We start from the raw sequence: 288,358 nt of genomic DNA, 5'->3' as shown, positions 1-288,358 counted from the left end.
TGTTCCCGGTGCATGGGCTGCCCTTTGTCACCGGTCCTGTTCATAACTTTTATGGACAGGATTTCTAGGCGCAGCCAAGGGCCGGAGGGGGTCTGGTTTGGGGACCAGAGGATTTCGTCTCTTCTTTTTGCAGATGACGTGGACTTGCTGGCCCCCTCAAGCCAAGACCTACAGCATGCGCTGGGGCGGTTCGCAGCCGAGTGTGAAGCGGCTGGGATGAAGATCAGCTCCTCCAACTCCGAGGCCATGGTTCTCGACCGGAAAAGGGTGGCTTGTCCTCTTCAGGTTGGAGGGGAGTTCCTGCCTCAAGTGGAGGAGTTTAAGTATCTCGGGGTCTTGTTCATGAGTGAGGGAAGAATGGAGCGGGATATCGACAGACGGATCGGTGCGGCTGCCGCAGTAATGGGGGCGCTGTGCCGGTCCGTTGTAGTGAAGAGAAAGCTGAGCCGAAAAGCGAAGCTCTCAATTTACCGATCGGTCTACGTTCCTACCCTCACCTATGGCCATGAACTTTGGGTCATGACCGAAAGAACGAGATCCCGGATACAAGCGGCTGAAATGAGCTTCCTCCGTAGGGTGGCCGGGCACTCCCTTAGAGATAGGGTGAGGAGCTCGGCCATCCGGGAGGAGCTCGGAGTAGAGCCACTGCTCCTCCACATCGAGAGGATTCAGTTGAGGTGGCTCGGGCATCTATACCGGATGCCTCCTGGACGCCTTCCTCGGGAGGTGTTCCAGGTACGTCCCACCGGGAGGAGGCCCAGGACACGCTGGAGGGACTATGTCTCTCGGCTGGCCTGGGAACGCCTTGGGCTCCCCCCGGAGGAGCTGGAGGAGGTGTCTGGAGAGAGGGACGTCTGGGTGTCTCTGCTGAGTCTGCTGCCCCCGCGACCCGGTCTCGGATAAAGCGGAAGAAGACGACAATGACGATGAATGTTTTGAATATTGAGTATTTCTACTCTGTGGTTCATATTCTCAGTCATTGATGTGGTTCTGTTCTCTGGTCCAGAGTTGTTTATATGTAAATGTTCCTTGTTTCAAAAATCAATTCTTTAAAACTGTCAGCTCCTTAGTGCCCCTGCTGGCCAGAGTCATAAACTGCGGGACCTCTTATTGGTGCTCTTAGATGAGCTTCAACCAAATGAACTGAAAGCTGAATCTTCTTGTTCATCTTCATTTCCAGATTATTAAGCTCCCCCTTTTAACGTATGCAGATATTTCTACAGTCATCTACTTGTTCATGTTCCATCACCTGAGAACCATCTGTCCATGCATCTTCATCTTCTATGAATAACATGTTCCTCTCAGAGGTTTCACCAAGTCATTTTGGGAAATATAAACGGTTTCCTGGACTCCTATTTACGTTTTTCCTTCTTATTCACATCTGGAAATACAACATTTCATACGTTTCTAAATATTAGAAGACTGAGTTTTGCCAAGTCCGTCCATATGAGAGGGAGTTATGAGACATCTTTAAGCAGAGCTGGTTCATCAGAAGAAACCTTTCACTCTGCTCTGCATGTGTTAGTTTTACTGGGTCTTCTCTCATAGTTCCTGTTTCTGCTGCAGGTCCGGTCGGCTTTGAGTGGTCTGGAGGAGCTCGATCTGTCGGACCTGCGCTACCTTTCTGACCTCACCTTCAACCGGCTCACCGGTTGCACCCCGTGCCTTCGCCGTCTCTCGTTAGCCGGCTGCCACATCGCCTTTGAGTTTGATCCGTACCGAGGATGCCCAGTGGGAGCTGTGGAGGACTCCTCGGCACTGCTGTCGCTCAGGAACCTGAGGAGGTTATTAACGGAGCAGAGATCCACCCTCAAAGCTCTGGACCTCAGCCGGACCTCCATCACCCCTGAATCTCTGCGCAGTATCGCGCAGGTCAGGAAATGCTGCAAAAGTCTTGAGTCATGTCTCATTTCTTCCCACTTTTCTTCACAGCACATTTTTTGGCAATTCAGGCTGTTCTTTAGCTGCTTTTTTCCCTTTCTTTGGATCAGCTGAAGGGAGATTCTTAAGACAGGACTTTCCAATACGGATTATTTGATGAGGCCTGACGGTTCTTCTTTCATCCACCGCTCACCCAATTGACTTTATTTAGTTGCATGCTGCGCCAGGTGCTACTGTGATGAGGAAAAGATTGTCGAAAAACAGCTGGTCCAAAGAAAATCGCTGAAAGACGTTCAGGAAGACTGGAGAACCTTGGATCTAGACTATTTCAAAGATTATTAAACTCCGCAGTAATCAGTCATCCAGAAATCCGAATCGGCCAGTTCTCCTTTGATTGGCTCCAGTCTGAGAACTTTTTCAGGAAAACTAAAGCATTTAGCTTCAGTTTATTAGTAGCCAGGTAAAGGTTGGGGAGAGATGCTTTGATGCATTGTTATGGAGAAAATTGTCACCTATTTTCTGTTGGAGTTAAAACTATTGTCTCTGTCAGAAGACATTTTTGTTGTTCTATGTGATCTAGCTCTTAGGAAGAAGTCAGACCTTGAAGAAAACCAAAGATTCTTTTCAACCAAGAATCTCCTGGTTGCTGCATCTCTACCTAAAACATTCATAAATCAGGGGTGCTTTAAAGGTTCTGCACAGTATTCTACATGTATATTTATTTTAAATATTTTGAAGTTCTCAAACAGTTATTTCTTGTAGGTTCAGGATTTGGTCCTAGAGGAGTTACATCTTCAGGGCTGCAAAGAGCTGACTGACTACTCGGTGGAGATTCTGGTGAAGCACCAGCCCAAGCTCCTGAAACTGGACATCAGCGGCTGCACGGAGCTGACCAGCAGGTCTGTGGCGGCTGTAGCTAAGAGCCTGAAGTCTCTGAACCACCTCTCCTTGTCTCGAGACTGGAGGATCACTGAAAAAGGTCCGATGAGTTTTTTTAAGTACTTCCTCATAGCGGTCAGAAGCCGTACGTTCATTAAGCCTCACAAGACAACACTGTCACAACACTGCAGAGTCTTTCCAATAGTGGGCTTAAAATCTGCCTGTTCTGGTCACAGAGCCAGTGAGAAGGCAGGAAGCACGGGGTGATAGGGTTATTTAGCTCAGTTCTTTTATACTGCTCATTATGTGATTGTAATGGACTCTAGTCTAGTGGTGCTTGGAGGTGTCCATGCTTTCTGTAGCCCTCTCAGCGAGCGTAAAAGGTGCTCTTTGTCTCCAGGCCTGGCTGAGCTGCTGTCCATCCCCTCCCTGATGTCTCTGGATCTGTCTGAGTGTCTGCACATCAGTGGGACAGAGTTGGTGAGAGGCTTGAAGGAGTCGAATGCTGCCACACCAAAGCTGGAGGCACTTAACCTGAGGAGCTGCACGTACCTCAGGGTCAGTCAGTCATCTACGGTTCTGCTTCATCCAGGAGGCGAACGGGAAAAATCAGCAGCCTGTGTTCTGTCTCTTCAGGATCTTGCAGTTTTCTCACTCGCGCAGCTTCTCAGGGATTCTCTGCGTGAGTTGGATCTAACGTCATGCGTCAACGTCACCGACCTGTCCGTATGCGCCATCGCCACCTACCTGCAGAAGCTGGAAGTTCTTCGGCTCAGTTGGTGTAAGGAAGTTACGGACTGGGGTCTGCTTGGGATGGTGCAGACAAGCCAGTGTGAGCCTGACGATGAGACGGTGAGAACCGCGGCTGCATGCTGACCTGCAGCTTAGGTCCTTAAATTCGACTCATTATTAGGATTTCTTTCCCAGGGAGACAGAGGTCCAAGGTTTACCCGGACCTTCGGGAACATGGGCTTCTTCAAGCCTCCTCAAATGCCCTTTGAAGACCGTCCCAAGCTGGTGACACAGAACGACTTGGAGCAGTTCAAACAAAGCGCCGGAGCCTCACTTTTAGCTCTAAAAAGGCTGCAGGAGCTGGACCTGTCAGCCTGCTCCAAACTCACGGACAGCAGCATCACTCAGGTGAGGTTAGAACAGAACCTGGTGGGTTAATGTTGTATGATCACAGATATCTATGCTGGAAGCGCTTCAAGCTGAAGTCAAATTCCTTGTCTGTGAACTCCCAACATATGGCGTCCCTGGGTGGGCCTTAAAAAGACAGACATCAAATCACTGTTGCACAGAATAAACAATTGTGATCTCCGTTAACGAGACGTTTATTGTGAGATTTTTGAGTTTCGCACAGAACGTTTGTGAATTAGGGGATAATTTGACTAGGGTTTGCTCAGTTCTGCTGCAGAGGATAAAATAATCTTTCAGAGGTGTCTGTTGTGGATGCAAGGTGAAAGTTGGTTTAACTTGTGGAAAATTTAAAGTTAATTTCAAAGCGGTCAGCCTGCAGGATCAGCTGCAGAAAATCACAGCTGATAAGCAGCAGACGTGCCCCAGTGTCCACTGGGCATAATTACAGTTGTGACCAACATTCTCCCAGTCAGGTAGAGAACAACACCTACATCTGGTGGCCATTTAATAAAATTGCAGTTGAAGCTGGATTTCCCAAACCGCAGACCTGCACTCAGTACCATCTGGTGGTCACTAGTGAGAATTGCATTTCCTACTTTGATTTTCTTTTTTTATATCACTCAATTCATTAACACAGGCAGATAATTCCATCACCTATGATCAAAAGGGCATAACTTAAAGTTGAAAGTTGAAGTTACAGATCATTCATTACCACTTTTGGATAAAATTTAAGCGTTTTGCTGGGTTTTATTGTGTGAAGTATGTTTTGATCTGACTCATAAAACTAATTTAGTTGTCTAACAGGAAGGTAGGTGATTCATATTAGAGAACACTAACATTTATGTGAAGCTAAGAACAGCATTGAATGTTTTAGTTTCGTTTTCCCATTTTAAAAATTTTATTTTGAATTTGGTTTTGGGTTATTTCGAAATTCTTTTTCTTCCTCTCTCTTCCTCTTTTCGGGTGTTTGCTTGATTACTCCCATTAAAGCATAGGCTTGGGTAAGCCACAGTTTGAACGGTCAAACCTGTGTGCCCATGTTAAGCAAACCCATACACCTGGAAGATACATGTATGAATAACTTACTCACTGAACAGCTTAGCCTGTTTTGTGCTGCTAATTAATTTAGCTATCATTTAATCACTGAACAGCTTAGCCTGTTTGTGTGTGGCTAATTCATTTAGCTATCATTTAATCACTGAACAGCTTAGCCTGTTTGTGTGCGGCTAATTAATTTAGCTATCATTTAATCACTGAACAGCTTAGCCTGTTGTGTGCTACTAATTAATTTAGCAATCATTTAATCACTGAACAGCTTAGCCTGTTTGTGTGCGGCTAATTAATTTAGCTATCATTTAATCACTGAACAGCTTAGCCTGTTGTGTGCTGCTAATTAATTTAGCTATCATTTGATCACTGAACAGCTTAGCCTGTTTGTGTGCTGCTAATTAATTTAGCTATCATTTAATCACTGAACAGCTTAGCCTGTTGTGTGCTGCTAATTAATTTAGCTATCATTTAATCACTGAACAGCTTAGCCTGTTTGTGTGCGGCTAATTAATTTAGCTATCATTTAATCACTGAACAGCTTAGTCTGTTGTGTGCTGCTAATTAATTTAGCTATCATTTAATCACTGAACAGCTTAGCCTGTTGTGTGCGGCTAATTAATTTAGCTATCATTTAATCACTGAACAGCTTAGCCTGTTGTGTGCTGCTAATTAATTTAGCAATCATTTAATCACTGAACAGCTTAGCCTTTTCGTGTGCGGCTAATTAATTTAGCTATTATTTAATCACTGAACAGCTTGGCCTGTTGTGTGCTGCTAATTAATTTAGCAATCATTTAATCACTGAACAGCTTAGCCTGTTGTGTGCGGCTAATTAATTTAGCTATCATTTAATCACTGAACAGCTTGGCCTGTTGTGTGCTGCTAATTAATTTAGCTATCATTTAATCACTGAACAGCTTAGCCTGTTGTGTGCTGCTAATTAATTTAGCTATCATTTAATCACTGAACAGCTTAGCCTGTTGTGTGCGGCTAATTAATTTAGCTATTATTTAATCACTGAACAGCTTGGCCTGTTGTGTGCTGCTAATTAATTTAGCAATCATTTAATCACTGAACAGCTTAGCCTGTTGTGTGCTGCTAATTAATTTAGCAATCATCTAATCACTGAACAGCTTAGCCTGTTTGTGTGCGGCTAATTAATTTAGCAATCATTTAATCACTGAACAGCTTAGCCTGTTGTGTGCGGCTAATTAATTTAGCTATCATTTAATCACTGAACAGCTTAGCCTGTTTGTGTGCTGCTAATTAATTTAGCTATCATTTAGTCACTGAACAGCTTAGCCTGTTTGTGTGCGGCTAATTAATTTAGCTATCATTTAATCACTGAACAGCTTAGCCTGTTTGTGTGCGGCTAATTAATTTAGCTATCATTTAATCACTGAACAGCTTAGCCTGTTTGTGTGCGGCTAATTAATTTGGCTATCATTTAATCACTGAACAGCTTAGCCTGTTTGTGTGCGGCCAATTAATTTAGCTATCATTTAATCACTGAACAGCTTAGCCTGTTTGTGTGCTGCTAATTAATTTAGCTATCATTTAATCACTGAACAGCTTAGCCTGTTTGTGTGCGGCTAATTAATTTAGCTATCATTTAATCACTGAACAGCTTAGCCTGTTGTGTGCTGCTAATAAATTTAGCTATCATTTAATCACTGAACAGCTTAGCCTGTTGTGTGCTGCTAATTAATTTAGCTATCATTTAATCACTGAACAGCTTAGCCTGTTGTGTGCTGCTAATTAATTTAGCTATCATTTAATCACTGAACAGCTTAGCCTGTTGTGTGCGGCTAATTAATTTAGCTATCATTTAATCACTGAACAGCTTAGCCTGTTTGTGTGCAGCTAATTAATTTAGCAATCATTTAATCACTGAACAGCTTAGCCTGTTTGTGTGCAGCTAATTAATTTAGCAATCATTTAATCACTGAACAGCTTAGCCTGTTTGTGTGCAGCTAATTAATTTAGCTATCATTTACTCACTGAACAGCTTAGCCTGTTTGTGTGCTGCTAATGAATTTAGCAATCATTTAATCACTGAACAGCTTAGCCTGTTTGTGTGCTGCTAATGAATTTAGCAATCATTTAATCACTGAACAGCTTAGCCTGTTTGTGTGCAGCTAATTAATTTAGCTATCATTTACTCACTGAACAGCTTAGCCTGTTTGTGTGCTGCTAATGAATTTAGCTATCATTTAATCACTGAACAGCTTAGCCTGTTGTGTGCTGCTAATTAATTTAGCAATCATTTAATCACTGAACAGCTTAGCCTGTTGTGTGCGGCTAATTAATCTAGCTGTCATTTACTCACTGAACAGCTTAGCCTGTTTGTGTGCTGCTAATTAATTTAGCTATCATTTAATCACTGAACAGCTTAGCCTGTTGTGTGCTGCTAATTAATTTAGCAATCATTTAATCACTGAACAGCTTAGCCTGTTGTGTGCTGCTAATTAATTTAGCTATCATTTAATCACTGAACAGCTTAGCCTGTTGTGTGCTGCTAATTAATTTAGCTATCATTTAATCACTGAACAGCTTAGCCTGTTGTGTGCAGCTAATTAATTTAGCTATCATTTACTCACTGAACAGCTTAGCCTGTTTGTGTGCTGCTAATTAATTTAGCTATCATTTAATCACTGAACAGCTTAGCCTGTTGTGTGCTGCTAATTAATTTAGCAATCATTTAATCACTGAACAGCTTAGCCTGTTGTGTGCGGCTAATTAATCTAGCTGTCATTTAATCACTGAACAGCTTAGCCTGTTGTGTGCTGCTAATTAATTTTGCTATCATTTAATCACTGAACAGCTTAGCCTGTTTGTGTGCGGCTAATTAATTTAGCTATTATTTAATCACTGAACAGCTTAGCCTGTTGTGTGCTGCTAATTAATTTAGCAATCATTTAATCACTGAACAGCTTAGCCTGTTTGTGTGCGGCTAATTAATTTAGCAATCATTTAATCACTGAACAGCTTAGCCTGTTGTGTGCGGCTAATTAATTTAGCTATCATTTAATCACTGAACAGCTTAGCCTGTTTGTGTGCGGCTAATTAATTTAGCTATCATTTAATCACTGAACAGCTTAGCCTGTTTGTGTACGGCTAATTAATTTAGCTATCATTTAATCACTGAACAGCTTAGCCTGTTTGTGTGCGGCTAATTAATTTGGCTATCATTTAATCACTGAACAGCTTAGCCTGTTTGTGTGCGGCTAATTAATTTAGCTATCATTTAATCACTGAACAGCTTAGCCTGTTTGTGTGCGGCTAATTAATTTAGCTATCATTTAATCACTGAACAGCTTAGCCTGTTTGTTTGCGGCTAATTAATTTAGCTATCATTTAATCACTGAACAGCTTAGCCTGTTTGTGTGCGGCTAATTAATTTAGCTATCATTTAATCACTGAACAGCTTAGCCTGTTTGTGTGCGGCTAATTAATTTAGCTATCATTTAATCACTGAACAGCTTAGCCTGTTTGTGTGCGGCTAATTAATTTAGCTATCATTTAATCACTGAACAGCTTAGCCTGTTTGTGTGCGGCTAATTAATTTAGCTATCATTTAATCACTGAACAGCTTAGCCTGTTTGTGTGCGGCTAATTAATTTGGCTATCATTTAATCACTGAACAGCTTAGCCTGTTTGTGTGCGGCTAATTAATTTAGCTATCATTTAATCACTGAACAGCTTAGCCTGTTTGTGTGCTGCTAATTAATTTAGCTATCATTTAATCACTGAACAGCTTAGCCTGTTGTGTGCTGCTAATTAATTTAGCTATCATTTAATCACTGAACAGCTTAGCCTGTTGTGTGCTGCTAATTAATTTAGCTATCATTTAATCACTGAACAGCTTAGCCTGTTGTGTGCGGCTAATTAATTTAGCTATCATTTAATCACTGAACAGCTTAGCCTGTTGTGTGCGGCTAATTAATTTAGCTATCATTTAATCACTGAACAGCTTAGCCTGTTTGTGTGCGGCTAATTAATTTAGCAATCATTTAATCACTGAACAGCTTAGCCTGTTTGTGTGCAGCTAATTAATTTAGCAATCATTTAATCACTGAACAGCTTAGCCTGTTTGTGTGCTGCTAATGAATATAGCAATCATTTAATCACTAAACAGCTTAGCCTGTTGTGTGCTGCTAATTAATTTAGCTATCATTTAATCACTGAACAGCTTAGCCTGTTGTGTGCTGCTAATTAATTTAGCTATCATTTAATCACTGAACAGCTTAGCCTGTTTGTGTGCAGCTAATTAATTTAGCTATCATTTACTCACTGAACAGCTTAGCCTGTTTGTGTGCTATTCGTTAATTTAGTAACCATTGGTCACTGAACAGCTCAGTCGGTTGCGTTGCTGCTAATTTCTTTAGTGGTGGTTCATAGATAAACAGTTTTGTGTGTTTGTATTGTGCATTTTGGGCCAAAGATGGAGGGAACATCCCAGACTGCAGCTGGAGATGTGTGTATGGTGGAGGACCCCATAGGAATGCAGGCACAAGAGGTTATTGGGTCATTGATTCTGTTGTCCCCAGAGGAGCATAAAGGTCTCAATGAGTATGGCATTGAGCAATGTGAAGCCAGGATTCCGGAGTTGCTCCAAGTCATTAAAAACCCACCGAAGGACAGACGGTCTCAGATGTGTTAGGACAGCTCACTCTGTTTTATCAGCGAAGGTTAATGTTGGAAGTTGACCAGTGCGTTAAACTGCAGTTTGAGCTGAATGATACTTTGCAGACGGTGGATGTCCTTAGAGGTGAAATAACAGAAGTTGGAAATAGATTGGAAGCAATAGAGGGTACATACATCCACAGAGGCAAGAACAGGTGTAAGTAGTCAGAATAGGTTCAGTGGTGCGGTGCCCCACCCCACTGCAATCAGCAGCCATGAACAGTACCTAGCTGGGGACCCAGCAGGTGTAAATAGTTCACGGCTCAGATGCGAGCAGCCTTCAAACTTGACTCGCAGTACGGTCCTCTACGATCCCTCACCTCCGCCAAGGCGACAGGAAAGCTGCCCCTGGGATTCAGGTGGTTCCTACCGCCCTCAACCGCTGCCCAGGACCCGAGTCCGGGAAGCACAAGGCCCACCGTTGTACCGGGAGCAGCCTCCACTGCCTCCTCCGAGGATGAGGCGTGATGCACTGATACACCCTGAGTGCAGCCGGAGTGAACTTTCCGATGATGACTCAGATGGGTCGGCACCAATCCCTGAGAGTGGATTGCGCACCCACCAGCTTGAGTCTCTGGCCAAAGACATAGAGCATTTCGACCCTAATAATGCAGAATCAAACATTGATGATTATCTTAGGGAAGTTGAACGCTGTCTTCTAGATTTGTACTGCCCATCAGCACGGGAAAAACTGAAGCTCATCTGGAAGACAACATCCAGGAGCGTCCATGTTTTCATGGAGAGCCTGACACCCGCAGTCCGAGACCGTTATTCAACCCTTTGTGAAGCTTTAAGGGAAGAATATTCTGTGTACACGGACTGGGCCTCCACCACACTTGGTGCTTTCACTATCCAGCAAAAGAAAAGCGAAGCACCCAGGGAATATTACCGGCGTTTGAGAGCCGTTTACTTCCAAGGACGCAATGCGCCCGGCATTGAGGAGGAACATGCTTTTAAATCCCTGTTCCTCCACAACCTTCATGAAAGTGTGCGATACGATGTTACTATGCATTGCAGAACCAAGACCATGAGCATGCAAGAGATGCGCAAATATGCTCAGATGGCGTGGGAAACACGTGCTCGCCCGACCAAGGGACCAAAGGGCGAGGCTAGGGTTTTACGGACACATGCAGAAAGGAACAGTCTTGCGTTGGAAGATCAGGAAATGCCTTCAACCAGAACCCATGTGAAGAACAGGTTCAGGAAACAACGTAGGTTTGGTCAGCTGGACTGGGGGGGTGGTACTGAATACCAACCACAGTCAAAGTTGCCGGACCACTTCCGGTCGAACAGACGACCTGACCATCATGTGAAGCCTAAAGGTAAACCTGATGGAGAAACACCACAAACCATTTTTCCAAGGTTCTCGGGTAAACTGAACCAAAATGGACATACACGTTGTCTATACTGTGTGATCATGATAGGAGGACGTTTCCAGCTGAGTTTCTATTCTAAAATAGGATCCGAGATCAACCTGATGTGCTCAATCACGTTTGAGGAGGTGAGTAGAGCCATGCTCTCCTTCATTGAACCATTTCAGGCCGACGCATCACTAGTTGGGTGGAGCTGGACATCACACTCGAAGGTATGGCTCTGGTGCACCCCATCTATATGTGCACATTAAACAAAGAGCTTTTTCTTGGTGGCCAGGACCTGCTGGACAGGCTGGCCCTACTCATTGACTACCACCAGGACCAACTCTGGGTCCAGGCGGAGGTGCAAAACCCACTGGGTTTAAGCAGCAAACCACTCTTTGTGACCAACCAGATCACCAGCTTAGAGGAACCTGAAAAACCTCTCAGGCCCTCATCAGAGCCGGTCATGGGCACCTCTGAGACACAGCTGCACCCAGCCATCCAGGAAACTCCTCCCAGATGCAGTCATGCATTGCTTGGCTCTTTAAAGAACCCAGGTCTGGACACTTAGAACCCCAAAGTGTTGGAAGGTGTACACCTGGAATCCATGTTCATAACAGGAATGCTTCTAGCATTCTGGCTGGAAAATTCATCAACCAGTAGAGAGCTGTATGACCGCTTGTGCCAAAAAGACCCCCTTTTAACTGAGGCACAACACAGCAACACCCTCCTTTTAGCAGACGGGCTACGCCCTCTCCTCAAGACAGCCAGAGTGTGCACCTCCAGTGTGCAGATTGGCATCAAACAGCTCTCCCATGCTTTCAGCATGGTTACAACAGACCAAAGGGGGGTCTCATTATCCTACGCCCATTACTCTCCTGTAGGGGGCCATAGGAGCTACAAAGCCACACTCCGCACCCTCCAACAGATGGCGCACTGGCCTCCAATGTCTAACGACACTCAGGTCTACATCAAAGGATGTTTAACCTGCTGCCAGTTTCAGCCAATCAGTCAACCTCCGCTTCAGCGAAGGGGGGCTACATTACCTTGGTTCCACCTTCTAATAGAAGTTGGACGAATAAGCTATGAACCATGATTTTGTTTTCTTGTTATATATATACATATATATACATGATATCTTTTATTGTTGCTTCATTTTGTCTCAGGGTTACCAAAAGCTGATGACCGAAAGAATGTAATGGTGATATGAATGTATTGTCCTGTATTTTCTCATTGAACAACATAGAAAGGAATGAGTTTAGTCAGAGTTTAGTCCTGCCCAGGCTAACCTCTATCCTGCCCAGGCTAACCTCTATCCTGCCCAGGCTAACCTCTATCCTGCCCAGGCTAACCTCTATCCTGCCCAGGCTAACCTCTATCCTGCCCAGGCTAACCTCTATCCTGCCCAGGCTAACCTCTATCCTGCCCAGGCTAACCTCTATCCTGCCCAGGCTAACCTCTATCCTGCCCAGTCATAGGTTTTGAGGAACACAGAGACAGTTTTGTTTGTTCTGCTTCACCACGGATCACTGATTGGTCAGCAAAGGACAGAATGGTCCCAGTAGCTTCAAAGACTGCGATTCATCTCACCCTTTGAACCTAGGGGGGAATGTTGGACCACATGTTTGCAATATAATTATTGATCAAGATTAATCAATCAATAATCATAACTCCCAACAATATGGAAAAGTGTCAGATTGGAATGTTGTTGGTGTATTTACTTTAAATATTAGTTTTTTGTTTCACTGAAATGTTTCAGATCATCAATCAAATATTATTAGACCAAGATAATTAGACTGAATACAACAAGCAGTTTTTACCCACTAACCAGTGGCAGCTGCTGCCCTCTTGATACTGGGAAAGAGGAATGTTGGGCCAGAAACAGTGATGAATGAAGAATTCCCAGTTATAACAAACAATGCTTTGCTGGATTTGGTTGGAAATGTTTTTCCCCCTAATTAATGAAATCAGAAGTTGAAAACCTCCTTTTGAATTTATTCAATTCATCTTTAATATAGAAATCTGGAAGATGGTGAAAACTCACAGTGACTAATTTCCCTTCTTCTGACATGGAAATGAATATTAATGTTTTCTACAATCAGGAACAAAATTAAATTGTATTATGTGTGAAAATCATGACATGCATCCTTTCAAGAGACCAATATTTTCTATCCAACAATCATTGGTGAATAACTGTGACCCTGCCTTTTCTGTCACTAGTTGTTTGAATGTTCTGTTTCCTGTCCTGAGGGGATGCACTTCCCAGACCTCCAGCGTCTGTCTCTCGCCATGCTGCCAGAAATCACCGATGCCAGCGTGGCGTCTGTAGGCTGGCACTGTCGCAGCCTCACCAGCCTGGAGCTCAGCCACTGTCCCGGCATCACTGACCGTGGACTGGCCCAGGCTGTGCCCCACCTCCACCGACTGCAGCACATCAACCTCTCTTGTTGTAATAACATCACTGACAGGTAGGTAGCGTCCAGCTTCGGTCTTCCAAAGCCATAGATGAACCCAGAGTTCCTAAACTCTTCACCTTTGATCCTACAGGACGTTGTACCTTCTGATGCAGCACTGCAGATGTCTGAAAACGGTCGACATCTCAAGGTGCAAAAACATCTCCATAACAACGGTGGACCTCCTCCAATCACAGCTGCCGTTTTTGGAAAATGTCCATCATAAGCTCATAGGTGTGGCTGATCTTACACTGACTGACTGAACGTTCTGGATGACTGAAGGACCAAACCTGCTGACCAAAGATCTCACAGATGGAAGGTCAAGCTTCATTCTTTAGGAAACTTTTACTGACCGACTCTGTTGTTAATTATGGCCAAGACTTTTTAATCACTTATTTAAGTTCATTTTATGTGACGCATCAGCATTAAAGGTCCATGTTTCACAGAACAACAGAGGAACAAGTAATGGTGTGAAGATTTCCTGGGAATGAATGTAGGACAGTATTAGCATAACTGGAGGTCTGGAGAAACTCAAAGCAGCAGGATCTGTCTATTAATTGAGACAAGGTTTATGAATAATTTTCATCTACTGATGTAAATGATCTTCCACAGACTGAACACCAACAGTTTTATCTGTTAATCTATTTCTAGCGGGGCTGTTGACCTGTAACAATCCAAGTAATCCATTCAAAGGTCCACAGATGTACTGATGTGGAATAAGGTTTTAACACAAACAGCTTTTTCTACTAATGACGGATTCTGTATGGTGAAACTAGTCACAAAGAGTCCAGTTCTGTTCTCATGGTTCTGTTACTTCATGGTTAGCTTGGTGTAGACTTTAGTACTCGGTACTTCTTGACCCTGCAGTAAATCTGTTGGCACAAATATCTGCTCAGATAGCCAGAAATAAAAGTGGAAAGTTTTGAGCTGCAAGAGGAAAACATCTAAACTTTCATTTGATTTGCCATTTCTAAGCTCATCTAACTGCATAAATAATGGCAATAAACTGCTGAGTCATCTGTCTGTGAGGGTCATTTTTTAAGTTTCAGGAACGTTTGGCAACAACAGCGAGAAACATGTTGATGAAGACAACTGGAGATTCAAAGATCTCCAGGAATCATCTGAACCCAAGTTTCTTTCCCCAACCATATGGCCTGGTTGATGCTTTCGTTAAGCAGCTGAAAGATGATTTCCATTTCCTTCATTAACACCAACAGATTTTGTTTTTACTGGACAATATGAACCTTCTGCAAAGTTTCCTCCTTGTCTGATGAAATAAATTCCTTCTATGCTTTATTGTTTATCGCACCATAACAGAAATAAATTCAGACTAAAAGATGAAAACTAAAGTAGGACGTATGAACTTCTGGTAGTGAGAAAAAAAACAGGCAGTTTTCTTATTCAAACTGTTTATTTGTGTAAATTAGTGAAAAGCAGAAGATTAACGTGGACGTCTCCACAGCTGAGCTTCCATTAGAAGTACCTGGTTTAAAAAAGCAACATTTTTGGAGATGAAACAGGATTTGATCCATGATCAGAATCATACAGATTTACAGCAATAATAGAAAACTGAATGTTTGGTGAAAAAAATCTCTTCAGATGAAAAAGCTTCAACACATAAAGTTGAAGCGCATAAACTAAGTACCAGCATTGTTGTTTCAAATGTTGCAACCGATGCACAGGTACCGTTCTCTAGTTAATGCCCGTGTGAAAAGAAGAATTTAAGCAGAACAAAGCTTTTTTAGTTTCAGCCTTGCATAAAGCGATATTCCGGAAGCTATGCAACATGTTTTACAATATAAAACCCATTTAAAACAAACTGAATGCACCATTAGAGAAGTGGTCGAATTATTCCAGGTTCCTGACAGCTGAATGCAGATCATCACCTGATTTTTACATAAAAAAAAACACTCATTTTGCAGGAATTTACAGGATGCAGTTTCTCACTGATGTTCAGTCTCAGGCCTCCACTGAAACCTCCCACAATAAAGTGTTCAAATCTGTGTTAGAACGGGTCAAAATGGGTCAGAACCTACAGTTACATCACGTCTACTGCTCAGTCTGGTTGAATTCGTAGCAGAAGTTGTAGTTGCTTGGAGGTTTTGGGATAGCCGGGGCACTGTCCGGGATGGGAACGTTCTCCAGATCCAGGAGGCGGAGCTTAATCTCCATAGACAGGAGGATCTCCAGCTCGCTGCGCATGGATTCACTGCTCATGTCCCTGCCCAGCAGGACGCTCAGTCCATCTGTCCACAAGCAGAACTGACAGATGGGACACGTTAGGATCAACACTGGGAAAGGAGAAGCATCAAGGGCAGAAATATATTTAAGACTCCAGACTCACATCGGTCCTGGAGGGGGCGATGAAGTTCAGACTGTACTCCTCTACATCATAGGTGATGCTAAATGCCAGATCCAGGACTTCCTGCAGCAAGAGAGCACAGTGAGACATGTCCTTAAATTCACCATCTGACAGGAGGTGAGCATGGACACCATGGAGACAAGAAGTTCACTGACCTTGGTCTGTTTGCCTTTGTTCTCCTTCATGTGAGGACAGTCCTTTCCTGTCAGCAAGCCTTTTATATCTGCAACTGGGACTGCAGGAAGACAGCAATGGGATCCGAAAACATAAGCACCAATATTACCATTTAAAATGTCTCTATAAACAGTAAACACTGCATCATGTTATATGAATGGAGAATAAATCATAAAATGGTTCATTCAGCACAAACAATATATAAACAGTCCAATTTAAAGGCCCAAGGTGCCTTAATACCATGAATACATCCTGAAATGATTAGTTATTCCTCTTTATTAAACACATAATTCATTAACTAAAAAGGAAATTCTAAGGTCTTTATTAAAATATATTATAAAAGATAAATTTGATGTAAATTTGAATTATTATGTCAGGTTCCATCTTCAATCTTTCTTCAGGTTTTCAGTATTCAAACTGATATTAAATTTTCATACATTTAAATATATTAATTATTTGTCAGTCAGTCAGTCATTTTCTACCACTTCTTCCATAGTGGGTCACAGGGAAGCTGGTGTCTATCTCCAGCAGTCTATGGGCAGGAGGCAGAGGACACCCTGGAGAAGTCACCAGTCCATCGCAGGGCAACACACAAACAACCATGCACACACTCATTCATACACCTAAGGGCAATTTAGATTGACCAATTAACCTAACAGGCATGTCTTTGGACTGTGGGAGGAAGCTGGAGTACCTGGTGAGAACCCACGCATGCACGGGGAGAACATGCAAACTCCATGCAGAAAGACCCCCGGCCAGGAATCAAACCCAGGACCTTCTTGCTGCAAGGCAACAGTGCTACCAACTGCACCATTAATTATTTGCTATTGTAATATTATTCAAGCAGCTATGAATAATTGTTCCTTTGGTTAAATAAATGTAGTTAGATCATCTTATAGACTGTTGTTTTGAAATAAATATCAAGAAGATGATATTCTTCTGAATCTCATATCTGAGTTTGCCATTTTTAATAACTACAGTATTTATTTTTCTTATGTTCTAAATGATTTCCTTTACTGGATGCAAATCTTGTTGATTTGCATCCAGTTTTTACATGAGTGAGTATCTGCATGTTTCCAATAGCCTCTGACATCACTGCTGACACATGTGGGACAATAAAAGAGCTTTTTATAGATCTATTCTATTCCATCATTTAATGACTTTCTGTTAAGAAGGATTTTTTCAGCTTTCTCAATCAGGGAACCTTCACATTTCTTCTGCTTTGACTCACTCTTCTCCTGCAGCGTTTCTATTGCTGGGTTTTCTGCCTCTTCGTCCACGTCGCCGTAATGAAGCATCTTGTGATTTGGTGACAAACGACAGTACCACAGTTTGTCTGAGCGCAGCAGAAAAAACAATTATCAATGAAAATGAACATGTTTGATCTCAGTATGAGGAGCTGGTCTTTGCTGGTGCCCACCCTGCCTACGGCGGCTGCTGATCTTCCTGAACATGGTTCCCTGACACAGCCTGTTGAGCCTCTGCTGGCGGATCAACTCCAGCAGCTCCGGCTTCAGCCGTTCTTTCAGCTCGCTGGAAAACAAAACGAACATTTCACGTTTCTGAATCACTTTCAAGCTCACAAACACACGCTTTAAACAACCACAGCATGGACTCCTCATGATAAATCCCATGGAGGTTCAACGTGAAATAAAGGTAATGAAGCTGCACCAGCACCTTGGTGCTGCAGTGAAACACAGACTGTTTAGTGGCCTACAGCAGACTGCTCTGCAGGCTGCTGCATTCATATGGGTGGAGACAGGTGGAGCCTTTAGAGAAGGTGTTGTGTAAGAGATCATGGAGGTTACAGAGCTGCATCTGCAATTAAACTCCATAGATCCACAAAGCAGAACCTGAGCAGTAGCTGCACCTGTGGAGATGTTTGCAAGGCTCAGAATGAGCTGTGGATGAATTAGGATACTGACAGGACCGGTGGAGCGAGTGTCTCCTCCTGGTGCAGCCGCTCCGTCTGCCTGAGCTTCAGGATCTCGCTGTAGTTCAGAGCGTTGACTTTGTTTTTGAAGAGCTCCAGGGAAGTGGGTTTACTGGACAGCGTCCTGGTGATCTGCTCCTTCACCACCTGCATCACCTGTGGATGGAGACGTGGGGGGTGGGAGTGGGGTGGACAGGGAATTAATTGAGCATCTAGGGGAGATTAGGGTGATGGCATAGAGGCCTTCCAACCTCAGAGAGATGGAGCTCATTACCAAAAATAAATCAGAAAAACAGGAGCAACATAAAGGTTTGTTTGCCAATAAATATTTTTACAATGATTATTAAATAGAGGATAAATAATGCTCAACATGCAATTTTTTAAATAAAATAAACCTAAAATATTTTTTACATTGTGTTATTATCTTTGCATAGATGTCCGTCTCATTTCAGAAACATACTTCTTGGTTAAACGATAATTATTTTAAATCCTAATCTGCCAGGGTATGAATAATTTTGGACTTAACTGAAGATATAAATTCATGTTTAGATCCAAAGAAATTCATAAAAATATCTTGTTCTCATCTAAAACACAAACTACAGTTGGTCCTCCACAGGGAACTCCAGACCAGCGGTGAAGAGGACTGGCCACCAGGAGGCGTAGGTGAGGGCAGTGAAGTGATGCACTGCAGGCAGTTTCCTGAGCATCCAGCAGTGAAAACTAATGCAGACCCAGAGGAACCTTCATAAACTATAGATCGTTTAGTTTCCTTATTGGAAAATTTACAGAAACATTTTATGACTTACTTAAAAAGCGCTGTTTCACAGCAGTAGTTCACTGCTGTAATTCAATTCAATTCAGTTTATTTATATAGCTCCAATTCACAACACATGTCGTCTCAAGGTTCTTCACAACAGTCAGGTTCATACATTCCAATTAATCGTAACCATTGAACAGTTCAGTCAGATTCAGTTATTTATTCAAATTGGATAAAAAGTTTTTCTATCTAAGGAAACCCAGCAGATTGCATCCAGTCAGTGACTTGCAGCATTCACTCCTCCTGGATGAGCATGTAGAGACAGTGGACAGTCACTGGTGTTGACTTTGCAGCAATCCCTCATACTGAGCATGCATGTAGCGACAGTGGAGAGGAAAAACTCCCTTTTAACAGGAAGAAACCTCCAGCAGAACCAGAACCAGGCTCAGTGTGAGCGGCCATCAGCCACGACCGACTGGAGGTTTGAGAGAACAGAGCAGAGACACAAAGAGAACAAAGAAGCACTGATCCAGGAGTACTTTCTATGGGAAGGAAAAGTAAATGTTAATGGATGTAGCTCCTTTAGTTGTTTCACTTAGAGTAGGTCACTGTTGTAGTTCACTGGAAAGTTGCTTTTAGAATCCATATTTCATGAAGAACAACTTGTTATATTCCAGAACTGCAGTCTACCTGCAGAGCCCAGAAGTACCAGGTGTTCTGTTCTCAGAGATGTGGCCAAGATAAGGGAGGCTGGAACCCAATCACCACCCAACAAGACACAGAAGCTGAAACATCAACTAGGCCAAGATATAGCTGAAGACGGGTTCTTCAAAGGTTTTATGGATGGATCAGAGAGAACCTTGATGGAGCAGATGGGCGGGCCTGTGACTAGATCAGTAATGGGCAAAGAGGTCCCCTTGGATTCAGAAGATGACCAGGTGAAGGTGCAGTACTGATACTATTAAAGATGAGCTAGCTGGACTTTTTTGGTTTGAAGATGGACTCCAAATCAGCTCCCAAAACTACACAAGTCTGCATCTTCCAGGAAGACCGTGATTTTGTACCTCATCTGTGGTACCTCCATGCATGACATGCATGGAGGTACTCAACTGAGCCAGGAAGGACTCAAAGATGAAAGAACAACCTGTTCCTCTTCCTCACCGGACCTAAACCCACACATAGATCTCCTACTCAAAAGCTCAGTTTTACTTCCTTGAAGATTCAGGCCTGAGGTTTATTTACATGATGGATGGACTCAGAATCTGTTCAGTAACAACAGAACCTTCTCCTGCCATCCTGGGTCCAGCATCAGTCTGAAGTTCCTCCATCAGCACCTGACTGGACCGGGCTGGTTGCTCACAGATGAGGCAAAATCTGTTTCAGATCAATAACCATCAGTCCAACACAGAAGATCAATAGAACTCCATCTCGTCTGCTGACCTAATTCATTCCACTTATGTCCTCCAGAGAAGATCCCAGCTCAGATATCTCATCATCAGAACAAGCTGAAGGCAGAACCTGGTGAGACCGAGCCCAGGACCGTCAGGTACTGTGGGAACGTGGATGGAGACAGAAATAAACCAGTGAAGCTTCAGATCCTTCACCACCTCAACATTTAACTGAACACTGCTGGTGTCTCTCGGTGCTCTTCATGGTTCCTGCTGTCTCAAAAGGTCCAGAACATCACAGGACACTTCTCACCCGGGTCAGATTCTATTAGAACCGGCGCCATCAGGCAGATGCTACAGAACCATTAAAGCAGCAGCTCAACCCTCAGAGCCAGAATGTAAAGGAGATGCAGTGATGAAGATGAGCCTCAGCATGAATGTGTTTTTATTTCATCTGTTTTACAAACAGATTCTATTTTACTGACATTATTTATCGCTCTATGAACGAACCAGACAGCTTCCTTCTCAATTCTGTTGTACTTGTGACAATAACAATAAAGAATATTCTATTTTATTCTCTTGCTGTTTCTATATTTCCATTCTGACATCCCAGCTGGTAGAAATAAATAACCTGATGTTTATCCAAGGATCCAAATGAATCTGAATCTTACCTCCATTTTCTCCTCTTTTAATAAAGTCCTGCATAAAGCTATCAGATCTTCTTCATGGAGGAGAGGAACACCTTTGGCTGTTTAGTAAACAGACCACCTGATGATGTCATGTTATTGAACTCAGCCGACCAATAGGAGCAGCTGCCTCTGTTTCCCGACGCCCTGCAGCACATGTATGACCGTTAACACAGATATGTTCACATCGTCACGGGGAGACAATCTGGATGTGTTTGTGGAGCAACATCATGGACACACCTTCATCTCCGTCTTCCATTTCTGCTCTCCTGCACCTCCACCTGCCCTCAACCAATATTCCCAGAGTTTTCTGTCCTTTTAAGTTTGTTGTGATGATATAAATTCTAATGTTTACTATAAACTGACAGCAGATATTTCTACAGTAAATGTGGAACCTGGAGAAAGACTGATAGACCTTTTAGAAAAGGGATCTTGAATCAAGTCTGCAAATAGTTATTTTTGCATACTCCCTATTCAGACCTGGAAAATATGTTATTCCAGTCTTTTCCAGACTTTGTGTGCTCTCTGTTCTTCCCGCTCTAACATACTGGAGTTATTTTCCCAGGTTGTTGCATCGTTCCTGCTGATTCCTGGATGCTTTGTGTTCCTCGTTTCTCCCTCTGTTTCTGCCACTCACCACGTTTCTCTTTGTCCACCCTAAAGCCCCTTTGTCCTCGTCCCAGAGCACCTTGGGTAGCCGGCTGTGGACAAAAACTGCTGGCTTGGCACTCAGGACACCGGACCGCTCCAGAAAAGGGCAGAAGGTCGCTTGGTTAAGAGGAGGGCGACCTCAGCATATCAGACAATATTCACACTGTGTTGAACATAAGGTTAAATGCCATGGTGGCTGGGTTGGGTGTGTCTTAGGTCAAAGGTGAGGAATCCAATAAATTCTAACCTGCTCAATCTCCATAAATAAATCATTGCTGATCTCTGAGCTTCATCTCTGCTTTCCAAGGAAAGATGTTTGAATTTTGACTGAAGTCATCCTAAAACCTCTGAATGATCACATCTAAAGAGGATCTGAAGCATTTGTTGGTCCTTCAGAAGTGACAGATACCTTTATAAAAAGGAGATCCTTGTGGGTCACATTGGATTCAGCTAAAGGATGAAGATGTCAGGAAGATCCAAGCAGGAACATTTCTGGCTCCTCAGATTCTGTGTAACTGAAGGATTAATTGGACTGAATGAACCCGACTTGAAATCTGTATGATTGGATTCAACTGACTTTATAAAGAGCCTTGAGACGACATGTGATGAGAATTGGCCCGATATAAATAAACTGAATTGAAATGAAAAACACAGAAGATAAAAACAGCATTAATATAACATCGTACAGAATTAAAATGGTTAAAAGCCAGTCTGATTAAAACTAGAGTAATGTTCTGTCTCTGGTCCATCTGGTTAAAAGCCTTGCAGCATCATTCTGAACGACTGAAGATGGTCAAGTTCTTCATTGTTCAAACACATTAAAAGATTTAACAATAATCAAGACGACATGAAATAAAAGCACGAATAATCATCCCCAATTCAGCTTCTGACACCAGAGTTCGATGCCTAATAATAAGTAAGTTCTTAGCTAAAAAACTGATTCTGATTAATCCACTAGAACGGCCCTCCAATGACCTGGGGCCTTTATTGACGATAACCACATCAGAAATGGGCAGAGAGAGGATGGAAGAGGTGCAGCAAAGGTCCCAAGGTCACCGAGGACGGCTGGGTCAAAGGCTACAGCGTCTGTATATGGGGGCGTCCACTACAGCTGCACCACACAGCGCCCCCTGCCACCACTCCCTTAAGAAGCTTGGTCATAAACAGGCCTTTAATTATTAAGCTGTGTAGGACCAAAACTGCACTAAGTTAATAATGGTGCATCAAAGGATGCTTGAAAATGAAGAGTTTCAGCTTTAAATGAGTGACATTTAGTTTCTCCTACATTAATGGGCAAAAAGGATTGATGATTTCGATGATTTATTACCTTGGAATTATTTCCATTGTGTTTGTGTTTGCAACTGAATTATTATTTTTAGATGTTAAGAAAATAAATACATTTCAGCTGCAGCAATGATCACAAGTTGTTGTGGGGTCAAAGTGTAAAGCAGCCTTCTTAAAACCAGGGTTAAACTGCAGAGATGCCATGCAGCTCCGTGAGGAAAACTTTTAATAATTTAGGTGTTATATTTAGAAAAGCAGGAGTGAATGATAACCAGCCCATCCTTCTGATTCATAAACACATTTCTATTTTCAAATCTGAGGTGTTTTTCACCAGATTGTTAAGTCTAGCTTTGTGTTCTCACCTTGTCAAAGTCCTCCTGCGTGGCTCTCATCTCCTTCCAGGTTTTGTTGAGAAGCTGGATGCAGACACAGAAAAGCTCCTCTAGTAGCTGGTCCTGACTGAAGAAGATGGGGTGGTAGTTCGATCCCGTCTCAGAGGCTGTAAAAACAAAAAAAGCAAGCTCTGAACGTTAGAAAAGTAAAAAGACACGATAAGGAAGGTCAGAGATGGGTCAGTGTGGAGGTCAAAGAGGCAGCGAGCTGCAGCAGGTTGTAGCCGAGCTTACGGGATTCTCCGATTCGAAGGATTTCACAAAGGATGAGTGTGAGCTGGATGCTGCTCCTGGCGAACGGACACTCGTGTTTGTCCTCTCTGCTGCTGTTCTCCAGGACGAACTGCAACACATCACCAAATATCCTTTTAGTCATGAATCAGACTCATTTTACAGCTTTCTTCTGGACACCTTACATGCTTTTATGCAGCAAAATGAGCAGCTGTAATGTCTTTTTTCATTAAACAGGAAAACCATCATCATGTTTAATAGCAGGGCTGCAACTCACAATTATTTTGCTAATCGATTAATCTGTTGACTATTTTTTCCATTCATTGATTACTAATTGGATGGCAAAAGGTGCTGAAATGGACATTTTTTACAGAATTTGAACAAGTTGAAGCTAAAACTACACCACTGGAGGGGTTCTGGATAGAGCATATTTACAGACAAAACGTTTTTCATCTTAAATGCTAAGTGTATATTATTGTGTAAAATTTCTGCCTAAATATTGCTCTGAGTGGGTTGGCATGATTTAGAGGCAGTATACTTCATTAAACGATTACTAAATTAGTCAACCATTATTTCAATAAACAATTAATCTGATTAACTGTTTCAGGCCTATATAATAGAAATAAAAGAAAAAGTTCTGCTCACCCTGCTATAGGCGTCAGGGTAGCCTGAAGCAAAGTAATACATGGTGTCCAAAGCTAGAAGACCAGGAGGTGTCCGTACCAGATCCTGACCAGGGTTACTGTTGTTCTGTAAAAAATAAAGAAGTTAGAGATCCAAGGTCCACATCAAAACTCCTGATTTAAAGCAGACACTTACAGAAAAACCCAGTTTCTTAAACTCTTTGGCACAAAGTGAGCGCCGTCGTTCATGATTGAGGTTGTTCTCACTTTCTGTCTCAAAAGCTGCCTGTCGTAACCTGTGAAGAATGTCTCTCTGGTCCTGAATCAAAATGAGAAATGACACAGAAACAACTATTTTACATGGCTTTAGCATGGATGGATGAATGATGGATGGATACACGGACAGATGGATGCACACATACACTATATAAACACAAGTACTGGGTCACAGCACCAACTCAATGAGTTCTGGTGGTCCAATTACTTTCATGGTTGCAGTTGTGGAGAAACTGGCCTCGCCTGCACAGAGTTCTGACCTCAACCGTCTAGAACCCCTTTGGGATGAACTGAAGCAGAGGGAGCAGTTCTGGTTCTGATCTAACTAGGAACACACTCCTAAACCTTATGGAAGATGTTTACAGAGGAGTGAAAATTGCTGTTGTTGGCAACAAATTAGACCTTATAGGTTAAGGATGCCATCAAAGATCATGTACATGTAGAAGTAGCCAGATGAATACTTTCAGCAGTGTTTGTTTACCATGCTGGGACAGGGAATAAAGTCTTCAAATGCAGATGTTTTTCATACTAAAAGGATTCAGTCAGAGAAATTAATAAATGGACCCAAATTAGAACAAAGAAACATGAAGGAAATTTAGTTCTGGTTTAAAAATGAAATGAAAACTTTATGGAGACAGTTTCAGAAGAGAAATGGAGTTTTAGCTCACTTGGTTGTAACAATCCAGCGGCGTCCGCATACGAGCCTCCAAATGATTCAAGGTGACAGACTGCAGGACGTAGAGGTAGTGAGCCATCTCATCCTGGACTGGACTAGAGCTGAGGATAATGTTCTGCTCAGAAACAAACACAGCAGTTCATTGGACCTGCAAGTGTCCCAGCTATCAAAGACTACAGAAAGCTGAAGATGGATGAACAATTCACCTTATAGATGTACTGACGGAGGTTCTTCTTATTCAGAAATGCAAACATTTCCTGGAAGAGAGAGGAAGAAGAAAAGATGTTTGACTGCAGCGCAGAGAGACATTCTGACAGGAGGTGGCGATAGAGCATCAGTGCCTGAATAATGCTTCTTTATTGTGGGAGACTTTGACCCCAACGTGGTGGTACGTGCATCTCTGGCTCAGCAGCTTTTGTTCACAGCTGATCTGCTGATAAGAAGGGTGGATTTGTTGACCTTCAGCAGAATGAAAAATGTCTGAGTGTGAAAACAAAGAGACAGAAAGGAGAGAGAGAAATGCATGGAGGAACTGTTGCTGCACAATGAGAGAGGAGCAGGAGGCCTCGACTGTTAGAGGGGGAGCAAAGACGGCTGGACAGACAGAAGACGGATGGATCACCACCAGAGTGTCTGACTTTACAAAATCTCATCCTTCACCCTCAAGCTCAGTTCCCACATCTCAGCATCCTTAACCAATCCCAGACCAGTGAGAATAAACTCAGCCTTATGGGAGATGTTTCTCCAGGAGAAGAGCCTGCACAACATCTGCTGGAATAGACTTTATGGTCAAGTGCATCGGTTTCCAAAATGTTCAGAAATGCTCTGAACTAATGCAGAGATGCTCCAGAGATGCAGATGAGAACAAGAGATGTTCCAACCATCTTTGTAATATTATCACCTACAGACAGCAGAAGACAACAACATGGGACAACATTGATAAAAATCAGATAAAGTGATGCAGGTGCATCGCACATTTGAATATTATCAAAAAGTTATTTTATTCCAGTAATTCAGTAAAAAAAGTGGAAATTCAAAAAATGTAGAGACTTTTGGTGACTGCGGCTTCCAGTGAAGGAAATCTGATCCATCTGTTTCAACCTTGCATCAGACCAACAAAAATGATTTTAATAGAAAACTGTTGTTATGACCCAGTTACTGAGGGCACTACATAGAGGGCGGGTCACAAACAATTATTGCTAAAGACACCAGCTGTTCACAGACTGCTGTACACGAGGATGTTAATGGAAAGTTGAGTGGAAGGAAAAGGGTGGTAGAAAAAGGCGCACAAGAAACAAGTGTGTAAGGCGTAGACTTCCAACTTAACAGAAAGTCTTTAAAGTGTTTAAACATATTACAGTGTATGTATTAAACCTATATAATATACTAGCCTAACTTTTAAAATACAATATTTTAAGTACGCATAAATGAGCAAAAAGTTCTTGTCTGATTAGCGAATCCATATCGTGTTGATTTTTAAGGATAATATCTGCTAGTCAGCAACAAAAATGCTGAAAGATTATTTCAAGCACAGAGAACCCGTCCACCTGCATCCCTGGAAGTGAGAACTAAGATAAGTGGAACATGCTGGGAACAATTAGAAGAAACCGAATCAGTACCTGTCTGTCTGCGTCTTCAGCTGTTTGTAGTAAGGCCATAAGCAGAGCCATGGCTTTGGTCTGGATCTGCTGGTTTGCCCTGAAACACATCAGGTAAAGCCAGAGGGTTAGAGGAACCTGCAGCCTTCATTTCCCAGATGGTTCTGTATCGTTTACATCTCAGTCAGACTGAAGGCACACAGTTTATGTGTTACTTCTCATCAGCTTTCAGTCTCCTAACTAACAGATGCTAGAACACCTTCAGAGTTACTTTCTGTCAGATTCTGAGCGCAGCCTTCACACAGAAACCGAAGCATCCTCCTGAACCTAGCTTCCTGTTAAATTGGACCGAGTCATGGTGGACTTGTAAAGCAGCTGCAGAAGAGTCTCATTTATTACAATAAAAACAAATCATGAGCGAAATTAAGAGGCTGTCCACAGAAAACATGTTCAACATTTCAGTGACTTACACCTGTAGGTGAGCAATCAGCCTCTCCATGGTGACCTCCTGCTTGACTTGAAGGAAAAGTTTGCGGCTGCTCAGAACCATGTTCTCCAGGATGTCCAGGGACACCTGCTGCATGGATTCATCTGTCGACTTGCTGTTGACGAAGCCGGCGATCTGACGGGAGGAAAAGCAAAGAAGGGAAGAGACGAGCAGAGAAAAATTGGCAAAAGAAAGAAAACCAATCTGATAGAAAAGAGATCCTGGCAGATAATGAACCTTCTTGATGAAGACAGCAGAGAGGTTCTCCCATGAAACTATCCCATGATCCATCAGCTCCATGAAGCCAGTCAGAGTGTGTGTCATGATCTGGTTATTCCTGGACAGAAAGAAAGCGTCACAGAGGGCTTTTCCAGCAGGAACCACCTGTTTAAGTTCAAACTACAGCATCGGTTTTAAGTCTGCACTTTGACTAGGACATCCAAAACCTCCTTCTTTTTTGAGCCATTCAAAGGTGGACTTGATTGTGTGCTTTGGATCTCCAGAACATTTTCCCAAAAGTTCTAGAGATCATCAAGATTATTTTTAGGTGAATGTGAGATGGGCTTTGTGTTATTTTGGGTCAGCAGTGGTTCTGGGCTTGGAACTCTCCCATGGAGGCCATCTTTGCTCAGTCTCTCTTTCTTGCTGTTGAATCATGACCTCTGACCTTAACTGAGGCCTACAGAGATTTAGATGTTCTAGGTTCTTCTGTAACCTCCTACTCTGACGTTCTCAGAGTAATCTTGGTAGGCCCGCAACTCCTGGGAAGGTTCTCCACTGTTCCATGTTTTCTCCATCTGTGGAAGATGGTTCTCATTGAGGTTCTCTGGGGAACTCAAGCCTTAGAAATGGATCGGAGCCCCTTCTAGACTGATACATGTCAGAGACTTTATCTGCAGTTGGTTTTATTTTTTAGATGATGTGATCTTAAAGCCTACTTCATGCAGTCAGACAGGTTCTACTGAAATATGATTTAGATCCTACAGTTGTGGCAGCAATCAGGCCTGGGGGGAGAAAGTGAAACTGAACCAAACTTTAATCAGAGGTAATTCATGAAGGGTGTGAGTCCAGTTAGCTTGGACAGATGTTTTCCCTTAATTAATGAAATCATTTAAAAATGCTTTCAGGATTGACTCAGGTTATCTCTGCCTGATCTAAAACATTTAAATAGGACAAAAAAGAAGAAATCTTAGGGAGTTTACTACAACACTGTAAGAAAACATTTTTAACCATCGTGTCACTATTAACTCACTGCAAATAACGATTATTTAGCTGATCTATTAATCTGTCGACTTAATTTTCAAATAATCAATTAATAATCAGATAACAAAAAGTGCTTAATAGGAGACTTTTTACAGAATTTGAACCAGGTGAAGGTTCTGGATTCAACTTATTTACAGACAAAGGAGGTTTTCCATCTTAAATTCAACATTTACATATTTTTGTACAGTTTTGGCCAAATTACTGCTCTGAGTGGGTTGTTCTTTCAGCAGAGAGTCGGTAAACTCACTCCAGTTATGGATTATTAGATTACTGAATTAGTTGACGATTATTTTAATAATCAGATTAGTCATGATAAATCCCATCAACTGTTTCAGTGCTAGCTATAGCTGCTCAACTAATGAATTAAAACTGCTCAGAGTAATAAAGAAAGACTTGCAGGTATTGTTCTTTTTATTCTCCATGCAGCTTCTCCACAGCAGGACATTAAAACAAGAAGATGACCAACCTCAGTCAGTCCTCACATACAGAAGATACCTACTCGTTAGAGTCCTCGACTATTTTGACCAATAAGACGTGGCCGTCTCGGCTGATGAACTCCTGAGCGAAGGTCACGTCCCGTGAAACGCTTGCTAGCTCTTTCAGCGAATCACATCGCACCCCTACATCTGAGCTCTGGATGCCCTTGTACAGGTCATCTGCTGAGCGACCCTGAGTTCAGAAGACACGGGTGACACACAGAAACAGGACATACATGATTACTGTGGCATCCAGATCAATCTAAAAGGCTTTCTAAACTTTCAAGCCGTTATTCCTCTGTTCATGTAGCCCCTACTCACTTTGGAGTTCCTCAGGTCTCCATATTTGGTCCCCTGCTGTAAACTTGTGTGATGGGGGTCCTTTCAATTGTTATGCAGCTAAAATTTGGTTAGATAAAACAGCAGAGATCTGCTGTCTTCAATACTGAACTGGCTGCATGACACGCCAACCTGAATGAAGTTAAACGTTCTGAAACTTAATGTAAATGAAACTGAGGTCATTTGGTTTAGAAAGTCTAACCCCCCTATCAGTTTCATGGGCATGTGGGCGTTTTTACGTCCTCACTTTTCCCACAGGCTTCCGGTCTGTTTCCTCCCTCTACTGTTGACACCTAACACTGGCTGCTGATTGGCTGTCCCTCCTGATTTCTCACCTGTCTTCTGTTCATCTTAGGTGGTGCAGAGGAAACACCGGTACGTATCGACACAGAAGGTGATGATTGCTTCTCTAGACCTGCTAGCAGGTGTTAGCCAGAAACAGCATGGATTCTGTCAGATTCATGACTCTGGCCAGATTTTAATTGTCTTTTTGTCATTTAGTTTAATCAAGATACAGAAGAGAAAAGGCAGAACAACTTTTTCAAGAGAAATCCATTAAGTGATATTACTGTAACAAGCTAAAAGCCTATTTAGATGAAAAAGTAAGAAATATAATTTTTGGATTAGGCTTTTTTGTGTAAAGTATTTCAATCATTGTAAGCCCAATCTTCACCACTGCACCCTTTATGACAGGCGGCTGCAGAAGGCATCAGTTTCCCCCCTACAACAAGCTTGCTGCTCCACAGTTCAGTTCAGCTGATGTTCCTGGGTCCCAGTCACTCCGGTGTGAAGAATCTGGGTCAATTCTGGACAGCCCACTTAACCTGGTTTATGTAATCCAGCCTAAGACTTATTGGAAAAATCAAGTTTTATTCACAGCTAAATTCTGGGGCTGACACAAAGAAAAACAGAACCAGCCCGGCAGAATCTGAACCATGGTTTCTGTCTATCTTAATGTTAATAATAATAATAATAAATCTAATCCCCAACTATTTTAATAGTTTGAGAAATATTTAGAATCTACTTGCCTCTCTGGGAGAAACAAAATTCATCTTTAAATTGATTTCAGGAAGATTTTAGTTGGATTCTTGGTCTGATTATGATGCTGATTAATTCAATAAAACAGAGTAAAGCAGCTTACAAATGATTGTTAGAATATCTCAAATATGAAATTAACCTTTAACACAAACAACTGGTTTTATTCAGTTATTGTACATAATTTGAGCATTTTATGAATAAATATCGTAGTCTTTACAGGTGAAATGATCGTGATAAGAATCGTGACAACTATGAACTCCACATGCATTACCACAATGTTTTAAATAATGTAGTTTAAACATTTTACAATAAATAACCACAAAATGTTGAGATAAAATGATGAGCCTTTATCAGTCGACCCAAATGAAACAAACCTTCAGGTCCAGTTTATGTTCCTGCAGAAGGAAACACCAGACCTGTGTCTAAAATGTTCTCTCATTCTTGTGTTCAATCATGACATCAAAATATAACTAACCCTCCAACTCCGGGAGAAAAGGTACTAAACCAAAACCCAGTGGACCAAGGAAGGTCCTGCTGCAAGGATGCAAACCAAAGCCTGATATAACATAGGAGAAGATAAATACAGCAGGAATGTGAGAAAGGAGGAGGTGAGAGGGGACAGTGGCGCGAGGCTGCAGACTCACCGGTGCCTTGGTCAGACGCAGAATACAGCCATTCTTTATGTCCAGACGGTTCTGAACACACAGAGGGGAAACACAACCTGAGCAACAGAGAAGCAGCTGAGATGGTTTGGACCGACATCACTAGCAACAACACCAAGGTCGGCCCAGCTGTTATTTCTTTTATTTCTCTAATCAGATTTAAACATGACACATGAAAACGATAAGTCTCGGCAGGAACGGCAGAGTAGCCTCAGGATTATTGTCTGAGTGTCAAGAAGTGTCCTAGAAGTCTGCAGAGAGACAAAAAGAAAAAGGGACAAACACCACATACAAATATAACAATGTTGTCCTTGAAAAGTACTAATTAAGACAGGATGTATTTAATAGCAACCACAGCTCAATATAGAGCATGTGTTTATATCTGCATGTCTGGATCCAGACACCTGTGGGTGTATGTGTGAGCACATGTGTAGAGAAAGTTTCTCCATAAAAATACTTAATAGCAAGAGTGAGGAGCCACAGACCTGCCCCCCTGGACCCGAGACAGACATGGAGGAGATCTGAGCCTCAGACATCCAAAGGCCCCCCAGAGCACAGGAACTCGGGACCACTGCGCACACCCCCACGGTGCAGAACCAACATTGTGCCCTACAGATGTCCTGTAGGCTTGTGAAGAAGCTGCTGCTAAACTGAAACATCTACACTCACCGGCCACTTTATTAGCTACACCTGTCCAACAGCTCGTTAACACAGATTTCTAATCAGCCAATCACATGGCAGCAACTCAATGCATTTAGGCATGTAGACATGGTCAAGACGATCTGCTGCAGTTCAAACCGAGTATCAGAATGAGGAAGAAAGGTGATTTAAGTGACTTTGAACGTAGCATGGTTGTTGGTGCCAGACGGGCTGGTCTGAGTATTTCAGAAACTGCTGATCTACTGGGATTTTCATGCACCACCATCTCTAGGGTTTACAGAGAATGGTCTGAAAAAGACAAATATCCAGTGAGCAGCAGTTCTGTGGACACAAATGCCTTGTTGATGTCAGAGGTCAGAGGAGAATGTCCAGACTGGTTCGAGCTGATAGAAATGTAACAGTAACTTAAATAACCACTCGCTACAACCAAGGCATGCAGAAGAGCTACAGCAGCAGATGACCACACCAGGTGCCACTTCTGTCAGCTAAGAAGACGAAACTGAGGCTATAATTCACACAGGCTCACCAAAACTGGACAATAGAAGATTGGAAAAACGTTGCCTGGTCTGATGAGTCTCGATTTCTGCTGCAACATTCGGATGGTCGGATCAGAATTTGGTGTCAACATCATGAAAGCATGGATCCATCCTGCCTTCTATCAACGGTTCAGGCTGGTGGTGGTGGTGTAATGGTGTGAGGGATATTTTCTTGGCACACTTTGGGCCCCCTAGTACCAACTGAGCATCATGTCAACGCCACAGCCTACCTGAGTATTGTTGCTGACCATGTCAATCCCTTTATGACCACAGTGGACCCATCTTCTGATGGTTACTTCCAGCAGGATAACGCGCCATGTCATAAAGTACAAATCATCTCAGACTGGTTTCTTGAACATGACAATGAGTTCACTGGACTCAAATGGCCTCCAGTCACCAGATCTCAATCCAATAGAGCACCTTTAGGATGTGGTGGAACAGGAGATTCACATCATGGATGCAGCCGACAAATCTGCAGCATCTGTGTGATGCTATCATGTCAATATGGACCAAACTCTCTGAGGAATGTTTCCAGTACCTTGTTGAATCTATGCCACCAAGGATTAAGGCAGTTCTGAAGGCAAAAGGGGGTCCAACCCGATACTAGCAAGGTGTACCTAATAAAGTAGCCGGTAAGGGTATTTCCAAAGCTTGGAAGAGCTTCCAGTAAAAGCCTAAGTTTTGGAAATATCTTGTTGAGATGAATTTTTGACACCAGCAGTTAAACTGGCTGACCTACTTTCATTTGCTTAAACACCCAAACAGCTGAAACAGCAGAGGTTCATGGCAGACACAGAACCATGAGAGGAACCACTTCAGACCTGCTGCTCAGTCTGTTCCAATGTCTGCAACATGGGATAATGTTACTGACCGATTCAGTGATGTACATCTGCACTCCCTCGGTGTACTGCAGAGCGTAGTTATCGGGACCTGGAAGGTTCCAGCTGAGCACAAACACAGAAACAGAACATCAGCCCATAATAAGTTGCTTTTTTATTCATTCTCACATTTTACATAAACTTCTTGTTTACTTCAACCAGTTAACTCTGATTGGATTCCTTCCAGGGTTCATTTTTACCTCTGACCCAAGCTAGAAAGGATTTGATTTTATTTCAGCAATCACACTTTACTCACTCTAAAACCTCTGACTGTAATCTTTAAAGGACGGAGGGCTGGACAGGGGGCAGGTCTTTGAGACAGGGAGACATGAAATAAAGCCTGGAAAAACTTTTCATCTTTTATTTTCTTTCGCCAAATGTTTCCCAATGTGCCTGGAAAATACTTTTAATCTGTACTTTTCCAGACTAGAAGCCCTGATTTGATCAAAGACGACGTTATGGGTCAGATTTTCAGGTACTTTGTTGCCTCCAGTTTTGTTCTAAATACAACATTTTTCCATGTTTGCTGAAATTATGAGCATTCCCAAAGTTAGCACAGCTTGACACACAGAAAATGTGTTTTAGCTGAAAACGTCTCATAAAGCAGAAAATGATTTCCCTCTTTTTTTATTCATCTGCTGCAGATTGTTTTTTACTTTGTGGTTAAATGTTGTCATGGTCAGGGACAAGGACTGGACATGAGTAACGAAACAGCCAAATCCAAAGATCCTGAACTGAGACCACTTTAAAAGATCACAGGGGTGGTTGGAAACTTTTGCAAAGCACTGAAACAAAGTAATAATTAGATATTAATGAACTTGAAGATGTCCAACTTACCCATCACACACTTCCTTGATGACAGCAGACAGAGGCTTTTTCTGCAAAAACACAACAGAGCAACAGTCAGAACCTCACGGTTCAGCATCAACATGAAGTTATGGGATGCCATCACCGCAGCTCCTCCAGCTGGCTGCAAACCAGAAGAAGTCCTCACGTTGTCCAACACTTTCTCCCTAGAACGTGGGCCTCAGCGCCAGCATCCCATCCTGTATGTACATAAACACAGACTACTTCCCTGTCCGACTCTCAGCTATGCTGCAATTAGTGGTCAGCCTGGTGGTTCCACAATCACAATGTGTTCAGGTTCTGTGGTAGACCCACTGGATGGTCTGTTATTAATGGCAGCCAATCAGATGCATGTGGTGGAAATGGTTGGGCCAATGGGAGAGTTTCTTTGCTGTGACGGAGTGGGCTGAGCTCCAAGATGAACCGTTTTGTCCTAAATGTTAAAATATGATGACTCTTTAATGTCAATGACATTCAAAGAGTTCAACATGTTGGTAAATCAACTAAATGGACAGAGCCCTTCTTGAGCTCCTTTGGTTTTCTCCTGTTTACCATCTTCAAAATAATGGACAGCATGAACGTGTGACACCAACACACCTCTGCTCCTGGTTCTGGCGTGCATGTTCTAACCCATCCGCAGGATCCTGCACAAAGAACCAAGAACATCCAAAACGTTTCTAGGAAACAATTGAAGAACTTCTCCACGAAAACTTTTGGTTAAAGCTGAAGAAGGAGAACTGATGGGAGAACAGGGAACAAGAGGAGACAAGTGATATTTCAGAAGTTAGGTCTATCCCTGTCAGCAAGATGTGAAGCACGTGACCCAAGTACGGACACTACAGTCCTAAACACAGCCGTCACGGGTTCGAGACCTGGCCCATTGGCCTTTGCTCCATGTCTTCCTCTCTCTCCTCTCCATTTCCTCTCAGTCAACTAACAAAATAAAGGTCACTAGTGGCACAAGATAAAAACACTGAGTTTTTTTCATCTTCAATCTTTATTTCTTTAGTGTTCAAAAACAAGAAATACTTCCCTGTCTTGTCAGCAGTGCCACAAAACAGGGAACCAGTTCTGGTTGATGTGACCGTAGGTTTTGGATCTGTTGGAAGACCCGCTAACAAACCATTATCAGTGTTTTGGTTAAGTCCGGCAGACTGTCCTGGTATTAAAGAGTTCATAATACCATGACTTATAACAATATTCCCAGGACCTCTGGAAGAGAAAGAGGCCTGCAGCACCACAGGTCCTCTACAGTTCTTAACATTGGACATGAGGTGCTTTTCAACATCTTCACCCTTCGTTTCACAGCAGACCCACCTGGAAGGTCTGAGTCTAATTAGACCAAAACTCACTGATCTAGTTAAAGCAGAGTAGATGTTTGCGATACGGGGACAGAAAACCTGGTTGGCAGGTAGACACTGGAAATAATGGTTGCTATGGAGACTAGTGAACCCAAGATGGATTTATTTTTAAGGCTTTTTTCCCCAAAGGGCTGCCGACTTTAACTTGAGTTTGGATCAGAGTACATTAGAATAAAACAAATGGACCCAATGTTCTGCTGAGAGTCGATCATCACTCACAATAATGTTTCTTTGAATCAGCATCTTAAAACTCCAGCTGCAGACTTTAGATGTTTTTACAGAAACAAGATGAAACATATTCTGTTTGATAATGAAGCATTTATTTGCAGCACCATAAGGCCTCCAACGCTAAAAAATGACAGAGAAACTTAATGCAAGAAGGTAATTTAATAATAAAGATTTTCATCTGAAAAACTAAACTAATTCAAAACTTTGTTACAAAATAAGATGTTTAAATAAGGATTTGTATACATGTGTCTGTAGCTACAGGTCCTTTATTTAATATTCCCTTTAGATTCTGAGGATAAAAATAAGGCTCAGATTTATTCATCTTCATCAGCAGACGTGGCAAGTTATGTTTTTGGTCTCATGCAGTTGCAGCTAAACCGGAGCATGCTGCTACACCTTTGTCTTTAACAGTAATTATCTCTGCAGCTGAACCTAAGCGGAGACACCATCATCTCCTGGTGGACACCAAACACAGGCGTCTGATCGTGACTGAAGCCTTTAGATGCTGGTGTTGTTAAAAACCTCACAGCTTGGACCAAACGGATTTCCAGGTTTCATCCAGTTCAACATCTCATTTTAGAGAACCAACTCCAGCACTCAACACATTATACAGATTAATTCTCCACATTCTGATGTTTTCAAGCCTTTATTTATGTCAATTATGATGATTTTTTGCATCCAGCCATTGAAAGATCGGAAAATTTCATCAAACCAATTAAAAACTTTTTAATGCAGAAATATCTTAAATATGATTAGTGAAATATACTGTCTGTTTATTACCTGTTGAAAGGTTGTTACTCTCTGAAGGTTTTAATCTGACAAATGAGCCTCACCAGAACCATATTATACTTATTCAATATGACTGTATGTGTATAAAACAGCAATCATTGTTTTATGCACATAATAATTGGAGAGTCTCATCCAAACTCACTGCTAATTAGGACTGCAAGATGTTCACAAATCCATGTTGGTAAATATTATTACTGGTAAATATTGTTTGTGATAAATCCATGTTCTCCTCACTCCTCTCTCTGTTTGCTTCCAGCACTCTGAGACCTTCAGCTCCTTGGACAATCTCTGTGGACATCTACTGCAGATGATCTCAGCGAACAGCAGCTATATTAGTTAACCAGTATTGCATTCCAAATTAAATTTGCACACACTGATGATTTATTAGTGAAATGAAGTGCAGGCCTACTGTTAATGCAACTGAATGAAGTGATTCACTGATTTCAACACTGTAACATGTCCACAGCAGTAAATAAGAAGCTCTGTTTTTTATTGTTGTTCAATAAAGATTGAACAACAATAAAAAGCTTTATGTATTGACCCTCAGTGACCTTTGAAAATCAGACACAACAAAGTATTGCAATAGCAGTGTGTTTATTATCACAAAGGACTGCTTGAATCAAACGTGAATCAACAGCTGGGTGGACTCCAACTGTCCTTCATGTCTGAAGCTCAGAGAGCTGTGAGGACATCATCTAATGGCCAAGAGAGGATGAAGTCAGTAAAATATTATCCTTACCAATAACGCTGAAGCAATTATTATTTCTTCTTATAAAATATGGAATTTATGACTTTCCAAAACCTCTGTTAGTTCAGCATAAACACATGATCCATGTCAGGAGAAAAGCTCAACGGATGTGATGAAACCTACGGGTGTGGGATCTGCACCAGGCAGCTCCTCTCACACACACCCTGAGCCGGGGTTAATGACTCTGGGAGGAGAAGTGTGGGAGTCCATCACATCAGGAAACACCAGACCCCTCTGGTTTCTGGCTCCTTGTCCTCCACATTATGTCTTTCTTTATTTAAACGAGTCCCACATGAAGCTGCCTGCTCAACCTCTTCACTCCAGACTAGCCAGTGGAGACCATAGTATGTCTGTATAAAGCAACTGTAGGAAGGTCTGTGTGGTCCTGTTGCACATGGACCTCAGGCTGCTGTTGTCTTTGAAGGACATTTTGTTATGAATGGCTATCTTCAGTCTTACCAGCTCCAGCTTCCATGTGAAGGATCCACAGAAGAAAATATGAACGCCACTGACCTTAAACGGCTCCTTTAATCTCTGTTGGCCTGATGTGAATCCAGATGTTTTCCAAGCCTACAAAGCTTACACACTGAAGCAGCCAGCTCTATGGGTCTATAGATCAGCCTTTAAAGTCTTGCCACAGATTAGTAGTTGGATTTAGGTCTGAACTTTGACTAGGCCTCCAACCCAGTCTCAAGTCTTCTGTTGCCTCTAACAAGATTTCTTCCAGAACTATTCTGGATTTAATTCCATCCATCTTCCCATCATCTCAGCTTCCCTGTCTCTGCTGAAGACAAGCTTCCCATAGCATGAAGCTGCCACCACCATGTTTCACAGTGGGGAAGGTTTTCTGTGTAAGAAATGGCAGGTTTGTTTCCCACCTCACATAATGTTCTGCTGGCCCAGTTTGCCAAAATAACCCCACCCCAAGACAATCACGATCTGCAATAAATTATTAACCATCTCTAGGTGTTACCAATTTACCGCAGCAGGAAAGGGACTATTTTGTTTCCAAGTTATGGCGGAGGAACACGTCTATTGAATTCTTGATGTGAGGAGGAGAACACCGAGGAACATCAGGGTTCTCCTTGTTGGAGGGGCGGGGTGGACCCCCTTCCTCCCACAGTCAAGTTATTTATTTTATTTTTTATTTTTAAACAACGCTGGAGAGCGCGGAGCGGAGAACAAAAGAGAAATCAACTGTGGTAGGTTATGTCCTTGTATGGAAGCTCATATGGGCCAAAACTAATTAACCTGCTGCTGTAGGCGTGCACTTCAAATAAAGTTCGTCTTTATTTGAATACAAACATGTGTAAAGGATCCAGTCTTTCAACTGTCCTGACAGGAACGGAGGCAGGATTTCAAAATAAAATGCAGCTCCTTCTCTCACTGACATTCACTTGTTAAACACACGTTCATCAGCAGGAAGTGATCACATGAACTCAGACTGAATATCAGAGTGTGGAAAATAATTCAATGTTCAGACTTGCTCCTTTATTCATTTGCTGTAGTTCCTTATTTAAATATCTGATTCACTATTAAAATATAATAAATGTGGATTTACTTCAGAATACTGCAGTTAATGAGCATCTTATCCATCTCAATTGTTTGCAGTTTTTTCCATTTTGTTCATGTAGAAGAACTTTTAAAGTCCACAAAACAACTTTTGAATTTATTCATGAATTTTTCACGTAAGACTTCAATTAATCCTGATTAATTTAAATAGATGTAGATGAAGGAAGATAAATAAATAGCTAGAAAGATGGAGATGAACACAAAAATGAATACAGATGGATAGAAACAGATAAATATAAATATATAAATATATACATGGACAGATACATAAAGGACTGTTTATTGTCGAATTATCTTGAGTTTATATTGCTTATGTTATATTGAATATTGGTGTCAGTACGCCCTGAGACCAAAACTCTGTACTGACAGAAAATATAAGCAGACATCAGATAATCTTCATATTTGACAATAATCCTGGTAATATGCCGCTTTCATTTCAAGCCACAAACAGACATTTAGACATGTTTGCCGCTAAGTGAACATACGCTACCTGGTCCAGTTGTATGAGCTGGGGGTACGCTCCAGGCATCTGGATGGCTATCCTCACTATGTCCTTCTGCTGTGGCATGTTGGCTCCTTTAGACCTCACTCCTCAGCAGCTGGAGATAACGAGAAAATGTCACATCTTAATGAGGGCCATGTTCCATCCGTCTGTTTTCTGCACTAACCATTAACGGTACACACCTAACACTGACCATTACCGGTACACACCAAACACTAACCATTACCGGTACACACCTAACACTAACCATTACCGGTACACACCTAACACTGACCAATACCGGTACACACCTAACACTGACCATTACCGGTACACACCTAACACTAACCATTACCGGTACACACCTAACACTAACCATTACCGGTACACACCTAACACTGACCATTACCGGTACACACCTAACACTAACCATTACCGGTACACACCTAACACTAACCATTACCGGTACACACCTAACACTGACCAATACCGGTACACACCTAACACTAACCATTACCGGTACACACCTAACACTAACCATTACCGGTACACACCTAACACTAACCATTACCGGTACACACCTAACACTGACCAATACCGGTACACACCTAACACTAACCATTACCGGTACACACCTAACACTAACCATTACCGGTACACACCTAACACTAACCATTACCGGTACACACCTAACACTAACCATTACCGGTACACACCTAACACTGACCAATACCGGTACACACCTAACACTGACCATTACCGGTACACACCTAACACTAACCATTAACGGTACACACCTAACACTGACCAATACCGGTACACACCTAACACTGACCATTACCGGTACACACCTAACACTAACCATTACCGGTACACACCTAACACTAACCATTACCGGTACACACCAAACACTAACCATTAACGGTACACACCTAACACTGACCAATACCGGTACACACCAAACACTGACCAATACCGGTACACACCTAACACTGACCATTACCGGTACACACCTAACACTAACCATTACCGGTACACACCTAACACTGACCATTACCGGTACACACCAAACACTAACCATTACCGGTACACACCTAACACTAACCATTACCGGTACACACCAAACACTAACCATTAACGGTACACACCTAACACTGACCAATACCGGTACACACCAAACACTGACCAATACCGGTACACACCTAACACTAACCATTACCGGTACACACCTAACACTGACCATTACCGGTACACACCAAACACTGACCATTAACGGTACACACCTAACACTGACCATTACCGGTACACACCTAACACTGACCATTACCGGTACACACCTAACACTGACCATTACCGGTACACACCTAACACTGACCATTAACGGTACACACCAAACACTGACCATTACCGGTACACACCTAACACTGACCATTACCGGTACACACCAAACACTGACCATTACCGGTACACACCTAACACTGACCATTACCGGTACACACCTAACACTGACCATTACCGGTACACACCTAACACTGACCATTACCGGTACACACCAAACACTAACCATTAACGGTACACAACAAACCCTGACCAATACCGGTACACACCTAACACTGACCATTACCGGTACACAACAAACCCTGACCATTACCGGTACACACCTAACACTGACCATTACCGGTACACAACAAACCCTGACCACAACCGGTACACACCTAACACTGACCATTACCGGTACACACCAAACACTGACCATTACCGGTACACACCAAACACTGACCATTACCGGTACACACCTAACACTGACCATTACCGGTACACACCAAACACTGACCATTACCGGTACACACCTAACACTGACCATTACCGGTACACACCTAACACTGACCATTACCGGTACACACCAAACACTGACCATTACCGGTACACACCTAACACTGACCATTACCGGTACACACCTAACACTGACCATTACCGGTACACACCTAACACTGACCATTACCGGTACACACCAAACACATTACCAGTAACCCAAGAACAGCATGAAAAAGGTGAGGACCAGGAAAAAGCTGGAGATCCAGCAGAGCAGCCACACTAACTACTTTAAGAAACCACAGGTTGGATTTGAACACAGGACCTTCTCACTGTGAAGCACCAGTGGAAACCACTAATCCACAGCGTTGTGCCTCATATGACAATAAAACAACATTTCATAATGCAATAACATTCCAACGGTAATATTACAGCTGAGCTATAAACCTGCAATGAACCCACAGAGACTGAGCTGTTAGTTCTGCTTGGTACAGATGTAACAAACCAACCCAAACAGCAACCGGGTCAGCTGAATGATGACTCATGGACACCATCTGTCGCTTTTTAAATGAATCCGTAGAAGATGTGTTGTTCCTGTTTTACTCTCCATTTCTGGCTCTGTGAGTAAAACTGAGAAGGCCTGCATACAGTTGTACACACACACACACACACACACACACACACACACACACACACACACACACACACACACACACACACACACACACACACACACACACACACTTCCCTGAAGAATACAGAAGGACCTGTTGTGCTCCCCCAAGTCTCATTCGCTCTTCCAGCACATGGAACTGTACAGATGGGTCCAAAAGGTTCCTTCTGGCTGCAGAATGGACAAGGTCCAGCTTGGTGTCTGCTGTTTAAAAATAAACAGTTGTTGCTGCTGATCCTTGTAGTCCCTTCAATGGGCCCAAACAGACTGGTCCAGATCTTCCTGCTGTGTTACTATCTGAGGATGAAGGATGCTCCATTCCTTCAGCCTGAAAAAGTTGTTCAATCACACATATTTAAAGCCTTCTTACCTCATCTCAGCCACACCCAGATTTTATTCCTTTAAATATAAAGTGTCCAAAGTGAAGATCCAAACGAACAAGATTCTGTTCTGTTATCATGGAAATTCTGTTTAAGTGCTTGGTGATGAAATGAGATTTTACAGGAGCATCTGAGTGAATTAGAATACCTCTGAAAAGGTCCATTATGTCACTAATTCAATTCAAAACAGACTGATAAATTTCACTCATTTATTTCTGTAAATTCTGATGGTTCTGGCTTATGGCCTATGAAAACTCAAAACTACATTTCTCAGATAATTACAACATATAATTGTACACAGAGCTGGCAGTTCACAGAGCTGTATCTAAGCGAATTAATAAAAAGTTGAGTGGAAGGAAAAAGTGTGGTAGGAAAAGGTGCACCAGCATCAGGGATGACTGCAGCTTTTAAAAGACGCTGAAGCAAAGCTCATTCAGGAATTTAAAGCAGATTTACAAGGTTTGGACTGCAGCTGGAGTCACAACTTCAAGAACCACCAAACACATAAGTATCCAGGACATGTGCTACAATGGTCACATTCATGGTGTCAAGCTACTCTTGAACTAGGCACAACATGAGAACCATCTTAATTGGGCTAAGGAGAAAAAGAACTGGACTGTTACTCAGTGGTCCTAAGTCCTCTTTTCATCGTGTCCTGTCTGGCAGAGCAGTCATCAGATTGTTGTCTGACTGCCAAGAAGAAGCCCAACAGATTTACTTACACAAGTGGAGCATTACGGCTAACGCTATAATGCTCTGCTTGATATTTATAAAATAAACTTTATCAGAAACTGCTTTGGGATTATTTAAAATGCAATGGACACGGAGACGGAAATGAAAGGGAAAAAGAGAAGGAAAGGAAGAGAGGTCAGAAAAGGGAAAAAGGGAGAGAAGGAGAAAAGAATAGATTAAAGAAGGAAGAAGAGAAAACAAAGTCATCTTTTAAGTAAGGTTTGGATTTCATCTGGAAATCAAGGTCCCAGAGTCTGGAGGACGGGTGGAGAGGCCCAGGATCAAGCTGCTGAGGTCCAGTGTGAAGACTCCACAGTCAGTGATGATATAAGGAGCTTTGTCATCTGCTGGTTCTGATGCACTGGGTTTTATCAGGCCAAAAGTCAGACCAGGCATCAACCAGGACATCTTAGAGATCTTCATGCTTCCTTCTGCTGACAAGCTTTATGGAGATGCCTATTTAATTTTACACCATGACTCAGTACCGGCCCACACTGTCAAAGGTACCAGTTTGCTGATGTTGCCATGTTTTCTACAGGAAGATGAGACACCAGAACCAACAACATAGAGCTGAAGTCCTGAACCTGTCAGCAGAACCACAGGCTGATCTCCTCCAAGCCATGCTGCATTGATGCAGTAATTCTGATAAAGCCAGCTGATGTAGTTCAGCAGCACTAGAAGGTTCCCCCCGTACCTCTCCTCTCATACAACAATGTTGTAGCATCCAGTTGTTGGCCGAGCTTCATATTTAAATGATATACCTCATATTCTGCCTTGTTTGTACTGTAAGTCCTGCAGGGGGTCTCACAGACCAGACATCATCTCCAACACCAGTCAGTAGGACACCTGGTAAACCTTGGCTGGAGCTTAACCTGGATGGAAATAAGCCTGAGGTGAAGATGATTTGCTAACAGAGCAGCAGTGAAACTGGACCTTTAAATTCTTCTTGCTGTACTGCTGTCAGGAATTCTCAGGTGTTTGTTAGAACGGTTCTAAACTTGATAAACAGGTCAGTACAGAGGCCAGGCCACCTTCTACCATCTGAGGTTGATTTCTAAAATCAAACCATGTGCACCTCATAGAGCCCCTGAAAGGATGATCTATGCTTTTATGACCTCTAGACTGGACTCCAGCAACTCTCTCTATACTGGGATGGACAACCATCTTCTTCATCGCCTGCAGCTGGTCCAAAACCCTGCTGCCCATCTGCTGACCACATTACTCCCATATTGTCCCCCCTGTATGTTTTAGGATTGTTTTTAAGATTTTTCGTTCCGTTTTTAAATGTTTAAACAGTCAGGCACCTCCCGACTTATCGGACCTCATGGGTTTGTTCCCAGCAGAACTCTGAGTTCAGGTAACCTGCTGCTTTTAGATGTTCCTCTGCTGCAGCTCCCAAACTTTTCAAAGATCTCCCACTCTCTGTAAGGATGACCAACACCTAGAATGATCTTAAATCTTTTTTAAATAAGTATTGGTCTTGCTTTATTAATGTTTTTATTTTCTTTTGTGAAAACTGTGATGGACTGGCGACCTGTCCAGGGTGACCCCGCCTCCCACCCATAGACTGCTGGAGATAGGCACCAGCATTCCTGCGACCCAGTATGGAAGAAGCTATAGAAAATGACTGACTGACTGTTTAGGTGCTTTTATTAGTGTGAATGCTGTAGGCATTCACACTATTGAGATTCTGTTTCTCTTTATTCTTTATTATTCCGTCTTCTTCTTCTTCTTCTTCTGGTTGCTTCCGTACACTTTTTGATTCGCTACTCCTCCTGCATACTTTGTGCTATTTTAACCGTTCAAATTTCACAATATTCAGCCCTTTCAGGACATTCCGGTTATGACTTTTGGTATTTATATATTTTAAACCTTTTAAAATATTCAGGTTTTTATGACTTTTTTGCCCCCATTGGAGTGAATGGAAAACGGCAAAAATTCTTCTAAAACTTCACTGTTTTTGCCATTTAACTACTTCTGCATACTTTCAGCTAGAAACACCATTCAACTTTTAAAATGCTTTTACAGCCTTCTGCTATTACTGTTTAATTCAACTTTTTGATATCTTTTACAGTTTTTCTATTATTTGGATTCAAACGTTATTACAATTTTGCCAGATTTTCAGTGTTATAATGTAATCCAATGACGGAATTCTTCTATTGCTAGAGTGTACACTGTAGGTTTTTTAATAACCTGAAAAAGAACGAACAAACTCTCTTCACTCGCTCAATTTTCACTCTACCTATACAAATTACCCATCAAAACGTAGGATGCTCTTTCGCGATTAAGAAAATGTCACCCTCATTGATGTGGGACAAACAGTTTTCCGGCAACACGCCCCAAAGCAACGCAAAGTCAACACACCCTGTATAGGAAATCTATAGGAATTTCAGAAAAACTCTTGAGCAAAAAATCACCAAACTCACGTATTTGAATCGCCGCCACTCGTAAACCGTTCGAGGTAGAGACATGAACCTTGTGCAGATTTATCTTCAGACCTTGCTGGCGCTCACATTGAAGGAATTGTTTTGATACCTTTTATCGTTTTGTCATAAAAAAGGTTTGTTTAGGAGTACCAAATCTGTCCTGCCCAAAATCGCTGGAAATTGAAAAATTTCAAAATTATCCACTTTTCTACACTGTCATATCTCCTACATGGATTTATGTAGACACATGAAAATTTCCAGGATTGTTCACCGATCCCTGCTGATACCTACGGTCCAATGTTTGTTTGGATACCTTTTATCGTTTCCTCATGAAGTAGGTTTGTTTGAGAGTGAAAAATTCACCTTCATTCGGGTTAAAAGTGGTCAAAATAATCCACTTTTTCATAGGGTCACACCTCCCAGACAGATTTTTGTAGAAACTTGAGAAGCTCCAAGATTGTTCAGCAAGGCCTGCTGATTCATACGGTGCATGAATCAAATCGATAGCCCTTATAGTTTCCGAGTTATTAGATGTTGTTTGAGAGCATGTTCAGGCATTTTTTGTGTTTTTCTCCATTTTTCCCTTTCTTTTCACCTAGTGTTGTGCCTTTAATATTATATTTTCAAGAAAAAAGTGTTAATATTCTCGTTACCCTGTCCGTTCTGATAAAAACAGTCCAAGAATGACGTCGATAGCCCTTACGGTTTCCGAGTTATGGGCAGTAGTTCGGGAGCATGCGCCTCCATGTTATAAAGCCAGGCCATGATGAGACACAAAGTGTGGTGCTGCATGAGTGAGAAACAGCAGCTGTTGGGCGCTCATTAGTTACCATAGCAACAGCAGCTGTTGGGCGCTCATTAATTACCATAGCAACAGAACACAGCTGCCAGTGAACTTAAGTAACCTCTGACAGAGACTGGCTCTGAGGCTGAGCTCAGGCCAGAAGCTTCCATAAGTGATCACAATAAGTCAGTCATAGCTGACAACCAAACTAGACTTTCAAAATAAGACCTACACATACGCTACAAAATAAAAGCCTCTTTTTACACTGAACATCAACCTTCCATATGTACAAGTGATTTTTTTAAAGCTAATAGCATAAACAATGATTTCAGCCGAGCAAGCAGGTTCTATATGACCAATGGAAATAACCCAGACTTGAAAGGACAACCCTGCTAGATTTTCAAAATAAGACAAAACGGGCTCTACAAAATAAAAGCCTTTACATTTTAAACTATAGATAATTGCAGCACTGGGCTTCACACTAATGTTGGAGCTCATCCATTGTAGGAAATAGGACCAGGTCAGCCCTTTAAAATAAGGCTTACTGAAATTTTCAAAATGAAAGCCTCAACCTTCCACAGTTATTAATGATTTTTTAAACTGATAATAGCATACACAATGATTTTAGAATAGCAAGCAGGTTCTATATAGCTAATGCAACCATGCTGGATTTTCAGAATAAGACAAAACATGCTCTACACAATAAAAGCCTTTACATTTTAAACTATAGAAAATTGCAACACTGGGCTTCACAATAATGTTGGAGCTCATCCAGTGTAAGAAATAGGACCTGGTCAGCCCTTTAAAATAAGGCTTACTGAAATTTTCAAAATAAAAGCCTCAACCTTTCATAGTTACTAATGATTTTTTTAAGCTAATAATAGCATAGACAATGATTTTAGAACAACTAATTGAACTAACCCAGACCTGAAAGGACAACCTTGCTGGACTTTCAAAATAAGACAAAACATGCTCTACAAAATAAAAGTCTTTACATTTTAAACTATATATCATTGCAGGACTGGGCATTACAGTACTGTTGGAGTTCACCCAGTGTTGTAAAAGGTGCTATGCTGGTCCTCTGAAATAAGGCTTACTGAAACTTTCAAAATAAAAGCCTCAGCGTTCCATAGTTTGTTTTTATTTTTTAAGCTGATAATAGCATACACAATGGTTTTAGAATAGCAAGCAGGTTCTTTATATCTAGTGGAAATACTCCAGACCTGAAAGGACAACTATACTGGATTTTCAAAACAACACCTAGATATACCCTACAAAATAAACGTCTTCATATTTCACACAGCGATAATTGCAGCATTGGTCTTAACACTACTTTATCCTTTCAAAATAAACTCAATGATATTTACAAAATAAAAGCCTCAACATTCCTCAGTTGGGGCCTTCCATGGCAATGAACGGAGAACAGTGAGTGGCCTGACTCCCATGCCATTGCCTGGTGGCACCTATTACTACACATCTCTAAACTGGACTCTTTATTTATTTGCGACTGCCAAAGCAATGCAAGGACGCATGATTACTGGTGTGGATAGACATCTTAACCTTCTACCCTCAATCATGATGAACACCGTTCTGTTGCTTTGGTTCTGTACCTCAGCCCCCAACCGTTGGCTCTGTTCTGAGAAGCACGCACCAAGAGGCAGGCCCCGTCTAAATGTCTTCAGAAATCTTCTAGTTTATTATTATTATTATTGTGTGAATGCTGAAGAGTGAATAATTTTAAACGGCAATTTCATAAACTTTTGAATACAACAGTAATGCTAATGCTTACTGTAGTAAGCATTAGCATTTTAGCTCATTTTAGCTTATACATTGCTTTTTGCATGGTAGATGGGTTAAATTAATATCAGCCTTCATGCTAGTGATAGCCAATATGCTAACGTTAGGATTGTAGCTTCTCTTTCTCCACATTTCTGTGTTTTTTAGGCAATTTCTTGTTTGTTTTTGTGTTTCTTCAGCGTATTTGTTGTTAGTTCATTTTTTCTGAAATTTCTCCTATTTTTTTATGTATTTTAGCTCTGACTTCAACTTCATAGGCTATATTTTTGCTTCAGTCTATGCTTTTTCAGCTCATCTATGGCAGCTCTTTCCAGTTTTTTTAAAGTTTTTGTCAGTTCTTGCATTTCAACAACTCTTTCAACAAGTAGTTTTGAGGTAACTTTAAATTGTTAAGCTGTTTTATAGCTAATAGTCTTCCTGCTCAAACAGACCAGATGACAGTTTTTCTTTGCTGTTTCTGCTATTTCTACTAATTTATCAGATTTCAGCAGATTTTCTGCAGTCAATTTCAGCTTGTTTCTGCCAGCTTTCAGCTAAAAAATTCAGCTTACAGCATTCATACTGCATTTTTGCAGAAAATGCTAATTTTTCTAGTTCTATTAGTTTTACTGTTGTTGGGTTTTATTGCTAATGTTGTTTATTTTCTGAATTTTATGGACCTGTGCACCACTTTGGGCGTATAAAGAGCTCTATAAATAAAGCTGACTGGTTGATTGCTGCATCCCTCTGTCAGCCCGAGAAACAGGCTCGCCCCCTAGAACTCAGCTGATACTGGGCTGAGACTACCTGGCTTAGTCAGGAGCGTTCTGAGACCCGTGATCATCAAACTTTACAGAAATAAGCTCCAAGATGGATCACACTGAGCGCAGAATAAATTTCAACCAACTTGATTGAAATACTGAAATAAGATTTTTTAATGATGCACCTGTTTTATGCTGTGTTGGTGTCCATCTCATGTTTTATGTACCTGAATGTACGGCGCAGGTAGGACCAATGAGCTGCTTTCTCTTGTACCTGGATATAATATCACAGAAGTACTGCAACCATGAGTTTATTCCAGAAAGGTGTTAGATACAAACAGGAATAAAGATTCATTTAGGTCGAAAGACCTTCCAGAGCTTGGAGCTCTTCTATGGTTCTTCACAACCTGTCTGAACATGAGTCAGAACCAATGGTAGACCCAGCCGTGCTCAGTTTGTGATGCCATTTTCCAGCAACAAGGATACACTTAAGCAAGCGTCACTCCCTGTACTTCCTGTTCAGAAAGTGTTCCTGACACTCTATGAAAATAAACGTCATATTTCCTGACTTTATCAGCAGAAATGTGGAAGTAAACCAAAGCCAGCAAACAAACATCTCTGCATTTTCAGCCAAGGATTGTCCCACACACAAGCAATGAAGCATGCAAAATAAAAGCTACAACAGCTAAAACTTGTCAATTTTCATTATTTCCTTAAGTTTCAACATAGAAGCGGCTGATCAGGCGTGTCATCCTGTCCTCCACTGAGAAGACAGTGGGTTTCCTGAGAGGAGCCTCCGGCACAGAGTGGAAATCAGAGGGTGTCTGAGCCTGTCTGAGCCTGTTCACCATGTTCCTAGAATTAAGCAGCAGAGGTGGAAGCTGAAACCACACTTTCTGCATGTGTGTCAGTGTCTAAACAGAAGTGATGAGAGTTCAACTTCCGCCACGTTCACTGAAGTCAGAGTAATAAAGCACAGGTAATCATTAAGTCCGTCCATTGCAGCAGCTGATGATAAACCGGGTTCATCCTGTCATCAGGTGTCAATCTCATCACCAAGTGCACCATATTTCAGTTTGTCAGAGTTTTGGTTTCAACTTGGTGGAGTAATGACCTGGATCATTAATAAAATTTCTCTTTTTCCAATCGGAACATGAATATAACTAGACTGTCTGAAGGTCTGCTGCTACAGGCAACTGGAGGTCCACTTTACTTTCCTTCATCATTCAACTGCAATGTCCCTTTTTCATCACGTAAAGCACTGAACTGTCTTGGTGCTCAAATGTGCTTTGTAGATATACTTGCTCACTCTACTTTATCTCCTGCTACTCTCCATTTATGCATTATCAGCAATTATTGCTGCCACTAACTTTGAGTTCTCTTCAGAGAAGGTACCCATGTCCCATTGTCTCCTTCCTGGAATAGGCCACAGATGAAACTACTGCTAGCATTAACTTTGAGTATTCCTTTTGTTTTTACTTTCCATAGAAAGTACACCTGGTTCATTGCTACAGCATTTTCTTTCTCCTGTCTGTCCTTTCCACACCCAGCTGGTTGAAGCAGATGTCTGCTGAAGGTTTCCTCCTGTTAAAATGGACTTCTTCCTTTCCACAGTCACCCAACGCTTGCTGAGGAGGGACTGCTGCAATGTGTTGATGCAGAATCTGACCCAGTGACCGGAATGAACTAGCTGGGGGGGTTGGACCTGTACAGTTCCTTGAGACTAAATGTGTTGCGGACTGGCAGCACATGGATAAAGTGAATTCCCATAATTAATAACTGGGAGCTGTTGGGTGTCTGCAACGTCCAGCAGCAGCTACTGTCTGCAGTTTGCTTCATGAAGCCTAAACCAACAGAACACTCTGAGCTTGTGTTGGACTGCAAAGCCATGGTTCTGTACGGCCCATGGACCGCCAGTACCCCACTCTACTGTGGACTGTCTATGAGTGTGTGTGAGTGGAGGAGGGTTGGAGCTGTCTGAAATTCCTGACACACACATTAATCTAATATTTGTTCAGAAAAACAAGTTTTAACAAGCATCAAAATCCAAAGCTTAGCGGGAAGTTAACAGATTCTGACTTTCCACCTTCTGATTGGTCATTAGAATAAACTAAACCATTTATCACATATAAAGTAACAGTGTGATTTTAAAAGCGTTTTTCTGCCGAGTTTGAAAATCTGACTTCAAATTGAAGTTAGATTTTCAAACATTAAAGTGACTGGGTTTCTCCTGTTCTTACCTGCTCGCGTCCTGCAGGAACCACCGCCGTCACAACGAAAACATTTCAAGCACTTCTTAGTTTCTTCTTCGGAACAAAACAGATGGACTTTCCTATAAAACCTTCGAAAAACCGACGGAAGACACCAAACTCTCCGTCTTCAGGGATTATTAACTGGTCAAAAAGTTCCGGGTTGGCTTCAGAGGTTCAGATCAGTTTGACTTGAACTGTGTCAATTTCGGGATCACCATGTTGTTTCCGGTTCAGGTTTTTCGCAATAAAATCAAATAGATTAGTCATCCATCCATCCATCCATCTGGTGAATACCTCCAGCGGTCACTGATTGGTCCATCACAGGTGAATCTTGGACCAATGATGAAATTATTGACCCAATTATGTTATTCCATTGGACGCAAACTGTTTTTATTTAAACTTCTTTTACATGCTAGTAAATGTCTGCAGGGTTGCGTTTAAAGTATTAATTCAGTTCAATTCAGTTTTATTTATATAGCACCAATTCACAACATATGTTGTCTCAAGGTTCTTCACAAAGTCAGGTTCATACATTCCTATTAATCATAATCATTGAACAGTTCAGTCAGATTCAGTTTTTTATTCAAATTGGATAAAAAGTTTTTCTATGTAAGGAAACCCAGCAGATTGCATCCAGTCAGTGACTTGCAGCATTCACTCCTCCTGGATGAGCATGTAGAGACAGTGGACAGTCACTGGCGTTGACTTTGCAGCAATCCCTCATACTGAGCATACATGTAGCGACAGTGGAGAGGAAAAACTCCCTTTTAACAGGAAGAAACCTCCAGCAGAACCAGAACCAGGCTCAGTGTGAGCGGCCATCTGCCACGACCGACTGGAGGTTTGAGAGAACAGAGCAGAGACACAAAGAGAACAAAGAAGCACTGATCCAGGAGTACTTTCTATGGGAAGGAAAAGTAAATGTTAATGAATGTAGCTCCTTTAGTCGTTTCATCTAGAAAGAAAGAACAGATAAACTCTGATCCAGTTTTCAAGGTTAGAGTCTGAAAGAGAGAACATAGAGTTAGTTACAGTAGAAGCTCAGTCAGTAACCATGTCTAGGAGAGAGAAAGGGTTAAACACTGAAAGACAGGGCTATGTGGATCATCTGTAGAAGGTGAGCATTAAGTTGTTGCCAGCAGAAGCTTGGACTATGCCCCTCTCCAGAAAAATGTCACAGGTAGACACAGAGCCAGGCCAGGTGTAGCTTCTAGGAAGAGAAAAGAGAGAACAAAGTTAAAAACTGAAATAACAGCAAATAATGCAAAATTGGAGAGTAGTGTGAGAATGTAGCGAAGAGGGTGAAAGTGGTCATTATGTCCTCCAGCAGCCTAAGCCTATAGCAGCATAACTACAGAGATAGTTTCAGTTCAGATTATTTAGTTGAACAGCGCTTATTTACAACAATGTCGTCTCAAGGAACCCCACAAAGGGTCCCACTGATGGTCATTGTTATACTAAAAACCACAAGGATTGGGATACCTCCCTCTGTCAGACTGATTATAACCATTGGAAAAGAGAAGGGGTCATACAGGTAGCAGAAATGGAGGGTGTGTTTGCACCTCAACCATAACTGAGCCGGTTTAGGCTAAACCTGACTGCCCCTTACTCCAACCAACAGGGAGAGATTATTATTATTATTTCTATACAAGAGTTCAATCCGTCTTGTTGTAGTGTAAACATAAAATGGCATCAAACCGTCAAAAGATTATTGTACACCTTTATGGTAACAATGCAGCAGAAAAGTGATATGCAGTTTACATATATAGATTGTTGTTATTAGAGAACGTATAAAGTAGATTTGTGGCTTTTGACAAATTTAATGTGAAGACAAATAACAATTCTAAAACATTATACGTTATTTTTCTCTTATTTTGATTTCCTAACACGTTGAACAAAACAGCACCTTTATTTTGAAAGAAAATGAGTGACTTCTGACAGCATATTTAACGCTTACTGGGTTTGCTCACGTCTGCCCCCTGCTGTCGCTTTCTTTCTGCTACCTGACACCATTCAGAGGGGCTCCTCCTGTCGAGGACCAGAAAACTACAGATTTAGACGCACACATTTTATTATTTGACTTTTTTATTGCTTTTAATTGTATAATTTTCCTGGACAGAGCCATTGGTCCAGTTAAATATCTACAATGTGCTGTTTCGTATTAATGACTTTATATGTATTCTATTATGTAAACAAAACTAATTTTCTTACAGAAAGTACTCCAGGATCAGTGTTCAGTTGTTTCATTTTCCTAGACAAAACCGTCACAACAGCTAGTGCTACTATGTACCAGGGAAGGCCATTTCTCATGTTTATTATTGTGAATATTTCTTATAAGAATTTTGAATTATTGTAACATCTATAAATTCCAATGAATATTTAAAAACTCCAAAAACTGGCTGTAATGTTTAGTTACTTTTAGTGTTTTCGCCACTGTTTGCACCATGTGTTGTTCAATGTTTAATCTATTGTAAAATTGAGAATATGATCAAATGTCGTCCCTGTGAGATGTTCGGTGATGAAAATCGCACTTTTTTAATGCAAGTTTTGTCCTGAAGAAGCTTTCTTCAAATAGGATGTTTTTCAGGGTCACTATTTGTTTGAAGGGATATTAGTGATGTAACAGCAGGCACAGCCAGTTCCCTATAAACACTGAAAAGAAATAAAATAGTTTATCACCACATTTATCATTACCACAAAATATCATGGTACATTGTTCATATCGCTCCTCCCTAATATGAACTGTACATTTCTCTTTAGAAAGGAGTCCTGCCCCAGTGTTGCCTGTTCCCAACAGTGCCATTAACGAGTAGTCCGAGTCTCTTTACCGTAGAAAGTTCCCCTGGGCAAACACCTGTTCATTTTTTTCCTAGATAGATCCACTAACCGAGCCATTTCTGCCAATTAACTAGTAGTGTACCCTGTTTGTTTCTCTGTCACATAGAAAGGACATTAAATGATCAACTAAAGACATCCGTCTGATATTAGAATTTGGATTGAACTGGATTTAAATGGATCTGACTTAATGATTGAATTGTAGTGGATGGAACTGGACTGATTTGAATTGAATGTAGATTTAACTGGACTCAAAATAAAAGTAAATGAACTGAACAAACTTGGCTCTTTATTAATAAATGCATCTTTAGAAACCAAACAAACAGGACCCACAACCGGCCCCGACTCTGAGCCAGTAAAAAAAAAAAAAAACAGCCTGCAGGGTCCATTTAACTCAGCATAGCTGAGCTCAGCCAACCGCTCACAACCCTGATCTGTCCAATCAGAAAGGCTGTACTGATGTATGTCTTTAGAGAAGGATCCATAGTTAGTTCTGGAGTAAAATATCAAAAATAAAAGCTATTCTCTACAGGCGGTGTTTTATACACAGGAAATAATTTATATACACCAGTCAGGACAAAATGGGACATTTCTTAATTATTCATCTTCTGCACAGAGAGAACAAGTGGAGCTAGGAGATCAAAATTTAAAACAAAAACCAAGTGTGGATGACTACCACATATAGATACAAAGATTAAAAGGAGGGCATCTATGATAAACAGAAAACATGAGTTTACATTTTATTTTACAGACAGTTAGGAGGATGGTCTCTAAACACTTTTCCTGGAAAGGAAGGGGTGAACGTTGCTCCTTTGACCTCAAACAACTAAAGGTTAAACCAGAGTCAATAAAAACCTGCAATGTGCACAACTAAAAAACTATTACTATTCATTTTTGTTTTCTGAAGTCAGTTTGTGACGGTTCGGCTCATTCCCTAATCAGGGGACTGACTGGTTAAAAACTATTCTTTTGAAAATCATAAAAGGTAAAGAGATTATTTTTAACTTGACAGAATTAGACCAGTTAAAATGGTAACACTGGAAGGACTGGTATCGATCCACTAAATGGACACCATGCTGAAGTCAGACAAAACTGCATAATTATTTGGGACAGGAAATAGTTTGCAAAATGTCACTTTGTTATACAATTGCATTAAGTAATGAAACAATAGTTTTGTGTGCTGGTATTACAAAATATATATTCTTTATGTACAATGAGGACCAGCTGTGTTTGGACTTAAGCAATCCGACTCCGGACCTGATCGAAAACATAGTTCTCCTTTCATTTCCTGGAAAGTTCTGAGATAATTCAGTACAAAAGTGCGTTCACACAAATCAGTCACACTCACACGTCCAGGCACACAGTGAAGCTACTAAACAAGCATACAGCAGGAGAACAAGTATTTGACACGCTGCTGATTCTGCAGGTTTTCTTACCTCCAAAACTCATAGAAGTCTTTAATTTTTATCAGAGCTTCTCTTCAACTGTGAGACACAGAATCTAAAACAAACATCCAGAAAATCACATTGTGTGATTTCTAAGTAATTAATCAGCATTTTATTTCATGACATCAGTATTTGATCCCCTACCAACCAGTAAGAATCCCGGTTCTCTTAGACCTGTTGGTTCTTCTTTAAGAAGCCCTCCTGTTCTCCACTCATTACCTGCATTAACTCCACCTGTTTGAACTCATTATCTGGATAAAAGACAGCTGTCCACACAATCAGTCAAACCATCTCCAACCTCTCCACCATGACCAAGACCAGAGAGCTGTGTGAGGACATCAGGGATAAAATAGTGGACCAGCACCAGGCTGGGATGGACTACAGGAAAACAACTGAGCAGCTTGGTGAGAAGACAACAACTGTTGGAGCAATGATAAGAAATGGAAGAAGTTCAAGACGACGTTGAATCTCCCTCAGTCTGGAGCTCCATGCAAGATCTCACCTCGTGGGGCATCAATGATCGCTCTACAGACTCCATCCAACATCGCAGGCAGCTTTGGAAAGCTTTGAACAGCCGCCCACGTTCTGCGAATCACTCGATAAGTCAGGTAACCACCAACTCTAAAAAGCAGGAATCCTGTTATCAAAAGTCCAAATATGTAGACATCTTCTACGTCCTCGACCGACATCGTAGTCAGGAACACAATCTTCAACTGCGGCCAAGAATCCGTTGTGTTTCCAGAGAAGAACGTCCCGTCTGGACAAGAGGGTCTCCTTTACCCTGTCTTCCCATTGAAAAGATTTGATCAATTACGTTGAGAGACCAGCTGATCAAATCCATAATTTACAAGTTTGGAGGATATTCAAAGCGAGGCTCTGAGAAAAATACAGACAAAAAGCAGAAGCAGGGATCAGCAGGGAGGAAGGGAGAGAAAACGCGTCTGTCTTCCACCGAGAGAAAGAGAAAAGGACCAGAGGAGGAATGGGAGAAGGTCATGTGGTCTGATGAAACCAAAATCAAACTTTTTGGTCTAAACTCCACTCGCCGTGTTTGGAGGAAGAAGGATGAGGACAACCCCAAGAACATCATCCCTACCGTGAAGCATGGAGGTGGAAACATCATTCTTTGGAGACAAAGGGGACAGGAGGACTGCACCGTCCTGAGGGGAGGATGGATGGGTCCATGTATCAGGAGATCTTAGCCAAGAACCTCCTTCCCTCAGTAAGGCCATTGAAGATGGGCCATGGCTGGGTCTTCCAGCATGACAACGACCTGAAGGACACAGCCAGGGCAGCTAAGGAGTGGCTCCATAAGAAGCATCTCAAGGTCCTGGAGTGGCCTAGCCGGTCTCAAGACCTGAACCCAAACGAAAACCTTTGGAGGAGCTGAAAGTCCGTATTGCTCAGCAACAGCCCTGAAACCTGAAGGATCTGGAGAAGATCTGTATGGAGGACTGGTCCAAAATCCCTGCTGCAGTGAGTGCAAACCTGGTCAAGAACTACAGGAAACATCTGATTTCTGGAATTGGAAACCAAGGTTTCTGTATCAAATATTAAGTTTTGTTTTTCTGATGTATCAAATACTGATGTCATGAAATAAAATGCTGATTAATTACTTAGAAATCACACAATGTGATTTTCTGGATGTTTGTTTTAGATTCTGTGTCTCACAGTTGAAGAGAAGCTCTGATAAAAATTAAAGACTTCTACGAGTTTTGGAGGTAAGAAAACCTGCAGAATCAGCAGCGTGTCAAATACTTGTTCTCCTGCTGTAAATCTTTCTACACAACAATGCAAAAAATATAATTTTGACTCTTACATCCTTGGAAAAGCTCAAAAGTAAAATCCGTCCATGGATGGTTTGCGTGTTTAGTTTAAGCTCAGCTGCAGCTCATTGAGGCAACGCAGCAGCGTCTTTCGTACCCTCAGTGACGGGTGCAGAAACTTGAAGAAAAGGTGAACATTTTTTGGACAGGCTGGGTCAGAGGTTGAGAACTGGCACATCAAAGAGGTCACAGAGGCCTTCTGTTTCATCCAGGTTATAGATGTAGTCATGGTCGCTGGGTGGAGGTGACAGGCGGAGGAGAGGCGAGAACACTGAGGGTGAAGAGCAATCATAAATATTACAGTGGAAGGTAAAAAATCCACAAGGTCCTGGGAAAACAGCAAGATTTTACAATGTAAAACAAAGGAGCCCAAGATGAAAAGTTTCAGCTCTTTTTCCACCTTTAACCTTTACAACTAAACAACAAACTGGTTAGGTGGTACCACCCTTTTAGATCTGGGATGTTCCTGTGTTCAGAATTATGCCCCACCTTAAAAGACCTGCCTTCATTTAAAGTGCCCCTGATCAACCAGTAATAAGGCCTCTAGTCCCACCACAGTTAGAAGCCCCGGTCTGCAGACAGCTTCCAACAATCCTCAAGGATTGAATACACCATTAAGGAAAGTGAGGAAACATCAAGTGGCGAAAACATGGAGCTACTGCGATGGTAGCAACAACAGGAAGTTCCTCCGATCATAGGAAAGAAGAAAAGATCAGAGAGGCTGACAGGAACATTTAAGGAGCTGCAGAGATTTCCAACACACTCTGGGTGTGTACTACGTGTGATAAAAATCTCCCCTATTCTTCACAAGTCTGGTTCTATGGTGTCGGGCGGCAAGATGGAGGTCTTCTCTTACAAAGAAAAACAAGCAAGCCTGGATAAATTTAGCAAAATGACGTCTGAAGTTTGTGGAAATCTTGTGGAGGAACATTTTATGGTCTGATGGAACCAAAAGTTAAATGTTTTAGTAATAATTCCAAAAATGCAAAACGTTTGGCACAAAAACAACTCTACATCACATAAGAACACCATAAGCACATTGAAGCACGGTGGTGGCAAAATCATGCTTTGGAAACAGGTCTAAAATCCGCTAAATCTTGGCACAGATCCCCTGGGCTCAAGATAAACTTCATCTTTCAGCATCAACATGACCCAAAGTGTAAATCCAAACCACCAAAAGAATAATTTCACCAAAAGAAGATTGAAGCTTTGGAATGGTCCAATCAAAGCCCAGACCTGAATCTGACTGAAAACCTGTAGGGTGATCTGAGAAGGTGCGCAGGGGATGTCCTCACAATCTGACAGACTTGGAGCTTTTGCAGAGAAGATTGGGCCAATGTTTAAATGATATGTAAAGGTCAAAGGTGACATTAAAGGAGGACAATGTTCCGGTGTGATTCATCAAGGACTCATTTGTCAAAAATGGGGCATATTTTGTGAGGTGTGCAGACCTATTGTATCTTTTATATAACTATGAATTAAATGTAACTTTCTCAGCTTAAATGAGCATTTTTTTACATTTCAGTGCTGTTACCAAGGTGACCGAACTTTAACACCTTCTTACTGCAAACAGCTTCATAACTGACACTATAACTAATAAATTTTCCCATGATGACGGAGCTGATAGTGGAAAACTACAAGACTTTGGATTTTAACTCAAATGAAATAGCTTCAAGGCTGCTACTGCTTTGCATCATGGGCCTTGTAGTTTTGTCCCATCATTACAACACCCAAAAACAAAAACACCCACGTTTGAAACTCTTCTGACTGTAGACCAAGGACCCTGAAGATGAATATCCTAATCTTCATCATGAGTGTGTCTGTAACTAAACGTACCTTCAGATGACATCAAGTCCTCCAACAGGTCCCCGGTCATGATCTCTGTAAGGACAAAATGCAGGGATGTCCAGTGATTGTTACAGATTCAGAGACGAAGGCTTTTCTATTCAACTGAGACCAAATCTGTTGCTGTTCATGGCTCAACATCACTCCACGCACCTTTAGTTGGATCAAACATTTCAGAAAGTTCTTTGGGAAAGTCCAAAACTATAGAGAAACAACAGAAGACTTAAACACGTCTACATTTAGCATTTCCAACAAATTATCAGCACATTCGCCATCGAGGCTCTTAATTATTGAAACTCAAATCATTTATGCCCAAAGACTCACGTTCAGACGGGTCTGACTTAATGGGTTCAAACACGGCTGAAGGTGCTGATCCGTCCAAAGAGGCAGAAGACTGCAGCTGCTGAGGAACCGCTGCAGGTGTTTCTGTTGTAGGGGGAAGCTGTGTGCTGCTGGTCACCTCTGAAATAAAACACATATGGGATAATATTAATGGAAGTTAACATGAGAACACTGATAAAAATGTTCTCAACATAAACACCTAAACTAGAGCATGGATGGAACCCAGTGGATCTGTAGCAAAGTAACAGCTGGTTCCACCTTTCCCAGCAACAGCTGATACCTGGTGATAAATCTCTGACATCACTGTGGATTTATTGGAGGGTCTCCCTATATGAACCACTTGTTTAAGGTCATGGCACAGAATCTCAATCAGATTTAACTTCCAACTTTAACTAGACCACTCCAAAACCTTGTAGGTTTGCATCCTTATAAGCTTATAGTTAGAGTGGCTTAGTTTATCCTGAGTTATCTCTGTAGTTATGCTGCTATAGGCTTAGGCTGCTGGAGGACATAATGACCACTTTCACCCTCTCTGCTACATTCTCCTACTACTCTCCAATTTAGCATTATTTGCTGTTATTTCAGCTTTTAACTTTGTTCTCTCTTTTCTCTTCCTAGAAGCTACACCTGGCCTGACTCTGTGTCTACCTGTGACACCTTTCTGGAGAGGGACATCGTCCAAGCTTCTGCTGGCAACAACTTAATGTTCACCTTCTACCGATGATCCACATGGCCCTGTCTTTTAGTGTTTAACCCTTTCTCTCTCCTAGACATGGCTACTGACTGAGCTTCTACTGTAACTAACTCTATGTTCTCTCTTTCAGACTCTAACCTTGAAAACTGGATCAGAGTTTATCTGTTCTTTCTTTCTAGATGAAACGACTAAAGGAGCTACATCCATTAACATTTACTTTTCCTTCCCATAGAAAGTACTCCTGGATCAGTGCTTCTTTGTTCTCTTTGTGTCTCTGCTCTGTTCTCTCAAACCCCCAGTGGGTCATGGCAGATGGCCGCTCACACTGAGCCTGGTTCTGGTTCTGCTGGAGGTTTCTTCCTGTTAAAAGGGAGTTTTTCCTCTCCACTGTCGCTACATGCATGCTCAGTATGAGGGATTGCTGCAAAGTCAACACCAGTGACTGTCCACTGTCTCTACATGATCATCCAGGAGGAGTGAATGCTGCAAGTCACTGACTGGATGCAATCTGCTGGGTTTCCTTAGATAGAAACACTTTTTATCCAATTAAAATTAATAACTGAATCTGACTGAACTGTTCAATGATTACGATTAATTAGAATGTATGAACCTGACTGTTGTGAAGAACCTTGAGACGACATGTGTTGTGAATTGGCGCTATATAAATAAATAAACCTTAATTTTGTTGTTTTTGAGACATTCAGAGGTGGACTTGCTGGTGTGTTTTGGATCACTGTCCACAGACCATCATACTACCACTGCTGTTTCAATGTAGGTATGATGTTTCCTGAAATGCTGTGAGTTTCACTCCAGATGTAACTGGACCCACTCCTTCCAAAAAGGCCCACTTTTATCTCATCAGTCCACAGAATATTTTCCCAAAGTGTCCGAGATCATCACAATGATTTTTGTAAATGTGAGACGTGCCTTTGTGTTCTTCTGGGTCAGCAGAGGTTCTGACCTTGGACGTCTCCCATGGAGGCCTTTCTTACTGTTGAATCATGACCTCTGACCTTAGCTGAGGCAGTGAGGCCTGTAGAGTTTTACATGCTGTCTCCTGGGACCTACTGGATGAGTTGTTGATGATCTCTCTGAGTTATTGTGGTAGGCCAGTCCCTCCTGGGTTTTCATATGTGGATAATGGGTCACTGTGGTTCTCTGGAGTCAGACACCGTAAAATGGATCTGTAACCGTTTCTAGACTGGTTGATGTCAGAGACTTTATTCCTCATCTGTTCTTGCAGTTCTATAAATTGGGGGATGACGTTCTGCTTTGTCAGATCTGTTAGCCTTCTTCATACAGGTTCTGTTTAAGTGATTTCTTGATTCTACAGCTCAGATCTGGGTGATTCTGATGAAACTCAACATTTTCAACACATTTAGTCAGAGATCATTTATGATTTAAGAAAGAGGACAATTACTTTCTCAAACTGGGTCAGGTTTATTTGCCTTAATAAACAGAATCATCACATGCAAACTGCTGTTTGTGTTCATCTTTGTTTCATATAAATATTTATCTGAAGAAATGAAACATTTCAGTGGTGAATGTTAACATTGTCCATTGCTAACATAGAACAGGGTTCTGCATAAGAAACATATTCAGAGTAAGTGACGTCACATCTCTGAGCTACCAGATCCTGACCCATCCTACCTGTTGCTGCAGACGCTGGTTTTGTAGCTGCAGATGAAGGGGTTTTTGGGACCTAGAGGGCAAAGGGGTGAGATGGAGAAAGGACAGAATCATGGTACTGCATACTCTATTTGACACAGCTAACATTACTGAGGATTCAATCACATTTTATTTAATATTGGTTCTGAAAAGTCTTTTTAGCTTCACTTTCTGAGATATACCAAACATGGTTTAGGCAGTAAACAGTAATGTCTGGCTCACAAGGCAGGATTTTTATCCTGGTTTTTTACCCAATCTTCCCATTCCAACATGCCCTGGTCATTGTGATGGCTCTGAAGATAATCTTAAGAGATATTCCTGCTGTGTGTGGCGTGTTAAGAGTGATCTCGTTTCCTTGGAAGAACGTCGGGACCGCTCCAACCTCAAATCTGGGATGTTAAGCATGTTGGATTGTCTTGGCCCGATATCCTACAGTGTGGGGTGCTCCCTCAGGACAAACGAGCAGGCAGCCTGTTGAAGGTGCCGTGTAGCCAATAAGAAAGCCAGGAGCGGAAACATGGAAGGGAATTACTCTGAACTCATGATTAATCTGGAGAGGGTTTGAGAGATTTCCCGTCTGACATCCGATATGATTTATTGGTGTGTTGTGCTTCCGTGTGGCTGGACCCCACACACCGTAGAACCAAGCCTGTTATATCTTTTATGATTTTTTAGCGCCACCCTTCTCGCAGGTTCTGAAAGTCAACAGGTGATTTTAAAATCTTGCCGTGTGAACCAGGCATCAGTCCAAACCGGTGATGCTGTGTGTTACATTATGTAGCAAAACTGAATGTAATAAATGAATGATTTAGTTTAGCAGGCAGCTAAGCTGTTAGTTTTTAGATTGTGTGTTTATGCATCAAGCTAAATGACAAACGGAGTCAGGGTCATACTCTAGTTCCATCCTTTCTCATACAGATTTTATTTCAGAGGGTAAACTTGACCAACAGATGTTCAACACACGCTCTAAACCAGGACAATGACGTTTCTGAACGTGGCGCCATACAACGAGGCTGTCTTTGTTTTGAGATATTCAGGCTTACAGAAGGAAAATGCATCACTCCATCAGCTCTGGATCTAAAAGGATCCAACTTCAGTTCATGATGCATTTACTAGACTTTTAAAGTAGGGAGTCTACTCTCCTTTTTACAGTTTTCTGCTTTTAACAAATGCAGCCCCCAATTTTAGGAAGAAATGAGCAAACACTGGCTTAGAGTTAGAGATCCTCATATCCACTTCAGAGGGTAACTGCTGACCTGCAGATGAGGGACATTCCAGTTAGTTTCAATAAACCTAAAAGCTGAGAAGCAGCCATTGAAGATTCAATTCCCAACCTTGAGACCTTTGCCGCATGTCTTCTCCCTTTCACTCTCTGCCCACTTTCACTGATTACAGTGAATAAAAACCAGGACCCAGTTTTCTCCACCAGTTTGTTCACATCTGGACCTGGTTTCCTGTGTTTGCTAGAGTAAAGCATCAGGCTGGTCTGCAGTCTGAGAAGAATCTCTAAAAACCTCAAAGTCTATCATTATGTTGCATAAAATCTGCTGCAAAAAGAAAAGCTCAACATCCTGTGTTTAGGAGAGAGCTGTGCTACTGTAATCCTGTTATATTGTAAGCAACGCCTGAAGAGCTCAGAAAAAGATGATGGTTAGCTCGGATTACTGGCTTTTCAACCATTTTTTCCCAAATGCATATAAAACCTAAGAGTGTGAACCTTTAAGGCAGCAGAGGGCAGCTGGGAGGTTGGTGTTGGTGCTGGCAGGATGTGAAGGACATCATCTGGAGGTGGGACAGGCAAAACCACAGGAGAGGCACTAGAGGGGTCCTTGTTGACCAATAAAACCTCAATGGGACCTGAAGTACTCTTGAGGCGGATCTGGTACTTCCTCTGTCCATTAAGAACCTACACACACACACACACACAGTTAGTCTGGAACATAAAATGACCCATACTCAGACCCTAAAATGTAACAATAATTCAATATGATTACTCACAATTTCTGGTACTGGTACCTCTAGTTGTGTACCTATCGGAGCACGGATAGCCAGGAGTGTGTCACCTGGAGGAATGGAGGTGATGAGAGACAAAAGTGCTCTTTGAGACCGAACAGAATAAATTAAATGTTATCATAACCAAGTATCTGAGAGAATTACCTTTAAAGGCCCCACAGAGGTCTTCATGCTTTACATACGCCATAGTATGAGAATGTCAAGGGTCCAATCAGAGCAACAATCATATCTGAGAAAATATCACATCTAAAAACTAAAGTTATTTAATATAAAAGGCCCTAAAGGCTTAATTTCACAGGATCATATCATGATAGCAACAGTATTTCCATTGCTCATAAGGGCCACACCTGCTGTGGATTTTAGCCTCTGAGATGCTGAAGCTAACAGGTGGTGGTGGGTCATTATGATCACAGTTTTCCTGATATAATGCAGCTGCATTAATTTCAGGTTGTTTGAATCTTCTGGCTCTAAAATATGGTGATATTTGCCACTTTAAAAAAAATAATGCGTCAGTTCGACCAGGTCTGCTGTGCAACAGTGAAGATCCACATGGGTCAGGGGCTGGAGAAGGACTAACGGAGACCCTAAAACTGGGACCTAAAGGAGCCACGCTTCTGCTTAATTCAACACAGACTAGTAATGAAAATACACTTGACTTTTTAATAATATAATGTAAATATCAGTTCAGAAGAATAATGAGACAGACTGATATGTGCAGACAACCTTCATTCCTACAGAAAGTCCTCTACAAAAGTCCAACTAGAAATATTTCCTAAAAAGAAATCATAATTCATTTAATTCTGATTCAACACATAGAAATAAAAACGTGCTGCAGGTTCTTTCATAGGAAGTAGTTTTTGATCCAGCCGTAAATGGAGGAATTACATGATTATCTCCATGTATTCATTGGGGTATCTGTCCCCAACCCGCCGGATTTTCCCTAAACTCAAAAAGTGCATCAACGTAGGCTGATGGACTCTCAGGCAGAAAACGGAGGGACTTCTTTTGACGCATTTAAAAAACAAAGGAAAATTACGGGTTTGACTAGCCAATCACAAATCAGAGCCTATCGAGGGAAAATCCATTCCCATCTCTGGCCGAATGAGTTTCCACTGCAGGAACCAGGACCAAATCTGACAAAAGCTAAATAAGTCTTCCCAGGACTTGAAGCACAGATGGGAAAGACAGGATAGAGAAAAATAAGCAGATAGCGCACCTGATGTCATCACTGCAATGTTTTCTGATTTATTGGCCATCACAAGAAGTTCTAAAATCATGCAGCCCTAAGTGGAACCATACCTAAAGACTGTTCTGAATGGCTATGATAAAAATGTCTAAATGATATTGAATATAGTAAAGAATCTCCTAAAATATAATCCTGTCTCTTTAAAGCAAGCTGACTGAAACGCAGAAAAGCGTTTCTTCAAACAGACTGAGTGCAGTGAAGGATATGGGCTGTTACCGGAGTCATCTGTGACATTCTTGATACTCTGTTGGACCCAGACTTTCTGCTGGTCCAGCTCGTGCTCCCGCAGAGCCAGGTCATCTAGCTCGGTCTTCAGATCGATTAGCTTGTCGGCTATCTCCCTGGTGTTGCAGCCTGGACCAACACCCCTGAAACACATCAGCAAACGTGATCACGCAGAGACGAGGAGAACATAACATCACAAACCTTTGCATCAGCACCCTGATTCATTATTAATACAGCAGCAATGAACGTGCATTCCATGTTGCTTGGCTATTCTTCGCACAAAACCGTGGACTTCTGACTGCGGTGAAGTTAGTTTTAGGTTGGATGTTGGATCTTCGTGCTCTATGGATTCAGCGGGTCTTCCTCCAGTTTGATCCGATGCAGGCAGTCTGATTACGGGCAGCTGCTCTCTGCCTGCTCCCTCCTCCTGCAGACGCTGGTTCTCTGAAGGACCGTCAATAAATGTCAGAACCATAGCAGTTCGAGCCCCGGCTATGTCTGTCTTAGTCGTTGTGTCCTTGGCAAACACTTCACCCTCCTTACCTGCTGATGGTGGTCAGAGGATTCGGTGGTTCCTATTGTTTGGCAGCCTCTCTTCTGTCAGTCTGCCCCAGGGCAGCTGTGGCTACAATGTAGCTCACCACCGTCAGTGTGTGAATGGCTGAATGACTGAATGTAGTGTGAACCGCTTTGGGGTCTCCGGGGACTTAATAAAGCGCTATACAAGTACAGGCCATTTACCATTGAAGATTGTCGTCACGCTTGAGTATTATTAACTTCTCCCTGTACTACCTCTTGAAAAACCTTCTCATTCCTCCTGGTCCCACAGCCAATCAGTGAACAGCAGTCATGTAGTCCTGACTCAGCCCGATCGGATCTGCTCAGGAGCAGGGACCAAAAAACAGTCGTGGAAACGCTTGCAAAGTGGGGCCAAATGGAGCCAGTGGAAAAGGGACATTATCAGTTAGATTTCTAACAAAATCTGCTGCTACAAAAAAGGAAACAATCTTTATAATCTTGTATAAAAAGGAAACCTACTTCCACTGGATACTGTTCTTAGACTTCTTCTCAATCAGACCGATTCCTTCCAGGACATTAGTGATATCATAAATGCGTCTTTTCTGCCGTACTGCCAAGGTGTCTGCTGCCTGAAAAGACAAACAATAAAAAACACAGAAGGGTACAGGACACTTCAGGATTCAAAGAGAAAGAATAAATGCAGCACCCTGCATCCAAAAATGATATTTTCATACAGTCACACTGAGGTACTTCCCTGTCAATGCTGTGAATGTTTGAAAAGATAAAGACACCAGGCTGAGCCCTGATAAGACTTTGCTTTGGCTGCTGCCAATGAGAATGAAAGAGAAATAAAGAAAAGCTACAGTGTGTTATTTTACTCCAGCTACCAGTGTTGGCAGCCAACAAGTCAATCTGTCTACAAGGTCATTGAGGTCAGAGAAGGTGTGGTAAACAATGTAATGCTCACCTGGTCAGGACACTTGTGATCCCAAGCGGAGCATATCTGATCTGCCTGGTACAATCTGACTACTTCACTATAGTCACTAGTCTGACACTGGTGTGACTTCATATATAAAAGGCAGTCTATCACTCACTAAAACACAATTATTTCTTCTTAACATCTGTCTTTTATGACAGCTGAACCAATCAGAAACATGAGACCGACAAATTGTTTGCTGAACAAGTAGCATAATACCTGTGATTACTAGAACATGTAAAGATCTACCAACAGGGCTCCTACACATGGTCCAGACTCCACTTTATACAGTTCTCACTGCTTTTAGGGCCCATGTTTAAATGTGGATAAAAATGCCAATATAAATTTGTTATTCAATATTCCTTCAGTGGTTGGCTTTAAATATGGATCCAGCAAAGACCACATGAAGTAGGGAAGAGGATGGACAGCGTTTTAGACGTTAGAACAGAGAAGGAAGGTTTTATTGTTCAGTACCTATTCAGAGCTAGAAAATACCTAAACCTAATTCTATAAATGGCTGATTATAGATATTAATGTATGCCAACAAGTTACAATTTTTAAAAAATCACGTTTTCCATCCTCCACCTGACGTTTCACAGAGACGTCACAAAGTGCTTCAGAAGGACAAAACACACAGGAATGTACAATGTTCCAATGGTTTAAATCCATTCAAACAGGAACCCAGAAAACATGTTGAACAGAGACTTTCCCCTGGCTGTATAAAGTAAGAGAACGCTGCTCTACCCCAATGTCCCTGTGCACTGCCAGTCAGCTAGCTGAAAGTAGACTTTTACACTTTTCCTTTGCTTACAAGAAAGACAGATTCCATTTTTTTTTTTTATATTTCTGGTGCCAAAATATGATAATTATGGTGTGGAAACTAAAGGAGCGCCACTCATCCTTATCAAGGCAATACTGCTAAAACTACAGCAGGTAGTACAGTAATCTACAGGAGGGCCTCCTAAGCAGTCAACTGCAGGATCTACCTGAGCAGGTGTACCTGACTCAATAACCAGCCAATTAAAAGCTTGTTGTTTCACTCTATAAAGAGCAAATTAGTGTCATATTTTACAAAATCATCATTTAAAAACTAGTAATACATTTAGTTGGTCATTAATCTAAATGTGCGCTCAGGTCTGTGTGTGAAAATCAAAGCAACAGTAAATAAAGGTAACTTTAGTCATCGATGGTTTATGAGCATATTATATTAAATAATTATTAACAGCAGAAGAAACAATAGTTGATTTTTGGTAAAAAAAAAAAAAAATCTATTTTAGATTTGTATTTAAATCCAGTAACCCAGTATATTTTTACTAAAGGTTATAGCTTCATATGAATCCTAGACTATTTCAAACTGCAATAAGAAGGTCTCAGACACAGAACCAGGTGTTTTAATGGATTAATGAGCTCTTAATTAATTAAAAGTACACACTGACAAATAACAGCCAAGTAATTCATCAGTGAGTGGGTTCATTCATATAACAGCACTCCCACAGAAAAACAGCCAACCACGTTAATACTGTTAGTTTCTACGCCTTTGATTAATTACTGATAACTAATTATTGAAATAATGTCCTGCTGGGACAAAGGCCTCATCAATGAGAAAAAGAAAAATTGCTCAAGTGTGAAGATGCAGCAGCTTTAACTGAGGAGAGAGCGACAAAAGCTGACCCAGTTTTCAAGCTTTGAATCTGCAGGGGGCAGAGTCTGAAAAGTTACCCGGTGTTTTTAAAGTTCACTTTGGGTTTATCCCGGGATCCCGGCTCAGAAAGCTCAGACAATCCCACGGAAACACCATGATTTGGGTGAAACCTAAATAAAAATGCACCAAAAGTCGAAAACTATCAGCTAAAGAGCATTATTCATTCAAATGAGCCTAGCAGCTAATGCTAATGCTAGGCTAGCAGGCTAACGAAAGTGAATGACATGTGCTAGCTAACAACAAAGACTCACAGCTTTCAGGTCCAGAACTCCGTCCTTCGCCTCCTGCAGTAAAGTCACAAACTTGGTGGTGAGCAGTCCCAGGCTCTTTTCGTGCCTGCTCGGTGTCTGCGGCTGAAGCGAGTCCCCGGCAGCTCCCGGGTCGCCTCTGTTACTGGCCGACTCCAGCTCCATCATCACTCGGGACCAGCTCCGCCGTACTTCCCCTCCTGCTTCCCCGACCAAATCCAGTCAGCGAGCCCAGGGGTAGCAAGCTCGTCGACCGCGCTGAAAGACACCGAAGCTCCCGGGTGTTGTTACGGTGATTTTGGTTTGGTTAGCGTGGCCTGGACCTATGCAGATTATTCCGTAAACCCGAGCTGAACAGGCTGAGAGCCGTAATTCAATGAGCGAGTCGGTGGAGAGCCGTTGGCCACGCGAGGTATGACGGGACGGTTGAACCCACGGAGGGAGCGTCTGAAAATACTCCCGCTGAGCAAGGAGGGGTCACCAAACAACGCGGAATGCCGAAAATAATACTTCACTAAACATTACTTTCATCACAGTAAAATACTTAGAAGAGTACACAATTATGAAGTTTCGTTTTACTGACTGAAAATAGATTTTTCGTTCTGATAGAGTATTATTTTTTATCCCGCACCCTTTTCTACTCAAACGTGCAAAGTGACGTCAAACTGGCAGATCTATTTAAAGCATATTAAACTCTCCATTTTATAATACTATTTTCACTCAGCATGACAAGAAAAACACGTTATGTTCCGTTCCAACCATAAACCTCAAAGTCATTTATTGGGACTTTATATGACACTCCACACAAAGTTGTGAAGCGGAAGGAAAATAATTCATGTTTTTTTACATTTTGTATAAATAAAATCTGTGCTGTTCATTTAGATTCAGGCCCATCTGGTAATGGTTTGTCCTCTCAGTCACAATTAGCTGCTAGTAAGAAAAAAATGTCCAACAACAGCCTCACGTTTTAAGGACTTTTTAATTTGTCATCTTTTTTACAATAGTTTTGTATCGTTGTCTGTCTCTGGCCAATGAAACCAGATTCAGTAACCTGGTTAAAGTGGCTGGTATGTTTCGAAGAGAACTCGTGTCCAAGCTGTGGACATTTATAACAAGGAGGTTCTGAGGAAGACCACCTCAGTCAGGTTATGTTCAGACCATCCTCTGTTGTTCAGCTTCTTTCTTCTGGTCATGGCTGCAGTGATGACCAAGAGACACAGGGTCCCTTTTTATACCTGCTGTTATTGTTATGCTTATTTACATAAAACCATAAGCTTTCTTGTCTGTATTTTTGCTCATTGTACTTTGTTGATGCCGACTGATAAACCTTGAGCTATTTTTTTTATTCTTTTTGCATTTTTAAGTACAGTTTATGTGATGTTTTATGAGCGGACATGTTGCATATCAATTTCACACTTAGGACAATAAAAATACCATTCACCATCAACCAATAATGTTAATCCCTAACCCTATATCACCTTTCACTTACTTTTGGGGGTGTGTCTCTACTGGCGTTACACTTCTAGAGCCTAAATCTGTTGTCCATTCTTCTTTGCTGAACAGGTAAATCTCTTCTAGTGGAAGGTGAACCTCCATCTCAGTTTTCAGTCTACTGTCGCTTCTAACAGGTTTTCTTCCAGGATTGTCCTGGATTTAGCTCCATTCACCTTTCCATCAACTCTGACCAGCTGCAGAAAAGCATCCCCTTATGCATGTTCAAAGCCTGAGATATTGTTTTACATCCTGACTTAAAGTTATCATTCCTGAAAGTTTCTTAAGTAAAAAAGTAATTGGTGAAAAGACCAGTTCTGATTAACATTGGATTTTAATGTCAGATTTGTTTTGTTTTTTGTTTTATAAATGATGTAATCTGATGGAAAATACATCAACTAAAACTCTGACACTTTAAAATAATAAAATAGAAAAAAACCTAAAAAATATATGTATTTAGTACATTTAAATGAAGGCAACAGAGAAAGAAATCTCCAAATCTCCCTTTTTTAACACTAATACCTACAGAAGTGATTTAATGTATGTTTGAACAGTGCAAACAATTTCTAATCTCAAGCTATACTGAAACCAAAGAATATGACAATAGAACAAGAAAGTACGTCTACATACAAGAAATCTCTCGTACTATAAGCTGTGTGGCTCTTTATCTGTGGATGTCTGGGTGTTCTTCACTCAGTAAGGTGGGCAGTGGGTGTAGAGACACCAAAAAAGCACTCACATAAGGGTAGCTATTTTAAACTTACTTTACTCAAGTAGAAGTAATAAATATGGCGAAGAAGTACATTTGGTTTCTGCTTTTTCAAAAAATACTTAAGTTGCATTTGCTCTGTAACAGAGTACCATGTCAAAAACTGGGTGAGTTAAGAAATATATGCCAAAACAGGATAAATAAAAACTGGAGCATTCTTTTATATTTTAGTCAATTAGATTTGTTTTCTGTTAAAACCCACTGAACCGCGCTGTGTTTGAAATAAACTGGTATTTCCTGATACTAAGGAAAGGCAGGGATAGTTCACGAACATCACCAGCAGGGGGCAGCAGTACACAAAGACTGCTATGGTAAATTTACTTTTCAATTTATGAAATAATTTGCATTTAGAAAAAAAACACACAGATTAAATATATATCAGCTTCAATACTGGTTTTCACAGACAATAGGAAATATAAACTAAATCGTATATATGGTGAAAGTACTTCTGCCTTCTTATAGCTGAATGGTTGGTGGTCAGCTGATCCAAACGGGGTTCCTGCCGCGGAAATAACGTCGCTGTATCCATTCAGTCTCAGGCAAGCGCACCTTTTGGAGAGTCGTGTCTTTATAATTAAATACAAACATTAAGAGCAGCCAACCAAGCGTCTCATTTTATCAACAGTTGTTTTAGCTTTACACCTAGCTTAAATGCTAGCATGCTGCTGCAGTGCTAGCTAAACAATCCCACATTAGCCGTAGCATCAAGGTTAGCTTCCTTATGTTAGAAAGGCTGCATTATAGAAGATGTTATTAGTGAGGATGTGTTCAGCTTTGTGGGCTCCACCGTGTAGAAATGTCTCTGTGCTGCTATAATGTTACCGTAGGATTTGGGAATGACGTATTGCTAAAAGTTTACTGTTGTTTTCTGTTTTCAGCCTGGAACACTATGAAGAAAAGCAAAGTCAAAGCAAATGGAACCGCTGAGAAGGAGTTTGTGTTTAAATTCAAAGCAGGGAAGAACAACTGTGTCCTCAAAGTGCCCCTTCAGTTTCCTGTCCAGCTGAACATCAGTGATCTTCACGGAAGGCTCATGCTTCTGCATAAAATACCCTGCTACATAAAAGATGGTGAGACTGCAGCTCTAAAGAGAAATTACTCGTGTCCTTTCTTATGGTTCATGACGGACATTTATTCTGTTCACCTTTGGAACTGACAGCCAATAGGAATGCCTTCTCTTCACTTTGTAAAGTTGCATCCACTCATAGACATGAATGTCATATTAATCTTCCTCTTCAGTCTGTCAATGTGGAGAAGGCTTGAGGCAACAACCAAAGTGCTTGATTTACTTGTCTGTCTGCGTTTTCTCCCTCACCTGTGATCACACAAGTGTCTGTGACAAGCTCCTTTCCTTGGTTGGCCTGGGTCTACCTTTAGAAAAAGAGGGAGGAGCTCGGAGTAGAGTTGCTGCTCCTCTACATCCAAGGAGTCATCTAAGGTGGTTTGGGTATCTGATTAGGATTCCTCCTGGGCACCTAACTTTTGAAGATTTCCAGGACTGACCCACTGATTATGATCCCTCCAGAACCCACTGGAGGGATCATAATAATCCTTCTGGCCTAGGAACGTGTTCTGTTACTCCTCTGACCCGATCTCTGATAAGCCAGGATGGTTCTATTGAGATACAGCATCTTTTCTGCCAGGAAGTCCAGACCAAGATGTCGGCATGAACTACAACAGTTTAAGAGAGAAATCTCATCATAAAAGTTAAAAGAAGGAACGAGAGAAACCAAGCTGTTATATTAACAGCCACACAGGCTAAATGCCGCACAATTCATGAGGAATTAAAGCAAAGCACATTTCTTCACAGCAGTTTTAGGAAAGTCTGAAAATTAGAGGAGTTTCTAAAGAGTGATGTGGAACAGAAAAGAGAAATTCTGTTTTTACCCTGGGAAAATGAAAGTGTTTGTTGATTTTTATCTGGCATCATAAACTCTGGTATGATTTGAGAAAAGGGTTAAAAGTAGATAAATTACCTAACGAAGCTTAAATAAACAGAAACATTTGCATTTTTCTTCTGCAAATTGCATCTGCTGTGACTTTTAAAATCAAGCGTTTGGTGCACTAGTTTGAATTGATCGTGGATTTTCTTCAAATTTACATGTGTAAGACTTCCCGATATAATCATAAAGAGATGTTTCACTGATGCTCGGTTAAATGTGTCCTAGCAGCTTGATCTTAAACGCCAGCATATTTCTGGCTGCATTGTTCACAACTCTGGTAGAGATCATTTAAATTGGTTTGTTTCCTGGAGTGTACAGATTTTGTGGCTGTGTTGGGATTGGGGCTCATTTATCCAACCGCAACCAGTTCTGATATCAGTATTGTAAATATTGAAGAATCTGGAAATGTTCTCATTGTTTTTTTAAATTCAGTTTTGTCAAGTTGAGACAAATTCAAACTATAGCGCCACTTTTAGAGCAGTTAAATGAGTTCATGTATTTATTTAAACCTGTAATTATAAGTAAAACTGTATGTGCGGGAAGAAATTTATTAATGTTGCTCATTAAAAATTATTAAAGTTTTATGAACTGCCACCTTAACGTGGTGGAGGGGTTTGAGTGCTCAAATGATCCTAGAGGCTATGTTGTCTGGGGCTTAAATGCCCCTGGTAGGGTCTCCCATGGCAAACAGGCTCTAGGTGACGGGTCAGACAAAGAGCGGTTCAAGAATCCCTCATGACGACTACTAAACCGAGGCACGTGACTTCGCCTGGTCCCGGTACAGCGGAGCCGGAGTCCCACCCATGGAGCTAGGCATGGGGTCGGGACTCGTCGGAGAGCGCCTGGTGGCCGGGTCGCTCCTCGCGGGACCCGGCCGGGCCAAGCCCTCGGCGGCCCGATCCCTGGATGCTTAGGCTGGCTCTAGGGACGTGGAATGTCACCTCGCTGGGGGGGAAGGAGATATTGACTAGAAATAGTCGGGCTCGCCTCCACGCACAGCGTGGGCTCTCAAATCCATCTCCTTGAGAGGGGCTAGACTCTCTTCTACTCTGGAGTGGCCCATGGGGAGAGGCAGCGGGCTGGGGTGGGTTTGCTTGTTGCCCCCCAGCTCAGCAGTCTTGTGTTGGGGTTTACCCCAGTGGATGAGAGGGTCGCATCCCTACGCCTTCAGGTTGGGGATAGGTCTCTGACTGCACTACCGTTTCGGCCTATGGGCCGGGCGGTAGTGCGGAGTACCCGGCCTTCTTAGCGTCCCTGTCAGGGGTGCTGGATTGTCCCCCTCCCGGGGACTCCCACCTCCGGGAGAGCTTTGACCAGATTCCGGGGGATGTTGGAGACATAGAGTCCGAGTGCATGTTCTCCGCATCTATTGTCGATGCTGCTGCCCGTAGCTGCGGCCGCAAGGTCTGCGGTGCCTGTCGCGACAGCAATCCCCGCACCCAGTGGTGGACACCGGCAGTAAGGGACATTGTCAAGCTGAAGAAGGAGTCCTATCGGCTGTGATTGGCTTGTGTAACTCCTGAGGCGGCTGACGGGTACCGTGAGGCCAAGCGTGCCACGGCCCGTGCTGTGGCAGAGGCAAAAACTCGGGCCTGGGAAGAGTTTGGTGAGGCCAAGGAGAAGGACTACCGGTTGGCCTCGAAGCGATTCTGGCAAACCGTCCGGCGCCTCAGGAGGGGGAAGCAGTGCTTCGCCAACACTGTTTACAGTGGGGGTGGGAGGCTGCTGACCTCGACTGAGGACATTATCGGGTGGTGGAAGGAGTACTTCGAGGATCTCCTCAATCCTGCCATCACGCATTCCCTGGTGGAAACAGAGGCTGGGGACTCGGGGCTGGACTCTTTCATCACCCAGGCTGAAGTCACCGAGGTGGTTAAAAAGCTCCGTGGTGGCAAGGCTTCGGGGTTGGATGAGATCCGCCCTGATTACCTCGAGTCTTTGGATGTTGTGGGCTGTCATGGTTGACACGCCTCTTCAACATTGCGTGGCAGTTAGGGACAGTGTCTCTGGACTGGCAGTCTGGGGTGGTGGTCCCCCTTTATAAGAAGGGTGACCGGAGGGTGTGTTCCAACTACAGGGGGATCACACTCCTCAGCCTACCTGGTAAGGCCTACGCCAGGGTATTGGAGAGGAGAGTCCGGCCGATAGTCGAACCCCGGCTTCAGGAGGAGCAGTGTGCTTTTTGTCCCAGCCGTGGAACACTGGACCAGCTCTATACCCTCTACAGGGTGCTCGAGGGTTCATGGGAGTTTGCCCAACTGGTCCACATGTGTTTTGTGGATCTGGAGAAGGCATTTGACTGTGTTCCTCGTGATGCCCTGTGGGGGGTGCTCCAGGAGTATGGAATCGGGGACTCTTTATTAATGGCCATCTGGTCTCTGTACAAGCGGAGCAGGAGTTTGGTCCGCATTGCCGGCACTAAGTCGGACCTGTTCCCGGTGCATGTTGGACTCCGGCAGGGCTGACCTTTGTCGCCGGTCCTGTTCATAACTTTTATGGACGGGATTTCTAGGCGCAGCCAAGGCCCGGAGGGGGTCTGGTTTGGGGACCAGAGGATTTTGTCTCTTCTTTTTGCGGATGACGTGGTTCTTCTGGCCCCCTCTAGCCAAGACCTACAGCATGCACTGGGGCGGTTCGCAGCCGAGTGTGAAGCAGCTGGGATGAAGATCAGCTCCTCCAAGTCCGAGGCCATGGTTCTCGACCGGAAAAGGGTGGCTTGTCCTCTTCAGGTTGGAGAAGAGTTCCTGCCTCAAGTGGAGGAGTTTAAGTATCTCGGGGTGTTGTTCACGAGTGAGGGAAGAATGGAGCAGGAGATCGACAGATGGATCGGTGCGGCTGCCACAGTAATGGGGGCGCTGTGCCGGTCCGTTGTGGTGAAGAGAGAACTGAGCCGGAAAGCAAAGCTCTCAATTTACTGGTCGGTCTACGTTCCTACCCTCACCTATGGCCATGAACTTTGGGTCATGACCGAAAGAACGAGATCCCGGATACAAGCGGCTGAAATGAGCTTCCTCCGTAGGGTGGCCGGGCTCTCCCTTAGAGATAGGGTGAGGAGCTCGGCCATCCGGGAGGAGCTCGGAGTAGAGCTGCTGCTCCTCCACATCGAGAGGAGCCAGTTGAGGTGGCTCGGACATCTATACCAGATGCCTCCTGGTCACCTTCCTCAGGAGGTGTTCCAGGCACGTCCCACCGGGAGGAGGCCCAGGACACGCTGGAGGGACTATGTCTCTCGGCTGGCCTGGGAACACCTTGGGCTCCCCCTGGAGGTGTCTGGAGAGAGGGACGTCTGGGCGTCTCTGCTGAGTCTCTGCTGCCCCCGCGACCCGGTCCTGGATAAAGCGGAAGACGACAACGATAGTTTTATGTTAAACTGACCACATATAACTAGTTCAAATATAAGTCCCTGTTAACCCAATCAGTTTTATAAAAGAGCTTTATTAGGTTTGAGCTCATAATACAGGAAGGTGGTGGACCACTTTGTGACATGGTGTGGAAACAATCATCTCATCTTGAAAGTGACTAAAACTAAGGAGATGATTGTAGATTTTAGGAGAATAATGAATAGGTCAGAGACTATTTCCATCATGGGAGAAGAAGTGGAGGTGGTGGACCTTCAGTGTTTGCAGCAAGATGCTGCATATCTTCTATAAGTCTGTTGTGGAGAGTGTGATCTCTTCTGCCATCATCTGCTGGGGAAGCAGCATCAGAACCAGGGACATAAAAAAACTCAACAAGCTGATAAAGAAGGCTGGTTCTGTTCTGGAGACTCCTCTGGAACCTCTGGAGATCATTGTGGAAAGAAGGATTCTTTATAAAATGAAGAACATTATGGAGAACCCTGAGCATCCTCTTCATGAGACTGTCCTACAACAACAGAGTGTCTTCAGTCAGAGGCTTCTTCAGATCTGCTGTAAGATGGAGCGCTACAGGAGATCCTTCCTGCCCACAGACATCAGCATCTACAACGACTCTTTGAAGAAACCTTCATAATATGAGCTACAACAACATTTAATTTCCCTTTGGGATTAATAAAGTATTTTTGAATTGAATTGAATTATATTGAATAAGCCATCATTTTTCTTTGATACTAAACATAAAGAGTCTGAAAATAATTCTCTGCGTTTGGTTTGGATTCTTTTAATCAACTGAGCGTTGATCCATCGTTCCTCTACATTCAATCCAATAGCTATTTCAGCCTTTGCAGAATACTGAAAAGAAACCTGTCATTTCTCTCCATGTGTTTCACTGGAATGGTGACCACAGGCATGTGGTTTGCCTGCATCTAAGTGGACCGGATCATGTCAGTTCTAAACTCTGTTGTACTAATTGCCTTTCTCAAAGTGAAGAGCTGTTAAAAAGCTGACGTTTGTCTCTCTTTGCAGAGCTGAAAGCCTCACTTTCTAACTTCATAGGGAAGGAGACCACCCTGGATTGTGACCAGGAAGCAGAGCTGGCCCTGCAGAGGCTCTCCACAGGAGAAGTGGATGTAAACCAGCTTACCAGTTTCTGGGCCAGATCTTATGCAGAGGTAGAAACACATTCAGTATTTCTGTGTGCCTAAAACGGATATTTATTTTATTTTGTGCGTTTTGATGTAGAATAAACCTTCATATACGAGCATCTGGAGGATCAGAGGTTGTATTATGTACATTGTTATATACAACCAGCTGTTAAAGTAAGAACACAATTATTGATTTGTCTGCCTTTGGCCTCATTTCTGTTGTATATTGTGACACTTTGTTAAGGACGATTTAGACTCCCTAGAGCATTGTTCCTGGACCTATGTGTTGAACTGGGTCCAGTGTTGGTGAGAACGACCCGCCGGAACCATGCCATCCCTGTTCAGCTGCAGGTGTTTACTACTCTGGGGTTCCTGGTAACTGGCCCTTACCAGTTACTTCATTAAGTGACAGGTCTGTATTTAACTTCATCAACAGTTAATGAAGTCTCTGCCTGAAGACACTTTTAGGAACCTCATGATTCTGTGAAATGATCCAGTGGTCTGGGATATCACAGCCAGCACTGAGCGCAGTACTTTCTGCCATTCTGGATGGCTTTGTTAACCTGACCAGTCGTCAGGTTTCTCAACACTGTGGCTACCAGACATGAGATGTTCTCCACTCTCCACCTCACTTACAAACACCTCCATTTCTGCCTTGGTGAAATTGTGCTTCTTTGCTCTTTTCTCCGTGGTTGCCATTGGTAACGATGTGATAACACCGATGTATGTTTCTTGGGCAGCATGTCCAAGAAACATACATCTAGGCTGGACAAAGTGATCAGGCGGCCGGGCTCTGTCGTAGGTCTGAAGGTGGACTCCCTGGTGACGGTGGCAGAGAGGAGGACGATGAACAAACTACTGGACATTATGGACGATGCTGACCACCCTCTGCATACCTTCATCAGCAAACAGAGTAGCTCATTCAGTGACAGACTGCTCCTTCCCAGGTGTAGAACTTGTTCCTTGGGATGATAACGGTAGCATTAAGCAACAGCAGCTGGAGCAGCAATTAAACCTTTACTGGAGCCTGATTTAGACTTTGTGCCATAATACATAATAATAATCATGGCTCCAAGGTGCTTGTTATTGCTACAGGAAGCTTTTAGGATTGTTTTACCTTCCTCCTCATCATAACCACAGGACGATCATAGGTCCTTGCCCAGCCTTGTTCTAAATGTTGCCGTTTTGGTAATAATGTGAAAGTTAGATGAGCAGCCCTTCTCTGATGTAAGATGATAAACACACATCTGCCTTGCTTGAACACCATTTTCTGCTTATTGCTCACATATTGAAGCCTGGCTGAGAGAAACTTCATATTTATACTCCAAGGAAACAGAAAGTCATGGATTACCAATAAACGTTTCTCGACACTCTAATCCAGTAAATGAACATTTTAAAGGAATCTTTCAGTGATCTTTATTTTATAGCAGTGCCTTTAAGGTCATCAGGTTCTAAAACAAACAGCAACATTTTCTTACACTGAGCTTTAAACAAATATACTCAGACTAAAGGATATTTTTGAATTTTCTGTTGGAGATTCTGCTGCTGCAATAATAGATGCATTTATTTTCCATTGGGGACAGGGACTATGTTGAAAGCTGACTCTCTTCAAGATATTTACCAGTTATGTGGATGACTTGTTTAGTGCCAAGTATGTGTTCCCACCAAGTTAATTTCAGACTCTGGCCGCTCTGATCATATATCCATTACTCCATGTTTTTGTAGTAACACAGTAAAGTGTCTGGCATGTGTCCCAATATACTCCATCTAACCATGATCATTTATAGATCATTAAAGTCATTCAGACAGACGTAGAACCGTGCATCTGAAAATTGATTATTCATGAGTTTTGAGGGAGAAATGTCTCGTTACACGGGCCCAAATGTTGCTTTTAATGTCTGTGCTGCTCACTTAACTCAGACACCTTGTTGCTCCAGAGATCCAGTACGTTGTGGCAGTTTCATGTCATCAGGGTTGTTTTCTCGATCAGCATGGGGCATGCTGTTTACGGTGAAGCTGCAGTTTCTTGGGAAGTCATTGCATATTTCTTTAAAGGTGGAGGAATCATTGGGTTATAAACCTGAGGGTTCCTGGCTCCAACCCTGCTTAAAGTAAACCTTCTTCTGTCCATTAGCCAATTGTCTACAGATGCACAGAATTAACACCAGGAAGGTTTTCAGTCTCTCTGTGATCCAAAGATTCCTGGATCTATGAGAAGAATGTTGAATCTGATTATTTCTCTGTTGCTCTTTTATTTAGTGTCTATTATGTAGTCCATAAGGCTAATCTTTCACAGCAAGATGATGTTGATTCTGCATTTTACCTTCCTCATTTGCTTTCAAGTTTAGGTTTACCTGAACTCAGTTTCTCACTTTGGGTTTGAATTATCCCCCTCAGCAGCTTTTTGAAAGTTCAGTCAGTGACGTTTGGCTGCAGCTTGAATGCTAGTTGTTAAATATCTTCACCCTGGTTTTAAGTTGAGGTCTGCATCACCTGATGAAGAGCAGGGTGGGTTACAGTGGGTCGACATAGTTTAATGTCTAATGAGACAAAAGCCTGTGGAACATGTAACTTTACATCAGCCACCTTTCATTCGACAAATCTACTGCAGTAGACAAATGAGACTCAACAGGGTTAATTAAAGTCCTCCAGAAATCAAAAGCATAATAAAGAACATTCATAGGTTTTACTCTCATACACAGCAGGGCTTTCTTTCCCTGGTGACTGGATTCTGCTGCAGCAGTCTGTCATCTGTTAGGCTTACAGTATGGAAAGGGTTATTATTATATGATATTATATTAGATTTTAAGGGTTATTATAATTATTATTATTATAACTCATAATCTGACAGGTCCTGTAAGAAAGCATCTGTGTGTACAGGTCATCAGAGGTGAAAGTTAATGTAAAAATGTAGCATTGCTAAGTTATGTTAAATTATTTTAATGTCCATAAATAAACAAGTTTGTAATCGGTCTCATTCTGGTGTAAATGTGTCTGAAGCATGATTTGTATTTCTTCTTCCAGTCTGAGGTCTTCTGTGTATTTGCACAGGTATGAAGTCGGTTGTGATTTCCCAATCCTCCACCAGGTGTCACTAAAGCTTTGGTGTTGCTTTTTTACCTACTTGTTTCAGACAACTCTGGAGCATGCTCGGCCTGAAGAGCCCAGCTGGGACGAGGACTTTGCTGATGTCTACCACGAGCTGATCCACTCCCCTGCCTCAGACACCCTCCTCAACCTGGAGCACAACTACTTCGTTAGCATCTCTGAGCTCATCAGTGAAAGAGACATGGAGATTAAGAAGCTACAAGAAAGGTAGCAGTTAATTAATAATGAGTATTTTATGTGCACATCCTAATGATAATAAGGAAATACCATTTACTTTTATTTTACTTTGCTTATTCCACGCCTTCACTTAAAAAAAAACCCACCTGTATTGTAAATTATGCAACTGGTATCAGTTTCTTTTAAATGTCAGTTTTTTCATGTTATTTTTCTTCTTTGTACTGAAGAGTTACACATTTTAGTCATGTTATTTCTCACTGAAAGTAATTTTGGTTCCTCCTGAGATCTGATGAGCTGATACTAGTTCTTCTCTCTGACCATGAATACGTCTTTTCTGTCTTGTAGGCAAGCAGCAGAAATGGACAAAGTGATGCATGAGCTGGGAAATACATTAAGTGACCATGATGTAAATGCAGTAGCATCTCAACACTTCGATGCACAGCAGGTAAAATAGATAGATTTGGTTTCCCCAATTTTTCTTTGCCTTTAAAGAGGGTCAGCCTGGAAACGTTCTAGTTTAAATTTTGGTTTGAGCCTAATGTGCCAGGAAAAAAGATGCTGTCTTTTCCTTTTCATTGTAATGTCAGACATGCTCTTCTTTGGCAGGTCTTGGAGAACAAATGGGCAAGTGAACTTAAGCAAGTGACGGGCATTCAAAAGCAGGAATATCAAGAGTGGGTCATCAGATTGCACCAGGATCTGCAGAAATCCCATAATAGCAGTAAAATTAAGTGAGTTCATTGATCCCCACCACCACACATCAATCACTAGGTTGGATGTGTGCATACAATGGCCAATAAAAAGTGGCCACCAGAAAAAAAGGTCACACTCTAATATTTGGTTGGACCGCCTTTATCTTTAATTATGGCTCCATTCGCTGTGGCTTTGTTACGATAAGCTTCTGCAACGTCACAAGATTTATTTCCACCCAGTGTTGCATTAATTTGTCACCAAGATCTTGCATTGATGACAGTAGAGTTAAAGTCTTCTCCAGGACATCTCAAAGATTCTCCATGGGGTTAAGGTCTAGACTCTGTTGGTGGCCAATGTGTGAGAATGATGTCTCATGCTCCCTGAACTTCTCTTTCACATTTAGAGCCCAATAAATCCTGGCATTGTCATCTTGGAATATGCCCGTCCCATCATGGAAGAAAAGATCCATTGATGGAATAATCTGATCATTCAGTTTATTCAGGTAGTCAGCTGACCTCATTCTTTGAACACAAACTGTTGCTGAACCCAGACCTGACCACCTGCAGCAACCCCAGATCATAGCACTGACCCTACAGGCTGGTACAGTAGGTACTAGACATGATGGGGGCATCACTTCACCTGCCTCTCTTCTTACCGTGATGCGTCAATCACTCTGGAACAGGGTCAATCTGGACTCATCAGACCATATGACTTTCTTCCATTGCTCCAGAGTCCAATCTTTATGCTCCCTAGCAAATTGAAGTCTTTTTTTCCAGTTAGCCTCACTGGTTTTCTTAAGGCTACACAGCTGTTCAGTCCCAATCTCTTCAGTTCCCTTCACATTGTGTGTTTGGAAATGCTCTTACTTTCACTATTAGCCCGGAGTTCTACTGTTGATTTTCTTCCATTTGATTTCACCAAACATTAAAGTGTTTACCGATCACGATCATTCAGGATTTACTTTCAGCCACATTTCTTCCTTGAAGACGATGGGTCCCCACTATGCTTCCACTTTTTAATAATGCGTTGGACAGTTCTTAACCCAGTTTTGGTAGTTTCTACAATCTCCTTAGATGTTTTCTCTGCTTGATGCACGCCAATGATTTGATCCTTCTGAAACAGACTGACATCTTTTCCACGACCACAGGACGTGTCTTTAGACATGGTTGTTTAAGAAATGAGAAGCAACTCATTGCACCAGTTGGGGTTAAATAACTTGTTGCCAGCTGAAACATAATTGCCCCTGCAGTAATTATCCAATGGGAGGCTCGTACCTGGCCAACAGGTGGTTAGCTGTGTGGCTTTGAGGAGATCTCTAATGAACTGATTTGTTTGCAGTGAGGAGATTAAGGTGCAGCCCAGCCAGCTGTCAGAAGCTGCAGATTCTGGCACAAGGATTTTTGAGGAGCAGCCTCTGCTGGAGGAGAGCTTCACCATACACCTAGGTGCCTACATTCTTATGTGTTTTGTTAACTAGTGGATGGGTTCATGACGGTGGCATCATGACAAAACATCTACTGTGCTTTGCATGGAGTGTAAAAAAGCATATTTGTGTAACTTCTCTTTTTTACCCCAGGAGCACAGCTGAAGACGATGCACAACCTGCGCTTGGTCCGGGCCGATGTTCTGGACTTTTGCAAACACAGACGACACAGCAGCAGCGGAGCAAAGCTGCGGCGACTCCAAACGGCCCTTTCGCTGTACTCTTCCTCGCTCTGCGGACTGGTGCTGCTGGTAGATAACAGGGTCAACTCCTACAGTGGCATCAAAAGGGGTCAGCAAATATACACCTAACATAACTCTCTACTCTCATTGACATGTAGTACTGTGCAAAAGTCTTCGCTCATATTTTCTGATCATTTTGCTTCCAGTAAGCGAGACTTTTTGTTATCTTTAAAAGGTGTTTTGAGGCATGTCTTCCCAGATTCTGAAGATGTTTTAAACTTTTGGATTTGACTTTAATTTTCAGTCTAGTTTCTGATCATTTTCAGAGGATTCTACTTTTGTTTGTTTGTTAATCCACTTTAGTCTGAATGAACCTAGAAATCTCTGAGGGATTTAAACAGGTTACTAGACTGAAGGGATGAACCAGGGTTGTTTCAACTAAGATACGAGCGCAAAGAATCCATTTTAAATGGGATGTTCAGACACTTTGTTACTCACAGTCTGCCGCAGCACATAATTTGTTACCATTTCTTTAGTTGAGTCTAAACACCAAAGACAAAACGGCTCAAAAGACTGAAAACGCCCAGAAGAGCTATTAGAGGAAAATATGGCATGAATTAAACGATTGACTGATGGACGATCAGGATTTTCAGATTTGTTTTGGCCTCATAGTTTCTTGTAATTTTGGCCTCATTTAGTTATTCGTGTACAGTGTGTCATGGTCAACAATCGCTGAGCAAATAATTGGTTTCTCTGTAGAAATTGGGTCTTTTTGCCTTGTAAACTTCCTGGTTTGTATATTGATGAACTAAAGTTGATGAACAAAAAACAGGCAAAGCCTGCAGAGAAACACAGAAAATCTGCAGAGCCTGTTTTCCTGCAGTTAAAGCTCCAGTTTATTCATCCATCTCCTCCACTGTGAACAAAACACCAAGATAATGAAGAGACTAAAGTCCAATCTGAAGGGAACCAGACTCTTCAGAATCAGAAGCTCTACTGATCAAGATCACTTTAACACATGACAAGAAAATCTAGTTGTACAGAAATGAAGGTTGGTATAAAACTGTTGCACACCTTTACACATTCAGGATCCAGTAAGGGTTTTATGTCAAATGATAAACATTTAGTTGTTGTGTGCGCATCTAAATTGACATTATTTTCTTTGGTGACTCATTTCGTTCACTTGAGAAGCAGAATTTCTAGCACTGTTTGTTGAGAGCCGAGGAATGTGTCTACCTGTGACACCTTTCTGGAGAGGGGCATCGTCCAAGCTTCTGCTGGCAACAACTTAATGCTCACCTTCTACAGATGATCCACATGGCCTTGTCTTTTAGTGTTTAACCCTTTCTCTCTCCTAGACATAGCTACTGACTGAGCTTCTACTGTAACTAACTCTATGTTCTCTCTTTTAGACTCTAACCTTGAAAACTGGATCAGAGTTTATCTGCTTAGCTGTCTTTCTCTCCTAGATGAAGCCTCTAAAGGAGCTACAACCTGTAAAATGTGAAATCTGTATGATTGGATTTAATTGACTTTGTAAAGTGCCTTGAGAGGGCATGTGTTGTGATTTGGTGCTAAATAAATAAAGCTGAACTGAAATGGGATGCAACACTTTTCTCTGAACCTGCTCATAGTTGAGTTTTAGAGCAGGAGAGATCTCATGGGCAACAAACCATTTCATTTCTTTCACATCTGACCTCTTCTGTGTTGACCTCCAGAGTTTGCAACTGTGGCAAAAGAGTGCACAGACTTCCACTTTCTGAGTCTGGAGGAGCAGCTGGAGGAGGTGCAGCAGGTGGTTCTGTACGCCAGGGCCCAGCGGAGCAGCAAGCAGAAAGACCAATCAGGTTAGTCTGAATGCAGAGAGATCAGACATGGCAGGCTATTCATTTTTCAGGTTTTATCTTGCTCAATATAAATGCTAATTAACAATTAAACATTCTACATGACCAACATGCTGGACTCTACTCTGTGTGGAGTCTACAAGATAAATTCAAGTCAACAAGATTTTTAATTCTGGCCTAGTTTAGTAGTCCCAGTGTGTCTTCAGTTATAGCAGGGGTCAAATGCTCAGAAATCGAACACAATTTATGTTCCTTCTGCTGGGCTGACAGAAAACTATATTCACATCCTCAACACATGCTAAGTTAAGTGGAAATCTCCGTGAATGTAAGTAGAAACATTCCTGTCATCTGAACCCTTCTCAAAGACACAGCTGCAGCATCGGCAGTCCAAGTAATAGTTCTGCAGTTTCCACGATTTGTTGTTAAGTTTTGTCTGTGTGTGCCTGCAGAAATTCAGAAGAATGGGGGAGATGATAAGAGCAAAACTGTTGAAAGAAATCCTTCAAATATTCTTCCAGGTATTGATTTTAAACCGTGCAGCAACACTGACTGGCATGTTTATCGTATGATCTCAGTCTTCATTGTCATACATTGTTTTTTTTTTCATTCAAGGTGAGTTTTACATCTCAAGACACTCCAACTTATCAGAGGTTCATGTTGTCTTCCACCTATGTGTGGATGATAATCTCCGCTCGGGAAACATCACAGCCCGGGATCCAGCCATCATGGGATTGAGAAACATCCTGAAGGTCTGCTGCACGCATGACATCACCACCGTCACCATCCCTCTGCTGCTGGTCCATGATATGTCCGAGGTATGAACAGATAGCATATTGTATCCTAATACATTTAAAATAAGGGATTCACACATTAACGTTTCTAATATCTATAAAGCTCTGACCTGAAGATTCACATTTTTCTACAGTACCTGTAATTAGAAAGCAAACAGAATACATCTTTAGATTTTAGTTGCTGATGAGAAATTTTGTAATTTAAAATAAATATGTCAAAAAATCACAAAAAAGATCAAATAAGTACATTAAACTTTGACATAATTGCCATGCTAATAGCATCAAGCAGACTCACCAAATCCATCTGATATTTAAGGTACCGGATCCTACAAGCAGCGGCAGTCGGCGCTGCAAGAATAGAATGGCATGATTAAGATAAACTGCGTTTAGGATAGAATATTAGCTAAAATAAGCATTTGTTTGAGACCTACTGGGTACAACTGATCCAGTGGCTTCCCCCTCATGCTACTGATTGGGGGAAAGTCACAGCGGCTTGTAAGACGAATTGATCGCATGACTCTCACACTACCACGTGACTAAAGGTGTGTTCAGATAACTGGAGGAGTTGGACAATACAACGTTTAACCTAGGTTGTAATTGGATAACAATAAAAAGTAGTAACAGACAACTCTGCAGCTGGAGTTTGTGTTTAAAAAGTGAAGGGAATTTGGTTGGTTGTGAAAATCTGTCATTAAGATTTCTAACAGTATTCAGACAGGCGTTGTATATTCTGCTCCCCTTCTGACCAGCATTGTTACTCTGATGTGAACAGCGGCGGATCAGCACGCTGCTCTTATGAACTGTGTACCCAGATTGGCCTATAATATGTCAGACACCCATGCAGTGGTTGTCCAATTTTTACTTTTCTCCACATCATTATTACTTGTTTTATGCATGGGACTTTAACTACACCAATGTAACTTTGAGAATAATTCTGCTAGGATACCATCTGTTGCACCTTCTGGTCTGTCTATGGTTAGTTTGTCCACAATATGTGGTTTGGCTCCAAATACTCAATTCAAGACAATGCTACACATGTGGACGGTAGCTAAAGTCATATACTGATGTCCAATTGGACCGCAGCTATAGTCACTCTTTCTTCCCTTTGGCTCAGACACAGAGGAAAGAAAATGTCACAGCTGAATCTTAATTATCATAGCTAAACACATCAGAGGAGCCTTTTTTAAACTGAGGCTTTTATCTAACGTGAAATCATTTTCGTCTTTTAAACACTATCAACAGGTGATCCAGTCTTTCATTACTTCCCAACTGATTTATTGTACCTCTTAACATGCTGGTGTTAGTCAGGACTTTGATGCAGCATTGCGGTTGTTCCAGGATGCTGCAGCTCATCTTCTGACAAGTGCTAAACTTCATGAACATATTTCTTCCCTTCATTGGCTCCCTGTTCACTTTAAAATTGATTTGAACGTAAAAGTCACTAAATGGACCTCCTGCAGCCTATTGGTCAGTCGCACTCAGACGTCTGTTATTTACCCATTTATACTCTAGCTCAGATGGTGTATGTGTTGGCATTCCAAACCTCAAATACATGCATTTACCACCGTATTTCTTTCTAAAATGAATTAATACAAATCATGTGTTAACGTCCCAGCCCTACTAAAAACACACAACATTTTTTTATTCTCTCTGTTTATATCAATTATTTAGAATTTCCTTTTGTTTTTCAGCTTTATCTTCCACACTTTGAGCAGCGTTGGAGTTGTTTTAAACTTGCTACATGAATAAACTTCAGCATGATATTAAGCACAAAGAATACACATTTTATTCTCACTATATAGTAGTTGATATTTTAGGCCAAATAACATCACTAAGTTTGTTTTTTTGTAGCTTTTTACATTTCGTATGTGTCCACTGATGTAATAGTTTACCGTGCTGCACATAAGAAACAATTAGGTGTGGCAGATCTTTGCTGAAAAATAATTGAGAGTCTGATTGAACGCTCACATTGTCAAGCCCATCAAACCTAATATTTCTAGATTCCACAAATGTGTTCATATGAAGTGACTCAACTCAGGAACATCAGGAACACCATGCCTGATGAAGAGGATTTGAACATTGTGGTATCTAATCTTAGAGAACAAGTAGAGCGGGATTGTTCAGCTGGAAATGTTAACACGTTCAACGTGTTGGGTTGTCTTCGGCGGCAGCAAGGCACATCTTCATGTTGTTGGAATCTCTGAGCTACAATCGGACTGCAGAGGCAGAACAATACAGAAAATACGTGTGTGTGTGTATATATATATATATATATATATATATATATATATATATATAAATACAGGGGTTGGACAATGAAACTGAAACACCTGGTTTTAGACCACAATAATTTATTAGTATGGTGTAGGGCCTCCTTTTGCAGCCAATACAGCATCAATTCATCTTGGGAATGACATATACAAGTCCTGCACAGTGGTCAGAGGGATTTTAAGACATTCTTCTTGCAGGATAGTGGCCAGGTCACTACGTGATACTGGTGGAGGAAAACGTTTCCTGACTCGCTCCTCCAAAACACCCCAAAGTGGCTCAATAATATTTAGATCTGGTGACTGTGCAGGCCATGGGAGATGTTCAACTTCACTTTCATGTTCATCAAACCAATCTTTCACCAGTCTTGCTGTGTGTATTGGTGCATTGTCATCCTGATACACGGCACCGCCTTCAGGATACAATGTTTGAACCATTGGATGCACATGGTCCTCAAGAATGGTTCGGTAGTCCTTGGCAGTGACGCGCCCATCTAGCACAAGTATTGGGCCAAGGGAATGTTTTTTGGATACAATCCGGGTTAGCACCAGAACATCCCTTTCAGACAGCTTCCTCTTGCGTCCACAGTTAATCCTGTTGGATGTGGTTCGTCCTTCTTGGTGGTATGCTGACATTACCCTGGATACCGTGGCTCTTGATACATCACAAAGACTTGCTGTCTTGGTCACAGATGCGCCAGCAAGACGTGCACCAACAATTTGTCTTATTTTGGCCTGAAGTTGGATAGATGTAAAGATTTTAATGTTTGGTTCTTTGAAATGATGATATCTTATCACCATATTAGTTTAAAATAAATGTATATGATATAATAAATGTAGAAGAATGGTAGAGAAGTTGAGCTTTGTCCTATGATGGCTTGTGTAAGCTCAGAGCTGTAATTTCTGAAGCGTTGGGAGCAGACGGATTTAAATGGAGAGCTTCTGTATTCACAGCAGAGTTTTGCCATCTGTTGGCTTCTTTTAAGGCGTTTCCTCATTTAGAATGGATTTAGTCTTGTTTGTAAAAGCCGATTCTTGTGTTTTGACATTGGCAGAGTTTGTTTAGAGGAAGTACATACCACAGCTGGAACATTACAAGAGCTGTTTCTGTTACTCTTATTTTTAGATGTTTGGGTCCTTGAATGTGAGGAAAACAGAACAGAGAAATGTTTTTGACATTCAATCCAAAACTATTTCTTGAGACGCTCCTTGGAAATGCTGATTCTTGTCCAAGAGCTCATGTTTCTGGATGGAAGAATTGCCCTTTGCTGTTTTCCTTGCTTCTTGGTAAACACTACAGGTGCTGTTCTGTGAGCAGAACCAGACAGCTCAGCTGGTACCTGCTCTAGACATCTTCAAAAAAAGAAATTGGACTTACTATCCTGTTTGTTAAAGAGGCATTTGCTCATTCATGTGCGTTTTATGTGGAGGTGAGTTCAGTTACTAGTTGATATGAGTCTTTAACACCTCCGCCCCAGTACCTTCTTAGTCCAGGTTTAGTGAAAACTTGGGGTAAGTATACTGTTGGGCCATCCGCCATTTTGGTCAGATAAACAACAGTTACTACGCAGCTGAAGAGGCATCGCAGCTCTGACGTCACCAGAGTTTATAAAAACCCACTGAATGAACGCTGAGCTGGTGTTTATGACCGTATGCTCATAAAGAACTAAGCCGCTCCCAAAGGCGCTGCCTATGTGGAAACCAGTTGCCTCCCACTGAGTGTGTTTCCCATATTCCAAGTTGATCCGAAGCTTTGATCCATTCCCACACATCCTTTTTTTTGGTTAATGTACACCTCTTGTAGAATAGTGCATGCTTACTTAGGAAAGTTGTTGAACATGATTAGTTGGTTGTAAGAGAGGCTATTGGTTAATACATTTTCGCATAGATAAAACAGACAGAATTTGTGTTTATTTTGTGTAAGAGTTATTAACTGTCAAAATAAGGTTAGTGTTCCACATCATTCGGGAAAGCGGTTAATAACACAATGACATTTGGTGTGGTTTTGGTTGCTCGTTGTCGTCTTCCGCTTTATCCGGGACCGGGTCGCGGGGGCAGCAGACTGAGCAAAAACACCCAGACGTCCCTCTCCCCAGACACCTCCTCCAGCTCCTCCGGGGGGGAGCCCATGGTGTTCCCAGGCCAGCCGAGACACATAGTCCCTCCAGCGTGTCCTGGGCCGTCCCCTGGGCCTCCTCCCGGTGGGACGTGCCTGGAACAACTCCCGAGGAAGGCGTCCAGGAGGCATCCGGTATAGATGCCCGAGCCACCTCAACTGGCTCCTCTCGATGTGGAGGAGCAGCGGCTCTACTCCAAGCCCCTCCCGGATGGCCGAGCTCCTCACCCTATCTCTAAGGGAGTGCCCGGCCACCCTACGGAGGAAGCTCATTTCAGCCGCTTGTATCCGGGATCTCGTTCTTTCAGTCATGACCCAAAGTTCATGGCCATAGGTGAGGGTAGGAACGTAGACCGACCGGTAAACGAGAGCTTCGCTTTTCGGCTCAGTTCTCTCTTCACCAAAACGGACCGGCACAGTGCCCCCATTACTGCGGGAGCCGCACCGATCCGTCTGTCGATCTCCCGCTCCATTCTTCCCTCACTCGTGAACAAGACCCCGAGATACTTAAACTTCTCCACTTGAGGCAGGAACTCCCCTCCAACCTGAAGAGGACAAGCCACCCTTTTACAGTCGAGAACCATGGCCTTTGACTTGGAGGAGCTGGTCTTCATCCCAGCCGCTTCATATTTGGCTGCGAACCGCCCCAGCGCATGCTGTAGGTCTTGGCTAGAGGGGGCCAGCAGGACCACGTCATCAGCAAAAAGAAGAGACGAAATCCACTGGTCCCCAAACCAGACCCCCTCCGGCCCTTGGCTGCGTCTAGAAATCCTCTCCATAAAAGTTATGAACAGGACCGGTGACAAAGGGCAGCCCTGCCGGAGTCCAACATGCACCGGGAACAGGTCCGACTTAGTGCCGGCAATGCGGACCAAACTCCTGCTCCGCTCGTACAGGGACCGGATGGCCCCTAATAAAGGGCCCCCAATTCCATACTCCTGGAGCACCCCCCACAGGGCATCATGAGGTACACAGTCGAATACTTTCTCCAGGTCCACAAAACACATGTGAACCGGTTGGACAAACTCCCATGAACCCTTGAGTACCCTGTAGAGGGTATAGAGCTGGTCCAGTGTTCCACGGCCGGGACGAAAAGCACACTGCTCCTCCTGAAGCCGAGGTTCGACTATCGGCCGGACTCTCCTCTCCAATACCCTGGCGTAGGCCTTACCAGGTAGGCTGAGGAGTGTGATCCCCCTGTAGTTGGAACACACCCTCCGGTCCCCCTTCTTATGAAATTGGACCACCACCCCAGACTGCCAGTCCAGAGGCACTGTCCCCGACCGCCATGCAATGTTGAAGAGGCGTGTCAACCATGACAGCCCTACAACATCCAGAGACTTGAGGTACTCAGGGCGGATCTCATCCACCCCCGAAGCCTTGCCTCCACGGAGCTTTTTAACCACCTCGGTGACTTCAGCCTGGGTGATGAAAGAGCCCAACCCCGAGTCCCCAGCCTCTGTTTCCACCAGAGAATGCGTGATGGCAGGATTGAGGAGATCCTCGAAGTACTCCTTCCACCGCCCGATAATGTCCTCAGTCGAGGTCAGTAGCCTCCCACCCCCACTATAAACAGTGTTGGCGAAGCACTGCTTCCCCCTCCTGAGGCGCCGGATGGTTTACCAGAATCACTTCGAGGCCAACTAGTAGTCCTCCATGGCCTCACCGAACTCTTCCCAGGCTTGAGTTTTTGCCTCTGTCACCGCCCGGGCCTCGGCACGCTTGTTCTCACGGTACCCATCAGCCGCCTCAGGAGTCCCGCAAACCAACCACAGCCTATAGAACTCCTTCTTCAGCCTGATAGCATCCCTTACTGCCGGTGTCCACCACCGTGTTCGGGGATTGCCACTGCAACAGGCACCGCAGACCTTACGGCCGCAGCTACGGGCGGCAGCATCGACAATACATGCGGAGAACATGGTCCACTCGGACTCTATGTCTCCAACATCCCCCGGAATCTGGTCAAAGCTCTCCCGGAGGTGGAAGTTGAATACATCCCTGGCCAAGGGCTCCGCCAGACGTTCCCAGCAGACCCTCACTATGCGCTTGGGCCTGCCGAGTCTGTCCAGCTTTCTCCTCCTCCAGCGGATCCAACTCACCACCAGGTGGTGATCAGTGGACAGCTCAGCCCCTCTCTTCACCCGAGTGTCCAAAACATGCGGGTCTGATGATACGACAACAAAGTTGATCATTGACCTCCTGCCTAGGGTATCCTGGTGCCAAGTGCACTGATGGACACCCTTATGTTTGAACATGGTGTTCATTATGGACAATCCGTGACTAGCACAGAAGTCCAATAACAAAACACCACTCGGATTCAGATCGGGGAGGCCATTCCTCCCGATCACACCTCTCCAGGTGTCACTGTCATTTCCCACGTGGGCGTTTAAGTCCCCCAGCAGAATAATGGAGTCCCCGGGAGGGGCACTATCCAGCACCCCGACAGGGTCGCCAAGAAGGCCGGCTACTCTGCACTACCACTTGGCCCGTAGGCCGAAACGACAGTCGGAGACCTCTCCCCAACCCGAAGGCGCAAGGATGCAACCCTCTCATCCACTGGGGTAAACCGCAACACGAGACGGCTGAGCTGGGGGGCAACAAGCAAACCCACCCCAGCCCGCCGCCTCTCCCCATGGGCCACTCCAGAGTAGAAGAGAGTCTAGTCCCTCTCGAGGAGATGGGTTCCAGAGCCCACGCTGTGCGTGGAGGCGAGCCCGACTATTTCTAGTCGATATCTCTCGACCTCCCGCACAAGCTCAGGCTCCTTCCCCCCCAGCGAGGTGACATTCCACGTCCCTAGAGCCAGCCTAAGCATCCGGGGAACGGTCTGCTGAGGTCTCTACCTTCGTCCGCCACCCAATCCTCTTTGTACCGGTCCCTCACGGTTCCCCCTGGGGGATGGTCTCGCGTCTCTCGTTTCGGGCTTGGCCCGGCCGGGTCCCGCGAGAAACAACCCAGCCACCAGGCGCTCTCCGACGAGTCCCGACCCCAGGTCTGGCTCCATGGGTGGGACCCCGGCTCCACCGTACCGGGCGACGTCACGTGCCTCGATTTAGTAGTCGTCATGAGGGGTTCTTGAACCGCTCTTTGTCTGACCCATCACCTAGAGCCTGTTTGCCATGGGAGACCCTACCAGGGGCATTTAAGCCCCAGACAACATAGCCTCTAGGATCATTTGGTTAATAATTATCAATAAATATCAATTATTATTTATAATTAACTAATTGTAATTATTAGTTGCTGTGAGCCCAATAATCACACCACCAGAGGGCATCTCTGATCTTTATATGTAAGAAATTATTTTCTTTGAATTTATTTCTTCTGAATTATGATTTTTACATATAATTTTTGATAAATATTTATAATCAATAATCATAATCCCTTTTTTTTTGTTTCAGAAAGGCAGGTAAACATTACCCCTCCAACCTAATCCGTGAACCCGTCCTGCTCAGTAGCAGGGTTCATTGAACTAACCCTGGGTCTGGTCTGTTTTCTACCTCAGGTCTGGGACAAGGAAAGTGTCAGAAATGTATGGGGGAAATTTACTTCCAAAAATCAAGAGCACATACAGGGGTTGGACAATGAAAGTAAAACAGCTGTCATTTTAGTGTGGGAGGTTTCATGGCTAAATTGGACCAGCCTGGTAGCCAGTCTTCATTGATTGCACATTGCACCAGTAAGAGCAGAGTGTGAAGGTTCAATTAGCAGGGTAAGAGCACAGTTTTACTCAAAATATTGAAATGCACACAACATTATGGGTGACATACCAGAGTTCAAAAGAGGACAAATTGTTGGTGCACGTCTTGCTGGCGCATCTGTGACCAAGACAGCAAGTCTTTGTGATGTATCAAGAGCCACGGTATCCAGGGTAATGTCAGCATACCACCAAGAAGGACGAACCACATCCAACAGGATTAACTGTGGACACAAGAGGAAGCTGTCTGAAAGGGATGTTTGGGTGGTAACCCGGATTGTATCCAAAAAGCATAAAACCACGGCTGCCCAAATCACGACAGAATTAAATGTGCTCCTCAACTCTCCTGTTTCCACCAGAACTGTCCGTCGGGAGCTCCACAGGGTCAATATACACGGCCGGGCTGCTATAACCAAACCTTTGGTCACTCATGCCAATGCCAAACGTTGGTTTCAATGGTGCAAGGAGCACAAATCTTGGGCTGTGAACAATGTGAAACATGTATTGTTCTCTGATGAGTCCACCTTTACTGTTTTCTCCACATCTGGGAGAGTTACGGTGTGGAGAAGCCCCAAAGAAGCGTACCACCCAGACTGTTGCATGCCCAGAGTGAAGCATGGGGGTGGATCAGTGATGGTTTGGGCTGCCATATCATGGCATTCCCTTGGTCCAATACTTGTGCTAGATGGGCGCGTCACTGCCAAAGACTACCGAACCATTCTTGAGGACCATGTTCATCCAATGGTTCAAACATTGTATCCTGAAGGCGGTGCCATGTATCAGGATGACAATGCACCAATACACACAGCAAGACTGGTGAAAGATTGATTTGATGAACATGAAAGTGAAGACAGAATGACAGTGTGCAACTGCTAGGTCCCAGGCTTAGTTGGGGTGTGCTTGTTTCCTTCTACTGAGCGTACCTGTGTTGCTACTTCTCTGACACAGGTCATATAGAGAAAAATCTGGAAGTAAGTGTTTCTATGCATCAGCTGCGTGTCGCATTTTTGTGAAATAGGTCAATCTACTTCAGTAGATAGCTCAAGTCAACAAAGTACATCGACAATGGAGAATTCAAACTATCCTGAAGTAAGTGATTTTAAACATTCAGTAGTTTATGTATGTCTGTTTCTATTAACATGAACAACATTAAAATAAAATATGACAATCAAACATCTTTTCATGGAAGACATATTTAAGAATTGCAATGTGAATTTGCTAATTCATCTAGTATGTCAAAGATAAAGTTAATGATTTACAATATCACTGTTATAACAATATTTTCAGTAAAATGGAGAAATTTGCAAGAAGCATCAGATTAGAGTGCAGAAACAAAGATTTGAGAGAGAACAGCGTACATTTGAAAGAAAGCAGAAGTTTTGAGTGCAAGCAGAATGAAATCCTGCTCTCAAATTGAAAATATGTGGTCTTGATTTTTGGCAGTAAATTTCCCCCAGAGGTATGGTGTAATCTTTTCTGGAGGTGCCAGAAATCTCCGTCAGGAGAGGGTGATCAGACTGATTAGATGTCCGAGCATCACCGTTTTTTGTCACAGTCAAGAACATTTAATGTACAACAGAGGTGTCCATAGTGTTCATCTCAAACATCTGGTAAAGTCAGATTGTCCTCCTCAGCAGAGTGGACTGTTTCCAAGCCTGTCAGGAGGGACACCGGACTTCGACCCCCAACAGAGGTTGTAGTTTAGTTCTGTTTTTATTTTTTTATCATCAGACACAAATCATTTAGATTTAGTTACATTTTATTTGAAACAGGAGCCTCAAGCACCCATGAATCCCCCCCAGCAGACTGTAAATCTTTGTGACTTGGATGCATTATAAGTAGCTTCCAATCTGATAAACTGTGGACACCCCTGCTGTGCAGTCTTGTGGTGTTTTCTAGTCACAGACCCACAAGACTAATAGAAGAATGTCAGAACTGCAGGAATCAGTGAAAGCAATAATTTAATCTATATCACATTTTGATAATCAAGCATTATCTATTCATACATTTCTGGGTTTCCAGGCATCATTGGCTGCATACATGACGTTACATTCGCTGCTGCTTCACTAAATAAAGGACATTATGTTTTATTTGTTTTTATATAATGTTGCACAGTTTTTCCATTGATGCTGAGACCAGTATCACCTGAATATGCTGCACCTCTAATCTAATTAATTAGAGTAACCTTGTTGATCCTGGGTTTTATTCTCTTTTATTCTACAGCCTGACTGGTTGTTCTAGTCTGTAGTCTGTTAACTTCTTCTATGGTTTTAGGGATGAATGAACCTGGATGCTTTCATTGCATTTTGCTTTGTTCCCCGCTGTTGGACAATAAAGGATTTCTATTCTGTTCTGTATTAAATACACTTCATACAAATGTAGTTGACATAGCAGCTAATTGTAGTTTTGCTGTGAAGATCGGATGTGATGCAGCCACATAATCAGCAATGATGAAGCCAAGTGGCCTGGGTCTGTGCAGGACTCACATATTTTACGAGTCTACACTGGCTCTGGGGGCCTTTGGGTCCGTCTTGGGTCCTGGTCTGTGGCTCTTCGCACCCACTATTGGATATTTTTATGGAGAAACCGCACATACACAAGCGCTGTCACACATACACCCACAGGTGTTTACAGACACACAGATAAACAGCCAGGCTCTATATTGAGATGCAGTTGCCATTACATACATCTTGTGTTAACCTGTTAAGTCCCAGTGTGTCAGGATAAGCAGAGCAATGCCCATTTTTAGCCATCTCTAAAATTAAATCAAACGCGCCAGGTTTTTTTTCTTGATCCCTCACAAGAGGAGGCTTTATTGTTCACAAAAACAGTTCCCCAAATTAGTTCTGCCCAAATAATTTTAGGTTAACAGCAACTTAAACACATGCATGACATTTAAAAGTCCCTCAGACATGGCTCGCTCTGTGAACAAAATGCTACAGAGAACATCTTTCCTTTTTACAGCAACCCTCTTAGTTCTAGTATCAATAGAAACTAGAAAACTCACCTTTAGCTGTTTTTTCACCGAAAGCCCCAGGATTGTTTTAACCAGGTAAAAGGAATCCTGGGATTTGGGTGCTTTCTGTTTCCATTGCTCAGGAAGGCCACAGACCATTCAGTTAAATCACCCTGAAGACGTCTGAGGAAGTTGTGAAGAAAACTGCAATATACATACTCTCCAACAGATGGCAGTATTCCTTTACTCTGTTTAAAAGACTCTTGGCTAATAAATAATTTTTTTGTTTCAACTGATAAATAATCAGAATCAGAATCAGAAAAGCTTTATTGCCAAGTACGTTTTTGGACATACAATGAATTTGTTTTGGCGTAGTCGGTGCAATACAATACAAATGAAACAGTATAAACATATCTACAATATAATATAAATATATGTGCACAGTTTTAAGTGAGTGAGAGTAAATATAGAGCAGTATAAGATGCAAGAGCAATACAACAGTGCAGGTGATCATTGTGCAAGTAAAGCAGGAGTCCAAGCTGAGCGTTAATGTAACACATAGAGTTACAGGTTACAGGTGAAAGGGAGAGTGTCAGGGTGGTTTCTGGGCTTTGTTAACCAGGCTGGTGGCAGATGGGGAAAAAACTGTTCTTGTGGCGTGAGGTTTTGGTCCGGATGGACCGCAGCCTCCTGCCAGAGGGGAGAGTCTCAAAGAGTCTGTGACCAGGGTGGGAGGGATCAGCCAGAATCTTCCCTGCCCGCTTCAGGGTCCTGGAGGTGTACAGTTCCTGGAGCGACAGTAGACTGCAGCCAATCACCTTCTCAGCAGACCGAATGACACGCTGCAGCCTGTCCTTATCCTTGGCTGTAGCAGCGGCGTACCAGATGGTGATGATGAGCAGCCTCTTCCGTTATTCCCTAAGTTGCTCTGGATCTATTAGCAAGAAAAGTTAAAATCCTTATTTTACATTTAGTTTTTTACCAGCCTTTATCTGGCCAGAGTTGTTGTCATTGAGGTCTCCGCCTTCGATCGCCCCCCAATCCTCTTAGCACCATTCCCTTATGGTTCCCCCTGCAGGTGGTGGGCCCACTGGGGGATGGCCTCCCGTATCTCATTTGAGCCTGGCCCGGCCGGGTCCTGCGCAGAGTGACCCGGCCACCAGGCGCTTGCCAAAGAGTCCCAACCCCAGGCCGGGCCACCATCTGGCTTCAATACATTTTATGTTGCATTGTACAGTTTAATAACAGTGAGGGCAAAAGCCACCAGCAGAACTTTTAATCCCAGAACAGTAAACATTTATTTAAGACTCAACAGTTACTTAGCTTCAGAGTCATTTAGAAAGCCACATTCATAAGTTAACATCAGTCTTGTTAATGAATCATCTAAAATATGTAATATTAAAGCATGATAACAAACGTGACGTGATCCAGGGCTCTGGTAGGTCTGATGGTATTTGAGTCTCCAGTTTTTCCATAAACAGACAACTAGACAGACGGGCTTGGTGTTCTCCTCGATGGTGACTGATGTGTTCCTAACACAGGGAACCGTCCTCTGAAAACATATTAGTTTCCTGCAGCTTCAGGCTTATGATAACTGTTACACCCTGTATGTTTGGACCGTGTAGTATGTGCTGTTCTGTAACATCTTGTGGTCCTCATATTTTCTGTATATGTGAGCTTTGTTGTGTGGATGTGCATTTCCTCTGCTCTGGATTATTGTTGTGTGAAAATAAATGAAAGATTCATGTAAACAGCAGACTAATAGTGCAGATTAATTAAAGTGGAAAGCAGAATTAGTGCTTTCATTCCTCTTTCTTCTCTCTGCAGGAGATGACCATACCCTGGTGTCTTAAGAGAGCAGAGCTGGTGTTCAAATGTGTCAAAGGTAAAGTCATGTTGAGGCATGGTTGGTATTTTACAGGTTTTATCAGTACCAGACACACTAATCAAACATGACATTTGACCCCCTGCCTCGACGTTTCTTGGCTGTTAGCAACTGGAAGGAGCCAAGGTTCCCCTCCCCCCTATCTGCTCGGTCTCAGCATCTCGTTCACATATCTAGCAGCACTAATAATGAAGCAACTGGTGTTTAGGTTTGGGCTGTATCACAAGTACCAGAGTGAGTGACTTCCTAACAGATCCATAAGAGTAGAAAAACTGCACAGAAATATCTCACTGTACCGGGATGAACGGGTTCAGGACCCGGTAGATGTGGAGCACAGACTAATGCAGGATGATTCATTCCTTTCACTGATTCACCAACAGATTGAAAACACAACATTTACTGATGTTAAGCAGCTCAATGAAAAAGTATTTACAGATTTCATCAGTTCTCCTTTTTCCCTCATATCTAAATGTAATCAGTTTGTTCCAGCTGCCATCAGATGTTTCTGATAACTGCTAATGAGTCTGTAACATCACTGTGGAAGAATGTTGACCCACTCTGCTTTGCAGAATTGATTTAATTCAGACACACTGGAGGGTTTTCCAGCATGAACGGCCTGATTAAGGTCTTTTAGCCTACTTCGTGCTCTCAGATAGGTTCTACTTAAGTAATTTCTTGAATCTGCTGATCTAATTGTAATTGTGTCTGGATGTGGCTTGTGAAACTGAGCTTTCTATTTATGCATTTCTCCTCTGAATAGATGGCACAGTTTAGGGTGCAACTCTCCATTTGTGAAGACTTTGTCAAATAGAAGGCTGTACAAACTCTGTTGTTTTAATTAGCTATTGGGCAACAGACCCTACATTTTTCAGATGTTGGATTAAAATTGTGAATAATTTTAACGTAAATGTAATCCTCTTTTATTGTGATTTATTCACAGGTTTTATGATGGAGATGGCCTCATGGGATGGAGGTATCTCGCGCACGGTTCAGTTTCTGGTGCCAAAGGTGAGATCTGAATGTGTTGGGATAGAAATAATGTGTTGGCTGTTACCATGATTATGTAACTGACTTATAAACATAAGACTAAACGCTGTCTATTAACAGTCAGAGAGTTTATCACATGACTCAGCCAGGCTGTTCTTAAGACTCTCAACTTCAGAACTGTGAGGCTGTGGAGATATGAGGAGCTGCTATTTATTTTTAAGTGACCTCTGAGCAGCTATGGGAAACGGGTCTGGCTACAGTGCATGCCATGGATGTGGTCAGAGTGGCTGCTGATTGACACAGTTGACCTGGCATTTAACGTTCAGAGCAGTAAAAGTAGAAATGGCTTTGCATGAACAAGCTGTATTTATGTTTTACAACTAAAAGCAAAAAATGCACGATTGTTCTTTGATTGACTGCCTTCCAGAGATGCTTCATGTGATCTAAAGCCAAGCTTAAACAGAACGAGACAAAAGGCACACCTGGAGGAGGAGAGAGAGCTGAGTGTTTGAACAACTCCACTTAAACCGTAGATTATGGAGCTCCTTCTGTGGTAACTGAAAGTACTTAGTGAAAGTGTGAGAAAAGCTGCATGCTCCAACATAATTGAGAATAGAAACCACAGAGACTACATTGTTGTCTGCAGCTCAGAGATGAAGTCTGTCTGAATATGTACAGCATGTTCTCTGTTTTTGCTTTAAGAGTTTAGTGAGTGTGACACGAATGCAACCTGTTAAAGTCACAGCTGCTGGAGCTCAAAGCTTTTAGCCAGTTGTGTCTGAAGGAAAAGCGACCCACATCCCAAATGTGACCGTACCCAGACAGTTGAAATGATTTTGTTACAGCAGGTTGAAATACATTCAAGCTTTTCTCCTTAAAACATCACCACTACCTAAATCTTTTGTTCCTTTCTGTTCACTAATCCTTCCTGTGTACTTCTGTCTCTTTGTGTCTCCAGACTATTTCAGAGGAGATGTTCTACCAGTTGAGCAACATGCTGCCCCAAATATTCCGCGTCTCCTCAACACTAACACTCACCTCGAAGCACTGATGTGGAGATGGGCTGTGCTTTGCATCCTTAAAGGAATAGATCCATAGTTCTTCTATGACGTTATCAGTAATAGTTTCCATGCCTGCAGCACAGAGACATCTTATTGTTGAGATTGTAGAAAACGAGAGAAATCCTCAAAGTAGTTGAAGGCTAACAGCTATTCAGACAGGCCTCCCTGATGACTAGTGTCAGCATGTTAAAACAGCTCAAACTGAACTTATTGAAAGCCATGGGATACACAGTTAAATTAGTGGATCTTAAATGTTTTCACTTTCATATGAAAGTTCTTTATATATCATAATATATTGGGCCAGAAAACCTAAAAATGTTGAAAGTATAAAACACAAATATATCCATAGTTGGTCATTTTAAATGTACTTTTCTCTCACAAAAATGCTTCTGAGTAATAACTACAAAAACTGGAAGCACCTCCATATATGGAGGTATCAGAGAATAGATTGTTTTTCTAACAGGACTATATTGATAGGATGTTTGACCACTTTCTCAATAAAGATGATCCACACAAGGGACGGAAATGAGCTCAGGCCACGTCAACCCATAAAAAGCACAGCCAGAATAACTGGCTTGAGCCACATTTTGTTTCTCTGTGTCTGAGCCACATGTTTGACTGCAGCTGCAGTCTGATTGGACATCAATATTCTACATTCCTTTCCATCAGCTTGAAATGACCTTTCAGGGCCAAACGTCATGTTGTGGGTAAGCTAACTGCAGATGGTCTCAGTATGAGAGGTGTGACAGACCATGTACCAGTAAATAAACCATCACAAATATAAAATGGACTGAGTAAACAAAGTCAACACCAGTGACTCTCCACTGTCTCTACATGCTCATCCAGGAGGAGTGAATGCTGCAAGTCACTGACTGGATGTAATCTGCTGGGTTTCCTTAGATAGAAAAACTTTTTATCCAATTTGAATAAATAACTGAATCTGACTGAACTGTTCGATGGTTACGATTAATTAGAATGAATGAACCTGACTGTTGTGAAGAACATTGAGACGACATGAGTTGTAAATTGGTGCTATAGAAATAAAACTGAATTGTTAGGTCTCCAAGATACAGGCCTTCCAGACAACATTTCTCACCATCATGTAAAACAATCCAATTCGAGCTGCAGACTTTGCCGTCATGTCTGTTCTGGACATTGTGTTGTGCATTGATGCCGAGTTCAAGGCTCCAAATGTAGCGTCATCTATTCAGCAACGTTCTTCCATCGTGGAAGCAAATCAAGCTTTGGCTGCACAGCTTCATTCTGGATTTGTGCAATGAGCATTGAAGATGGCATCTTGCTGTCCAGGTCTTGTAGTTTGAAATGATCCCAGATGATCTGGTGGACTGATGCAGTAGGCAGCCTCAGCCAGCTTAATTTAGCATATTGACTAAAAACAATTTTACAGCTGCTTTTTGTGAAAGTATTGATGTTTAATATCCAGTTATACAGTCTTGCATCCCACAGCTGGATTTTCTGTTTATTTCCTACCATCAGCTGAAATACGGGCCTGTGTCTGACAAGCTCTTCACCTTTCACCTCTGAGGTTTTCCTCACTTTTTTTCTGCAAACTAATCTGAGAATGTTTGCAGAAAATGCGTTCTTTATGGAGGTTACAAGCAAGATAACTTACTAATAATTTTACCCTACATCAGTTCAAAAATCCCAACTATCTCTTTATGTTGTGTAGATAAATGGAGACAGGTTCCAGTTACTACAGGATAGAGCTTTTGTGAATTTGCTGTTAAAAGCAGATGCACTGAGGCAGCTGCACAAGAGGTTAAAGATTCCTGTTCTACAGAAACCTGCTGAAAGAGGATCGGATCCCGGCTCTCCAAAGCAGCTGCTGCGGTTATCATTCCATGTCTCTGGTGCCGTTGTGATGACAGTTTTATTTCTCAGCTCCAAATATTCCTGTTTCCTTTTAAGCTGGAATCTGAGAGATGGATCATAATACAAATATAAACCACCAGGCAGACGACGAGAAATCTATCTTAAAGTGAGAAGCATCAGCTTCGGTGCACTCTCAACTCAGATAAACAGATAGAATTGTATGTTGACTTTAAAGATATCTCTTGATGGTTTTAAGGGACATTTTATTTTAATGTATTGACCTCCTGTAATCATATGTATCTGTTCATAAATCAGTCCTGGTCAAGGAACATTTTAATCTCATGTTGAGCTAAATTGAATGCACTTGGTTCTTGTAATAAAGACAAGTTGGGACGCTCCTGAAGCGAGTTTATTGTAGCTAATTTGTTTAAGACCTTCAGATGGTTTCTTCCCTCTAAGTAACAGTAGGTGGCACTGTTCCTAAATAGAGACGAACAAAAGGTGAGCCATACTTTACTAAAATAAACTTAAATGAGGTTCAATCGACTCACTGAACAGAGAGAACGGCCACCTCTGTTTTTCCACCTAGGAAGAGTTTTACTAATTTATGTTTAAATGTTTTAGTAATAAAAATACGACCTCAACTGTGTTCTGCTTAAATGTATTTATTGGCTCATGAGAGGGGGTGCACCTGGGGTTTCTTATTTTCATTTGGCCAGTTTAACACCAGTGACACTTCTACTGGTTAGTTTAGTATGTCTGAGAGATATGTAATCTGAAGGTATGATCCATGCCACTCATTGGGCATTAATTCCTGCAGCTTGTCAGGTTTGCCAGAAAGACATTCGAGTCTAATTAAAAAATGACAGGAAGGATTAAAGGAGGAGCAGTAAACAAGATGGCCACCTGCACTCAGAGGGATGCAGTCTTCATTAGCTACAGTTTGAAGAGTTTATCTACTCATGTTAGACCACCAGGCTCTGAGGAGGTGGTCCCATGGCAGCCTGCAGTGATCTCAGTAGGGCTGCTTTCTGTGAGCAGAGTTGGTGCCAACTCAGAATAAAGATCCATTTCACTCCCAACAATATGTTCCCAACTGGGATACATAAAGCTAGATCACATTTACAAATGCAAATATTTTCTTTTACAACACAAAACATTATTTAATACTTTTGCCTCAAGGAGAAACATTGTTCTAGCCCAGCTGGAAGGACCCACATCCTGATGTAACTCCAGTGGAAAATAGAAATAAACTAAAGGATTTCTTTGCAGAAACGGTCCAAATAGAACCACAGCGATTGGTTATACAAGATGAAACATGCAGCACTCAGCTGTAGTTTAAAAGATGAGTACATTCAGAAAGCTCATAAATCAGAGTCTCTGTGGTTTCTGATTTCTTGTGTGTGACTGACTGTTATAGTACTACTAACTACTAGCCGTGTTTCTCTCCCAGACCAAGCCACTAATCAAGTCCCTGCTGCTCATACTGAACCTGGTTCTGCTCTAGGTGAGTGGTTCCCTTCCAGTGTTGCCCCATGCTTTCTCAGGAGGAGGTCTTAGACAAATAATGTTTTACTAGCTGCCATTTTTAACTGAGCTTGCTGCTTTTTTCTATAACACTGATTCAAATCTGTGTTAGGATGACATTAGACTGACTTGATAATATATTTCTGGGTATGACTTGGATCAGCTTGTCTTGTAAAGTGCCTTTGAATGACATAGATTGTTCGTTATCACTTTATATAAATAGAACCATGTTCAAGCATAAGCCTCAATCCCACCAGGACGTCTTCCACTGAGTAAGCATAGCCTGGGGACCTTGGGGCGAGCTCTCCAATCTCTGGTGCTGAGGTCATCGAGGTGATTAAAAAGCTCCTTGGTGGTAAGGCCCCGGGGGTGGATGACATTCGCCCGGAGTTCCTTAAGGCTCTGGATGTTGTAGGGTTGTGTTGGTTAACGTGACTCTGCAGCATCGCGTGGACATCAGGGGCAGTTCCACTGGACTGGCAGACCGGGGTGGTGGTCCCCCTATTCAAAAAGGGGGACCGTAGAGAGTGTTCCAACTATAGGGGAGTCACACTCTTGAGGCTCCCTGGTAAGGTCTATTCAGGGGTTCTGGAGTGGAGGGTCTATCGAATGGTCGAAGCTCAGATTCAGGAAGAGCAGCATGGTTTTCGTTCTGGCCGTAGAACACTGGACCAGCTCTACACCCTCAGCAGGGTCCTGGAGGATGCATGGGAGTTCGCCCAACCAGTCTACATGTGCTTTGTGGACTTGGAGAAAGCGTTCGACCGTGTCGCTCGTGGAATTCTGTGGGGGGTACTCGAGGAGTATGGGGTACCGGGCCCTTTGATACGGCTGTTAGGTCCCTGTATGACCGGTGTCAAAGCTTGGTTTGCATTGCTAGCAGTAAGCCGGACTCGTTTCCGGTAAGGGTTGGACTCCGCCACAGTTGCCCTTCGTCACCGATTCTGTTCATAACTTTTATGGACAGAATTTCTAGGTGCAGCCAAGGTGTTGAGGGGATCCGTTTTGCTGGCCTTAGGATTGCATCTCTGCTTTTTGCGGATGATGTGGTCCTATTGGCTTCATCAGCTCATGATCTACAGCTCTCACTGGAGCAGTTCGCAGCCGAGTGTGAAGCGGCCGGGATGAGAATCAGTGCCTCCAAGTACGAGGCCATGGTCTTGAGCCGGAAAAGGGTAGAGTGCCTTCTCTGGGTCTGGGGGGAGGTCTTTCCTCAAGTGGAGGAGTTCAAGTATCTTGTTGTCTTGTTCACGAATGAGGGAAAAATGGAGCGGGAGATCAATAGACAAATTGGTGCTGCGTCAGCCGTGATGCAGGCACTGTACCGGTCTGTTGTTGTGAAGAGAGAGTTGAGTCCATAAGCGAAGCTCTCGATTTACCAGTCGATCTATGTTCCTGCTCTCATCTATGGTCATGAGCTTTGGGTCATGACCGAAAGAACGAGATCACGGATACAAGCGGCCCACTGGGAGGAGGCCCAGAGGGAGACCCAGGACACGTTGGAGGGACTGTGTTTCTCGGCTGGCCTGGGAACGCCTTGGGATTCCCCTGGACAAGCTGGCCCAAGTGGCTAGGAAGAGGGAAGTCTGGGTCTCTCTGCTTAGGCTGCTGCCCCCGCGACCACAACCCTTGATAGGTGGAAGAAAATGGATGGATGGATGGATAATAGAATGGAATCGATGTGGAAATCAGGAGCAGTGGCACTCCCTATATGCACAGTGTCCTCGGCGTGCACCTGCCTCACCCCTGACAGAATCATACATTGATTGTAATCAATTAACCCACAGGAAGTTAAAATAGAAAACTCTATTTAGAGTCTTGTGTTGTATTAAGCCATGCTGCCCTGGGCAGAAAGCCATGAAGCCCATATCAAAACCAGCACTGATCAGGATGCTTTGTTAGACTCACCATCTACAGACAAACACCTTTTTCTTTATGACACAACAGGTTAGACTTTAGTTTTTCATCCTTATCCTGTAAACTTGGGTTTTATCAGACACTTCAGCTATAACTTTCACAATAAATAAGAACCTCTTCTGAATTATTCTGTATATCTGGACTTTTCCATCCCTCCAACATTCTCTCTGTGCAAAATTAAAGAATCGAAAGGGTGGCCCTCTCAATCAGAGTTGAGAAACTTTTTTGTAGTGGTTCACTATTTACAGACTGGAATCATTTTCTCCCATAAATTACATGAAACAGAAATTGACTGCCCACAATCATTTATCAAAACTCTTGTAAATTAATAAATCCTTGCATAATACACAGTTGAAACAGGGTTTGTTTAGAGAATTAGCTCGTGGAGAAAAAAAGAAATCTTTACTAGTGGCTCTGAACATCTATGAAACAACATACATTTTTAATATAAGAGCAAAATACATTTTTATTTCAGTTATGTTGTGACTATGAATATATTATTTAATATTAATACTTAATATTTTTTGTAAATGATAATTCGGTCTGTTAAGGGTTGTCCTGTGAATACCAGCCCAATAAGACGGTGGTATTAGGACAAAATTGAATAGGATGAGCCAAGCTCTGGCATTATTGAACAGCTAAACTCTGAGGTGGCGTTGCGCGGGGCCCTTGCCTTGCCGTAGTGGCGCGCTGTGTGGTGGGGGGCAGGATGCAGTAGAGGTGCTTGGAGCGGGGCTGTGTGTGGAGTTTGTGCTGTGTGGGTGTGGCTTCGTCGGCTTTTTGGGGATGGAGCTCACCTGTGGGGGTGTGCCCCTGTGCTGTGGGGAGGGGATTCATGGTGTTTGGGTTCAGGGGCATGTGTTCGATATCTGTGTCCTGGTTAGGCGTGGCCCTGTGGGGAAATTCATGTTGGGGTTCGTGAGGGGCTCATGGGGTTGAGATCAGAATTCATTGGGTGGTTGGGACTGTTTCATTCTGTGGCGGCTCTGGTTGGCAGTCTCATTTGGACCAGGTAGACCCTTCTTTTCCACATGGCCACCTCTCCAGATGAGGATGGAGGTCGTTGGGGACTGGGGTCAGGTGCTATCGGCAGGGCCCCGCACAACGTGCCAGGTGCCAATAGCCACATAGGGCTACCAGGACCTGGGAGTATAGAGTATGTATGGGGAGCGTAAGTGAGTGTACGATGTCCATTGTTGTTTGTCTTTACATTGGGTGCGTGGGTGTGAGTGTTTTTATGTGTACACATGAGGGTGGGAATGTGTGATCATGACTGTGTGTGCCTGTTTTTTGTGTCAGGTTGGGTCTTGGACTGCTCCCTCTCCTGGATCAATTTAGATCCCCCATCAAATGTGGGGCCTATTTCCTCCCCGCCACACTACCTGCCGGTGGTTGGAGTCTCTGCCCGCCGGTGTACTTGTGGTTCTCGGTGTCCGGGGTTGGGTGCTTTGGTGTGTGCTGGCTCACTCCTGGTGGGTGCTTTCCGAGGCCTGGACCCCTGGGCTCTGTCGGGCCTCTCGAGGGGTTACGGTAGTCCCGGCGGTGGTTCTCCTGGGGTTCCTGTGCTCTAGGAGGCCTTTGGATGTCTGTCTCAGGTCCAGTGGGGAAGGTCTGTAGCTCCTCACACTCACTATTGCATATTTTTAAATGGAGAAACCTTGTATACACCAGCATGCCCACACTCAGACTCACTGGTGTTTAGATTCAGGTGTTAACAGTGTTGGGATTATGAATCTGAGAATATTATTTAATATTTTAATATTTTATCAAATAATATTTGGGTCTGTTAAGGGTTGTCCTGTGAATACCAGCCCAGTAAGGCGATGGTATTAGAACAAAATAGAAAGGTGTGAGACGAGCTCTGACATTATTGAACAGCATAAACTCTGCACATATATGGAATAAATTCACACAATTTATTAAAATACAAGAATTTATTAACAAAAATAAGTCAACTCAAAGTCAAACATATTTCAATCAACAAACTCTTTACTTTGCTAAAATAATCCAACTAAACTACCAAGCAGAATGAAAGAATAATGAAGACTAATGGACTATGTACAATATAAACAAGTTGATTAAAGATGATTGATAATTATGACCAAAAGAGTGATGCAACATTACCATGCAATGTTTATGTTTGAGAACCAAGGATTATCTTGAAGAATCTGGAAATGAAGTTAAGTTAGTCTTGGAACTAACTTAGGAAATAATCAGCAACATTTAGACAATCATTCACAATGTAAGATCAGATAAAATATTATTTTAATGAAATAATATTTTAAAGAATGATCTGCTGAATAAAACCAACCTTCTGAATGACTAATTCTCATCGGTGTCTCATTAACTGCCTTCATTTATTGAAATAATATTTGAAGAAATATTATTAAGGGAGTATTTTGGAAAAGAGCCAAATCTTTCTGGAGAAATGGGTTTAATGGTGTTTACTTAGTTATCAAATTTAGTAAAATGATGTTAGGGACACATTATTTACTGGATTGAAAACTAAACCTTTCTGGGTAAATATTATTTAGCAGCAGCACGTGTTCTTAGATGTTAGCAGTTGAAGCTAACAAAGAAGCTGATAGCTTAGCACCAGAATCAAACACATACCTTTAAAAATACCGTTAATAAAAGGGTTGAAATGCATAAGTGGCGCTTTATGATCAATCTTCTGTTTAAAATCACCCTTTAAATAAAGTTTGTCTTAACTTTAAAACATACAAACACAGAACACAACCTGAACACGTGTGCTGCAGATAGTCAGCTAGCACCAAGATAACTGAGTTCAACACAAATAAAACCAAACTTCATAAAATGAAAAATGTTTAGATCATTTCAATCTAAATTACTTCTATATTATTCTGCCCAAACACTTAACCTCATGAACTGTGGTGAGGAACGTTGTCCAAGGCGGCGAAGTTTGAAGAAATGTCCAGTCTTTAAACGGTTTGCTACAGCTAACCTCCTTAGCTGTGGGGAGTGGCGGCTGTTCTGTCGGCCGGCCAAACTGTACGTTACCGTAACCATGGTGATGCAGCTACTTGTTGTCCTTCTCTCAGGCAGGGAAAACCGTTTCACTCGGCTTCGTAGAGACAGCGTCTCTACTGGGAACTTCTCTGGGACACAGTTTGCTTCTGCAGGCCTCAGGGAGAAAGTAAAGCAATGCTTTTACCTTAATTTACCCCTTTTTATGAATGAATACTGGATTCTTTCAACAGTAATTCATCAGTACTTAACTTGTGCATATGATCGATGATCGTATGACACCCTTGGATCCAGTTTGAAGAGTTTATGTCTATTTGCCAGCAAGGAGACATTAGCGCGCTCTCTCACCAGCCAGCCTCTCAGCGGAGTTGGGTGGTAGAGATAGGACCATTGGAAAGGTGGTGGGTTTATACGGGCAGTGGCATCATGGGAAGTCTGCTGTTACCCCCAATTCCTAAGCTGTGCCGGAAGTAGGTTAATGCAATTTATTTTAAAAGTTCCAGAAAAGTCCGTACCGGATTTCCTGTTTTAACCATGGCTGTGGGTCCCAACAACAGATACACAAATGTTTTATATTGAGCCACATTTACCACTAAATACATCTTGCATTCATAAGTACTGTGCACGTTTTGGTAAAAAAACTGGTAATACAGGTCCTTCTCAAAATATTAGCATATTGTGATAAAGTTCATTATTTTCCATAATGTAATGATGAAAATGTAACATTCATATATTTTAGATTCATTGCACACTAACTGAAATATTTCAGGTCTTTTATTGTCTTAATACGGATGATTTTGGCATACAGCTCATGAAAACCCAAAATTCCTATCTCACAAAATTAGCATATCATTAAAAGGGTCTCTAAACGAGCTATGAACCTAATCATCTGAATCAACGAGTTAACTCTAAACACCTGCAAAAGATTCCTGAGGCCTTTAAAACTCCCAGCCTGGTTCATCACTCAAAACCCCAATCATGGGTAAGACTGCCGACCTGACTGCTGTCCAGAAGGCCACTATTGACACCCTCAAGCAAGAGGGTAAGACACAGAAAGACATTTCTGAACAAATAGGCTGTTCCCAGAGTGCTGTATCAAGGCACCTCAGTGGGAAGTCTGTGGGAAGGAAAAAGTGTGGCAGAAAACGCTGCACAACGAGAAGAGGTGACCGGACCCTGAGGAAGATTGTGGAGAAGGGCCGATTCCAGACCTCGGGGGACCTGCGGAAGCAGTGGACTGAGTTTTTGTCTGTGTTGTGTTTTTAAAGGTAAGACAAACTTTATTCAAATGGTGGTTTTTAAACACAGAAGATCGGCCATATGCATTTCAACCCTTTTATTAGTGGTATTTTAAAGGTATGTGTTTGATTCTGGTAACTTTAAGCTATAAGTTTCTTTTGTTAGCTCCGATGAGAATTAGTTATCCAGAAAGTTGGTTTTACTCAGCAAATTATTATTTAAAATGTTTTATTAAAATGTTTTATCTGATCTTGCATTGTAAAAGGTTGTTTAAAGGTATACCAATTATTGCCTAAGTTAGTTCCAAGACTAACTTAACTTCATTTCCAGATTCTTCAAGATAATCCTTGGTTCTCAAACATAATTAGCATTGAATAGTAATATTGCATCACTTTATTGGTCATGGTTTTTACCCATCTTTGATTCACTTTGTTATTCTTTAATTCTGCTTGGTAGTTTAGTTGGATTGTTCTAGTATAGTGAAGAGTTTGTTGATTGAAATATGTTTGACTTTGAGTTGACTTATTTTTGTTAACAAATTCTTGTATTTTAACAAATTGTGTGAATTCATTCTGTGTGTGTTCAGGGTTTTGCTGTTCTTTGTTTTTAGTTGTGTCCTGTCCAGCAGAGTTGCGCTTAGAAGTGTTGTCTGAGTCCCAAGAAAAAGCCCAATAGATTTACTTTCACAAGTGGAGTATTACGGCTAATGCTTTAAAGCTCTGCTTGCTATTTATAAAATAAACTTTAATAGAAACTGCTTTGGGATTATTTCAATTGATACAATCACTGAGACAGAAATGAAAAGGAAAAAATTAGAAGAACAAAAGAGAGAGGGGGGGCAAAAAGGAAAAAGGGAGAGAAAGAGAAAAGAATGGAGGAGAGAAAGAAGGATGAAGAAAATACAAGATAACATCCTGCTTGTTTCTACACCTGCAGAAATGTTCATACAGGTCCTTCTCAAAATATTAGCATATTGTGATAAAGTTCATTATTTTCCATAATGTCATGATGAAAATTTAACATTCATATATTTTAGATTCATAGCACACTAACTGAAATATTTCAGGTCTTTTATTGTCTTAATATGGATGATTTTGGCATACAGCTCATGAAAACCCAAAATTCCTATCTCACAAAATTAGCATATTTCATCCGATCAATAAAAGAAAAGTGTTTTTAATACAAAAAACGTCAACCTTCAAATAATCATGTACAGTTATGCACTCAATACTTGGTCGGGAATCCTTTTGCAGAAATGACTGCTTCAATGCGGCGTGGCATGGAGGCAATCAGCCTGTGGCACTGCTGAGGTCTTATGGAGGCCCAGGATGCTTCGATAGCAGCCTTTAGCTCATCCAGAGTGTTGGGTCTTGAGTCTCTCAACGTTCTCTTCACAATATCCCACAGATTCTCTATGGGGTTCAGGTCAGGAGAGTTGGCAGGCCAATTGAGCACAGTGATACCATGGTCAGTAAACCATTTACCAGTGGTTTTGGCACTGTGAGCAGGTGCCAGGTCGTGCTGAAAAATGAAATCTTCATCTCCATAAAGCTTTTCAGCAGATGGAAGCATCTCCTGATAGCTAGCTGCATTGACCCTGCCCTTGATAAAACACAGTGGACCAACACCAGCAGCTGACACTGCACCCCAGACCATCACTGACTGTGGGTACTTGACACTGGACTTCTGGCATTTTGGCATTTCCTTCTCCCCAGTCTTCCTCCAGACTCTGGCACCTTGATTTCTGAATGACATGCAGAATTTGCTTTCATCCGAAAAAAGTACTTTGGACCACTGAGCAACAGTCCAGTGCTGCTTCTCTGTAGCCCAGGTCTGGGGAATGCGGCACCTGTAGCCCATTTCCTGCACACGCCTGTGCACGGTGGCTCTGGATGTTTCTACTCCAGACTCAGTCCACTGCTTCCGCAGGTCCCCAAGGTCTGGAATCGGCCCTTCTCCACAATCTTCCTCAGGGTCCGGTCACCTCTTTTCGTTGTGCAGCGTTTTCTGCCACACTTTTTCCTTCCCACAGACTTCCCACTGAGGTGCCTTGATACAGCACTCTGGGAACAGCCTATTCGTTCAGAAATGTCTTTCTGTGTCTTACCCTCTTGCTTGAGGGTGTCAATAGTGGCCTTCTGGACAGCAGTCAGGTCGGCAGTCTTATCCATGATTGGGGTTTTGAGTGATGAACCAGGCTGGGAGTTTTAAAGGCCTCAGGAATCTTTTGCAGGTGTTTAGAGTTAACTCGTTGATTCAGATGATTAGGTTCATAGCTCGTTTAGAGACCCTTTTAATGATATGCTAATTTTGTGAGATAGGAATTTTGGGTTTTCATGAGCTGTATGCCACAATCATCTGTATTAAGACAATAAAAGACCTGAAATATTTCAGTTAGTGTGCAATGAATCTAAAATATATGAATGTTAAATTTTCATCTTTACATTATGGAAAATAATGAACTTTATCACAATATGCTAATATTTTGAGAAGGACCTGTATGAACATTTCTGCAGGTGTAGAAACAAGCAGGATGTTATCTTGTATTTTCTTCATCCTTCTTTCTCTCCTCCATTCTTTTCTCTTTCTCTCCCTTTTTCCTTTTTGCCCCCCCTCTCTCTTTTGTTCTTCTAATTTTTTCCTTTTCATTTCTGTCTCAGTGATTGTATCAATTGAAATAATCCCAAAGCAGTTTCTATTAAAGTTTATTTTATAAATAGCAAGCAGAGCTTTAAAGCATTAGCCGTAATACTCCACTTGTGAAAGTAAATCTATTGGGCTTTTTCTTGGGACTCAGACAACACTTCTAAGCGCAACTCTGCTGGACAGGACACAACTAAAAACAAAGAACAGCAAAACCCTGAACACACACAGAATGAATTCACACAATTTGTTAAAATACAAGAATTTGTTAACAAAAATAAGTCAACTCAAAGTCAAACATATTTCAATCAACAAACTCTTCACTATACTAGAACAATCCAACTAAACTACCAAGCAGAATTAAAGAATAACAAAGTGAATCAAAGATGGGTAAAAACCATGACCAATAAAGTGATGCAATATTACTATTCAATGCTAATTATGTTTGAGAACCAAGGATTATCTTGAAGAATCTGGAAATGAAGTTAAGTTAGTCTTGGAACTAACTTAGGCAATAATTGGTATACCTTTAAACAACCTTTTACAATGCAAGATCAGATAAAACATTTTAATAAAACATTTTAAATAATAATTTGCTGAGTAAAACCAACTTTCTGGATAACTAATTCTCATCGGAGCTAACAAAAGAAACTTATAGCTTAAAGTTACCAGAATCAAACACATACCTTTAAAATACCACTAATAAAAGGGTTGAAATGCATATGGCCGATCTTCTGTGTTTAAAAACCACCATTTGAATAAAGTTTGTCTTACCTTTTAAAAACACAACACAGACAAAAACCAAACATCATGAAACAAACATTGTTTAGATTATTTAACTCTAAAGTAAACTTCTCTGCCCAAACACCACCTCTTACATGAACCGTGGTGAGGAGAAGTTGTCCTGGGTGTTGAGGAAACATCCACGTGTGACTGCTCCCTAAGGGTTAGCTTGCAGCTGTGGGGAAGGGCTTTAAACTTGCCTTGCTGAACTGTACAACAAAGGTACGTTAGGCTCCTTGTGTGGCCGCGATGCAGCGAGCTAGCTCTCGCTACCTTGACGTGCATGCAGGAAGGCGTGCGATGTGGTCCGGGCCTTCTTTTCCAGGCCGTGGGGGACGTCTGCTTTTATTGGGGCTGCTTCTGGAGGCCTCAGAAGAAAAGCCAAGTCACGCTTGTCTCATTAGACCCTTTAAATGAATGATTGCCGGATACTTGGAACAGCAAATCATTACTTAACTTTGTTGCATGTGATCGTAGTCACTCTGGATCCAAGTTGTAGAGTCACGTTAGCTTACCAGCAAGGAGACATACGCACACGTGGAGCCTCTGGTTGACGTTTGGAATCTGCATGGAAAGAGGTCTGTTTGTTGAAACGTGGGGTTTTTATTCAAACATTGACGTCACAGGAAGTCCGCTGTCCTTCTGTTCCTGGCGGAGTTAGGAGTAGGTTACTGTGATTTATTTTGGAAATTCTAGAAAAGATCAAACTTTAAAAAAGATTTTAAATGTAGTAATCCATGGCTGGACCCAACAGTTAATTTGTTCAAAGTATCCATCCATCCATCCATTGTCTTCCACTTATCCGGGGTCGGGTCGCGGGGGCAGCACACTAAGCAGAGAGACCCAGACTTCCCTATCCCCAGCCACTTGGACCAGCTTGTCCAGGGGAATCCAAAATCGTTCCCAGGCCAGCCAAGAAACATAGTCCCTCCAGCATGTCCTGGGTCTCCCTCTGGGCCTCCTCCTGGTGGGACGTGCCTGGAACACCTCACCAGGGAGCCGTCAATTCAATTCAATTCAGTTTTTATTTACATAGCGCCAATTCACAACACATGTCGTCTCAAGGATCTTCCCAAAGGGTCTGAATGGTGCGGGTTGTTGGGGAGGTTGGATTAAACTACTGAGTGTTAGAGTTTGGACATTTTAGAATGGGTTATGTGTAGGAGTACTAAGTAAAATAATAAACTGATAAAGTTTGTCCATCTAGAGCCCACTGATGGTCATTGTTATACTAAAAACCACAAGGATTGAGATACCTCCCTCTGTCAGACTGATTACAACCATTGGAAAAGAGAAGGTGTCATACAGGTAGCAGAAATGGAGGGTGTGTTTGGACCTCAACCATAACTGAGCCGGTTTAGGCTAAACCTGACCTCAAACTTACTCTAACCAACAGGAAGGGAGGAAGGTGGAGGTAAAAATAATTGGAGAGTGTTGTTTCCAGTTGCATTGTGTGAAAGGTGGGTAACTTTAAAATGGGCTAAGTCAATTCAAAAAACATAATTGTAAGTTTAAAAGTCAAAATTCTGACTTTGTATTTCATGACTTTCAACGTCAAGCTAATAAGATACAAATTTTGTATTATTTTACAAAGTCATTATTATGAGGAAAATATTTTGAGGGTCAAAGTCATGATTATATAAAGCATAAAATCATGACTGATCAAACGTTTAACTTTGAAAGTACCGGTGTTGATCATTTTAACGTATAAAAGCATATTTATCTGATAGAAGTTTATGATTTGGCTCTAAAAGCCATAGTTATGAATTTAAATCTCATTATGATGACATACTAGGTTCCATGTCTTCAAGTGGCGGAACCGGGATGGTTTTTAAAACAGCAACTAACATCCTGAACTCACGTCTTTGTTATCTATCAACCTCTTGTTAACACTTCCGGTACTGGATACATTTTTTGGTCTACAAAATAAGAGCTTGAAGGGTAGCTGTAATTTAACATTTACTGCACTGCCTCCCGTTTAGACCCATCTGTTTGTTTACTGATTAACAAAGAGATGAAAGGGCAGCTAACATCTCTACAGACCCCACATATTGTAGCTTTTACCTTCAGGTGGCGCTACAACCAGCCACCACTGAGACGGTTCATCCCTCCAGACTGTCTCTCTGATGAACCTCAAAGCCTGAGCAGTCAGCTACTCTGCTGTGAAACAAATAAGTATATTTTCACTATCGCAACCTGCCTTTTGTTTTTCTTTATAAATATAAAAAATGTTCCTTTTATCCTTATTTGGTCTAAAGTTTATGTTTATAATTATTGTCGGTAAAATGTGAGCCCTGAAAGCCGACCTCGCATTTCTTGTTTCTGGACACAAACGTTAATATAGGTGCTGTTCATTTGGTAAGTTTATTTTGAAAAGCCGCACCGGATGTCGTGTTCGCTGCAGCGTCAGCTTGACAGCTGTTGTCACAGCTGGGTAGTTGACTCTCTGGAAGTCCAGCAGCAGCGGTCCGTCCGGAGCGAGCCAGGCGCTGCATGGATCTCTCGGAGCTCCGCAGAACTTAAGGTGAAGATTCCGCTCAGAAAAGTCCATCTTTACGGTTCTATGTTCCTCTGTGAAGGTTCCGTTCTAATTAAAAACTGGGCTGCTTGTTATTCGGTACTTTCTAACTTAAACGTTAGTGTTGAAACTTATTCACTGGGTGTTGGGTCGTTTTCCAATTGTCCACCGCCTTGAAGCCGCAGGCAACAGAATCATCAATTAAACCCAAATGTCGTCGTTTAGCGCCTTCTTTCCTGTCCTGTAAACCCGGTTCGGTGATTCGGTTGAGACCCACAGTACATGTGTGTAATAGCGGTGGAGCCTGCGGCTAGAAGGTGTACGGTTAGCCCGCTTCCAGCAGCAGTAGCGCGGTCCTCTCTGGAGGTTTTTCCGCTTAGCGGCTCCTAACGCCGGCCTCCCTACTCGCCAATGCGCCGCTAAGTGCCATGCTGGCAGAACATGTTCCGAACCGGACCGAGGGAATGTTTCCTGTCCGGGTGGCTGGTCGCTGCAGCCCGCTGCTTGACACATAGAGGTTTGGGGAGTCTTTTCCATGGAAAGTTACCACCTCCTCAGGGCAGGACGTCCCTCTGATTTAATCCTACATATTTTAAAGAAATGATGAACTGAGTTCAAAGATCATCTGATTCTGATACCTTTGATAATAATCTGAGATTCCCAGATGTTGCTCCACAGAGCTGTGCACCACTGGTGGTACTGGTGTAGCCTTTAGTGGGTAAGGCCAGGATCGGGGAGAAATGTTACTGTATGTTTGTATCTGTACAGCTTAGCATTTACTGAGCTGGTTCTGGTTCTGAACATGTTCACACTCATTGATCTAGAACTTTTTGGTTTTGCAGTAACTTCTGAAGCTGAAGTATTGTTTCATTTAGCAGCCCGTGTAACCTTCAGAGCCCTCAGAAAGGACTGGAGGTTCTAATTGGTTTCAGATCCTTTCTTCTTCTAACAGACGGACTCTGAGGGAACATTCTTACATCTCTGGATGTTTGTTCTATATTAATGCTAAGAACTTAGAACCTGGGAGGACTCTGTCTGCCTCTAACCCAAGACTGAGGGCCCCCCCAGTGGTCAATTAACAATCCTATTGATTCCTTCTTTGGGAATAAATTCTTCTTCTCTAAAACCCACTCTGCTCTGGTAACTCTTCTCTTCTCTGCAGGATCTTGTTGCTCCGAACAAATCGGATCCTTCTATGTTCTGTAGTATTTAAGAACTGAGCTAGGCTCCCCTCCATGTATTTAAAGTGGATTCCTGTTGGCGCTGCATTAACATTTAGAAGATTGAGTGTAACTGATCAGCAGCATGTCTTCATTGTGATCAAAGGAGCTGATTTTCAAGCAGTTACATTGTTAGCATTTCTTAGTCTTTATGCGTTGTCCCAGGAGGTGTTCTGTGCAGCTCATCTGTTCCACAGCGATAGTAGGGCTTCTTCACCCAGGATGTTGTTCCTGGACCAGCTGGCGTATTCTCTGACAGTCCAATGTTCCCTCAGCCAGTAGCGGATAATCATCCACAGTCGAGGACACCAAGCTACTTAAGAGACTGACGGCTTGGCTGTTTTAATCGCTCCTAGGCTGTTTATCTGCATTGTGCCCTCCATGTATACCTGGCTCACCTGCGAACGTTGTTAGACAGGAGGTGGATTATGGGCTAAGTGCAATGTCAAAGTATTATCTGCTGCTGATATGAAAGGCTGAAATAAACCCAGGTCTGTAGACTTGTTTCAGATGCTAAAGTGTTCCTCTCTCTCTTTAACTGCTTTCAGGTCTAAAGTTTCGCTTCCCAGTTCAGACCTCCCTGTAAGTAAATACATTAAAATAAATACGATGGTTTTAAATGCACGCTATACTGGTTGCTGGGTGTGAATATTTGTTTTTATTGTCTGTGGCGAATGAAATGTAACCTCGTCTGTAGCTGGGCTCCTAGACCAGGAAGTGTTGCCTTGGAGGTTTATAAAATTGGAGCTGTTGCCTTTTTACCAACAGATTCATTCAGATCATTTCTCAGAGCTGCATAAAGCATCTTTTTTGCTCATCATTGTTGAAACAGGAGGAGTCTGAGAGGAATGGTTAGGGAAAAATGGAAAGAGGTGTTAGATTTCTAGTTTTGTTCCCCTGGGTGCTTCAGCCACCATTTAAAAGCAACACACCACCTTCTTCATGTGTGGGAGAATCCTGCAGGTGCTGAATCACACATTGTTAGAGCACTGTGACCCGGTTAAAGCATATAAATCTACTTGTTTGCTTCCTTCGTCTCATTGATGGGAAGCAGAGGAGCGCCAAGGTTTCTCCAGGCTGTGGGGGTCAAAGCACACCCAGCCTGTCAGTAATACTGATCCACAACCAGCTCACCTGATGACTGAAGGACAAAAGGAAAGATCTGAAAGCCTTTTCCTGGGACCACACCTATACCCAAGCTGAAGTCAAACTGAAGCCAGCAGGTACATGACGGTTCTCTGCGGTCTGATGAAAGCCATGAACAGTCGCTGTCTGGCAGAAAGTCACTCCGTGCCAGAATGTGTGGGTGCGCTGGCACCGGCTCAGTTCTCAAGTGGATTCCTCAGCCAACGGCTTTTCTCTTTAATCCTAATGTGCTGCTCTGATTTTCTGTCATTCGGTGTGTCACTCAGTGGGGGAAATATAGCATCTGCTCAGCATTTAAACAGGATCTTTCACTACTTTAATGGTTCGTGTAAGTGGCTTTCATTCAGTTTCTAGCTGGCTAAAGTCACCTTATGTTCCCCGTCTGCTGGGAAAGATGATTGAAGACTGAATTTTTATGTTTAATGGATGGATCGATAGCTGATGATGAAACTTCTCATCACTTGTTTGTTTCTTCAGGAAGTTCAGACACTTTAAGGGTTTTTATGAAGTTCATTTAGTCTCATTTCCTCATTTGTGTGCCCAACCTGACCTCCAACCTGACCTTCTGTCAGATTTGAACTCTTCTCTGTTGATCTCATGGCAAGGCAGCCCCTAAGTTACTAAAGCACACGTGACATTGTTAGTCATTTGAGCTGCACAGTATGTTCAACATTGTCTGTTTTTGATTATTCTCCAGCCAAAGGAATAAATACCTAAAAGACTCAGTTGACCTGTACGTAACATTGGTCATAAAGGACTTAAACACCAAGATGTTCCTCTTGAATAAAATCGATTTCAATTCAGTTCAGTTCATTTAAATAGCGCCAATTTACAACACATGTCGTCTCAAAGGACTTTACACACAAACAAAATGCCAGTTTAGTCGAACCAGACAGAGTCCAAGTCGGGTAGATCCCTTCCAACTGATCCTAGTTATCAACCAGTTCAGTCAGATTGAGTTTATTATTCAAACTGGTTAAAAGCTTTACTTGCCTGGGATTTGGAGTTTATTACTCTGTGATAAAACTACAATCCCCATGTTGCAGAGGAGCAATAAGCCCTGTAGAAACATGTGAAAGATTTCTGCTTCAAATCCAGATCCTTCTTCATGGACACTGTATATTTAATGAGGTCCAGCGTGGAAACGGGAATTTCAGTATTTGGCTGAAACCGTTCACTGTGTTCTGTAGGAACCCTCATGGGTCAACAACATTACATTAACTTGCTTGTTGATCAAATGTCAGAAGGGCTCACTGGACTAAACACGGATCAGTACCATAATCTAATCGGTGCTGTGTAAAAACGTAAGAAAATAAAATAGATCTAAACGAAATAATAAGTGATCTTTGAGCTGTTTTTGATCATTTATCAGAATAGTTGTTGGTTTGTGGGTATAAAACAGAACCACAGCGGGAATCATGGATATATGAACTGTTCACATTCATCACTTCTCCACCATGACGGGGCTTTGTTTAGCGGTGAGCTGCTCTCTGTTTTTATTCTTTGAAAATGATCCAGGTTCATTTACAGACTGTATATTAAAAACCATAGCTGTGAATCTGTAATAATAAATTCAGAATAATAATCCTTTGGATCTTATCTTTGAAATGTGGCTGAGTGCTTTTTTACCTGCAGGAAACACGGCGGTGGCTGCTTTCAGCTCAGCCTGAGGGCCCGAACCCAGCTTCCCAACCACTCTGCTCGCCTAATTCAGTCCTTCGACTTTCCTTAGTTCTGCTCACATGGTGTTGATGAGGATGAGCCTATGAAGACTGGTGTCAGGTCCAGTCTTCGTAAAACCAGTAGGTACTTGAACGCATCACTTTCTGTCAGTTGAAGGTGAAGAGAAGCAGAACCCTACCAGGTTGGTACTGATGCTGAACAGCAGTCAGTCTGGATTGGTCAAGCCCAGAAGCTGATAAATGCAGGCTGGTGCGTTGACATATTCCCATAATGATGAGGACTTGGATATTTCTGCACCGACGTCAAACAGAAACCCTGCAGAGTAAACTGAGAAGAGTTGTGGCGAGGCAGCTAGTGAGCCAGTGTGTAGATGACCCTTCCACCTCCTGAAAGCAGCAGAAAACGGTCCAACTGGGCGGTCCTGTTTCAAGTCGCGCTTCATGAATAGGAAAGCAGCACATTATGAACCACTACACTGTTCTCTTTCATGTGGAAGCTGAAGGAGATACTATTGAGTGTTAGAGGGAGACCTTTGATATGTGAGAAGATGCTCTGTGCACGCGTGTGATTTCTGAGTCAGTATGTCTCCAGGAGCTTTGATGACTGTTTTCAGAAAGCAGGAAACACATCTGTTCTCTGACAGGATGATGACTGCTGTGTCTGGTGTCATCTCCATCCTGGCTGATGTTAAACGAGCTTCTTGTTGTTTGGGAGGTTGAACGTTTTTGAAGACTTGATTAAAACAAAGGAAGGACAGATTTATCTAGATGACATGTTGCTGTTGTCGGGCAGCTTGTTCTGTGTCTCCAGCTCTGGTTTGTGTGATTTGGGAGGTTTTATTGTGAAGCATAGATCTTCCAACGTTGTTTCTGTACACGGTATTAATTATGTGGTGCTGCTTGGTGTGTGCAGTTCATGCGTTCTGCAGGGGAGAGGAAGGACTTTGACCTTCTCCTCCATTTCAGCCATCTGCTGTTTGACTGAGGTGTTAATCATTGGGCCTCAGGGCAACGACTGCTGCTACAGCAGCTGGATAAGAGACAGACCTGTTGATGTCCTTCTGTCTAAGTCTTGGATGCATTCATGATAACATGCAGCTGTATAGTTTATTGTCCTTGTCTATTAGCTGCAAGAATAAAAACCTCATTGGTTATTTAATTTTGAGCTGAAATGAACCTTCCTGTTGGTTTTGTCGTCTAAAGACCCTCGAAATATGAATTTAATCAGAAAAGACTCAATAGATGTTGATAAATCTGGGATCTAAGAGGAAAATGAAGGCAGGATGATGAGGCCTGGATTTACTTTGACATCTCTGAGCTGTCAACAACAATCTGTACTTTATAATTCTGAAGGCAATCTGTCACTGAAATGAGCTTTTGTCCATCTAGATTCATGTGTTCATCAGTCACTAACAGCTCTGGTAAAACAAACCTAAAGGTCCTGAGCTTTCATCTCCCCTTCAGTGATGTTTGTCTGCCTCTCATTCTCCAGTAACTCCTAGCAGTCTTATTTATGAGTCATGTCAGTGGTTTCTGCCACATCCTGCTATCACTTGCCATCCTTTGTTCTTCTTTTCCTGATTCCTGAGTGCACACTGAGGTTTTTATGTATAGAAATGTCAAATTTGCCTCATTTCTTACCACAAAATAAATGTGACCAAAGATTTACACAAAATAAATCAAATAAATTCCTTATTTATGCATGTCCAGATAAAACAAGCCTGAGTTTTCAGATGAAGGAAAAACCAAGAACAGACCTCAGTCCAGTCATGAATAATATTTTAATGATAGATATTACCATGAAGACTGTTCTGACCTCAATATGACAACATTACACTGAAACAATTACAAATCGCCACTAACTTTAAATGATAAAAATATAGCAGAAAAGGAGAACCTAAATGGACTGTTTAGATATTTTTATAACGCTTTAGTTGACCTAATCCAGGAGACGTACCTCCATGTCAGACCTGGATGGGACCTTCAGTCCTGTGGGTCTGTGTAGAAGAATGTTGGAGCAGATTTATGCATCTGTCGTGCTCTTGAATGGTTTTTGGAGCAGTGCTGAGACTTGGATGTGAAAAGTTCTTGTGTTGGTCTACAAGTTCAGTGTTTAAGCATCAGCATCACGTTTTTACTTAAAGGTTAATTTGCTGTAGGAACACAATGACTGATTGATCTTCTCCTTTCCCTCCTTGCTGATCTGTATAATGCTGCTGACATTTAGGCTTTATTGGGTCTCTGCTGTTGCTCCAGCAGTAGTGGCCCTTAAGTTCTGTTTTCTGCAGCACTGTTTCCCTTTGCATGCGTTATGATACCAGACAGATATGTGCTGTATCTTATTATATGCATGTTGGTTTTGGCCGGTGGAGGGGAACCTTTGCACTCTAGATAGGCAAAGTTTTGCTGCAGTTATCGGTGTGTGGAGCAACAGTCGTTTGGAGACAGACGTGCTCTGTGGTTGAGAACGTCTCTGGTATGTCTGGAACTTGAACTTTTTGGCGTCTTGGACTGCTTCCCTGTTGTTTCAGGCTGCAGCTTATTATTCTCCTCTTCATACAGTACTGACACAATGATTGAGCTTTTTTCCATTCTCGCTTGTTAAAGCATTGTGGCTCCTTGCATGTTTGTAATTGTGTCCTGAGATATTGTAGGCCTGTTGAAGTGGCCGACAGCTGCTCTGCTCCAGCATGGTTCAGAACATTCCGGAATAGGAAATATTTTCAGGACCTTTAAACATGCTTGTCAAAGCTGCATTGGTAAGGCCCGGCCTTTTTCCAAAATGGGTTTTTCAGGCCAATTGTGCTACAGAGCGGAAGCTTTGCTGCAAGCAGCTCTTCTCCAGTCCTCTATTGATATGAAGAGTTCTTAATGCCAGTCGTATGACACCATCACTGAACACCCAGCACACCTTCTCTCAATAACCACCTTCTCCCTGCGCTCCTCTTCCTCTTATTGTTATCAAATTAAAAGCTTTTCTGCAGAGGGTTAGTCTTGGCCCGCAGGCACTCGGTCTAGACGAGGCGTCCAGCCGGGTGGTGGAGTTTATCTACGCCTGTGTGCGTGTTCACCTCTACTTAAATAGGCTTTTTGCTCACAGAGCCAATGAACCAGGAGAAGGGTTAACTCAGTCCACCAATCAGTAGTTATGCAGGGGCTTAGCTAAGATGGAGCTGGAAGCAGGGCAGTAATCAGAGAGGGTGGGAGATGCCCCCTGGGCCTGAAAGCAGCTGAACCTGATACCAGGTCTGGGTTAAAATACAGATTGCTTTTTCAGAGAGTGATTATAGGTGGAAAATGGAGAGCTGGAGGAGAGGCCTCGGCTTCAGGGGATGATGTCAATTTATTCTTTGTAACTGCTTCTGTCACTGTGGATCCAAATCACAGGTGAGAGTGTCTCAACTGCTTTGGGGTCTCATGTACTAAAGAGTGCTCAGCTTTCATTCTAAAAGTTGTCGGTAGGAAGGTTCAGGGATGACTGTTAAATACCCGACTTGTCAGTCGGCTCCCTCTGACCAGGGACCGCAGGGTAGTGGGAACTGGAACTGGTACCGGAGACCCACGGTTCCTCCTGGTTCTCCTCTGTAACACTGAGGTCAGCTCCTGGCAGAGCTCCAAGATGATTGTCCTGGACAATCTGAACCAGCTGATGAGCCGTGCATCATCATGTCCCAGCAGGTCAGGAGGATCTCTGACTTCTTCCATTGGTGATGTCCTTCAGCTGAACCAAAGCTGCCATCGTTCCACAGTTAGGAGCAACTTTAGCAGCTATTTATGGACATGTATGATTGTCTCCAGCTGGTCCACCTTAGGAATCATCAAACCTGACTTGTTAGGAGTTCATCTGCTGATCCGACACCGTTTTATTCTCAGTGAGAATGAAAGTGTCTTTTAGATGATTCACATGCATTTATGGTCCTCAACGCTCAGACCGATGAGCATTTCCATCTACAGGTAGAGGAAGTTTCACAGTTTCCATCATTTTCTGAGGTGTGTTACGTTACTGAGGCGGATTGTAATTCAGTTTCATTGCTCTGGTTTAAACCATAAAAGCTCAGTCATGAAAGTCATGAAGAAACATCAGGTTGGATGCTCCCTGAATTAAACTGAATGGACTCATATTTTACTGGATTTAGAGGAGGTTTAGTTATCTTTAGTTTATTATTGTTGATTGAAAACGTTTGTGTGGCTGCCGCACATTTTCACAGCAGGCCAAAAATGTTTCGCCGCAACATTTTTGTGCGTAAGTACCCTTCGTACAGGAGGCCCCTGGTCTGGAAATCTTTACTTTTATTTATTTTTACTTTTCTGTGAAAATATGAACACCTTTTAAGAGACAGACAGAAACAGCAGGAATCGTGGAGTGCTTGGAGATCATCCTAATTCCTGCCTTACAGGCTAAGACACAGAAGGAGGAGGGGTATAATGGGAGGGATGTGAGGAAGGTGGGCTGCAAAGGAGAGGAGGGAGGGAGTAGGGGACACTGAAGGGATTAAATATCGGAGCCACTTTTTAAGCCGGTGGTCAGAAGAGTTGGTGAAGATGTGCTTGTTGGTGAGTTTGGGCTGCTGACTGGATAAACCACTCAATAGATCAGATCCTTTCTTCTCTGTTATGAAAGCCGGCAGGAGGACCTTGACTGTTTTATTAAAACTTCCTGCCTTCCTCCCTTCCTTCCTCTCTCTCCCTTCCTTCCTTCCTCTCTCTCTCTCCTTTCCTTCCTTCCTTCCTTCCTCTCTCTCTCCTTTCCTTCCTTCCTTCCTTCCTTCCTCTCTCTCTCTCTCTCCCTTCCTTCCTTCCTTCCTCTCTCTCTCTCTCTCCCTTCCTGCCTTCCTTCCTTCCTTCCTTCCTTCCTCTCTCCCTTCCTGCCTTCCTTCCTTCCTGCCTTCCTTCCTTCCTTCCTTCCTTCCTTCCTCTCTCCCTTCCTGCCTTCCTTCCTTCCTTCCTTCCTCTCTCTCTCCCTTCCTTCCTTCCTTCCTCTCTCTCTCTCTCTCCCTTCCTGCCTTCCTTCCTTCCTGCCTTCCTTCCTTCCTTCCTCTCTCCCTTCCTGCCTTCCTTCCTTCCTTCCTTCCTCTCTCTCTCCCTTCCTTCCTTCCTTTCTCTCTCTCTCTCTCTCCCTTCCTGCCTTCCTTCCTCCCTTCCTTCCTCTCTCTCTCCCTTCCTTCCTTCCTTCCTTCCTCTCTCTCTCTCTCTCCCTTCCTGCCTTCCTTCCTTCCTTCCTTCCTCCCTTCCTTCCTCTCTCTCTCCCTTCCTTCCTTCCTTCCTTCCTCTCTCTCTCTCTCTCCCTTCCTTCCTTCCTTCCTTCCTCCCTTCCTTCCTCTCTCTCTCCCTTCCTTCCTTCCTTCCTTCCTCTCTCTCTCTCTCTCTCCCTTCCTGCCTTCCTTCCTTCCTGCCTTCCTTCCTTCCTTCCTTCCTTCCTCTCTCCCTTCCTGCCTTCCTTCCTTCCTCTCTCTCTCCCTTCCTTCCTTCCTTCCTCTCTCTCTCTCTCTCCCTTCCTGCCTTCCTTCCTCCCTTCCTTCCTCTCTCTCTCCCTTCCTTCCTTCCTTCCTTCCTCTCTCTCTCTCTCTCCCTTCCTGCCTTCCTTCCTTCCTTCCTTCCTCTCTCTCTCCCTTCCTTCCTTCCTTCCTTCCTCTCTCTCTCTCTCTCCCTTCCTGCCTTCCTTCCTTCCTTCCTTCCTCTCTCCCTTCCTCCCTTCCTTCCTTTCATACCCCGAGGCACAAGTGGCTTCATTCTGTCATCACACCCAAGATAATTTACTGAAACAATCACTTTAATCCCACCACAGGGTGGTCTGGTCTTTATCTCACATCCAATCCAAGCACATTTAAATGTACTGACCACTTTATTAGGTACACCCTTAGTTGTACCAGGTTAAGCCCCCTTTTGTCTTTAGAACATGTTGACATGACATCATCACACAGTTCCTGCAGGTTGTCTGAATATCCATGATGAGAATCTGCTCTTCCACCACATCCCAAAGATGTTCTTTTGGACTCAGATTTGCTGAGTGTGGAGGCCATTGTCTTGATCTGAGCTTTGTAGCATGGAGCAATATGTTGCTGGAAGAGGCCATCATGGACCCAGTGAACATGGGTCCACTGTGGTCATGAAATGGATGGAGATGGTCAGCAACAACACTCAGGCTGTGGAGTTTAAATGAAGCTTGGATGGTGCAAAGAGGCCTAATGTGTAATGAAAACATATCTGCTGGATGGTGATGTCACCACCAGCCTGAGATGTTGATCCAAGGCAGCTTTCAGTTTGTTGCCACCAAACCCTGACCCAACCATCTGAATGCTGCAGCTGACATCCAGACTCATTAGACTAACATTTCTCCAACCTGTTATTGTCCAGTTCTGGTAAGTGTGGGTCTACTGTAGCTTCAGTTTCTTGATCTTAGCTGACATAAGTGGTACTTCTGCTGGTGTAGCCCATCTGCATCAAGGCTCCAAATGTTGTGTTCAGAGATGAGGTTCTGCAGACCTTTGTTTGAGCTACTGTAGCCGTTCTATCATCTGGAACCAGTCAGTCCATTCTCTGACCTCAGCAAGACATTTTCCTCAACTCAGCTGCTGCTCCTTGGATGTTTTCTCTGTTTTAGACCATCTTCTGTAAACCTGAGAGATGGTTGTTGGTGAAACTCCCAGCAGACCAGCAGGTTCAGACCAGCCTATCCAGTACCAACAACCATGCTACATTCAAAGTTACTTAAATTCTTTCTTCCTCATTTTGATGCTCAATTTGAACTTCATCAAGTCGTCATCTTAATGTCTAGATGAATAAATATGGACCATCAGTGTGGGTCCTCATGGTGTGTTCTGTTTGTTCTGGCAAGCCAGAATATCCGTGTCGGAAACAATAAACTGAACATTCTCTGAAGTTGGAGACTCAGAGGTCTCCGAGTCAGTATGGCTGCTGTGCATGTAAACAGCTTATCATTAAAAAAGAGACACATACATTAGTGAGCTTGTTCCTTTACTGTGTGAACTCACGGTTAGCTAGTAATGCTACTAGTAGTTAGCCTGGTCAGCCAGAACAGCAATTAGCAAATCCCACTGGTTTTCTGACTGGCTCCATTTAGGTGTGACGTCATTCTCAAATCTGAGTTCAGACATCCAAGACAAACCAACCTCAGCATCAGTTTATGCTTCTCTCTGCGCCTTTTCATAGCAGAGCCTTTGGGCTTCGCGGGTAGACAACGCTGTCAGAAAAATAAAGAGCATTTCCTGTCTAGAGAAGCACAGACCTGAATGAATCCACTGATACTGAAAACAGTTTTCTTTTTGAACTAGTGACTAAAATCAGCAATTTCCCCTTGATCGGCTGTGATTGATGATCTGCAGATCAAATCAGTTTTTTCTTCTTTAAATACATCAAAACAGGAAACTCCAAACACCCCAACAAACAGCATGTTCTTGTTGTGAGCTTAATAAAATGGTTAAAGACGTGTGTTTTGATGCATTAATAGGTTGTAGGAATCAAACCTACAACCATTATCGAGGCGCCAGCAGCACAGAATTAGACCAACGTTCGCATAAATAAGTTTGCAGGTGTTTGAGTTCCTAGAAAGAAACCTGAATCTGAAGGTCAGAGCTCAGAGAAATAGTAAATCCTTTATTTAGAGGCTGCTGCTTTGTACCTGTTAGTTACCTGTTGCTGTTTAGAAACTTAAACCTTTTCTGGACCCTGTTCTATAATTAGAATAAATGCAGAGAGATGGAAATATTGCTGTGCTGTAAAACGAGAACTCACATCTACTTACAAACACCCTCTGAAGTTTTATTTTGTTCTAAATAAGTGAAGACAGGTTGGCCTTTGCTTAGATATTGTTATGAAAGAGCCATCCTGGGCCTGATGTCTTTCACATCTTGGCTTAGTTGGGTCGGAGGTCACAACAAGGGATGTGGGCTTAAAATTATTGGCTACCTAAACATGAAAACTGCCAAGGGGGGGGGGACCTTTGGAAAGAACTGGACCTTCTGCTTGGTCAGAGTTGCCTTTCAAGAGAGCAGAAACCAAATTCAAATCCGACAGTTTATATTGGTAGGTGAAATTTACTGACATTTAAAAGTTTAAAGGTCAGGAATGTTGTAGAACTTTGTTAAAGTTCTGGATGAAATGGATGGATCGCTGTCAAACGTTTTGAAGATAATGCAGGACTGAGAAACAGTGATGGCCTCTAGGCAGGTCCACTTCATTTCAACTTTGCTGCATTCAGATCAAAAACAAAGGTGTCTACAGGCAGTTGGCTTGAAGCAGGTCCTCTTGTTTCTGCTCTCGGACAGTTGGGTCCATTAATGCGCCAGAGCTGAATGGGAGAAAGTGGTAAGGCGTATTCATCACTTCCTGTTCTCACTATTGCACTCGGTGAATTGTTTGGTGTGTGAAGCTCTCTCGTTTGATCTGATTTCTCTCTACTGTGATATCTCTTACTTGTTCTAATACATAAGCACGTTAAAACACATACTTTCTGTTGCTGTATTTAACGTTTGGGGACTTTCCGTGTTTTACACGTTTTTTTCTAGTAGTGGTAAGGGGTCGTTAGCTTAGCGTTAGCTTTACCTCCACCATGGCTACCCGTTTTGCTGTTCTGAGTCTCCTCCTCCCTCTTGCTCTCTGTGTCAGATGTTCAGTTACTCCTCTGCCTCCTTTAGTGATAATGGGACGTGTAATAAATGTAGCTTTGGAGGCGAGGGTGTCGGAATTGGAAGCCCGGCTCCACGCTGTTGAAAAACCAGCAGATATCCGAGGCCCCTTAGCCAGCGTGGAGCCACCGAGGGTAGCTCCCCGTAGCAGTCCTCCAGCAGAGCCCGCACAGCCCACAGGTCACCACCAACCCGTCTGCGTTTCTAATGGTGCGTTCACACTGTACGCGGTTTCTGCGAAAGAAGCGCCCAATTTACATGTTATCCCTATGTAGAGGCGCGTTCAAGAGCGGCGCGTTGCGGTGCGAAGGACACGGAAGGTGCGCCAAGCGAAGCGGGAGAGGAGCGGCGCAATGGACTAGTTGAAAAATCTGAACTTTTTCCTAAATTCGCGTCGCGTCAACCAATCAGGGACTGGATTTGGCCGTGGCTGTGACGTAGGGTGAAGGACCAAAGCGGAGAAGAAGCGGTTGTCAATGATGGAGGACCAGATCATAGTGGCGGTGTGCGGCAAGCCAGAGTTGTATGATTCAACTAATTACTTTTACCGAGACAAGTACAGAAAGGACCTGGCCTGGTTATGTTTAGGCACAAATATCTTATATTTAGGAGATGTGGACATTAAAAATCAGCAATTTTTTTATTGAGCTGAGATTCATTTACTCACCGAAGACAGATGGACAGGCGTTCAGCAGCGAGGATATAGCGCTGGTAGACCGCGGTGAAGTTAGTTTGAAGTTGGATGTTCAAGCTCCGCAGAGTTAGCGGCATCTAGCTCACGGTTGATCCGATTCAGGCACTCAGATTTTCCACGATTGTTTGTTTCGGAAACTTATTGACGGTCCTTAGTGAACCACCGCGCGTCAACAGAGAGCAGCTAGCCGAAATCTGGGTGCCTGACTCAGATCGGCCGTGGGCTGGATGCTGCTGGCTCCGCGGAGCTTGAGTGTCCCGTGTCCGGCTTCGGGCTGGCTTCACTGTGGTCGCCGGTAGTTGGTGTCCCGGAGGCCGATTCGTCTCCCAACGCGGGTTAGCAGATCTTCGAACTGGGTCCTGGATAGACGGAAGTACCGCTGAAATCGACCGTCATCCAGACGCAGCTCCTGGAGTAGGTGGTGGTACTCTCCGAACTGTTCCCGTCCCTGAAGAATCTGGTGAACCCAGGGACGTTGACGTTGGCGGCGTTTTTCGGCTCTCCTCAGGTAAAACACCGTTATTATCCGTGAAATCCATGTTCAGTTGAAACCAGCAAGCAGAAGACGGAAGCTCCTCATACTTGATGATGCGGCGAAGCGTTGTCGCTTGTTGCCAATGCCAACGCGGAGTTCTCGCGGAATGTCAAGTGGGCAAAAGCACACAAATGAGGTGAAAAATTCGCAGAATCCGCGTTCAGTGTGAACGCACCATAACAGATTTTCCCCGCTCAGCGAGACACCTGCTGAGAAGCCAACTCTGTCAGCGTGGCACTAGAGACACCAGCGACCATAGTCAAATGTCTGCCAGGGTCGAGAACTGTACGCGCTACCCACCTATTACTCTATTAAGGCAGTGTCTCGCCCACGGCCAAAATTGAATAGATTAAAAAATAATCTAAAAGTAGGAAATCATGAAAATCTAATAAAAATAAATACAACTCAGACTAAAAAGAAAAATAAAACAATTAAATGTGGCTTACTGAACATAAGATCTCTCTCTTTAAAGACTTTGCTAGTTAGTGACCTGATTTGTGACAATCAGATTGATTTATTTTGCCTCACAGAAACCTGGCTGCAGTAAGAGGATTATGTTACTATATATGAGTTAACTCCTACTAATTATTTAAATTTTCACATTCCTCGAAATACTTGGAGAGGAGGAGGAGTAGCAACCATCTTTCAGTCCGATTTATTGATTAGTCCCAGACCCATCAATAGCTACAACTCCTTTGAATATTTAATCCTAAGTTTTCCTCATCCAAATTGCAAAGCACTAAAACCTCTTCTGTTTGTTGTTTTGTACCGTCCACCAGGCCCTTATTCTAAATTGTTAGATCAGTTTTCAGACCTTTTATCTGATTTAGTGTTAAATACAGATAAAGTTATTATAGTGGGGGATTTTAACATTCATGTTGACACTGAAAGCGATAGCCTAAATATAGCGTTTAATGCTATCTTGGACTCAATTGGCTTTGCTCAAAACATTAACAAACCTACCCACCTTTGTCTTCATTCTCTGGACCTTGTGCTGACATATGGCATTGAGTATAAAGACATAATATTCTCTCATAACCCTGTCCTGTCTGACTATTTTTTAATAACCTTTGAGTTTAATTTAACCGAGTACTCCACACCTGAAAGAACATTTCATTATAGTAGATCATTATCAGGCGATGCTGTAACAACCTTTAAAGAATCTGTTCCACTTTTAATTTCCTCATTATTACAGAATGGTAAATGGTAAATGGACTGAACTTATAAAGCGCTTTTCCAGTCATACAGACCGCTCAAAGCGCTTTACACTAGAGCCACATTCACCCAATCGCACTCACTAACGCTCACACATTCATACACCGATACGCAGATCGGTAGGCAACTTGAGGTTAAGTGCCTTGCCCAGGGGCACATCGACATATGGCAGGAGGAAGCTGGAATCGAACCCACAACCTTCTGATTGCAAGACGACTACTCTTCCTACAGTGGAGGGCAATAATTTTGTTACTTCCCCTTCACAAATTGATTCTTTTGTTCATAGTGTTTCTTCATCATTGCGTGATGCATTAGACAATGCAGCCCCCTTGAAAAAGAAGGTAATTATTCATAGGAGGCTAGCTCCTTGGTTTAATTCAGAGCTGCGTACTTTAAAGCACAATGTTAGAAAATTGGAGAGAAAATGGCGCTCTACACACCTAGAGGATTCCTACTTAATCTGGAAAAATAGCCTACTGTTGTATAAAAAGACACTTCACCAAGCTAGAACATCTTATTTCTCATCATTAATAGAAGAGAACAAGAATAATCCTAGGTTTCTCTTTAGTACAGTTGCTAAACTTACACAGAGTCATAGCTCTGTTGAGCCATCCATTCCCTTAGCTCTCAGCAGCCATGACTTTATGGGATTCTTCTTAAATAAAATTGATTCTATTAAAAAGAAAATCTTTGACATACTCCTGAAGATGATTACTTCATTCTCAGCAAGTGAGACAACATTGGAAATAACTGCAGAACCTGATCTGTGTTTGGACTGCTTTGATCCTGTGGAGCTTCCTGAGTTATCAGAAATATTAGCTTCATCTAAACCTTCAACTTGTATGTTAGACCCAATCCCAACCAAATTATTTAAGGAAGTGTTCCCTCTGATTACCAGCCCCATTTTAGATATGATTAATCTATCTTTAGTAAATGGATCAGAACCACAGGCTTTTAAGGTAGCTGTAATTAAACCTTTACTTAAGAAACCTTCGCTTGATCGAGCTGACTTGAAAAATTACAGACCTATATCCAATCTTCCATTATTATCTAAAATTCTTGAGAAAATAGTTGTTAATCAAATGTGTGAACATTTATACAGCAATGACCTGTTTAAAGAGTTTCAGTCAGGTTTCAGAGCTCATCATAGCACTGAAACAGCTCTGCTGAAAGTCACTAATGATATTCTTATGGCCTCAGATAATGGACTTGTGTCTGTTCTGGTTCTGTTAGATCTCAGTGCTGCATTTGATCAAGTCGACCATAATATTCTCTTAGAAAGGCTGGAATATGCTGTAGGGATCAGGGGAACAGCGCTAGGCTGGTTTAAATCTTATCTGTCTGACAGATTCCAGTTTGTTCATGTAAATGATAAATCATCTTTAAACTCCAGGGTTAATTGTGGAGTACCACAGGGTTCAGTACTTGGGCCAATTCTCTTTACTTTATATATGCTTCCAATAGGTCAAATTATCAGGCAGCATAGGATAACTTTTCACTGTTACACTGATGATACTCAGCTTTACTTATCCATAAATCCTGATGAACCCAACCAGTTAGATAGACTACAAGCATGTCTTGAAGAAATAAAAACTTGGATGACTTTAAATTTTCTGCTTCTAAATTCAGACAAGACAGAAGTTGTCGTCTTTGGACTGGAGTCTTTAAAAAAGAAACTGCTTAGTCAATCACTTAACCTGGATGGCATTAAATTGACCTCCGGTAATAAAGTAAAAAACCTTGGTGTTATTTTTGACCAGGACATGTCATTTAAATCCCATATTAAACAGGTTTCTAGGATTTCCTTCTTTCATCTCCGGAACATTGCCAAAATTAGAAATATCCTGTCTAGGAGTGACACTGAAAAACTAGTCCATGCATTTGTTACTTCAAGGCTGGACTATTGTAATTCTTTACTATCAGGATGTCCACAAAATGCAGTTAAAAGCCTTCAGCTGATTCAAAATGCTGCAGCAAGAGTTCTGATGAAAATTAAAAAGAGAGATCATATTTCTCCTATTTTAGCTTCCCTTCATTGGCTCCCTGTTAAATCCAGAATAGAATTTAAAAATCTCCTCCTCACATATAAAGCCCTTAATGATCTAGCTCCATCATACATCAGAGATCTGATTGTTCCATATGTTCCTAACAGAGCACTTTGTTCTCAGACTGCAGGTTTACTGGTGGTTCCTAGAGTCTCTAGAAGTAGAATGGGAGGCAGATCCTTTAGTTATCAGGCTCCTCTCCTGTGGAACCAGCTCCCAGTTTTAGTCCGTGAGGCAGACACCCTGTCTACTAAGGCTAGGCTTAAAACTTTCCTTTTTGATAAAGCTTATAGTTAGAGTAACTTAGGTTATCAGGGAGGGAGCCTTCCTCCCTCCCTGTTGGATGGAGTAAGGGGGAGTCAGGTTTAGCCTAAACCGGCTCAGTTATGGTTGAGGTGCAAACACACCCTCCATTTCTGCTACCTGTATGACCTCCTTCTCTTTTCCAATGGTTATAATCAGTCTGACAGAGAGAGGTATCCCAATCATTGTGGTTTTTAGTATAACAATGACCATCAATGGGCTCTAGATGGACAAACCTTATCAGTTTATTATTTTACTTAGTGCCCCTACTCGTGACCCGTTCTGGGGTGGCCGGGCTCTGGCACTCGGTGGTTTGGTCTGGCCTCCCCACCGGCCCCGCACTGCTCCGGACCCTTTGTGGGGTGCCTTGAGACGACATTGTTGTAAATAAGCGCTATATAAATAAATAAACTGAAACTATCTGTGTAGTTATGCTGCTATAAGCTTAGGCTGCTGGAGGTTTCTTCCAGTTACAAGGGAGTTTTTCCTCTCCACTGTCGCTACATGCATGCTCAGTATGAGGGATTGCTGCAAAGTCAACACCAGTGACTGTCCACTGTCTCTACATGCTCATCCAGGAGGAGTGAATGCTGCAAGTCTCTGACTGGATGCAATCTGCTGGGTTTCCTTAGATAGAAAAATTCTTTATCCAATTTGAATAAATAACTGAATCTGACTGAACTGTTCAATGATTACGATTAATTGGAATGTATGAACCTGAATGTTGTGAAGAACCTTGAGACGACATGTGTTGTGAATTGACGCTATATAAATAAATTGAATTGAATTGAGAAAGGACACAAGGCTGCAGCCTTTCAGCAGACCCTCCTGCTGAGGTCCCACTGTTTTCATTCTCTGACGTCATCTCAGAGCAGTTCCTTCCTCTGTTCCCTTGGTGTCATCATGATGACCCCTACACCCATCCACCTAAACCCTTTGACTGCAACCAAACTATCCAAACCCCAATCATCTACATAAACCTTTATTTCTAAAAGCCTCATTAAGCATCATTACTCTCTCTGCTAGGAAACCTGCATAAAAAGCTTGGTCTGAATTAGAATCCCGCTCATAGTCATTAGTAGAGTTTTTTCTTTGTGGGCCTGTGGCTGAATAAGGCTCAGTAATGGAGCAGTGGGAGAGCTGACAAAAGCAACCATCCTCCACTTCCCCATCATCACAGCTCAGAACTAAGTGTTAAATCACATAATGTGAGTCGCAGCACCGTTTGGTAAGAGCGGCAGTGTGTGTCAGTGTCTCCAAGGCTGTGTAGATCAAGGCCATGACCAGAATACCTTGTGGAGTCCGAGGTGGAACGGAGAAAGTCGAGGAATAACTGAGAGCTGACCGTGTGTGTTTTGTTTCTTCGGCATTCAGAAGCTAAAGGCCTGAAAGCTGTGGTCTTCTTCGCTCTGGTCATTGAGGCCATATTTAAAGTAGACAAATTGATTTCTTCTTTTTGACTTAGAGGTGACTTAATGGGTGATTGATGACATGTCTGCACAAGCTCCTCTCTTCATTCTTGGACCCCATCTCTCAGTCCATCCATCCTTTCATTGACTCACGCCACTCAGGTCAAGAAAGACGCAATCATTCAATTGTGTTTGGATGAGCCCTGGTTGCTTGGGGAGACAAAACAGATTTCATTCTTCCAGCGACTGGGGCCCTTGTGTTTTCAGTGAGAAAGTCTGACAGAGCCCCAGCTGGGCCTGCAATAGAGAGCATTAACACCAAGGCTCAGCACCATCAGGGTCAGGGTAGAGACAGCTGTGGGCAGACATGTCAGAGGGATCCTTTAAGGATGCAGCTCAGGTTGACTTAAGGGTTTTAGAAGTATGGAGAAGAAATGCAGAGGAGAATAGGGTTCCTCACACCGTCTGGGTTTGTCTGGATAAACAAATGGTATTACTTATTCCACTTCCTGAAAGACCAACAAACTGCATAAGTAAAACTTAAGCTTTTTCAGATATAACTTAACTTCAGTTTCTGAGTGGGAACCTACTAAAGCTGGACAATGTATTCTGCGTACCAGTTATCCATCTGGGCTGTTTGATGTGCTGTACCTTCACTAGGGTCACTTGATGGATATTTTTAGTAGCTGAAATGACAAAGCTGTGGAAATGGCAGAAGATACATTTTCATGAAGGAAGAGTTGGGAACGTCGTACTTGATGTCTTTAGAATTTTCAGCAACAGTACCGGGTTTTCATGACATGGTGGGACCTACTGATCCCAGGTTCTGGAGGACATAATGGTCTCATCAGAAGTAAGTTTCAGTTGGATCTTCCTGCACAAATGGGCTTAAGACCAAACCCAAACTTTTAACCATAACTTGTCTTGTATGAAGTTCTGTGGTCTTTGTCTCTTAATGGAATATAGTAGACGTTCTTGGATTGTAACAAAAGGTTGCTGGACATTTTTAGTAATGTTGTGGAGCAATGAGTGTTCATTGTTTGGCCCTGCTGTGATTGGAAGGCTGTTGGAAGCAGAGGACCAAGGTCTCCTTTAGTGAGCCCGGTCTACTACAGCGCCCCCTACCTGCATGTCATTCAGAAAGCTGATTTGTCCTTTTTCTTTTCTTTCAGCCTGGTTTAAGATTGGTAAACAGTTAAATTATATTTGGGTTTGACCCGCTCCAGCCACTATGATCCTTGATATTATTGCAGTCACTCTTGAGGTTTATTAACGTCTCCCTGCACGACCTCTTGGGAAACCTTCTCATTTCTCCTGGTCCCACGGCCAATCAGTGAACAGCAGTCTGTTCACGTCACATGTGGTCCTGACCCGGCCACAGTTGGACCTGCTCAGAAGCAGGGACCAAAAAACTGGGTACTGGTAGGAAAACACAATAACGGATAAAGCTTGTAAAACGAGGTGAGTGGAGCGGAGCCGGTCTGAATAGAACCAGTAGAAAAGGGGAATAAGAGACCAAACAGCTCTCTGTTCTGTTTGGTGTCTTTACTGTAAGGCATAAAATACTGAATGGCAGGTATCATCAGTGGAAACATACCTTTACATGTGTTAACATACAACTTTTTGCTGCACACAGCTGTAGTTCATTGTAATTAGGGATGCATGATACATCAGCATTGACAACGGTATTGGCCGATGTTAGTCATTTTCATTTTGGTATTGGTCCGATAAGTAAAACTGTGCTGATATTGATTACTGATTTTAATTACTATCTTGTTGCTGTATACAGGTCCTTCTCAAAATATTAGCATATTGTGATAAAGTTCATTATTTTCCATAATGTCATGATGAAAATGTAACATTCATATATTTTAGATTCATTGCACACTAACTGAAATATTTCAGGTCTTTTATTGTCTTAATACGGATGATTTTGGCATACAGCTCATGAAAACCCAAAATTCCTATCTCACAAAATTAGCATATTTCATCCGACCAATAAAAGAAAAGTGTTTTTAATACAAAAAACGTCAACCTTCAAATAATCATGTACAGTTATGCACTCAATACTTGGTCGGGAATCCTTTTGCAGAAATGACTGCTTCAATGCGGCGTGGCATGGAGGCAATCAGCCTGTGGCACTGCTGAGGTCTTATAGAGGCCCAGGATGCTTCGATAGCGGCCTTTAGCTCATCCAGAGTGTTGGGTCTTGAGTCTCTCAACGTTCTCTTCACAATATCCCACAGATTCTCTATGGGGTTCAGGTCAGGAGAGTTGGCAGGCCAATTGAGCACAGTGATACCATGGTCAGTAAACCATTTACCAGTGGTTTTGGCACTGTGAGCAGGTGCCAGGTCGTGCTGAAAAATGAAATCTTCATCTCCATAAAGATTTTCAGCAGATGGAAGCATGAAGTGCTCCAAAATCTCCTGATAGCTAGCTGCATTGACCCTGCCCTTGATAAAACACAGTGGACCAACACCAGCAGCTGACACGGCACCCCAGACCATCACTGACTGTGGGTACTTGACACTGGACTTCTGGCATTTTGGCATTTCCTTCTCCCCAGTCTTCCTCCAGACTCTGGCACCTTGATTTCCGAATGACATGCAGAATTTGCTTTCATCCGAAAAACGTACTTTGGACCACTGAGCAACAGTCCAGTGCTGCTTCTCTGTAGTCCAGGACTGGGGAATGCGGCACCTGTAGCCCATTTCCTACACACGCCTGTGCACGGTGGCTCTGGATGTTTCTACTCCAGACTCAGTCCACTGCTTCCGCAGGTCCCCCAAGGTCTGGAATCGGCCCTTCTCCACAATCTTCCTCAGGGTCCGGTCACCTCTTCTCGTTGTGCAGCGTTTTCTGCCACACTTTTTCCTTCCCACAGACTTCCCACTGAGGTGCCTTGATACAGCACTCTGGGAACAGCCTATTCGTTCAGAAATGTCTTTCTGTGTCTTACCCTCTTGCTTGAGGGTGTCAATAGTGGCCTTCTGGACAGCAGTCAGGTCGGCAGTCTTACCCATGATTGGGGTTTTGAGTGATGAACCAGGCTGGGAGTTTTAAAGGCCTCAGGAATCTTTTGCAGGTGTTTAGAGTTAACTCGTTGATTCAGATGATTAGGTTCATAGCTCGTTTAGAGACCCTTTTAATGATATGCTAATTTTGTGAGATAGGAATTTTGGGTTTTCATGAGCTGTATGCCAAAATCATCCGTATTAAGACAATAAAAGACCTGAAATATTTCAGTTAGTGTGCAATGAATCTAAAATATATGAATGTTAAATTTTCATCATTACATTATGGAAAATAATGAACTTTATCACAATATGCTAATATTTTGAGAAGGACCTGTATAAGTAAAGATTCACCAAGGGTACGGTGGAATCTTGAGGGTGTGAATATATATAAGTCTGAGTGTGTTTGCAAGAATTAGACTGTCAACACTGATAGAAGCACCATTGTCCTTGAGAAGAGAGGTGGAAGTTTTATCAATCGGCTGCATAGTCCTATCATCACACAGCTGGTAGGGGAGTGCTGGGGAAGAGCGTCGTGTTTATATAACATCCAGGAGATATTTTGTCGTTAGCCAGTTAGCAGAAGTTGCCAAGGCCACATTGGGGCGCCAGATTTAGAAAAATAATAAATGTTGTGGTTCAGGCGGTTGTGAATTTCCAACCACCTTAAGAGTTTTACTGGTATGTCTCAATTGCAAATCCAAATAGCCAAATTTCTGGTACTTTCTGCAGATCTGGAACGTACAACTTCTCCAAGATTATATCCTTGAACCTCTGAGTCCAACCGCTGCCAGGCTGCGATTCTGTTCAAGATTCGTGTCCAGCTTGCGATTCTGCTCTCTTAACATTTCAGTCTGAGTGTTGATCGCTCTACAGACTCCATCTAACATCGCAGGAAGCTTTGGAACGCTTTGAACAGCCGCCCATGTTTTGCGAATCACTCGATAAGCCAAGAAACCACCAACTCCAAAAAGCAGAAATCCTGTTATCAAAAGTCCAAATATGTACACATCTTTCGACTGACATTGTAGTCAGGAACACAATCTTCCACTGTTGCCAAGAATCCATTGTGTATCCAGAGAAGAACGTCCCACCTGGACAAGAGGGTCTCCTTTACCCTGTCTTCCCGTAGGAAAAAAACTCATTTGATCCATTACGTTGAGAGTCCAGCTGACCAAATCCATAATTTACAAGTTTGGAGGATATGCAAAGCGAGGCTCTGAGAAAAATACAGACAAAAAGCAGAAGCAGGGATCAGCAGGGAGGAGGGAGAGAAAACGCGTGTCGTCCACCGAGAGCAAGAGAAAAAAAAAGAAGGTGTTTCACGGTGTTAAAAGGGGAGTGAGCTATATACGATATATAATATCGGTAAATATCGGTTATCTGCCATAATAACGATATTAATATCAGATATCGGTATCGGCCTAAATTTTGATATCACTGCTTCCCTAATAATAATGTTTATGCTGCCAAGCTTCCACCTTTATGCTCCACATTTCAATTCAATTCAGTTTATTTATATAGCACCAATTCACAACACATGTCGTCTCAAAGCTCTTCACAACAGGCAGGTTCATACATTCCAATTAATCGTAACCATTGAACAGTTCAATCAGATTCAGTTATTTATTCAAATTGGATAAAACGTTTTTCTATCTAAGGAAATTTCGTAACTCTGGTCTTCTTGGTTTCACAGGCTGCTGTATTTCCAGCTGGTATGTTAGAACATGTAGGACAACTGTTTGTCATACATGAAACAGAACCCTCTCCCTCCTGTCCTGCTGCTTCCCCACTGGCAAACTGGGTCAGATGCATGCTCTTTGTCTCTGTAGTGGTCTGCTGGTTTGTTTTGGTCCTGCTTTATGTGCATCCTTCTCAAAGCTACAGGACATGTATCCTTATACCAATAATATTATTGTTCTTGTGATGACTATATTCCTGTTTCTTTCTCCTTTCCCCCTTAGATCCACAATGCTGATAAGAGAATGCATTCTTCAGGTCATCTGAGACATCTTCATTTCTTTGCTGCTGTCACCCAAAGACGGTCTGTAGGCCCCACTGGGGCTCCATCGTTCATCCTGACCTCCACCCCTCACCCTCATCCAGGTCCCTCCCATCTCCCCCACCCCCAATAGTGGCCATCCCAGAGGGGAGGTAAGGTGAGCCGTCCCCGGTAAATATGCCTGGATGGAGGTCTCAGGGGCGTCTCATCCTGCTGAACTCCCTGACATGTGGCCTGGAGATCTGCGTGGCAGCTGGGATCACATACGTGCCCCCGCTGCTGCTGGAGGCTGGAGTGGAGGAGCGCTACATGACCATGGTGCTAGGTGAGATTAAGTGAAAGGACTCTGATTATTACACTTATTGGCCTCCTTATTACACAGCTCAGTGATTTATTAGCCTGTATAAAGATGATGAAAATCCCAACCGTCCATCACAGAATGTGTTCTGTCGGTCAGAAATAGGCTTGGTTTCATGCCGCCGTATCCACTCCTGGCAACAGGTAGCCGAGGGAAACATTTAAAGTCTTTGAAGAAAATGTAACCAAATCAGATATTGTTTTATTGCTGGTGTAATCAGATTATTTCTTTATCTTGCACATTAAAAACATAAAAAAAAAAAAAACCCGGGGTTGGTCCAGTTGGCTGATGGTTCTGGTTTTGCACCGAGATGCAGATAGATCCTGCTACTAAACTTCTGTAAAACAAAGTCTCTGAATGTATTAATAATATGTAATTGTTCAGCAGTTATCGTATCATTTATGGGATAATGATCATGAAACCAACTTGTTTGCAAACCTGAATAACTAGCAGGACGGTTGGGATCGCTGCTGTTAACGTTTGGTTCCATGAGAGCATAAATAAATATCATTATATCCAAAAATATAATAAAATTCAATTCAGTTGTGTGTTGAGCCATGACATTACTGAGCTGATTGTATTTGATGATGCATTCATCAGTATTTACGTTTACTGGGCTCAGCCAATCATTTTTTATCATTATTGCAATAAATACAACAAAATATAGTGATAACATTTTAGTTATTCCAGTCATCCTTATTCCCCATGCAGTATTACAATATATTAGATAATGGTGAAGTAGACTGTAGTAAAGGTTTATTGGACACTGCAAAGCTTACTAAAGATCCCAATAAATTCCATATTTTACTTGAAAAGATGATTTTTCAAGCTTAAGTTTTTGCCTGTTAAGACTAATGTTAAACATTTCGATTGTAGCTGATGTTAATATTGATAAACACCAGTGAAGAGAGCAGTCGGTTTGAATGTTGTTTGCATATTTATTCTGTTTGGAGCTACTTTCTGTTTAGTTTTATGCAAATCACTCTTTCTGTGATAAAAAGTTTTTTGTTTTTTTTTAATCCTGAAAGTCCTGCAGAGAAAATAAGTTTTTAAAGCAGCAGCCATCAGCTGCAGACAGCAGTGCTTTTTATAATGGTAAGTTGAGAGTAACTACAGGGACATACATTCCGCTGTTAGTGTTTCTGTGAAGCTCCTCTTCCTCAAACAGATCAACCTATTTAAAACAAAGAAGAAGCTTACATGCATTTAATCTTCGTTTTTAATTTTCTTTCTGAATGGAAAAGAACCAGTATAGTTGATTTACTCTGGGAAGAAACATGAACGGTTGAAACCACAGCGACAGACTCTGGATCATTGTAAGGTCTTCCTAACATATAATTCATTTCTTTTTCTCTAGTGGTGTAGTTGTAGTCCAACAGGCATCTTTATTTAAATGCTTCTTTATTTGAGTCGGTTCTTTTGTTGTTTCTATTCTCAGGTGCTTAAATAGAAGCCATTAGCATCATATAGGATGCATATCGCTGCACTGTGTGAATGGTTGGTCCTCAGTGAAGGCGTCTACTGAGACGTTACCACAACGATGAACTGTTTTATTACACTCTTCCTGTGTGTCCACATTTTATTATACAGCTCTGATATCATGTTATTCTTGCTGCTCTGTAATCTCAAAATGGAAAACAAGCAAATTTTCCAGTTACTGAACGGGTCTTTAAACAGTCACACACACTGTGCCCTGGGAGGCTAATTTCTCACAGTGGTGGTGTCAGATTTACAACATTACTTTATCTTCTAGATCAAGATGTTATCTTCTAGATGTTGTTTTGCTGATTCACTCCCCAGTGGTAACCTTCATCCTCTGGTTTGTCCTCAGTGGAACAAGATTGCTGCTGCAGTCTAAATCTATCCTCGTCGTTGCGTTCTGCGGGCGAAGGGCTAGACGGCTCTCCAGTCTGTGAACCGTCATGTGCACATCTGGACACAGAGGCTTGAAAGCGTGTGCGTTGGCGTGTTTCAGCACGTTGTGGGGAGAGGGTCTGAGTCTTTGGGCTGTAGATGGTGTTATGATGGACCTCAGCAGCTGCAGCTGGAGGTAACATGTTGGAACAGCTGAAAGCTTGGCTCTAGTCTGTTTACCTGCCATCCTATCCCCCAGCTTTCTGACAGCAGACTTCAGGCTACGTTTGTGTAAAAGTGCCAAAGAGCAACGGTTCATCTTCAGTGGTCACATATCCATATTCATAGTATGTTTTACAGCTCCTCAGTACTTTACCTTCACTGGTGCTCTCTGATAGGGTTAGGGTTAGGGGTTAGGGTTAGGGTTTTCATGAAAACATCTGAGTTTTCATGGCAACGACTGAAAAAGATGCTCCTCTAGTTCAATATTTTCCATCATCTTCTCTTAAATGGTAAATGGACTGAACTTATAAAGCGCTTTTCCAGTCATACAGACCACTCAAAGCGCTTTACACTAGAGCCACATTCACCCAATCACATTCACTAACGCTCACACATTCATACACCGATACGCAGATCGGTAGGCAACTTGAGGTTAAGTGCCTTGCCCAGGGGCACATCGACATATGGCAGGAGGAAGCTGGAATCGAACCCACAACCTTCTGATTGCAAGACGACTATTCTTCCTACTGAGCCACAGTCGCTTCATATCATAAAGGTTTACAAGGCTGCTTTTAACAGTCCAAATCTACACCAAAGAAAAGATTAGTTTTGGTTTTCTGCATGTCTTGATGCACCCAGCGCACCGTGGTGATTTCTAGCAGTAGAAGTTGTGGCCCAAGTGTAGAGAGGCTTCGGTGCTCTACTCTGCTGTCCACGGTTCGAGTCACAACCACGGCGACCTGTGCTCCATGTCTTCCGCCTCTCTTCACCCCATTTCCAAAAGGCCACTAGTGCCAGAAAACAAATGTTTAAAAAAAGAAAATAAAGCCCTGTTATGTCTTTTATTTATGTGTGTCACATCTAATGTGCTCTCCTTCTGAAGTTTGGACGTTTATTGGGATTGAGGGCATACAATTCAGTGGTCTGCTTCATCAGGACAGGCTTCTTTACATTTGCCAAGTCTTGTTTTATTTATCCGATCAGAATTTTCCATCTCTTAAACCAATCTGATTGTTTTCAGATCCAAAGCAGAACTAAATTCTGTCTATGCCTTCATTAGCGTTGTGATTGTGTCCCCGTTAACTCCCAGCTAAGTCACTCACAAGACTGTCTGATTTTCTTCACAGTATCTGTGTTATTATGACCCTGGTGGAGTTTCTGCTGGACAGCTGCTTCGACTCAATGTTAACGAGGTTAGGAAGGTCACCTGAAACTGGCATAGCTTCTAAGGACATATCTGTCTCCTCATGTACTTCCACAGTCTTAATGCGATGTCTTGCTCCTGCTGAAGATGAGTAATGTTTAGTGTCTGCATGTTTATTCTTAGTTATCACTCCTTGATAATTCAGCTTGTAACACATTTATTTGCTGCTCCAGTTCATTTTCTACAGTCAAAAATTATACAAAAAGCATTTTTTTTCACTAATATGTGCTTTGCGTTGAACATTGAAAGATATTAAATTGGTTTCACGTCTGTGCAGCTCTTCTCCTGCACTCACCGCTTTCTGAGCACAGCTTGCAGAGCAGAGGTCATCACACAGACCGACAGAGAGCTGCAGCAGCCAGTACAGTCTCTCTTTACTGTGAACATTTGTGCTAGAAAGCACTGTCAGCTGTCTGTGTTGGATCTTTGAAGCAGTGACCTTGTCCAGCTGCTCGATGAAGTTATGGATCAGTTTGAGTGTCTTGTTGGTGAGTCGTATTATTTTGAGCTTGTGAGAAAATGTGTCTGAATCCATCTACAGCTCTGTGATCTGCTGAGGAAGGTGAAGACAAAGATTTTATGACCCAAAGGAAACTCGTGTTGGTGTAAACTTTATTCTGGAGTAATTATTTTAAATCTCTTTGGGTTTTTGGAAGATTCTGCTTTCTTTTCCATTGTATTCCAGATTTCTTCCTTAATTCTGTGTTCCTCCATCACTGGATGGTGTTTGTGGGTCTCTAAGCTCCTCTGGTATTTCCCTGGTTGTCTCCACAGGTATCGGACCAGTTCTTGGCCTTCTTTTTATCCCCCTGATCGGCTCAGCCAGCGATCAGTGCAATAGCAGTTATGGCAGAAGGCGGCCATTCATCTGGCTGCTGTCTCTGGGAGTTCTTCTGGCACTTTTCATCATTCCCAAAGCTGATCTTCTGGCAGCACGTCTTTATCGTGGAGAACGCACCCTGCAGGTGGGAAAGCATACTTGTTACCTGTTAAGCTTTTCAAGTATCGGGGGTAGATCCACAAACATTCTGCAGTGTATAAGTCTGTTATTCAGTCTACATTCAGGTTTATTGCAGGAGGACATATTTAGGTTTAAGGAACTGATCATTTCTGCATGTTTGAAGCAAACAGATGTTTTTTTTATTTATGGAGGCGAATCAAAAGAAAAACAGAAATGTTGCTGATGTGGATCTTTTATATCTTTAGGGTTGAAAATGTTTGAATTAAATTAAACTCTGTCTTTAATTTGTTCCAGGTGGGCTTCCTTATTCTTGGTGTGGGCCTGCTTGACTTCTGTGGGCAGGTGTGTTTCACCCCATTGGAGGCCCTGTTGTCAGATCTGTACCGGGAGGAGGAAGACTGCAGCCAAGCCTTCGCTATGTTCTCTTTCATGGTCAGCGTGGGAGGCTGCGTGGGGTATTTGTTACCTGCAGTGGACTGGAGTCGCAGTCTGCTCTCTGTTTACCTGGGAGGCCAGGCCGAGTGCCTGTTTTCGCTCCTCATCCTCATCTTCGTCACCAGTGTGATCATCACAATGAAGGTGTCTGAGGAGACTTCCTGTGCCAGCAGCAGCCCGACTGGATCAGGGTCCTTCCTGGAGTCGAGTGCTGGCACAATGGAGGCTGGTTGCTGTGGACCTCCACGTTCCTGCTTCTACCTGCTCAGGTGCAAGCTAAGGCTTTTGAAGGCTGGACCCCTGCTCTGCTTACTGAGAACCTGCTGGACCATGACCCCAGCCATCTTCTGGAGCTATTGCCACATCCCGCAGGTCATGAGGCAGCTGTGCATGGCCCAGCTCTGCAGCTGGATGGCTGTGATGTCTTTTATGCTTTTTTACACTGACTTTGTGGGAGAAGGTCTGTATGATGGAGTACCCAGTGCGTTACCAGGAACCATGTCTAGGCAAAGATATGATGAAGGTCAGATTTTTTCTTTATGCAATATTTTGATTATTGATTATTATGGAGGTTGGGGTGGTGTTGCCCGGGGCCCTTGGCTTGCCAGCAGGGGTGCTTGGAGCAGGGCTGTGCAGAGCTTGCACTGTATTGATGTGTCTTTATCAGCTTTACAGGGTGGAGCTCCTCTGTGGGGGTGTGCCCTTGTGGAGAGGGGATTCATGGCCTCTGTGTTGGGGGGCATGTGGTTATCTGTGTTCTGATTGAGGGGTTCCCTGTGAAGAAATTCAAGTACTTGGACCTGGGAGTATAGAGTATGTATGGGGAGAGGGAGTGTGTGATTGTGACTGTGTGCCTGTTCTCGGTCTTGGGCTGCTCCCACTCCTGGATCAGCTTAGGCCCCCCATCAAATGTTGGGGTCCTAATAGCGTTAGCCGTAATGCTCCACTTGTGAAAGTAAATCTGTTGGGCTTGTTCTTGGCACTCAGACAACAATCCTGAGGTGTCTTCTGCTGGACAAGGTAAACTTCTTCAGTCTCTTTGTGATTGAACAGACATGGACTGTCACATGAACTGCACCAAGAACCAGTTGTAGGTCCAATATTCATCAGTTTCCATGATGCTTATCAGATGCTGAACTCTTCTTCGTCTTCCTCATCCATATGTCCACTCAGCTTTGAAGTATTTGTGCTCTAACCGTGCTAAACAGGATGTCCTAATGTTCTTCTGGAGAAGACAGACAGAGAGGATGTTCCTGAATGACCACTTGCAGAATATTGAAGAAAAAACTGAAATGATGAAAACATCTGATCTTGTGAACCTCCTGTTGTGTTAAGAAATGTCCATCTGCCTCAGTTTGCTTCCTCAGCCCTCAGGTGTGTATCTTAGAAACATTGGAGAGGTCAGCCATCGTCGTTCCTGTTCACTGATCTTCAGCACCATGTGGAGTCTCTCTGAACCTCAGTGTGGGATTATATTAAACTATAAGCTTCATACAGAATAAACTGAGCAGGTCTGTGGTCACAGGTGACTTCTGTTTTCAGTGTATTTTCTACAGTGTTGTAGCGTCCAGTAAGAGTGAAGCTGAAGAAAACGAACAGCTTTTAATTATAATGGAGCCAGTTTTTCTCCTTATCTTCTGTTGCCGTTTCACTGAAACTGCTCCCAGCTCCTCTGGGTTCTCATCGAGGTCTAACTTGTGCATCTCTGTCGTAGTTTCTCCCTCTTTCTAATTTCCCACACCAGTCTGTTGAACGGCCCTTCCTGGACTCCGAGGAATGTGACCCTCAAAAGAACCTGGTGACAGAGAACATGTTCATTCAAGTCAGGTAGACATCCAGGGCAGCGCGCCAGTCTGAGGTCTTTCTGGGGTTTGATGGTGTGATGTGAACCACAGTGGAAGTTATTAATCAGCATCTCTGTAATCTTCGTTATCTTTTTAATCTTTTCTCTTGAACAGCAGTTGTTGTTGTTATATAATCATCTTCATATTGCTGATTCTGGCTCAGTTTCATATTATTGGGATTACATTTTAGTTCTCAGCTGGAGTAAAGTGATCCACTTACTCGTTGGTGAGTTCTGCGCCAGTACTGAACGTCTGACCCAACCTGTGCACAGAGAGCATGCTCAGGTCCAAATAAAAGCAGACTAGAATAGAATAGAAAAGACGTTGAGTGGAAATTTGAAATTCAAATAATTGTTTGTCTTTGAGGTTTAAAGTGACAAATACAACAATAATTGGACTGAGGTGCAGAACTGACTCATTCTTCTTCTGTGGTATTTCTTGGCTGTTTTTCTGTCTTTCAAGGCAGAAAAGGTTCAAAATGTTCCTCTGAGTGATTGGACAGGATTTGGGTCATGGAAGCTCAGTCTGCAGCTCAGTAAGGAAGCAAACATGTATTAATCTAATTTTGCAAAGGAATTCGCAGCTCTTTCTCTGTTGTTTGGACTTCACATTCCACCTTGGTCAGTTGCTAAGAGCTCTATCAGATGCTTGCTGTCTGGCTTGCGAACTGGGCCAGACTGAGGCCAGAAGGCAGATTACCACAGTGAACAGGGACGGGGCCCGTCTGCTTCAACGTCTCCAGGATTTATTTAAAGTTAATGGTGTGCTATGGTCCCAGACCCAGATCTCTGGGAGTCTCATGTTTCTGCCTGTTTATGAATACGAGTAAACAAAAGACTTTCTGTCTGGAGGTTTGGATGTTGGCTTGGCTGGACATCTCTTGTCCACAACTTCCTTTATAGGTGACTCCACAGATTTCCTGTCAGATATACTTCTGGAATCTGGCTCTGCCATTCCAGAACTTTAATTTTCCTCTCATGAAGTTCTTCTGTTCTGCTCTAGCAGACACATGTATATTTTGGGTCAAAATGGAACTGTTTGTAATTTAATGCACCCTGACCGAAACCTTGGTTCCATCTGGAGAAAGCTGATCCCAGATCATGATGCTGCCACCAAAACGCACCGTTTGAGTAGAGTTTAATGAACTCCACCTGTTTACGTTTGTGATGGTAGGACCCAGTTTTGTTTTTTCTTACATCACACCAAAACAACTAGTTGACCAGTAGATGATGTTGTAATGGAAACGGTTGTTATGGAGACTTGTTGAACTCAAAACGCCTGTCTGAGCTGCAGTGGTTTTATGGTTCATTTACATTTGCTTTATACCGTCGGGTCGTTTCCCTACTGAGTAACTGTTTTAAATTAAAGGTTGATATTTTCTGTGAGAGATCATGCTGCTGCAATGAAAACTCAATTTATTTAAGGCTTTTCACACATCTTCAGCGGGGTGCCAATAGCTGTGGCTGGTGCTGTAGATCAGAGCAGTCTGTTTACCATTTTGAACAGAATGTCGTAATGTTGCACAGGTTCTGATACAGATTTTCTTCTTGTTTCAGGAATCCGAATAGGCAGTTTGGGCCTTTTTTTGCAGTGTGCTACCTCAACCTTCTTCTCTCTGGTCATGAGTCGGCTGGTTCGCCGGTTTGGGTCACGGTGGGTCTACCTGAGCAGCATGGTGAGCTTCACAGTCTCTGCTTTGGTCATCTGCCTGTCCAAAAGTGTTGTCTTGGTTACAACAATGGCGGCACTCACTGGCTTTGCATATGCAACGCTGCAGACTCTACCTTACACCCTGACCTGCCATTACCACAAGGAGAAGGAGGTAAAATCATCTTTACACCCAAACACAGCACGTGGACCAATGCACATTAGTTATTAAACTTGTTGTTTGTGTGTCTCATTTCAGGTCTACATGCCAAAAGGGATAACTAAAAGCATGCATACAAATGGCATGACTTATCTGAGTCCTGCGCAGGAAGAAGAGGGAGTCCAAAATCACAAAACAGCTCCTTACAAGCATCCTCTCCTCAGCCAGGACGGGTATGAATACTTTCCCATCCAGCAAAGCCCGAACAGCTCGCTTCACTGCTCAGGTGGCCCCGAGCAGGACGAGGCCGAGCCAGGATATGAAAAACGTGGCGTGGGCTTGGACTTTGCCATCTTAGACAGCACATTTCTCCTCTCTCAGGTTATTCCAACCCTCTTTGTGGGGACCATTGTTCAGTTTGCTCAGTCTGTCACCGCCTACATCGCCAGCTCGGCCGTCTTTGGAGCTGTTGCCATCTACCTTGCTTCGCACATCGTCTTCGACCAAAAAGACCTCAGAAGCTAAGACTTTGTTACTAAAGATGAAATCATCAATAATTTTTCATTCAGGTTGCTCAGACAGAACTTAACCATGCACTACTTTTTCCAGAATCTCTTGAGCTGTTACATTCTCTAGCAGGTAAGGGGCTTACGTCACACCTGAAATACCAGCCTGTAGGCCAGGTGTAATACGCTGAACTGAAAGCTGTTAAATGTTAGAAAACTTTATTTCTGCCATCTTTGTCCTCGGGTACCATCATCCAGATTTATTGTAGAACCCAGCAGCCTCTAATTAAAAGCAGCTGTTTTATGTTCTGGGTTTGATCAGGCCTAATGTCCAGGCAGTTCTGTTGACGGGTTCTGGTGTTTTTTAACATGGTTTTCTCATGGTGGTAAAGATGTCCCACCAGTGAGTCTGAAACTGTCTCCTGTGTTTCCTGAAGGCACCTCTGTCCTGTCTTGATAGGCCAGGCTGTGAGGTGATGTTTGACCAAAATACATTTTAGTTACATTTAGGTTGAGTTTTAGGCTTTAACTCCCTGATGGCATCAGTACCACTGTTACCTCATTAAACTGTTATACAGGGTTTTCTCTGGCTTACTGTGCTCAGCTCTCTCTGATGAGTAAACTGACCTTAAACATAAAAATACATGAACAGCATCAAACAGAGCTGCAGTATTTATATATACACACAAGAACAAGTATTTGTGTGTATGTATCTATACAGTACAGACCAAAGGTTTGGACACACCTTCTCATTCAAAGAGTTGTCTTTATTTTCATGACTATGAATATTGTAGCTTCACACTGAAGGCATCAAAACTATGAATTAACACATGTGGAATTATATACTGAACAAAAAAGTGTAAAACAACTGAAAATATGTCTTATATTCTAGGTTCTTCAAAGTAGCCACCTTTTGCTTTGATTACTGCTCCACACACTCTTGGTATTCTGTTGATGAGCTTCAAGAGGTTGTCACCTGAAATGGTTTTTACTTCATAGGTGTGCCCTGTCAGGTTTAATAAGTGGGATTTCAAGCCTTATAAATGGGGTTGGGACCATCAGTTGTGTTGTGCAGGAGGTGGATACAGTACACAGCTGATAGTCCTACTGAATAGACTGTTAGAAAAAAAGCAGCTAAGTAAAGAAAAACGAGTGGCCATCATTACTTTAAGAAATGAAGGTCAGTCAGTCCAAACAATTGGGAAAACTTTGAAAGTGTCCCCAAGAGCAGTCGCAAAAACCATCAAGTGCTACAAAGAAACTGGCTCACATGAGGACCGCCCCAGGAAAGGAAGACCAAGAGTCACCTCTGCTGCGGACGATAAGTTCATCCGAGTCACCAGCCTCAGAAATCGCAGGTTAACAGCAGCTCAGATTAGAGAACAGGTCAATGCCACACAGAGTTCTAGCAGCAGATACATCTCTAGAACAACTGTTAAGAGGAGACTGTGTGAATCAGGGCTTCATGGTAAAATAGCTGCTAGGAAACCACTGCTGAGGACAGGCAACAAGCAGAAGAGACTTGTTTGGGCTAAAGAACACAAGGAATGGACATTAGACCAGTGGAAATCTGTGCTTTGGTCTGATGAGTCCAAGTTTGAGATCTTTGGTTCCAACCACCGTGTCTTTGTGCAGCGCAGAAGAGGTGAACGGATGGACTCTACATGCCTGGTTCCCACCGTGAAGCATGGAGGAGGAGGTGTGATGGTGTGGGGGTGCTTTGCTGGTGACACTGTTGGGGATTTATTCAAAATTGAAGGCATACTGAACCAGCATGGCTACCACAGCATCTTGCAGCGGCATGCTATTCCTTCCGGTTTGCGTTTAGTTGGACCATCATTTATTTTTCAACAGGACAATGACCCCAAACACACCTCCAGGCTGTGTAAGGGCTATTTGACCAAGAAGGAGAGTGATGGGGTGCTGCGCCAGATGACCTGGCCTCCACAGTCACTGGACCTGAACCCAATCGAGATGGTTTGGGGTGAGCTGGACCATAGAGTGAAGGCAGAAGGGCCAACAAGTGCTAAGCATCTCTGGGAACTCCTTCAAGACTGTTGGAAAACCATTTCAGGTGACTACCTCTTGAAGCTCATCAACAGAATACCAAGAGTGTGGAGCAGTAATAAAAGCAAAAGGTGGCTACTTTGAAGAACCTAGAATATAAGACATATTTTCAGTTGTTTCACACTTTTTTGTTCAGTATATAATTCCACGTGTTAATTCATAGTTTTGATGCCTTCAGTGTGAAGCTACAATATTCACAGTCATGAAAATAAAGAAAACTCTTTGAATGAGAAGATGTGTCCAAACTTTTGGTCTGTACTGTATACATATATATATATATGTATACACACACACACACACGGGTTGGACAATGAAAGTGAAACACCTGTCATTTTAGTGTGGGAGGTTTCATGGCTAAATTGGACCAGCCTGGTAGCCAGTCTTCATTGATTGCACATTGCACCAGTGAGAGCAGAGTATGAAGGTTCAATTAGCAGGGTAAGAGCACAGTTTTGCTCAAAATATTGAAATGCACACAACATTATGGGTGAGATACCAGAGTTCAAAAGAGGACAAATTGTTGGTGCACGTCTTGCTGACGCATCTGTGACCAAGACAGCAAGTCTTTGTGATGTTTCAAGAGCCACGGTATCCAGGGTAATGTCAGCATACCACCAAGAAGGACGAACCACATCCAACAGGATTAACTGTGGACGCAAGAGGAAGCTGTCTGAAAGGGATGTTCGGGTGCTAACCCGGATTGTATCCAAAAAACATAAAACCACGGCTGCCCAAATCACGGCAGAATTAAATGTGCACCTCAACTCTCCTGTTTCCACCAGAACTGTCCGTCAGGAGCTCCACAGGGTCAATATACACGGCCGAGCTGCTATAGCCAAACCTTTGGTCACTCATGCCAATGCCAAACGTCGGTTTCAATGGTGCAAGGAGTGCAAATCTTGGGGTGTGGACAATGTGAAACATGTATTGTTCTCTGATGAGTCCACCTTTACTGTTTTCCCCACATCCTGGAGAGTTACGGTGTGGAGAAGCCCCAAAGAAGTGTACCACCCAGACTGTTGCATGACCAGAGTGAAGCATGGGGGTGGATCAGTGATGGTTTGGGCTGCCATATCATGGCATTCCCTTGGCCCAATACTTGTGCTAGATGGGCGCGTCACTGCCAAGGACTACCGAACCATTCTTGAGGACCATGTGCATCCAATGGTTCAAACATTGTATCCTGAAGGTGGTGCCGTGTATCAGGATGACAATGCACCAATACACACAGCAAGACTGGTGAAAGATTGGTTTGATGAACATGGAAGTGAAGTTGAACATCTCCCATGGCCTGCACAGTCACCAGATCTAAATATTATTGAGCCACTTTGGGGTGTTTTGGAGGAGCGAGTCAGGAAACGTTTTCCTCCACCAGTATCACGTAGTGACCTGGCCACTATCCTGCAAGAAGAATGTCTTAAAATCCCTCTGACCACTGTGCAGGACTTGTATATGTCATTCCCAAGACGAATTGACGCTGTATTGGCCACAAAAGGAGGCCCTACACCATACTAATAAATTATTGTGGTCTAAAACCAGGTGTTTCAGTTTCATTGTCCAACCCCTATATATAGATATAATGTGTGTGTGTGTGTGTGTTTATATACACAACTACTTGTTCTCCCCACTGTGTAAAAGTGGCAAAAACAACTGAAATTTGTAAGGGAGAAAATAGTTTTTGTAGCTTTGAATGTCACTTTAGCCTCCCCTGTTGACTGATGGCAACTCTCTGAAAATGATTTCTACACAGTTTGATCCCAATGGGACGTTTATGCAACCTGCTGAGGTGAAATCAGTAACTGTGGTCTTTTTAGAGTGTTATTCATTAAACTGGAATACTGCTTTTAAACTTCTGTAAACTACCAGAGGTTATCTAGAGTGCCTCTGTTTACATGTATGCCTCTGACCTGGGCAGGTGTCTCAGGTTTCTACCTTGGTTCAGTTTCCCATCCTGGTTTGGTGCCACTGACGGGTCGCATTTTGCTGCTTATTCAAACGACAATCCAGGACATCCAGATGGGCTCGTTACGTAAAGCCGCGGTTAAAATTATTGCCGTGCAGACTTGCGTCGTGTGGATACCATCTTAATAGCAACCGTTCCTGAAAAGACCCAAAAGGAGGCCTGCAGTAAGTGGATGCATTTGGTTTCATGCGAGTCTGAGTGCTGCATGTTGATGGGCTGAAGCTCACACATTGTGTGTGTGTGTGTGTGTGTGTGTGTGTGTGTGTCTCCGTAGCTTTGAGGATGAGTGAGAAACCATTAGTGATTATTAGAGAGATTCATGTTGTTCTGTATCGACTTCAGCTCTGTACAGATTGACCAGATAATGAGCGTCCCACCCTGATTATGACCCGTTTCACATGTTGATCTGTAACAGGGTGTTGGAGCTGTTCACCAGAACCGGTTTAAACTGCCAAGATTGGGCTCAGCGTAGCAGAAACTGATTGATCCCATCACCTTGAAATGAAAATCAGAATATTGTCGAACTGGCTGCAGAGTCAGGAGAAATGTTGCTTAACAAGTGCCTGCACATTTGAAACATCTTCTGTACATATGTATTTATTTATTATGTTTTTATTACTAAATGGTGTGTATTAAACTAATGGACTCTTTTGCATCTTCTGGTGCAGGGCTGAAGGCTGTTTCTGTGAAAGATAAATTATTTGTATAGAAATGGTAAAAACAACTTTAAAGCTCTAATTTATTTAATTCTTCATCCTGTAGCTGGAAACATCTCAGAGCATCATGCTGATAGTGCTCCTGTCACACAGCTGAGGTCTTCTAGTTTTTATTTACCTCTCTGGTTCCTTCTTGTCATGGTTCTATTTAACTGGGTCGGGGGAGACATTCTCTAAACCAAATATCCTGTTGGAATAAAACAAAAGTGCCAACTGTCAGCCTGTGTGAAAGCCAAATATAATATTTGATATGAACTTCTTGGTTATTTTTGCTCATCTTTATTGCATTCTGTCTTGGTTAAGCTGTGTACGTCATTACAGATCTGTCATGTCTTTTAATATGCAGCTACCAACTAGATTTTATATGAAATAAAAGAAGTGCAAAATCACTGACTCGACCCTGAGGAGTTTGTGGAGTTTTTCTGTATTTCCAGAAGCTTCTAAGTTAAATAGGAGATCATCTAAAAGTTGAAATATTTGACTAATTTAATTTAATTGTGAATCTCTGTTTGCTGTAGATTGATCCATGTCAATGTTTTTCTTCAGTCCGGTTCTTGCTTCCAGCTTAATGAAATCCCAAAATTTAGTTCCAAATTTACAAACTTGTATCAAACCAATGAAAAATGATTTTAATTCACAAATGTGTTCCTACAGAACAGTGGGTCCATGTTCTGTTGAGAATCTGCTCAGTCCTTGGTCTGGGCTCCTTTTGCATGAGTTAATGCATCAATGCAGCTGGTTTGGAGATCAGCCTGTGGTTCTGCAGAAGTGTTCAGAAGGCGCAGGTTGCTTTATTAGCAGAACTTCAGCTCTGCGTTGATATTTCTGGTCCTTCAAGATCTCCCACACAGACAGATCTGGGGTATGTGGGCTACAACTGTCACTTTCTTGCTGTTAATCCACCCCTGAACCAAAGACAAAGTCAGAACCTTCTTACATGGGCTAAGGAGACAAAGAACTGGACCGGTATGCAGTGCTCCTCTTTTCAGATCAAAGTACATTTTTAATTAAATTTGACGAAGGTCCCAGAGTCTGGAGGAAGAGTGGAGAGGAACAAAATCCAGGTCCAGTACGAAGTTTCCACAGTCAGTGATGATCTAAGGAACTTAGTAATCTGCTGGTTTTGATCAACTGGGTTTTATCAGGTCCAAAGTCAGAGCAATCATCAACCAGGATATCTTTGAGATATTCATGGAGATGCTGATTTCATTTTCCAGCAGGACTTTTAGTACCGAGAAACACCAGAACCAACAATGTAGAGCTTAGCAGAACCACAGGCTGCTTTCCTCCAAGCCACACTGCATTAACTTGTGCAAAAGAAGCCCAGACCAAGTACTGAGAGCAGATACTGAACAGAACCTGGACCTACTGTTCTGTAGGAAAACATTTGTTGATTAAAATAATTTTGAATGGTCTGATGTTGTAGTTCTGAGAAACAAAATTTTGGGTTTTCATTAAGCTGGAAGCCAGAACCAGACTGAAGGGAAATACTGAAATATTAGTTCAATAAATCTTCCAGTTCACTATTTCAGTTATTGAAATAAATCAACATTTGGAAAATATTCTAAGTTATTGAGATGCTCCATTTGGTGCTTGGTCCATTAACTGATGTTTCTGCACCGTTGATGTAACCGAGATGTTTTATGATGTTTTGGTCGCTCAGGCCAGAGTCCAGTTTCATGTGGAGATGGTGCCATCCTTTGGAAATTTGGAGGAAGTGTTGCACTCTTGAGAGTTTCCCTTCTCTCTCACACACACACACACACACACACACACACACTGACGCGCAGGTTTGCTGGTGTTCTCTGTTCCAGGGAAAAGACGGTAGCCTTTCCTGCAGGGAATGGCATCCTGAGGAGGGAATGTAGACCATTTTGTGACGGGACTCATTCTTCTCATACGTCTTTAATATGTTTGTTAACCTACAGACAAACATAACAGGGATGTGCATTTAAGACCTTAAAGACTAGAATCTGATTGGATCTTACTGAAGGGCGTTTTAGAGGGTCTGGTGACACCGCGGGTCTTGACCCCCATGACCTCTGCGCACTGAGGGCTCTCGGCCGCACCTAATATGTCAGTTTTGTCAGAGAAAAAAACATTTTTGTTGGGAAAAGTTCCTGAACTGCGCGGCTGAAGAAGTGTGGCCGACTAGAGCCCCGTCATTTCTCTCCGGTGACAAGTGGGCCTGTTTTTACACCTTCATTCTAAATAAGGAAGCTGCCTGACAGACATATGACCGCCCGATCCAATTTGGGAGCTGCCCCTGCGCCCCATCACGTCCCAGGCCGTTGATCGCCACCAATCGGCGTCCTGCTGCTCCAGTCCAACAGTGACAGCCGGCTGTTCCGCCTCTGCCCAACACCGACTCGGTGTTTTTCCTCGCTGCCTCCGTTATTAGCCGAGCGGTGAAGTCACCATGATGTCATCCTGGGATGGTGCAGCCTGGCCGAGGTAGAATCAGGCGTTTCGGTGACTGACAGCCCGGAGGATTTATTGTGAACTCTAACCAAGACAGAGACCATCAGAGGCGAGAGAGAGAGAAGAGAGAGAGCGGGGCGCGGAGGAGCTACAAAACATGGTAATCACCACCACCAACATCTCCATCACCTCCAGCTCCACCGCGCACTCTCCCGTCTCCTCTCCTCCTCCTCCTCTCCTGGGTTTGCGTTTCATGCCCAGAGCCCTGATCTGCTCACCAAAAATAACCCTCAGCCAGCATGCCGAAGGAAGCAAAACAAGAAGAGCGGTATTTTTAGGGTCATTAATTTCAACCACGTGGCCCGAAGGTAAACCGGATGGCCGCTGCGCAAAGGCTCCTCGTCAGTATGTCCTGCGAGGCCGGCACGCCGCACTGGACGCTGACCGCGGCGCTTCTCCTGGGCTTTCTGCTGGGGGTCGTGTCAGCGTACCCCTTACCGAGCGGCAGGACGGATGCAACTTTGCTGGAGAAGCGATGGGAGACCCTGTTCTCCCGCTCTGTGCTGGGGATCTCCGGGGAGAAACCGGAGCTGAACTGGGAGACTGACTACCTGCTGGGCATCAAAAGAGTGCGGAGGCTCTACTGCAACGTGGGCATCGGGTTTCACCTTCAGGTCCTCCCCGACGGCAGGATAAACGGTGTACATAATGAGAACCAGTACAGTGAGTTCTACCTCCACCAATGTAATGCAGTAGACATGTGAGAGGCAGAGGCAATGAGCATGGATCTGCGATGCGCAGGCTAGTCTATCCCCTTCTATTAATTTGCATGACCATATCTCATCCGACTCACAGGGAGAATTGAATTTCTTCCAGAGCAAAGACATATCTATTAAAAACAAGCATCCATCAGCACTGAACACCCCCATCCTCCTCCTTCTCCCTCTCTCCTTCCCCTCCTCCCCAAGCTCAACCATGTCATGAATGTATGGACGCTTTTAGACACAACTTATTTTTACGCAGCCCTGTGAGGGCGGTCCGCAGACCAGGAGCCATAGTGCACGTCAATTATTGCAATGACCAGAGCGCGCTTAATTGACGCGCCTGGATGCAAATGTAAGATGGAGCGAAGGATACGGAACAAAGGCAAGGCATGCTGCGCAGCAACCTGCAAGGTTACACCCAGAGAGAAAGCGCGCAGCTCAGTCAGCAGGATGAAACGGTGAAATGTGGGGGATGCTTGGACGCTGTTGCATTTATTTTCACTCTAACATAACCATTCTGTGTCCTGCATTAGGTCTGATAGAGATCTCTACGGTGGAGAGAGGAGTGGTGAGCCTGTATGGGGTGAAGAGTGAGCTGTTTGTTGCAATGAACAGCCGTGGAAGGTTATATGGAACGGTAGGTATGCACACATTTTCATTTATTGCTCATAATGTTCATTAGATCCTGAAATTAATGCTCACTTTGCAGATTGCTTCAGTTCCTTGGTAGTCGGCTCTTATCTTGCAGAATGCCTCTCCTGCCACGGCCTCGTTGCCAGCTTCAAATTCTATGTTGTGAAATCCATATATTTTTGATTCCATCAGGAATTTATAAAGCTCTATTTAAAGCTGGCCTGTAAGACACGCTGGCCTATGGGCAAATAATGATGAGGTTAACAGATGCAGAGTGGTAGATGGTAGAGATGGTAATGTGGTCCTGAGTGGGAGAAGGTGGGAAACCCCCTGACGTCTGTCAGCAGAACCCTACATCGACTGAAACGCCAGGGTGCTTCTTCAACAGGGAACTGCTGGTTGTACAACGTGGGTAGGCCAAAGGCTGCAAGCTAGCAATATCTCTGCAGAAGTATTCACACCCTTTTACACTTTATCACGTTTGGCCAACAGACCAATAATAAGTGGAGGGAAAATGATACATGGTTTTCACAGCTACCTACAGATAATCTAAAAGCTGTGGTTGTTTGCCCTCAGCACTCTTTACTTTGATACCCCAAAATAAAATCCAGTGCAACCAGTTGCCTTCAGGGTCTCCCCATTCAGCAAATCGCCTGTGTGTACCTGAATCTGGTTTTACAGCAGCTGCGGTTTCTGGCCTCAGAGGTTTATTAGAGAACAACCAGCATCCTGAAGACCAGGGGCCACAGCAGAAAGGTCAGGGAGAAGTTTTGGTTCAGTTAAAGCAGGGTTAGGTTCTACAACAATATCTCACGCTTTCAACATTTCCCAGAGCTTTGTTCAACCATCATCTGAACAAGGAGAGAGGATGGACCAACTGCAGACCTACCAAGATACCAAGACATGCAGGTCCACCTAACTGACAGGATGGAGCTCCACAACTCAGGAGGAGAATCTGTCCACAGGACAACTATTAGTCGTGCACTTGATAAATCTGGGCCTGTATTCCCAAAGAATCGTGAGCCCAAAAGTGACTCCTAGTGACGTCATTCTAAGAGAAATCTTCGAATTTCTTGAATTCTCAGATTTTTCTTAGAATTTTCCATCAGTGAGATGAAAGTTATTCATGAAGCATCTGAGGCCTTCAGAGAGCTGCTAACGTGAGGAGATGTTAGTGAGGAGGACCTTTAGTGAACCTAAGAGTGTCTGAAGCAGAGAAGATGGAGGAAAGACAGAGAGAAAGGAGAGATCTTCTCCTCCAATGAACAACAGTGAATGAATAAAACGCTACCAGGTCCATGGTGCAGAGATCCACCTCCTAAACAGTCGAGTTAATGAGAACAGAAACTTCTAGAACAATCATATAATTATTAATATAGAGATAAGATTCACTTTATCATCCCTCTAGGAGGAAATTAAATAGTTTCAGCAGCAGGACAGGTTAAAGGTCAACCTCTAGTAAGATGATATTAGGAAGGATCAATAAATACTAGAAACAATAATTAATAACCATGAATAAAAAGGGAACAAAACTACAAACAATATAATAGAGAATTATTTAAATATTTACAGACTGTAAAATGCTTTCAGAAATAAAGTTGTGAATGTCTGCATTAATATCAAATAGATGCAGTATGAGAACAACCAGCATGGAGAGTAAACATAATACATAAAAGATAAATCAAGATAAAAATGAGCATGAAAATAAGCTACAAACAAACATGTTGATGATGTGTGACAATTAATTTAATTTGGTTAAGTTTTATCATAAATTCAACATTTCTGAATCCAGATTAAATTCTATCATTATTTAATTTCTCCCCATTGATTACTGGGAACCATCGCTTTGTTTTTTTTTTTTTCTTTTGCAACAGCCAATCACAGCTCTTAGAAGACAGCGTCACACCCAGCAACGGCGTCAACCACACCTCCTCACTAAGAGGAGTTTCTGTCGTCTCCTCAGAGTCTCAGCAGAGAACTGAATCACTGAAGCTGAGGCTCCTTGCCAGGAAGTTTCAAGGCATAAGTTAGGAGCTCTCTGAGAGACTCTGAGGAACTTTGGGGATACGGGCCCTGGACCTTAGGCAAGGCAAGTTTATTTATAGCACATTTTAGCAACAAAACAGTACAAAGGCTGATTTAAGTAGAAGTCTTGCAGCAGATCTAGTTAATGTGTCTTTATGGAACAGAAGCAAGAAGAAAGCCATCATTGAAAAAAACAAGCCAGAATATATTCTGTTTGCCACAAACCATGAAGGACACAGAGCAAACATATAGAAGAAGATGCTCTCATCAGAAGGGGGCAAAACTAAAAAATATGGCCTACATGTAAAATTCCATAAGTGGAAGAAAACTAACACTTAATACCCACCTGAACAGACCACCCCCACAGTCAAACATGGTGGTGGCAGCTTTATGCTGTGGGGATGCTTTTCTTCAGGGAGGATGGATGTAGCTAAATTCAAGACAATCCTGGAAGAAAACCTGTTAGATGCTCCAGAAGACCTGAAACTGGGGTGGAGGTTCACCTTCCAGCGGACAACCACCCTGAACATGTAGAAAGAGATACAATGGATGGTTTACATCAAATATGTAATGTGTTAGAATGGCCTAGTCAAAGACCAGATCTATATCCAACTGAGGTTAGTGACAAGATTTGAAAACTAATGTTCACAGATGTTCTCCTTTTAATCTCACTGAGCTTGAGATGTTTTACAAAGAAGAAACAATGTCTGTAGATGTTCAAACCGGTAGAGACATATCCCAAAAGACCTGCAGCTGGACCGGCAGACAAAGGCTGTTCTACAAAGTTCTGACTTCAGATGATGAATATAAATGTACGCCACACTTTTTAGATTTTTTGTTTTTTGTAAAAAATGTTGAAAACCATAAATCATTTTCCCTTTCTGAGTTGTGACTAAACAAAATGTACATGGGGTGTGAATACTTTGGCTGGGTGCTGTAAGTTTCTCCAGGCTTGAATAAATCTGAATTCTGAACAGATTAGAGCAGTTGTTGCTTGTTCTTTATTTTTTAGTTTAAGTATTTGGATAGGAAAGGAACTGATGGTCTTTAATTGCAAATAAATGTAGAGAATGCAGGTTCCAGTATTCTGCACTTTTATTTACTGCTTCTAACTTCATCAGACATATAAACTGAATGGTTTAAAATGAGTAGAAGTGTTGCAGCAGATTTAGTTGATGCATGTTTGGGCAGAGTAAGGACATTAATGAATATATTAATGTCACTGGTGAGTGAGGAGGTCATTGTGGTAGGAAGAGTGGTGCTGACACATGGCGACTCGCTCTTTGTGGGACACATATTTGACCGGCAGAATGCAGCTGCTTATCTGGGCCTGAGTGATGAAGTGTTGGCTTGTGGGCAGACTGAGGATCTGATAAGTGATTGAATTAGGCCACGTGCTTTGTGATGGAGCCTTTGCTGCTGTACAGACATGCACTGCCAGCTCAGCACTGCAGGGTCTTATTGTTCTTTTATTATGACACATCTGTGGAGACAGAAAGAGGGAAGTTAAGAAAAATGTTCTGTAGAATTAATTAAGATATTTATTTTACTTATTTGAAAAGTTATTAAAACCCAATGGGCTGTATGTTTTTACATTAAATGGTAAAAAATGAGTTGAAAATATGTTAAAGCAGTTCTGAATGTATAATCGAGAACATAAAGAACAGTGAGGTCACCTTACAAATGTTGGAGTATGCAGGAGAACAGTTATGGTAACTTGGAAAGTTTAATTACTGCAGCTATTTTAATTTCTTGATGCATTAAAGTGAGTTTCCTGGACTGCAGGCAGGTTAGTTTAGCAGCTGCTTTAATGGGAGCGCTGCTGCTGAAATATCTCCATCTGGAGGTTTATTACCGGAATACCAAAAAGTTAAGGAAGTTATAAAGTTAACATCAGGTTTTGGTACTTAACGGTTCTTCCACAGATCTGAAGGTACATTTGTGGACTGATGCATGACCATACCATGCAGTTACTAACTGCGCTCACTAATGTTTTCATTTGCCTCTCAGTCTTTGCAGAGATTTTTGCTGATTTTTTACATGGCTCCTATTGGTGGGTAGGATGTATCAGGCAGCACGTGAACGTTTTGTGCTTAAAGTTGATATGTTTGAAGCAGGAAGAGTTGTCTGTCTGGTCCGACCCAACAGATGAGCACTGGCTCTGATTAAATGGTGCATCACGGTTTGTTGCTTACGGGGCTGCAGATGGATCAAAGTCATCGCCTGATGGTTCTGACCTCTATCTGCAGGATGATGTTTTCTGTTATATGTAAAAATGGTCCAGAGAGCCCGAAACCAATAAATTCAAATCCTCCAGTTAGTCATCTTTGACATAGGCTGGATAAACATCTGATCCATGCAGGCTCCACATCACAACTTCCAGAATTTAAAGCGTATGCTGCTAACATCCTGGTGCCAGATGCCACAGAGCATCTTCAGGGGTCTGGTGGAGTCCACATCTTGACGGATCAGGGCTGCTGTGTTTGCCAACATGCTATCGGCAGGTGGTCATAATGTTATGCTGTTAAACCCTGTGTTATTTGGCCCCTTGGTCTCCTCGTTTGTGACACAAGGTTTGGGTTTAACAAAGGGCGCTAACATGGCTGTGGGTTCTGTGGATTCTGGTGGGAACAGTCACTGGCTCATGTGCAACAGGATGTGGAGCGATTGTCTCCCTGTGCCGGTTTCATTGCTGTAAAACCAGAACCTGTCATAAACGGACCATGAGTAACAGATTAAACAGAGATGCCTTCAGGAAGATGCAGACAGTTTTTGTTGTGGGTGAACGTTGTGTCTTCTACCAGGTGAAGGTTTGAGAAGCAGTCCTCATACAGACAGACTAGATGGTGTCCCTTTGCTGCTGGCTCTGAGTCCATACCTGCACCTCTGGCCCGGAAAGGTTTTCAAATAAAGGTGGGGAATGTAGTTCAAACTGTACGATTATCATACAGCAGTTATATGTTAGCAGGCAGTATCTGACAGCATGGTGGTACTCACAGAACATCAAAACATCATTGAGTTATATACGATCACTGGATCCAACCTTATAGTACCGGGTTGGGCCTCCTATTCCTTCAGAAATGCCTTAGTTCTTCATGGCATGGATTCAACACTGTCAGAACCTTTCAGAGGTTTTGGGTCATATTGACACGACTGCATTACACAGTTTGCTGAAGATTTGTTGAAACGGTCCTCAGTTGGTACCAAGAGATGTTAAAGAAAATCTCCCCATTCTTCTAAACTTCCACCACCAGCCAGGATGGATCCATGCTTTGCGTTGTTTTAACCAGATTCTGACCCGACCATTTGAATGTTGCAGCTGAAATCCAGACTCATTGGACCGGGCAACATTTTCTAACCTGTTATTGCCCGTTTCTGGTGATTCTGGGTGAACTAAAGCCCCAGTTACCTGATCTTAGCTGACAGGACTGGTACCCGCTGTGGTCTTCTGCTGCTGTAGAACATCTGCTTTAGGGGTCCAAATGTCATGTTCAGAGATGGAGTTCTACAGACCTTGGTTGGAGCCAGCAGTTATTTGAGCTACAGCTTGCTTTCTATCATCGGGAACCAGTCGGCCCATCTCCTCTGTCCTCTCCTCCAGTCAGCTGCTGCTGTCTGGATATTTTCTCTGTTTCAGAACATCCTCTGTAAACCTGAGAGATGGTTGAATGTAAAAATCCAATCATCAGGTTCTGAAACACCAGCCCAAATGGTACCAACAGCCATGTTTTGTTCAAAGTGTCTTAAATGCGCTTTCAGTTTGAACTTCTGCAGGTCGTCTAGATGATTAAATCCACTGCGCTGCAGCCATGTGATTGGCTGCTTGCTTTCTTTGTTTCTGTTAACAGGCAGTTCAAGCTATACCTAATTAAGTGGCCAGTGTGTGTATGTGTGATTTCTATGATGTTTTTTCTTGGCCAGTCAAACTCCAAACTAGGCAGGTTAGTTTATGGAGACGGGAACAATTAGGAATGATCCGGTTGTTACATTTTGGGATGTCTAAGGACTCATTTGGACTCATTTTGGACTTCTGTCCTGGTGGGAAGCTGAAGGTGTCCAGTACTGTTACTGTTTGACAACATTAGCTTCTTACCTAGATGAGTGTCCAGGTTCTAGCTGTTTATATGCTAGTACCTTCCTGTTTTAGAGAGGTGATCCCAGAGACTGTTTTTGTTTCAGAAAAAATATATTTTTTAAATAATGTAACTGCTTTACAAAATACGGAAAGGCTTATTATGAAGTAATAATGTTTTGTACTTTAAAGATTTAGAGATGTTTTGGTGAAATTTGTCCTTTGGGAGGTTGTCTGTGTCTGATTGAAAGCCTTCCTTCCCGTGTCTCTGCTCCCTCCAGACAGTCTTCCATGACGAGTGCAAGTTCAACGAGAGCTTGCTCCCAAACAACTACAACGCCTACGAGTCTCTGCTTCACAGAGGATCCTACATAGCACTGAGCAAGCATGGCCGCCTGAAGAGGGGCAACAAAGCCACTACTGCCATGACTGTGACGCACTTCTTACCCCGAATATGACGAGAAGAGAAAAAACTGGCAATAACGAACTTATTTGCACATGTGGATTATTATTATCCCAGGTAACTCAAATATCATATTCGTATGTACAAACACGAAAACACAACATGGACTGCAAAAGAATGAAACAGAGCTATATCTGATATTTATTCAAACTTTCTATGTATATTTGGGTAGCTGACTTTGTATTAGAAATGACTGAAATGCATTCTGTGCTGCTTCCATGAGTTTTATCATCTTGTGATGTGAAGGAGAGGGCGTTGGGGTTTGGCTCTTCAGTTTTTCTTGGTGCTCGCTGGAATCGGTTGAGTCCTCGCCCTGACGGTGGACGACAGTTCATCTTGTTTGGAAAGAAAGATGGAATTACTTCAAGGAACCATAATGATTGGCAAAATGTAGAAATATACATGACATTTCCACAAAGCCTGTTTACTTTAACATATTTAGCTGTGATCCATCAGAGAGACCGTGAAGGACTGTCCCGTCGCTGTCAAGGGCAAATGGAGAACTTGCAAACTAGTTGGTGGTTTTTCTTGCTTCGTCATGAGGTGGCTGTGCCTTGAATTCCTTCTTATGGCCCCCTCACCATTGCACGCGAGAAATGTGGGTCTCGAGTCAGAAATAGGAACGATGCGCAAGTCATCGCTCCCTAAGACAACGCTGGGGGGCTTTAGCCCAATTCCTCGAGGGTCTGAGGTTTCTCCACTTTTTTTCTCCTTCTATAGTTAGATCAATTGAGTAGTTGAGACTCTATGCTGCACAGGATCCAATGGAGCCTCTTGGAAAGTTAATTTCAGACCAGCACCTGATCCTCCATCCCCTTACATTATGTCCAAGAGAGCTTTGACAATCCCAGGTTGCATTTTGAAGAGTTTTGTGCGGCCAGCCTGAGTGTGTGACTGTGTACTGAATGTATGAGTGTGCATTTATTTAAAATATACATGTTTAAGTGTTTCACTTTAAAATGTTTAAGTCATGTGCTCTTTATTGAGAGCAAGTCAGTGTAGCAAAGGATCATAGATGTGAAGCGTTTAGGTCTCCTGAATGTTACTTTATCCTCAGCCTTATTTATTTATTTTTAATTTTTTAAGAGTAAAACGAAGCTATCTGACAAGTTTAATGGCACTTAAACTAGTGAGTTAATGCATTCTGTAGTCATTGGTGATTAATAATCCCTGTGATTTAAGCTAAATCTGCAGTTTGGTATTTAAAATGTTATTTCAGGCTTTTAATGCAGCATAATTTACTTAAATTCATGAAATGCTCACACTCTTCCCTCAAATGCTGTAGCTTTCTGGAAGGAGAAAAGCAGTTCTGACTGTTTGTTTGACCTGGACAGGTCACCTGTAATGTGTGGATTTAAATACCTGAGCGGCCACCAGACTCTCAGGCTCCTCCAGAGGGTGAATGCACAGCCCCCTGAGAATGTTACACATCTGAGCCACTTTTGAACCACAGTCAGAGATTTCTGTCCTCTGTGCTTCTCTCATGTTGGCATTTCGTTCATGTCCACCTCGTGGTAACCTCTGACCCCAAGCTCTGCACCTGTTCCTGCTGTTCTTGGAAAAGACAGGGCTGGGATACAAATAAGGACCTTATAGGTTTTCAGTTCATTACACAGATTGTAAAAAGGTGCATTTGAACTGGATTTTACTTTATTTTGGGTCTTGTTCTGAAATATCTCGTACATACAGAGCTGTGCAAAAGTATCCCCCCCATCAATTAACCACATTTTTGGTTCAGGTTTACCAAAAACACTCAGCTCTGACTACTGTCTGACTTGTAGGATTAAGAAGTGACTTAAATAAAACCTGTCTGACAACGGGAAGTAGGCTAAAGGATCTTACATTATACCTCAATCTGCAGAAAGTTCAGACCATATGAGTCTCTGACATCTATCAGGCTTACAGAGACATTTCTAAGACTTTGGGACTCCAGAGAACCACAGTGAGATCCATTTTCCACACATGGAGAGAACATGGAACAGTGCAGAACCTTCCCAGGAGAGGCTGGCAACCAAAATTACTCAGAGTTTATAGACCGCTCATCTAGGAGGTTGGAGAAGAACCCAGAACAACATCTAAGGTTCTCAATATAGGTCAGAGGTCATGATTCAATGATTAGGAAGTGAGACATGGGCAAAGATGGCCTCCATGGGAGAATTCCAAGGCCAGAACCACTGCTGACCCAGAAGAACACAAAGAACCATCATACATTAACCAAAAAACAACTTGGTGATCCCTGAAACTTCTGGGAAAATATTCTGTGGACTGACGAGACAAAAGTGAATCTTTCTGGAAGATCTGGTGTAAAACTAACAGGATTTCAGGAAAGAACATCAGACCTTCAGTCAAACATGGTGGTGGCAGTGTGATGGTCTGGGGCTGGTTTGCTCTGGACACTGGCTGTAACTGATGGAACCATGAAACCTGCTCTAAAACAGGAAATACTGAAGGAGAATGTCCGACCATCAGTTTGTCACCTGGGTTCTGTTGCAGGGCGATGATCCAAAGGAACCAGCAGGTCCACCTCTGAATAATGTAAAAAAAAAATTAAAGTTTTTGAATTGACCTATTCAAAGTCAGGACCTAAATCTGATCGAGAAGCTGAGGCATGATCTTAAACTGGCCGTTGATGCCAGGCCAGTTTTTACTCAGATTATCTTTGTCTGATTATAACATTTAGTTTGATGATCTCAAACATTTAAGATGGAGAAAAACAGCAAAAACAGATGACATCTGTTAGGGGGTAAATACTTTTCATTGTACTGTATTTGGGGTAGTGTACAGGAAGGGCGGCTGGGTGAAATGATGTCAAAAGGTAGCAAAACGCCTGTAGACATGCTGTGATATTTTACTTCCTGTCTTCTCCAGCATCACTGTAACACGAACTGCTGCTTCTGTTTGGAAGCAGAGAGGAATGAATGGAAGCTGTATGTTCAGACAGTTCATCTGCTGATGCACCCTGGTCCTTTCATAGCAGACAGATGAAGAAGAGTTTAGTTTGAGTCATTTTGTAGCAGAAGGTCCAGTAAAGTGGATCACGATCTTCCAGTAGAGAGGTGATCATGAGGAGGACTGAAAACTGTGACTCCCAGATCAACATTTCGCCTTGATCCTATCAGCCTGATCAGAATTCAGTCACATGCAGCTTCTTGTTTTAATTTTATTTTCTGATTTATTTAAATGAAGGTGCACATTTTTGTCATTTATTGAGTGCAGTTCTCTGTGCAGGAGACATTTTCCCCTGACTTTATCTAAAATAAGCTGAAATGGAATATCTGTCAGCTTCTCTATGTTATTTCTGGTTCTTCAGAGGAATCTGTCAGCCGAGTAGCAGAATGGAAACTAGAAGGAATGATCTGATTGAAGTTGGTAGATTTGACATAAAAAGCATCTTTGGTTGTTGCATGATGTTTTTGTGAAGCAGGAAGGTTTGTGTACTAAAGCGGGACTACAAGAAGGTAATTAGTGATGAGAAAACATCACTTTGCTTCTTTAATTCCTCATGATTCATGTAGAGTTTTGAATGAGTGAGGTAAGTCTTACCCCTTCGATTAAATATCCAGTGTCTGGATTTGTGCTGGTTTTAAAATGTGCTGGTCTGGAAGGAACTGGAGGTCAGCGGCTGGTCTGGGATCAGTGTATGCGTGTCCCTATGAGCCGGCCATATGTTTTTTTGTGTTTCTCTCTCAGTTTTCTATTCCTGCACTGAGGGGAGTGTGCTTCCTCTGAGTCCCCCCACCTCTTTCTTAGCATATACCTCACCTCCTGCCTTAGTTCCGATTATTGAAATGATTGAAAATTAGTTTGAAAACAGACTTCTTCAATCATTTGTTTCTGAAAAAGAATATGACAAGTGAGAAAAATACTATATTGCAAATGGTTTTCCTTTTATTTTTGTACGTATGTGCTGTGCACAGCAGTCAACTGTATTCCTGAGATGACAATAAAAAACGTTTTTTTTAAATCTTTTGCAATGGAGTTGTGTGTTCCAGTTAATTTAAATGAACAGATATTAGATCTGAGGAAAAACTCCAACTTCCAACTTAGCTGTTAAAGTCAGTATGGAGCGCCCTCTCCTGGTCAAAAGCTTGAAGTAGATCAACAGAAACGGAACATTTGTTATTGAACTAATTTGGGGGTTTTTATTATTAATACAAAGTTGAACAAACACACCATTCCATTGAGACAAGATTTCATATTTATTTCTAAACATCTGGATTATTAGGCTTAGTCATGAATGCAAATAATTAATAAATATTTGTAGAAAATATTAAGTAGTGCATTATTTTCTTGAAAATTGTAAGGTAAATGATGGAGGTGTTTGGGCTTGGTGGCTAAACTTAAAATTCACACTTATACATACAATACTTGTACTTATACAAAAAATGATTATTTCATTGTTTGTAGAGAGTTTTTCAAAATGTGAAGGGCATCCCTCAATAGAACTGACTGGGTGGATGTGAAACTGACAGGAGGTGTAGTCAGCCACCCAGTTCAGCAGGATGGAAGCAGCTGTGGGGTGATTGTCATAAAGGTACTCATTAAGGTGTACATAACTTTTAGGAAAATATTTAAAACAAAATTTTCATCGCTTTGTTGTTCATGACAGATGATCAAGATTATGAAGAATTCCTCCCTTAGACCAAGGAATTGGGTCGGTACTGTACTTATTAGATCAAATATTTCTTACAGATGGCAATGGGAGTCATGGAGGCATTTCCAGACAAGCCAAGAATAACGTTTTCAACAACCAAACCAGATGGGTTTCATTTGCACTGCAAATTCTTGAATGATCAGGTAATTTGGTAACTTTCAGTTTTTCCTGTACGATATTCATTTATTTATGTAGAAAAATAATATACACTTTAATTTAAGCTTTTGACATGGACAACTGTGCGATGTGCTCAGCATCCAAACCACCAATGCCGGGGCCAGCTGTCACTGACTGGGTGACTGTTGTAGAACCTGTAGTGTTTTGGATTGATATATAATAAAGGTTTGTTTATCATGAACATAAAAGTAAAACACCATCGATAGATGATTTATAACATTTGAATCACATACATGTATCCATCAATAAAGTTTTTAAATTGCCTATAATTCAGTGCAGGGTTGCTGGGAGGCAGGTGCCTTCCTCAAGCAAAGATCTGTGTTAGAGAGTGGGCTCACCTATAAAATGACCAAAAATAAACTTAGAATGAATATTAACATGATTTTAACATTTGTGTGGGATGTTTACAGATTCAGTGTGACTCATGCATTCAGTGGTACCATTTACAATCCCTGAACATGGATCCTGAACATGGATCCTGAACATGGATCCTGAACATGGATCCTGAACATGGATCCTGAACATGGATCCTGAACATGGATCCTGAACATGGATCCTGAACATGGATCCTGAACATGGATCCTGAACATGGATCCTGAACATGGATCCTGAACATGGATCCTGAACATGGATCCTGAACATGGATCCTGAACATGGATCCTGAACATGGATCCTGAACATGGATCCTGAACATGGATCCTGAACAGGTTCCAGAAAGGGCAAAAACAGCGTGGGACTGCTGGTTATGTCACTAACAAAAGTGTTCATTGTTTTCAGGATTTGAAGTTGTTGGTTAGTTAGTGTTAAATCGTTTTTTGTTTTGATAACTGTTGTTCTGTGTTTATTAATAAATGTCCATTTATCTTAAATAAAAAGTTTGCAAATGTGTTTAATATTAAAAGCTATGTTGACCCTTCTCTTTTCCAGTGGTTATGGTCAATCTGACAGAGAGGTATCTCAATGGTTGTGGTTTTTAGTAGAACAATGACCATCAGTGGCTCTAGATGGACAAACTGTCTACTTTTAAGGCTAGGCTTAAAACTTTCCTTTTTAATCAAGCTTATAGTTAGAGTAGCTTAGGTTATCCTGAGCTATCTCTGTAGTTATGCTGTTATAGGCTTAGGCTGCTGGAGGACATAATGACCACTTTCACTCTCTCTGCTAGATTCTCATACTACTCTCTAATTCTGAATTATTTGCTGTTATTTCAGCTTTTAACTTTATGTTCTCTCTTTTCTCTTCCTAGAAGCTACACCTGGCCTGACTCTGTGTCTACCTGTGACACCTTTTTGGAGAGGGGCATCGTCTGAGCTTCTGCTGGCAACAACTTAATGCTCACCTTCTACAGATGATCCACATGATCCTGTCTTTCAGTGTTTAACCCTTTCTCTCTCCTAGACATGGCTACTGACTGAGCTTCTACTGTGACTAACTCTATGTTCTCTCTTTCAGACTCTAACCTTGAAAACTGGCTCAGAGTTTATCTGTTCTTTCTTTCTAGATGAAACGACTAAAGGAGCTACATCCATTAACATTTACTTTTCCTTCCCATAGAAAGTACTCCTGGATCAGTGCTTCTTTGTTCTCTTTGTGTCTCTGCTCTGTTCTCTCAAACCTCCAGTCGGTCGTGGCAGATGGCCGCTCACACTGAGCCTGGTTCTGGTTCTGCTGGAGGTTTCTTCCTGTTAAAAGGGAGTTTTTCCTCTCCACTGTCGCTACATGCATGCTCAGTATGAGGGATTGCTGCAAAGTCAACACCAGTGACTGTCCACTGTCTCTACATGCTCATCCGGGAGGAGTGAATGCTGCAAGTCACTGACTGGATGCAATCTGCTGGGTTTCCTTAGATAGAAAAACTTTTTATCCAATTTGAATAAATAACTGAATCTGACTGAACTGTTCAATGGTTACGATTAATTGGAATGCACAGGGGTTGTACAATGAAACTGAAACACCTGGTTTTAGACCATAATAATTTATTAGTATGGTGTAGGGCCTCCTTTTGCGGCCAATACAGCGTCAATTCGTCTTGGGAATGACATATACAAGTCCTGCACAGTGGTCAGAGGGATTTTAAGCCATTCTTCTTGCAGGATAGTGGCCAGGTCACTACATGATACTGGTTGAGGAAAACATTTCCTGACTCGCTCCTCCAAAACACCCCAAAGTGGCTCAATAATATTTAGATCTGGTGACTGTGCAGGCCATGGGAGATGTTCAACTTCACTTTCATCTTCATCAAACCAATCTTTCACCAGTCTTGCTGTGTGTATTGGTGCATTGTCATCCTGATACACGGCACCACCTTCAGGATACAATGTTTGAACCATTGGATGCACATGGTCCTCAAGAATGGTTCGGTAGTCCTTGGCAGTGACGCACCCATCTAGCACAAGTATTGGGCCAAGGGAATGCCATGATATGGCAGCCCAAACCATCACTGATCCACCCCCATGCTTCACTCTGGGCATGCAACAGTCTGGGTGGTACGCTTCTTTGGGGCTTCTCCACACCGTAACTCTCCCGGATGTGGGGAAAACAGTAAAGGTGGACTCATCAGAGAACAATACATGTTTCACATTGTCCACAGCCCAAGATTTGCGCTCCTTGCCCCATTGAAACCGACGTTTGGCATTGGCATGAGTGACCAAAGGTTTGGCTATAGCAGGTCGGCCGTGTATATTGACCCTGTGGAGCTCCTGACGGACAGTTCTGGTGGAAACAGGAGAGTTGAGGTGCACATTTAATTCTGCCGTGATTTGGGCAGCCGTGGTTTTATGTTTTTTGGATACAATCCAGGTTAGCACCTGAACATCCCTTTCAGACAGCTTCCTCTTGCGTCCACAGTTAATCCTGTTGGATGTGGTTGGTCCTTCTTGGTGGTATGCTGACATTACCCTGGATACCGTGGCTCTTGATACATCACAAAGACTTGCTGTCTTGGTCACAGATGCGCCAGCAAGATGTGCACCAACAATTTGTCCTCTTTTAAACTCTGGTATGTCACCCATAATGTTGTGTGCATTTCAATATTTTGAGTAAAACTGTGCTCTTACCCTGCTAATTGAACCTTCACACTCTGCTCTTACTGGTGCAATGTGCAATCAATGAAGACTGGTTACCAGGCTGGTCCAATTTAGCCATGAAACCTCCCACACTAAAATGACAGGTGTTTTAGTTTCATTGTCCAACCCCTGTATTTTCCCATGGTTCATAGCGCTACCTTAGCCAATGCCACAGGCTGATTCCTGTGCCCGACTGGAATTGGACGACTAAGCTATGACCCCTTTATTTGGTTATCTTGTTTTTTCCTTCTTTCTTTTTATGGTTGTTTCACTTTGTCTCAGTGTTACCAGAGCTGATGACCAAAAGAATGTGATGATGATGTGAATGTATTGTTTTTGTATTTTTCTCATTGAATGACATAGACAGGTGTGAGTTAGTCAGAGTTTAGTCTTGCCCAGGCTAACCTTCTCCTGCCCAGTCATAGGCCTTTAAGAAACAAACTGAAGTGTGAACTCCCGCTCCTGCCAAGAGGAACACAGGGACAGTATTTTAGTTTTTTCTTTATTTCTTTTGCTTCTTCACGGATCATGGATCATTGAGTCTCAGCTCCTATGATGGATGGACCCGGTAGCTTCAAAGACTGCGATTAATCACACCCTTCGAACCTAGGGGGGATGTTGGGATCTGACAGTTCTGACATCACCAAGAGTGTAAAACCCAGAGGAGATGAAGTTTCAGTGCCATTTCCCGCGTGTCTCACAGGACAGAGCAAAGGAGGCGGATATCTGGAGAGACAAAAGCTCGCAGGCGAACTTTTGCTCCACAAGGCCATTCCCGGAAGAGCTTGAAAGCTGGAAATCTGTCTGATACGAGAAGATCAGCAGATTTATTCACCGATCGAAGACCACGCCGACACTCAGCGCAGGTGGAAACCCACAGAGGTTCTATTTCCAAGGAGATGAGTTTTCGTCCTTGTGTAATGCAGTCGACTAACGGTTCATCTTTTCACCTCCTGAACGGATGAGAAATTACCGTTTTTTTCTTTAATTTGATCACGGACGCGTGGTCCCCCCTCCTCTCCTTTTTCTTCAGACCTGATCCATCCTCAACCACTGGAGAGCAGAAATCAACGTCAAAGTAATTTTGTTCTTTTCATAGTAAATCGGATAGGTACATTTAGAGGTCTGGGCAGGATGAGGCATAGTTAAGGATGATTTAGAATCATCATTACTTAATCTAAGGTATTAACTTGTTGCATGCAACAATGCATAATGATTGAATTGTTTTATGCTGAGCTGTGCTTTGATTTGTTGCTGTGTGGTTCATGTTTGTCCGGTTGATCCCAAATCAGCAAGGAGTTAAAAGTTGGACTTTTAAAAGTTTTTCATTCAAGGCAACTGCGGTCTGGGCCTCACCCGACCGCTCTTTGTTCCAGTTTCATTGCTGGAGATTTTCCACTAAGTTCCCGCCTCAGTTTTATGACTCTTGTCAAGATTTGGGGCGATCGAGACATCAGCACCAGGAGGATTTCTTTCCATTTAACCCAAATTACACATTTTTTCCATAAAACTTCTGGTTTGATGTTCATAGACACTAAATGCACATATTTTTATTTTATTATTATTGTTAGGTAGTCATTTTTATTCCTTTGTGTAGAACGGTGCTTGTTAGTTAGGTGATGGTTTTTATACCAGAATAATGGTATATCAGGATTATTTGGCTTCAATAAATCTTCATTTATATATATATTATGAGAAGAGTTTGTGTTTATTTCATGCAAGAATGATTTATCTGTCAAAACAAGGTCAAAGTTCCCCCACCTTCAGTGAAGTGGTTGAATAAACAGTGACAGTTGGTGGTTTTGGTTAATAATTAATAATTATTAAAGAGCTTTGGGCCCATAATCACAACACCAGAGGACATCTCTGATTTCTATTTGTAAGTAATGATTTTTGGTTAAGAAATTAAAAGTTATCAAATTATAATTCTTGATGAATATTAGTCAATCATAATCCTTACAGCCCCTCAAAGCAGAGTAACTAGCAGATGTCAACAACGGCACCTTGGGAATTATGCCCAAGGAAATAAATCGCCAATAAGGCATTTAAGGTTCATAGCCAAGGAGAGCAAAACTTTATTCCACAAAAAAAAAAAAAAAAAAAGTCAAATTTTATTGTTCCATGTGTTAAAAGACAACTAATATTCTAAGAGCCACAATAGGAAGGGAAGAACACAAGACTGGGGTCTACCAGCAGGTGGGGGGCAATCCAAGTATGGGGAACTGGTTCCTAAAACAAATAAATCAAAATAAATCACCTCAAGCACTTGTGAACAGACACTCAATCATGAACAAATCCCAACACCGGTCATGTGCACTGCACAGAAGTCCAGTTCTCCTGGATGCCCTCCCCACCGCCTTCAGCCTGGAGACAAAAGAATGGGATTAAACAAAGCAAACAGTAACAGAAAAGAATGACCCTATAATGTAGACATGAAATGCTAAAATGAGGTTACCCCTAACCTCTGACGTAATCTAAAAAACCCAGGCTGCTACCCGCAGCAAGGCCGGAGGCCACAATGAACCATGGAGTAACCCATAAACAAATTTAAACAACAAAAACAAAGCAGCAGCTTTATATCTCAAATTACACATTAATAGGTGATTTCAGAAAATGGCAGATGGTAGGTTAAGCCATGTTCACCTACCAGAGCTGGATGACTCCACCCCGTCCAAAAAGCCCCTTCCGGCCCAACAGCAGGCGGATACGCTTGCCGATACTTTCTGTATATAAATAGTTGTCATTTTTGTGCTATTGAACTGCATGGGTGCAATAAAATAATACACACCTGTTTTATGTTGTCAAGATGAACTGAGGGGGTGGTAATTTATAACCACACCCCAGTACCAAGCAGGAGACTTCAGGCAGTTTCTAAATGCAAACAATTTGAGTTAACCTACTAAAATTGCAGATCTTATACAGGAGAAGAAACATTATTTAAAGATGTTAGAGTCTTGGCCCCTGAGAATCTCCCTTTATGTTCACACCCACTAATTAGATGCCAGGTGTCCCCAATCCTGTGGCAGGCTTCATCCTGCTACAAATATAAATATGATTTTTGGTTAAAGGTGAGAAAATGACTATTATATTATTTACATATAATATCATATAATATATGTAGATAATATAATAGTCATTTTATATTATATTATCTACATATAAGATTTTCATGAAAACAGGTATTGGAACATTTCCTGTTCCCAACAAACCCTAAAGGAAACTGTTATTAATTTTATGGATTCTGACAACAGAGTGAAAGGATGTAGAGATGCTTGACACTTTCACCAGGTCGGCTGAGAGAGATAATCACACAATCAAAAAACGATTAGCTAAAGTTATACAAAAATGAAGCGGCTGAAGATGCGCTGCCCTTGGTGATGTTTTACATCAGATCATCACCCACTGAGCTCATGGGTTTAACTCCACATGAGCTGCTGACAGGAAGAACCATACAATGACCTTTCACCTCCTCTCTTCAGTCGGGTGTGAACCCAGTCTGGATTCACAGGGAGGACAACTGACGTTTTCATAGATTTTAATCTGCTGTGAAGTTTTTGTCTCATAAAACACAGGAGGCTCTAACCAAAGAACCAACAGGAGAAACAAATGGAGCTCTGGATGAGGACAAAACTAAGCTAATACATCATAAATGTGCTTGTGGAATTAAATTCATTTATTCCAGTAACCATAACGTCATATGGTAAGATTAACTCATCTTTTTGATTTCAACTAACTAAATCCAATTATGTGGAACCTGTTTCACATTTTGAGTGGGCTGGGTTACTGCAACAGAAGGAATGTGATAAAGATTAAACAATAAAAATTATATTTGTTGGGTTAAAGCTTAAAGGAGGATGGCCTGGTAAATTTGAAATAAGGTCACTCTTACTCGTCGTCTTCCGCTTATCTGAGACCGGGTCACGGGGGCAGCAGACTCAGCAGACACCCAGACGTCCCTCTCCCCAGACACCTCTTCCAACTTCTCCGGGGGGGAGCCCAAGGCGTTCCCAGGCCAGCCGAGAGACATAGTCCCTCTAGCGTGTCCTGGGCCTCCTCCCGGTGGGACGTGCCTGGAACACCTCCCGAGGAAGGCGTCCAGGAGGCATCCGGTATAGATGCTCGAGCCACCTCAACTGGCTCCTCTCGATGCGGAGGAGCAGCGGCTCTACTCCGAGCCCCTCCCGGATGGCCAAGCTCCTCACCCTATCTCTAAGGGAGTGCCCCGCCTCCCTACGGAGGAAGCTCATTTCAGCCGCTTGTATCCCAGATGTCGTTTTTTCGGTCATGACCCAAAGTTCATGGCCATAGGTGAGGGTAGGAACGTAGACCGACCGGTAAATTGAGAGCTTTGCTTTTCGGCTCAGCTCTCTCTTCACCACAACGGACCGGCACAGCGCCCCCATTACTGCAGCAGCCGCACCGATCCGTCTGTCGATCTCCCGCTCCATTCTTCCCTCACTCGTGAACAAGACCCCGAGATACTTAAACTCCTCCACTTGAGGCAGGAACTCCCCTCCAACCTGAAGAGGACAAGCCACCCTTTTCCAGTCGAGAACCATGGCCTCGGACTTGGAGGAGCTGATCTTCATCCCAGTCGCTTCACATTCGGCTGTGAACCACCCCAGTGCATGCTGTAGGTCTTGGCTAGAGAAGGCCAGCAGGACCACGTCATCTCCAAAAAGAAGAGACGAAATCCACTGGTCCCCAAACCAGACCCCCTCCGGCCCTTGGCTGCGTCTAGAAATCCTGTCCATAAAAGTTATGAACAGGACCGGTGACAAAGGGCAGTCCTGCCGGAGTCCAACATGCACCGGGAACAGGTCCGACTTAGTGCCAGCAATGCGGACCAAACTCCTGCTCCGCTCGTACAGGGACCAGATGGCCATTAATAAAGAGTCCCCAATTCCATACTCCTAGAGCACCCCCCACAGGGCATCACGAGGAACACAGTCAAATGCCTTCTCCAGGTCCACAAAACACATGTGGACCGGTTGGGCAAACTCCCATGAACCCTCGAGTACCCTGTAGAGGGTATAGAGCTGGTCCAGTGTTCCACGGCCGGGACGAAAACCACACTGCTCCTCCTGAAGCCGAGGTTCGACTATCGGCCGGACTCTCCTCTCCAATACCCTGGCGTAGGCCTTACCAGGGAGGCTGAGGAGTGTGACCCCCCTGTAGTTGGAACACACCCTCCGGTCCCCCCACCCAGACTGCCAGTCCAGAGGCACTGTCCCTGACCGCCATGCAATGTTGAAGAGGTGTGTCAACCATGACAGCCCAACAACATCCAGAGATTTGAGGTACTCAGGGCAGATCTCATCCACCCCCGAAGCACTGCCACCGCGGAGCTTTTTAACCACCTCGGTGACTTCAGCCTTGGGTGATGAAAGAGTCCAACCCCGAGTCCCCAGCCTCTGTTTCCACCACAGAATGCGTGATGGCAGGATTGAGGAGATCCTCGAAGTACTCCTTCCACCACCCGATAATGTCCTCAGTCGAGGTCAGCAGCCTCCCACCCCCACTATAAACAGTGTTGGCGAAGCACTGCTTCCCCCTCCTGAGGCGCCGGACGGTTTGCCAGAATCGCTTCGAGGCCAACCGGTAGTCTTTCTCCATGGCCTCACCAAACTCCTCCCAGGCCTGGGTTTTTGCCTCTGCCACAGCACGGGCCGTGGCACGCTTGGCCTCACGGTACCCTTCAGCTGCCTCAGGAGTCCCACAGGCCAACCACAGCCAATAGGACTCCTTCTTCAGCTTAACAGCTTCCCTTACTGCCGGTGTCCACCACCGGGTTCTGGGATTGCTGCTGCGACAGGCACCGCAGACCTTACGGCCGCAGCTACGGGCAGCAGCATCGACAATAGATGCGGAGAACATGGTCCACTCAGACTCTATGTCTCCAACATCCCCCGGAATCTGGTCAAAGCTCTCCCGGAGGTGGGAGTTGAATACATCCCTGGCCGAGGGCTCCGCCAGACGTTCCCAGCAGACCCTCACTATGCGCTTGGGCCTGCCAAGTCTATCCAGCTTTCTCCTCCTCCAGCGGATCCAACTCACCACCAGGTGGTGATCAGTGGACAGCTCAGCCCCTCTCTTCACCCGAGTGTCCAAAACATGCGGCCGAAGGTCTGATGATACGACAACAAAGTCGATCAAAACCTCCTGCCTAGGGTGTCCTGGTGCCAAGTGCACTGATGGACACCCTTATGTTTGAACATGGTGTTCATTATGGACAATCCGTGACTAGCACAGAAGTCCAATAACAAAACACCACTTGGATTCAGATCAGGGAGGCCATTCCTCCCGATCACGCCTCTCCAGGTGTCACTGTTGTTTCCCACGTGGGCGTTGAAGTCCCCCAGCAGAATAATGGAGTCCCCGGGAGGGGCACTATCCAGCACCCCCGACAGGGACACCAAGAAGGCCGGGTACTCCACACTACCGCTCGGCCCGTAGGCCGAGACGACAGTCATAGACCTATCCCCAACCCGAAGGCGCAGGGATGCGACCCTCTCATCCACTGGGGTATACCCCAACATGAGACGGCTGAGCTGGGGGGCGACAAGTAAACCCACCCCAGCCCGCCGCCTCTCCCCATGGGCCACTCCAGAGTAGAAGAGAGTCTAGTCCCTCTCAAGGAGATGGGTTCCAGTGCCCACACTGTGCGTGGAGGCGAGCCCAACTATTTCTGGTCGATATCTCTCGACCTCCCGCACAAGCTCAGGCTCCTTCCCCCCCAGCGAGGTGACATTCCACGTCCCTAGAGCCAGCCTAAGCATCCGGGGATCGGGCCGCTGAGGTCTCCACCTTTGTCCGCCGCCCAATCCTCTTTGCACCGGTCCCTCACGGTTCCCCCTGCAGGTGGTGGGCCCACCGGGGGATGGCCTTGCGTCTCTCATTCGGGCTTGGCCCGGCCGGGTCCCGCGAGGAGCAACCCAGCACCAGGCGCTGTCCGAAGAGTCCCGACCCCAGGCCTGGCTCCAGGGTGGGACCCCGGCTCCACCGTACCGGGCGACGTCACGTGCCTCGATATTTTTGTCCTCATGAGGGGTTCTTGAACCGCTCTGTCTGACCCGTCACCAAGAGCCTGTTTGCCATGGGAGACCCTACCAGGGTCATTTAGGCCCCAGACAACATAGCCTGTAGGATCATTTGAGCACTCAAACCCCTCCACCATGTTAAGGTGGTGGTTCAAGGAGGAGAAAGCTTCACCGTTTCATTAATTTTGTTCCATATTCCAAGTCAATTCGAAGCTTTGATCCATTCCCACTCAGTCAATAACCTGCTGGTTTGATTTCCATCTATACTCAGTGCGTATCTTTTTTTTGAATATTAATCAACCCATTTTTATTAAAATAGTGCATGCTTGAGTTAGGTGAAAAGTTGTTGGACATGAATAATGAGTATAAGAGGGACTATTGGATTAATACATTTCCACACAAATAAAGAGACAGCGTTTGTGTTTATTTTGTGTAAGTGATTATCTGGCAACTAAGGTTAGTGTTCAACGCTATTCGGTAAAATGATTGATGACATAGTGACATTTAGCGTGGTTTTGGGTAATAATTATGAATTATTAATGACAATTAACTACTTGTAACTATTAAGTGCTGAGCCCAATAACCACAACACCAGAGATTGATGATTTTTGGTTTGAATTTACTTTGTGCATTTAATGTTTCTATGTATGTGGTGATTATTTACTCCCTTTTCTTTTTTTTACCTCGTGTACAAATAAAGTTGCATTGCCTTTCATGTGGGTGTTTTTAATCTATATAGGTTCAGCACTAACAAATCAATCACAGGTGTTTCATTCATTCCACATTTTAATAATCCTGAGCACATTTTCTGCAGATCCTACTGTCCCCATTACTCATTTCCAGGACAGGCTGCACAGATCACAGGACTAACACACGTTATATAACTGGCAAAGGACCATTCGGTTCAAGTCGAGTCCAAATGAAGTAAAGCACAAACAAAATAGACATTTCTACAGATGCAACTTTACAAAATGAATTTACAAAATACAGATTCAGTTTAAATATGTCCACTTTTAATACATTCTCTTTATTAATTATGCCGAAGAACTGAACTCATCTAGTAAAAAGTGTTTAACACAGAAAGGAGTCAAAGTGGGCAGAAAATGGAAGAACAAACACATTGTTCAACTCCTAACACAAGTGTGTCCCGTCACAGCGTTCTCTCTGTGACTCAAGCATTAATTCACAACGTCTCTGATGTTCCAAAGAGCAAACACACTTCTGTGCTCCTGCATTAAAATCTGTCGTCTCTTAGATAATAAATATAGAAACGAAAGCTATTCAGAGCACAAGACCCCAACATTCAAAGTAATGAACAAGCAGAAAGTCCCAAAGTGATAATGCAGAAATTCTTCCTTAACACAAACTGTCCAATTCTAAAACCTTTCTGTGCTGCACCCATTGCAACATGGAATAAACCTGCAGGGTCTTCTTCACCTTGAGGAAGAAGACAGGATTTCTTTCATTACATCCATCTTGAACATGGAATTTCTTTCATTTTTAGATGTTTAGGAAGCTCGATTGTTGGCATATATTTTTAATTTAAACTGTTGCTGTCTTTTCATAATGTTTATGACTAAGATCATTCCTTCATGTGAGAAGTATTTTAGGACTACCGATAATAAGACATCTGTCTTGCAGAGGTGGTTGTCTATGGGCGAGAGATAGTGTCCATCCTGGACAGGTCTCCAGTTCATCACAAGACAACCTACTAGTCACACAAACACTTGGACCTAAGGGCAACTTAGGCTGCGTTCACACTGCAGCTTGAAGTGACCCAAATCCGATTTTTTGGCCCGTATGCGACCTGTATCCAAACGTTTCATGACAGTCCAAACGACACAGATCCGATCTTTTCAAATGCGACCTGTGTCTGTACGGCCAGGTTGCCTTCATCCGACCTGTACGTCATTAATCCTCGACAAACGTCACTAGTCTGGGTCCTGCTACGCGGAAGCGGGTCGAAAAATATGTAGATAAAGGTTGCCTTTATCATTGGAAAATTCTGAATGAAGTCTGTATCATTAAAGCGGCTGACATCACTATCCCACCACTGCTGGGTTTGACTCCGAACCCACACGTTTCTCAGTACCGACGACGCTGCCACTGCCCCACAAAATGCCACGGCCAAAAAACCTGCCTCTTTCTTTTCGATTTTCCTAAAAAAAAAATACTGCGTTGTTAATATGCTGGCTCCGGTTAGAAAACAACTTAAAAATCGCTAAATGCAGGCCAACATTTCCATCCATATTTACTTCCGCAAACACTAAGCACGCTCGCTACATGTGACGTCATTGCGTCGTCTACTGCGCATGCGGGACACTTAAGTTGTTTGAGTGCGTTCACACAGGAGATCACAACTAGTCACAATTATTTGGAAATGTGAACGACCACGCAAACAAATCGGATTTCACCAAAAAATCGGAATTGAGCATTAAGACCCGCGATGTAAACGTAGCCTTAGAGACCAACAGTCATGTTTTTGTTCTGCTGTGGGAGGAAGCTGGAAAACCCGCCAAGAAAATGAGGAGAACATGGTAACTCCATGCAGAAATTTGAGCCCAGGTCCTTCTTGCTGCAAGGCAGCAGTGCACCCTGCAGCTTAGCATTTACTTATGATATTCAGTATCTGTGGGGACATTTTTGCATCATTGCATTTGGACTCAGTTAAAAACATGCTGATGTTCCCTAGGAAACAGATACAAGAAAACAGCTATACAATATGTCCCTAAATCACAGTTATTAGGTTTAGGAGGCATTTATGTTTCCGCATAAGGCCAGGCTGGCTTGAAAGGATGTTTTTTTGTTAATGGATCTGAAACAGCTTTTTTACTCAGGTTATCTTTGATATTAAAATTTGATGACTGATTAGTTATTTTGTTCTGTACTTCCTGTTTCCTGTTATTTGCTGTATTGCTCCTGTTGTTTAATGTGGTCCTCCCTGTGAATAAAAACACTGTGCATTCCTAACACTATAAACCTGCTCCCATCTTTTGCGATACTTAGTGTGAACCTGCAGATCCCAGTGTTAGGGCTCAAAGAGAACATGTGTTTCTTGTCACAACCTGGAGGTAAGCTGCAGTGCAACTCCTCTACAAAGTAGCGCACTGCCACGCACATGTAAGCTCCGTGGGTGACAACTAAAGCATGGACAGGTATGCCCCTCACTCCGTCATCAGCTTCCCCCTCAGCAGGAGAAGTCTCTGGTGCTGCGGCCGTGGAGGCAACATCGTGCCTTCTGACGTGCCAGTGTTCGGCCCCAATCTGCTGCAGCATTTTCTCCATAAACTTTTTGACCCGCGCCTTTACCTGAACAAAGTGAAAACTGTTACAAACTTCCCACTGAAAGCACAAAAACCCAGAACAACAGGATGATGCAAGCACTTACTCAGGATGAATCATGCAGAACACAACTGGGACATTTTCTTCATCATCATCATTATCATCATCATCACAAGTGGTGGAAATGAACTGGCTTGGACCAGAGCCAACACAGAGCCAGGAAGTAATACCTGAAGTCTAAACAGGCATTTCTGCAACAGAACACCTTTACGTCCGACACTACTGGGCCCAACTCACACCTCGTCTTCCCACACAGCCTTAAGCAGAAATAAGCCAAGGCTTAGAAGTGACTGTTTAATAGGGGCTGTGGCGTTCATCCTGCGGTCATGTGTCACAACATATACAGGTCCTTCTAAAAAAATTAGCATATTGTGATAAAGTTCATTATTTTCCATAATGTAATGATGAAAATTTAACATTCATATATTTTAGATTCATTGCACACTAACTGAAATATTTCAGGTCTTTTATTGTCTTAATATGGATGATTTTGGCATACAGCTCATGAAAACCCAAAATTCCTATCTCACAAAATTAGCATATCATTAAAAGGGTCTCTAAACGAGCTATGAACCTAATCATCTGAATCAACGAGTTAACTCTAAACACCTGCAAAAGATTCCTGAGGCCTTTAAAACTCCCAGCCTGGTTCATCACTCAAAACCCCAATCATGGGTAAGACTGCCGACCTGACTGCTGTCCAGAAGGCCACTATTGACACCCTCAAGCAAGAGGGTAAGACACAGAAAGACATTTCTGAACGAATAGGCTGTTCCCAGAGTGCTGTATCAAGGCACCTCAGTGGGAAGTCTGTGGGAAGGAAAAAGTGTGGCAGAAAACGCTGCACAACGAGAAGAGGTGACCGGACCCTGAGGAAGATTGTGGAGAAGGGCCGATTCCAGACCTTGGGGAACCTGCGGAAGCAGTGGACTGAGTCTGGAGTAGAAACATCCAGAGCCACCGTACACAGGCGTGTGCAGGAAATGGGCTACAGGTGCCACATTCCCCAGGTCAAGCCACTTTTGAACCAGAAACAGCGGCAGAAGCGCCTGACCTGGGCTACAGAGAAGCAGCACTGGACTGTTGCTCAGTGGTCCAAAGTACTTTTTTCAGATGAAAGCAAATTCTGCATGTCATTCGGAAATCAAGGTGCCAGAATCTGGAGGAAGACTGGGGAGAAGGAAATGCCAAAATACCAGAAGTCCAGTGTCAAGTACCCACAGTCAGTGATGGTCTGGGGTGCCGTGTCAGCTGCTGGTGTTGGTCCACTGTGTTTTATCAAGGGCAGGGTCAATGCAGCTAGCTATCAGGAGATTTTGGAGCACTTCATGCTTCCATCTGCTGAAAAGCTTTATGGAGATGAAGATTTCATTTTTCAGCACGACCTGGCACCTGCTCACAGTGCCAAAACCACTGGTAAATGGTTTACTGACCATGGTATCACTGTGCTCAATTGGCCTGCCAACTCTCCTGACCTGAACCCCATAGAGAATCTGTGGGATATTGTGAAGAGAACGTTGAGAGACTCAAGACCCAACACTCTGGATGAGCTAAAGGCCGCTATCGAAGCATCCTGGGCCTCCATAAGACCTCAGCAGTGCCACAGGCTGATTGCCTCCATGCCACACCGCATTGAAGCAGTCATTTCTGCCAAAGGATTCCCGACCAAGTATTGAGTGCATAACTGTACATGATTATTTGAAGGTTGACGTTTTTTGTATTAAAAACACTTTTCTTTTATTGGTCGGATGAAATATGCTAATTTTGTGAGATAGGAATTTTGGGTTTTCATGAGCTGTATGCCAAAATCATCCGTATTAAGACAATAAAAGACCTGAAATATTTCAGTTAGTGTGCAATGAATCTAAAATATATGAATGTTAAATTTTCATCATTACATTATAGAAAATAATGAACTTTATCACAATATGCTAATTTTTTGAGAAGGACCTGTAAATGTACTTTGATTCACTGGTTCACAACAAGAACTCTGAAGGATGATAGCCCATGTGTTTGGATAATGGTTAGGAAACAAGTTTTATCACTGCCAACCGAGTGTCTCCTGTTATCTAGTGGACAATAAATAAAGAAATGGAGCCTCACCTGCTCTTGAGTCTCTCCTTCTGGAGGGGTGAAGCCTGGGAAAGATTCCTTCGCTGCCCTGGACATTTCCTTAAAATCCTGAACCCGTCTACCCTCTGCAATCCCGAAACTCTTAAGTAATGCATTAAAAACATAAATAAATAAAACCACCTAATGATAAATTAACTTAAGATTAACATATTTTAAGTAAATCTTTTATCAATAGGAGATAGTTACTGTGAAGTCACCTACTTTCTCTTTAAGCAAAGGGTCACACACCATTTGCAGACCCAGACAGCTGCTGTTTGGCTGCATGATCTTTTCAGCAGTCTGGAGGTGAAACAAAACCAAACAATTGTCCTTAAGTTGAAGAAATGATAACCTAATATTGCTGCAGATTCCACATCCAGAGCCTTGCAGGACCATCCATACTCCTTCTAACCACAACCTTCTGCACGTTTCATTGGATCTTTTTGTAACAGAAAGATGTGCGGGTTTAGTTTTCAAGCATCTTGCCTGTAGGCCAAAAGGTTTGGCTTTGGTCTCTTCTGATCAGATTCTACATGTTTGCTGTGTCTCCTTAATGGTTTGTGACAAACTGCAAAGAGAACTTCGGGCTTGCTTTCAACAATGATTTTCTTCTCACTACTCTTCCATGAACACCAGATTTATGGAGTTCACAACTAATAGTTATCCCGTGGACTGATTCTCCTCCAGAGCTGTGGATCTCTGCAGCCCCCCCTAGAGTTACCATGGTCCTAATGGCTGCTTCTCTGATTAATGATCTCCTCTCCCAGCCTGTCAGTTTAAGTGGACGTCCACATCTTGGTGGGTCTGCAGTTGGTCCATCCTCTCTCCATGTCCAGATGATGGATTGATCAGAGCTCTGTTCAAAGCTTGGGATATTGTTCTAGAACGTGACCCTGCTTTAAACTGAAGCCGAACTTCCTCCCTGACCGGTCTGCTGTAGTCCTTGGTCTCCATGATGCTGTTTCAGATTCAGGTGCACACAGGTGGACTCTGGTTGCTAATGTGGTGACTTGTTCAAGCAGTTTGTTGCACCGGATTTTCTTTAGAGGGATCAGAGTAAATTTAAGCCATACTTCAATAATACTTTAATAATCAAATAATTTGTTTTATGTCCACTTGAGTTTTTGATTGAAAGTTCAGGGGTATGAATACTTCTGCAATGTACTGTACATAAAAATGCCTGAAGAGCTTTAAAAATATTCCAGTAACTAACTTTTAACTAGTTTTATTTCTCTTGTAGAGATCAAGTGTCACCTGTCGAGCACGCAGCATATCACTGACGAACACGTTGCTGAACCTCACATCCCTTAGGTAGAACCCTGCAGCTTCAGCCTGCTGCAGACCTGTCTCTGATAAGGAGGAATCTATCGTCTGGCCTGATTGAAAGACACAACCGTCACACACAGTGAGAGAATGTGAGTTCAAACTGGAGAGAAATCACAAATATGCTGTGGATCTCCCTCCTACCTTGTAACAGTCCTTCTTTGTTGTACTTAGTTTCCCCGCTGCACCAAAGAAATGGTTTATGGAAATTACTTTACAAGATTTAACTAAAGGCAAGGTTTTCCTCATCATCAAAGGCAACTTAATAACAGAATATTAATGCTTAAAGATTAGCAATTTGTGAAGTTTGAGCCAAAAGAAGCCACTTTTTCACTGTTTATCCCACAGATCACCTCCAACTTAATATGAACGTTCCCCTTTATCTATTATCTATCTATCTATCTATCTATCTATCTATCTATCTATCTATCTATCTATCTATCTATCTATCTATCTATCTATCTATCTATCTATCTATCTATCTATCTATCTATCTATCTATTATCTATCTATCTATCTATCTATCTATCTATCTATCTATCTATCTATCTATCTATCTATCTATCTATCTATCTATCTATCTATCTATCTATCTATCTATCTATCTATCTATCTATCTATCTATCTATCTATCTATTATCTATCTATCTATCTATCTATCTATTATCTATCTATCTATCTATCTATCTATCTATCTATCTATCTATCTATCTATCTATCTATCTATCTATCTATCTATCTATCTATCTATCTATCTATCTATCTATCTATCTATCTATCTATCTATCTATCTATCTATCTATCTATCTATCTATCTATCTATCTATCTATCTATCTATCTATCTATCTATCTATCTATCTATCATATAAAATAAAATAATAAAATAGAAAATAGAAAACATCTTGTTCTACAGACAGTAGACGTGTTCATTCTGCCTCTTTGTGGTGTGTACGTGTTACAGCAGTGTTCACCAGACTGACCATTAAAAGCAGTGTACTATGACATGGAAAAGCTGGGAACCAGTCTCTGATACCTCTGCTGTTTGACTACATGCTGACACAGTAACCGTAAGCTCTGCCCTGGTGTACCACTCTGACTTTTACACTTCCTGACACCTACTTCCTAACTTTAGACAAGGAAAGCAAGGTTGTCGCTGTATCTCCACCACAAATCGTCACCTACAAATAGTTATATGACCTTTTGATTTTAGGAAGCAGGAAGCAGCTTTAGGCACCATAAAACTTACTGTCGAACAAGGGTGAGTCCAACCCGCAGCACCTCCATTCTGTGGACAGCAGAGAGGCGCATTAAAAAGTCGAGAGACACAGCTGTGTGAAGAAAGACAACTGTTACCCTTCAGTCAAACATTCAGGTGGATAGTCTGTCCATGTCAAAACTGTCTGTGAAACTGCACACGCCGAACCCTGCACCCTTTAAACCAGAGTAGTGCAGAGCTGTGACGTGGAAGTAAAATGATACATGGTTTCAAAAATAAAACTCTAAAAGTGTGCCATACATTTACATCAATCTCCCTCAACAAATACTCTGTACAACCACTTTCTGCTACAGTTACTCCCTCTGGGCATCCTGTCAAATCGCTCTGCATACTATTCCACAGAATTACTGCACGGACTGATCTGATCTGCAGCAAATTACTTTCATGTTATCTTTAAGTTATCTTAGTCTTTAATATAAACTGCTAACATTAAAAACCAGCAACCAAGTTAAACTATTTTCAGAACTTTTGTTTCATTTACATGAATGTAAAGCCGGGCCCAGTCCATATATGCAGAGATCTGGCAGAACATGTCATATAGCATGTTAGGCTGCACGGTGGTGCAGTTGGTAGCACTGTTGCCGTGCAGCAAGAAGGTCCTGGGTTCGAATCCCCAGCTGAGGGTCCTTTTGCTAGGAGTTTGTATGTTCTCCCCGTGCATGCCTGGGTTCTGGCTCTCCGGTTTCCTCCCACAGTCCAAAAACAGGACTGTTAGGTTAATTGGGAGGTGTGACTGAGTGTGTGCATGGTTGTTTGTCCTGTGTGTCTCTGTGTTGCCATGAGATGGACTGACGACCTGTCCAGGGTGTCCCTCACCTCTAGCTTGTAGACTGCTGGAGATAGGCACCAGCTTTTCCGTGACCCACAATGGAAGAAGCGGTATAGAAGATGAATGAAATATTAAATTACCCATAAGTTATGGTGCTGATGTAGAATTTGCTACTTCTTTTGCATCATTAGGCTTAATTGTAGAAAATGTGACCCCTGTGTTGGAAATCCTTGAGGACAGATTTCTGGACCAACCATCTCTGTTTGGTTCGTCTCACAGATGTCACACCGCTCTAAAATGTGGCAAAACCACTTGTTAGGTATGAGGGGGCATTTACTTTACTTATGATTATTTATGCTTATCTGTTAGAGGATCTGAAGCATTTTGATGTGACAGAAGGAAAATTTGGGAGAGGAAAAGGGCACAATGTAATAATTTTATGTTGTTTTATATTCAGAGTAAATGCATTCATTCTCCCTGCTTTGTGGAGTCTTTTAATGATACGGTAGCAGTGCTGAGCTTTGTTGTATTTGCTGAGTCAGGCATTCAGACACTCAAATTCCATATAGACAGAAGCATTGATCCAGACATTGTCAATAGTGAACAGAGGCGTGGGAACCAGTGAGCTGATGTGGTGTCACACCCTTTAAAGCAGAAGTTTATTGAACAGAATTTGTGCAACAGACATCTGAGGTACATAATAGGAGTTATAACAGTGGAGGGACTCCAGGGGAAATCTACACCTTTCAAACTTACAAATATCTGAATATTTATGACAGAACGTGACATGACAGGTGGGGCTGTTCCAGTGGTGCAAAACACATTCTTCTGGACCAAAACAAAACATTTTCACATACAGAATCCATATTTATTTATGACATTCATCGGATCATGGACATGTAAAGCAAAAACTGCACTTTGGCCATTCTGAGGAATGCCGTTCCCCTTCTGTAGCACATAACAAGTCAGGTGTAGCACCAACACGGACAAAAATGAACATGCATGATCTATCAAAAAGTTATGCCCCCACCACCCCCCCCAGTGTGGTTTGAGTCCAAGTGGAAGCCTTGCATATTTCCTGTTTCCCATCTTGCTGAGGAAGTTGTTGCCCCATTAAAAGAATAGGAATCATGCTATTTTCCCCCACACATCCCAAAGTATTCCTGCTCCTCCATTTCAGGCTTCCTTGCTGCAGAGGTATATGCAATGGATTTGTGTTTTATTTTGTCCAGTAATCCTGAGGTATAGGAAATAGAACTGATGCAGAATGTGACAGATTCAGGAGAGCAAAATAGATAACAAAACAGGGGAAATGAAACGTGCTATCTAACTGTACAAGGAACATTTCCAGTCAAATACTCATTTCACGTTCTTCTAAAACCATCTACTTTGTTTCTGGATGTATCTCTTAAGCAGTAAAATAATTATATTATAATACAAATGTTTATAAAATAGCAGCACACATGTGACACATCACGACTAGGTAATGTTATTTTTTGTATAAATGAAACAAATTCATAGCTCTTAGCAGCGCAAAAAGACAATAAAATATTGACACTTTTTTTGTTGATTTCTTCACACCTCCTCGGACTTCTCTTCACTTTGGAATACAGTATCTCTAAATCATAGAAAAACCCCTACAGTGGGTCTGATAACCCCCCAAAAAACATATCAAACACGAACTGAACGGTGGTGTCAACACATAACACATGCAACAATAAATCTGCAGAAAAGATAAAAAAATCACAACAAAGTTGAGAAGAGTTTACATCAGGCGAACAGAGGCGGAATGATGGGGCCACACCAGGAACAGGGTGGGGTGTTGGGGAAGCTCAGTTTCACTGAAACTCATCAGGTCACCACATTCTGTCTTCAGACTGATAAACATACACTCAGCAACATCACATACTGTCATGAGAAATAAAATCAAACATTAACTGAAAGACAGCTTGCTGTGGCCGGATCATGCCTCTGCACTGTGCCCAGTACGGCTGACAATGACCCACTTCTGCTGTGGATTTAAAGCAATGAAGCTCACATGGGGGCCCAGTGTGTTCACAGGCTCAAGTGACACGCAAAGGTTTGGGTGCTTCTTCTGAACGAAGGCTGGGTGGTGTTAACGTTGCAGGAATCACTGCCCTTTGACAAACGTGCAAATACTGGATCCCAGCCAATACCTGTATGTGGGCCCCACAGGGGCTTGGCTTGGGCTAGGCAGGTACTAAGTGGACCTGAGTTCAAAATGGGCTTTGACCCTACTTGGATCAACTGAATACATCCCATGACAAATCCAGCTGGGGCTTAAATTAGGTCTAAAAAAAAAAATCAATAAAATCAGCTCTAATCCTACGACACATTAAAGATCCACATGGGTCTCACTTTTTGCCCACAACTGTCGTGCATTAAATCTGCACCGGCATTAACCTTTGGCCATTGTTTAAGCCCTGGAAATTTCCTCTAGGGCCCATTGCTAGACCCTTTCCTCCCTATCTGGGACCCATATGTAATGTTGGCTGGGATCTTAAAACCACCCGATTATGTAGCTTCCTCGTGGGCCGTGATGCAGATGAATGAAATGAAATGAAAAAAACTAATTCAAGTAAAAAAAAAAAAAAAAAGTCACGGATCGGATCTCTGTTTGAATGAATAATTACCCCCCCCCCCCAAAAAAAAAAATTATCAGAGAAATTATTGGATCAGGAATGTTTTTTAAAACAGGAATGTCCCCTAAATTACGTAAAACTGTGTTTGAAATCCAACTCTCTTTCGACAAAATGTTCTGTCTGAGGTTTGGGAAACCAGCCCTATGAAGTAAACCAAAGAAAAGGAATAAAAGATCCATTTACCTCCAATCCAACCCAAAGGTTGTCTTATTCGACTCATCTCCTGGGGAGCTAATTCTCAAAGTGCTTTGCCATTGAAATTATAAAAGGGAGCTGGACTGAACCCTATCAGAAGCATTAAAGTTTATTATCATGCCATACCCCCCACCCCCTCATTACATCTGCTAACAGTCTGAGTTCCTCACTCTCCCGATACATGAAAACCTAGAACATTTGTTGTTCAACCACTAATGTCATTTTAAACATCCATTACTACCTCAAAGCCAAACGTTGAAGTTTCATATTGAGGCTTGTTTTAACATCATCTCCTCCACAGCAGCAAGCTCCTGCACCATCATAACCTTCTCTGCACAACCGCAGTCACTTCTTTACTGTTCAGGCTTCTTCTCAAGTCTTGACCTGAAGCCTTCTTTAAGATGTGGTTCAATCATGCCATACACAGATTTTTACTGCTCACACAGCAGTGAGGGAATATCCACTCACAGCAACCAGAGGAAGAAAGTATCTGTTGTATTTCATCGTGTCAATGGCAATAAAATACCTTACATTATCTCTGAGTCTGAGGTGAAGTGCTCATGAGATAGATATGGACTCTAAAACTAAGTCCCTTTGTCCACATCTTTCTTTATCTCATTGTCCACCCTTTTATTTTAGGTGACTAACAATGAAATATGATGCACTGTTAATGCATTAAGGCAGTGACTTAGCATACATGCCCTGTTATAAGGACTGACGAAGCAGGCACAGCCTCGACTCGCTCTGTCTTGCCTTTTGCACACAGAACTGTAAGTGCCTCATGCTGCAGACTGCTTATGTAGACAGAGATTTATATGCACACACACACACATTCACACACATGTACAAACATACAGACACACACACACACACTGCATCTACAAACTGATGCATAAAAGCAGCCTGACCAAAGGAGCTTATTGATCCACTATGACGTTCCAAAATATTTCTAATTGTAGTATTAATAATTATAAAAACTAATATCATTATAAAAACTAATACCACTAATAATTGTTATCATTTCAGCGGTTGCCGGGAAATGGGACCTTCCAACTTTTCTACAAAGTTCTTCTGTCTTCCTCTCACTGTCCACAAAGGTGGACGTTGTCTGACAGAGGACATGTCCTTTCTCACACCAGACGCAAATGCAACTGTGATAATAATCTTTGAAAATATAAAGAGAAAAAATTAACATAAGCCCTGCTGTTATTCTGTGTATGCAGCTCCTTAACTCTAAGGTCATGCTACACAAACATGATTGGCTTCCCTTCTGTATATCCAAGGCACCACAGAGCTTTATCAGATTTTAGACTGGAGCATCATAGAAAATCTATTTCATGTGCAGGTGTTTTAGTTTTTTACTTGAAGAACAGATTATCTACAAAAACTAGCAAGCATTGTCCTTGTATTTCTTTTAAAGGGCTTATGTTTTTAATGATTTTTTGTCCTTTTCTTCTTTTTTTCTGCTTTTATGAAAACTGAAGGTTTTTTTTCATGATGCTTTTGAAAAAGATTTTTGTAAATCCTGTGCAACGGTGCCCTTTGGTGCTTCACAAGTTGACATCACGGACATCTGTTGGGGTGGAGGACTGGTCCAGCTCATCCAGGCCTTTCCCACTGGGACCTCTCTGAGTTTGCTGCTGCTGCTGTTGCTGCTGCCGTCCTTCACGGAGGCTGCTCTCCAGAACGCGCTCGATCTGCTCCTGGCACTCCTTTAAAACATCCTGCAATGCAAGTTAAAAGAGAAATGCATGACAATTCAATAATTTTAACTACTAATTGAAGAAGAAGTTGTTCAAAAGTAAATTAAGAGTTCAACATTTTACAGCTGCACTTATTATTATTATGTTTCTGAAAACTATTTGAATTTAGTTTGTGACGTTTAATTTAAGCTACAAAGTGAGAAAAAGTATTGCATCAGTTTTCAATCAGATTGCCTTAAAGTAATCGTTACTGATACATAAATCACAGGCTTCCCTTAGATAATTCATCAGCATTCCATATTGTTCTGTATTCACATTTCCAGAGTTCTCCGATTATGGGCTGTTCTCCACGTAAATATAGAGTTCATAATGAATCTTAGATTCCTTTACAGTGGTCAACCTTTATTATGACACCTGCAAAAACACGCAATGTGAAAATGTTGAATTTTACACTCACTGGATGGATGGATGAAATTGAGTCCATTTAGACTGAGGTCACTCATTTTCCCGTTGATTTCAGACATCTCCAAGTTGCTGATTTTGACTAAATCCATCCATCCATCCATCCATCCATCCATCCATCCATCCATCCCATGCTTTTTCTTGTCATATGACCAATCAACGCTCTACATTCACCCAAACACACATTCATGCCCCAGTACTCAGATGGGTAGGCACTTTGGGGTAAACTGCCTTGCACGTCTACATGTAACAGATGGAAACTGGAACCAAACTTACAACTCTATCCTTCCCACTGTGCCAAACAAACATACAATCCCAAAGGACCTCCAGGCTATTGAACTTAAATGACCATCCGCCAAAAAGGGATCACATCAGCCCACCAGGGTTGACATACACTCACACCCATTGCATCCACAAACTAATGTGTACAAGTAGCCTGACCAATGGAGCTTATTGATCCATTATGAAGATCCAAAATTGTAATGGTAGTATTAATATTATAATAACTAATACCACTAATATCTGTTATGTTCCAGCGGCTGCCAGGGAATAGGACCAAGCATCATGCTTCAGCCTCCTTCATCCATCCACTTTGGTCATTCCCAAACATTCACACACAAAGTCCAAACAAACGTAGCATTGACTGCAGCAGCTGAAAACACAGGTAGTATTAGAGCTGCGTTAATTACATCCACCTCCTGTGGGAAATACAAAAGTGGTGCATTTTTAACGAGAGCCAGTCTGTGTGCCTGTCCGTCTGCAGGGGATCCATCTGAGACGTGGCCTCCTCGAGTTTCACCTTTAAAAGCTGCCGTGGCAATATGAGAATCCACCTGGGAAACGAGACCCTCAGCAGCACTAAGGTCTCGTGTCCTTATGCTGATGGAGGGTTGAGAAAGGCGCACAGCACCATGCAGGAGAAGTAAGGCAGTGAGCTAGAGGAGTGCTGAATAGGCTGTCCGCAAGAGGGTCACAGAAAGGTCAAACAGTTTTAAGGAGAGCAATAGTGATTGATGTCAATAAAGAGCTTTACCGGTCTGCAACAGCGCAAAGTAAGGTGATGTCCTGTTAGAAGTTTAAATGGAACAAACACTGCTCTCTGGTGGAGAAACACTAAAAAAACAAAAAAGACTGGGTTGGCTGGTCTGAGCTCGGTATGCATGCACAGACATGCACGAGCCCCTGCCTTAAAGTGCAAGCCAGGGTCAGGACTGGGAGAGATGGGGGAAAGTTTAGCTCCTCAGGAGCAGGGAAGCATTCTTCAGAAATTTACAGCTAATCTAAACCTGCTGGGCCACAGTTTGAGCATGTGCTGTAGCCTCTGGTGCTAATGGACCCTGATGAACTGGGAACTGAACCCTCTCTTACATCAGAAACACTTGTGGGGAAATGAAAAGACTTGCGGTTTGCAGGTTGCAGGGTGAAAGGGCCAAAGGCATGACACCTTGAAGAGGGGGACATGTAGCTTGGCAGATGGAAATCAAAGCCAGATTTCAAAGGTGGAATTGTTAAGAGTTCTGTAAAAATGGACAATGTTGTAAGGGTCTGACAAATTGATTAATCCTTTTGTCTTCACTAAATTCTGCTTTGATCCATTTTAAATCATCTCTAAGTAGCTATTTTAAGTCTTTTGGTCAGAGTAGCAACAGATATAGGATGGATCTTTTTGGAAGAAAACCTTATTCATAAATAGAAAGCATGGAGAAAACCTAAAAAGCATTAAAAAAAACATGTCAAAAACTTTGCTGCTAATATGAACAGTGCACATTTACTCATGTAAGATTCCCACAAACACAAATGTTTGGTCATAAAATCTCAAATTCTGTATGAAAATTAAGATCAGTGCAGAACATGCAAAGGAACTGCCTGTTTCTTACCACAGGAATGCATGCCATCACTTCTTAAAAGACATCCTCCCTCTGTTTTTGCAGCTCTAAGGAGCAGCATTTTGGATCCCAAGCTAGGCCACATGGGCTTCATTGGAGAACCTTTAATGGCTCCAGTGTGTGACTGCTGGAAACAACGGTGCTGTTTCAGGGGAACTTAAGGTACGGAACAATGCGGTGCCTAGAACCGGAAACCACGTGTCCTTGCAGTCACAGCCCTGGATGGGCCCCAGCTCAGACATACATCATTCTGCATCAATGTGCCATAATAACGAATCAAAGCGTGAACATAATCCCTGGGCGGCCTTTGTGACACTGGCAGCAGGGGGAAGGGAAGTTGTGCAGACAGACAAAACCAAAAGGAAGAAATGTGTGAAGCTGAGGAATGTGTTTTAACTGCTGCCTGCACCACAAAAGACAGTGTTAGAAGCTCTGGTCAGACAGCTGAAACAAACACCCAGAGGCAGACACACAGCTCAGAGAGTCTCAAAACAAAATATCCGAAGACTGACACTGGGAAAGCGGAGACGCCACATGACTGAAAGTTTCCACAAGTTCCAAAAGCAAGTGTGACCTTTCGCTTTCTTTGGCCTGTGTAGCAAAACATCACAAGTGGAGAGGCCACAGGGATGATCTTTCAAAATGAGACATGCTTGTTTCAGGCTCCAGAGCATTACTGGCAATGAAAGCCACAGTATGCCAAAGACAGGAACGTAGGGAGAAATGGGAAAACATGTTTCTGGTGCCACAGCATGTGACCCTGAAAGAAAAAAGACATGAATGAAAGACAATGGGTGTCAAAACAATAAAATCTAGGAAGTGGTGCTCTAAAACCCCTCCACTTCTCTAACCTTCACATCCTGTTTTAATTAATCAGGAACAAACCGAAGCTCCACATTCCAGTCTATGAGCTCTTCCAGTGTATAATTCAGAGAACATTCAAACATCATCATTAACACATTGTAAATCGTCAAAACCTTAAATCAACAACTTTGCTTTGATTTCTAGAACTTTTAGGCTGCAGGTTGCATTCTCAGACCCCACCGCTCTCAGACCCCACCGCTCTCAGACCCCACCGCTCTCAGGCCCCACCGCTCTCAGGCTCCAACGCTCTCAGACCCCACCGCTCTCAGACCCCACCGCTCTCAGACCCCACCGCTCTCAGACCCCACCGCTCTCAGGCTCCAACGCTCTCAGACTCCAACGCTCTCAGGCTCCAACGCTCTCAGGCCCCAACGCTCTCAGGCTCCAATGCTCTCAGGCTCCAACGCTCTCAGGCCCCAACGCTCTCAGGCTCCAACGCTCTCAGGCTCCAACGCTCTCAGGCTCCACCGTTCTCAGGCCAGGCTCCAACGCTCTCAGGCCCCAACGCTCTCAGGCCCCAACACTCTCAGGCTCCAATGCTCTCAGGCTCCAACGCTCTCAGGCCCCAACGCTCTCAGGCTCCAACGCTCTCAGGCTCTAACGTTCTCAGGCTCCACTGTTCTCAGGCTCCACTGTTCTCAGGCTCCACTGTTCTCAGGCTCCACTGTTCTCAGGCTCCAACGCTCTCAGGCTCCAACGTTCTCAGGCTCCACCGCTCTCAGGCCCCACCGCTCTCAGGCCCCACCACTCTCAGGCCCCACCGTTCTCAGGCTTCAACGCTCTAAGGCTCCAACGTTCTCAGGCTCCAACGCTCTCAGGCCCCACTGCTCTCAATGCTCTACCGTTCTCAGGCCCCACCCCTCTCAATGCTCTACCGTTCGCAGGCCCCACCCCTCTCAGGCTCCATGTTCTCAGGCTCCACTGTTCTCAGGCTCCAACGTTCTCAGGCTCCAACGTTCTCAGGCTCCACTGTTCTCAGGCTCCAACATTCTCAGGCTCCAAGTTCTCAGGCCCAATGCTCTCAATGCTCCACCGTTCTCAGGCCCCACCCCTCTCAGGCTCCAACGTTCTCAGGCTCCAACGTTCTCAGGCTCCACTGTTCTCAGGCTCCAACACTCTCAGGCTCCACCGTTCTCAGGCTCCACTGTTCTCAGGCTCCAACGTTCTCAGGCTCCACCGTTCTCAGGCTCCAACGTTCTCAGGCTCCAACGTTCTGAGGCTCCAACGTTCTCAGGCTCCACTGTTCTCAGGCTCCACTGTTATCAGGCTTCAACGTTCTCAGGCTCCAACGTTCTCAGGCTCCAACGTTCTCAGGCTCCAACGTTCTCAGGCTCCAACGTTCTCAGGCTCCACCATTCTCAGGCTCCACCGTTCTCAGGCTCCACCGTTCTCAGGCTCCACCGTTCTCAGGCTCCAACGTTCTCAGGCTCCAACGTTCTCAGGCCCCACCGCTCTCAGGCTCCAACGTTCTCAGCCTCCAACGCTCTCAGGCTCCAACGCTCTCAGGCTCCAACGTTCTCAGGCTCCAACGTTCTCAGGCTCCAACGCTCTCAGGCTCCAACGCTCTCAGGCTCCACCGTTCTCAGGCTCCTCTGTTCTCAGGCTCCACCGTTCTCAGGCTCCACCGCTCTCAGGCCCCACCGTTCTCAGGCTCCAACGTTCTCAGGCTCCACCGTTCTCAGGCTCCACCGTTCTCAGGCTCCAACGTTCTCAGACTCCAACGTTCTCAGGCCCCATTGTTCTCAGGCTCCAACGCTCTCAGGCTCCAACGTTCTCAGGCTCCAACGTTCTGAGGCTCCAACGTTCTCAGGCTCCACTGTTCTCAGGCTCCACTGTTATCAGGCTTCAACGTTCTCAGGCTCCAACGTTCTCAGGCTCCAACGTTCTCAGGTTCCAACATTCTCAGGCTCCACCATTCTCAGGCTCCACCGTTCTCAGGCTCCACCGTTCTCAGGCTCCACTGTTCTCAGGCTCCAACGTTCTCAGGCTCCAACGTTCTCAGGCCCCACCGCTCTCAGGCTCCAACGTTCTCAGCCTCCAACGCTCTCAGGCTCCAACGCTCTCAGGCTCCAACGCTCTCAGGCTCCAACGTTCTCAGGCTCCAACGTTCTCAGGCTCCAACGTTCTCAGGCTCCAACGTTCTCAGGCTCCACCGTTCTCAGGCTCCTCTGTTCTCAGGCTCCACCGTTCTCAGGCTCCACCGCTCTCAGGCCCCACCGTTCTCAGGCTCCAACGTTCTCAGGCTCCACCGTTCTCAGGCTCCACCGTTCTCAGGCTCCAACGTTCTCAGACTCCAACGTTCTCAGGCCCCATTGTTCTCAGGCTCCAACGCTCTCAGGCTCCAACGTTCTCAGGCTCCAATGTTCTCAGGCTCCAACGTTCTCAGGCCCCACCGTTCTCAGGCTCCACCGTTCTCAGGCTCCGATGCTCTCAGGCTCCACCGTTCTCAGGCTCCAACGCTCTCAGGCTCCACCGTTCTCAGGCTCCAACGCTCTCAGGCTCCACCGTTCTCGGGCTCCATCATTCTCAGGCTCCACCGTTCTCAGGCTCCAACGCTCTCAAGCTCCACCGTTCTCAGGCTCCAACGTTCTCAGGCCCCACCGTTCTCAGGCTCCACCGTTCTCAGGCTCCACCGTTCTCAGGCTCCAACGCTTTCAGGCTCCACTGTTCTCCGGCACCAACGTTCTCAGGCTCCACCGTTCTCAGGCTCCAACGCTCTCAGGCTCCAACGCACTCAGGCTCCAACGTTCTCAGGCTTCAACTCTCTCAGGCTCCAACGTTCTCAGTCCTTTTCTGGTTGCCAAACACCCAACCCTATCCCTGATCCCTCTCCCCAATCCCACCCTAAAACACAAACTGCATTGAGAAGTTGTATATTGTAGATTGCAGGGGCATGAAGCAAAATGAGACTTGGAAATTATCCTTCGCACACCTGAAAATGTATTGCTCCCCCACACAGACACCTGAACACAGGTGCAAAGGTGTCTGTGTGGGGGTTTACTGCAATCCATAACTTGTCTGAATACAGGAATGTATAGAGTTGATGATAGACATACAGAGCAACTTCATTCCCCTCCAAGTCTCAGACCCTGCAACCTAAACACATTATGGTCCTGTGCTGCTGAGGCCAGTTATTTGCTTTTTCTCCGCTGCTATGTGAGACCTCACACAACCAGAGAGACTCGTGCTTTCCAGCCGAGATGCATCATGGACCATTGGAGGAGATGAGACGAGTATGATTGTTTTGTGGGAAGCATGACACCCGTCAAAGTGCTTTTCACACTTTAACAGCTTTCTTCCTACCTCCATTTCCTCCTCCGTTTTTAGTATGTCCTAATTATTCATGGCTGATGCTGTTGCTCAGTGTTGTGCCTTCTGACCTGATCCTTGCGCACACCTTATCTTAGATGTTTGTCTTAGGTTTGTTGGTACGAAACAAAAGTCACCATCCTCTTGCAAACCAGTGGCTTCAGCGCTGAAACCGGTCCCAGCAACTACCTGCTGGTCCTGAAGATTCTGATGGCTAATCCCCCAGCAGAGACAAGTAAAGAACTCCACTTATGATCTCCCAGCATTTCAGAGCTCACCTATTCAGACTGGTAGCAACAGTGGGCTGAAGCCCTACACCATCTGCGTGATGAAAGCCAGGCTTCTCCCAGTCAGATCTGGACTCAACTGAGCCATCTCTGCAACATTCATCCACTCAGACAGCCACACAACAGGTTGGCCTGCGTCCTTGTCAGTGACAGCGCATAATCTAAACCTGGCTTCATGAACGGTTCCACTGAAGAGATGGAAAGAAGAGTCACAGACACTCTAAAATCTGCACATCACAGGAAATGCATTTATACTGAGGCAGTATTAACACAATCAATGATGGAAAACTGGATGTCCAAATATGAGAGTGAATTTTCACATTTCTGCTTCTGAGTTGAAAATGCTCAGCATCAACAAGCGTGTAGAGTTCCCTAATTTGGCTGAAAAGTTAACTAATTCTGATAATAGCAGATTAAATAAAAGCGTGTTTCAGCTGATTAATGAGGCATTTCTAACAGGGATGGTAGACTGAATGGTAGCTGAGAAGGTTCCCAGTCCAAGCAGCCGATCCAGCTTCAAATCCCAGATAAATACCACTGAACACCTCCCTGATGAACGTTCTGACATATTAACTTTAACTCCCTGCATCCAGATATTGCTCAGAAAGCCAACCCTAAAATGTCCATATATCACATTTGTTTTTGATGAACTCGCTGAGATGAAGATTGTTTTCTCTGCAGAGCTGCATCCTACACGTAACAGAGAGAGCTATAGAGAAACTCACCACTTCTGTGTTGGTGATTTTGGCCAGCAGGTCCGTCAGACTGTCCCCCCACTGTGAGTGGTCAGCTGAATCCAGCTGCAGGCCACAGATTGCAGCCCCCACACTTCCTGTGGCAATCATGGAGGGAGGGTACATGGCGAATCGGAAATCTGGAACAAAATTCAGCTCAATTACATTTTCATTTGAAACATCTATTACCAAATACAGAAAATGTTTGCGGAGAAAATCAAAAACAAAATGTAGGTAACTAATTATTTTTTGGCTCTGAACAAAATATAAGCTGTTTGGAATTTGACTAAATTAACTAATTTTAATATTTGATAAGCTGAAAGAACAGTTAGTTGCTATGGTCCCTGCAACCCAAACATTTCTATGTGAAGGATAAAGAGTGAGTGTGCTGGTAAAACCAGTAGAGCATATGAAGTGATAGAGAGTAAAGATGATTTTCATGAACAGAATAGACTGGAAAATGGATCCGACATGGAGCAATATTTAAACTGGGAAGGTTCTGATCGCTCCGAAGCTTCTAGAGCTTTTAGAGGCTCGGAGGTAAAGGAGTAACACTAGCAAACAAATCCACAGGAAGACACTGAAACATATAATACTACAAAGGAACCAGAATGATCCAACTCAAGATCCAACAGAATAGGACTTTCATGTTTGGCAGGTATTATTACCCCAAATTAGTTTGACCATTTCAACATATTTAATCTTTGATTTCCAGTTAAATAATTTAAGTTTTATTCAAATTCAATGTTAGCTTCTAATCTCTGAGATAGTCTTCGGAAAAGTCATTAACTGTTTACAACCTGGATTCACCTGGTTTTTCTTTTTTTAAGTTGTACTCTAGTCACAAAAACTATACAGATCCAGTGCATCCCACCATGAAACAATATGATGTAGAAATTTAGCAGTCAGCTAATAAATGCTCTCGTTCTGAGCGCCGTGCTCTCTAATGACCAGAGGGCTGGATAATGAGGCTTCACTTGGCTTGTAAAGGAGCTGAAAAGCAACCACCCTCACCCGCTCTCCAGTCCAGTCCCCCTTTTCCCCAGCCCGGCCCCTTTTCTTCCATCTCCTGAGTAAATCGTGTGCTTGCTGAAAAAAGCTCCATAGCACTTGGAAAAGAAGGAATAAAGAAGCTCAGTGCTGTTGCCAACACGCACTGCTGTAGGTCCTTTTTCCACGTGTGGTCACAGACGTGCGTCTCAAAGACCAATAACCTTGTTAGCTTCCCTCACTGTCATTCATAATGCAAATGAGACAGCTTGTGAACGGGCCAGGAGCCCGAAAAGGCAAGGCAACTGGCATACAGCGAGGGGGAGAGCGAGGGTGACAGACAGAGGGAGACTTCTCCATTCTCTTTGTATGTCTTGCTCAACTTCTACCTTTCTTTTTGGATAACACATGCCCCACTCTTTGTTGCTACAACAGGCAGCGTCTTGCACTGGCGGCCCTCCTATCTGTTAGCATATTAATGGAGTCGGGCCTGTGAGAGCGAAGGCAGAAGAGTGTGACTCCATTGTCCAGAGTCATCACCTCATTTCACCCAATTGAGTGACACAGCATTCCTCCTCTCTGCGCCGATACCCAAAATTCAACGAGACACGCCGGACAAAGACAGAGGCTGAGAGAGGGGGGCTGACAGGAGGAGGAAGACGAAGATGGGCCTGATAGACAGTGTGACGACAAGGCAAGGAAGAGAAAACAGGGTATACGTGGTGGGCAAAGTGAGAGGCAAAAAGGGGTTGACATCTCTGCTGCACATCACCCTCCAGTCTGTGTCCAGACCTTTGTAAGGTTTAGAAAGAAGAAATGAGTCGCGCTCCAGAGACTCCCGTCCTCTTTCTGTGGTCCTGGGGCACCTATGGACAAGGGGAGTGGGCAGTGGGGCCCTGGAAGCAGCTTGCTCATTGATATATTGCCATACTCAGTTGCAAAGCAAATGGCGTGCGACACCCCTCCTTCACTTTTTTATATGTGGACTCAAACCGTAATCGGCCCTTTGATAGCTGCAAAGGCAGACCTTTTTCTGCCTTTTTAACATGCACAGCCATGCCCTTTCTCATCTTGTGGGCTCAGTGTTGACAAATAAATGAACTTATTGTACAGCCTGTGTTAGTTGCTGCGCCTTTTCCAAGGGTCGATTTATTAAAGGCTACCTCGAGCCAAGAGGACGTGGCACAAAAAGCCCCCAGCATTACATCACCACTCTAAGAACAACTTTCTACAGAAGGGTGAGAGTACAAAAGGATACACGGATTCACTGTAAGTCTGCAGTGAGGAATGACTGAAAGGCAAGGCGACAGACACCCTGCAGACACATGCATGGAACAATGCTCGCAGTGCCACACACACACACACACACACACACACACACACACACACACACACACCAGTTTTGTGTGGTGCCGAATGGCAGGCAGTGGGCAACAAGCTGATTTTTCACACTCAAGACAAGACAGGTCTGTAGCAGAACAAGGACGTGCGCGTGCAGCCGACACGGGCTGACACTTGGGCACAGTGGTTCCTGCATGTGGGGGGAAGAATGGCCGTATTTTAGGAGGCCCTCATTGATATTCATGCTGAGGATAAACAGCGTAGGTAGCTGAGTGGGGACGCCTGCGATGGAAAGCTCCCTGTGAGCAGCGGCTGGCTAGCCTGGCCTGTGTGCCTCTCACCCCCTTCAATGGTCCTTTCTCCTGCCTTTGCCCCCTTGCCTTCATTTCTCCATGTTCCTGGCCCATGAAACTTCATCCCAAGACCTCCAGTCACACAGTCTGTTGCCCTACATGGCACCCTCCTTCTGGGTGGCTATGATGCACAGTGTGCATTTGAAAAATATAAATGAATTGAAGTCATAAGGTTGAACAAGAGCCAAAAGCACAGAAAAAATCTCAGTCTTGTAAATCAGGTTCTTGTATTCTAGGCAACATGTATTGAACTTATTTACTAAAGAAGCAGCCAGGCCCGTTGACCTGTTAGGGTTAAAAACTGAGAATTCTGGGAATGGTGTGACACTTTGTTTCACCACTAATGCAACTCGGGCTGGTAGTGAAAATGTCTTGGGTGGAGAGCAGCTGTCCAGACGCTGCATCAGCTGCCACAGCTTCAGTCACACAAACAACATAAGGCCTTTTACCTGGCCTTTCAACTATTACTTTTGCACCAGGCTGTGACTCTGGAGATAAAAAAGGAAACTCCGGAGCATTTGCTAGAAAACAGAATCCCTCCTTATTTATGGCATCCTGCAACAGCTTTCTTCATTCCATTTCATCATCAATCTCTCCTGCCACAGCTGCAACTTTAAGGTAGGAGATCAGAGTTGAGGGGCATGCAGGTTCAGAGGGAGGAAAACTCACATTTTTACTTTGAATCAGAGAAAAATATCAAACCTCTAAACACACGTTTATCGGTCAGCCCTCATTTTATGAAAACTTTGGAGCCAAATGTACATTTTTAAACTGGCTTTAAATAAATTTCACTCTAGTCCTAAGCCAAGGGAGGACAAAGTGTTTTTGTCTAAACATAAATTATTATCGATCCAATTTAAAAAATGGGATCTTTAGACACTTTGTTAGAACCTACCTGCCTACAGTTAAACCCAAAATTACTTACATGCTTTTTCTGACTGGAGGTAATATTAACATTTTGGAGTGACCCAGTGAGAGTCCAGATTTGAACCTGGTGAAGAATCTCTGGATGGAGCTAAAGAATAGGGTGGTTGTAAAGAAACCTTCCAACTGGGACTTGGAGCTCATCACCAAAGATGAATCATCAGAACACCAGAGGAAACCAGAAAAGCTGTTAGAGGAAGGGCTTGATTGCTGTAATGAAAATAACAATTGTTCGATTTGCATTTCTTGTAAGATGTACAAAAACAGATAAATAATGTATTTCTTTTCATGTTATCTACAGGGTGTGAATAATTTTTGGCTCAACTGTAAACGTCGGTAAAAAATGTGAATGCCAAGAATAAATTGACTTGAATGAAACAACATCTCAGCAACAACAGCCGGATTCTCAGTGAAAAAAAGCAGAATCAATAGGAAATGTTGGCTCCACAGGAACACAAAGACTAACTGGTGATAAATCTCCAGGTTAAAACAGGAAACCCTCAGTTTACAAGTAAGATTGTTTGTGGTTAACATGAACTCCAGCATAGCCACAGATATCTAAAAGAGGTCTCTGGTGGGATGATGGTAACGTCTCTTTGTATCTCCATCCTTAGCCGGGCCAGACACGATTCCCTCACGTCAGTGGAGCCCGTGGAGAAATGATAGTTTGTTTAGGTTCTGACTCACCAAGCACGTATGGACTTTTAAGTAAACAAACGCTGCTAAAGTCTTTTTTTTATTGACTACATCTGAGATGAATCATCTGTCTCTTTAATGGTGAGCGGAGCTACTTTCTGAAAGGAGGCACCAAGGAGAACTGGTCCTCTGGAGAAGAGAGACCTTTAGCTTTGCACCTCAACGTTCTGCTGGCATTCAAGCCCAACTTTCTATTATTGGACAGGTGATAATCTTGTAGCCAGGGCCGTTCCTGCATGAATGAGCCCTGGCTCAGGATATTTAACTCACTGGCCACTTTATTATGTACACCTTGCTAGAACCATTTTGGACCAGTGGACATTTTGTAACATGGAGCATTATCCTGCTGGAAGTTCTCTTCAGAAGATGTTTCCACTGTGGTCATACAGGGATGGAGATGGTCAACAACACTCAGGTGGGCTGTGGGATTTTCTGGCCATCTCCCTTAACTGACATGCTGATTCTGATTCTGATAAGTGACTCGTAATGAAAGGATCCCTGGGCAAGGGCCATATTGCTCATATGAAAAGCTGATCAGTCTATACTTCCAACAGAAAAGGGTTCTAATATTCTGCACTTTTTATCAAAAACATGTAGTAGGTGGAAAGCTTAACATTTTCACACAGTGCATTACAAAACTGAGATGTGATAAAAGAGTTTTAAAACAAGAAGACAACATGAGTTCATGCAGACCTGAATCATTACTTCTCAAACACTGCAAAGACACAAATACCAGAAACCGTAATTATAAACCTTTCTGAAGGTAAAAGAATGAAAAATCTGTCGTTGTTTTAGATCCCAGTTTATTGCTAAATCTTCATTTTGTCCTTCAAGAACAACTGACCTGTTTCTGGACAGCACTGCCATTACTATGAGGGCTGCTAGATCCTGCCTTTAATGCTGTATAATCCCTGCCAATATGGTAAGAAGACAGAGCTCAATAACCCAAGCAGACAAGTTGGGGTGCATCTGTCTGCCCCATGCCCCCCATCCATTCTCCCACTTTAGCTCTACTGAATAACAATAGAAGAGGAAGCTCTGAGTGCTTGGTCTCTGTGTGCAGGAATGGAGGTCCATAATCTCCCTTAATGAGCTTGTTTCTGGGCTATTATTGGGGGGCATGCCTGAGGGAAACGCTGGTGTTTCCTATCAAAAGACCCTGCACCGCCGCCCCTCACATGGCTCTGCATATGAAATGTGAGGGCCGAGCCTTTTTTCTCCTTTCTCCCAGTCTCTAGCAGAGTCCATTTGCATAGCCCTGAATTTACCGTCCACTGTTTTTAATTAATACAGAACCAGTCCGTGCCACCCGACAGAATCCCACTGAGTTTCCCGAATGGAACTATTTCATCAAAAGCAAGGAGCTATTAGGAAACGAGGCATTATTCTCTGCTCCTCCTGCTTGTTTCCTTATAACAAAAAGCCAGGAGTTTATGAATGATTTATTTTTCAGTACAACAGGAGTTGATAGTACAGGCTTGACATAGGAAGGCCACAGGTGACCTGTTGTCAACTGCTTCGCAAATGTAAATCTCCTGATTATCTCGTCCTCCTGGTACGTCTTCACCTTCTCAACCCTGTTCAGAGGATTTCTCAGGAGCATTCTCACTAGATAAACCAAAGATTTATGGTTGGAGATGTCCTGCAGAAGGAGGTTTTGAATTCCCAGAGATCTTCAGATGCACCAAACTGTTGACTCACTCGTGCGCTCTCTTTCTCTGTTTTGACCTCACATTCTATTTGCTTGGAGATGAGGCGCTGATCCAGAGGCTAATGTCAGGAGGATGACACCAGGAAGAGTCGTAAATTTCATTCCAGAGCTTCATTGAAGCAATTAGGAACAAAGTGCATGCAGAGTCTTTCACAATGAAGCTTTGGGATCGACACATTGCCATTCCTCGCATATATTCACTGACACAAATAACGGGGGAGAGATGAGAAAGAAAACAAGAGAAACAGAGATGGAGCATTTCTTCTTTCAAGCTTTGTAAAGAGGAGCCTTATCTCCAAACTCATCTTATCTGCCACCACCTCCACTACATACATGCTAACATCCACAGGGAAATGGCAGCACAAGGAGTTGCTCCTATGGGAGCTAACATTCCTCTTTCAGGCCTTCAGAAAATAAAGCTGCTACTGAGGAGGTCACAGAGAAAATGATGAAGATGGGATTGTGAGATGACTTTTTTCATGTCTGTTCGTGTTTGAGCTAGATTAGGTAAAAACACCACAGCTTCAGTTATGTGTTGCTACTGCAGATACTGAATAATAATACTGCATGAAAACTGCATGCAAAAGCTTTACACCAGACCTACATTCACCCAGTCACACTCACAAACCCACACATTCATGCAACAGATACACACATCATTTGGCAACTAAGAGTTAACTGCCTTGCCCAGGGACACGTCGACAGGAGGAAGTTGAAATTGAACCAACACATTTCAGAATGAAAGAATACTACTCTTCCCACTGAGCCACAGTCACTCAAGAAGGAAGAAGAAAAGGAGGAAAAGGAAATGAAAACATGACAAGTTTAAAACTAGCAGCATAAAAACTGCACCTTAACCTCACAATCCCATCATGTTAAAGACCCCCCCCCCCATGCCCCTCCCAGCACTGGCTGAATGATGTTGAAATGAAAACCCACCTGAGGAACTGAATGACAATAGGACAATGGTCTGATTGACTCTAACTCTGTTTGTTCCTTTTTTCATTTATGTGAGACACGGAGACGTTCGTCAGCTACTTTAATGCGCTTTGAAGAGTTATCGGATGCTCTAGGACTTCCTGATCCTTTTCTAAAATAGAAATGAGTTACAAACAGGCTTGAAAAAGATGGATACTTTTTCATCATATGTAAATTTATGGCTACAGGTCAGGAAAAGGCAACGAAAGACAAGAATGCACAGATCAGAACCAGCCTGAGGCATAAGAAAACTGCAACTGCTTAAGGCCCCCTAATGTCTGGTCCTACCTGCTTAGCTCACCAGGGAAGTGCTCTTGGAGCGCTGAGCAGGTAGCACCGCTTAATGAATGCAGCAGTTGTATAAATACGAAAAGAAACCTTCATAGCCTGAAAAAAATATAAAATAGTTAGGGATACTCCTTTTATACTCAATCATGAGACTCACCTGTTTCTAATTAACCTGTTCACCTGTGGAATGTTCCAAGCAGGTGTTTTTGAACATGCCTCAACATTCTTCTTGTTGCCCCTGTCCCAGCTTTGTTGGAACGTGTTGCAAGCATCAAATTCAAAATGTGTGAAAATTTGTAAAGAAAATCTCTAAAGTTGATCAGTTTGAACATTAAATATCTTGTCTTTATAGTGGATTCAGTTGCATACAAGTTGAAGAGGATTAGCAGATCATTGTGTTCTGCTTTTATTTAACTTCATTGGGACTGGGGTTGTAGTTAGCATCAAAACAATGAGCAAATCCTGCTTCATTTTCCACTTGAGCATAGAAATACCCAACTTAGATGTGACTACATTTCTAGATCCGTGAGCAGTTGAAAGCAGCATAATAATGGTAGTATTAGCATTAACTGGGCCCCAAATGAAATTCTGCTTAGGGCCTCATGCAACCTTGGACCAGCCCTGGCACAAATGAAGCTGTTCTGAAACCCCTGTGAAACATTTTGGCTTAGCTAGACACTAGCAAATGAACCAAAGGGAAAAAACTAAAAATAACATGGGTTTGGACTCTGTATGGACTCTTTAAGCTCCCACTCTGAAAAACACCTGTTGAAAGGACATTGGTTTTTTGGAACATTTGCTCTTCTTGTGTCATACCTGTGGCACAAAGGGCAATGAAGGTCTGGACATGCTTCCGTATAAGTGCCAGCTTATCCTCAGGCAGTGGCAGCCTCCTCACAATGTGCTCAATGAAGTCGTTTGGCGTTACTGCGGCCAAGTTCCACTTCAACTTCCCCAAAACCACCAGTTCCCATTCCTGCAGTGGGAGGGCGAAGAGAGCAGATAGAAATGATTGAGAATAGATCTGGTGACAGAAAAAGTTCTATACATGTTCTCAAACCTGCTACAGATAACTGCAAGGCTTCGGAGTCTGACCCAGAGCAGTGGCGAACATGTAGAGGTTAAACATTGTTGCCTTTAAGACAGCCTTTGATTGGCTGGGGCTGGATCAGCCAAACACCAGCAGTGCCACTAAGCCAGGTGACCTCACACCACTGTCTCCATCTCGCCTGTCTGTCTGGCATCCTGGGACTTTCCTAAAGAGGCCTGTCAGAGGTTCCGCTGTGTGAGTGTGCAGTGGGATGAGTGTGAACGATGAATTTCTTTGGTAAAACCAAACTAGAATTTTTCTTCAATCTCTTATAGTAAGAATGTTTAAAATGATGACGTATAACTCCCTGCAGGATGCTGTCCCATTAACACAGATCTTAAAACCTTTGCAATCTGGATCTTTATGGTGACTTATGTGTGTGTGTGTGTGTGGGGGAGGAACATTTAAACTGACGAAATAATGTATTTTCATCTTTAACAATGCAAATAAAAACCAGAATTCTCTCAAAAGCCTCTAAGAATACTTGCAACATATACTCTATGCTGACAGAGAGGCAGGCAGGCACCCACTTCCTTCTGCTTCTGCCTTCCTCTGGTCACACCTTCTTTGCAAGATTCTGGTTCCTTTACAAGAAATAGTTACTAAAGATGAGCACCAAAAATGATCACATGCCCTGAGCAGCTGATCTCTTGCTTCCTGTATGTGCATGTCAGCCAAACTGCTGCCTTATACAGAAACCCAGAGCGGAGGCCTCACCAATCAGTTCAAGGACTGAGGACTGCCTTTACCTTAAGAACAAGGGCAGAATTCTGTGCTGTTTTGGATCAGGCTGCAGCTCCATTTCAATGCACATTATAACACATTTAAAGACCAATATTAAATGAAGACAAAAACAGATTAAATGTGACACTATAAAACATTTCAGAAAATTATCAGAAACCAGCAAAACCAAAAGCAGCTCCTGAGGAAATTGAACAGCCTGCAGCGGACAGAGTCAGGCAGCGCAGCAGGCCCACAACCATTAGCCTCGTCTTTCACAATATGGGTGGGATTGGCTTTAGTGTCTCCCCAGGAATGTTTATGTAGCACCACAGAGCAGTTTGGAAACCCGTATTAGATATGAAACTGAGCTAATTACTTAACGTGTCCCATTGAAGACAGATGTTAATGGGCCAACGTGTCCTCACCAACAAGCTGGACCCACAAACCTCATTAAATCCAAGTTCTCCCCAGAATACATGACCAGAATCTACAACCATGCAAATATGTGTGAATGATGACATAATATGTTAAACGTATGCATCTCTGGTTATTCTGGGAGGAGAGCTAAACTGTAAAAGGCACTTGAATGTGTGTGTGTCCCTCTCTGGCTGACAGGAACACAGTCTCAACTTGGCTGCAGTTCAGCTGACCTCGTTGATCTGCGTAAATATCTGCCACTAGATGGCGATATAGACCGTCTTACAGACTGCCTGGGTACAGTAGACAGCCTGTAGGGTCTTGTACAGTATAAATAACCCTTGTGGAATAATACACTGCGGCATATCGGGTTTTCATGCACTTCAAATCAAGAAGCAGTGCAGTGTGCAGAGAGGTGCGCAGACCTGGTGAAATTAGGATGTCGCTTATTAATATGTTATCTAGATTACATCAAATTAGAATATATCTAAATTAATACACTGAAAAAGTAGAAACAAATATGCAGAAACAATATAAACAATTTTTTGTCTGAATGCAGTTGATTGTGGCGTAAGTAAAAAGAAATTTGGAGAAATAAGTGGAACCAACTGTTGCTTACCAGCAGCTCTTGTGGTCTAATGGAGTTGTCTGTGTAGATGCAAAGCTTCTCTGCAGTTAATGGACGAGTCTCTTTCAACTTGGAAGCAAGAAACATGCAAACTGCTCCCAGCAGCTGCAGGTTACACTTTTTGATTGGTACCATTGCTAAAAATCTGTCCAAGTAGTTCATGGCCAAAGGAAAAACTTCTTCCTCGCACTTCTGCTCCTCGCAGACCTGAATAAAGACACAGCAGAACATGCAGCATGATGAGAACTTTCAGTCACATCACCTATTTTACTGTAAGCCTTAATGCATAGAAAACCTTTATGTTAAAACGAAATAAAAGAATAATGACATAAAGAGCGCATATAATTCCAGTGACACACATAGTTGGGGCCCGGCCAAGAATTCGGCCCAACCCAAACCGGTTGCGACATCATGCATTGGTTCCAAATCAATTTCCTTACAAAGAGCCAAATAAATGTTGGATCCATACGGTCAATAAAGCTACATTCCCGCAATTCAATCACCAAGACACGAATTCAAGTCGCAATGAACCGAGCCAAAAAACTCCCCGACAGCGCAGCACACGGAAACTGGCTTTTTTCTCAGTCGTCATGTTTTCATAAAATATTTAAAAATATAAATAAATTATTTAGACCCTTTTTCTTCACGCGATAATCTTCTGGGGGGGATTCCACATCATAGCCGACCATTCCCATCCAAATCCGTTCGCGATGAATATGATTAAAACGTCAAAATAAGACGCGAGTCGGGACTGCTCGGTCCGAAGTGCGTCACTGCGGAGCCGATATAATTATTTCAAAAATTAATTAAAAATATCCTGTGAGTCGCATCGTGACAGTATTCACATGAAAATAAAGCTCAAAGGCTCTCCTTAGTTTTCATGCAGATGTTGATCACAAATATTCCACCAATTTCTACAAATCGAACCTAATTCCCGAGAAAGCACCAGAGAACAGCTAAGGCCCTCGCCCCTTCCGACATTTTAAACAGATGCCCTAAATGTTTGCATCTCTTTGTGGGCTCGTTTCTGTGTCCAGGGGACACCTGAGGTTCTCCTCTGATATTACCGAACCTGCTCAGCGGCTGTTACTGCCTGTGTGATTCTGTAAATGATTTTAAAAGGCAACAAGCGCTCCTGCGAAAAGCAACATGGCGATAACAGCACAAGGCAGCGCTGCATGGAGGAGTGCATACGTGTGCATGGAAACATGCATGTCATCTACAGTAATACTAATATTAAAGGAATCATCCAACCTTCCGTGCAAACAGCGACAGGGAGAAATTCTGGACTCCCCCAGATGTCAGAACCCTGTTTCAGAGAAGGGAGTCCGGAGGATCGGACTTTAAATTGAAAAGTGTGCTGGGATCGACATATTAGGTCAATAAAAACACAGACCGATGCGTCAAATATGCAGCTCATGACAAACATGACCCAGAAGGTTTGAAGCACCATCAAAGGGAGGCTTTACAGTCGAGCACGGAAATAAGAGTTGTGAGTCGGTACAAGTACCTCCAACATCCACGTAGCGACCATCCTCCTCATAAAGGGCTGAATGTCTTTCTGGACGCATTTGAAATAAGAATACTGGGGCAAAAACCTCTCCTCGATAGTTAACAATCTCTGCAGAACTCTGTCATCACGCAGGAGGTTCGGATCGGGACGAGCTCGTATGTTGGTGTCCATTTCGAGGCAGAGCAGCTCCATGGTTTTGGGGCGGAAGGGGGATCTTTCAACTTAAGTTACTAAAATAAAGACGTAGAATCTGTCCTTCTGACACATAAAACATGCGTTGCAGCGCGAAAGGTAGCAGGGCGAGTCTTTTAGAGGCATAAAAAGTGAGACTGCAGGGGCTCCGGGAGTCGTCCTGCCTCTCCTTGCTAACAACTTTTTTCCTCTCTCTCCACAGTGCGTCTCTATATCTCATCCGCTGCGCGCATTTGAAGCCTGCCCTGCGTGCGCCACTGACGCAATTCGCTTCATTAGGTCTGCATAAACCAGATGCAACTCTGTTCTGCTGTCCCTCTTTCTTTCTGTCCTACTGAGCAAAACGACTCAGCCTGCAAGGTCTCACAAAAAATGCAAATCAATCTCAACTTTCGTCACACGTTTTATTTACTTGATAATTTACTTTTATAAAGATATAAACACATGCATCAAAATACAAAAAAAGATTAATGTTACAGATTCAGAAACACAGACTCAATTATTTCATCCTCTATTATTGTTTGTTGCAGTTTTATAACTAAAGTGAACGACGAGCAGCTATGTGGTTGATTTTCTGTGTGTGTTTGGATGGTGAACATCAGCAGAACCTGCAACCATGCAAGAGAGCGAGGAGAGGACACAACCACCCATCCACCCACTCACACACACACACGGACATATGGTCTTACGTGTTACTTTTTTATAGAAGACACGAACAACTTGTGGTTTATGAGATAGCTTTCTAGGAAATTTAAGCAGCGTTGAATTTTTTTCTCTTTTTTCTGCATTATCTTCTCCCGCAGATAACAAAAAGATGAGACTCGTTTGCTTTGCCTCACTGAATGATATTAACCGGCTCCTGCTCTAAATCACACTATTATTTCAGAGTTTAGATGTCATTTACATGGAAAACAAGCAGGTGGAAACCAGGCTGAGGGCAGATGATTAAAAAAATAACTGCCAAAAATGATTTAGCTGCACATACAGTCACAAAAGGAATCTGCATGTGTAAATATGTTAATCCCTGTCCCATTCTTAGTCAACTTCAAAGACTGAGCCTTGAATGAAACGAGACATCAGCGCATGAGGGGAAGACTGAGGGCTGTTAAGTCCTCAGAGCTTTGGAGCTGTTAATTTCCATCCCAATCTCGGTGCCTGTACGGGGATGCATGTGAGAAAAGTGGGGGAAATGTCTCTTTAAAGTTTTTTCTTCCCAGTCTAAGTTTTTTTTTTTCTCCTCCCCGCGAGTCTATTTGCATAGCCAATAGCTCTGCAGCGATTGTTACTGGGCAGACTTTATGTTTACCTCCCTCTCTCCTCCCTCTCACTGTCGTGGTCATTTGTCAGTGTGAGTCCTTCAGGGATGGCCGCTGCAGCCCACCTGACACCCGCCTCATGGGGGTCCCAGGGGACCTTGGAATTAACAGTCGGGACCTTAAACTGGAGTGAAAGATGGAGCCAGATATTTCATGCCAACTACAATAAAAAGATATTTATTGGTAAAATTTATATTTTCCTGCTCACTCAAACTGCTCTTCCTCTGAACTTTTATTTCACAAAACATTCGGAGATCGGGAAATCCATTAAAAAAGTTGGTAGAGAGCGGCCACCATGTGCAAAGTCTATACCCTCCATGCGGGAGTCCTCGGTTCGATTCCCGCTCTTGGGTCATTTGCTGCTTATCTTCCCTTTCTCTTTACTAGTGCCAAAAACCCCGCACCTTTCTAAAGAAGAAAACGTTTAGAGACTCTAATAGAGGACAGTTTAAAAAGTAGAAATAAAAAGTTTTAGCGCAGCAGAAGCAGATGAGAAACATCTTCCAAACAACCAACAGCATCAGCGCGTCCTAACTATCCAGGATGTCCAATTACGCACCTTTAACTCGTCATCTCCAGCGTTTCCTCACCAGGTGAGGTCGGAAAGAGTTGCTTTTATTTTCTTATTTTCTCAGTGAGCAAATTAATAGAACCACTAAACCTCCACCCATAAAACACTCTTAAACCGAAAAATCCTCTTAATCATAACAGATGAAAAATAGCATTTTATTTAAATAAAACTGCACAAATTCCCCGCAGGATGTTCTTTAAAACAAATAATATTTCACATTAGAACTTAGAAGAACCTTTTCCAATTCGATTGGACAAACTGGATCTGATTCCCCATTTAAGCATCTTTAAGCTTCATGTCCTTAAATTCAAGCTTTGTTGCTATTGTTTCTGTCTGAGTGAGAACAGCAGCGCCGCATTCTTGTCCCCGGAAGTATTCAATTATCACATCCGAAAGAAAATCGGAACACATCCTGCCTTTTAGAAACCAGACCGAGTCAAGACATTACTCAGCCCAAGGCGGACTGGGACAGAACCGATCACCACAAACCCGAAGTTTGATTGAAAACTGGGGGCTACGCTGCAGACATGCCTTTCAGTCTGAATCAGGTCAAGAACAAGAAATTCCCGAAAAACAAAAACTCTCTCCTTTATGGGTTATTATGCATATTTGGAGATCTGAGAATACGTGTATATTTATTTTATATTTTTTTGGACATTTTTCGAAATAAAATTATTCTTTGAAAGGAAGGTAAATTAATGACGTCCCTCAAGGATGTTTTACGGCTTTTTTAAAAAGGCAGATTTAAAGTCATGTCTAAATAAAGTAACATCTGGTCAGTTTTTGCAGAGTGACTCATCATCACGCATCTCCGCACCTTTCACGGTTTAAATCAGCAGCGCAGCAGCCAATCAGCAGGCGTCTCTTACCGACACCAACATGCGGATCTGAGGCAGACACGGTTCTCCACAAGACCAGAAACGTGTCGGAGGGGAATTTGGTGCACCGAAAGAGTTGAGAAATGACAGCAGCTCATGTGTGACTGGTTCTGGAAATAAAAGCAACGAAGAGGGTTATTAAACAGCTCCGTTCAAAAAAATCATGCAAGAAAGTCATTTTTTTTACAACAATTTGTTACTAAAACACACAAATCTCTCTAAAGATCCGTTTTCCTAAAATATTGCTATTTAAAAATGGTTTAAATGTCTGCAGTTTTACACAGTTAATGGACTAAAGAGATTTAGAGAGAAATTGGTCACGAATTTATAGCAAATCAAAATATTAAAATAAATATCTTTTATGTGTGAATTGGTTACAAAATGATTCACAAGGAAGAGGATGAGAACGGTTGCATTTAAAGCAAGCTTTCTGGTTTTTCTCTCCACAACAATAGACTATGTCTATTTGTTGTTCCTAAAAAGACTAAAACATCTGGATGAACTTGTTTTAGAAGACAAAATCTCTCCAGGTGTGTGTGAGAATGCTGTCTAAAAGCAACAATCCTGCATCAACAAGTCAGCAACTTCTACAGAGGAATCAATTCTTTTAGCTCAAAAACCCCAAAAATACGTTATTTACTGATCATTATCTGCTTTATTCTATTAATTTTAATAAATAAAATAAACTAAAAAAGAATTTGGTTTAATTATTTAGACAATTACAATAAAATGATAACATTTAAGATTCCATCTGATGTACTTTGAGTTATTGTATATCTGAGCTTTGAAGGTTTACATAACTAAGATATTTACCAGAACCAATTTTTGGAATTATTTGTGATAAACTAAGTAATAATTGACCAAAAAGCCCTGTTATATTCAAATTTAGATTTCGCAAAATTACACAATTACACTCTTTCAAAAAAAAAAAAAAAAAAAAAACTCAGTTAAAAGATGTTTAATTTGCATCTTGCAAAATTAATTAACTAGATATACATAAAAGTAAGAGATACAAAATAATCTTTAAAAACGAGATTTTTTAGGTTAAAAGTTGATGTTTGTGTTGAAAATGTGCCTTTCATTCATAGAAACATTTTAAAAACGTTAAAACGATTAAAAATGAAAAAAAAAAAAACAACAACAAAATGTTTTTTCTGAATAATCCAGCATCAGGTGAGATCTTCTCCACAGCCCTGACCTGGGAGTCTGTCCACTCCAGAGTGAATAAAGAGCAGAAAGAAAACTCAACCATTGTTCAGGAAAACATGTCAGATACATTTTTATTTAAAAAGAAGAAAACTGTTTCAAATCGATGATTTTCTCACCTAAAAATGTTTTTATCCGCCATTTCAAACCATTTGCTTATAATGCCCACATTTCCTCATTTTGCTCTTTTTCTCTGTGGTTGAATAGCTGCAGATGTGTGTGTGTGTGTGTGTTTATGAGCCAAACAACAACAATATACAGAAAGTTACTCATCCATGATCCAAAAACACCAGACATTATGCAAAGTTTTACTGGAAAATATTGTGTTCAACTAAGCAACTCTGAACCATCACAAACTGGAGCTTGGAAATAAAAATGAGATGTTTTCAGTGTGAGATCTTCACTCTTCTGAAACCACCAAACAATCTGGAGGAAGAACAGGTCAACTTGTCTTTAAAGGTACAATTCAATTCAATTCAGTTTTATTTATATAGCGTCAATTCACAAAACATGTCGTCTCAAGGTTCTTCACAACAGTCAGGTTCATACATTCTAATTAATCCTAACCATTAAACAGTTCAGTCAGATTCAGTTATTTATTCAAATTGGATAAAAAGTTTTTCTATCTAAGGAAACCCAGCAGATTGCATCCAGTCAGTGACTTGCAGCATTCACTCCTCCTGGATGAGCATGTAGAGACAGTGGACAGTCACTGGTGTTGACTTTGCAGCAATCCCTCATACTGAGCTCAAATCTCTACAAGAATAAAATGAATTAATACTGATTAATCCAGGAACATTTAGATTATCAGGAAGTTTAAAACCCAACCCAGAGACTCTGACATGAAACCACCCAGCCTCCTGCAGAGATGATAAACAGCTCATCCACTTGAGCACCACTTAGGATATTTTTCCTCTTACTTTCACCTCGTGCATTCATTCAGTTTGAAGCTTTTCGGTTTGAACATCTCCAGCATGATTGTTGTCTCCACTAACCACCAGCAGGAGTTTTGTGACATTCCCCTTCATACTCTGTCTGATGTTGCAACAAAGTAGCTTTCTGAGGGAGTTTCTCTGCAAACTCCCTTAGAAATTCTTGATGCAAACATCTCCTCCCGAATTCTTGATGCCCTTATATCATCAGCTGGATGGGGGACGACAAAGTGTCAAAAGATCCAGAGCAAAGACATGTGGGAGGAAGACCTTGACCTAGATGAGAGTCAGGGTGGTATTTCTCAGGTATTCCTTATTAGCTGTTAAAAAGATTTCCACTCTGTACAGCCTTCCCACTTAAATCAGTGATGTTTCAGACACTAAATGTTTCTGCAAGAGTTTAGTGGGGACGATTAATCCAAAATGTCTGAAATTGACCTCAGATGCTCATTGATGAAACAGCCCAGACTCTCATAAACACAGAACATTGTAGTTGTCTTTAATCTGCATCTCCAGTTAGGTTCTGTTTCCATGGCAGACAAGAATAAACGCTACTTTCATCATCGATTGGTTATCTTTCGCCAGAGTGTCAGCATCCTTAAACTGCGCACAGGTACTGCTGCAATGCATGTTTATATAAAGCACATGAATGACATATCTTTGCAATAAAAGGTGCCAGTTCCCGCTTTAGTAATCTATAACCAAACTGGTATCACTTCAAACCAGCTTTGAAATAAGAAATCTGAATGGTTTGAGCTGAAAACGTTTCTGTAAATCTGTCTGACTTTGTACTTAAACCGTTAAGGTGGCTTATTCAGGAAAACACTCCCTTACCTGCTGTAGATCATCTTAAAGATGTTGCAATGTTGCATATGACCATGCTGCAGGTGCAACTAACATTGAGGAAATTATTTTAGATGATTTGGTGCTTTATGAAGATGATGAAATCTAGGAAGAGTAAAAGCCTCATTTCTGACTAAAAGCCATTATGTTCCACGTCTGAGTCCATCACAGATTTCAGTTACAGCTTGATGAGAGACAGAGATGTTCCTCTAGAGTGAGCATTGTGTTAAATACATCAGTGGAACAATGTGGTCTGGTTGCTTTGGTCAAGTCTTCAGTTAACTCGAGAGACAAACCGTCTGGTATTCATTTACCTTTCTTCCACCCCTTCACCCTGTTCTTCATCCCTCCCCTTGTTCACCTGCTTGACCTTGTCCTTTAAACTCCACCAACACTCATTCATATGTTCATCAAATCAGGGTCCAAATGAGCCAGGAGAAAGGAGGGTCTGCAGCCCCAGCTGCTAAATAATGTCAATATTTCATTTGTCCAACAGGACAAACTGCTTTCTCCTCCTTTTTTTGTCCACATAACAGCAACAATGAAAGCGGCTTTGCTCCGACTGCTGCTGCTGGCTCCCCCCCTGGAGCTTCTTCAGGATTTTCCCATGTTCATATCACCAGCCCTTGACTTTGTCACTCATTCAACAGCTGCTTGCTGATACCGCATCACTGTTGCAGCCGATTGCTCCCCCTTCTTTCGTTGCGCACACCAAGAACAAAGGCATTGTTAATCCCACTCAGACCTTGACACATACAGAATGCAAGGACTTTTTGTACAAAAAAAACTTCCAAAAATTGTGTCTGTTGGTGCGCTGGGAGGATCAACATCCTGAGGACTTCCACCTGGGATCAGAACAAGTTCAGACTAAAACACGCGGAGCCTGAGGTCAGAGAGATCCTGAAGCTTATCAACAAAGCTTGCTGGCATTTGAGAAATGATCACACTCCAGTGAATAAGTGCACTTACAGCACTGCACAGTTACATTTCACTTAATGTCCAGTGGCTTTTTTTCCACTAACAGATGTATGGACTCCCCTACACAATTTTGCAAAAACACAGTCTAAAAAGCAGCAGTGAAGAAAAAACTACAAATTCTGCTTTGGGTGAATTTGGAGTGATGACATCACAAAAGGGAACAGAATCAAGTTGGTATCACTGCGGCTGATGAAACCTTTGAGTTGCATCTGAGCTGTGAGCTGTTCAGATTTTGACATCAAAGATGCTGCTGCTGATGGTGAAGCTTGAGCAAACAGTAACAACAGCAACGATCATCTTCAGAACCTTCATTGGGACAAATTGGTTCATATTCCTTTTACATCTGACTGGTTTTGATACATATTTGCCACTTGCTAAATGAATAATTGCCATATTCAGCTCAAATCACTTAAATTTACTAAGATGGCTGAGCAGTACAGTGGCGTTCCATGCAGCCTGGACTTTTAGATGAATTACTTCAGCTTACCTGAAAAACATCTTTAGTTCTGACTGCAGAGTGACAAGGTTTTTTATCACCTGTCTCTGCTGTTGACCAGAACAATGTTGGAGGTACCTGCTGTACTACAGGTGGGCTCATTAAACACTACAAATTCTAAGGAATTTGCTTCCTTGCAGACGTCTTCTGCTTTCAGTCAGCTTTCAGGTTATCAAATTAATCAAACAAATGTTAACATCTGAGGAACAATAGCCTGGGAAAAAACAAACATGTCTCAGATAATAAATTGAATTATTAAGGGAAATAAACTAATCAAACCAACCTAAGTAATTACCCCCTAAACCTAACAATAGCCGGTTCCATGCTTGGCAGCAGCGGCTGCCATCAACTGTTTGGGATAACTGGTAATGAGTCTTCAGGATCACTTGGGAGGAATGTTTGCAGAACTGCTTGCAGAATTATTCTAACACAGACACATTGGAGGGTTTTCCAGCATGAACAGACTGTTTAAGGTTATGCTACAGCATCTCAATCAGATTTAAGTCCAGAATTTGACTAGACCACTCCACAACCTTCGTTTTGTTTTTTGAGCCATTCAGAGGTGGACCTTCGGGTGTGTTTTGGATCATTGTTCTGCTGCAGAACCCAAGTGAGCTTGAGCTTAAGGTATCGAAACTATGGTTGCACATTTTCCTTCAGGAGTTTCTGCCAGAGAGCAGAATTCTTGGTTCTATCAACCACAGCAGGCTGTCTTGAAGGTCTTGAAGCAGCAAAGCAGCCTAGAGCATCACACCACCATCATGTTTGACTGAAGCTATGATGTTCTGTTTCTGTAATACTGTGATGGTATTACCCTAGATATAAGGAGATGTACTCCTTCCATTAATGTCCCCCTTTGTCTCATGTGTCCACAGAATATTTTCCTAAAACTCTTGAAGATCATCAAGATGCTTTTTGGTAATGTGAGACGGGCCTTTGTGGTCTTTTAGGTCAGGAATAGTTCTGGGTTTGGAACTCTCCCATGGAGGCTATTTTTGCATTTCTTATTGTTAAATCATGACCTCTGACCTTAACTGAGACAGGGAGGCCATGAGTCATTTGGTTCTGCTGTTGGACCACTTGTTGGCTGAATATTGGACTAGTTGCATGGTGCTGGACGCCACCAGGCCTCCTGGTGTTTTCGGCCATTTTGTATCCAGGACAGTCCGCTCCTACAAAACCCCGTCGGACACTACGACTGATATGACGGGGCGTCCCAAGTCTGACGTCACAAGACGCTATATAACAGGGCCTCCATTTTGAACACTCGCCTTCAGCTGGAGACTGGGTCCGGTTACCAAGCATCTGAAGCATCACCTGGGAAGAGTCCCGAGTGGATTTCATTTATTCTCTCTCGTTGGCCAACGAACAATTCATAACTGAGGTTTCTGGACTAAGAAGAACAGAAATTTCACTCTGCTGATCGAAGACGTGAGTTTAACACGTAACAAAACACGGAGTTTCGAGGAGATGGACCGCCACCGTGTTTTATCCTAAGTCGACTTTGATGGTCAGATCACTTTTTTTTTCCCTTTTCGCCAAGGAGGCCAAAAGACGAAGATTGACCGCTTTCTTGGAGTTTAACTGCGGACATGCAGCAACGCTTCACCCCCCCTTTTTCCTCTCACACTCGCTGCCCCAGAAGGAAACTTCAACAAGTAAAACCCATCCTTTATTTTAATCTTTTATTTTTATTTCTTTATTAGGAATAGCCGGACAGGGTAGAGGAGATCTTTAGTGCAGTTAGAATCTAATGTGTTCTGAACGATCTGTGCATGTAACCTTGTTATTGAAACTTTGATGTGCCGTGTTGATGCCTGGAAGCTGCTGCGCTCCCAGCTTTGTGTGTTTTGCGGGGTCATTGAGCACCTGAGAGCAAGCGCGGGTGCGCTGTGAGACTGGACCGCTAAAATAACCTCATGGTGAAATTCCCCATTTTCTTTGTCTTCAACCTCACTGCTTGCTAGCTTGCCGTCAAAAGTTTTATAACCCTTTGTCTGCTCAGGAGTTGGGGGAGGTTTTATGACTGAGTATAACTGAGTTACAGTGGAGCTGCGCCCCAACCTCCACTCACCACCACACCCCTTTTTCATATTATCATTTTGCCATAACTGCTGGTTTGATCCCATACTGCTGTTTTGCCTTACTTCTGTTTAGTTAGATATTTTACCCTTTTTTGCGTAGAACGTTGCATGTTTGAGTAGGTGAAGATTATTAAATCAGAAGAACGGATTGTATCAGGCTGTGATTTAATAAATATTCACATAGATAAAGAGGAGGCGTTTCTGGGTTTATTTGTGTAAAAGTGATTCGTCAGTGAAGATAAGGTTAAAAGTTCCACACGTTTCAGCAGAAACGGTCGATTAAACAGTGACATCTCCGGTAATAGTTATTAATTATTACTGAGTATTTAACGGTTGTAATTATCAAAGGCGTTGAGCCACAATTACAACACCAGAAGACATCTCTGGTCTCAATTCATAAATGAGGATTTTGGTTAAGAAATAAATTTTGTCAAATTATGATTTTTAATTATAATTATTAATAAGGATTAATCAATAAATAATCATAATTCCTAACATGGCGTCCCTGGGTGGGCCTTAAAAAGACAGACATCAAATCACTGTTGCACAGAATAAACAATTGTGATCTCCGTTAACTGGACGTTTTATTGTGAGATTTTTGAGATTCGCACAGAACGTTTGTGAATTAGGGTATATTTTGACTAGTTTGCTCAGTTCTGCTGCAGAGGATAAAATAATCTTTCAGAGGTGTTTGTTGTGGATGCAAGGTGAACGTTGGTTTAACTTGTGGAAAATGTAAAGTTAATTTCTAGGCGGTCAGCCTACTGCATTCAGCTGTAGAAAACCAGCGCTGATAAGCAGCAGACCTTCCCCCAGTGTCCGCTGGGCATAATTACAGTTGTGACCAACATTCTCCCAGTCAGGTGGAGAACAACACCTACATCTGGTGGCCATTTAATAAATTTCAGTTGCAGCTGGATTTCCCAAACCGCAGACCTGCACTCGGTACCATCTGGTGGTCACTAGTGAGAATTGTATTTCCTACTTTGATTTTAATCACTCGATTTATTAACACAGGCAGATAATTCCATCACCTATGATCAAAAGGGCATAACTTAAGTTGAAAGTTGAAGTTACAGATCATTCATTACCACTTTTGGATAAAATGTAAGCGTTTTGCTGGGTTTTCTTGTGTGAAGCATGTTTTGATCTGACTCATAAAACTAACTTAGTTGTCTAACAGGTAGGTAGGTGATTCATATTAGAGAACACTAACATTTATGTGAAGCTAAGAACAGCATTGAATGTTTTAGTTTCGTTTTCCCATTTTTTAAATTTTATTTTGAATTTGGTTTTGGGTTATTTCAAAATTCTTTCTCTTCCTTTTTCTTTCCCTTTTTGGGTGTTTGCTTGATTACTCCCATTAAAGCATAGACTTGGGTAAGCCACAGTTTGAACGGTCAAACCTGTGTGCCCATTTTAAGCAAACCCATACACCTGGAAGATACATATATGAATCAGACAGCTAGCTGAACAGCTTAGCCTGTTGTGTGCTGCTAATTAATTTAGCTATCATTTAATCACTGAACAGCTTAGCCTGTTTGTGTGCTGCTAATTAATTTAGCTATCATTTAATCACTGAACAACCCAGTCTGTTGCGTTGCTGCTAATTTCTTTAGTGGTGGTTCATAGATAAACAGATTTGTGTGTTTGCATTGTGCATTTTGGGCCAAAGATGGAGGGAACATCCCAGACTGCAGCTGGAGATGTGTGTATGGTGGAGGACCCCATAGGAATGCAGGCACAAGAGGTTATTGGGTCATTGATTCTGTTGTCCCCAGAGGAGCATAAAGGTCTCAATGAGTATGGCATTGAGCAATGTGAAGCCAGGATTCCGGAGTTGCTCCAAGTCATTAAAAACCCACCGAAGGACAGACGGTCTCAGATGTGTTAGGACAGCTCACTCTGTTATATCAGCGAAGGTTAATGTTGGAAGTTGACCAGCGCGTTAAACTGCAGTTCGAGCTGAATGATACTTTGCAGATGGTGGATGTCCTTAGAGGTGAACTAACAGAAGTTGGAAATAGATTGGAGACAATAGAGGGTAGCTATGCCACCCCCCATCCCTGGAGGAATGGGGGGACGAACCGAAACCCACCTCACAGGTTGAAACCTTTGGAGGTGAGCCACACCTGCGAAACCCTGAGAGAACCTGCAGGTCAGATCTGGAGGATGTAGAAGCTGCTCTCCAGAGATTACCTTTCCAGGCTCATGGGGATCCCCATACATCCACCGAGGCAAGAACAGGTGTAAGTAGTCAGAATAGGTTCAGTGGTGCGGTGCCCCACCCCACTGCAATCAGCAGCCATGAACGGTACCTGGCTGGGGACCCAGCAGGTGTAAATAGTTCACGGCTCAGATGCGAGCAGCCTTCAAACTTGACTCGCAGTACGGTCCTCTACAATCCCTCACCTCCGCCAAGGCATCAGGAAAGCTACCCCTGGGATTCAGGTGGTTCCTACCGCCCTCAACCGCTGCCCAGGACCCGAGTCCGGGAAGCACAGGGCCCACTGTTGTACCGGGAGCAGCCTCCACTGCCTCCTCCGAGGATGAGGCGTGATGCACTGATACACCCTGAGTGCAGCCGGAGTGAACTTTCCGATGATGACTCAGATGGGCCGGCACCAATCCCTGAGAGTGGATTGCGGACCCACCAGCTTGAGTCCCTTGCCAAAGACATAGAGCATTTCGACCCTAATAATGCAGAATCAAACATTGATGATTATCTTAGGGAAGTGGAACGCTGTCTTCTAGATTTGTACTGCCCATCAGCACGGGAAAAACTGAAGCTCATCTGGAAGACAACATCCAGGAGCGTCCATGTTTTCATGGAGAGCCTGACACCCGCAGTCCGAGACCGTTATTCAACCCTTTGTGAAGCTTTAAGGGAAGAATATTCTGTGTACACGGACTGGGCCTCCACCACACTTGGTGCTTTCACTATCCAGCAAAAGAAAAGCGAAGCACCCAGGGAATATTACCGGCGTTTGAGAGCCGTTTACTTCCAAGGACGCAATGCGCCCGGCATTGAGGAGGAACATGCTTTTAAATCCCTGTTCCTCCACAACCTTCATGAAAGTGTGCGATACGATGTTACTATGCATTGCAGAACCAAGACCATGAGCATGCAAGAGATGCGCAAATATGCTCAGATGGCGTGGGAAACACGTGCTCGCCCGACCAAGGGACCAAAGGGCGAGGCTAGGGTTTTACGGACACATGCAGAAAGGAACAGTCTTGCGTTGGAAGATCAGGAAATGCCTTCAACCAGAACCCATGTGAAGAACAGGTTCAGGAAACAATGTAGGTTTGGTCGGCTGGACTGGGGGGGGGTGGTACTGAATACCAACCACAGTCAAAGTTGCCGGACCACTTCCGGTCGAACAGACGACCTGACCATCACGTGAAGCCTAAAGGTAAACCTGATGGAAAAGGGTGGAACCGACACGCAGAAGGGATCATGGGGAAAGAGATGGAGGAGGCCTTACGTAAGATGGTGACAGAAGCGGTGCGTCAGGCCACCACGCCCCCACAACCCTTGAAACAGGAAGCCGACCCTCCAGTTAAACCAGACTCAAACTTCCCGTCAGCATGACTAGGCGTGGACCCAGTCTCCACAGCCATCAGAGTCTACCTGATCGGATGGGGTGACAAACCTGGGAAACTGCAAGTACCCCTTGAGACCTCCCCAGGAGAAACACCACAAACCATCTTTCCAAGGTTCTCAGGTAAACTGAACCAAAATAGACATGCACGTTGTCTATACTGTGTGATCATGATAGGAGGACATTTCCAACTGAGTTTCTATTCTAAAATAGGATCAGAGATCAACCTGATGCGCCCAATCATGTTTGAGGAGGTGAGTAGAGCCATGCTCTCCTTCATTGAACCATTTCAGGCCGACGTTTGTGATGCAAGCATCACCAGCCACAACCAAAACCGATCATGCATCACTAGTTGGGTGGAGCTGGACATCACACTCGAAGGCATGGCTCTGGTGCACCCCTTCTATATGTGCACATTAAACAAAGAGCTTTTTCTTGGTGGCCAGGACCTGCTGGACAGGCTGGCCCTACTCATTGACTACCACCAGGACCAACTCTGGGTCCAGGCGGAGGTGCAAAACCCACTGGGTGTAAGCAGCAAACCATCCTTGGTGACAAACCAGGTTGCCAGCTTAGAGGAGCCCAAAGAACCTCTTAGGCCCTTGTCGGTGCCAGACATGGGCACCTCTGTGACACAGCTGCACCCAGCAACCCAGAAAACTCCTCCCAGATGCAGTCATGCATCCTTTCTTTGCTCTTTAAAGAACCCAGGTCTGGACACTTAGAACCCCAAAGTGTTGGAAGGTGTACACCTGGAATCCATGTTCATAACAGGAATGCTTCTAGCATTCTGGCTGGAAAATTCATCAACCAGTAGAGAGCTGTATGACCGCTTGTGCCAAAAAGACCCCCTTTTAACTGAGGCACAACACAGCAAAACACTCCTTTTAGCAGACGGGCTACGCCCTCTCCTCAAGACAGCCAGAGTGTGCACCTCCAGTGTGCAGATTGGCATCAAACAGCTCTCCCATGCTTTCAGCATGGTTACAACAGACCAAAGGGGGGTCTCATTATCCTACGCCCATTACTCTCCTGTAGGGTGCCATAGGAGCTACAAAGCCACACTCCGCACCCTCCAACAGATGGCGCACTGGCCTCCAACGTCTCACGACACTCAGGTCTACATCAAAGGATGTTTAACCTGCCGCCAGTTTCAGCCAATCAGTCAACCTCCGCTTCAGCGAAGGGGGGCTACATTACCTTGGTTCCACCTTCAGACCAACTGGGTCGAACCAGCTCCAAAATTAACAGGAGGTAACAAATTCCTCCTAACTGTGACATGCAGCTTCATTAAGTCGGTTGGGTGCTTGTCAGAAAAGGTTGACACCGTCATCCCAGCTGCTGCTGTTTTGCTGAACCAGATGAAGTCCTACATGGAACTCTCCTGCCCAAGAACAGAGCTTGTCTCCATGTCCGGGAAAGGAGAGACCAGTGTGTAGGACTAGTTAAATAGGTGCATGTTTCATTAACTCACACTAACATGCACTAATCACTAACAACTTTCTTCAACAGAAACAGTTAAACATATAACTACATTCTAGGACACAGTCTTAAACTGTAATTTTCCATAACACTCTGCATGCACAGCAGACCCTCACAAAAGTGTTTAAGAATGATGTAATGGACACACATGCTGCCAGAGATTTCATGCAAAATCGTATTAAAGGAGGTTGGTTCATCTGTAGACAGTCCCACCGAGGCACAGATACCCACTGGCCTAGTTCTGCTGAACTTAGTAGAGAAAATCCTAAGTCCATCACAGCAGACACCCTGCAACCTCCACAAACACACCTGGCTTATAGCCAAAGTACTGCAATTCATTTATTCTTTTTCTCCCTCTTTTCACATCTAGATAGTTTAGAGACAGGAGTCATATTAAAACCCATCATCATTTGGAAGAGCTAATGGTTTAAGCCTAAACCTGTTTTAAACATTCGTTTTTTTTTAGATTATACACCGCAAATCGGCAGGTTAAGCGTTTACAGGTCAGGATTGATTCCCTCACATTCATTCCCCCACGGTTCATAGCACCACCTTTGCCAATGACACAGCCAGGGTCCACTGCCTAATAGAAGTTGGATGAATAAGCTATGAACCATGATTTTGTTTTCTTGTTATATATATACATATATATACATGATATCTTTTATTGTTGCTTCATTTTGTCTCAGGGTTACCAAAAGCTGATGACCGAAAGAATGTAATGGTGATATGAATGTATTGTCCTGTATTTTCTCATTGAACAACATAGAAAGGAATGAGTTTAGTCAGAGTTTAGTCCTGCCCAGGCTAACCTCTATCCTGCCCAGTCATAGGTTTTGAGGAACACAGAGACAGTTTTGTTTGTTCTGCTTCACCACGGATCACTGATTAGTCAGCAAAGGACAGAATGGTCCCAGTAGCTTCAAAGACTGCGATTCATCTCACCCTTTGAACCTAGGGGGGAATGTTGGACCACCGCTGAATATTGGACTATTTGCACAGTGCTGGACGCCACCAGGCCTCTTGGTGTTTTCGGCCATTTTGTATCCAGGACAGTCCGTTCCTACAAAACCCCGTCGGACACTACGACTGATATGACGGGGCGTCCCAAGTCTGACGTCACAAGACGCTATATAACAGGGCCTCCATTTTGAATACCCCGCCTTCAGCTGGAGATCGTGACCCGATCACCAACATCTGAAGCATCACCTGGAGAAGAGTCCCGAGTGGATTTAATTTATTCTCTCTCGTTGGCCAACGAACAATTCATAACTGAGGTTTCTGGACTAAGAAGAACAGAAATTTCACTCTGCTGATCGAAGACGTGAGTTTAACACGTAACTAAAAACACAGAGTTTCGAGGAGATGAACCGCCACCGTGTTTTATCCTAAGTCGACTTTGATGGTCAGATCACTTTTTTTTTTCCTTTTCGCCAAGGAGGCCAAAAGACGAAGATTGACCGCTTTCTTGGAGTTTAACTGCGGACACGCAGCAACGCTGCACCCCCCCTTTTTCCTCTCACACTCGCTGCCCAAGAAGGAAACTTCAACAAGTAAAACCCATCCTTTATTTTAATCTTTTATTTTTATTTCTTTATTAGGAATAGCCGGACAGGGTAGAGGAGATCTTTAGTGCAGTTAGAATCTAATGTGTTCTGAATGATCTGTGCATGTAACCTTGTTATTGAAACTTTGATGTGCCGTGTTGATGCCTGGAAGCCGCTGTGCTCCCAGCTTTGTGTGTTTTGCGGGGTCATTGAGCACCTGAGAGCAAGCGCAGGTGTGCTGTGAGACTGGACCGCTAAAATAACCTCATGGTGAAATTCCCTGTTTTTCTTTGTCTTCAACCTCACTGCTTGCTAGCTTGCCGTCAAAAGTTTTATAACCCTTTGTCTGCTCAGGAGTTGGGGGAGGTTTTATGACTGAGTATAACTGAGTTACAGTGGAGCTGCGCCCCAACCTCCACTCACCACCACATCCCTTTTTCATATTATCATTTTGCCATAACTGCTGGTTTGATCCCATACGGACCCACTGCTGTTTTGCCTTACTTCTGTTTAGTTAGTGATTCGTCAGTAAAGATAAGGTTAAAAGTTCCACACGTTTCAGCAGAAACGGTCGATTAAACAGTGACATCTCTGGTAATAGTTATTAATTATTACTGAGTATTTAACGGTTGTAATTATCAAAGGCATTGAGCCACATTTACAACACCAGAAGACATCCCTGGTCTCGATTCATAAATGAGGATTTTGGTTAAGAAATTAATTTAGTCAAATTATGATTTTTAATTATAATTATTGATAAGGATTTATCAATCAATAATCATAATTCCTAACACTGCTGAGGCCTGGTAACCCCCCCATCCTATGTGATGCCTGGAGAGGCATGGAAGCTTGTTAGTGGGAGGGAAGATATTAATTATTAGTTACAGCAAAACAAATAAAAACTGACCACGACATGTTGCTCTGTAGGTGAAAAACTAAATCTAAAATGAGTTCAAGACGTTTTGTTTGCAGCTTTAACAACTCAGTGAGAACATTCATTAAAACATTTGATTCACAAACACTCCCATAACAGACAAAGATGAGAAGGTCATAATGCTGGAGCTTTCACAGATGGAGGTGCATAAAGATGTTAACCATATAGTGACCAAAAAACCTGTAAAAAGAAACCCAGAAACCAAACAGCTGAGGTAAGAACAGCGCTGACATGCAGTCAGAGTTGCTGTCTGTTGCCCTGGTTTCTCCAGTTCTACTGCAGGTGGTAACAGGTGGTGCATTCTGAGGTCACGCCATGATTACTTCAGTTCTGGAGGATTTCCCTCCTGCTGCAACTGCGTGGGCTTCTCTCCTATTTCTGCTGTCACTAATAATAACACTGAACAGAATACACAGGTGACTGAGATGAAAAAAAATTATGAAGAGTAAAATAAGCGGGCGACACAGTTGGCACCACTGTGCTGCAAGGAGGTCCTGGGTTCAACTCCCAGCATGAAGTTTTTCTGTATGCAGTTTGCATGTTCTCCCCATGCACGCGTAGGTTCTCTCTGGGTACTCCGGCTTCCTCCCACAGTCCAAAAACATGACTGTTAGGTTAATTGGTCTTTCTAAATTACCCTTAGGTGTGAATGTGTGCGTGCATGGTTGTTTGTCCTGTGTGTGTCTGTGTTGCCCTGCAATGGATTGGAGACCCGTCTCCCTCTCTCCCTTACACTGCTGGAGATAGGCACCAGCAACCCTGCGACCCAGTATGGAAGAGGCGGGTACAGAAAATGCATGGATGGATTAAAATAAGCAAGATAACTTGTGCACACAAAGTGTGTGATCTGCTCAGTAATCAGTCACTAACGAAGTGGTAGATGCAAACCTTCTTCATTACAGCACCACACATTAATGTGCACTATCGTCCCCGACTTTCTGGATCAAGCTGCAATAATCTGATCCTTTTTGGGAATGTGGGGTTTTAGATTGTAATTTATAGGCCATATCTTTCATGTGTTTGCCCCAGCTCTGCTGGTGGCGTCAGCTGCTGAGCTTGTGTGTGTGTTTAATGGCTACATGTGTCGCTCCCAATCTCACTCTCTGACTGGCACAAAGGTAAAGGGAAGCTTAACAGCCTGGGAAAATCTTGAACAGTGTGAAATTACCTTGATCCAAAGATTCCTGCTGCATACCAGCCCAATGAACCCATAACAGAACAGACACTCAGTCAGATTTCTGCCTGCAGGAACAGCTGAGACATTACAGAGGGAAAGAGTTGCTTCAGGGGTGTGAGGAGGTGAAACAAAGATAAATGAGAGCAGGAAGGAGGCCAACGGCTGGTTAACTCCAGTTTGCAGCAACTGTTGAGTGTATGAATATCTGTGTATAACTGCAGAAAGCGTTTAAGGTGGATTTAGGTGCTTGAGGACCGACCTGAAAGTGAGAAGATAAAACAGAGATCAGGCTTAACTGGCTGATTCTGATTTGGATTTTCTTTGAGCTCTGATCTGCAGACTCTGATTCTGGTGAAGACTAGACTCTATACAGTGTCATTTTTGTAAACTTTTAAAATACAGGGGTTGGACAGGTTTTTTTGCAATCTCAAACTGTATCCTGCTAAGGATAAAGTGTGAAATATGATTTTTGTTTTCCCTCTACTTACCTAATATGGCCTCTTTTCTCATCTAACAAGGGCAGCGCCTGTGAGTGGGCAGCAAAGCCTTGGTGACCCGTCTCCCTTGTCTTGTGTCATGATGTATGTTTGGATGGGTTCTACTGGAATTCTAATTTCCCCTCGGGGATCAATAAAGTATCTTTGAATTGAATTGAATTGAATTTTGACAATGAAACTGAAACAGCTGTCATTTTAGTGTGGGAGGTTTCATGGCTAAATTGGACCAGCCTGGTAGCCAGTCTTCATTGATTGCACATTGCACCAGTAAGAGCAGAGTGTGAAGGTTCAATTAGCAGGGTAAGAGCACAGTTTTGCTCAAAATATTGAAATGCACACAACATTATGGGTGACATACCAGAGTTCAAAAGAGGACAAATTGTTGGTGCACGTCTTGCTGGCGCATCTGTGACCAAGACAGCAAGTCTTTGTGATGTATCAAGAGCCACGGTATCCAGGGTAATGTCAGCATACCACCAAGAAGGACGAACCACATCCAACAGGATTAACTGTGGACACAAGAGGAAGCTGTCTGAAAGGGATGTTCGGGTGCTAACCCGGATTGTATCCGAAAACATAAAACCACGGCTGCCCAAATCACGGCAGAATTAAATGTGCACCTCAACTCTCCTGTTTCCACCAGAACTGTCCGTCAGGAGCTCCACAGGGTCAATATACACGGCCGGGCTGCTATAGCCAAACCTTTGGTCACTCATGCCAATGCCAAACGTTGGTTTCAATGGTGCAAGGAGCACAAATCTTGGGCTGTGGACAATGTGAAACATGTATTGTTCTCTGATGAGTCCACCTTTACTGTTTTCCCCACATCCGAGAGAGTTACGGTGTGGAGAAGCCCCAAAGAAGCGTACCACCCAGACTGTTGCATGCCCAGAGTGAAGCATGGGGGTGGATCAGTGATGGTTTGGGCTGCCATATCATGGCATTCCCTTGGCCCAATACTTGTGCTAGATGGGCGCATCACTGCCAAGGACTACCGAACCATTCTTGAGGACCATGTGCATCCAATGGTTCAAACATTGTATCCTGAAGGCGGTACCGTGTATCAGGATGACAATGCACCAATACACACAGCAAGACTGGTGAAAGATTGGTTTGATGAACATGAAATTGAAGTTGAACATCTCCCATGGCCTGCACAGTCACCAGATCTAAATATTATTGAGCCACTTTGGGGTGTTTTGGAGGAGCGAGTCAGGAAACGTTTTCCTCCACCAGTATCACGTAGTGACCTGACCACTATCCTGCAAGAAGAATGGCTTAAAATCCCTCTGACCACTGTGCAGGACTTGTATATGTCATTCCCAAGATGAATTGACGCTGTATTGGCTGCAAAAGGAGGCCCTACACCATACTAATAAATTATTGTGGTCTAAAACCAGGTGTTTCAGTTTCATCATCCAACCCCTGTATTTCACAATTCAGTGTTAACAGAAAATGCACTCTAGGTTTTTGAATATATGTATTGAATCATATGTCACCAAATCATTTTAATAACTCAAAAACAAAATGCATCAAATAACATGTTTGTCGATGTGTTTCCAGACCAAAATTAAAGGCAGTTTTCAGGTTTGATTTCTGTGTTTGACCCGCTGATCCCATCAGAGACAATCAAATCAAAATTGGCTCATTTCGAAAACTCTTCATCAATTTACAGAAAATCGAGTTTTCTTTATTTGGAGGCAAGTTTATAGCTACTATTAGAGCTACACGTTTACATTCTCATATTTAAATATTTCAGATATGATTTAATTCCAGTGGTTCAGGTTAAGTACAGCTTGTTTTGTTCTGTCCCAGTTAAGACCCCATCAGCAGATCAAGTAACAAATAACCTTCACAACTTAACTGTTTAGATCTACAGAGTCCAGTCTTGGTGAACCCAGAACTTATAGTCAGTACTGAACTGAATGAGTCAGCTCACAACAAAAATATCAGTGGAAACGTGAAAATATTGCAGGACTGCAGAATAAATTAAAATAAAATAAATAAATACATTAAATGATTTACTCACAAATAACATCACTATATCTTAATTTTGTATAAGACATGGGTGATGAATTTATTATGTAACTGATCATATAATAAGAAAAACTTTCACAGTATTTAAGAAACCATGAAAAGACAGAGAAATAAAGTACATTTTTTCTCTTTGTGTGTATTGTGGCTAATCAAGCTTAGAGTGTGATGCCATCAGTCCTGAAGATGTGTTTGATTTTGTTCTATAAAGTGGAATAAAATGTATTTTCTCTGACTGTTTTTTTCTTAAATTTTGTACTCGTACTCGTCGTCTCCCGCTTTATCCATGACTGGGTCGTGTGGCAGCAGACTCAACAAAGATGCCCAGACGTCCCTCTCCCCAGACACCTCCTCCAGCTCCTCCTCTGGTCACCCTTCTTATGAAGGGGGACCACCACCCCAGTCATCCAGTCCTGAGGCACAGTCCCCAATCGCCACGCAATGTTGAAGAGGCGTGTCAAACATGACAGCCCTACAACATCCAGAGACTTGAGACCTGAAGCCCTGCCACCATGGAGCTTTTTAACCACCTTGGTGACTTCAGCCTGGGTGATGAAAGAGTCCAACCCCGAGTCCTCAGCCTCTGTTTTCACCAGGGAATACGTGATGGCAGGATTGAGGAGATCATCGAAGTACTCCTTCCACCACCCAATAGGTAGTCTTCAGGGGACAGCTCGGCCCCTCTCTTCACCTGAGTGTCCAAAACATGCGGCCGAAGGTCTGATGATACGACAACAAAGTCGATCATCGACCTCCTGCCTAGGGTATCCTGGTGCCAAGTGCACTGATGGACACCCTTATGTTTGAACATGGTGTTCATTATGGACAATCCGTGACTAGCACAGAAGTCCAATAACAAAACACCACTTGGATTCAGATCGGGGAGGCCATTCCTTCTGATCACGCCTCTCCAGGTGTCACTGTCATTTCCCACGTGGGCGTTGAAGTCCCCCAGCAGAATAATGGAGTCCCCGGGAGGGGCACTATTCAGCCCCCCGACAGGGACACCAAGAAGGCCGGGTACTCTGCACTACCGCTCGGCCCGTAGGCCGAAAAGACAGTCAGAGACCTCTCCCCAACCTGAAGGTGCAGGGATGCAACCCTCTCATCCACTGGGGTAAACCCCAACTCGAAACGGCTGAACTGGGGGGCAACAAGCAAACCCACCCCAGCCTGCCGCCTCTCCCCGTGGGCCACTCCAGAGTAGAAGAGAGTCCAACCCCTCTCAAGGAGATGGGTTCCAGAGCCCATGGTGTGTGTGGAGGCGAGCCCGACTATTTCTAGTCGATATCTCTCGACTTCCCGCACAAGCTCAGGCTCCTTCCCCCCCAGCGAGGTGACATTCCACGTCCCTAGAGCCAGCCTAAGCATCCGGGTCCCTCACAGTTCCCCCTGCAGGTGGTGGGCCCACTGGGGGATGGCCTCGCGTCTCTCGTTCGGGCTTGGCCCAGCCAGGTCCCACGAGGAGCAACCCAGCCACCAGGCGCTCTCCAAGGAGTCCCGACCACAGGCCTGGCTCCAGGGTGGGACCCTGGCTCCGCCGTACCGGGCGATGTCACGTGCCTCAATTTAGTAGTGGTCATGAGGGGTTCTTGATCCGCTCTTTGTCTGACTCGTCACCTAGAGCCTGTTTGCCATGGGAGACCCTACCAGGGGCATTTAAGCCCCAGACAATATAGCCTCTAGGATCAAGGTTCAAGGAGGGGCGGTTCAAGGAAGGGAACTTCTCGTTTATCCACAAATCTTGTGAGAGAACCTCTGCAGGACACACAACTGAGTGACTGATTCTTGGGCTTTTTTTCCTAGAATACATTATTTTAATAAATCTCATAAAAACATTAGAGTAACTCTTGATTGGTTGAAGTTGCTCCTTTTCACAATAAATCCAGGAACAAAGAACTTCCAGTTCTCCCAGAACCTAACAGCCACCATTTAGCAGAATTAAACTGGATTACACTTCCCAGAGTGTCAGAAATGTTTAGCAAAGATAATTTATAATAAATGGATTTTTGGTTTATAATCATACAGAAAAGTCCCCTGGATCTTTCCAGCCATATGAGCAGAATTAGTAGAAGTAGACCTGCTCATATTACTAAAACCTTTCCTACTGCATTCAGATGCTGAATGTTAGTGAAAACTAATATATTTTGATTGCTCAGATTGTGATTAATACACACAATTTCTATTAATAAATTAAAATATGTTTTTATGTGTGGGTTCTCTGCTGGTTCTCCTGCTGCCTCCCATGGCCCAAAAACATGACTGTTAATGACTGGTTAATTGGTCCCTACAAATTACCCTTAGGTATCAGGGTGTATGGCTTGTTGTCCTGTGTTTCTATAATTAAATAGGTTCACATGTTGTATAAATAACATTTTTGTAGCTATGAGTGGTCATTTAAAATTTCTTAAATTAATTTGATCTTCCAGTGACTTTATTATTGAAGGGGTTCCACTCATGCAAGTAAAACACTGTAAGTTCTGATCAATAGATGAAGCCTGTTATAACTGTACCAAACAGCTGGAGGAGGCTGTTTCCGCTTCGCTCACAAACGATCAGTTCCTGTGTTTGTTGGTTGCACCTGTTTGTTGTGTGGCAGGCGGCAAAGTGTTTATTCTTATCAGCCTATCTGCCCTGCCGCTGCTGCACATGTGCTCTCTCTCGCCCTTCTGCAAGTGTGACAACTGTTTATATCCAATTAGAGAAACCTGCAACATATGCAGCGTGCTCAAGGTACTGATTCTGAAGTGCCGGATATAAGCAAAGGTGCACTTTGAGCCACATTTAGAGCACGGTAACCTGTGCACTTACAGTGAAGTGCAGCTCTTCCCCTGCAGAGCAAAAGGTGGCAGAGTTCAGCTGCTCTTTCATACTAATCTGGTTTTGTCTATGTCAACATGTAGATGACAGGTCATCTTTGCTTCAGTGAGCCGTTTCGGCCTTTAGTCCATGACTTCTGCAGTCAGAACATCGACCCAAAACAGCAGCTTCACAGGAATCACTTCAGGACTCATGAATGAAAATCTTGTCTAATAATGAGCATGTTAATATACAAGTTAGACAGGTCTCAGCTTCCTGAGAACAGTTTATATTTGGCACAGTCTAAACCATCAATCAAAAGCAAAATTAGACAAACGCAAGAAAAAAAATGACATAAATGTACTGAAGTAGATTAAAATATTAGGTTTGATGTTTTCTCTAAAACCAATCCAGCTCTGACTCAAATCATTTCTCCTCTGTTCACATCCAGGAGCCGATCTAGGAGCATCTGGATGACAGAAACATTGTAACTCCCTAAATGGTTTTTCATTCATGTTGATCTTTTCAAGTTAATGACTCACGTTAGAGGAGATTTTCTTTTCAAACTTTCCTGTTTACTGTAAAATCAGATGAGGCCATTAGTTCTTAGTCTTTCCTTTTGTCTCTTGTAAACAGACTGTAACCGATATCATTCTGTATGCTTCAGACTGGGTATAAAAGCACTAATGTGCTCATGGCAGGCGTGCATGTGCAGGTTGTGCATAAAACACTGGAGACACAGGAACCTGGCAAGCAAAATAAAAGCTCCATGGCAACTCTAGGAGGCAAAAATATTGTTCTAGAAAACTCCATGAAATGTGATAATGAAAGGCACTGATATCAGTTCTTAAAGGGAAATATGCATCATTGTTGTGTTTCAGTATGACATCTTTTTTTCCCTGCTCAGTTCTTTTAAATGCATCACATCATTTCAGTCAATGCAGATAAGAGATGTTTAATCATAACCCTACCAAGTCTTAGAGAAGCCCATCACAGCAAGTTGTAGAAGGTTGCTAAGATCGAGAATTTTATCAAAGACCTAAATCTGTTTATCAGCTCGTCAGGATGGTTTTATTTCTATTTATTGGTGTTGATGTTTTGATTATGATCATGACTCAGAGATGGGGACTGCAGTCCTGTTTTTTTTTTACCCCACCAAACCAGTGCCTCCTTAGCACCAGTTCTTTATGTTCCAACCATCTATTCAGAAATTCAGCATTAACCTGTTTTCACTTTTTGTTCCACAGTTTTGTTTCCCAAGAAATGCTGCTGTTTCGTGATTAAAGTCAACTTAAAGTCAACTTAATAACTGTAGGAATACTGAGGAGGACTAAGCTCCTCAGAGTCTCTCAGAGAGCTCCTATCTTAGCCTAAAAATATTCCTGCCAAGGACTCCCAGCTTCAGACTGATTCAGTTCTTTGCTGAGAGCGACTGAGCGAGGAGACGACAGAAGTTCCTCCTAGTGAGGAGGTGTGGTTGACCCCATTGCCAGGTGTGGAGTGTTAAAGGTAGATTTGGTCCTGGGATCACGGTGGGAACCAACAGACATTCCCAGTAGATCAATGCGTCGTTCCCTCTGCTTTCAGCACCAGCCTGGAATGTGAGCAGCTCTGGTTCCTGCTGCATTCAGAAGCTAGAGAGGAGATAGCAGCACCAGAGAACTTCTCCACAGACGGGGAACGTTGGAGATGATCATTTAGGCTGAGGCTGCTGACATCATCTTGTATAATACAGCAGATTCACCTCATTTACATCTTCCTGCTCTGGATATAGAGCTCAGATTATTGGACTGTTGGAGACACTTTGGATTTATGTATTTATACTGTATTTATTTTCAAGTTTTTCCAATTTAATTTTTGAAGTATTTTACAGTCTGTAAATAACTAAATAATTCAGTTGTATATTGTTTGTAGTTTTGTCCACTTTTTATTCATGGTTATTAATTATTGTTTCTATTATTTATTTATGCTTCCTAATATCAAACACTTTCTTAAAATACAAGAATTTATTAACAAAAATAAGTCAACTCAAAGTCAAACATATTTCAATCAACAAACTCTTTACTTTGCTAAAACAATCCAACTAAACTACCAAGCAGAATTAAAGAATAATGAAGACTAATGGACTATGTACAATATAAACAAGTTGATTAAAGATGATTGATAATTATGACCAAAAGAGTGATGCAACATTACCATGCAATGTTTATGTTTGAGAACCAAGGATTATCTTGAAGAACCTGGAAATGAAGTTAAGTTAGTCTTGGAACTAACTTAGGAAATAATCAGCAAACGTTTAGACAACCATTCACAATGTAAGATCAGATAAAATATTACTTTAATAAAATAATGTTTTAAATAATGATCTACTGAATAAAACCAACCTTCTGGATGACTAATTCTCAACGGTGTCTAATTAGCTGCCTTCATTTATTGAAATAACATTTAAAGAAATATTATTAAGGGAATATTTTGGAAAAGAGCCAAATCTTTCTGGAGAAATGGGTTTAATGGTGTTTACTTAGTTATCAAATTTAGTAAAATGATGTTAGGGACACATTATTTACTGGATTGAAAACTAAACCTGTCTGGGTAAATATTATTTAGCAGCAGCACGTGTTCTTAGCTGTTAGCAGTTGAAGCTAACAAAGAAGCTAATTGCTTAGCATCAGAATCAAACACATACCTTTAAAAATACCGTTAATAAAAGGGTTCAAATGCATAAGTGGCGCTTTATGATCAATCTTCTGTTTAAAATCACCCTTTAAATAAAGTTTATCTTAACTTGAAAATCACACAAACACAGAACACAACCTGAGCACGTGTGCTGCAGATATTCTGCTAGCACCAAGATAACTGAGTTCAACACAAATAAAACCAAACTTCATAAAATGAAAAATGTTTAGATCATTTCAATCTAAATTACTTCTATATTATTCTGCCTAAACCTAACCTGATGAACCATGCTGAGGAACAGTTGTCTGGGCGACGACGAAGTTTGAAGAAACTTAGGAGCTCTCTGAAGGCCTCAGATACTTCCTGAATAACTTTCATCTCACTGAGGGGAAACTCTAAGAAAGATTTTAGAATTCAAGAAATTGTTAGATTTCTCTAAGAATGACGTCACTAGGAGTCACTTTTAGTCTCAGGATTCCTTGGGAATATGGGACCTGGTCCAGTTCTGCCTGAATTGAAAAAAACTGAAATGGTCCTGTTCTGATCTTTTTGTAAAAATAGATTCAGTAAGTAAAAACCGCCAAATGCTGATGGATAAAATGTTAAAATCAAGGTGGGATATGGCAAATCCAACATAAACTGTATGAATGTAATATAAATCCACGTACACACCACTGCATTTATTAAACAGATTTCAACTTTTAAACAGGAAGAAGAAAACAAGACCTTTCTCATACTCATTCAGACTTCAAAATAATCAAAGCAAATTCCAGAGCTTTTCTGGACTTTTCCAGGCTGTGTTTGAACCCCGAAAGAAACAACATTCATGATGATAGCAGAAGATTCTCATCAGAGGACCTACACGAAGGTATACTCCAGCCTTGACGTCCGTGGTTTAGCGAGTCTATTTAAACATTTAAACACAAACTTTAAGCCATGAAAATCAATAAAGTTCACTAAATTCACAAGATGTTTTTGGTCATAATGGCATCAGAGTTGCTTTTGTACGTTTATGGGGACCTGCTGGAACGTAAATCTACAGCACGGCACTGAAGTAAATCCTTTATTATTGCCCCACACGATCCGAATCAAAAACAAGAATTACTAATGTTTCTACTTACTTCAACGGATCAGGACCCTTGGACCGGTTCAGTGCCACTTGTTTGGTAACCCATATTAAAGTTCCAGTTGTGGTGGAATCTGGGAAAGAAGCCCTTGTGTCTAACATGATTCCACTTTTTGAAAGCAGATTTTTACCTTCAACACTGGGAAGAACCCAGTAGAAGTCAACATAAACCCAATTTGTCCTTCTTCACTGCCAGAATGAAGGCGGCAAACCCATTCATGTTCCATTACTTCTGGAATGTCTGCAGGGGAATAAGGGAACAGCCACACATCACAGGGTGGCATTCACCTTCTCTTCAACCCCTCACCCCTGTAATCATGTTAGCTCATACATAATCGCATTTCAATTACTGACAGGAAGGTGACCCTCGCCTCCCAATATGCCTAATCTAATACATGTGTTTCCTACAAGACAGAGGGATGCCTTGTTTGGGTGGAAGGACAGGAAAAGCCATGCATGGGCAGGTTGGGTCATGCCGAAGCTATAAAACGGGACTTCACAGTTTTCTTCAGGTTCAACCTGTGAAGTCGGCATCTATTTTAAGGATATGAGCCGTATGTTATGCCAGAAACTGATGTAAACAGATAGGATGCTGGATTAGGGCTAGAGAGGAAAAAGCTGGAAAAAATTGCAAAAAGTTATATCACACCAGAGGTACATAAAAGAATGCAAAGCTAACAGTTGTGTGTCTGTGTGTGTGTGTGTGTTTGCGATCTTAGAAGACCAGGTCTTCCTCCAGTCCCATTGCTCAGGAGAGTGGAGAGAAAACACCAAAGATGCCCAGAGTCATAAATCTCCCACCACCTCTCTGAGTGGGTAAAGTAATGTTTTCCTGCAGAACGTTATTAGTTCTTCTCCGGCTTTCTCCCCATCTCTTCTTTTTCCCTTTCTGTCTGCTGAGTCTCTTACTCTGTAATTCTCACTCTGTCACAGTTTCTGTGTGCTTAGCAGCCTTGTGTCATTATTATGGGCCAATTTGTGTCAATGCTAACATCCCATTCATCATGAGGGGGAATGGTTTCCGCCAGGGTTCAGGGGGCTCGCATACCTCACCTCTCACATTTTCACCATGGTGGCATCCACTCGCTATGGGGTCAGGGGTCAGAGTTCCAGACCTCCTGAGTAATCATTGACTTCTCTGACTTTCCTGCTAAGCCCCTCCCTGCTCTCCCACAGACCCACCATCCGTTCCTCCTACCTGCCCTGCCAGCTTTTTCCCATTTCCAGACGTTCAGTTCAAAGAAACAGTAGACCAAACCATTTTAAACAGAAATGATAGAATCCTAACAGATCCTGCCTCCCCCCCCAGATCTTCATATACGTGTTTTGTCTGACTTAGCAACATCTCTGACATGCCCATCAAATCACAGAAAACACAAGTCAAAGACTGTGTAGCAGCAACACACACATATTGATCAAGTCATCTTCGAGTTTTACATAAAAAACAAAAACACTGCTGGTGCTCTGTTTCCCTTCAACTACATCAGACACTACATGATTCCAGAACGGTGCGTTTTTACTAAAAGCATTCATTCATTCATTCATCTTCTATACCGGTTATTCTATAGTGGGCCACGGGGAAGCTGGTGCCTCTCTCCAGCAGTCTGCGGGCGAGAAGCAGGGTCCACCATGGACAGGTTGCCAATCCATCGCAGCGCAACACAGAGACACACAGCACAAACAACCTTGCACACACTCATTCACACCTAAGGGCAATTTAGAGACCAATTCACCTAACAGTCATGATTTTGGATCGTGGCAGGAAGCCGGTCCGGAGTACCCGGTGAGAACCCATGCATGCACGGGGAGAACATGCAAACTCCATGCAGAAAGAGCCCTGGTCGGGAGTCGAACCCAAGACCTTCTTGCTGCAAGGCAACAGTGCTACCAAACTGCACCACCGTGTAGCCCTGAAAATGACCCGACCCGACCCCCTAAATGAAAAAAGGTGTCCCGGCAGGGCCTGTGGGGTTGTTGTTGCAGATCTTTGGGGCTTCTGCACTGTGGCTGCTGGCACGGTTGCAGTAGCCCTGGTTCCAGTTCAGAGCTAATGCTGATAAAATCCACTTGTTACCACTATTAGAATTAGAAATATTAGATATTAGAAGCACAGCAATGCATCCACGTTAGCAGGCCAGACAACAAATGTTATTGGCCTCATTAGACCAGATGAGGTGAGATTTAGACAATATTTTGAGCTGACTGTATTTTACAGTTTTTATGCACGTTTCAATAATGTGGTCCTAAAGCCACAAAAAAAAAACAACATTTTATAAACATCAGACTGTATTATAAAGCAGCTCCACTCAGTGCAGAAACATCCACTTCCGATTTGACCACATTTAAATATTTTAAACTAAAGGCGTCCAGCTACAGTCCTGGTGCCCTAAAAACTGTGAAATAGCCCTTTAACGAGCTGTGAAACAGACTATAACTTTAGCATCATTTGCTCCTAACAGTTAATGACATTTCCAGGTTATCTTAGTAATATTCCTCAGAAAAACTAAATTATTTGTATTTCAGAAACAGATGTGACCTAACATGGTCATGTGTTGTGTCAGGAGGATTTTATCCTGCTGCTAATTATTTTATGTTTAAGGAAAAACAAAAACATAATATCAAACATACAATACTAAGTAATATAAACAGTCATATTTGGTTAATTAGAATATTATCGAAAAGCTAATTTACTGCATCACTAAGTGAAATATTATTTCAAATAATTGTAATCACACTGATGTCTTCAAGCCTTTATTTATGTTAATTATGATGATTTTCTGCTTCCAGACAATGAGAACACGACATTTAAGATCAAAATATTACACCAGGCCTTAAAAGTCCATTCATAAGTCGAAGTTTAATGAAAAAGTACCACACCTCCCATCCACCTTCTTCCTGGGGTAAACAGTGAAACCAGATGTCTAGCAAAGGGCTCAGAAAACCAGGTTGGTTCCTGCAGCTCAAACGTGCCTTTAAGCTTAAATGGCAACTAAATGGTGGTGACTGCACTTTACTGCGGTGTTTTAATAATTGAAATTTTGTTAAATGATTAAATGCTGGAGTCATTGCTAACTTCCCCTTTTTAGTACAGAAATGGCTACAGGATGACACGGTAGGTGAAATGAGTTAAGCAGACAGCTTTTGGCTACATGTGTTAGAACAAATCTGACCCCGCTTATAAGCACCACAGTGGATTAAAAATAACCTTGTTTTATACCATTATGGAAAATCATCCTAGGAAACAAACATTTTACATCTTAAAAAAATCTTCTCTTGTATTTCTTTTTATTTTTCTCTGATTTCGTCTCACATCTCCATCATCATTTTCTAGCTCAGACGGTGAGGAAGGAAATGACACCAACAAACCCAATAATCAGTTGGAACTTGCCTCAGAGTTCTTTAACAGGCTCCATACATTGTGCTTCCATTCCCCAGCTTCAGCCCACCCACCTACCCTGCAGCACTCGTACCCACCCCCATCACATCAATGGCTGACAGCCCTTACTCTCACTGAATCCCCAGCATGCGGGTCGATGGTTTATTTCTTATGAATGAAGGAGCTGAATGAAACCACATTCCTGCCTGTGCTCTGAGAGAAAGCAGCTGGCTCTTAGGACAGGTTCATGTGAGACTTCCATGTTTTACCTAAATATACAACGAAGTCACTTATAGAAGACAATGAGGAGGAGACAAACACATGAATAAGAAGGAATGGGACCAATGAGGTTTATGTGCACAGAATATCCATGAAGAGCCGCCCCACCACCTGTGGCTGTTGCTCCTGTGAACAGGACAAAGAAGGGATTGAAGCTGATGTCAAGGTGAAAGGTCAGACCTGAGAGCTCATTTCAGCTTGGAAGGTTTAGACATCTTCATCACAAACATGCTTCATGAGTCTGCATCAAAGCCATTTAATTGATAGTGACCTATCATTACACAACACAAACACAGCAGATATTTCAGAGGAAAGTCAGTGAATATTACCTCAGATGAGCTGAAAGGAACCTTGTGATTTTGTCTTGCTGGTTTGGAGATTAAATTTGGTGTAAATCTGTGCAGAGAGGCTTGGCTCCAGCATGTCTCAGGCTGCCAGAGGCAGGCATGTGGGGTGTGGGTCCATCTAAATTTCTCTTCTTGCCATCTTCTAATTTTGCCCAATTACACCTTTAACAGAAGTGGGCTGCTGTGGATATTTCTCAGGGTGTGAGGTGAAGCATTTCCTGTGTCTGTGAATGACCCAACGTCAAGGGAACTGTTCTGAAGGGGCCTCCCGTTTCTCCCTCCCTCCATCATTCACTGTCTTAGCTTTTTGACCTCCTCCACTAAGACCAGATCCCAGATCTCCACCATTCACCAATAAGCCAGATAGCTTGGGCTTAACCTCTGTGACTTGAAATGTGTTATTGTCTTTCAAAGATAAACAAACAGAAAAAAGTATTCACGCCATCACTCCCTCCTGTACACACGTGCTTGAACATTGATGCAAACTCACACATGTAAGCATTTCATGCACTGAAGGCTGCAATCAGGTATTAAAGCTTTTACATCAGACTAAACCTTTTCTGTTTTAGGTCAGTTAGGATTACCAAATGTATTTGCAAAATAAGGAGAGGATTTTTCAATACATTTTTAATTTCAGAAATGTACATTCACTAACATCAGTGTGAGAACCGGCTGTTGAGGTCACGGCTTTCTAAGTTCCTGATAGGTTAATTCACACTAAGTGAATTAACTGTTGGAAACACTGTGGATGCATTTCAAGGCAAAACATTGCAAGTGCTGCTTTTAACATATCAGGAAGAGAACGGTGAACCTCCACAATCCTGTTAATCCTTGGGTCCAATATACAGATGCCTGCAGGTATAAAATCATCTGTTCAAACAATTATATGCAAAAACAAACAGCATGGTAATGTCCTGCTGACATAGCATTTGGATAAGAGACTGGTTCTGTGTCCCAGAGATGAATGGGGTCTAGGATCAAATTGGAATGTATGTAATGCCACCTTTTCCACTAGTCCCTACTCAGCATGCTTTGATATGGCTCTACTTGCTTTTTAGGCTTGTAGTACCTGCTTTCTTTTGGTTCCAACCTTGTTGTTCAGGTGAGTTAGGATTACTTATAGTATTTGAAAACACGACATCAGAACACTGCTGGCCACTGATTGGGTAGGGGGCAGAGTCACTAGGCCCAGCATATTTTGACAACTAATATCTTCAATCGTCAAATCGTTATATGCTGGACTGATTGTGTATTTGACCACTATAGCAAGCTAGCATGAGGTAGAGTTAGCTTAGCCTCTCCTGTCTTTCATCTTCTACTGCTTCATGGCTTCACTCTCTTTCCTGTACTTATCCAGAGTGGTTTGTCTTACTCCCCGCATTAGCACATTAAAACACATATTTTCTGTTGCCGCACTTTATGTTTGGGAGCATGGTGTTTCACACAGTTTTTCTGGTCATGATAAGGAGTCGCTATCTTACCATTAGCTTTGCTAGCAGTTTTTTCTCTCCCGTTGTTTTTCTGTCTCTGTCTCTTCTTCTCTCCTGCTCTGTGTGTCAGATGTTTAATTACTACTCTGCCTCCTTTATTGATAATGGTACGTGTAATAAGCATTCTTGTAGCGTTGTGAGGAACAAAACAAATGGGCAGGCAAGACAGGCATGGCATGATAAAAAAAAAACAAGACTTGGTTAGAGAACTAGACATGAGAGCTAGACATGAGCATGAGTGAAAGATGTTTCCGCGAAGACTAACAGAACAGGTGTGAATATATGGCGTGAAAACCAGGTGGAGTAAGGAGACAGATTAACTTGAAGCAGGTGAACTGAATAAACTTAATTAACAGAACAAAACGTGACTGGAGCAAAACAGAGACTCTTGAACACAAACTAGAAAAACATGAAGCAAAAGCATAACCAGGAAAATAAACAGAAACATGATTCAAAACTTGAACAGTGAAAAACATAAGGAAAAAACCCCGAAACAAAAACCAAACAACCCTACATCATGACAGTCCAGGAGTGACGCTAAAAAACTAGTCCATTTGTTACTTCAAGGCTGGACTATTGTAATTCTTTACTATCAGGATGTCCACAAAATGCAGTTAAAAGCCTTCAGCTGATTCAAAATGCTGCAGCAAGAGTTCTGATGAAAATTAAAAAGAGAGATCATATTTCTCCTATTTTAGCTTCCCTTCATTGGTTCCCTGTTAAATCCAGAATAGAATTTAAAATTCTCCTCCTCACATATAAAGCCCTTAATGATCTAGCTCCATCATACATCAGAGATCTGATTGTTCCATATGTTCCTAACAGAGCACTTCTTTCTCAGACTGCAGGTTTACTGGTGGTTCCTAGAGTCTCTAGAAGTAGAATGGGAGGCAGATCCTTTAGTTATCAGGCTCCTCTCCTGTGGAACCAGCTCCCAGTTTTAGTCCGTGAGGCAGACACCCTGTCTACTTTTAAGGCTAGGCTTAAAACTTTCCTTTTTGATAAAGCTTATAGTTAGAGTGGCTTAGGTTATCCTGAGCTATCTCTGTAGTTATGCTGCTATAGGCTTAGGCTGCTGGAGGACATAATGACCACTTTCACTTTCTCTGCTACATTCTCATATTACTCTCTAATTCTGCATTATTTGCTGTTATTTCAGCTTTTAACTTTATGTTCTCTCCCTGTTCTTTTCTTTTCTGTCAACGCCAGTGACTGTCCACTGTCTCTACATGCTCATCCAGGAGGAGTGAATGCTGCAAGTCACTGACTGGATGCAATCTGCTGGGTTTCCTTAGATAGAAAAACTTTTTATCCAATTTGAATAACAAACTGAACTGAATGTTTAATAGTTATAATTAGTTGCTTTGTATGTATTTGACCTGGAATCTGTATGATTTAATATGATTGACCTTGAAATTGCTTTGAGACGACAAATGTTGTGAATACTTTGTTGGACCGGGGGCCGCCTTGCTATTCATGACCCCCCCTCACATTGAGATGGTACTCAATTCTTTTGGAAAATTAACCAAACCGTGTAGAGTAGAACTGAACTGAGACAGTGCTAATGGAAAAGGGAGATAACTGACTGACTGTATCACTGGATTGAATCAAAGATATTACATTATATATATATATATATATATATATATATATATATATATATATATATAAATATATATATATATATATATATATATATACAGTACAGATCAAAAGTTTGGACACACCTTCTCATTCAAAGAGTTTTCTTTATTTTCATGACTATGAATATTGTAGCTTCACACTGAAGGCATCAAAACTATGAATTAACACATGTGGAATTATATACTGAACAAAAAAGTGTGAAACAACTGAAAATATGTCTTATATTCTAGGTTCTTCAAAGTAGCCACCTTTTGCTTTGATTACTGCTCCACACACTCTTGGTATTCTGTTGATGAGCTTCAAGAGGTAGTCACCTGAAATGGTTTTTACTTCACAGGTGTGCCCTGTCAGGTTTAATAAGTGGGATTTCAAGCCTTATAAATGGGGTTGGGACCATCAGTTGTGTTGTGCAGGAGGTGGATACAGTACACAGCTGATAGTCCTACTGAATAGACTGTTAGAATTTGTATTATGGCAAGAAAAAAGCAGCTAAGTAAAGAAAAACGAGTGGCCATCATTACTTTAAGAAATGAAGGTCAGTCAGTCCGAACAATTGGGAAAACTTTGAAAGTGTCCCCAAGTGCAGTCGCAAAAACCATCAAGCGCTACAAAGAAACTGGCTCACATGAGGACCGCCCCAGGAAAGGAAGACCAAGAGTCACCTCTGCTGCGGACGATAAGTTCATCCGAGTCACCAGCCTCAGAAATCGCAGGTTAACAGCAGCTCAGATTAGAGAACAGGTCAATGCCACACAGAGTTCTAGTAGCAGACACATCTCTAGAACAACTGTTAAGAGGAGACTGTGTGAATCAGGCCTTCATGGTAAAATAGCTGCTAGGAAACCACTGCTGAGGACAGGCAACAAGCAGAAGAGACTTGTTTGGGCTAAAGAACACAAGGACTGGACATTAGACCAGTGGAAATCTGTGCTTTGGTCTGATGAGTCCAAGTTTGAGATCTTTGGTTCCAACCACCGTGTCTTTGTGCGGCGCAGAAGAGGTGAACGGATGGACTCTACATGCCTGGTTCCCACCGTGAAGCATGGAGGAGGAGGTGTGATGGTGTGGGGGTGCTTTGTTGGTGACACTGTTGGGGATTTATTCAAAATTGAAGGCATACTGAACCAGCATGGCTACCACAGCATCTTGCAGCGGCATGCTATTACATCCGGTTTGTGTTTAGTTGGACCATCATTTATTTTTCAACAGGACAATGACCCCAAACACACCTCCAGGCTGTGTAAGGGCTATTTGACCAAGAAGGAGAGTGATGGGGTGCTGCGCCAGATGACCTGGCCTCCACAGTCACCGGACCTGAACTCAATCGAGATGGTTTGGGGTGAGCTGGACCGCAGAGTGAAGGCAGAAGGGCCAATAAGTGCTAAGCATCTCTGGGAACTCCTTCAAGACTGTTGGAAAACCATTTCAGGTGACGATCTCTTGAAGCTCATCAACAGAATGCCAAGAGTTTGTGGAGCAGTAATCAAAGCAAAAGGTGGCTACTTTGAAGAACCTAGAATATAAGACATATTTTCAGTTGTTTCACACTTTTTTGTTCAGTATATAATTCCACATGTGTTAATTCAGTTTTGATGCCTTCAGTGTGAAGCTACAATATTCATAGTCATGAAAATAAAGACAACTGTTGTGGAACGGCGCTACATAAATAAACCAAATTTCAAAACAGTTTCAAAACAAGGTTACAGACAGTGTAGAGTTTTACATGTTTGAACGTACAGTTTGTTTAGATCCAAACAGTGCAGTAGCTTTTTTCTCAGAATCCCTGATGTGGTTTGTAGTTTAGACCTAAATGTTAATTACAGATTATGATCTAATCCCATCTAACCTAATTGTTAAATATGCGTCAACTTGCATGATTCACCGCTTCATAGGAATAAGCAACTTGCCTCACAATGGTAGTGTACCAACAGGTTGGGTTCCCACACCCAGTCAGAAAACAAATACTCCATAATCACCTACAATCAAAACAGGCTACATACACAGGTTGAACCGAAAATGGTGCATTCCAAGGGAAATCCATAGCGAGCAAGTACATGTTTGCTCCTCCGCCCTGACACTTTAGAGACACAAGGGAGAGATTAGAGGCACATATGGGAGGGCCACAAAACCAGGATGAAAGATGGTTGGAGGAGATGGGGGTTAGGGCCCCTGTTTTCCTAACATGAATTGGTGGTTGAAGTGGCATCACAATGGATGGACTGAAAGGAAATCTGCTTCAAGCGGTCCGACAGGACTATGATGATTTACCTGAAAAGTTTTGGAACGTGCTCAACCTTGTTCAGCCCAAGTAGAGAAGGCTGCAGTGTATCATTGCATAATTCTGTCACATTTTTGAGCGTGAGATCTCCCTGCTGCAGATATAAAGTGGATTCAAACCAAGGTTATAATAGTTTTGGATTTTTCATTATAGTTTAGTTTTATTTCGACTTTCTTTTTGTCTAATCCAGTTTTAATAACTTTCTAGAGTAGGTTTGCTAGTGTTATTAATTTTTATTATTTAAAAATGCTGAGTTTTAGTTTAGTTTTCATTAGTTGTAGTACTAGTTTTAGTTTTTTCATACATGGGTTAATTTTTAGGTGCAGGGGTTCTAAACAGTCAGAGTATCATATTTATATAATTATGTATTAGGTAATAAAGACTCAACACAACATACTTTTGTCTGTCCTCAAGACAGCAGGCTTAAGTGCATTTATGATTGTTTCCTTCCTGGTGCTACCTGGTCGTGATGTGGCTCCTGCTACTTAGAGAGGCTGGCTTGTCAAGGTTCTCGCAACGTCTCCCCTTGAGAAGTATTCCACATATTTTTTCACCTGTTTCTACTAAAAGACACTTACTTTTATCTATCTCAGTCAAATTCAAAGAAATCCCAACTAGCACTCTGGCGTTTCTCCCAACTTCTGCCGTGGTCATATTGTGGGCTAGCCTGGTGAGCAGAAATATAATTTCTAAAGTGACCTATACAGTTAAGCCAAAACAGTTCAGTAAAGCAATCACAGCACATGAAAAAAACTCTTAGGAAAGAGGACAATTGTTGTAAACATTATTTAAACCATCCATCTACCCACTTTCCACCTTACACCACAGGATATCATGTAGCAACTCAAGAACAACTTCTTATCTCCATCCATTCAGGCAAAAAAGCTAAAAGTGGAAACAAACATTACAAAAAATTATCTTGGTTCTCAAAATACTGACAAGGGGAGTCTGGTTATTATTGGCACTGCAGAAAATAGAAAAGAGGTCACTGATGAAAAACAGCCAAGATATGAGGAAACCACACTTGTGTCAGAAAAGGGGGAGCAGAAAGGCTGCACCAAGTCTTCTCCTCAGCTGTTGATCCAAGCCGCACATTCATCACAGGCAGTTCCTCTGCAAAAAAGACCCTCATAGGCAACCACGGAGGGGCCAGGCTTCCTCAAACGACTATAGATGACCCTGAATACCAGAGAGTGGTAGGTCTGGGGGATGAAAGGAGACCTTATCTTGTCTCTGTCTGTCCCTGTGATGTAAGGTGTTGTTCTATTTGAAGGTAGAGAAACTACTTCCCAAATATCAGGCTGTTGGATCGACATCATGGGTCCCATGAAGAGGAGGAAAGCTGAACGGCGCAGAATATGGATTAAAGCTATTTAACAGTGTTTTTCTCCTTCACATTATTCAGTTTGGAATAAATGAGCAGCTTAGAGAAGGTGAAAGAAGTTGGTGAGAGGAGGAGTGGGAGTGAGAATCAGGTCCAATCTTCAGCAGACTAGAGAGCATTGTATGTTCTGTTCAAACAGGCTGACACTTACAGGAAAGCTTTTCCAGCTTTTGGCCATCTATCACTTTTATGAACAGTGCGGTAGGAAATTGGGTCTTTGAGTTGTTGGGCTTGGGAATAATGAGCAACTGAAAATGATTGGTATAGATGACCTTTTTGTACCGTTCTCATATGGAGCCAATTGAGATGCAGCAGTAGGCCTCATTACAAGTGAGGATAAATCAATTGGCTGTTAGGGTCAGGGGTACGGCTGCTGCAGGAGGTATGCCTGGAAAAATAGTAACACAGGCTAGCAGTGCTTTAAAAAGGAATAAAGTTCAGGTAAAAACCATTAATGAACTCTTTAAAACTGCTAAAAACAAGAAAGTAGTCTGAGAAATATAACATAAAAGACAATGAGGTTTCAGTTTAAATTACAGGATATGGCATTATCATTATCAAAAGCCCTTGAACCTTTTCAAGATTTCTCCCGTTCCAACCACATACCTACTGGGATCAACACAGATTGTATTACTGTGAGCTTTAAATAAGGATGACTGGTTTTCAACAGTTTTACAAACAAAAATCTGAAAAGTGTGGTGTGATTTTTAATGGAGCCCCCTTCACTGTGATATGCGAAATGAAGTCAGCAACCAAGAATACACGTCAATTAATACAATTTAATCTCAGTATAAATGCAGATGTTCTCTTCCTGGCCTCAGGGTGACTTGATCCTGAGATGTTTGGTTATGGTTTCAATTTGTATTCATGTTTTTTAGCATTTTCCTTGTTATGTTCTGAAGGTCTTGCCATATTCTGTTATTTTTGACATTTGGTTTTTCCATATAGTTCATTTCCTTGTGCTCATTATTGTTAGGTGTATTTCTTTAGTTCATTCTTTGTGTTTTTTTTTGCGATCGTTTTACATTTAGATTGTTTCCTGTTGGATCTCTGTTTGCCATCTTCTCTAGGGCTTTTTCTTCAGCTCCATTCCCGGTTGTCTTTTCTCCCATTCTTTGCTCTTTTCTTCTGTCTCAGCTGCTCCACATTTCCTCTGATTGCTCTGCCTTCTCTCTGCCTCAGCTGCAATTCATTCCTTCTGATCAGCTCTTCTGGTTTGCCTGTCATTTCTCTACCCCTGCTTCAGTGAATATACTAAATGGTTCTCCTTGTTCCTGGTTTCTTCCATTTTACTGTCTGGTCCATTTCCCTGCTCCATGCCTTATTTCTCCATGTTTTCAGTTGCTCCTGCTAGTTTGCCTGATTTTGTAAGTTCTTTTTATTTTGTCTATTAAAGCTCTCAACCTCACTTTATGTTTGCTCTGCATTTGAGTCTTTTACTATCCAAACAGGACACAGGGAAACAGAATCACGAAGACCAAGGATTATATCAGACAGGCCAGGGAGAAAACTCTGGTCCAGTTTAAAGCAGGGTTAGGTTCTACTGCAGACCTTCCAACACATGGAGGTTCACCTAAACTGAAAGGCTGGGCAAGGAGAGCATTAATCAGCTGTGATCTTACACTTGAGTAGGAGCTGCAGCCATGACTGCTTGGTGTGATGTCCTCTGTTGTTTCATCACAGCATAGTGCGGTTGGTATCAGAAAATGTACATGACATTACTTCAGTGATGCTGCTTATTGACAAGGAGAGCAGATGAGGACATACACACTATTCTGGACAAATTTGTGTGTGCAGAAATAAAGATGAACAGAAAGGGAGGAAGAGAAAAGATATCTACTGTGATATCTCTTACTTGTTCTAATACATAAACACGTTAAAACATATACTTTCTGTTGCTGTATTTAACGTTTGGGGACTTTCCGTGTTTTACACGGTTTTTCTAGTAGTGGTAAGGGGTCGCTAGCTAAGGGTTAGCTTTAGCTCCAACATGACTACCCGTTCTGCTGTTTCTCTCTCTGAGTCTCCTCCTCTCTCCTTCTCTCTGTGTCAGATGTTCAGATACTCCTCTGCCTCCTTTAGTGATAATGGGACGTGTAATAAATGTAGCATTTTTGTAGCTTTGGAGGCGAGGGTGTCGGAATTGGAGGCCCCGCTCCGCGCTGTTGAAAAACCAGCAGATAGTCGAGGCCCCGTAGCCAGCGCGGAGCCACCGAGGGTAGCTCCCCGTAGCAGTCCTCCAGCAGAACCCGTGCAGCCGGGGCCTCAGGCCGGTTGGGTGACGGTACGTAGAAAGCATAGTCCTAGATCCCAGCCCACAGGTCACCACCAACCCGTCTGCGTTTCTAACAGATTTTCCCTGCTCAGCGACACACCCGCTGAGAAGCCAACTATGGTAATTTGCAGCTCCATAGTCAGAAACGTGGCACTAGAGACACCAGCGACCATAGTCAAATGTCTGCCAGGGGCCAGAACGGGCGACATCAAATCATACCTGAAACTGCTGGCTAAGGATCAGCGTAAATACAGTAAGATTGTTATTCACGCTGGCGGTAATGACACCCGGTTACGTCAATCGGAGGTCACCAAAGTTAATGTTGCTTCGGTGTGTAAGTTTGCCAAAACAATGTCGGACTCCGTAATTTCCTCTGGTCCCCTCCCTGATCTGACCAGTGACGACATGTTTAGCCGCATGCTGTCATTCAACCGCTGGCTGTCTAGGTGGTGTCTAGAAAACAACGTGGGTTACATTGATAACTGGCGAACATTTTGGGGAAAACCTGGTCTGATCCGGAGAGACGGCATCCATCCCACTTTGGATGGAGCAGCTCTTCTTTCTAGGAATCTGGCCGAATTTATGAGTTCTCCAAACCTCTGACAACCCAGGGTTAAGACCAGGAAGCATGGTCGTAGTTTAACACTCCTCTCTGCAGCTTCTGTACTACTACCCACCCATTACCCTATTAAGACAGTGTCTCGCCCACGGCCAAAATTTTATAGATTAAGAAATAATCTAAAAGGAGGAAATCAGGAAAATCTAATAAAAATAAACACAACTCAGACCGAAAAGAAAAATAAAACAATTAAATGCGGCTTACTGAACATAAGATTTCTCTCTTCAAAGACTTTGCTAGTTAATGACCTGATTTGTGACAATCAGATTGATTTATTTTGCCTCACAGAAACCTGGCTGCAGCAAGAGGATTATGTTACTATAAATGAGTCAACTCCTACTAATTATTAAAATTTTCACATTCCTCGAAATACTGGGCGAGGAGGAGGAGTAGCAACCATCTTTCAGTCCGATTTATTGATTAGTCCCAGACCAATAAATAGCTACAACTCTTTTGAATATTTAATCCTTAGTTTTCCTCATTCAAATTGCAAAGCACTAAAACCACTTCTGTTTGTTGCTTTGTACCGTCCACCAGGCCCTTACTCTCAATTTTTAGATCCGTTTTCAGACCTTTTATCTGATTTAGTGTTAAATACAGATAAAGTTATTATAGTGGGGGATTTTAACATTCATGTTGACACTGAAATTGATAGCTTAAATATAGCATTTGATGCTACCTTAGACTCAATTGGCTTTGCTCAAAACATTAACAGACCTACCCACCTTTGTCTTCATTCTCTGGACCTTGTGCTGACATATGGCATTGAGTGTAAAGACATAACAATATTTTCTCATAACCCTGTCCTGTCTGACCATTTTTTAATAACCTTTGAGTTTAATTTAACCAAGTACTCCACACCTGAAAGAAAATGTCATTATGGTAGATCATTATCAGAAAATCCTGTAACAACCTTTAAATAATCTGTTCCACTTTTAATTTCCTCATTATCACAGAAAAGCACAGTGGAGGGCAATAATTTTGTTTCTTCCCTTTCAAAAATTGATTCTCTTGTTCATAGTGTTACTTCATCATTACGTGATGCATTAGACAATGCAGCCCCCTTGAAAAAGAAGGTAATTATTCATAGGAGGCTAGCTCCTTGGTTTAATTCAGAGCTGCGTACTTTAAAGCACAATGTTAGAAAATTGGAGAGAAAATGGCGCTCTACACACCTAGAGGATTCCTACTTAATCTGGAAAAATAGCCTATTGTTGTATAAAAAGACACTTCACCAAGCTAGAACAGCTTATTTCTCATGATTAATAGAAGAGAACAAAAATAATCCTAGGTTTCTCTTTAGTACAGTTGCTAAACTTACAGAGTCATAGCTCTGATGAGCCATCCATTCCCTTAGCTCTTAGCAGCCATGACTTTATGGGATTCTTCTTAAATAAAATTGATTCTATTAAAAAGAAAATCTTTGACATACTCCCGAAGATGATTACTTCATCCTCAGCAAGTGAGACAACATTGGAAATAACTGCAGAACCTGATTTGTGTTTGGACTGTTTTGACCCTGTGAAGCTTCCTGAGTTATCAGAAATATTAGCTTCATCTAAACCTTCAACTTGTATGTTATCCCAACCAAATTATTTAAGGAAGTGTTCGCTCTGATTACCAGCCCCATTTTAGATATGATTAACCTATAGTTGCTAATCAAATGTGTGAGCATTTACACAGCAATGACCTGTTTGAAGAGTTTCAGTCAGGCTTCAGAGCTCATCATAGCACTGAAACAGCTCTGCTGAAAGTCACTAATGATATTCTTATGGCCTCAGATAATGGACTTGTGTCTGTTCTGGTTCTGTTAGATCTCAGTGCTGCATTTGATCCAGTCGACCATAATATTCTCTTAAAAAGGCTGGAATATGCTGTAGGGATCAGGGGAACAGCGCTAGGCTGGTTTAAATCTTATCTGTCTGACAGATTCCAGTTTGTTCATGCAAATGATAAATCATCTTTAAACTCCAGGGTTAATTGTGGAGTACCACAGGGTTCAGTACTTGGGCCAATTCTCTTTACTATATACAGGTCCTTCTCAAAATATTAGCATATTGTGATAAAGTTAATTATTTTCCATAATGTAATGATGAAAATTTAACATTCATATATTTTAGATTCATTGCACACTAACCCAGGTCAGGCGCTTCTGCCGCTGTTTCTGGTTCAAAGGTGGCTTGACCTGGGGAATGCGGCACCTGTAGCCCATTACCTGCACACGCCTGTGCACGGTGGCTCTGGATGTTTCTACTCCAGACTCAGTCCACTGCTTCCGCAGGTCCCCCAAAGGTCTGGAATCGGCCCTTCTCCACAATCTTCCTCAGGGTCCGGTCACCTCTTCTCGTTGTGCAGCGTTTTCTGCCACACTTTTTCCTTCCCACAGACTTCCCACTGAAGTGCCTTGATACAGCACTGTGGGAACAGCCTATTCATTCAGAAATTTATTTCTGTGTCTTACCCTCTTGCTTGAGGGTGTCAATAGTGGCCTTCTGGACAGCAGTCAGGTCGGCAGTCTTACCCATGATTGGGGTTTTGAGTGATGAACCAGGCTGGGAGTTTTAAAGGCCTCAGGAATCTTTTGCAGGTGTTTAGAGTTAACTCGTTGATTCAGATGATTAGGTTCATAGCTCGTTTAGAGACCCTTTTAATGATATGCTAATTTTGTGAGATAGGAATTTTGGGTTTTCATGAGCTGTATGCCAAAATCATCCGTATTAAGACAATAAAAGACCTGAAATATTTCAGTTAGTGTGCAATGAATCTAAAATATATGAATGTTAAATTTTCATCATTACATTATGGAAAATAATGAACTTTATCACAATATGCTAATATTTTGAGAAGGACCTGTATATGCTACCAATAGGTCAAATTATCAGGCAGCATGGGATAAATTTTCACTGTTACGCTGATGATACTCAGCTTTACTTATCCATAAATCCTAATGAGCCCAACCAGTTAGATAGACTACAAGCATGTCTTGAAGATATAAAAACTTGGATGACTTTAAATTTTCTGCTTCTAAATTCAGACAAGACAGAAGTTGTCGTCTTTGGACCGGAGTCTTTAAAAAAGAAACTGCTCAGTCAATCACTTAACCTGGATGGCATTAAATTGACCTCTGATAATAAAGAAAAAAACCTTGGTGTTATTTTTGACCAGGACATGTCATTTAAATCCCATATTAAACAGGTTTCTACGATTTCCTTCTTTCACTTCCGGAACATTGCCAAAATTAGAAATATCCTGTCTAGGAGTGACGCTGAAAAACTAGTCCATGCATTTGTTTCTTACAGGTTTCTTCCTGTTAAAAGGGAGTTTTTCCTCTCCACTGTCGCTACATGCATGCTCAGTATGAGGGATTGCTGCAAATTCAACACCAGTGACTGTCCACTGTCTCTACATGCTCATCCAGGAGGAGTGAATGCTGCAAGTCACTGACTGGATGCAATCTGCTGGGTTTCCTTAGATAGAAAAACTTTTTATCCAATTTGAATAAATAACTGAATCTGACTGAACTGTTCAATGATTAGGAGTAATTGGAATATTTGTACCTGACTTTGTGAAGTGCCTTGAGACGACATGTGTTGTGAATTGGCGCTATATAAATAAACTGAATTGAATTGAATTGAATTGGAAGAAAACTACAGGCAGTTTGTTTCTATGGTTTTTAGCACAGTTTAAATAGAGTTTAATAGATTCAGTCATGAAAAGAATTTATTTATTTTGTCATAGCTGATCTCTTTATCCAGTGACTGCCAAACATTTGATGTCTTTGATCAAAATTTTCTATTAATTTCTAAAATCAAGTGTTTTCCAGCCTTTTCTTCCTTATTAAACTCTGCCTGTGAAGTTGTTGTTTAGACCTGGCAAATCGAAATATTAAACATCATAAGTCTTGAATCATAAAACAGAATCATAAACAGAACAAAAGAGCAAAGTGTACCGGAGGTACGAACTTGGCAATAAAGCTGATTCTGATTCTGATTGTGATTGTGATAAAAGTATTTCAGTTATTTGACAAGTGCTGCCAATGACCAAAGAGTGCTCAGCTTCCATTATCAAACAGGAAGCAAACACCAAACTAGATCAACATGAAACTCTGTGGAGCCAAGCAAAAGTTAATACCTTTTAATGCTCTTTTGCATATTCTGCATATTTATGAGTGGTTCTATTTCTGCCACATCTTTATCAGTCTACATCATGATGCAAAACATTTTCTGAAAGTGAACTGAATTTTCTAATTTTCTATTTAAAGCTTTAGCTTCCAACAGGATTTTCCTTGGATATCAGAAGGTGTCTCTTACCGGCTTTAGGTAAGATAAGGTAAGGTAAGTTTATTTATATAGCGCTTTTCGGCAACGAGACACTCAAAGCGCTGTACATACAATTACAAAGAAAATAAACACAGATACAGAAAAACAAATCAAATGATAAAATCAAACAACAAAGGTAATTTAAAAAAGTTAAATAAAATAAAATAAAGAGAATAGAATGATGGACAAGAAAATGAAAGGAAAATTGGACTGAAGACTTAACTAATGATGTTTAGATGGCCCAGTCAAAGGCCACTTTAAACAAATACGTTTTTAATCTTGATTTAAAGCAACTTAGGGTTTCGGCGCTTTTACAGTTTTCTGGGAGTTTATTCCAGATTAGTGGAGCATAAGAACTAAAAGCTGCTTCTCCATGTTTGGTTCTGGTTTTGGTTCTGCAGAGTAGATTTGAGCCAGAAGACCTGAGAGGTCTGGGTGGTTGATACACTGACAACAAATCTGTAATGTATTTTGGTGTTAAGCCATTCAGTGATTTATAGACTAACAGAAGTATTTTAAAGTCTATTCTCTGAGCTACAGGGAGCCAGTGTAAGGACTTTAGAACCGGGCCGATGTGCTCCACTTTCTTAGTTCTAGTGAGGAGTCTTTAAGAGTCTGTTTAAAAGGATTCGTTTAAAAATAACTCCAGTTAAAAGTTTTAGAGATCATGCCTGACCATCACATACAGTTCAGCAGTAAACAAGCTCATCTTATTTCAGAGGTAAAAATGTAATGGTGATGTTTTTGATCCGAACTACGGCTACATATGAAACTGAAACTGAGTAAATTTAAATAAGAACTCATAACCAGGGAACACTTGAATCATATTAGCATGATTTAAATAATTCTAGGTAATTCATAAAGTTAAGGGTAAAAGTACTTTATTTAGACCAGATCATTTACATGTTAACCACCCTAACAGTGCAGCTTCAGGTATATAAATTATTTAATCTCACACAGTCTGCTTTAGATTTAGTGGTCAGAACAATAAAAACACAAGTCGGGTCTGTTTAGAACCACGCTGGTCACAGCTGTCCCTGACTTAATCTCATAACTTTCTTCTGCAAACGGGCCCGATTTGCTGAGCTGCCATCATCAGCGTAGATAACAGAACAGATTTCGTTAGCTGCTAGTTCTGTAACGACATCCTGACCCACTTTAACAATGCTCATCATTGTCATTGCAATAAGAAATGTCTTCTGGAGTGGAGACAAGCAGAACATTATTTAATTTTGTACACCAGAGACAAGCTTCCTCTTATTTCACAGAACTACACCTTATTGTACCTTTATCAGTGTCTCCATCCTTGTAATGTTAGATGAAAAGGATGGAGAAACTAAAATGGACCCAATCTTCCCCCTCTATGAAGTCCAGTTTCAGTTAGCTGAACAGAACCTCCAGGTCACATGATAATCACTCTACCACAACACCAACCAGGTATAATAATTGTAATCATTTGCTCTGTTAGATCAAGGAGAACAATGTTTCCATCTGATGAGTTATATGGAAACTTGTTTAAGTCATAATCTGTAATCTGACACGGTTATGGTTGAGTTTAGAGCCTGAAATCAACCGGACTCGGCCCCCTGCTTGTTCAAATGTATGAAGTAATTTCCTGTTTTACACCAATAACAAGTTTTAGAAAACAGGAACAATTTACATTCTGTGTAGAATCGTGTTTCCATCCATACTTAGTGTTGTGCACTGTTCTGAATGTTAACATATAGCTGGGACAGAGGAAAGAAGCACATTTTTGACATTGTATAGTCATAGAATATAAGGGATCAGACAAAGGATGAGTCAAGGAAAAACAGAGGTGTGAATTCCTAAAAGCCTATCAGTTGTAACGCCGAGCCCTCTTGAGGTGCCCCTCAGACAAAACAGTTGATAAGAGAGATGTGAGAGACATTCCTGAGCCGAATGAGGGAATGCTGAGTGGTCAACAGGCTACTGATACCAAAAGAATCCTGTTTCTGGAAGGTTTAAGGTAAAATATGACACTGCTATGTGATAACTAAACGATAATTAGAAATATTTTATCTAGGAAGACAAAACTTCTCCTATTTTACAGCCAGTAACTGCAAAAAAGAAAAACAGTAATAAAAACTTAAGAAATCAGTCAGTCATTTTCCACCGCTCACTCCACAGTGGGTCACGGGGGAGCTGGTGCCCATCTCCAGCAATCCACGGGCGAGAGGCAGGGCACACCCTGGACAAGTCGCCAGTCCATCACAGGGCAACACACAAACAACCACGCACACACTCATTCACACACCTAAGGGCAATTTAGAGTGACCAATTAACCTAACAGGCATGTCTTTGGACTGTGGGAGGAAGCCGGAGTACCCGGTGAGAACCCACGCATGCACGAGGAGAACATGCAAACTCCATGCAGAAAGACCCCCGGTCGGAATCGAACCCAGGACCTTCTTGCTGCAAGGCAACAGTGATACCAACTGTGCCACCGTGCAGCCCTTAAGAAATCATGTTTCTGAAATTTGATCAGAGTTCTGAAAAAAGGATGAGATATTTTTTATAAAGCTTGTATTTTTTAAAACCGTTTGAGGTTTGATTTAATTGATGCAAAAGGTTCAGAAAATATGGACAAAGGTATTGTATGATTATAAAAAGGTGTGTTTCTGCTATTTCTCCAGGACCCTAAACATCTTCTGGTTTCTTTTGGCAACTTAAAGTCAAGTAAAACCTCCTGAATTAATGTCAGTTTCAGGCCTGAGCTGCTGGGATCCACTTCTGGACTGAACTTCATCCAACTTCAGACCAACTTTAAAAAGTCAAATCCTCCAAAACAGAGACTTAACAACATTGTACAATACTTTTCTGTTTGTTCATATTTGTGTACATATCCAGACATTATGATCCTGGGTGTGTTTATTATTTACAGGAAATGTTTTGCTATTATAGTAATTTAAGGAGGTTTCTTCCTGTTTCTCATCTTTCAGATCAGGACTGAAGAACTGGAACATTTCTCTGGACATCAGCATCATTTTCCCCAATTAAAAAAACCCCCAAAACATAACTTTTAGTTTAATTCAGTTTATTTACACTAAACGGCCACTTTATTAGGTACGGCTTGTTACTACCAGGTTGGACAGCAGTATAACTGCCTTAGTTCCTTGAGGCACCGATCTAAAACATATTTAAAGCCCGACCTGCCAGAGATAACTTTCCACATGCCAAATGAAAAATATTAGGTCCATGTTCACCTGGAGGGTTTGGGACCATCAAAGAAGTTTGAAACTTCTACTCCAGTTTTTCAGGTCATTTTATTTAATAACATCTCCTCAGTGAACTGCCTGTCAGTTCTTTCCAACAGAGTTTTCGTGCTAGTTGGAAAAGCCAGTTGATCCTCAGGTTATGCAAAGGCAGAGGGTGATGAAAGTGTTATCTGAGAATTTGTCAGGAAGGGAGCAGCTTGTTATTTCCATAACTGTGAATGTTGCTCATTTATTGCACTTTTAGGACATGTGTGTTGGTGTCAGGTAAAAAAGATCTTCTGTTGTCTGTCCTAACTTCAGCTCCAAGGTCCAGTCAAAGTCCAAATTAATAAATAAAATAAAAATAAAAACATAAAGGGAACCCTCAAATAACACATCCTAGATCTGAATGAATGAAATATTCTGATTGAATACTTTGTTCTGTACAAAGTTAAATGTGCTGACAGCAAAATCCCACAAAAATCATCAATGGAAATCAAATTTATGAACCAATGGAGGCCTGGATTTAGAGTCACACACAAAATTAAAGTGGAAAAACACACTAGAGGCTGATCCAACTTTGATGTAATGTCCTTAAAACAAGTCAAAATGAGGCTCAGTATTGTGTGTGACCTCCACGTGTCTGTATGACCTCCCTACAACACCTGGGCATGCTCCTGATGAGACGAAGGATGGTCTCCTGAGGGATCTCCTCCCAGACCTGGACTAAAGCATCCACCAACTCCTGGACAGTCTGTGGTGCAACGTGACGTTGGTGGATGGAGCGAGACATGATGTCCCAGATGTGCTCAATCGGATTCAGGTCTGGAGAACAGGCGGGCCGGTCCATAGCTTCAATGTCTTCATCTTGCAGGAACTGGTGACACACTCCAGCCACATGAGGTCTAGCCTTGTCCTGCATTAGGAGGAACCCAGGACCAACCACACCAGCATATGGTCTCACAAGGGGTCTGAGGATCTCATCTTGGTACCTAATGGCAGTCAGGTTACCTCTGGCGAGCTCATGGAAAGAAATGCCACCCCACACCATTACTGACCCACTGCCAAAGTGGTCATGGTGAAGGATATTGGAGACAGCAGATCTCTCTCCACGGTGTCTCCAGACTCTGTCACGTCTGTCACATGTGCTCAGTGTGAACCTGCTTTCATCTGTGAAGACCACAGGGCACCAGTGGCGAATTTGCCAATCCTGGTGTTCTCTGGCAAATGCCAAGCGTCCTGCACGGTGTTGGGCTGTGAGCACAACCCCCATTTGTGGACGTCGGTCCCTCATACCATCCTCATGGAGTCGGTTTGTAACCATTTGTGCAGACACATGCACATTTGTGGCCTGCTGGAGGTCATTTTGCAGGGCTCTGGCAGTGCTCCTCCTGTTCCTCCTTGCACAAAGGCGGAGGTAGTGGTCCAGCTGCTGGGTTGTTGCCCTCCTACGGCCTCCTCCACGTCTCCTGGTGTACTGGCCTGTCTCCTGGACGCCTCCAGGTTCTGGACACTACGCTGACAGACACAGCAAACCTTCTTGCCACAGCTGGCATTGATGTGCCATCCTGGATGAGCAGCACTACCTGAGCCACTTGTGTGGGTTGTAGAGTCCGTCTCATGCTACCACGGGTGTGAAAGCACCACCAACATTCAAAAGTGAGAAGGTCCTGAGTTCGATTACTGGCCGAGGTTTTTTTGGAGTTTGGAGTCTGGCTTCCTCCCACAGTCCAAAGACATGCCTGTTAGGTTAATTGGTAACTCTAAATTGCCCCTTAGGTGTATGAATGAGTGTGTGTATGGTTGTTTGTGTGTTGCCCTGCGATGGACTGGCAACCTGTCCAGGGTGTACCCCGCCTCTCGCCCATAGACTGCTGGAGATAGGCACCAGCTCCCCCGTGACCCACTATGGAATAAGCGGTAGAAAATGACTGACTGACTGATATATATATATATATGGGACGTGCCTGGAACACCTCCCGAGGAAGGCGTCCAGGAGGCATCCGGTATAGATGTCCGAGCCACCTCAACTGGCTCCTCTCGATGTGGAGGAGCAGCGGCTCTACTCCGAGTTCCTCCCAGATGGCCGAGCTCCTCACCCTATCTCTAAGGGAGCGCCCGGCCACCCTACGGAGGAAGCTCATTTCAGCCGCTTGTATCCGGGATCTCATTCTTTCGGTCATGACCCAAAGTTCATGGCCATAGGTGAGGGTAGGAACGTAGACCGACCGGTAAATCGAGAGCTTTGCTTTTCACCACAACGGACCGGCACAGCGCCCCCATTACCGCGGTAGCCGCGCCGATCCGTCTGTCGATCTCCCGCTCCATTCTTCCCTCACACGTGAACAAGACCCCGAGATACTTGAACTCCTCCACTTGAGGCAGGAACTCCACTCCAACCTGAAGAGGATAAGCCACCCTTTTCCGGTCGATAACCATGGCCTCGGACTTGGAGGAGCTGATCTTCATCTCAGCTGCTTCACACTCGGCTGCGAACCGCCCCAGCGCATAATGTAGGTCTTGGCTAGAGGGGGCCAGCAAGACCACGTCATCTGCAAAAAGAAGAGACAAAATCCTCTGGTCCCCAAACCAGAACCCCTCCAGCCCTTGGCTGCACCTAGAAATCCTGTCCATAAAAGTTATGAACAGGACCGGTGACAAAGGGCAGCCCTGCCGGAGTCCAACATGCACCGGAAACAGGTCTGACTTAGTGCCGGCAATGCGAACCAAACTCCTGCTCCTCTTGTACAGGGACCGGATCGCCCCTAATAAAGGGCCCCTGATTCCATACTCCTGGAGCACCCCCCACAGGGCGTCACGAGGGACACAGTCGAATGCCTTCTCCAGGTCCACAAAACACATGTGGACCGGTTGGGCAAACTCCCATGAACCCTCGAGTACCCCGTAGAGGGTATAGAGCTGGTCCAGTGTTCCACGGCCGGGACGAAAACCACACTGCTCCTCCTGAAGCCGAGGTTCGACTATCGGCCAGACTCTCCTCTCCAATACCCTGGCGTAGGCCTTACCAGGGAGGCTAAGGAGTGTGATCCCCCTGTAGTTGGCAGTCCCCCCACCCCAGACTGCCAGTCCAGAGTCACTGTCCCTGACCGCCATGCAATGTTGAAGAGGTGTGTCAACCATGACAGCCCAACAACATCCAGAGATTTGAGGTACTCAGGGCAGATCTCATCCACCCCTGAAGCACTGCCACCGCGGAGCTTTTTAACCACCTCGGTGACTTCAGCCTGGGTGATGAAAGAGTCCAACCCCGAGTCCCCAGCCTCTGTTTCCACCAGGGAATGCGTGATGGTAGGATTGAGCAGATTCTCGAAGTACTCCTTCCACCGCCCGATAATGTCCTCAGTCAAGGTTAGTAGCCTCCCAACCCCACTATAAACAGTGTTGGCGAAGCATTGCTTCCCCCTCCTGAGGTGCCGGACGGTTTGCCAGAATCGCTTTGAGGCCAACCAATAGCCCTTCTCCATGGCCTCACCAAACTCCTCCCAGGCCCAGGTTTTTGTCTCTGCCACCGCCCGGGCTGCAGCACACTTGGCCTCACGGTACCCGTCAGCCGCCTCAGGAGTCCCACAAACCAACCACAGCTGATAGGACTCCTTCTTCAGCTTTACAGTCTCCCTAACTGCCAGTGTCCACCACTGGGTTCGGGGATTGCCGCCGCGACAGGCACCGCAGACCTTAGGCCACAGCTACGGGCAGCACCATCGACAATAGATGCGGAGAACATGGTCCACTTGGACTCTATGCCTCCAACATCCCCCGGAATCTGGTCAAAGCTCTCCCGGAGGTGGGAGTTGAACACATCCCTGGCCGAGTGCTCTGCCAGACACACACAGCAGACCCTCACTATGCACTTATGTCTGCCAAGTCTGTCCAACTTTCTCCTCTTCCAGTGGATCCAACTCACCACCAAGTGGTGATCAGTGGACAGCTCAGCCCCTCTCTTCACCCGAGTGTCCAAAGCATGCGGCCGAAGGTCTGATGATATGACAACAAAGTCGATCATTGAACTCCTACCTAGGGCATCCTGGTGCCAAGTGCACTGATGGACACCCTTATGTTTGAACATGGTGTTCATAGTGGACAATCCATGACCAGCACAGAAGTCCAATAACGTTATGATCTATCCATCCCATTCATTAGGGCTTTCAATATTCAGATCATTTCAGTTTTCGTCGTTGTTGTTTAGGTCCTGTCATTTTAATTCCTTTAGCTTCTTACTCATTTCTGATGCTCCGGTGGTTGTATTTAGGTTATTTTCTTATGTTAGCGTTGGTCTTATAATTCATTTGTGTTTCGGTCCAGCTCCCTCTGTGTTTATTAGTCTCCTTCCTCCAGGTCTCCTGCTCAGTACTCTCCTCTCACAGCTGTTCAGTATTCCCCTCATTAGACGGACATGATTTCCATGTCATTGATTACATCCCTTCTGTATTTAAGCTCCCTGGTTTTCCGTGTCCATTACTGGATTCTTCCGTTACGCTCAGCCTGGTTCCAGGTCCTGTTCTCTTAAATTCTTCATTTAACCTCTCTTCCTCTGGTCTGCCTGCATTTGGGTCCAACTAAAACCCAAACATAAGTTAGAAGTGTTCTCCAGCTGCATTAAGCATAGAGGGGCGCAGCACTGCCCCTCCCCAACCAATTACTGAAAGAAGGATAATAAATGTTTCCTATGATTACAAGAAAGACAGATTTGGCTGTTTGGAAATATTTCCAGTTACGTGTCTGTATGCACAGTGTGCATACAGACACGTAAATTCACACAAACACACAACGGACCCAGAGGAAAAAATCCTTAAACAGAACAAAGCTGTTGTTTTCGTTCTGTCCACGGAGCACTAAGATTAGTAGCTGTGCCTGTCAACAACCCATTGTATGTGGTTCTACATAGACTCAGTGGTTTGTACCCCTGTCGCTGAGTCCGGCCCATGGGTGCGCTGAATAAAAATCATTAAAACAATGACAAGAAAATGAATTAGTGAATGTAATAATAAATGTTTGCCTATGAAGGCAACAGAACCAACAGGTTGCATTAAACAACATGTCACTGAAAGGGGTTCAAAACAGCAACAGATGCACTAAATAGATGACAGTTGTTTCTGAAGTTATCTGCTCAAACAGATAAAGTATCAAAGATCAAGTCGCTCCTTACTCATGTGCAAACATAGAAAAGCTCCTCATTAGGTTATACAGCCAACATGCCAGAGAAAGCTAAATATTAGGGCAGGATGGAGGACTAGAATGACTGAAAGAGGCTAAAAGATACAGGAAGCAACATAGATATCTAGAAAGTAAGAGAAGAGGGTAAGAAGAGGGCCGTCTGCACAAGGAAGTCTGGATTAATGCCTGAGTGGCAAGCGACATAGGTTGGGGTTGAATTTTTATTGAATGAAATCACATCCTTTTCCCTAAACAGAGAAGGAACTCATCCTCGGGTGGACAGGACAGCCAAACTGAGCTCCGCCACTAACTGTCTCTCTGTCTAACTCTGTGTGCATGTACAAAGGGGACATCCAGACAAAGGCATGCAGCTCTGGCCTGGGACACACTGGGTGAGACACATGTCTGCAAGCTGCAAAATAAGAGGTCGCCACAGATTGTCTACGTGTATTTGGGTTATGTCATGAAGGTATCTAATGTACACAACTGGTCAAAAGTTTTGATACATTTTCTCACTTAATGAGTCTGTTTATTTTCATGACTATTTACATTGTAGATTATCACCTAAGGCAACAAAACTGAATTAAAACACATGGAATTATGTAGTAAACCAAAAGTGTGAATTAACTCAAAACATTTTATTTACTTCTGATTCTTCCAAATTACTGCTTTGCTCTCTATTTCTTGGCTATTTTCCTGTAGTCCATCCCAGCCTTGTGCAGGTCTATTATTTCATCTCTGATGTCCTCACACAGCTCTCTGGTCTTGACCATTGTGGCGAGGTTGGAGTGTGTTTGATTGAGTGCGTGGACAGGTTTAAAATGCTAATTATTTACTCAAAAATCACACAATGTAATTTTCTGGATTTTTGTTTTAGATTCCGTCACTCACAGTTGAAGAGTAGCTATGATCAAAATTAAAGACTTCTACAAGCTTTGGAGGTGAGAAAACCTGCAGTACTTGTTCTCCCCACTGTATATACACACAGTGTAGACCTACACAGTGTGAGAAACAGAGAGTGAAAACTCCTCAAACAGAAGCTAAGGAAGTTGGCTTCATTGGATTCATTGAAGTTCTGAAGTTGGTTTTGTGTCTCTTCCATCGTTTGGATGAGGTCTTGCCGCATCCTGCCTCCTTCAGGTCAAAACGGATGTGAAAATTTACACAAATGCAACAAACAAAAGGATTTGTGTCATTTAGATTCTGTAAAAAAATCCTATTTGTTCAAAAACATCAGATCTGGATTGGCTGACCAGATGTCCCGATTTGTGCAGGACTGTGCCGCATTGTCATTTATGTCCCGGTGTCCCTCAAGCAGAAACAATGTCCCGCATTTGACTGGGTCAATTTCTGATTAGTCAAAACATTTTTCGACAGGCGCTTTTCTGAAATGAAAAGAAGGCAGAACTGCATCACAGAGCTGTCAATCAAATGCATGCAGCAGCAGCATCCCACGTCATGACCAATCTGTGCGCCACCATGGTGGTAAAATAAACAAGAAAAGGATTTTCTTGTATAGCTCTCATCAGTAGATTATACAGAATATAATGGAAAGTTTGTCACGGAAAAGAAAAAGCAGCTACAACAAAGACTGGAACAGTTTATAACTGGGTGAGGCCAGTGAGAAGTGATCTCTGAGGGATTTTTGTGAAGTTTGCCTCAAAGTTATTTTTCAATTTCACACAGAGGGGAGCACGATGTGAAGACATTGTAAAAGTGAGTCGCAAAAGAAATGCGCAACTGAAAAAGCCACCTGCTGATCTATGGACTCGTTTGTACTCAAACCGAGAGATGACAGCCAGACAGATAAGGTAACAGCAGCCCAGATTACCTGTGCTAAACTTTAAAAGCTTGTAAGGTATGGAAGCAAATAGTTACCATATTTCAAATGAAAAAACATATCTGAAAATGCTTTTTCATTTGAAATATGGTAACGATTTGCTTCCACAGTAAAGTATTTTCTGATGAGCTTTATTAAACTTTTTTAAATGGTTTTTAAACAGTTTTGTTAAACTTCAAAAAAGTTTAAAAAGTTTCCTTTTTCCAAACTTGTGCTAATTCATTGTTTTGCACTAACAGGCAAAGCAGAGATTGATGAATGTAATGTGAGATCTTTGTTAAATTAAATTTTATGATGTCATCATCGTGTTGGTAATGTGTCCCACAATGTCCCTCATAAGCATCCTTGTTGTCCTGCATTCAGTTTTTTGATTACTTGAGATCTGGAGCACTTCTGCCTGAAACACATTTCACAGTAACAGCACTTTCTACCTGATCATCGTGAATATTTCCATGTTTCCAAATGTTTGGAAACATTTATTTGAATCTAAACTGAAGCAGCTCAAAGGTCCAGAATGTTACCAGTTCACTGGTCACTGGAATGGAGCATCAGAATCCGAAAATTAAAGGTAAACAAGTTTCATGCAGGCGCCACAATCCTAAAATCATTTCGAAACTCTGGTTGCCAGGAGTATATTAACACAGCATCTTATTAACACAGATGTTAAATCCACACCTAACTCCTATAAAAAGCTCAACAAGTTGTTTCTCCTCCATCCACACTCATCACTCATACAACCTTCTACAGTAGAGCTCAGATTTTGTAAAAAATTATCAGAGCAACATGCAACTGTAAACTGCATCTGTAATGAACCAGACAAATGACCCAAATATTCAGTCAGTATACAGCATTTATTGTAAATCTGAAACTGCTGGGAGTCAGAAAACGTTTGCAGGAGCACACCGGAAGCTCTTCTCTGGATCATTATGAGGGGTTAGATCCAGTCGGAATTCCAGAGATCAGAAGCTTGGTTGAAGTCAGACAAGGGCAAGGCCGGAGAATCCAGGGCACAGAAAAGTGTTTCTAGTGAGGAGAAAACTCATGGACATCTACATGCAGGAGCTTTCAATAGTCTGACAGAGACTCAAAGATGGGAACGGAGCAGATCTCAGGTGAGTGAAAATGCTGATGGCAGCAGAGGAGATGGACGCTGAAGCAGCACTTCAGACAAGGTGCGTATTAGAACAAGGAACAGATGATTAGATTTTGGTGGTGATGCTGAGCACCATCTAAGTCCAGGAGTTTTTTGGAGTATTTTTATCATTGCCAGACCATGGAGTTCCCACATGGTTCCTCACCTGTCAGCAGATGACATGCAGTGGCCAGAGGTCATCCAGAGTGTAGCTCATCAGCATAGAAGTAAGCTGACATGTGTCAATGAACCTGTTTCCTTAGAGGAGATCTGTGCTCTCGATAGGTGCTTTTCAAGTTTTTATCTAGTTTTACAGCTATTTTAGGTTTCATCGGAAATTAAATGTAACTTTTTTTATCTGTATTTATTAGTCTAAGGGTTAAAGTACTTCATCATTGTTTTAGAATTCTAGAGTTGGATGTTTTCATACTGTTCAAAAATGTTATGTTTTATTGTAGTTTTTGATCATTGTTGGTATGCTTATTCTTGTCTTTTAACTTCTTTAAAACACTTTTTGTGACATAAGTAAAATATGATTGATTGATAAACGCCACGGCACAGTTCCCACAGAGACCAGTTGAATCGTACAGGGTTTGTCCTTAAAGGTGGAAAGATTTCTCCATCACGTTGTAAAAAAGGAGTTCAGCATCCCTGCAGCATCACTTATGCCTGATATTATGGATCAGGGTCAAACGCTGAACTTCTGTTTGAACTTTGGACAACAAGTGTTGTATTGTCATTTCACTGAGAGAAACATGGTAGGACCAGCATTATTCTCCGAAATTTACTAAAACTACTTAAGGAAACAATATCAAACCTAACTTTGTGTGACAGTATCTACAGATGAGGAAAATGTGTTTTCTAATGCCCTTCTATTTGAAAGAGTTCATAATGCCAGAGAAAGAGGGCCGCAGCACCACAGATCCTCCACCATGCTTAATAGTGGGCATGTTTTTCCAGGTTGATGTTTTTCCTCCTTGCCTCTGCAACATCTTTACACTTCAGGGAAATAGCAAGTTATAGATTATTAACCGGTAAAAGAGTAGGATTAACTCAGTACTAATGACTTAAAAATATTTAGCAACATTTATTTTAAAATTAGTTGTTAGTAGCATGATTTAGTGAAAAATAGTTAAGTTAGTTTTTTTCCCACAGAATAAACGGGGTCAAATTAAAGGCAGGATTTTGCAATTAGAGATGAATTTACCTCCAGGAGTTTCTCGCATCTTCGCGGCAAAATGATTTCTTGGCATCTTTTTACTGGAAGAACATCAGTGCAAACATCTAAAGTTTGAATAAAATGGTGAGAAAACTGGTGACAACATTTAAACCTGTTGTAAATACAAAAGGAGAAAGCTGACAGGTATGTATGTCGTTTCCTGAAGCTCGGTGCTCACAGGTTTCAGGATCAATAAATTCAACTCCTGGAGGGACCTTTATCTGAAGATCAGTGGGAAGGATGCAGAATCACTTTTAAAATTTACAAGCCCATTTGTTACTGAAAGAAGAGACAAACAGTGCAGCTCTGGATCACAGCAGGAATGCAGCTCTAATCTTGATCTTTATCACACATGTTGCACCTTTCCTAAGCACAGTTCCTTCCTTATTCCCTCCGTTTTTATTAATGTTCTCCTCGATGCTTCTGATAACAGAGCAGAGATAAAACCATAGAAGAAACCAAACACTAGGACAGAAACCTGCGTAGAGATGTTCTCAATGTGGCTTCTATGAAGCAGAGCTTAAACAGACACAAACAAGGAGAATGATGATGGAATAAATAGAGGAATGACAAAATTGGAAACTTATTATGGGAATTTCCTTCCTTCCTCCTTTCCCTTTCTGTCCTCCTCCTTTCCACTCTCCCTCCACCCATCTGTAGACTGTGCTTTCACTTTGGGGGGCCCTCGGCTTCCCTCTCGGCTGATCAGGGAGCTTTCAAGGTACCCTGATGGATGCTAATGCTGGACTCTTTCAGATCGTTTTACAGCCGGAGCCTTTGATCTGCCAGCAGGCCTCTCTCCACGGGCTGCCTGTCCTGAGAAAATGTAAATCCCCGCCTTCGAGACACCTGTGAAAAAAATGCAGCAGAAAGAGAAGTTCCTTTAAAGCAAAGGCTGAAGAAAAGATACAGTATTGTGACATTTGGAAAAGAGGGGGTATAGTTTAGATTGCAGCAGAGTGACAAAGAATGAGATGGAAATTGTACGGAAAAAAGAGTAAGGGACAAAAAAGGGAGACAGAGCTGCAGAGAAAAGAGTGGAGAAACTGAGACATGGCGACCCCAACAAAGAAGGAAAAGAGAAATGGGTACCACAAGACTGAGATAGAAGGGACACGGACGGGGTGAACACAAAGAAAGACTACAACTGCAACACAGAAAGAAAGTTAATCTAAGAAACCCAGCATGGAACACAGGAGGAGAATAGCTGCACGAGAGAAAGCAAGAAGAAAAACAGCAGACAAAAGTTTGGTAAATAGAGGGACAGATGGACAATCTGACTGGGGTAGAAAGTAACAGAAAGACACATGAGGCCTTCTGTGCAGCTCAGGGAGCAGATGGGTCTACGCTGCAGAAGATTTAGGAAAGAAGAAGTGAAAAAACAGTGCACTAAAGGGGCAGTTAGCAGAGACTGGGACAGCAGTGAAAGACGCTGTCCTCACCGGCAGCAGCAGCAGCAGGAGCAGTGGCGCTCTGAATAGCAAGGCTTCTGCTAGACAGCTGGCTGCATCTGATCTTTGCACAGGCTGTGGAAGAGCGCTTGTCTTCCTGTAGCCAGCTGCTGAGGCCCACAGTGACAGCACAAGGCTCAGGATTGATGAGTGGCGCTGGGGTTCTGTGGGCCGGGCGGATGCAGAGCAGAGAGGTCGTCTTCTCAGAGGTAATGTGGATTGTTTGGCTGTAGGAGCAGAGCACAGCTGCCTGATGCAGTAACCTCCAGAACACACGAAGAACAAGAAAAATGAAGACAGGAGAGAGACAGCTGTCATTGTGATCCTTGCTTTCTCTCATCTGTTCGCCTTGTTGAAGATGTTTCTTTTCACCGAAGAGATTCTTATACAGCAGATAAACTACATTTAAGTTCTCTAATGAAGTTCTGTTAAACTTAAAAAAAATCCTACAATTTTAAGCTTCCCTTAAACTTGAAGTTCCTTTAAACTAATTTGTGTCATAACATTTAACATATCAGTATGTTAGCTAACTCCTCCCTGTATGCGGCAGGAATGCAGGGTTGTATTTCTTGTTTTTTATTTTTTGAAATCAAACTTAAATGTTTTAGATCAGTAAACTAATATCAGCATCAAAAAGATACCCTGAGCAGAAACCAAAAAGCTTCAGGACCTGGACAACTTGCTAAAACTGTTCTCTAGAAGAAAATCTTGAAGGACAAGGTCAACCATCAGTTTGTGACCTTAAGCTCAAGCCCAGTTGGGTTCTGTTAAAGGACAATGATCCAAAGAAGACCAGCAAGTCCATCTCTTAATGGCTCAAAAAAGCAAATATCTGGCTGTTTAAGTAATGCCACAAGTAAGTAACACTTAGCTATAGCTATAGAAGAAAGCTAAAAACATAAAACATCAAGATGATGTCATGACCTTAATCAGGACGTTCATCTTTGAAAACCCTCCAATGTGTCTGAATTAAATCAATTTTGCAAAGCAGAGTGGGTCTAAATTCCTCCACGGTGATGTTAAAGACTAAGTGCCAGTTATCCTGGACACTTGATGGCAGCTGCTGCTGCCAAGAGAGCAAGAGCCAGATTTTAGGTTGAGGAGGTGATTAGATTTTCATACAGGGTCCGGTTGGTCTGGATAGATTTTTTTGCCTTAGTATAATAAATCATCATTGAAAAGCAACTTTTTGCTTTTATTCAGTTTGTCTTTGTCAGATTTTAAAGGTTGTTTGATGAAAATGAAATCTGTAAGGAGCAAATACGTCTTTACAGTACTGAATAACTCCAGTTCTGGTCCTAAGTTACTTTTCACTTTTGCATTTAAAATGAAATAATTAAATAAATAACTGAATATCAGAGTTTCCTTTAGGAGGCTGAAAATACGTCCACAGACTTGCTGTAGCTGTGGTCCTCCAGATCAACACTAAAATCTCCATTTGTGTCCGCGTCCTCATTCGTGCTGTCACCCACACTCTCCCTTCACCTTTCAGCTGTCCAATCAAAACAGGACTTGTCATCTTTCTTGCAGCTCATGATGGGTAAACCCAAGTCCAAGGTCCACAGTAGCAGCAGCATCCTGCTGTCTGTCCCTCTGTCTGTCTGATCAGGGCACATCCGGCCATCCTGACTCCCCCAGGCATCTGTGTTAGGAGGAAGGAAGGAAGGCCCTGTGGTCACACAGGAGGGAGAGCTTTGGAGAAAGGAAGGGAGGAAGTGTGAAAGGGTGTCTTAGATGGAGCTGATCCACTCCATTGGAGCCTCTCACTATAGAAGGACTGTTTGGACAGATACGAGGCCAAGAACAAGTGTGTGAGTCTCCAGGGCCGAGCACCAAGATCATCTCAGACAAGCTGTCTATGGATGGCTCAGTTCCAAGCATTCCTGTCAGCTCATAAACCTGTTGGAGACACTGATAGGCAAACAGTGAAGAGTCTCCTCTGTAAAGTTGTTGTAGATTGGTGACCTAGAAGTGAAGCTTAACTGAACTTAAATTGAATTGTGTGCGTTGTGCATGACTCAGCGCATGCAATGACTCAGTGGAAATTGTCTGACTCATCACATTGATTCAATGCACTGCACATGGAGGTTTTAGCATCTAAAGCGAAAGTCCAAAAATATAGCTAGAACTAGAGCTGCACAATAAATCCAATCATAATTGTTGTTCAAAGATCAGTGAATGCAAGCCGGTCAGCTGACAGCTTGGCCTCTGCCCAGGACAACTGGAATCAGAATATCCTTTATTGTAATGGTCACAAATACAATGAAATTGGAAATAAAATCTGATCTGACCACGAGCAATAAATAATTTAAGTAAAACAGAAAAAGAGAATCAGTTAAAAAAATCAAATAAAAAGTTATCACTGCATCTGCTTTATCTTCTGGCTGTGGTGAGTTTAGCTGCTGCCTAAAACTGTTGTTGGATCTGTAGCGGCTGCCTGAAGATAGCAGTTCTAACAGAGCCTGACCGGGTTAGAAGCGTCCTCTATGATGTTCAGGACTTTATGGAGACAGCAGGAACTGTGAAGTTCATCAAGTGTGGGGAGAGGACAGCTAACGATCTTCTGGGCCATGTTAATGACCCTCAGGAGCTCTTTCCTCTGAGCTACTGTGCAGCTGGTGTACCACACACAGATACAGTGGGCCAGTATGCTCTCTATAGAGAACAGATAGAAGGACAGAAGCAGTCTCTGTGGGACGCTTTATCTCCCAAGACCCTGAGAAAGTCTCTGCTGGGTCTTTAGCAGCTCAGTGGTGTTCACGCTCCAGGTTAACCCCTGTCAGCATCCATGTATTCAGCATCGCAATGGCAAAGAACTGGTTGGGTGCAATATTTGGTATGATGTTTAAATATAAGTGCCATGCAAATCCTACATGCCAATAATAATAATGACCTGTTGGATGGACCTTGAAGGCACTTGATGCCCTCATTTGATGAACATGTTTAATGTCTATAGTGCTAAAGCTCACACAGATTGTTTAGTGCATGTCGGTTTATTGACATCACTAAACCAACCGCGAAATGGTAAAAATAAAATAATAAATACATAAATAGAAAATAAAAACTGACAGCAGCTTCTGGCTTTGTAGCTGCAGTTAAGGAAGGAAAGATGAACACAGCTGGAAGGGTTGGAAAAGCCACAATCCGTCAAGCCGTTTATTCATGTTTAATCTGCTTTACCTGCCAAACCAGCCTGGTATTAACCAGCTGGACACCTGAAGATGGGTGGATGATATGAGCTTGATATGAAAAACTTCCTAATAAGCACATAATGGGCTCTGACATGGCGAGACACATTTGTTGATTGCAGAAGTGTTTAACAGTGCAAGGAAACAAAGTTCAAACAAACCATATTTAATTCTGTGCAATGTTGTGACTATTAATCTGAAAATACTATTCAATATTTAATATTAATATTTTAATATTTTATCAAATAATATTTGGGTCTGTTAAGGGTTGTCCTGTGAATACCAGCCCAGTAAGGTGATGGTATTAGGACAGAATAGAAAGGTGTGAGACGAGCTCTGACATTATTGAACAGCATAAACTCTGCACATATATGGAATAAATTCACACAATTTCTTAAAATACAAGAATTTATTAACAAAAATAAGTCAACTTAAAGTCAAACATATTTCAATCAACAAACTCTTTACTTTGCTAAAACAATCCAACTAAACTACCAATCAGAATTAAAGAATAATGAAGACTAATGGACTATGTACAATATAAACAAGTTGATTAAAGATGGATGGAAATTATGACCAAAAGAATGATGCAACATTACCATGCAATGTTTATGTTTGAGAACCAAGGATTATCTTGAAGAATCTGGAAGTGAAGTTAAGTTAGTCTTGGAACTAACTTAGGAAATAATCAGCAAACGTTTAGACAACCATTCACAATGTAAGATCAGATAAAATATTATTTTAATAGAATAATGTTTTAAATAATGATCTGCTGAATAAAACCAACCTTCTGGATGACTGATTCTCAACGGTGTCTCATTAGCTGCCTTTATTTATTGAAATAATATTTAAAGAAATATTATTAAGGGAATATTTTGGAAAATAGACAAATCTTTCTGGAGAAATGGGTTTAATGGTGTTTCATTAGCCATTAGCCATTAGCAGTTAAAGCTAACAAAGAAGCTGATAGCTTAGCACCCGAATCAAACACACACCTTTAAAAATACCGTCAATAAAAGGGTTAAAATGCATATCTTCTGTGTTTAAAATCACCCTTTAAATAAAGTTTATCTTAACTTTAAAAACCCACAAACACAGAACACAACTTGAGCACGTGTGCTGCAGATATTCTGCTAGCACCAAGATAACTGAGTTCAACACAAACAAAACTTCATAAAATGAAAAACGTTTAGATCATTTCACCCTAAATCTCTCTGCCCAAAACCTAATCTCATGAACCGTGCTGAGGAAACGTTGCCCGGGGCGACGAAGTTTGAAGAAACATCCACTGTGAACAAACGGTTAGCTTTAGCTAACCTCTGTAGCTGTGGGTGAAAGACGGCTCGTTCTGTTCGCCAACCAACTGCACAGTTACTGTAACCACGGTGATGCGGTCTCGGTTGTCCTCCTTCCAGACTGGGAAACTGCTCCACTCGGCTTCGTAGAGACAGCGTCTCTACTGGGGACTTCTCTGGAACACAGTTTGCTTCTGCAGGCCTCAGAGAGAAATTCAAGCAATGCTTATACCTTAATTTCCCCTTGTTATGAATGAATACCGGGTACACCAACAGTGATTCATCCATACTTAACTCAGCGCATATGATCGATGATCGTATGACACTCTCGGATCCAGTTGAAGAGTTTATGTCTGTTTGCCAGCAAAGAGACATTAGCGCGCTGTCTCTCCGGCCAGCCTCGCACGGAGTCTGGGTGGAAGAGATCGGACCATTGGGAAGGTGGAGGGTTTATACGGGCAGTGGCTTCATGGGAAGTCCGCTGTAACCCCCATTCCCCTTCTGAAGTTGTGCTGGAAGTCGGTTAAATGCAATTTATTTTGAAAGTTCCAGAAAGGTTTGTACTGGAGTTTTAATGTTGAAATCCATGGCTGTGGGTCCCAACAGCAGATAAAACTTTTTTACATGTGCAGCACCTTGAGACAGCAGGAGGAAAGCAGAGACAGGGAGACAACATCCTTTCCTTATGTTTAAAAAAGCTGCTCCAGTAAAACCTGAACCATAAACCCACACATCACATCCTGGATTAGATCACTGTTGTTTTGTTTGATTTATAATTTCTATCCTTTTTTCAGTGTATTCAGCTGATAAGACCTGCAGTCGCAGCTTTAAAAAGGCACACCCTCGCTTGCTCTTGTTCGCCTACTAAAAATAAGCGGTGAAGTAATGTGAAAAGCACTGCTCTATTTACATTCTGTTAGGTTCCAGCCTCTTACGGCCTGCCGACAGCGCTGAATCTGGCCTGAGCGGCTGGGAGGAAACTTCATTGGTCTTTTTCTGGCTGACAGACTGGGAGAATGGTGGGAAACTGAAGATTCTGCAGGAAGAGAGAGCTAGACCAAGGAGAAAGAACTTACAGAGCTTGTAAAAGCTTTCTTAGAACTGAAAGATATGAGAGCAGAAGGAAGAACTGGTTGTTATCCCTATCAGCTACCTGACGATGTTTGGTGACCTCTCATTTTTTCCAAACAGCCATGGGAGTTGGGAGATGCAGACAAGAGAGACTACAGGGTGTATTAAGGATAAATGCTTAACTTTGCTACCCTCAAAGAGGAGGGCAAATATGAAACCAAATGCTGAGAGGATCTACATTCATCGAGCACACACCCACTGCGGGCAGAGTTTTACTATTTACATGCTTTGAAGGAAAAAGCACATTGGGTGTTCTTTATTTTTTCCTTTACTCTTGAATACACTGATGTCTGGTAACATAATTTACAGTGACTTGCAAAAGTATTTACACCAACTGAACCTCTCCTCATTTTGTCACATATAATCTGGAGAGTGCAGATAATTAGTAAAGCTAATGATTCCAGCTGTGTAGAATTTAATCTCAGTATAAATACAGAGGTTTTGTTAGACGTTTGGGGTTTGCCTTGTGTGACACAAGCAGACATGTGGCATAAGGTGCTGTGTTTAGATTAGACCAAATTCAACTTGTAGGAAAACTAACTGTGCATAGTGACCTTGAACACACCATCCCCATGATGAAACACGGTGGTGGCAACATCATGCTGTGGGAAGCTGGTCAGAGTTGATGGGAAGATGGATGGAGCTCAATGCAGGACAATCCTGGAAGAAAACCTGTTAGAGGCTGAGTGGAGGTTCCCCTTCCAGCAGGACAACCACCCTAAACATACAGCCTGAGATACAGTAGATGGTTTAGATCAAAACATATTCTTGTGTTAGAATGACCTAGTCAAAGTCCAGACCTAATCCAACTGAGAATCTGTAGCAAGACTTGAATTGTAAATTTTCAAAGCTGGTAGAGACAAACCCCAAAAGACCTGCAACTGGACCTGCAGCCAGTGGTTCTACAAAGCTCTGAGTCAGGAGGCTAAATATAAATCCAGGCTGCAGTTGTCTGATTTTTTGTTTTAAAAAAGCTAAAAAAGAAATTAATAAATGTCATTCCACCTCGCAGGTCTGCTCTCCTACATGTTGGTCTGTCACATGTATGTCCCAGTATGACAAATGGCAACGGTAGTTTTCCAAGGCAATGTTCTAACTAATCCACTGAATATTAATTAAATGAAAAACTGACAAAAATCATACAATTTGTAACTAAATGTTAAAATGCCACATCTTGAGGAAAATTGATGCATAAATCAAGACATGAAATGCTATGAATATCTGACAATCTGCTTTTAAGCTGGAAACAATTTGGAAGCCTTGGGTGAATAAAATAATTACATAACACAGCCTTGATTAAGCCACTTAAAGAACTGACTGGGGAGCGAAATGGACTGATACGTCTAACTAGTCTCAGTTCTGCACACAAAATGTGGCCAATTTTTGTTTCACTCCATTGATTGTGGACTTATTATCACTTGTCTGGTAGTTCAGCAGTCATGAGAATGTTAGCGTGGTTAGCAATGACCATTCAAGCTGATGATAAAACACAGCAAGAAGCAAATCCTGTTTTTTGTCACTGCTTTACCCTCCCTTCACCTCCCAAAGCTCGGATGGAAAAAGTAAAGTCAAAGAAGTTTGTGTCCATCTTATCTGCAGGAAATAGCATTAGCCAAAATTGTACTCTTGGGCTGCAGCTTAAAAGGGATGCAGTGGCTGCAGCCTTCATTAGCCCTGTCCCCCGACGTGCGACCGGCCTCTGATCCAGAGCCAGGGTTGGGCAGGAAGGCAGAAGGTGGCCAGAAGAGGGCTGGCAGCCCTGGGTGGGCTCCCCTGCTAATGGGCTGGCAACCATCAACCTGGTATGTTGGTATGCAGGCCACCACAGGCCTGACTTCAGGGAGGTTTAAACTGGCAGAGACAACACAAGAAGCACCTTGCTTCATATTCCACCATGTCACCGTCAATCCAGCTCTCACCTTCAACAACGTGAACCTAACTGCACGGCCCACTGCACAGTTTTTTCTCCTCATGCTGGGCTGATCTCTGAGCTTTTTGTGTCCATGTTCCCTCCTCTTCATAAGGAGCAGTTTCTCCAACAATGCTCCGCACTGCTACTGATGAGAACCAAGACTTTTCACAGCAGTTTCCACAGCGACAGATATTTTTCCCTTGCGCTCCTTTCAGGAGACTTATTTGGGGCTATCAGATCACATGAAAGAAATAACTCTGAGAATTAAAAATGAAAACAATCTGTTCAATACAAATTCACACACTTTGCAATGAGCTTTGAATGCATGTTTAACCGAGTTCTTCAAGAACAAAAGTCTCAGACTGAGGAAAGGTTTTCTTTCTGAAGAGTTGAATGATGTTCTTCAGCATTTCCAGCCTGGTTTGGGACCAGTCTAAGGCTAAACTAGAAGGGGTGTCTGTCTACGAAGCAGAGATGCAACAACCCGTCCAGGATGTTATTGTCAATGAGACGAATATCCTGTTTGCTCTGAGTAGTTTTCTGCACAGGTTTCCAATAGTGATACAGTTTCTGGGCTCTTTGCAGCATCTCACCTTAAACAGAGACTGTGGAAAGAACAGTGATGGCATAACCAAATGCGGGGGTGTTTTCTTTATGAAGAACATAATGCCTGTGAAAAGTCTTCACCCCCGTTGGAGTTTTCATCCTGTTATTGCTTTTGTAACTGAAATCACGGTCAATATCATTTCATACTTTTAAACATTGATGTAAAAATTAAAACTGGTTTAATGAAAACTAGTGTCAATTAATACTAAATGTTTAAAGCAAATGAGTGCATAAATATTCCCCCCTGCACAAGAAGTGACCTAATTTAAATGGCCCAGCTTTTGGTTACCAGCAGCTTCCCAGTTAGTGAGAAATGGAGCTCATGTGTGTGACTGTAGCATAAAACCAGCTCCAGTCTCTGGTTCATCAGGATTCCTGCTACAACCACTAACTAAAATCAAAAGATCCCCTTCATTTTATGATGCTATGGTGAAACGATATGGACCAAAAAGCAAAGAAGGGTTAAATTGTCCTGCAGAGGTTTGTTTAGCCTTACAGTTTTCCATAAAATAGAGGTCATTCATTTCACTTTGTGGTACAACTTTTTTTTACTTTCCTTGATCATTTCAATGATAATTTACTTCACTGAAATGTACTTTTTAAATGTTTTTTGTCATCATGTAAAGCACTTTGGATTGTGTTGTTGCTGAAACGTGCTCTGCAAATAAACTTGCCTTGCCTAAAACAACTCAGACTCACAAAAGTTGAGTGAAAGGTATCAGTCAGAACCTGTGATGAGGTTTAGTTAAATCCATCAAGTATGACATTTACCAAAATCTGCCTAGAGCTGCTCGCACATACAAACCGAGCAAGAAGAAGAAGCACGGTGAAGGAGGCCCCAGAGAGCCCCACAACCACCCTGATGGGAGAGACTGTATGTTCAATACCCGTTCCCCCGGTGGTTCTCCGGTCACCCATCAAAGCTGTGTGGTAAATTAGATCTCGCCTGGTATGATGAGACACACTACATTTGGACAAGACTAGACAATGCAACTTATCAGAAATACACCCTCTCCTCCATGAACCATGGTGGTGGAAGCATGCAAGAACGAGACCCTAAGCCTACAGCAGAGGCTACGTAGAAGCAGTTCAACAAGGGGATGTTCTGGAGTGGCAAAATCAAAGCTCATATCTCAATACTTTTAGGGCTTTGTGGTTAGACCTGAAAAGAGCTGTTCATCCCTGATCCAGCCAGACAGAACCTGAGCTGCTTTATTCAGAAAGATGGAGAAAAAAATGCAGCATCTAGGTGTGCTTGCTTGATTGAAATATATCTACACAGACTTGGTGGTCTGCATCTACTAAATACTGACCTGGAGGATGTCAATATTTATCCATCCAATAACTTTGCTTAACATACTTTGCATGTTCTCCCTGTGCATGTGGGGGTTCTTTCTGGATATTCCAGCTTTTTCCCAAAGACCAAAAACATGCATGTTTGGTTATTTGGTAACGCTAAATTTAAAGTGACATATTTTATAAAAATCATTTGTCACTTTGAAGTGTTTTTTATCTTCTTCAAATGTTTGTCCAAAAAGCCAAATCATAGAGGTTCTTGTTTCAATTTTAAAGCATTTCAAGGGTGAAACATGCATGTTGGATGAATGCTTTTTATCACTATTGAATGTATGCAAACATTTGACAACAGGAAATGTTTACTGTCAGAAAAAACTGGGGTGTTTCAACAACAATGACTTTGCAAGCTGCAGTACAAGAACCTTCCAGCTTATCAGAGGACCACTATTAATAGCACCAAGACCTCATCCTCATGATGCCTCAGGGGGAAACATGGAGGAAGTCATCCATTCTTCCCACCATGATCCTTGGGAAGGACAGACCTTGCTTGTTTCCCTTTTGGATGATGAAGGATATTATAAAACATTGAAAGAGCTCACACAGGAGATATTTCTGAGGCACTGATGAGTACTATCATCTGGGTACCACTTTATCCATCACTATATTTAACCTATTAATCTATCTAAAAAATACATGACTTCAAATATCAAAATGATTAATCAATAATTAAACTTTAGAGTTTAGAAGACAAGAACTTCCAGTGGCAGAGTAAATTTTTCATGAATAGAAACAAAACAGAAATGTACTTTGAATAACCCAAAGATTAACGTTCAGAGTATTTTAGAATAGTATCATTCAGCACCAGTCATGTCTGCCTTATAAGCAGAGGAAGTCAAAAGTCCTGTCGGTCATAATCAGAATCAGCATCATCTTTATTGTCAAGTTTATGCACACAAACAGGGAATTTGACTCCAGTACACTTTGCTATCAGTAAAGACTTTTTCCAATATAAATGTAAATAAAAAATTAGAAAATATATTTTTAAATGTACATACATGCAGAATTTACTTAACAATAGAATATAATGTGAGATCAGTCCAAGTCTGCCTGGTGTTGTTTTGGAGTCCTGACTGTCAAGAGTTTATCAGAGAAACATCCTGGGGGAAGAAACTGTCTCTGTGGAGGCTGGTTTTAGTGAACAGTGCTCTGTAGCCCCACCTGAAGGTAAAAGCCTAAACAGTTAGTGTGCAGGATGTGTGGGGTCTGCAGAGATGTTAGCAGCCTTTTTCCTGACCCTTGACCTGTATAAGTCCTGGATGGAGGAAAGGTCAGCCCTGATTATTCTCTCTGCAGACCTGATTGTTGGTTGCAGTCTGGACCTGCAGTCTGAAAGTTTGCATTTAGAAAACAGAATGATTTGCTCTTCTAACTGATGCTTTGTTTAGCAGTGATCAACATGAACCAGAACTGATTTGTTCTTGTCCCAGCTGGGAACTTTTGCTCATTGAGTGAACGCATGATGATGATTATTTACAGGTCCTTCTCAGAATATTAGCATATTGTGATAAAGTTCATTATTTTCCATAATGTCATGATGAAAATTTAACATTCATCTATTTTAGATTCATTGCACACTAACTGAAATATTTCAGGTCTTTTATTATCTTAATACGGATGATTTTGGCATACAGCTCATGAAAACCCAAAATTCCTATCTCACAAAATTAGCATATTTCATCCGACCAATAAAAGAAAAGTGTTTTTAATACAAAAAACGTCAACCTTCAAATAATCATGTACAGTTATGCACTCAATACTTGGTCGGGAATCCTTTGGCAGAAATGACTGCTTCAATGTGGCGTGGCATGGAGGCAATCAGCCTGTGGCACTGCAGAGGTCTTATGGAGGCCCAGGATGCTTCGATAGCGGCCTTTAGCTCATCCAGAGTGTTGGGTCTTGAGTCTCTCAACGTTCTCTTCACAATATCCCACAGATTCTCTATGGGGTTCAGGTCAGGAGAGTTGGCAGGCCAATTGAGCACAGTGATACCATGGTCAGTAAACCATTTACCAGTGGTTTTGGCACTGTGAGCAGGTGCCAGGTCGTGCTGAAAAATGAAATCTTCATCTCCATAAAGCTTTTCAGCAGATGGAAGCATGAAGTGCTCCAAAATCTCCTGATAGCTAGCTGCATTGACCCTGCCCTTGATAAAACACAGTGGACCAACACCAGCAGCTGACACGGTACCCCAGACCATCACTGACTGTGGGTACTTGACACTGGACTTCTGGCATTTTGGCATTTCCTTCTCCCCAGTCTTCCTCCAGACTCTGGCACCTTGATTTCCGAATGACATGCAGAATTTGCTTTCATCCGATAAAAGTACTTTGGACCACTGAGCAACAGTCCAGTGCTGCTTCTCTGTAGCCCAGGTCAGGCTCTTCTGCCGCTGTTTCTGGTTCAAAAGTGGCTTGACCTGGGGAATGCGGCACCTGTAGCCCATTTCCTGCACACGCCTGTGCACGGTGGCTCTGGATGTTTCTACTCCAGACTCAGTCCACTGCTTCTGCAGGTCCCCCAAGGTCTGGAATCGGCCCTTCTCCACAATCTTCCTCAGGGTCCGGTCACCTCTTCTCGTTGTGCAGCGTTTTCTGCCACACTTTTTCCTTCCCACAGACTTCCCACTGAGGTGCCTTGATACAGCACTCTGGGAACAGCCTATTTGTTCAGAAATTTCTTTCTGTGTCTTACCCTCTTGCTTGAGGGTGTCAATAGTGGCCTTCTGGACAGCAGTCAGGTCGGCAGTCTTACCCATGATTGGGGTTTTGAGTGATGAACCAGGCTGGGAGTTTTAAAGGCCTCAGGAATCTTTTGCAGGTGTTTAGAGTTAACTCGTTGATTCAGATGATTAGGTTCATAGCTCGTTTAGAGACCCTTTTAATGATATGCTAATTTTGTGAGATATGAATTTTGGGTTTTCATGAGCTGTATGCCAAAATCATCCGTATTAAGACAATAAAAGACCTGAAATATTTCAGTTAGTGTGCAATGAATCTAAAATATATGAATGTTAAATTTTCATCATGACATTATGGAAAATAATGAACTTTATCACAATATGCTAATATTTTGAGAAGGACCTGTATATATATATAAAACAATCTCAAGCATGGTTCCACTTGCTTAATTAGCATGAGGCATCGCTGCAATGTCAATGGGTAGACACAATCAGCTGGGCTTCAGAATCTGTTGATATATTTCTACATAAATTGATTTAACTGAAAATGTTTGCTTGTAAAGAGCCTTTAGGTGACATTTGTTGTTAATTGGTGCTTTCTAATTTAAATAACTGGAATGAATTAAACAGAACTGAAACTGAAAAAAACCCATCAATTTTCTAATTTGCAACTTTGCATATTTACCGAAAACACTGAATGTTTTTATATATTTAGATCACTTTGAATCCCAAGGAGAGGAAAACAAGAAAATACTTATAAAAAGGAGTGTTTTTATGCAGTGACAATGAAGTATGTGCACCTACTGTAACATGAATATGTCCTTAACTTAATATCACAACACCATCTGTTTAACAAAACAACAAGTTTAAGTCTGAGATTTTTTACACTTTAAACATAGATCAAATAAAAGAGATCAACCTTCCGCTTGACTGGGTGGGGGAGTAAAAACATCTGTGATCGCCCATTTAGTGATCATTTTAAAATTGATTCCAGTAAAACCAATGATCATCAGAAGAAAAAAACCCAGAAAAACAACATCAACGAACAAACAAAATACTGTCAGGAGAAACAAATCCATTAGCGGCAGAACAACAAAGGAAAAAGAGGAGCTCACCTACAATCACACCTACAATCATTTTCAACAGTGGAAACACTTTGCTAAAATGTTGCCATCAAAAACTAACAATGGACAACACAAAAACTGTTTTATAGACAAATCCAAGATGGAGATGTGTTGAAGGACCAAGAAGGTTAAATTAGGAGACACACAGGTGAGAGAATGATGCTGGGCTGCATTTGCATTTGTCCAGTAGAAGTTATTGCCCGGGAGCTTCACAAACCCGTCTCAAAGCTTTGTGACACCAACTTGAAGGCTGGCAAACACCAAGGAGGGCTGAGCATAATGGACCTTTCTCTAAGAGACAGTTGACCTCAACCCCAGTGAACATTTATGGGCTCCTAAACATGGAGCAAGTTATGCATTCCTGACATCATAAGAATGTGTTTGGGTTGAGATGGGCTATGCATGAATATGAAAATCTATGCGGCTTGAGTGTTGCTGGCCTGAACATTGCAAATACTCACTTATCAACGCATCTCCAACATCTGTCTGCACACAGCACCTTCAACAGCAACAAGAAAAATCAGCCAAAAACATTGGCCAACTGAAAAAAATAAGAATTTCACAAACAAGATCATAAATCTTGGTTTAATTCGCTGCACTGATGTTCTAATTGATGTCCAAAATGTATTTTATTTCTCATATACTGGCAGGGAGAATACATATATGTAAAAGAGTTTGTAAGGTTTTGTCTCAGCAGCAGACATGATGAGTTAGAGAACAAACTACATGGTGGATATAACACTGAGACAGGAAGTATCAGCGTCCAGGAGTGTCGGTTTTTAACAGTCTTCTTCTACTCATGTTAAAACAATAACTTGAGTACTTCAGGTTATTGTCATGTATGTAAATAGAGGTGTCATATTTGTCCATTCATGACTGTTTCATCCACAGTTTAAAGCTCAAAACTAAAATATAAAACACACAACTACCAAGGCAAATAAATTAATAGAGCAAACGTCTAACAAACAATACCTACACAATAATATAATATAATATAATATAATATAATATAATATAATATAATATCGGGCTGCACAGTGGTGCAGTTGGTAGCACTGTTGCCTTGCAGCAAGAAGGTCCTGGGTTCAATTCCCAACCGGGGGTATTTCTGCATGGAGTTTGCATGTTCTCTCCGTGCATGCGTGGGTTCTCACCGGGTACTCCGACTTCCTCCCACAGTCCAAAGACATGCCTGTTAGGTTGGTCAATCTAAATTGCCCTTAGGTGTATGAATGAGTGTGTGCTTGGTTGTTTGTGTGTTGCCCTGCGATGGACTGGCGACCTGTCCAGGGTGAACCCTGCCTCTCGCCCATAGACTGCTGGAGATAGACACCAGCTCCCCCGCGACCCACTATGGAAGAAGCGGTAGAAAATACTGACTGATTATATTATATTATATTATATTATAGATTAATTACAGCACAGCCAGCAGAATCACTCCAATTACTCCAACAGAGCCACAACAACTCATCCAATAGGTCACAGTAGAACCCAGAACAACATCTAAAGTTCTGCAGGCCTCACTACCTCAGTTAAGGTCAGAGGTCATGAATCAACGGTAAAAAGACTGGGCAGAAATTACCTCTATGGGAGAGTTTCAAGGCCAGAACCACTGCTGACCCAGGAGAACACAAAGGCCTGTCTCACATTTACCAGGAAACATCTTAATGGTTCCCAAGACTTTTGGAAAAAATATTCTGTGGGCTGACGAGACAAAAGTGGACTTTTCTGGAAGGTGTGTGACCTGTTACATTTGGAGTAAAACTAGCAGCAATTCAACCAAAAAAATCCAGTAAATGTGAAAAAAAGTTTTTTATTCTAGTTTAGAGAAAACCAAACTATGTGTTTGACACAACTCACACGTCTGCTGATTTTTTTCTGGCTAAAATCTATATTTTGTCAAAATACCACAAAAATGCATGAGTGGGATTTTTGTATTAACTATTTTTAGACCTTGTTTCTATATTGTGGAAAAGAAAGATGGGTAAACACAAACAAAAAACAGCCTCTAACCAATGAGATGATCTCAAATCACAAAGTATCTTTGTTCCAACTGTAACATCTTCCAGCAATTGCTCCACTTCCCTTAAATACCAAAATCACAATCTGGCTGGGCTGTGTCATATGCCGACCCAGGTTTTAATATTCAGTCAGCGCTAAAACATCATCAAGGCTCCCGCAGAGTCGACTGCACTGTTAGTGGCGCAGATTCGGCGCACAGTTGCGGAAGTTTGAGATTTCATAGATGGGCGTACTGCTTGGTTTCCTTAGATTGAAAACGTTTAAACAATTTGAATAATAAACTGAATCTGACTGCACTGTTTGATAGTTAGGATTTATTGGAATATATGAACCTGACTTGAAATCTGTATGATTAGACTGAGTTGACTTTGTAAAGTGCCTTAAGACATGTTATTGTGAAGTGGCGCAATAGAAATAAAACTGAATTGAATTGATTTCCTGTATTTCGGGTGACAGATCCCTACATTTCCCAGATATTCTGTCATGATGTCATCGGACGAGAAAGAGGAGCTAATTTGCCTTTTAGGTTTGGAAAAACAAAAAGAAAAGAAGCCATTAAACCAGACTAGGGATGAAGAAAGGGAATACACCTGTCAGTGCGGGGCAGGGTGGCATTTCGTCGACTGGTTGCTCAGAGCGGTGTGTCACATTTAAAACAGTTCCACGTGGAAACATTTTTCTGTCGAGCAGTTTATTGTGCGACACCGCGTCCGCCTCGAGTCACTGCGGACGTTCGCTGAGTCAAGTACGCCGGACTATGTGGGAGGCTTTATGTCATCTGTGCAACAACCAATCAGATGACTTCCAGCTGTAACGAATTATTGTAACAGGTACACTAAATGCTGATCATTGTCAGAGCAGCTTCTTCATCCAGGATCACAATTAGTGCACCATTAGCCTTCTGTCTGGTGACCATGATTGGTTGATGCTCAGCATGAAAAAAGAGAAGTGGTGACAACGTGCTTCTCAAATAAAGTTTCAGTGGGAAAAGCTGAAACTTTACAGGTTTTTATCACATCTCTTGGTCTGTTTGGGGACATAATATAGCTTCTTTTAGCTTTGTTTGGGACACCATTAACACAATCAATCCTTTATATATTTTATGTTTTTTTTCATTTACAGAAACAAACACAGCAAATACATAATATTTCCCTTTCCTAACACTGTTAAACAGAAACAGAATAAAAATATAATCTAATTTTGGTTTCACAGGAAAAAAATCCAATACCTTTTTAGAAAACACAAATGAATGTGAGCTAAATGGTGGAGAAAAATCACCTACAGCGTTTACAGGAATCTAACCTTCAGAGGTTTCGATGGCAGAGGAAGACACAAAAGTAGTATCATATCATTTTGATACTGAAAATGACACAAATAAGGTCAATAATAGATTCTGTGCTGACCTTTACCTGACTGAAACTATTTCTGTTTCAAGGAATTAGACACCTGCAGAAGACAGATGCATCTCAAAGGAGTCCAGCATGATGTGGTTTAACCTGAGCAGCACATCACTCAGTTAACAACTCAACCATGTGACTGATCAGCCAAACTGCACACACTTTAATCTGCTGCAAATCAAAAAACAACTTTCAGTTCAGAAATAAGAGATGCAGATGAGCAAACGTTTCCTCTACTCCCTCTTAATGCACATTTTACTCAGACAATGAGACAGAAGCAGCTGAGAGCAAAGAAGAGACCATTTTAGACTGTTGAAGTCCAACAAGTCAGCGAGACTTGTTTCAATCAAAACAAAACTAGCAGCACCACAATCTCTTCTGAACAAAGATGTGGCATCAACACCCTCCAAGCTTCTACTGTGAGGGAAACAGTCACATATTCTTTCATCTTCTCTGTATCACCCATACGTGCAGAGTTGTGCAACATTCAGCACATGCATTTTAAAGATGCAGCACATCTAATCAAGCAATAGCCTGCTGCATAAATAGAACCTTTAGACACATTTCTGATTGGATCAGCAGCTCACCAATAAAACAAGATGTTTCATCTTACCTGAAATTGACTCCTGGCACAAATTTCTCTGCGTGTCCCATTCATAAGATCCCATTCCTAGAAGACAGAACAAAGGGGACAATGCTCAGGATGAAACTGTGATAAAATCTATAAAAGAGTGTTCTTTAAGCATCGTTCTGCAAGACCTGGTTGGATCCAAAGTCTCAGTACTGAAGGACAAACAGAAAACATTTCAATCTGATTATGTCTTGATCAGTGCCTGATTTTCAGTCAAACTGTGAAGCTAGATCTACACAATAGATAAAATGAGCAACTATGTGCAAAAAGCCTTGAAATCAATTAATCTTTTAATCTAACAGCAAAAGATGCCAAAACTCTCATTTCACTCAATCTAATCACAGGGGGATTAATACAAAACAAACTTATCAATAAAAACTCAATGGGCTATGTGCAGGTAGGAACGTGATGTAATTTCCGCTAAAAAATCAGGATGGTTGTTAACA

General features: G+C 42.6%; 8 protein-coding genes and 1 long non-coding RNA gene across 20 annotated transcripts in view; 4 read left to right on the top strand and 5 right to left on the bottom strand.

The window, feature by feature from the left end:
* lrrc29 (leucine rich repeat containing 29) overlaps positions 1–14,467 on the top strand; it is a 21,259-nt gene extending 6,792 nt beyond the window's left edge. For 2 of the 4 annotated variants that reach the window (XM_047388297.1, XM_047388288.1), the window contains exons 5-11: positions 1,567–1,872; positions 2,644–2,860; positions 3,161–3,318; positions 3,397–3,612; positions 3,688–3,900; positions 13,212–13,459; positions 13,539–14,467. In XM_047388297.1, the coding sequence (XP_047244253.1) occupies positions 1,567–1,872; positions 2,644–2,860; positions 3,161–3,318; positions 3,397–3,612; positions 3,688–3,900; positions 13,212–13,459; positions 13,539–13,707 (1,527 nt within the window). In that variant the 3' untranslated portion in view covers positions 13,708–14,467. The remainder of the gene's footprint in view (positions 1–1,566; positions 1,873–2,643; positions 2,861–3,160; positions 3,319–3,396; positions 3,613–3,687; positions 3,901–13,211; positions 13,460–13,538) is intronic. The other 2 variants (XM_047388306.1, XM_047388315.1) reach the window with 2 other exon arrangements.
* A 369-nt stretch (positions 14,468–14,836) lies between these two features.
* elmo3 (engulfment and cell motility 3) lies at positions 14,837–50,661 on the bottom strand. Its single transcript, XM_047388275.1, has 21 exons — positions 50,424–50,661; positions 38,849–38,957; positions 33,652–33,692; positions 32,808–32,880; positions 30,723–30,773; positions 28,725–28,894; positions 27,200–27,299; positions 26,946–27,097; positions 26,497–26,575; positions 25,084–25,134; positions 24,870–24,992; positions 24,122–24,244; positions 23,948–24,052; positions 23,306–23,414; positions 23,042–23,178; positions 17,906–18,069; positions 17,401–17,513; positions 17,212–17,316; positions 15,962–16,041; positions 15,789–15,869; positions 14,837–15,706 (listed from the first exon to the last, which is right to left on the bottom strand). The coding sequence occupies exons 2-21, from the start codon at positions 38,924–38,926 to the stop codon at positions 15,494–15,496; spliced, it is 2,148 nt and encodes a 715-aa protein (XP_047244231.1). The 5' UTR covers positions 38,927–38,957; positions 50,424–50,661; the 3' UTR covers positions 14,837–15,493.
* A 6,029-nt stretch (positions 50,662–56,690) lies between these two features.
* e2f4 (E2F transcription factor 4) lies at positions 56,691–68,622 on the bottom strand. Its single transcript, XM_047384130.1, has 11 exons — positions 68,023–68,622; positions 65,613–65,722; positions 64,556–64,717; positions 63,248–63,291; positions 63,089–63,153; positions 62,808–62,996; positions 61,073–61,124; positions 58,711–58,848; positions 58,540–58,587; positions 58,378–58,422; positions 56,691–56,812 (listed from the first exon to the last, which is right to left on the bottom strand). The coding sequence occupies exons 1-11, from the start codon at positions 68,185–68,187 to the stop codon at positions 56,697–56,699; spliced, it is 1,134 nt and encodes a 377-aa protein (XP_047240086.1). The 5' UTR covers positions 68,188–68,622; the 3' UTR covers positions 56,691–56,696.
* Positions 68,623–70,685: 2,063 nt separating this feature from the next.
* c2h12orf4 (chromosome 2 C12orf4 homolog) lies at positions 70,686–100,351 on the top strand. 3 transcript variants are annotated; one of them, XM_047348562.1, is made up of 14 exons: positions 70,686–70,818; positions 71,158–71,349; positions 76,605–76,750; positions 79,857–80,038; positions 80,354–80,453; positions 80,615–80,739; positions 82,040–82,146; positions 82,278–82,475; positions 84,085–84,213; positions 84,660–84,728; positions 84,823–85,025; positions 97,862–97,919; positions 98,860–98,927; positions 99,865–100,351. In XM_047348562.1, exons 2-14 carry the CDS (start codon positions 71,169–71,171, stop codon positions 99,955–99,957), a joined length of 1,659 nt encoding a protein of 552 aa, XP_047204518.1. In that variant the 5' UTR covers positions 70,686–70,818; positions 71,158–71,168; the 3' UTR covers positions 99,958–100,351. The 3 variants fall into 3 exon arrangements, with proteins under 3 accessions (XP_047204518.1, XP_047204526.1, XP_047204511.1); XM_047348570.1 differs by lacking the exon at positions 70,686–70,818 and adding an exon at positions 70,825–70,988 and having other exon boundaries at positions 76,635–76,750; XM_047348555.1 differs by lacking the exon at positions 70,686–70,818 and adding an exon at positions 70,825–70,988.
* Positions 100,352–115,302: 14,951 nt separating this feature from the next.
* Positions 115,303–149,099, top strand: slc45a3 (solute carrier family 45 member 3). Of its 4 annotated transcripts, XM_047384686.1 has the most exons (8): positions 115,321–115,421; positions 117,184–117,217; positions 139,291–139,653; positions 143,741–143,931; positions 144,222–144,885; positions 147,763–148,028; positions 148,113–148,246; positions 148,395–149,099. In XM_047384686.1, exons 3-8 carry the CDS (start codon positions 139,506–139,508, stop codon positions 148,600–148,602), a joined length of 1,611 nt encoding a protein of 536 aa, XP_047240642.1. In that variant the 5' UTR covers positions 115,321–115,421; positions 117,184–117,217; positions 139,291–139,505; the 3' UTR covers positions 148,603–149,099. The 4 variants fall into 4 exon arrangements, with proteins under 4 accessions (XP_047240632.1, XP_047240642.1, XP_047240625.1 ...); XM_047384669.1 differs by having other exon boundaries at positions 148,113–149,099; XM_047384696.1 differs by lacking the exons at positions 115,321–115,421; positions 117,184–117,217 and adding exons at positions 142,890–142,955; positions 143,244–143,454 and having other exon boundaries at positions 139,522–139,653; positions 148,113–149,099.
* Positions 149,100–155,055: 5,956 nt separating this feature from the next.
* LOC124861226 (fibroblast growth factor 6-like) lies at positions 155,056–169,481 on the top strand. Of its 3 annotated transcripts, none has more exons than XM_047354765.1 (4): positions 155,056–156,409; positions 156,984–157,087; positions 168,336–168,440; positions 168,519–169,481. In XM_047354765.1, exons 1-4 carry the CDS (start codon positions 156,064–156,066, stop codon positions 168,594–168,596), a joined length of 633 nt encoding a protein of 210 aa, XP_047210721.1. In that variant the 5' UTR covers positions 155,056–156,063; the 3' UTR covers positions 168,597–169,481. The 3 variants fall into 3 exon arrangements, 2 of the variants coding, with proteins under 2 accessions (XP_047210721.1, XP_047210728.1); XR_007036567.1 differs by lacking the exon at positions 168,519–169,481 and adding an exon at positions 163,462–163,700 and having other exon boundaries at positions 155,063–156,409; positions 168,336–168,448; XM_047354772.1 differs by lacking the exons at positions 168,336–168,440; positions 168,519–169,481 and adding an exon at positions 163,462–167,917 and having other exon boundaries at positions 155,064–156,409.
* Positions 169,482–173,548: 4,067 nt separating this feature from the next.
* On the bottom strand, positions 173,549–174,662 carry LOC124860826. Its single transcript, XR_007036452.1, has 3 exons — positions 174,328–174,662; positions 174,187–174,262; positions 173,549–173,903 (listed from the first exon to the last, which is right to left on the bottom strand). It is a non-coding gene; the product is annotated as an uncharacterized LOC124860826 (long non-coding RNA).
* Positions 174,663–179,347: 4,685 nt separating this feature from the next.
* On the bottom strand, positions 179,348–186,795 carry tigara (TP53 induced glycolysis regulatory phosphatase a). The gene is made up of 6 exons (XM_047347670.1): positions 186,604–186,795; positions 185,501–185,538; positions 185,288–185,409; positions 184,256–184,333; positions 184,025–184,135; positions 179,348–181,888 (listed from the first exon to the last, which is right to left on the bottom strand). Exons 1-6 carry the CDS (start codon positions 186,663–186,665, stop codon positions 181,481–181,483), a joined length of 819 nt encoding a protein of 272 aa, XP_047203626.1. The 5' UTR covers positions 186,666–186,795; the 3' UTR covers positions 179,348–181,480.
* Positions 186,796–188,024: 1,229 nt separating this feature from the next.
* Positions 188,025–287,928, bottom strand: ccnd2a (cyclin D2, a). 2 transcript variants are annotated; one of them, XM_047381902.1, is made up of 5 exons: positions 287,895–287,928; positions 209,636–209,851; positions 207,603–207,762; positions 199,497–199,645; positions 188,025–191,984 (listed from the first exon to the last, which is right to left on the bottom strand). In XM_047381902.1, exons 2-5 carry the CDS (start codon positions 209,804–209,806, stop codon positions 191,811–191,813), a joined length of 654 nt encoding a protein of 217 aa, XP_047237858.1. In that variant the 5' UTR covers positions 209,807–209,851; positions 287,895–287,928; the 3' UTR covers positions 188,025–191,810. The 2 variants fall into 2 exon arrangements, with proteins under 2 accessions (XP_047237858.1, XP_047237849.1); XM_047381893.1 differs by lacking the exon at positions 287,895–287,928 and adding an exon at positions 211,155–211,588.
* Positions 287,929–288,358: the final 430 nt, after the last annotated feature.

Source organism: Girardinichthys multiradiatus, chromosome 2, assembly GCF_021462225.1.
Source record: "Girardinichthys multiradiatus isolate DD_20200921_A chromosome 2, DD_fGirMul_XY1, whole genome shotgun sequence".
Classification (NCBI taxonomy): Eukaryota; Metazoa; Chordata; class Actinopteri; order Cyprinodontiformes; family Goodeidae; genus Girardinichthys; species Girardinichthys multiradiatus.
The sequence above is the reverse complement of the archived record's forward strand: the minus strand, read 5'-3'. Positions and strand labels throughout refer to the sequence as shown.

Bases quoted from the DNA above. Each gene is read 5' to 3' on its own strand.
- elmo3 (XM_047388275.1), bottom strand. From the start codon at position 38,926: ATGCCACAGCAGAAGGACATAGTGAGGATAGCCATCCAGATGCCTGGA. The intron at 30,774-32,807 runs GTCAGTAACATT...CTGTGTGTTCAG, and splicing joins AGATGTACATCACTGAATCG to AACCGTCTGGACATAAAGAA. The intron at 24,053-24,121 runs GTAAGTGTCTGC...TATTTTTTACAG, and splicing joins TTAAGAAACTGGGTTTTTCT to AACAACAGTAACCCTGGTCA.
- e2f4 (XM_047384130.1), bottom strand. From the start codon at position 68,187: ATGATGGAGCTGGAGTCGGCCAGTAACAGAGGCGACCCGGGAGCTGCC. The intron at 63,154-63,247 runs GTAATTCTCTCA...CCATTCCTCCAG, and splicing joins CCTCTGTGGGGCCTTTAAAG to GTGACACACTCCTGGCTATC. The intron at 58,588-58,710 runs GTGAGTCTTTGG...GTTTCTCTATAG, and splicing joins TAAGTCAGACCCGTCTGAAC to TTTTGGACTTTCCCAAAGAA.
- c2h12orf4 (XM_047348562.1), top strand. From the start codon at position 71,169: ATGAAGAAAAGCAAAGTCAAAGCAAATGGAACCGCTGAGAAGGAGTTT. The intron at 71,350-76,604 runs GTGAGACTGCAG...CTCTCTTTGCAG, and splicing joins ACCCTGCTACATAAAAGATG to AGCTGAAAGCCTCACTTTCT. The intron at 82,147-82,277 runs GTGCCTACATTC...TTTTTACCCCAG, and splicing joins GAGCTTCACCATACACCTAG to GAGCACAGCTGAAGACGATG.
- slc45a3 (XM_047384676.1), top strand. From the start codon at position 139,506: ATGCCTGGATGGAGGTCTCAGGGGCGTCTCATCCTGCTGAACTCCCTG. The intron at 143,932-144,221 runs GTGGGAAAGCAT...AATTTGTTCCAG, and splicing joins GTGGAGAACGCACCCTGCAG to GTGGGCTTCCTTATTCTTGG. The intron at 148,029-148,112 runs GTAAAATCATCT...GTCTCATTTCAG, and splicing joins ATTACCACAAGGAGAAGGAG to GTCTACATGCCAAAAGGGAT.
- LOC124861226 (XM_047354765.1), top strand. From the start codon at position 156,064: ATGGCCGCTGCGCAAAGGCTCCTCGTCAGTATGTCCTGCGAGGCCGGC. The intron at 156,410-156,983 runs GTGAGTTCTACC...GTCCTGCATTAG, and splicing joins ACATAATGAGAACCAGTACA to GTCTGATAGAGATCTCTACG. The intron at 157,088-168,335 runs GTAGGTATGCAC...TATTTCTTACAG, and splicing joins GTGGAAGGTTATATGGAACG to ATGGCAATGGGAGTCATGGA.
- tigara (XM_047347670.1), bottom strand. From the start codon at position 186,665: ATGCGCCTCTCTGCTGTCCACAGAATGGAGGTGCTGCGGGTTGGACTC. The intron at 185,410-185,500 runs GTAGGAGGGAGA...TCTTTCAATCAG, and splicing joins CAAAGAAGGACTGTTACAAG to GCCAGACGATAGATTCCTCC. The intron at 184,334-185,287 runs GTGACACTTGAT...TTTCACCTCCAG, and splicing joins ATATGCTGCGTGCTCGACAG to ACTGCTGAAAAGATCATGCA.
- ccnd2a (XM_047381893.1), bottom strand. From the start codon at position 211,349: ATGGAGCTGCTCTGCCTCGAAATGGACACCAACATACGAGCTCGTCCC. The intron at 209,852-211,154 runs GTACTTGTACCG...GTCTTTATTCAG, and splicing joins TCGCTACGTGGATGTTGGAG to GTCTGCGAGGAGCAGAAGTG. The intron at 207,763-209,635 runs GTAAGCAACAGT...CTCCCACTGCAG, and splicing joins TTAGACCACAAGAGCTGCTG to GAATGGGAACTGGTGGTTTT.